General features: G+C 52.1%; 10 protein-coding genes across 67 annotated transcripts; 7 read left to right on the plus strand and 3 right to left on the minus strand.

Moving 5' to 3' along the window:
* Window positions 1-2,138: 2,138 nt before the first annotated feature.
* PAK6 (p21 (RAC1) activated kinase 6) lies at window positions 2,139-38,652 on the plus strand. Of its 10 annotated transcripts, none has more exons than XM_025998455.2 (12): window positions 2,139-2,277; window positions 3,066-3,149; window positions 14,486-14,602; window positions 22,369-22,476; window positions 26,053-26,261; window positions 27,128-27,781; window positions 33,562-34,059; window positions 34,164-34,297; window positions 34,650-34,776; window positions 34,879-35,004; window positions 35,503-35,637; window positions 37,028-38,652. In XM_025998455.2, exons 5-12 carry the CDS (start codon window positions 26,058-26,060, stop codon window positions 37,193-37,195), a joined length of 2,046 nt encoding a protein of 681 aa, XP_025854240.1. In that variant the 5' UTR covers window positions 2,139-2,277; window positions 3,066-3,149; window positions 14,486-14,602; window positions 22,369-22,476; window positions 26,053-26,057; the 3' UTR covers window positions 37,196-38,652. The 10 variants fall into 10 exon arrangements, with proteins under 10 accessions (XP_025854240.1, XP_072594348.1, XP_072594350.1 ...); XM_072738247.1 differs by having other exon boundaries at window positions 33,586-34,059; XM_072738249.1 differs by having other exon boundaries at window positions 26,053-26,152; window positions 27,132-27,781.
* An 896-nt stretch (window positions 38,653-39,548) lies between these two features.
* On the minus strand, window positions 39,549-44,736 carry ANKRD63 (ankyrin repeat domain 63). The gene has a single exon (XM_025998457.2). The coding sequence runs from the start codon at window positions 43,673-43,675 to the stop codon at window positions 42,527-42,529; it is 1,149 nt and encodes a 382-aa protein (XP_025854242.1). The 5' UTR covers window positions 43,676-44,736; the 3' UTR covers window positions 39,549-42,526.
* Window positions 44,737-45,282: 546 nt separating this feature from the next.
* Window positions 45,283-69,240, minus strand: PLCB2 (phospholipase C beta 2). 6 transcript variants are annotated; one of them, XM_072738251.1, is made up of 32 exons: window positions 68,834-69,240; window positions 65,146-65,223; window positions 64,488-64,556; window positions 63,704-63,844; window positions 63,490-63,569; window positions 63,350-63,403; window positions 63,168-63,243; window positions 60,394-60,494; window positions 60,076-60,242; window positions 59,843-59,989; window positions 59,509-59,666; window positions 59,164-59,246; window positions 58,839-58,923; window positions 58,104-58,266; window positions 57,869-57,981; window positions 57,664-57,760; window positions 56,542-56,626; window positions 56,280-56,404; window positions 55,608-55,762; window positions 54,896-55,060; window positions 54,182-54,281; window positions 53,560-53,664; window positions 53,301-53,395; window positions 53,093-53,168; window positions 52,790-52,831; window positions 52,457-52,679; window positions 52,185-52,359; window positions 51,947-52,023; window positions 51,757-51,852; window positions 51,192-51,249; window positions 50,065-50,151; window positions 45,283-49,713 (listed from the first exon to the last, which is right to left on the minus strand). In XM_072738251.1, exons 1-32 carry the CDS (start codon window positions 68,915-68,917, stop codon window positions 49,510-49,512), a joined length of 3,564 nt encoding a protein of 1,187 aa, XP_072594352.1. In that variant the 5' UTR covers window positions 68,918-69,240; the 3' UTR covers window positions 45,283-49,509. The 6 variants fall into 6 exon arrangements, 5 of the variants coding, with proteins under 5 accessions (XP_072594352.1, XP_072594355.1, XP_072594354.1 ...); XM_072738254.1 differs by having other exon boundaries at window positions 45,283-45,434; window positions 52,790-52,834; XM_072738253.1 differs by having other exon boundaries at window positions 45,283-45,437; window positions 52,790-52,834.
* Window positions 69,241-82,891: 13,651 nt separating this feature from the next.
* INAFM2 (InaF motif containing 2) lies at window positions 82,892-84,125 on the plus strand. The gene has a single exon (XM_072738271.1). The coding sequence runs from the start codon at window positions 83,150-83,152 to the stop codon at window positions 83,606-83,608; it is 459 nt and encodes a 152-aa protein (XP_072594372.1). The 5' UTR covers window positions 82,892-83,149; the 3' UTR covers window positions 83,609-84,125.
* Window positions 84,126-90,335: 6,210 nt separating this feature from the next.
* CCDC9B (coiled-coil domain containing 9B) lies at window positions 90,336-160,854 on the minus strand. Of its 16 annotated transcripts, none has more exons than XM_072738268.1 (12): window positions 99,234-99,381; window positions 98,318-98,431; window positions 97,938-98,045; window positions 97,714-97,832; window positions 97,175-97,327; window positions 96,959-97,084; window positions 96,131-96,309; window positions 95,774-95,832; window positions 95,141-95,194; window positions 94,940-95,039; window positions 94,310-94,352; window positions 90,336-94,226 (listed from the first exon to the last, which is right to left on the minus strand). In XM_072738268.1, the coding sequence occupies exons 5-12, from the start codon at window positions 97,265-97,267 to the stop codon at window positions 93,687-93,689; spliced, it is 1,194 nt and encodes a 397-aa protein (XP_072594369.1). In that variant the 5' UTR covers window positions 97,268-97,327; window positions 97,714-97,832; window positions 97,938-98,045; window positions 98,318-98,431; window positions 99,234-99,381; the 3' UTR covers window positions 90,336-93,686. The 16 variants fall into 16 exon arrangements, with proteins under 16 accessions (XP_072594369.1, XP_072594370.1, XP_072594358.1 ...); XM_072738269.1 differs by having other exon boundaries at window positions 97,938-98,103; window positions 99,234-99,376; XM_072738257.1 differs by lacking the exons at window positions 97,714-97,832; window positions 99,234-99,381 and adding an exon at window positions 160,598-160,854.
* On the plus strand, window positions 115,941-132,982 carry DISP2 (dispatched RND transporter family member 2). Of its 2 annotated transcripts, none has more exons than XM_025998460.2 (8): window positions 115,941-116,120; window positions 122,006-122,335; window positions 122,835-122,864; window positions 123,013-123,136; window positions 123,424-123,539; window positions 123,718-123,845; window positions 124,174-124,271; window positions 125,761-132,982. In XM_025998460.2, exons 1-8 carry the CDS (start codon window positions 115,996-115,998, stop codon window positions 129,019-129,021), a joined length of 4,212 nt encoding a protein of 1,403 aa, XP_025854245.1. In that variant the 5' UTR covers window positions 115,941-115,995; the 3' UTR covers window positions 129,022-132,982. The 2 variants fall into 2 exon arrangements, with proteins under 2 accessions (XP_025854245.1, XP_072594356.1); XM_072738255.1 differs by having other exon boundaries at window positions 124,213-124,271.
* Window positions 140,193-150,695, plus strand: KNSTRN (kinetochore localized astrin (SPAG5) binding protein). The gene is made up of 9 exons (XM_025998354.2): window positions 140,193-140,401; window positions 140,592-140,686; window positions 143,845-143,959; window positions 144,884-144,931; window positions 146,097-146,202; window positions 146,419-146,512; window positions 148,305-148,366; window positions 149,123-149,197; window positions 149,920-150,695. The coding sequence occupies exons 1-9, from the start codon at window positions 140,193-140,195 to the stop codon at window positions 150,049-150,051; spliced, it is 936 nt and encodes a 311-aa protein (XP_025854139.2). The 3' UTR covers window positions 150,052-150,695.
* A 141-nt stretch (window positions 160,855-160,995) lies between the features above and the next one.
* Window positions 160,996-171,608, plus strand: IVD (isovaleryl-CoA dehydrogenase). Its single transcript, XM_025998355.2, has 12 exons — window positions 160,996-161,225; window positions 162,281-162,370; window positions 162,632-162,683; window positions 164,752-164,921; window positions 165,490-165,583; window positions 165,801-165,937; window positions 167,054-167,150; window positions 168,990-169,083; window positions 169,559-169,640; window positions 170,072-170,176; window positions 170,252-170,324; window positions 170,966-171,608. Exons 1-12 carry the CDS (start codon window positions 161,082-161,084, stop codon window positions 171,097-171,099), a joined length of 1,272 nt encoding a protein of 423 aa, XP_025854140.2. The 5' UTR covers window positions 160,996-161,081; the 3' UTR covers window positions 171,100-171,608.
* Window positions 171,609-189,856: 18,248 nt separating this feature from the next.
* Window positions 189,857-215,309, plus strand: BAHD1 (bromo adjacent homology domain containing 1). 28 transcript variants are annotated; one of them, XM_072738289.1, is made up of 11 exons: window positions 191,269-191,513; window positions 195,889-195,980; window positions 197,926-197,978; window positions 203,747-203,795; window positions 205,334-205,417; window positions 206,712-208,154; window positions 209,911-210,293; window positions 211,243-211,402; window positions 211,805-211,881; window positions 212,502-212,593; window positions 213,023-215,309. In XM_072738289.1, the coding sequence occupies exons 4-11, from the start codon at window positions 203,747-203,749 to the stop codon at window positions 213,210-213,212; spliced, it is 2,478 nt and encodes an 825-aa protein (XP_072594390.1). In that variant the 5' UTR covers window positions 191,269-191,513; window positions 195,889-195,980; window positions 197,926-197,978; the 3' UTR covers window positions 213,213-215,309. The 28 variants fall into 28 exon arrangements, with proteins under 28 accessions (XP_072594393.1, XP_025854256.1, XP_072594378.1 ...); XM_072738280.1 differs by lacking the exon at window positions 203,747-203,795 and having other exon boundaries at window positions 191,377-191,513; window positions 197,926-197,966; window positions 212,493-212,593; XM_072738275.1 differs by lacking the exon at window positions 205,334-205,417 and having other exon boundaries at window positions 191,383-191,513; window positions 197,926-197,966.
* Window positions 215,310-218,238: 2,929 nt separating this feature from the next.
* CHST14 (carbohydrate sulfotransferase 14) lies at window positions 218,239-220,351 on the plus strand. Its single transcript, XM_025998356.2, has one exon. It carries the CDS (start codon window positions 218,423-218,425, stop codon window positions 219,551-219,553), a length of 1,131 nt encoding a protein of 376 aa, XP_025854141.2. The 5' UTR covers window positions 218,239-218,422; the 3' UTR covers window positions 219,554-220,351.
* Window positions 220,352-252,849: the final 32,498 nt, after the last annotated feature.

A 252,849-nucleotide genomic window follows, 5' to 3' on the forward strand; every position in this document is an offset into this window, starting at 1 on the left:
GTTCCCCCTCAATAACAGCACCCTACTTTTGTTCCCCACATCATGTGTGGCAACAGAAGGGCTGTGCCCAATGTACCCTCCCCTCCGCATGTGACCTGAGCCTGCCAGCCACTTTCCTTGTTCTTGCAGCAGATGGCAGAGGTGTGCTCGGTGGGGCACGTGGTAGGGGCACCTTCCCACCAGGGGTGGCTACAGTATCCTGTTGCCTAGAGCGCTGGCTTCTGCCCTGGACTTGATTCTTCAGGCTTCTCATCAGTGCTAGGACTTAGTTACCTGACAGCCATCAAAAAATTCCTTTCCTCCTCAGGATGGAGCTGGAGTGGGTCCCATGGCTGGTAGTTGGAGGACCTAATGGAAATCTTCATGCTCAATGATATGAGGTCCAATGTGCACTTCAACCAAAATGTCTGTGTGCAGCTTGAGACCTTAGCTCCAGAGGTGACTGGGGGTCATGGTTTTGGAAGATATACCTGCCCTCATGTGGTGGGTAGATAATAGTGATGAAAGTAGAGAAAAAGATTGTTTACTGAGCTCTCAGGACGAGCCGTCCCTGTGCCAGGAGCTTTGTTTAATTCCCGCAACCCTATGAGGCAGGTGAAATCATCCCGATTTTGTGGACAATGGAACTCAGCTGGTTAAATCACATGCCAGAGGTCACTTGGTTGATGACCAACAGAGCGGGGATGCGAACTCAGGACGGTGAAAACTCAGAACTTGGGCTTTTAACCAGACACCACACTGCTACACTGGAGGATTTATGGAAGAGTTCTCACAAAGAATCCGACCAGCCCAGTGCTACCTTGGATATAAGGGTCAAGGGGGGTGGGAAGAGCCAAGGAGTGCAGCAGTCTCCATCTGGTTGCCAGCAACAGTGGGGCCACTCATTGGGGACACTACCTGCAGCAGGACAGCCTGGGTGAGCACGTCCAGGTTGACAGCCAAAGCCACGGAGAAGGTGGTGTTTCAGAGAGCATGGCAAGAGAGGAGCAGGGGGCCAAGACTGGGGAGCTTGGGGATTCCATAGTTGGACACTGGGAGGAGAAGAGGAGCTAGGGGAGGAGACAGACAGCCTCAGAAGCCAGGAGGGCATTTTGGAAGGCCAGGCTTCACCTGGTGCACTCAGGGAAGCTGGCCCATGGGTGCCCGGGGGAGCACCCCCTCCTGTTTCTAAAGGGTCTGGCTGAGTGGCTGGCTTCTGGCCCCTCCCAACCCAGGGAGCTGGTGCCCATGCTCCACAGCACCAGCTGAGACCCCAAAAGGGGAGTTGGGCCCAGCTGCAGCCAGGGCCTACCGGTCCTGTCCTGTGGTACAGGGAGCCAGGGTGGGGGTGGGGGTGGCCTGGGTTCTGCGGGCTGGGGGAGGCTTCCACGGAGCCTGGCAGGCAGCCCTTCCCTTCCCTCCCCCTCAGTCAAGGAAGGCAGGGAAAAATGTGTTTTTATAAATAGCTCCAGCCCCAGCTGATTTGTAAATTCAGTGGGTTTTTTTGTGTCAATGACATCACCCTCCTCCCCATAGCAACCCCCGACGATATCAAAATTGCCAAGCAACGTTGGAGCAGCTCCGTGCCCCAAACGAGCAGGTCGTTGCCTGAGGATTTAATGGAGAAATCCCAAAGTGAGCCTGGGTGCATGGTGGAGGAGGGGCGCGCTGCGGCTGGGAAGGCAGCAGGAGCTCGCTTGCGCCTGTGTGCAGCCTGCCAGGCAGCCCTGGGCCTGCTGGCGCTCCTCGGCCAAGGCCACGCTCCCTTTGACAGCGCTGCTGTCGACAGATGGGGGAGGGCACTGCTCCCTGCCTGATGTGCCAGGAGCTGGGAGCAGCCATCCAGGTGACTAAGCCGGCCCACTGGCACTGAGTCACCTGCTGGCCCCCAGATTCCTTCCTCCCTTTTGGCATCGGATTATTTTGGGAGCTGGAAACTCGGAGCTGCACCTGGGGCCTGCCCCTTCCAGTCCTTCCCTCTCTACCCTGGGCTCTAAGGAAGATGGGACCTATCAGGAATCCGCTGCCTCCCCCTAAGGATATGGAAGATGCTGTGGGGGCCCGAGGTTCCAGGAGAGAGATGCTGGCCGGCGAAGTGCAATAGCAGATATGGTGATCAGGCTGCTGTGTCCTCTGGAGGTGTCAGGAGAGAAGGGGAGCCGGGTCCGTGCTAACTGGAGTTCTCCCGGGCTGGCTTTGAACTCACCTCCCGCAGGATATTGCTGTGAATGAGTGGCTTCTAGGGTCAGAGTGGCATTTGGAGAGCAAGGCTGGATTGGCTGAGGCTGGCCTGTGCAGGTAGGTGGCTCTGTGCTGGGTGTGTGTGTATGAGGGTGTGCATGTCATCCCCTCCCCCTCCTGCTGAGGACAGAGAGCTGGGGACGGAGGACTTGGCAGCAGTTAATCCTAACTGACTCCAGACCCTCCCAGACCCTAAGGTGGGTGCTTTGGAAAAGGGACACCAAGCGCCTGGCCTAAACAGGACGAGGAGCAGCTCCAGCTCAGGCCCAGACCCTCTCTATGAGGCCACAGGACAGAGACACGGGAGGGTTTCGGGTAGGGAATGGCCGAGAGGGGGAGGCCAAGGCGGAGGCCCACCTGCCAGCACGCCAGACCCCCACTGGCTGCCCCCCGTCTTCTGACAGCCCCAGGGAACTAAGGAGACAGCCTCCTACCAACGAATTCTGTCATCCGACCATGTAGTGCCAGGCAGCACCGAAGCGTGTCCTCTGCGAGCCCACAGGGACGCATTCCCGGAGGAAGGCGCCGGCCAGGACGCGGCCTCCCCACGCTCGGGGCCCGCCGGGGCCGCCGCCCGGCCTGGCGCCCACGGAGCATGCTCCAGTGTGTCAGGCAGAGGGGCGTGGGCCACCTCCCCGCGCCTCCCCCAGAGGGCTGGCAGGCTCGGGCCACACCGGTGAGTGAGCTGCCAGGGGGAGCAAGGCTCTGCGCCCACAGGGGCAGGACACCAAGACGACACCAACCAGGAGCCTTCGGGAGAAGCGGCTAAGCAAGAAAAGCACTGAGGTTTTCTTCCTCCTTTCCTTTCTCTCTCTTTTTTTTTTTTTTTTTTTTTTTGCCTGAAGGGAGTGCCTCTTCCTGGGCTAGAAACGAGCACCGGCTTGCAGTGAGTGAGGAGCTGCACCCCCAGCGCCCCAAGAGTGGCCACGGTAAGGTCCCTGCGGCCAGGAGGCTGGGGCCGGGGCCGGGGCTCGGGCCCTGCGGGCGGGGCTGGGGCGCCAAAGCGTCCAGGCTCAGGGGCGGAGGCCGCGGGGCTCCGGGACGAGGAGCCCCACACCCCACGCCCCACCCGGGCCTGCTGCTGCCTTCCCAGGTTGATTTTGAAACAGCCTGGTGCAAGCTGGCTTCTGGCTTCCCGGGTGGAGGAAGAAATGCTTGTTTCTACTGTTCCTGCCTTTACCTCCCGCCCTCTTGCTGGGCCAGGCTGGTGTGGTGCCACCGGGACGCCCTTCAGGGAGGCCCCGCTCACCCCCACCACCTCTCTGGGACACTCCACTCAACTATTCATCCCACAGATATTTATGGAGCACCACTGGGACCCAGCTCCCAGGCACGCCCTCGTGCAGAGTTTGACCTGGCCGAGATTCTGACTCTGAAACTTGGCGGGAGGTCCGGTTCAGGGGACCGCCTGGCTGGGCACCATTGCTTCTCACAGGCCCCAGGCTCCCCAGCTCTGCTGCAGGGTTCAGGACACGCTTGGCTCCAGGAGGGTCATGCCCACTGGGCTCGGGGCTTAAAGTGCTGGGGCTCCATGAAGAAGCCAGGCGAATCCAGCGCACGCGGTTTGGTCTTTCCCTGGTGTCACACAGCAAGGCTGGAGGGTCTTTCCCTAAGCTGGTTCTGGTGGGAACTGGGTACCAGGAGTAGAGGATGGACTCAGGGCTGCCCGACCCCACGGAGGCTCTTCTAGCTAGGGATAAGGCCTTGGGGCCGAGCAAGGGGGCCCCTCTGCAGCTTAGGAGGGGGCCTTGAAGCTGAAAAGCTCTGTGCACTTGAGAATGGGTGCAAGGTGGCGGTGTGGGGGCTGTACAGACCTTTTGGGCTCCCAAAGACAGACTGATTCTTTATGAGCTGAGCTCTCTGGAATGTGCCAGGCACAGGGAAGGTGCAGGTGGGTCTGGGGGTCTCTAGCCACAGTAAAGCTCACTCAGCACAGTACCCAAGGATGAGAGGGGGTGCCCTCTGTCCTGGAGAAGCACACTGGACTTAAGTCCAGATGAACTGCCAGTGTCTCCCAATCAATTAAGCCCCATACCTGGCTCTGGTATGAGGAAAATGACCCAGCAGTGGAGGTATTTGCCTCCTTGCAAAAGGTGACTCCAAGCCTAGGGGGTCTCCGATGTATGCAGAGCTGAGCAGCTGCTGATACCCATGCTCTGCTGGCAGAGGTTATGGAGTGCCAGACAAACAGCAGGCCAGCTGCCTGGGCTAGGAGGAAGCAGAGGGTAGAAGCCAGGGCACAGGTGGCATGGGAGGGCAGGAAGAGGAGAGGTTGCCTGGGGTTTCAAGAGGGCTCAGGGAGGGCTCTGGATGGCTGCTTTCTTATACCTACCCATGTCCTGGGAGGGGCTGGCAGGAGAGAGGTGGAGACACTGAGAGACAGTCCCAGAGATGCTTCTAACACACTGTGTCCTGGGTGCAGAAGGCAGGGAGGACTGTCCTGTGGCCCGATGCAGAACCATTCCTCTAGGATACCCTCAACACCATAAGTGGGAAGGCCCAGGACTCAGGACCGACTCAGGCAGTAGGAAGGTTGCTAGCCAACCTCCTGAACAGGCATTCGGCAGCCTGACCCTCAAAGAAGTGAGTTAGCCAACAAGTTGGGATAGAACATGGAAAAGGAAACTTTCGAGGCAGAAAGAGCTCTCGACTACCTGGCCCTGCCAAGGGAAGCACACTGACCAGAAGCTGCCCCCTCATGAGCTCTGCCTGAGGGCGCACTCAAGGCTAAGGTGAGAAGTAGAAGACGTGAGATAAAGGGAAACTTGTCTGTTCTTGGCAAGACGTGGGCTCCAAGCAGCACTTGGAGGTGGCAATTGGCACCTGGTTCTGCTCTCTCGCTTTCAGGGGTTGCCTGATGACTAAGTACAAAACACAGGTGGCAGAGACGGGGTGGGGGGAAAGTGCTGATAAATGAAGGAATGAGCCCTTCCCCTGGAGAGCTTACAGCTCTTCCCCAGAGGAGTAGAAAAGGGAGCCGAGCTTGGAGCCAACCCCACCAGAGACCAGTTGAGCTATAGAGCTTTGATCGGCAACAGGGTGGTGATGTTCCTTTGCCCACCCCAGGCCCCAGACTCGCTGCTGAAGCTGTCAGCCATGACCCATCCAGTCCAGATAATTTATAAATTTAGACCAATACTGGGAGATGGATCTTAAAGTAGAACCTAACAAAGATGGATAAAAACAGATTAATTGAGAATGGAAAGCAAAGGAAGAAGCCGTTGGAACAGCAATGGGCAGAGGATGCATGCTCGAGGAGGTATACAAATGCAAGAGGGAGAATGGAGAATGCTGGGAAGGAATGGGAAGGAATGCCATACCAGCTCCAGTTTTTCCTGAATGGCAAATTGTCAGCCACTGAGTTTCTCCTAGAAATGACTTGAGTCTGTTGAGAGTTTCCTTCTCCATCTGGGGTCTAGTTGCAAGTCTTGAGGACTTAAAACAGGCTGACAGAAAAGGAATCAAGAGGCCTGGTCCGACTCCTTTGTGGGTCTGAAATTCTGTCACGTGGTGGCCCTGATTCATTGAGGAACTGTGTACTCACGAGCCCCACTTGAAGCACAAACTTGGAGGGGCTGCTTGCAGGGGGCCAGACCCAAGACCACAGGGGACCTCTTGATTGCTCTGGCAAGTGACTTAGAAATGCCCAGGAACCATAAGGTTCAGACTCAGAGACTTTATGCTTTTTCTGCCGAAGTTATCTGTTCTACAGATTTAGGAAAGGTAATCCCAGGATCTGTCCACCGCAAAGAGTAAAGTATGTCCCAGAACATGGCATACTTTCATATTCTGGGGGGAGTTAGCATGCAAAAAAATGGGTTCCAGTTCCCCCATAACTGCACAGACCCACATTAGCCCAAGCAAAGAGACACCCATGCTGGCCAGCAATTTCTATAAAACCTCATTACAACACATCAGGCAGTGCAGAGACCCAGGTCTTTATAGGAGGGGAGGAAATGACCTTTCTCCTACACCTGTGGATCTTCCGTGGCAACCTTCCCCCCTCCCCACCTCCCTCGTGCTGCCTCAGTCAGCAACTGCTGGCATCTTTCTGCTTGGCTCTGGTTTACCCAGGTCACAAAGCACTCAGGCCCCTGGGCCGCTGGCTTAGGAGGTGGAGGCAGATCTGTGTTCTCTCTCACACTAAGGCTAATCAAACTCAGAGAGGGGGTACCTCTGGGTGCTCAGAGAAGCAGATCCAGAAAGCTCAGGTCAGCTAGTGAGTTGCTCTGGTTTCTGAACCCCTTGTGTCAGGGACCCAGCCCGCTCCACCTCTACCCTCAGGGCAAATAGCAACCAGCCAGTCACCTTTACTCAAGGTAAGTAGAGGTGCTGCCTGTTGCCTGCCTGCCTGCCTGCTCCAGCTCCTGAAGGCTGCAGGAGCAGTGGCAGGCAGAGTTAAAACCGGGAGGACTGGTTCTCTGGTTCAGCTTCCTGGCCTGGAGCCTCCAGCCTCCATTTTCTTTCTTTTAGCTTCAAATGAGGAAGGGCACAGAGAGTGGACGGAGCCAGGGGACCATCTATTCCACAGCCCCACGTGCATCCCAAGCACAGTTCGGGGTCAGTGAGGTGGGGCGCAGAGGAGGAAAGGACTGCCCCCAAAAGAAGCTCACCACTTTGGATTGCCGTAGCACATTCGAGCCCAGAGGAGTCTCTAAGAATGTTTAATCAAGCCCCATAATTTTATAGTGGGAAGCAGAGGCCCAGGGAAGGAAAGTGTGTCCTGAGATCACACAGCTAACTGGGGGGCAGAGCCTTGGTTTCAAGCCTTGGGGGTCCGCACCTCCCAGTCCTATACTCCCTCACTGCCCACGCTGCCTTTTTTGTTAGCAGCAACATCAAATGTGTCCCCCAAGCATGGGCAGGCAAAAGCTGCAAGGTGACCTGATGGCTTGGAGAAGACAGCCTGGCCCCATACACCAGGAGGCCAGACAGGTCCTGATGATCCTCTGTGCCTCCTACCCTAACAGGGGCCTGGCTCTGTACTAGCGCCACCCCGGCCCCACCCTGTCCTGCGCTTGTATCTTGCCCAGCATGCAGCCCCAGTTCAGCCCATGTTCATTCATCAGTGTCCCCCAAGGAGAGGCTTTGCCCCCCCAGCCCAGGATACTCTCCAATAAACAGATCCAGCTAATTTGTAAATGGATTGACTTATGTTCTCCTTGTCCCAGGAAGCATTTTACATTTTAACCATAAAGCTGGCAGTGCCTTAAGCCAAAGAAGAAAGTAGTGATGACTATATCTAGGAATGAAAGAGAGATTCCAGGGCAGAAGTCAGAGGAGACACACAGGAGCCCCTTCACTTCTGGTGGTCTTTTCACTAGTATATACCATGACCCCAGGCAGGAAATTAAATAGCCAAGGGCCACCACCAGAGGTTAGATCCCAGAAGCAGGAGGCCTGCTGCCTGTCAGCTGTCACCCTGTCACCAGGCCCAAGCTGGACAAGAAGACTTATTTTCCAGTATAGTGGGTCTTGGTATGTCTGGGATCCAGAAAGGTGGTGTCCCATGCCCTGGAGAGGGATGGAGCCAGGCTCAGAGGCAAGAATGCAAGGCCAGGAGTGAGCGTGCATACAGAACCCCTGTGGAGGAGAGGATGGAGAGACAGGAAAACTGCCCCCACACCACCCATCATCCCAGCGAAGGCCACTGTGCCACTAGTGGACACAGCAGTGCACACCAGCACCCTGCCATGGAAGCGTTCACACATAGATTCCACAGGCCACTGTCCCTGGGGTAGTCAAGATGTGGACCAGAGACTAAGGAAGGAAAAACCCCCAAGGAGGGATGGCAGTAGCTGCCTGGGCCCCTCCAGGCCCCTCTACATGTAGGCCAGCCCAGCCAAGTGGCCGTTGGACAGGCCATGCCGTCTAACACTGACTCATGGCAGGTGCAGAAGGGAGCTCTGGGAGCATTATAGTCAATGTTCCCAAGAGGCCACACTGCCCAGAGTGTGTGAACTTTGTGCACTTAGAGCTAAGATGTTGTCCCCCAGAGGGTTGTGGACGGGGCTAAGGCAACCAACACCATGTTTCCTCAGACTCCTCCCTTCGCTAGGGCTCCGGTCTGTCCTCTCACGGGATCGGGCACAGGCCTTCTGCTCCCCCCACTCACCTGTCCTTCCTGAAGCCAGGCCCTGGGATCCAGGGCACAGGTGCCAGTCACAGCCCTGAGCCCACCTTAGACAAAAAGGGACAAAACTGCTAGAGGCTCAGAAGAGAGAAAAAGGGACAATGAAGGGTTTCCATTCAAGCAGCTTCCAGCTATTCATTCTGCTAGCAAAAATGCCAGCCAGAGAACTGAACTGCCAGCAACAGACATTTGGATGGAACTTTGGAGCCCATTAAGAGCAAGGGCTGCAAAGTGATCCCAGTGAGAAGATATTAAATGAATTCATCATATCTCTAAAATGAGTGTCCTTGGAACATAGGTAGCTCTTTCTGTGTCCAGCCCTCCCCAAGGTAGTTCCGCACCCCCATGAAACTGGGAAGAGGGCTGCAGCCTTCTCTGTCCCTGCTTCGGCCCCCTTGAACTGGGTGGACGGTGGCCTCTGCATCTGAGTGCTTGTTCACATCACCAGGCCCCTTGAGGACTGTCAGGCAAGCTCAGCCTCCAGTGTCAGTTTGCATTTGGAGAGGACAGGCCCGTGTATTCCCACTGGCATAGGAAACCTAGTACAGATGCAGAACTTGAGAAAAAAAAACAAAACAAAACCCAGTACAGGTAGAGAGAGGCTGGAGGCTTCTCCATGTGGTTCACCTCTACTAAGGTTCAGGATGGCACAAGGACACATCTGTCCAGCAGCTGGCCCGGTGAATCCCATAGGCTTTTCCCAAACACCTAACTGGGCCCAGACACTGCTGCCACCTGGGGCTAGGGTTCTCTATGGGATCTGTAGTGGATAGACCTATTGGGTTGACACAGTAGCAAGTTCTCCTGGAAGAACCCTGGGATTTGCCCCTGTGGCACTCACACTGAGCTCTGGTGCTCCCTGTAGCAGTGCATGGCATGGGGAGAGGAGCTTCTGCCTTGGACCCTCCCAATGAGGGCCAAGGGTCAAGAGCCTCTCACCCTGTCTGGGGCTGCAGGTCCTCAGGACTCCGGCACCCCAGTGCTCTAGCCTCATCATCCCATCACCTTCCCAAGAGAAAGGGACACAGTTTCCCCTGTCATACACATCAAGATTGACACTGAGACACCCTGGAAGCCTAGAGAGGCAGAGGGCTCCAACCCTACAAGAACCCATGGTCTCTGTAGCAAGACTGCCTATGTCTCTCCTGCCTAAGGGCCCCCAAGGGCTGGGCATCATTGGTTCCCTCCATTCATACTCCCAAACCCTCAGAGGTTCGCACCTGTCTCTCAGTCCCAACAGCAGAAATATACGGGCAGTCCCATCAGGTGAGGGGCACTGGCCCAGGCTGCCCCTTGAGCAGGAAGGGACAGATATTGGGCACCCTGGAAGAGAGGGCGAGGAAGGGGTCTTTTCCCAAGTGTGCCTCTCTCCTAGGGCTGCAGGGTGAGTGTGCAGCTGCCCCTCCTGGAGCCCAGGCTCCAGGAGCTCCTCCAGCCAAGTAGTAGTAGGTGTATCAGCACCCACTGCCTCAGCAGGGCTGCATGTAGGCCCCATAGCACCAGGCCTAGGCTAGGTCTGTGAAGGACAGATGCAGGGACTTTAGGCAGGGTGCTGGCTTATGACTGGGAAAATCTAGCACCTGGCTCCCAGCAGGGGACTCAGTGACAGGGTGGAAGAAACTGAGGCTCCCCTGCCCCCATGCACCCAGGGCCATGTGGGGGTCTTCATGCCCTCCTCAGAAATGAGGGAGGGAGGGCACCTGGGTGGCTCATTGGTTTAGAGTCTGCTTTCTGCTCAGGTCATGATTCTGGGGTCCTGAGATTGGTCCTGCATCAGGCTCCTGCAGGAAGCCTGCTTCTCCCTCTGCCTGTGTCTCTGCCTCTCTCTCTCTCTCTCTCTCTCTGACTCTCATGAATAAATAAATCTTTAAAAAAAAATAAAAAAAGAAATGTGAAAGGGATATTCCCTATATATACTTTGTGTCACATGAACCACCCTTCTTGGGTGGTGGTCAGAGTTGGCACAAGGAGGCCAGTGTTCCCCTACCAACTGTTCACTGGGACTTGACCCCACACGGTCATCTTGTATCAGACAGTTCTTGGAACCAGGGACCTCTGAGCAGCATAGATAAGAGAACAGGTGGGGGCAGATACACTTGGGTTGAAACTCTGGCTCCGCCACTCAATAACTGTAAAACCTTAAGCTAGCTCCTTGACCACTGTAAGCCTGTTTCCTTGTCTGTAAAGTGAGAATATGACAATATAGTACTCTGTGCCGGGGCTGCTATGGGGACTTAAGTGAGATATGTGTAAATATGCCCTAACTGGCAGGCACAATTATTTCTAATACTAGTGGAGAGCAGACTTACCCAGACGAAGGAGCCCTGGAAGGAGTAAGTGAGCCTGTCAGCAGTTCTTGTTCCCTAGGAAGATTCTCAAGTCACAGAGCAGAAAGGTACGGGAAAGGATAATGTGTTTTTGTTTCAAAACCACAAGTAGATCCATATCTTTCCTCTTTGGCCCTAACCTGGGCTCTCAGCCCTGGCTGTTGGCGCTCAGATGTTACAACAGGCCCCAACAGCCAAAGGCTAAGAGACAGCTGGCTGGGAAACACCCGCCCTGCTCCCTGTGCCTGACCTGTTGCCCTCTCAGACAGTACTGCTTGGCCAATGCCCCAGAGCTGGAAGGGCTCCAGCAGCATTGTCCATGGTGAAATGTCAGTTCTCGGTGTCCCTGTATACAGCTTCTGTCCAATTTGTAGAATGGGAGCGCATGGACAAGAAGAAGGCCTATACCAGCCACCAGGGCTCTTCAAATAAGGGTGTGCTTAGTCCCTTTCCCTGGGCTTGGCAATGCCACCTGGGAACAGGGCCAGAGGGAGGCACATGGCTCTGGCTCCCAGACTGTTTCCTGCCACTGCCTGGGCAAGGCTGAGTTGGGCATGGATCAGAGGATGGGGCGCAGGGCGGTGGGAACAGGGAGGGGATTCGCATACCGGAATTAATCATTCAGGTCCCATTCTGCACATCCCAGTCATCCCAATTTGCAGACGGTCATCCAAGCCAGTGCGGCAGATTCATCTGTAGATGCAACTGAAGTGCAGAAACTTGCAGTTGGGATGGCCCGAGAGGTCCCCTAGTGTTATTTAGTATCCAGGACAGGAACCTTTTCTCTAGCATATCTGAGTTCTTAACAGCTCTTAGTGATGAGAGATTCATTAGCTCCCAGATCAGCTATATTTGAGAATCTCTGCCTCTCTTACGGACCCAAACCCCATCTCTGCTCCCACAGTCTCCTAGACTCACTCTTACAGGGTGAGGATGCATGGGACCTGACTAGTAGCCTTTCCAGGACACCCAAGCCTGGATTCACACCAAATTAAATACTAGTTCAATTCTGATAATATTATAATGATCATACTTTATTGTAGTTCAACAGTTCAAAAATACGGCTTGGAGTTCTGGTTTTGGTATATAAGTTATTTGTATTTTTTTTACAAGTTACTTATATTATTTTTTAAGTATTTTTTTAAAGATTTTATTTATTTATTCATGAGAGACAGAGACAGAGAGAGAGAGAGGCAGAGAGAGAAGCAGGCTCCGTGCAGGGAGCTGGATGTGGGGACTCGGTCCTGGGTCTGCAGGGATCAGGCCCCGGACTGAAGGTGGCGCTAAACTGCTGAGCCACCCGGGCTGCCCTACAAGTTACTTATATTAAAAGAAAATAACTCCTGTGTGCATCCATGAGTCAGTAAAAAATAATTTAGGGTGTTGATTCAGGTTCAACAACGTAATGCAGTTCATTCTAATTTTGTTCATGGTTCATTTAAAATCCTCAACAACCAGTTTCCTGAAGCCTCCCATCCAGCACAACCTGCTTCCAGTAGCCAGCATTTAGCCAGTGCTCCTACATCCCTAGGTACCTACTCTGTGGGGAAAGCCATACGCACCAGCTGCCCCTGCCCAGCCACATGACCCCCTCAGCCTAGGCTCAGTAGGCAGCTTCCTGGGGGGGGCCACAGGAGGTCAGGCCTCAGTGTGGCCCTGTCAGAGGAAACAGAGAGAATCCTCTTGGGAAAGATGCAAAGAGGGGGAGGGGAGACAGGGGGCAAGAGCAGGAGCAGAGACTAAATATAAGTGCGTGGAGAAAGCAGCAGGGCGACCTGAAGTTAGCTGCTCAGCTTCCATGCCACTAACCCAGGGCTCACCTGTGACGGTATCTCCCCTGATGCTCTGACACCCACCACCATACTTTCCTGGGAGGGAAACGGGGGGGGGGGGGCTGCAGTGTGGCCAGAAAGGGTGCAGGTGTTCAGGGCTGGTGAATTCCCATTAGCCATCTTAGCTTGGTTTGGCAGGAGCCTATAGTAAATCATGCATAAGCAATAGAGCCCATATGCAAAATGCTTTATCTATAAGTTGCATTGATAGCTTGAAAGAATCAGTGAACAAAAATGATACATGGCAATAATAAACTAAATAACTAAAGTTTGAGGCACCCAACAATGACAAAAACTGCAGCACTGTCCTCAGTCCCCACTGTGACATTGGTAGTCATCCAGCCACTGCTTGAGGGCAGCTATTTGAGGTCTAGATATACTGAATTTCCAAGCCAGGATCAGATACAGCCAACTCTGGGGCCCGAGTCTAGGACAGCAAGGGTCTGCTCACTTCCTTATTTTTTAAAAATTTTGTTTATTCATGAGAGCGAGAGAGAGGCAGAGACACAGGCAGAGGGAGACGCAGGCTCCATGCAGGGAGCCTGACGTGGGACTTGATCCTGGCACTCCAGGATCACGCTGTGGGCTGAAGGCAAGCACTAAACTGCTGAGCCACCCATGGATCCCCTGTTCACTTCCTTATTTAGGGAAGAGACAGCCATGTGGTCCGGCTTCTCCCCACAGCATACATGCTTGCTGATTGAGAAGAAGCAGGGCAAAGGGCAACCAGGAGTCAGCCACTCTGAATGGCCATCCCAGGCCAGGGCAGTGCTGGGGACACACAGGGGATCCCACTCTCTGGGAGTGCAGGGCTCCTGGAAGCTTTCTTTCTCCGAAAGGTCCCCTTGAGGGGGGGTGGGCCATAATCCAGAGGCAGAAGTTCTCAGAACTGAGCAGGGTCTGACGAGAGAGTCGGAATCTGTTTAAATCCTGGCTTTCCTGCCTGCTTACGGGAACCACCCCGTCTTAGGGCCTTGTCCAGGTGGCACAGATAGGCCAAGGCGCCCGGTTTGGGGACCCCGGGTGCGGGTGGGTGCGGGTGGGTGCGCGCAGACCCGCCGCACCTCTAGCATCTGGGAGGAGTCGGCCCTGCGGCCTCTCGTTGCGCACCCGCGATCCGCACACGGCGAGGCGCCCGGGACTGTCCGGGTCCGGCCCGTGTAGCCGTCCAGGGGCCCTGGGGCCGCCGGCAGGTCGCGGCGGGCAGACCCGAGCCGGAGCCGCGACTGGAGGACACGGGCCGGGCGGGCGGCGGCGCCCCACGGGCTAGGAGGCTCGGGCCGCGGCCCCTGCGCCCCGGGCGACTTTTCCGGGCTCCGCGTTCGCCGCGTCCTACCTGAGGCCACGCCCTGAAATCAAACTCGCGGCCAGGTGAGGCGGCGCAGCGCTCGGCGTGCCCGGCGCCGAGGTCCCTCCCGCGGAGGGCGGGCCCGGCTCCCGCGGCCTCCCGGGCTCCCCGGGGACTTCCCGCCGGGCAGGTGGGTGCCCCGGGCCGCGGGGGCCCGGTGTCGGCCGGCGCGGCCCTCCCCCCGGGGCCCCCTCCCCGAAGTCCGCGCTGCCGGGGCCCCGTGCACCGGGCGCGGCGGCGGGGGCGGCGCGGGGCGGAGCGGCCGTGAGCGCGGGGCCCGAGGCGAGCCCGCGGCAGGCGCCCGCCCGACCTCCGCGTGCGCGCCGGTGCTTCCGGCCGGGCCGCGGGGCTGCGGGGGCGCGGGGGGCGGGGGGCGGGGGGCCGGGGAGGCGGAGGGAGCGCGGGGCGGGGGGCCAGGGGGGGCGGGGGGAGCGCGGGGCGGGGGGGGGCTCGGGGCGGGGGCCAGGGGGGGCGCCCGCCGCGCCTCCTCCCGGTACGGAGCCGGCGGCTGTGTCGGGAGGCAGCCTGGGGGCGCCCCGAGTGCTCTGGGTTGCCGCCGGCCGCAGAACCCGCGGAGACTCACACTACATTTGTCACAGTGAATTTCTGATCTGTTTCCACCCAGGCCTCAGAGGACCGGCGGGGAAGGTCCCCCGTCTCCCCTCTCCTGGGTGCCTGAGAGCTCTGCCCACTGAACGGTGAGGAGGCAGGAGGAAGAGGAGGCGAGGAAGGCGGCCCGGAGGTGAGTGAGGAAGCTTCAGCCCCCGGGGAGGTGTCCAGGAGCCTCCTCAAGACCTCGGTGGGGGGCAGTGGGCAGGCAGGTGGCCCTCCGGGCCGTTCTGGGCACTGTCAGGCAGGGGTCCCTTACAGGTGCCTCTCTCAGGCCTTGGTGGCTGCACATTGTAATTCCCACCAGCCCAGCCCACAGGCCTCTGCTGTCATCAGGTGTGATGCCCGTCGGGGGCAAGGTAGTGTCACTGAGGCTGGTGCCCTGAATTCTTGCTTGGGAGAGAGGCTCCCAGACAGGAAGGGCAGTGAACTGGTCCTGTCTGTGCTGAACAGGTCAGGAGGCAGCCCCAGGCACTGATGCTGTTTGGCACATCCCAGCCTGCTCACTCATTCCCCAGATCCCCAACCTGCTAAAATGGTTCCAGCTTTTCCCACCCCCGACGAGTGGCATCCTGCCTGGGATGTATAGATGCTGCTAGGAACACCAAGGGCTAAGACATGAAGAGCTCCCTGGGGTGTGGGCTGTGTTTTCTGTGTCTTGTCCTATTCTGGTCTGTTTCTGGGCTCCCCTGATGTATTTTCCTAGGTCGGGGAAAAGAGGAGGGTCCAGTCTACATCTGTGTTCGGGTCTTTGGGAACTGGTGTAGCACATACTATAATACTGCCCATTTCTCCTCAGGCCATACATAGGACAGTAGCTGAGAACACATTTGGAATCAGAAAGAATTGGGTTCAAAGTCTGACTTTGCCTTTTTTGCCTCAAGCAAGTTATTTTACTTCTCTTCAAACTTAAATGTCCTCACCTATAAAACGGGTGATTGGGGCTTCCTCATAGTATAATTGTGAGAAGTCACAGTGATAAATAATAAATGTCAAACATCCCTGGCCGTGAGCCACTTCCCCAACCTCTAGTTATTGCTTTGGAAAGGTTAAACTACCTGAGCCCTGAGTTCTCTTGGAGAACTTTGAGGATCATCTGGCTCTGTGGCAGGAGATTGTGGTGGCAGGTGGGGGGGGGGGGGCACTGGTTGTTAGAGCAAGCCATGAGAATAAAGTGAAGGCAGAGGGTCCGTGGAGGGCAGGTAGTGAGGTGGCCCGGGGAAGGGGCCATTTCTGAAAGAGGATCCAGCTTTGGAGGCAGAGACAGCAGCCTGTTCTGTACATGTCACATGTGCTCACATGTCCATGGGAGACCTTGGACACACTGTTGCCACAGGGCTGCCTAGGACAGAGTCAGCCTATGGCTTGAGACTTCCAGTCCTAGCTCTGCCCTCAGTGGCTTTGTGATCTGGGGCAAGTCCTTCTCTGGGCACCAGGCATGTTAGAGAAGCTTGGAGGCAGAGACACTGGATTACCATCTCAGACGGTGTTTCTCTCTGAGCCTCGGTTTCTTCACCTGTAAAACAGAGCTCCTAATATCTAGCTTGTAGAATTGTGACCATAAAATGCACTAGTAAGAAATACCTAGCACACCGTCTGACACGTGCTCTGCACTTTATACCTGTCTGTGTGTATGTTCCCTTTCTGGTCTCCCCTTCCCTTTCCCCAGCCACCTGCACCTTTAAGATACATCCAGTGAAGCAGCTTTGACCCATCTCACAATATTGTAAGCCTAAAGTGAAGAGGGGAACCAAACAGAGATACAGAAAGTTAAGAGCTATAAAACATAATCTTTTTGTGTTATTGGGGGACTTAATCCTGTGACAAGGGACTTTAGAGGTTCTTTCCAGCCATTCTCTAAGGACTCTGTGATGAGGACTCAGGCCTCTGCATGTAAAGGCTGCTGAAAATCTGGGATAGTGAAGAGGTGCCCGGGTCACAGCCCTTTCAGGAAGGCCATTCTTTACTTTTCCCTTGGCGATAACCCCGTGCCCAGGAAAGCCCAGTGCTGTGGATTCTAAGTACAGTGAACAGAGGTCAGAGGGCTGCTCTGGCTTGAGCCGCTGCTGGACCACAGCACTGCATTAGTAGGCAGGCCTGAGTCAATATTGACCTTCCTGGCTAGCCAGCCTGGCTCTTTGGCCTCTCATTCAACTGGAGTGTTGACACAAGAGATTGAATGAGCTTTATTATCATATTCTTTTCAACAACAGCCCCATTATCTCTACCCTGGGGATTCACTGGGACCTGTAGTGTGGGAATAGTGACAAGGGCAGGGAACCCAGGTATTTTGGCTTATGTGCATAATGCCCTCCGCCCTGCATACTCAGCTTCTCTCTGGGCCTGTCCAATGGGACAGCAAAACCTCAAGGTACTGCTCAGCCTCCTGGGGACACTCCATGCCTTAGCACGGTGGCTCTGGGCAGATCTCACTGAGCCTTTGAGCAGTGGCAGTGAGGGGCACAGCCTGGGTCTAGGACCCATCCACCCTGCAGGTGACAGTTGGGGAGACAAGGTAATGAAACTCTCTTCAGGCCCCTCCTCCTGGTGAGACTTCAGGAACCAGGAAATGGTGCTGGGATGCCATCTCTCCTGACTCCTGTCATGTGAAGAGGGGTAGATGGCAGGCCCAGCCCCCTGCTAGCAGCTGAGGGAGGATAGAGATCTGCTCCACACAAAGGATGAGGTACAAGGGGACAGAAGGACAGGGCAGGGGCCACAGGATGGGGGAGGAGCTCCCCATCACCGAACATATTCTTGCAGACCACAGGAGCAGGCCACAGACACGTCCCTGGCAGAAATACCACTGAGTTACTGAAAGTTGGCCAGGGACAGAGGGATGGCCAGACCCCCTGAGCAAGTCCCATAGCACATGCATCACCATCTCTTCTGGCAGGTGGCACAGATCAAGGTGGTGTCTAGCAACCATCCATTTGGAAAAGCAGGCCAAACCGCCTGAGACCAGGGATTTTGTTTTCATTACCACAGTCCCTCAAACTCGGAGCAGAGTTAATATACAATAAATGAATGTATTGAATCAATGAGTGACTAGCATAATTCTATATTTAAACAAACTCCAGAAAGTAAAATTTGAGAAAAATATTCCTGGCCAAATCAGAATACCTCAGTGAAAGGCTGGCTTCTGTCTATCGTATTCTCAACCAGGGGACCGGTGAGGCCCGTCATTCTTCACAGAACGGTGTGTAGGATGACAGTTCCCAAAGTGGGTTACAAAGAGGTCAGACAACCCAGCTACAGATCTCCGGGTGGAAGGTCCCAGCCCTGGAGATAACATGGTCCTTTTTAGGCCACTCTGTGCCTGGATGTGGTCAGAAGTGGAGGTACCTTTCTAGGTGCTATAGAACTCTGGGGCTCAGGGGGGCCTGGCGGGCTCAGTCACTTAAGCATCCAACTCTTGATCTCAGCTCAGGTCTTGATCTCAGGGTCATAAGTTCAAGCCCCACATTGGGCTCCATGCTGGGTGTGGAGCCTATTTAAAAAAAAAAAAAATAATAGAAGAACTGAGGGGCTTGCCTCTACCCCAGCATCATGATCCTAGAATAGTTCCTTTCCCAAGGCATCATGAACAGGCCTGAGAATGAGACAGGGTGTGGTGGTGGAGGGAGACAGCTGCCTGTCGCAGCATTCACATCAGCTCAGATAGACACAGGTCTTCCCCTTCTTTGCTGCTTTCCTTGGGCAAATGATTCGATCTTTGTGAGCACAGGTTTCCTCATCTGCATAATGGGTACAGTAATAGCCCTGCCTTATAGGCTTGTGGTGAGGAGATCCTTTATGGGACTTGATCAGCCAGAGCCCTAGTGCCTACACTAAGCACCCTGAGTGGTGATTGCCCGAGTGAGTATTTACTAAAAATGCCTCAAATAGCCCCTTTGAACTAGAGCAGGTACTGTTTCTCTCCTCATGTACCCAGAGAAGCTGGCAGAGGCAAATGAGTCCATTTCCTTGTTACCACTGGAAATGCTGCAGCCTAGAAAGGAGAGTGGGCTGAAGTCACCAGCAGGAACTAGGAACCCCACAGTCTGGGCCACAGCAAGCCGGTGCTCAGTTGTGATAAGCCGGCGCTGAGCCTCCCTCAGAGGAAGCCCATGTGTCTCTCCATTCTGGCTGACTAGCGCTTGGAGTCGGGCCCATGGTGCTTCATTTCCCAGTCACCCAGATATGGAAGGGAATCCCACCAGCCTCGTTCCTAAAAACTTACCCGTATCTCAGGACTGACACAACCAACCAAATCCTGCTCCCTTCAGAGTAACTGCTAACTCCTCTGGACTCACTTTCCGGAAGCCACCTTCCTAGCCTGCAGCCCACTCTTGCGGATCCCTTCAGTGGGCTACAAGTCCTTCCTTGGACAGGGATTTGACGTGTGGAAATAGCCAGAACCCACTCGGAGCTGGGTGTGGACGGTAAGGTGGGTGACTCTGTCGGACACCACCACTGCTGATGAAACAGCTTGGTGGCCCTGGCGCTCCAGCCCTGGCAGATAGATGTCTCCTCCCCAAGAGAAGCAGTTTGAGAGGGTAACCCACTCTCACTGTGGCTGTTCTGCTTCTTCCCATTGTGGACTCTAGACCAGCCTTGCCACGGGGAGCCCACCACCCAACGCCCTTGTAGCCATGGAACAGGAGCATCAGCCACACAGCTCTGCCCAGCATTCCCTGAGCCAAGCCTGCAGGTTGCCCAGCTTTAGGCTGAGACCCCACCAAGGGGCTGTGGGTCTGTGCCAGACAAAATACACTCCTGCTGCTCCTGCAGCTTTTCTCACATATGCCAGGTCCTGATGTCACGGCCATCAACACGAGCTCTTTGGAACATCTTACCCACCTCTTGCAGGGCAAAAACAAAACCCAATTCCAAACAAAACAAGAGTTAGCCTACAAGTCAGGACAACCCCAATCTCCTCTGGCCTTTGACTCACAGATGAGCCCAGGAAAAAACCGAGCAATCTTGAGGGAGCTGGCCCTGGCCCACCCCTTCTCCACACTCCCATGAGTCTACTCAGGCTGCTCAGCCTCATGCCTGTTTATAGAGACCCCCAGGAAAGAGATGAACAACCAGCCCAACTCCCTCAGAATGAGCATGGTGGCCAGAGCAGGGGCTCTGGAACCAAATGTAGGTTCAGACCCCCAACTCAGTCGTTTCCTGATTCTGTTCCCTTGGGCAAGTTATTTAAGCTCTCTCAGCCTCCTCTAGAATCATGGGTAATAATAGTAATTCCTACCTCCCAGGGTTGGTGAGAAAATTAAACTCATTGATCCTTGGAAAGAGCCTAGCACATTCCCTTTCTGGCTCCTACTCCTCTGACATGACAGCCTACCCACCAGTGACGCCAGACCTGTGGCTCCCTGAACTCTCCCACCAGCTCCACCCTCGGGTTTACTGGGTGTGGCAGTATTTCCTCCAGAAAGCCTCTGCCAGGAACTGACGGGCTCCCCATCTGCCAGGCTCTGGCTTGGAGGAAGCAGTCTCAGCGGGAGCTGTGCCTGGGGAGCTTCCTTTTCAAACTGGTTTAGACAGGGCTCTTCCCTCCTGGTGCCAGGCATCCTCCTCTGGTCTAGTTGGGCCAGCCCATGGCCAGCAGGTGATGTCTGCAGCCATTCAGAAGAGGGAAGTTCAAAGCATTCCTCAATCACAAGGATGGATCTCAGGCCTAAGAAAGAACCCTCAGCATCCCCCTCCCCTGCACTGGGATGAGGTGTCCGACAGGAGAGGCTGGGGCAGCAGAGGGCTGCCTGTGCTGGTGCTCTGCTTCTGCCCATCTCTACTTCAGAGTGTCAGGTCCATGTGATTTCCATCAGTCTAGGCAGACAGAAAGGCAGAGACTGGCTCTTGGAGGGAAAATTCTCTTCCTCCTTCCTCCTCGCTCCTCCCTCCTCAGGGTATCTTCTTTAAGGAAGGCTCCCCTACGAAGTGGATCAAGTGTGGATGCAAAGAGGTGGAGATACTAGGATGGCAACTTTAGGGGCTAGCATGGGCTGATTTACTACTACGGCCTCATGGCTGATGTAGCAACTACCTTCCCTCAGCCCCTAGGCCCTTGGGCTTGGGTCAGAAGGTAGGAAACCAGGCTGGAAAATGGAGACCTAGAAACAGCAAGACAAGGCCTCTAATCTGGGCAGGTGACATGCTCCAAGGACACAGGCCCCATTGCCAGAGAGATGCAGAATGTCTGAGTCTCAGGGGTTTCACACCCAGTGATTTGGCAACATTGGACGCCTGAGTGGGTGAGTGTGTCTCTTAGGAATTCAGTCCTCATGATCACTCTTTATTCTAAAATGTTTGGTTTTCTTTAGAAAGAAATTCTAGAGCGTCAGCTGGGTGGCCCAGCTGGTTAAGCGTCCAACTCTTGGTTTCAGCTCAGGTCATGATCTCAGGGTCCTGGGATGGAGCCCTCCTTTGGGCTCCACATTCAAGATGGAGTCTGCTTGTCTCTCTCCCTCTGCTCCTCCCCCTGCTCACGTGCACCCTCTCTCTCTTTTTGTCTTTAAAATAAATTAATACAATCCTAAAAAGAAAGATGGAAAGAAATAGAAAATAAAGAGAGAGAGAGAGAGAGAGAAAGAAAAAAAGATCCTAGAAAGAATAAGAATTCCCTATTCCTAACCTTTGCCATCAAGAATTTGCTTTGGGGCGCCTGGGTGGCTCAGTTGAATGTCTGCCTTCAGTTTGGGTTGTGATCCCGGGGTCCTGGGATCGAGCCCCACATTGTTGGGTTCCCTGCTGGGTGGGGAGCCTGCTTTTCCCTCTCCCTCTGCTGCACCTCCTGTTTATGCTCTTTCTCTGTTAAATAAATACATAAAATCTTTAAAAAAAATTCTACTTTGGACAAAGAGAAAATCTTGGTAGTTTAATTTATCCCTGGGACCCACATGTGTGGACGTTTTGCCCCAGCATGTCATGGGTTCCAGGAGAGCCCACTAAACTTGGGCCCCTACGTAGTGACTCCCATTGGACCTGCAGCAGGCGACAGCCAGACTGTGGGCTTCACCCCCATCACTGCCTCCAGCTTAAGATTTTACCTTTCACATTTAGATCTGATTAATTTGGGGTATGGCATGAATTCATTTTTCAGGATTCTTTTTTTCTCCATATGGATATCTAATTGTTTCAGCTACATTTTCTGAAAAGATCATCTGTTCCTTACCATATTGCAGTGTCACCTTTGTCATAAATTAAGTGACCTTATATGACTGGATCTATTTCTGGATTCTCTCTTCTGTTCCACTGGGCTATTTGTCAATCCTTGTGCCAGTTCCACACTATATCAGTTATTATACTGTTAAAATAAATCTTGGTATCTAGTAGTGTAATCATTCAACCTTGTTCTTCAAGATTATCTTTACATTCCCGATTCTTTATGTTTCTCTGTGCATTTTGGAATCAGTTTGTCAGTTTCTACCAAAAGAAATATGCTGAGACTTTAAAAAAAAATTGTTTATTCATGAGAGACACAGAGATAAGGTGGAGACACAGACAGAGGGAAAAGCAGGCTCCCCACAGGGAGCCCAATATGGGACTCAATCCAGAACTCTGGGATCACACCCTGAGCTGAAGGCAGATGCTCAACTGCTGAGCCACCCAGGTGTCCCTATGCTGGGATTTTGATTGAGAATGAAACAAACCTGTAGGTTAATTTGGAAATAGTTGATATCTTTATATCACTGAGTCTTCCAATCTGTGAGCATTCTTTAATTTTTTAAATAATGTTTTATATTTCTCAATGTAGGGACCTTGCATATCTTTGATTAGATTTATTCCTAGTTTTTGACATTTTTAATGTAAAATGGTAAATGGTGTCTGAAAAGCTGTTTCCCTGGTAACACTTCTGACAGCAAATGAGAAGGGTTTTTTCCTTCCTGAGGCCATTTCTCCAACTTTCAGATACCAACTGGATATTCAACAATTCAATTCAATTCTAACACTACCTGGAGGCAGCACGGACCCCACAGGCTCTGTCCCACAAGCCATCCTCCACTGTGGATGCCAGTTGTGAGTCTTGGGGCCCCCATACTTCTGACCAACTGGCTATAAGTTGAGGGTTTCCATGAACCCCTCTTCAGGTTCTGTAATTTGCTAGAACGGCTCATGGAACTCATCTGTTATAAAAGGTACAACCCAGGCACAGCCATGTGGAAGAGATGCATAGGGAAAGGTATGGGGTAGGAGGCACAGAGCTCCTTCTATGCCCTGTCAGCCTTGATGTGTGCACCAACCCAGAAGCTCCCTGAATCCTGTGGTTTAGGGGTTTTTATGGAGGCTTCATTGCATAGGCATGATTGATTAAATCATTGACCGTTGATGATTAACTCAATCTCCAGCCCCACTCTTTCCCCAGAGGTGGGGCAGGGCCGAAAGTTTGAACATTCTTTGCATTTGGGATTTCAAGGGTGTTAGGAGTCTATGCCAGGAACAGGAAACTAAGACCAAATATCTATTTCCCATTGTACCACAGAATCTTTAAAAAAAAAAAAAAAAACTTTTTTAAAGATTTATTTATTCATAAGAGACACACAGAGAGAGATGCAGAGACACAGGCAGAGGGAGAAGCAGGTTCCCTGCAAGGAGCCCGATGCGGCACTCGATCCCAGGATCCTGGAATCACACCCTGAGCCTAAGGCAGGTGCTCAACTACTGAACCACCCAGGTGCCCCTAAATAATTTTTTTTTCTATTTGTTTGTTGTTGGTCTGAAGAAATACAACTGATTTTTTTTCTTTATGTTGACCTTGAATCAAGGACCTTCTAAATTCACTTATCTAATTCCAATAATTTGTATGCAGATCTTTCTCAATTTTCTGTGGACACAATCATGTTGTCCCAGGCAGTGTTGGACTCACCACATTTTGGATGAGTCTCAGCAGCCTCTCTTTAGCGGGGTGGATTTCCCATTAGCTGAGTGACTGGCTCTGATTTTTGACCATACTCCTCACTCCTCCAAAACCTGAGCTCAGTTCATTGCTTCCAGTAGCTCCGGACCCTCACTTGCCACAACCCTGGGCCCCAGGACTCTGTGGTGTCCTTTTTCCTCAGGCTTTTCCTGCTGCCTCTGGGAAAAAACTTGTTCTCAGGAAGGGACCCAGGAGGGGGATCCCAGAGCCATTTTACCATTTGCTAAAGATGCTGTTTTCACACATTCCTGCAGAAAAAGCTGGGCACTCAGGTGGGGCCGAGGGAGCTGGGGAGAAGGATGTTCGGGGGTAAAAGTATTAGCCCACTCTTCTGCAGCTCTAGGGGATGTCCCTGCACCTGCAAAAAAGTATGAGTTCACTCAAGAGAGTGAGGCAGGGAGGGTGGAACCATCAGTGAAGCTAATCTTAGGGACAGAGTCTATCTGTGAGGCCATAAAGACAGGACTACAGAATGAAGACTCTTGAGAGGCAAACACTGAGAGGGAGGAAGATGTTTTACCAAATTGCAAAGCATCTATACAATGGGGAGGTGGTAAGGTGCCCTGGTCCCCCAAATTAGGTGTGGCCCCTCGACCAGCGAATCTGAGAGGAAAGGTATGGGGCCTCTCTCCTGGATTTGCATCTGCTCACATCCCGATATCTGCTTGGAAACAGGTTCACAGAGAAGCAATGTGGCAAGAGAATCAGCGCCCCCCCCCCCCCCGCCGCCCTTGCACTGGGGGTCTGCTCACTTAAGCCTCCCAAAGCCTGTAAGGCACCCTTTATTAACCCTGTGTTATAAATGAAGAGCCCCGAGGCACAAATCACATAGATAGCTTGCTCAGAGCCTCCCCAGACTAGCGGGAGACTCCCTATAATTCACCTGCAACTCAGCAAGTATATTTCATTCCAAAGGCCTTGGTCCTTGGGGGTCCTGCACATGTGGATTTGCAAACAGGAAGCATTTGGTAGACTCCCAACATCAAGGCCCCATAAGCGGCTGACATTCCAAGAAGTGTGATGTGGATTCAGATTGATTCACACGTGCTGAATTCCTCGTGGAAAAGCTGTGGCTGTTCCAGGAGCCCTATCTTTCCACCAGCTACTGCCCATGTCTGTAACCTCCTCCAGAACCTGCTAAGGTGACCAGGAAAATGCTGTTTCCAGAGCAGGAACCAAAAGAGAATGCCATGGCTCTGCCTGTACTTGTTCTGGTAGTTTATGTACAAGAACTTGTATTTGGGTGGCTCAGCTGGTTCAACTTCTGACTCTTTATTTCAGCTCAGGTCATGATCTCAGAATCCTGAGATCAAGCCCCGTGTCAGGCTTTGTGTTGAACGTGAAGCCTGCTTCAGATTTTCTCTCTCCTTTTCCCTCTGCCCTTCCTTGCTCACATTCTCTCTCTCTCTCTCTCTCTCAAATAAATAAACAACAACAAAAAGAAAACAGCACCACACCACCAAAACTTTGGATAGATGGAGGATCCAAGCATTCAGTTCAAGAAACATATCTGTTTCTTGAAACCTAGAAGTGACCTTTCCTGGTGACATTAGAGCCCATTGAGTGTATTTACCATGATAAAGAAAAAAAAAATTAAAAACAAAATCCAAAAAAACCATGGAGCTGTTTTGAGCTGCTTCCGTTACAAAAGCATTCAAGTGAGCACTCCCAACCGGTCTTCCATCAACATGTATGTGGTCCTGGCCCAGGACTCCCTGAAGGCAAGCTGGAGTCTGTCACCAGGGTTTCCAGCCCCCCCATCTCAAATCTGCATGCCCATGTGGCTGGTAGCTGTTGACATTGTTCACAGGGCCTTAGGCAAAGTCCAGATTAGCAAGGTCAGGGATAGAGGTTTGGCTGCAGGTGATGTTTTGCACACAGTTCTGACATTCAAGGGAAAAGAGCCCAAAGTGGGGAGGCGCTTTCTTCCTTGGGGAGACTTACCCCTACACAGCTGTCCCCATCCACACCAGATGTGTCCTTGACTCAGGACCTTTCTAGAATTGGGGCAAAGCACTTGGTGACCAAGTGGGTCCTTTCGGGGGTTCCTGGTCCTGTGATACGTGGTCCCAGACTGCAGACTAGATAACATGTTGGCTTTTTATGAATGTTGTTTATCACAGAAACAGGTTTTCTATTGTTGAACCATCCTGAGACAAGCCTGAGTTAAACAAAAACTTTAACATGCTGTTGGATTCCATTTACTAGTTTTGTTTAGGATCTTCATTTTTGTTCATAGTGAGACTGGTTCAAATTTTTTCTTCTGCTATTTTTATCTTTATTTTTGTCAAGGTCACACTTGCTTCATAAAACGAATTTGCCTGCTTGCTTCCCTCTTTCCCCTTTTTAAGTTATCTGACAGTGGAATGGTATTTGTAATGGGCTTTGGATCCCATAAAAACACACCTCCGGGTCTGCCTGCTGGGCAGGAGACTTGGCATAGACAAGACAGACATCTCTTTTCCTTGTTTATAGTCTGTGTTGGCTTATTTCTGGCCCTTTTGTTGTTTCTGGGACCACTTTGCTTCCCTGAGGAAGTAGGGATGAGAGGTGAGGGGAAGCCCTGGGCTGGAGGGAGGGAGCCCTGCGCAGGGATGGGGGGTGGGCAGCACCCACTGCAGCCACCTATGCTCCCACAAAGCCCCTCCCTGGAGCTCGGCCTGACCCTCCCCACACAGGCACCATGTTCCGAAAGAAAAAGAAGAAACGCCCGGAGATCTCAGCCCCGCAGAACTTCCAGCACCGCGTCCATACCTCCTTCGACCCCAAAGAAGGCAAGTTCGTGGGCCTCCCCCCACAATGGCAGAACATCCTGGACACACTGCGTCGCCCCAAGCCTGTGGTGGACCCTTCTCGCATTACAAGGGTGCAGCTCCAACCCATGAAGGTGAGGCGGGCAGCGGCGGCAGGGCTTGGGCCGAGCCTCTCCCACCCACAGAACACCAAGCCTGGCAAAACCACAGAGGCACCTGGAGGAACCGCCCAATTACCAGCTATCAATTAACTGGCTGTTTTCATTCCCCGCTAATAAGCCTCACCCAGGGTGGTGATGCCATTTCCAGGGTGGAGGAGCCTGGGGAGCCCCTCTCCGCAGGCTGGTAGGTTTGCCAGATTCAGCAAATAGAGTTACAAGATGCCCAGCAAACTTTGAATTTCAGGCAACAACAAATAATCCTTTGCTAATCAGGGCGTCCCATGCAATATTTGGACTCGCAGCCTCTATGGGGCTGGGGCTCCCAGACTAGGGGGAGCTAGCTGTGTGGGCCAAGAGGGGTTGGAGTGAGAGGCCTGCCGGGGTTTGAAGGCCACGAAGCCAGGATATGTGGAGGAGAGCCTTGGACTACTTGCTGCCTCCTCAGGAGCTCCGTATGTCTCCCTTAAGCACAGACAGAGCTAGAGAATGACAGCAGGCCCCAGGCGAGGTCTGGCCACCTCCCTGTGCCCCCTCAGCAACCTCAAGCTCAGCTGCCCATACCATTTGACGTGCTTACCTCTCGTCTGCCCTGCCAGACTGCAAACCCCATAACAACAGGCTTTCTCCTTGTATCTCTGCACGCCCACCCCGCCCCACCCCACCCCCACACCGGCCTGACCTGCTGTGGGCAAAATTAAGGAACAGCTGGATGACACAGCAAGCGAGGTCCTCAGGTGTTCCTCCCCTAGGGCACCCTAGAGGCTTTCTGACCTGGTCCGGGACCTCCCCTCCCTGCCATGAGCAGGCTGCTTGCTCAAGCTCTTCTTTCTCCCCTACAGACAGTGGTGCGGGGCAGCTCGGTGCCTACGGATGGCTACATCTCAGGGCTGCTCAATGACATCCAGAAGCTGTCGGTCATCAGCTCCAACACCCTGCGTGGCCGCAGCCCCACCAGCCGGCGGAGGGCACAGTCCCTGGGGCTACTGGGGGATGAGCACTGGGCCACGGACCCGGACATGTACCTGCAGAGCCCCCAGTCTGAGCACACTGACCCCCATGGCCTCTACCTCAGCTGCAACGGGGGCACACCAGCAGGCCGCAGGCAGATGCCGTGGCCAGAGCCACAGAGCCCAAGGGTCCTACCCAATGGGCTGGCCACCAAGGCACATTCGCTAGGCCCCACAGAGTTCCAGGGTGCCACACAGCGCTGCCTGCAGCTGGGTGCCTGCCTACAGAGCTCCCCACCTGGCACCTCACCCCCCACAGCCACCAGTAGGCGTGGGACCAAGGCTCCTAGGCATGGTTCCGAAGAGGCCCGGCCGCAGTCCTGCCTGGTGGGCTCAGCAACAGGCAGGCCGGGTGGGGAGGGCAGCCCCAGCCCTAAGACCCAGGAGAGTACCCTTAAGCGCAGGCTGTTCCGAAGCATGTTCCTGTCTACTCCTGCCACGGGCCCTGCAAGCAGCAGCAAGCCAGGCCCTCCCTCCCAGAGCAAGGTAGGTTGGGCTGGGGCCACCCTCTGGGGCCCTTCTCAGCAGGGCGGGGAGCCTGGCCTTCCCCACTTACAGGGCCGGGGCTAGGGAGAGCGCAAGGGAACAGAATGATCAGGAAACCAGCTCAGCTGCAGCTGAGGATTCTACCCTGAACCAGATGAGCGCTGGTCTTCCAGAGGCGTAGCACGGGGCAGTCAGAGGTTGCAGGCCATCTGTTTTCTGTGGGGCCTCGGGGGCTTTCAGTACACCCCTGTTTACACTCCTGCCCTCTGGAGTATGTCTAGGTGGACCACACTGGGGAGCAGACAACTTTTAACAGTAAGCACAGACCTTCTCCTGGTCCTGGTGCCCAGCAACCCCCACCCAGGCCCCAGCAGAGATAGGTGCTCCAGCACTGGGCAGGGGCTCGGCCTCCCTCCCCTTAGAGCTTCTTTCTGCCCCCATCCCTCTCTTGCCCCAGTGCTCTCCTGAGTTTGAGCAGTGGCTGCCTGGACTGCTTCTCCCTAAGGCGTCAGAAACATTCATGCTAACCCCTTCTCCAGAGAAGAGGATTTTTCCCTTCCTACCTACCTACTCCTTCTCCCCAACCCTCCACCCCCTGGCCATTTTTTTTTTTTTTTAAGATTTATTTATTTGAGAAAGAGTGCAAGCATGGGAAGGAGAGGAGGGAAAGGGACAAAGAAATTTTAGCAGACTCCTCGATGAGCTCAGAGTCCAATGTGGGGCTTGATTTCATGACCCCGAGACAGTGACCTGAGCTGAAATCAAGAGTCAGGGGCTCAAGTGACAGAGCCACGCAGGCGCCCACCCCCCACCTCCCCTTTTCTTTAGTGGTTCTTTCTTTTTTTTCTTAACATTTCTGCAATGATTTATTCTGGAGTTCGCGTGCCATGTGAAAAGCTAGACAATTGAGTTTGCGTGGGCCTGGGAGCAGCAGGAAAGCCAACTTTTGGCATGTGTGGCAGCCTCGAGTGCACAGATTTTTCTTGTGAAACAGGAAACAGTGAAGGGAGCTCCAATGGTGACATTTCTTGGCAGGCAGAGAATGTTTTTGTTTCTTACATGCCCTGTGACAGCACCATTCCTTTCTCATTTGGCAGATGAGAAGGTGGACTCAGAGAGGGTAGGACAACCCCCAGGTGTTGAGAAGGAGTCAGGGAAGGAAGCAGTGAAAGGGCCCTCAGGGTTCCCGCCTCTTGCTCCCCAAAACTTTCTGATCATGGCATCTCTAGCTCCTTCTTGAGAGGCAGGCAGAAATGAGCTTATGCTACAGCGCGAGGGTAGGAAACCTAAGAAACATCAGGTGACAGTAACACCTGTGACAGAGCTCCCCTCCCTGGAGGTCTTTCAGAGCAAGCCTGGCTCCTCCCCATCAGCTGTGCATGAGTGTGGTCCAGCCTCAAATTGAGCGGAGAGGTTGGGGAGTGGCCTGGACCCTGGACCTTTCTAAGTCACTGCCAGACCAAGGCATCCAGAGAAGGTTCTGGGGTTTGTGCACTCGGATGAAGGACATGGGCTGGGCTCCCCTGTGGAGTGGGGCATTGGGGACTGAACAAATGAGATGTGGCCAGCTGTGTCTGTGAGCTGAGAGGTCTCTGGAAGGCCATGCTCCTGGAGAGACACTTCCTTGGAAAGAAAGGTGGAAACAGGACAGTGCATACTGCCCAGGAGGTAAGCACTAGAACTTGATCTCTCTCTGGCCTCTTGGGAATCCTGTGGCAGAGCCTTGGGGATTTGGAAAAAGGAGGTGTCAGCACAGGACTAGGCACTGACCTGAGTGGTCCTGAGCTCCTGCCAGCACCCCATGGCAGGGAACAGGCTGTCCAGGCAACCTCTGTCAGTTGGTCCATCCTGCATACTTTACCCAGTATCTACTGTAGGCCACCGTAGCTGGGTGTCCAGTGGAAGCAGGTGCTAGTCGTCTGGGGCGTGGAGATACCACAGTTCCAAATCCAAGGGAGTGATATCCTTCTTGGCATCTTGGGCATATATTTCTAGATCAATACCTTCAAGCCAGGCCTCTCTAAGGCAGGGCTGACAGTTCCTGTGAGCTGCTGTGGTCCAGGGCTTCTCAACTCCTGCACTATTGACATTTGGATCAGATAATCCTTGGTTGTGGGGCCTGTCCTGTGCCTTGTAGGCTATGTATAGCATCTCTCGCCTCTTCCCACTAGATGCTAGTAGTACCTCTCAGCTGGGACAACCAAAAATCCACCCTCCCTCCCCAGACATTGCCAAATGTCCCTTGGGGGTTTAGAATCAGCCCCAGTTGAGAACCACTGCACCCAGCTTCCTACTCCACCCCCACAGCTCCAGGAACCACCAGACCAAACCAGCAGCCAGCTGCCTGCACCTCAGCACATCCCAGGGGCTGGCTCAGCAGCAACTACAGCAGCTGTCCGAGCATGGGTGCCCCAGGAGGTCAAGCCACCAATTGTCACAAGAGGCACCAGGAGGGTGTGCGGCTCTAGGGCTTTTGTACTCAGCCCCAGGAAGCTTAGACCTGCAGTTAGTTACTCACTTTGGCTGAATAGCAAAAGACCTCGGACCCTGACTGAGGGTAGGGAGGCCAAAGAGTTAAGACAGGAATTTGGAGGGTTCAGAAGTGGTTCCACTTAGAGGCAGAAAGGCTAAATCAGAAGACCCCAACAATCAGCAAACCTTGGTTAAACACCTACTGTGTACCCTGTACTCTGTTACATGCCGAGGGGCTCCAGGAGGACCACAGCACAGGGGTGCGGGGTCAGGCTGACCAGGGCTGAAGTCAGCCCTGCTCCTTACCACTTAATGACTCTGGGCAAGTTATTTAACCTCTCTGAGTCTGTTTCCTTATCTACAAATACAGATAATAATAGCACCCGGGGAATAAGAAAACAACCCAAAGGTTAGGAGAATTAAATGAGATCATGTATTTAAGGCCCTCGTCAAAGTGGTACACCCTCAGTAAATGGCTTTATGATTTTTTAAAAATACTATGACATGGCCTTTGCCTCTGAGGCACTTAGATGACAGCTGCCCAAGCCCACAGCTGGAGAGCCTGGCCCTGTCACCATGGCCCAGGAAGGGAAAACGGGGCATCATTGTACCTCCACGCACGGCTCTTCTGGTGGCTTCCCACCAAGAAGACATCTCAATCACACAAGGAACTCCAGAGCCCATAACAATTCCATCTCTTGTTCCCCTTTCTCTGTCTTGGTATGGCTTAAGATGTTTCCTCTGGTCCTTTCTTGTGGCGACAGTAAGTGTAAGCTCCCTTCTTGTGGAGACAGGTGGCAAGGCCAACGGGACGCTCAGGACCCAAACCTGCTAAGGAGAAGATCAAGCCCAGACCCACTGCCCTGGGATCCCACGTCCCAGGCCACACTGGAGCTGGGCTCTCGGCTGGATCCCTGCCCTTTGCCACCTCCACCCACCCACCTGCCCACCCACCGACTGGGCCCTTGGTCCCTGAGCTCAGCCAGCACCTGCTGCAGTCTCCACAGGGGCCTTACCAGTGGAGGGGGAGCAAATTCCTCCTTGGCCCCTCCGCATGGCCTGTCCTCGCCTCCCCTGCCACACATGCCAGCTCAACCATGGAGCAGAGCCAGCCTGTATAGGAGGCCAGGAGGGGAAGAGAATCATTTTACGGTCTGCCTTAGAAATCCAGGAGGAGAAAGGTCGAGGGGTCATTAGAGCAACCTCAAGAGCGGCTCTAGGTGCTTCTAGGCCCCCAGGTTCTGTCCAGCCCCACCTGGATGGACAGAGAGCATGTTTTCTGCAGGCCATGCCTTGCAGACCAGCAGGCATATTTTTCCAGGGTCTTGGGGGCTGCCTTGGCGATTGCTGATTGTGTGACAGAGGAAGTGGACTCTGTCAGGTGGCGTCTTGCGAAGACTCTGCTCCTGGGAGTGGCCTCCCAGTCTCAGTGGTGGCCCTGCTCCCTCCACCCCCAGCCACAGCCTCCCTGAGGCCATTTGTCCAGAGCTGCTCCCAATGTGAGCCGAGCCCAGGGGCTTGTTAAAATGCAAAGTCACTGCTCTAGGGACTCAGCCAAAGCAGGAATCTGCATATTATCCAGCTCCCCAGATCACTGTGCACTCAGAGAGGAGATGGGCTCAGAGAGGGTGAGTTGCCCACAGTTCATGGCTGGTCAGAGCTGAGCAGGGCCGGAACCTAGGTTGTGACTGCACCCAGTCCAGAGATCCCGCCGCTCCACTTCATAGTGGGGAAACATGGGTGAGGGTCAGGGCTGGTGAAGACATGGGAGGGTCTGTTTACTGTCCAGATGTGCTCACCAGGCAGGATGCAGTTATTGCAGTGGTGCTGGGAGGCTTCCCTGGCTCCTTCACTGTGAAGGCTGAGCCAGAGCCAGGCATAGCCCGCCAGAGCCTGTGAAGGCTGGTGCACACTGCAGGGTGGGCAGGCGGGGGGGTGAGGGGGTGGGGTGCAGAGTCTGCCATGGCTTAGCTCTCTGCTGTCAGGGGCACTTGGAGCTCCCCTCTAGGCAAGATCCGTCACTGAGTAAGCTGGGGTGCATACCCCAAAGCCTGGGGAGAGGGTGCCGAAGAGGTTGGCAAGTCTCTGCTGAGCCTGGTAGGGTCCAGGGCCGACTTGGGGTCCCTCAGCCCAAGCTGAGTGCTTGAGATTTCTTGGAGGTTGATGCAGTTTTGGGGATCTGCACCAGGACCCCGTGGGCAACGGGACAGCTGCCATATGATGTTCTGAGAAGTTCTCCGCAGCCCCTCAAGTGTCCTTCATTAGGTTACTTATGGCCTTTTCCAGGTGCCCCTTTTAAAATCATACAATCCCTGGGAAGAATTACATTGCACTTGCACATGGCCAGTTCCTCAGAGAGAAGGTCCCCAAGGGTGGAACCCTTTCCTTCTGGGCTGGCAGGAGGGTTGGGACCCTGAAAGGCAAGGAGCCTCAGAGGCTTCCAGGGCTGGGTGTGGGCTCATTGAGGCCCAATCTGCCACTCCTTCCACCTTCCCTTCCCCTCCTGCAAGAGGCCATAAGGATAGCCCCCTGCCTTCCCTTCTACGTAGGGGTCATCAGCCAGGATTGGGAGTAAGTAGAGAGGCTGCTCTGGGGAGCCCCTAGGAAACCTCCCTAACCCTGGCCCCAGGGCTTGGGTTAGGCTGGAGCTACCCTCCTAATTCGAGATCTCTCTGGCACCAGGTCCCCAGCCCAGGCGATATACCTAAGGACCCCCAGATGGTAACATGGCTCTGTGGTCCTCTTTGGGGACATACCCTCACAGCAGAGACTCGATGACTCCCTACTTGTCAAGCACAAGCAGGCTATCAGACCCCTCGCTGTGGCTTTCCTGCCCTGTGCTGGGAGTCAGTCAGAGATGCCCCACTGCCCAGGGCCCCTTCCACCCACGTGGGGCCTCGGGTGAGAGCACCCCAGGGATGAAGAATGCCTCTGACCCAGATTCCCCACACAGCCTGGCAGTACAGAGGGAAGACGGCCTCTTGGTGGCCTCCCTGGGGTCTGGCTGTCAATTACCCAGGAAGAAATACCCAGCAGAGGACACCCCAGGGACTCTGCTTTCTGCAGATTTCTGCAGTGGATGTAAAGAGCTGCTGTTTGGACTGCTCACCTGGGAACACTGGGGACTGGGTTTCTGAGAAGGAACTTTGGCTTTGGCTCCACTTGAAAATCCTTGCCCATAGCACCTCCCCTATTTGGTCTGACGCCCTGCTAGACCTGCCCCTGTCCAGAGGTCACCCCCTGCTTCTGAAAAGGTCGCTCTAAATGCTCCCACAGCCAAACCCTTGTCTGTTTTTTCCTCCCTGTAGCCTAACTCCTCTTTCCGACCACAGCAGAAAGACCCTCCACCAAGCCTGGTGGCCAAGGCCCAGTCCTTGCCCTCGGACCAACCCATGGGGACCTTCAGCCCTCTGACCAGCCAGGATACCAGCAGCCCCCAGAAGTCCCTCCGCACAGCCCCAGTGGCTGGCCCACCCCCAGGCCGGTCTTCCCCTGCGGGCTCCCCACGCACCAGGCAAGCCCAGATCAGCACCAGCAACCTGTACCTGCCCCAGGACCCCGCGGTGGCCAAGGGTGCCCTGGCTGGCGAGGACACAGGTGTTGTGACACACGAGCAGTTCAAGGCTGCACTCAGGATGGTGGTGGACCAAGGTGACCCTCGGATGCTGCTGGACAGCTATGTGAAGATTGGTGAAGGCTCCACAGGCATCGTCTGCCTGGCCCGGGAGAAGCACTCAGGCCGCCAGGTGGCCGTCAAGATGATGGACCTCAGGAAGCAGCAGCGCAGGGAGCTGCTCTTTAATGAGGTGGGAGAGGAGAGCAGGACGTGATGGGGTGCTTAGGATGAGCATCTGGGAACAGGGTGGTGGGGACTGTACCCAGCACTCAGGCACCCCCGTCTGCCCCCCAGGTGGTGATCATGCGAGACTACCAGCACCTCAACGTGGTGGAGATGTACAAGAGCTACCTGGTGGGCGAGGAGCTGTGGGTGCTTATGGAGTTCCTGCAAGGCGGGGCCCTTACTGACATCGTCTCCCAAGTCAGGTGGGCAGCTGGGAGGGCTGGGCTCTGAGAGCTGGCTGCCCCCATTGCTGTCCTGGCAGGGGGATTGGGCAGCCTCAGGCCAAGAAAACTTGGGTTGCTTGTCACATCATTGCGAGCACGCCCTGTCCATTCAGATTAGCAGGCCCAGGAGGTTCAGAGGAGTGGGATGGGCTCTCCAGCCTAGGGTCAGGCCCATTTCCACTAAGACTCTGGCCTGACGGGACCCTGCACATGCTGCCCAGGAGCTGCAGAGCCCAGGACCAGGGACACCTAATCTGCCTAGCCCAGCTACCCTGCAGCCCTGCCAAAGCTAACATTTTCTTCTGTCTGTGGCCCGGCCTTCGCTGTCTAGGCTGAACGAGGAGCAGATCGCCACCGTGTGTGAGGCTGTGCTGCAGGCCCTGGCGTACCTGCATGCCCAGGGTGTCATCCACCGGGACATTAAGAGTGACTCCATCCTCCTGACCCTCGATGGCAGGGTAGGTCCCTCCCCCTGCTCCTGTGCTCCTGGCTTAGCTCCTGCTCCTGCTCCTAACTCACCACTCCTTGTTCCCCGCCCCCCACCCTCATCTCAACCGCAGGTGAAACTCTCGGACTTTGGATTCTGTGCTCAGATCAGCAAAGATGTCCCTAAGAGGAAGTCCCTGGTAGGAACCCCTTACTGGATGGCTCCTGAGGTGATCTCCAGGTCCCTGTATGCGACTGAGGTAACTGGTCCTTCCATCCCAGAGCTCCTGTTTGGAGAAGTTCCTCTCAGAAACATTCATCTCCTGTGACCCCCCCCCCCCTGAAATAATCCTGATTTTTCAGATACCCACTTAATCAACACCCTACCCCCACTTCCCCTTGTGCCCTGCCCACTCTTGGATGGGTCTGCCCTAGCTTGTGACTTTGCTGCCACAAACCATTCCCCAAAATGCCCCACCTGCAGCTCACAGGCAAGGTGGGGTATGGCCACCTTGGGTATGGCCCTGTGTGACGGCCTTTCTCAGGGAATGGCTGACAGCTATGTCCCTGCAGTCAGTGGGCATTCCTGTAGGAAGTACAGGAATTCCTGTAGGAAGTGCCTTGATCACAAGGCAGGTGGTCAGGGAGGCCAACTCACCAGTGACAGCTGGGACCAACTGCTCCCATCCCCCTGCAACACACTGCCACCAAGTGGCCATACTCTGGCCAGTGGCATCAAGGATAGTCTCTTCCTACAGGTGGATATCTGGTCTCTGGGCATCATGGTGATCGAGATGGTGGACGGGGAGCCACCCTACTTCAGCGACTCCCCAGTTCAGGCCATGAAGAGGCTCCGGGACAGCCCCCCACCCAGGCTGAAAAACTCTCACAAGGTCAGCCAGTGCACAAAGTGGACCCCCTTCTTCCTGAGGCTTTGAGGACCGAAGCTCCCAGGCCCACTCCCTCCCTTCCACAGAAGTCAAAGGCTCCCAGAAAGGCTCCCCTTTCTCTGCACAAAACCTGCACTTGGCTGAGAAGCTACATCTACACCCAGGCTCCTGTGTCCACTCAGACCAATTTCCACTTGCAGACAACTGACAGGAGCCTCAGAGAAGGGAAAGCAAGGCTGTCCGGAATCTCTGACTTCCTGGGGAGGAATCTAGAGAAGCTAATTGTGCAGGAACCTTCCATTCCCTCTGTTAAGGGAGCCATACCGTGGCATAGTGCCAGTCGGCCACAGCACAACCTGACCACATGTGAGCCACAGGTTTTCCCTTAAAACCAGTGTGTGTGTGTATATACACACATGCACTCTTAACCCTTTTCTGCCAAATCCACCCAAACCCATAGACCTTACCAGGGGACACCCCCTGTTGGTGGCCAGGTCGGTGCGGGGGCGGCACTGCCCCATATCTGATGGCAGATATGGCACTGCCATCTGGTGGCCAGGATGAGAAATGTCCCAGAAGCTTGAAACCCAGTCCCTAAATGATAAAATGGTTCTGTGGTCCCAACACAGCTGGATGGGAGAACAGTCAGGAAACACCTTCTGAGACAACTGGTCCTTGGGGCTTGCACTGCCAGCCCCAGGATTAACACATAGGGGAGATTTCCAACTGGCTAATTCCCCAGAGGATGTAGCCTTTTGGAAAGCCCCAGACTTAGCTTTATCCCAAGATATTGGCTCAAAATGAACCAAGATAAGCTCTTGATTTAGAGACTCTACAGCTTAGAACATTAAAGAAAGTTACCTCGTTGTCAGGTCCCTCCCACTCTCTTCTTTTCTATTTTTCAAAATACTTCATCCCTGACCTCTTCTTTATCTTCACTAAAGACAGGGCAAGCATATTTTATCATCAACTGACCCACTGGGCAGCTAAGAAGAAAACTGAGGTCTAGAGAAAATTGCAATTTGTTGAAGATGAGGGCTATACCCAGGACTGGATCACTAGTACCAGTCCCATGCCCCTTCCACAGAGCCACAGAGCCTAAAGGCCCAGAGCCTTGAGCAGCGGGGTGGGGGATGGGCTCCCCAGGAGCCAGGAATCTTACTTCCACCCCTCAGCAGCACCCCCAAGGGGCGAACTAGCCACTTTTCCCCAGACTGATGCCAAGTCTCTTCACCTACCTGATAATCCAAAAAGTACTGAGCCTGGGAGCTGCCAGGAAGTAAGAAACAAGAGAATTCAAGACTTCCACGTGATGGTGGGGCCAGGCAGACAAGTCACCCCAAAAGTGACTTGCACGCCATGGCTTCCTCTCAGTGCTGCTCTGTCTCCGCAGGTCTCCCCAGTGCTCCGAGACTTCCTGGAACGGATGCTGGTGCGGGACCCCCAGGAGAGAGCCACGGCTCAGGAGCTCCTGGACCACCCTTTCCTGCTGCAGACGGGGCTGCCCGAGTGCCTGGTGCCCCTGATCCAGCTCTACCGCAAGCAGACCTCCACCTGCTGAGCCCACCCCCAGAGGGCTGCACCCGCCACCTATGCCCACAAGCAGGGGACACTGGGCAGCCAGCCTGCCGGCAGGGCCTACCTGCTTCATTCTCTCAGTATTCTCTCCAAAGATTGAATGTGAAACCCCACCCACCCCCTCCTGCCCTTCAGCCCACTGGGCCAGGCCGGACCTGCCCCTTGGTCTCTCTCCCTCCCAAGAGGGTCCCCAGTTGCCTTTGGGATGATGGAGACCCCTTCTACAGGATGACCCTTTGTTATTTGCACAGGGATATTTCTAAGAAACGTGAAGACCAGCACTCCTGGCCACCGTGGCCAACACAGCAGAAAAGGCTGCTGCGGTTTTTTTTTAAAGGTTGTTGTACACTAGCATCCCAGGCCACCCAAGAGGGCAGACTGCCTGTCTTCACCAGGATACTTGCTGTTCTCAGTTCCAACTCTAAACCCTGGGGTCTTGAGAGGGCCACAGGGAAGGTTTCTATTGCCTGAAGCTGTCTTCCTCCCTCGTGTCTGACTTCCTGAAGGTACAGTCCGACCTGCACCTATTTCCCAGCCCACCTGCACTGACTCACTGTCCCTGCATAGCCCACCCTGAACTGTGAACAGCCTGATTGCGGGCCAGGGAAGGAGGAGGAGCATTTTTCTGGGTGTAAGAGGAAGAACAGAGCTGGTGGTAAATGTGGTCTCACTTTATAGGATGAAGAGACCATCGTGTGTGTGTGCGCGTGCGTGCGTGCGTGTGTGTGAGTGTAAGTGGAGGATGGTCACCCCGACAGCCTGGCTCCCTCCAGGTCACCCACAGCCAGCTTCAGTAAGGCTTTCCCATCCTTTCTGCCACTAAGTTCTCCTCCGAAGGGACCTGCTTTCTTGGCCTGGCTTTGCACCTCCTAAGTCCCTTGTCTCTACCTGACCCGAGAGGAGATCTGCATTGAGTCTAATGTATCCCAGGGCCTTGGCAGATTTCCAGGTCTCTCCTGTAGTGTTGAGTCTGAGGGCCAGAGACAGGAATGGTGAGGGACAAACTTTGTTTTATCTGTAAGCTTCATCTCAGTAGCCAGGTCATTGAGGACCGGTTCTTTTCAAACTCTTGGTCTGGGGGAGGTGAACCACCTCCTGGAGTCCCATCCTGTCAAGAAATGGGCCCTTCCTTCGTGCAAACCATCTGCCCTAGCTGCCTCTTCAGACCCCCGTGTCCTTGTCCCCTTCCCTCCCCACCTTCAGGGATGTTGCCAGTCAGGGAATCCAGGGAAGAACTCCAGGTGTCAGAACCCTATCTAGATAATATTTTTAGATTCCTCTGCTCCCTAGTGGCCTGCTTTGGGGCCAAAAAAAAAAAAAAAAAAAATTGCAAGGACTTTTTTAAAGGGTCAGAGTTTTAAAAACAAAAGCATCTTCCCTAGAAACTTTTGTGAATTGTTTGCACTTGTGCCTGTTTTAAATTAAACTGAGTGTTCAAAACCTCTGGGCTGTTGTCTCTGAGAATGGAGCCAGGCCATCTTCAAGCTGGATGCCCTGTAGTGGGAGTGTCTGGTGTGACTCCCCAACCCCCAGCAGTCACTCAAGTCCACAAAAAAACCCAACTCCCTGGTGGCATGTGGGCCCAGGAGGGTAGATAAGGAGGGAAACAGGAAGTGAAAGGCCCTTGGGACTGAGAGAGCTGAGAAAGAGCCAGAGCTCTCCTTCCCAGGGGAGAAGAACCCAGCCAGGAAAGGCAGGGCCATATGCTATGCTTGCTGGTACCACCGGGGCTCTGGGGGCAGCCACCCAGGCTGATGACCACTTTCTGCATTGGTGTCTCCCTTTTCCCTTTTGCTTCTCACTCCAAGGAAAGTCAGAGGCTCCCCTCTCCAAGTTGTCCATAGAAAGTGGCCTGAGCTGCTTCCGTGAGAAAGCAGTCTCTTTTTCGGTTCTCATAACTGAGCGGTTGTGAAGGAGCAGTGCAATGGCTGGAAATCCAGAGATCTTGGTTCTAGCCCTGCGGGTAGGGGAGATGGAGGGCATTTGCTTTAAACTTCTAGCTCTGACACTGATTCCAGCACTTCCTTCCTGAGAATTCATCCTCCCACCAGCCCAGGGTTCACCGAAATCTCTCCACCAACCTCTAGGAGTCCTGCAGACCTTCTCCTGCTCCCCACAGCAGTGCCACCCAGACAGCCACCCTAGGCTGAGGGTCCCAGTCCCACCAACTCAGTGGGAAGCGGTACCCAAGTCCTTCCCGCAGGGGACAGCCACAGTGCACAGTGGGACAGGCAAAGATGGAGGCTGATGGAAGGCAGAAGCTTTGCAGGAAGGTAGCACACCCTTCTGCCACTCGAAAGGGAGCCTAGAATCAGGTAAGGCAAAGAGAGGCCAGGTCTTGCAACTGAATAATACTGGATTTATTAACTATTCTTCCGAGTTCTAATAGTCCTTCCGCCACACAGTGTCACTCCAAAAGCAGGCATGTATGTCATTTAGCCTCCCACACAGACTAGTTCTGAGCTTGATGTTGGGGTACTGAGATCCAGTGGCCTGCGTGAATCTTCACAATGATGAAAGCAAACAAACAAGAGTTGGAAAAGAAAACCGTTAGGACAGTCTCTTCTAAAGTGGAGTGAACTAGGGAAGACCCCAGCCTCAAAGCCCTGGGGCTGACAATGAAAAAGAAGTGCAGGGGAGCAAAACGCAGTGACCTGTGCAAGTTCTGCACACAAATGGGCCTAGTAAGAATTCTGCAAGAACAGCAAGTCAGTCAAACACAATTTGGTGCAGACAGGAAAGATCTGCTGTGGTTTTTAAGAAACACTGCTTTCAACCACCAAGCCCTTGGCAACTCAATGGAGAGGAGCCCTCCTCCTGGTTGTTTACTCGATATGGAAGGCCCTGGGGAGATGAGGGGGTTGGGTGTCACTGAACCAGAAAGCCACAGGTGAGCAACGTTTGAAAGATGACAGCGCCTTCTACCTAATGTTCAACCCAGACCTCACGGCATCCTGAAGAAGCCAGATACTTTTATCCCTACACCATTAAAAACTCTGTGAAGATTAAACACAGAAAGGGAGTAAGTGAGCAAGCAGGGGTCAGGAAAAAAAGAGAGTTTGTACTTGGGATGTCCAATTATCCCCCATCCCACCCCCAGATCCTCTCCCTCGGGCTTTTCAGGTGCTTCTGTATTGTCCACCCACCACCCAGACAGTGGGACTGACCAGAGGCAAATGTGTGGGGAGGAAGGTGTAGGGGGAGAGCAAAACACCCTCAAAACGAAAGCAAACTTCATCAGAAGGGGTCAGTGCAGATCCCAGGTTTCAGAAACTATAAACAAGGGGTTGGAAACTCCTGTTTCTCAGAACAGAGCAGGTGCTCTCTGGACATGGGAGCCTTAACCTGGAAGATCTTGGGGCTCCTGCTACTCCAAGTCCGAGCGATCTGTTCGTTGTCCCTCACTCCACTGCGGGGAAATGACTTCAAGTATCCGGATCTGACATACTACAAGAGGAAAAGGATTCCGTGGGCAAATGCACAAGGGAGGGAGAAGGACGCTGCTCAACTCCGAGCCAGGGCGCCGCGACGAAAGCGCGGCGCTGCCACCAGGGGGCACCAGAGATCACGTCCGGTGCTGGGTCGGGGGCGGGCGCGGCCTCGCCGACCTCGGAGGCGGGAGGGTCGGGAAGCTGTGCCACCTCCGCCAGGCCCGCCTGCCCCCAGACCGGCCATCCTCGCCCTGGGCCCTTCCTTGGAGTTGCTGGAGAGAAGCCTTCCGTCCTGCGACGGCGTATGGATCGACGTCTTGAAAAGACCCCCCCTCGGACGGGGCGGGCGGGGGGGTCGCAGAAAGAGCCCCCTAAGCGCCGACCACCGCGGGCTCCGGGGGCACGTGCTCGCCAGGCCCGCGCGGAGAGCGGGGAGGGGCGGGCGCCGAGGTGGGCCCAGGCCGGGGAAGGGCCTTGAACCGCCCGCGGGCGGCTGCCTCGGCGCATCGTCTGCCCGCTGCCGAGGCGGGGCCGGGCAGGGGTCCTGGGTCTCGACCTCCGGCATCCAGCAGCCGCCGGCCCCGCTGGCCGCCCAGCGCGAAGCAGGAAGCCCTGAACAGCCCCCTCGGCTCTCGCAGGAGTTTGATGTAATTTAAACCCGGACCTGCGGCTCGTGTGGGCTCCCGACTCCCGCGCGCCGCCGCTGAACGCGGCAAACACTTCAGTCAATTATCCCCCTCGCAGAGCTTCTATTTAAAGAGACATTGTCAGGTTCTTAAGCCTCGGATCAGACCCGCTGCTTTCCTGCTTCTTATACAAAGACTCGAAAACACGAGTTCTCTGAGGATTGGAAGACATACAATTAAACCAAGCCTTCGCAACCATTCCACCCTGCGGGAGCACCCACGTGCGGGACGGGGGGCTGGGAGGCGGTGGGGGCGGGGAAGGGCCAAGTCCCTTCCATTTCAGGCCTCTAAGAGGGAGAAGAAATAAGGCTGGGCCCCGAGAGGCGAGACCTCAAAGATTAAATTCAAACGCAGCTGAGCTGAATGAAGCTCGGCTGGGGGGGAGGGGGGGCCAGGAGCTGGGTTCGGTAGGGGTTGGTGTAGGGCAATGACCCCACATCCATGTGAAGTTGAAAACTGGGTCTGCCAGAGGCAGAGAGAGCTGGAATTACCCAGAAGCTGTTTCAGGGAACAACCAGCCTTCCACACCAGGGCCTCTGCTACCCCTAAGTATGTTCTCATCTTATTGAGGCAGAGTTTCTCCCCAGAAAAATATAACCTCCAGATTCCTTGCTAATCAGCCCTCCTGTCCAGAAGGGCTCAAAGGCTGGTCTCCTTGCTCTCCTTCTCCAACCCTTAACAGGAAGGGAGGCTTCAGCCCAGTGGCCTGCAGCATTAAGGTCCACATCGCTAGGCAGAGGGGATTGGCTAGGCCTCTGTTCTACAGTCAACTCTTCTGCTGCCTGGCTGCCAGGGTGTGGGGAGCTGGGTGTAAGGAGGCGGTGACCTGGCAGGAGTCCGCAAGACTCAGAACTGAGCCTTAGGGCTCAGAGTAGGGAGTGTCTGTCTTGCTGGCTGCAAGGCTGCAGCTTATGGAACCCATCTTCTGCTCCTCCCCTCCAGGACTGGAAAGGTAGGCTATAGGGAAGGTAAGAGACCTAGGCAGGGAATACCAACAAGCACAAAAAAGAAATAAAATAGGAGTTCTTTTCAGAGAGAGGGTGGGTTATGATCTCCCCTTGGCAGTGGGGACAGGTTCTGGGATCACAGGCCAGGAAACTGCCAGGAAAATGAGGGACCTGGAAAAAAAAAAAAAAAAGAAATCCCAGTGGAGGAGAGAGGGCAGAGCAGGGGAGCAGGGCTTAACCTGGACGCTGTTTACCGCTGAGCGTGCAGCACCACGGCCTCCGTGCCCGCCTGCCAAGGCTGAGGCCCCGGCACCGAGTGGGGCAGAGCGTTGGCCTCTGACTCCGGGCCGCTCTCGGGCCCTGATGCCTCCCCGACCAGGCTGGGGATGTCTGGAGCTGTGGAGCGTCGGCGCAAACCCAAACGGCCAGAGCCAGGGCCGCCCTCCGGGTGGGGGCTAAGGCCAATGGGGGCTTGCACTAAGGTCGGAGGCGCTCCCTCCAGCACCTCCTGCGAACGCCACCTCCCGGTCCCCGAAGCCTGGGGCGAGTGTGGTCGGGCCATCAGGGCTCCCGCCCGCAGCCGAGCCGCCTCCTCCTCGGTTACAGCACCCAGCGCCAGGCTCATGCTCCGGCCCAGCTCGGGCCTCTCGCCGCCCTGTGCTCGGTGCCGGCCCGAGCCCTTGCCCCCTGCCCCGGCGTCGCCGCCGTGACCGTGGCCGCCGGCCGCTCGCGCAAAGCGCGCCAGGAGAGGCCGAGGTAAGCGGCGGGGGCTGGGTCGTCGGCGCTCGGGGCTGGGCGCGGGAGCCGGACGGCCCGGGGGGCTGTCGGAGTTGGAACCCCGGGCCGCGGCGGCGGCGGCTGCGCGGCCCCAGGGCCCGGTGAGGGCCTGCACGCAGGTCCCGTGGCCGCGGGCGGCTGCCAGCTGCAGCGCCGTGAGCCCCGCTCGGTTGGTGCGGTCGAGGCGCAGGCCGAGGCGGCGGAAAGAGCGCACCAGGAACTCGAGCACCGCCCCGTGGCCGCACGCCGCCGCCCACATCACTGGGCTGTTGCCCGCGGAGTCGGCCGCCTCGGGGTCGCCGCTGAACTGCACCAGTAGCTGCACCGCGTCCAGGTGGCCACGCTCGCAAGCCAGGCTGAGCGCCGTGCGGCCGCGCTCGTCCCGCAGGTTCACGGCCGCACCTTGCTCCAGCAGTAGCCGCACGAAGCGCGAGCGCAGCGCGGGATCCGGCAGCCCCACGGCTACCATGAGCGGCGTGCGGCCCTGCTCTGCGCGGCAGTCGATGATGCTGCGGTCCAGCGCATCCAGTACAAAGCGGGCCAGGTGCACCTTGCCCGCCTGCATGGCCTCCAGGAAGGTGCGCGTACCCGCGCGGGGGCACAGGTCCTTGGGCTTGAGCATGGCCCCGGCCGCCGCTCCCAGGCGGCCCGGCAGCTCCGCACGGGGGCGCCCCTGGTTCCCGCGCCCCGCCGGGCTCTGGTGTGGCTCCCTCCGCGCGTGGGCGGCTGCAGCCGAGGGTCCCGACGTTCCCGCTCCCGTGCCCCCGCGGCTCCCGCTTCCCCGCCGCGCCTGGGCCGCGCGCCCGGCGTCTCGCAGCTCCTTCCCTGGGCTTCCCGCCTGAAGGTGTAGGTTGCTCGCTACTCTGAGCTCGGCGCCCGGCCGCCACGCTCGGCCCCCTCCTGTCTGTCCCGCTGTGTTCCGCGCGTCCGGTGCCCCTCCGTCCCTCGTGGCTTGGAGCCGCGCCACTCACCGCACCCGGGGCAGCCCCCGCTCCCCTGATGAGACGGTGGCGCCCGCCGAGCGCGCCTGCCTCCAGCCCGGCGGGGCGCGCCGCTCCTCAAGCTGCTGGCGCCGCTCCTCCGCCTCCTCCCCGCTCGCGGGGGCCGGGCCACACCGGGGCGCTTGCTCCTTACTTGGGGGGCTCAGCGGCGCGGGAGCCGCCGCCCGCCTGCGTAGCTGGCTTTATAGCCTCGGGGGTCTCCATGGCGATGGCTGCCCTGGGAGCCGGCTGAGCCGTCAGGGCAGGGACGCACGGGGCGGGAGAGACCGCCCCTGACCCCCACCCCTTCGCGGGCCACGAAGTCGGGGAGCGGCTCCTCCTCCGCGCTCCCCTGGGGCTGCGGCGGCGGTTGCGGGGCGGGGGCGCGGCTGCTCGCTGGGGGCCACATGCACCAGGCCAGGCCAATCCCAGAGTCACAGTCGTCTCTTCCCGTGTCCCCGCCCTCCGCCCCTACCGGAGTCGGTGCCCGCGGCTCCTTAGAAACTTAGGACCTGGGGCCCGTCGGGGAAGACGGAGGACCGCCCCCCCCGCCGCCCCGCGGTCCCGGTGGAAGCAAGCGGGGCCCCGTGAGCGCAGAAGTGGACCATTAGCGAGCGGGGAGCAGTTGGCGGGGGCGGGGGTGCCCTGCTGCGCGCAGGGAGGGGGCGCCTGTGCCGGCTGCGAGCTGCCACTCGAAGTGTAGCGAGTCACGCACTCACACACCATTGTTCCTCCCGCACACGCTCGCTCGGCGCGGGGGCGGGGGTGGGGGTGGGGGAGCGTGCGCCCTCCAGTCTCCGACGTCTCCAGCCCCGACCACGCGCCCGAGCGCCAGCTCCCGGCGGCTGACAGGCAGGCGGGGCGGGGCGGAGACGCGGCGGCCGGGGCGCGCCTGGGGACAGAGAACGCTGCAGCCCGTCGGCGCCCCCGCCCCGCCCCGCCCCGCCCCGCCCCGCCCCGCCCCGCCTCGGGCCAGCCACCGCCCCGGAAAATGTGAGAGACCTACGCGCAAGGCTCCCCTGTGGCGCTCGTCCCAGAAGCACCCCAGACCACCGGGCTCTGATGCGACTACTAGCTGACCCCTCGGAAGGGCGGGAGAGAGCCGGAGGCACAGGGGCCTGGAGAAGGGCGGGGCGGGGCGCTCGCGCCTCGGTGGAGGTGTGGGGGCAGTCAGGGCTCCTGGGGATGGGGCAGAGGAGGGCAGGTGTACAGGGGTGGAATGAATACTTGTAGAGTGTAAGGAAGTCAATCCGTTCTCAACGACAGAATTTACTGAGACTTCGTGAGCCAGGTACTGGGTTCCCAGGTGTAGGAAATACGGAAGTTCGGTTCCAGGTGGAAGAGACCTTCCTCTCAAGCAGCACGACAAGACCAGTAGAGGCTACCGAGCGCTGAATGCATCTGCTAAATAGAAAACCAAGCCAGAGCGTGCAGGAAAAGGTGGAGTTGGGGGGTGGGGGGTTGGGCTCCAGGATAGTCTGAAACTAGGACTTCTGAGGTGGTCTTCAAGGATGTGGGGATCTGGCTGCTTTGGAAAGAAGGAGAACATTCCAGACAGGGTTACTGAGGCAAGGACATGGAAGCAAGAAAAACTTCTAGGGGATAGTACTGAGGGCTGCTCTACCAAGTACCTTCCTATGGACAGCAGGAAATAAGGGAAATAATGAAGGTGTCCCGAGCCTGGGCAGGGCCGCAATGAGATGCTCTGCAGCAGGAACTGCTGGGGGGAAAGTTCTGGGCAAGGAGAGGATTTGTCTCTGGGAAGGAGACAGTTGGCCCAGATGGATGAGGAGGAGCAAAGTGCACACAGGGCCCTGCACTCCAGGCTTCTAGGCTTCAGGGATGCCCACCTGGCATCCTGGGCCCAGCCCTGGAGCAGGGGCTCCCTCTTCTCTCCGTTCTGGGGGGCGCATGTAATGTAGACCTGTATATACTGTCAAGCACCGATCCCCTTTATCTTTTTTGCATTCCTTAATCCCCCTGCTCTGCCAGGTTTTTCTCATGGTGTCACAGAAAGGGCACAGCGTTTGACCTCGGAGTTAAGTCCCAGTTCAGAGGCATTTACCAGAGTGTGGCTCCAGGCCTGCACAGTCTTGTCTGCAAGATGAAGCCGACAATACTAGCCCTGCCTGCTTCCGGCAAGATCAAGCTAGAGAGTATCAGAGAAAGAGCTGCATGGTTATTCAGAGTGTAGAAAGCCCAATCTCACCCCCCACCCCAGACATGGGGGCCCCCCACCTGGGGTGTCACCTGGAGGTGGGTATAGACTCTCCCACCTCAGTAAGGATGCAGGAAAGCTCTCCCTCTACTCCCCAGAAGAAAGGCTTTCCTTCCCTTCATGACTCAATTTCCCTTTTCTGCAGCATGAGGGAAATTGCTTTCTTCCCTTCTTTCTGTTTCCAGAGTCAGAGAAGGAGGTAACCGTGCAATCTGTGTGTGGCAGGCTAGCCTGACAAGCCGGATGGTGACACACCCCAGGTGGAGGAGAGAAGCAGTGGGAACATGGAATGGACACCTGCTTGGTCCGAAAGAACTGTGGCCTCTCCTCCATGTGAGCTTCTCTGGGACAAGTCTGCCTCATCTGTGTCCCTGTTCCTGGGGTGGATGGAGACAGTTCCAGGGAAGCAGAGGAGCTGGCACAAGTCCCTGTCAGGGAGCGCCAGGCTGGCTACTCTATAGAAACAGCAGCCAGAGCATTCGCACCCCCTGGCATTGCCAACCCAGCCAGGCCCATGGCGGGATGGGGGGATAGTGCCAGGTTTCAGGCCCTGGAGCCTTTGCTCTGACTTTTCTGTAGGCTCAGTATGTTCTGAACAGAAAAGAAATAGCAAAACTGAAAGAAAAAAAAAAAAAAAAAGCTGAGCATGTGCTGCAGAGCAGGAGGCCCCAAAAGCCGGAATTAGAAGCTGTCGCTTAGGGAGCTGAAGGCTGACAGGAGATGGAGCTGAGGCAGGGAGCAGGCAGGCGCCGGGCACTCCCCTCCCCTCCACCTGCTGAGCCTCTCCCCTTGCAGGCCCCAGGCTGGCAAAAAGGCTTCGTCCCAGGGGTGCTAGGCTCAGGTCTGCAGTCTGTCACTCTGTCTGCAGCTGGCCCCCTCCGGGACCCCCTTCTTTCCTCCTCCAGTGTCACCAGCCCCCTCAACCTGTCACGTTGCACCAGCTCAGCAGGGCTGGGCCTGGTGGCACATGGCTGGGAATTCCAGAGAGCTGGGTGGGGGGGGGGGTGCCGGGGGGTGTTGAGTCAGCAGGGGACTCTGGTATCTGAGTCAGGGACTGAGAAGCTGGGCAGAGACCCTTCTCTTGATGTTAAAAGGTGGAACTGAGGCACAATGAATGGATAGGGAAGCTTGGCCCAGCCCCACAGGTAAGACAGCAGGAATTCACCTACTGGGGCCCTCGGGGAGGGCATTAACTCCTCTGCACATCCCCTGCAGCTGGAGGGTAACTCATCTCCAGCATTTTCCCAGTGGGCAGAACACAGGGAGGTGGGGAACTGGGCCTGACCTCCTGAGAAGCCCCCAACCTGCTGTGCAGAGGCCTCTCCAGGAGACAGGACCGCAAGTCTAGCCCGCTTCTGGGCTTCCCCGCTCCACAAGGGGGGCCCAAAGACTGCCCGGCCGGCTGAGAGGCTATGGGAGGGCAGTCTCTCCTTCCTTTCAGCAGTCATTGGGAAAAGCTGGGGACTGCCCAGTGGGCTCTCTTTGGCATATGCCCATGTACCTGGGCCACTGAATTCCTCTAGCCTGGATCCTCATCCCTGCATGGTTCTGCCCCTGGGTCAGCAGGGAGATGGGGCAGTTGAGTGCCCAGTAGGAGGGCTAAAGACAGGGCACTGCTCTGGCATATGAATATCCCACCCTTGGCTGCATCCAGTGTGACTGCAAGCCGGGCACGTCAATGACAGGGTGAATTGCTGTGAATGAGGACTTACTTACTGCTGTGAATGAGGACTCCTAGTCTCAACCTGCAACCAGGGAATGCTAGGATCCCAGAGGTCAGGCCCCCAGAGGGATGGAGGGCGGTGGTTCTGTTTATTTTCTGAAGGCACAGGTGCTCAGAACTAATGGCATTTGTTATAACTCTGAAAAGAAAACAACCTCTTCCCAGAATCAATCCCCGCCTGGCCTCTCCAAAGCCAGTGGCTGTTCCCATCTGGGATCTGGGGCTATGGCCATAGGTGCAGTGAACAGCTGTCCACAAACCCCTTTAGAGCAAGTGTTGGGTTCAACCATAACCACCTAAGAATCTGACCACTCTAAGTCTGCCTAAAGGGGCCCAGGTGGCCTGGAGGTTCACAGCTCCCAAGAGGGAGGGGGGCCCCTTGCACTAGGCTCTTCTGCTGCAGCCCTGAGGGTGGAGACAAGGAAGGGCCACTTATGGGTCGGGGGGAGAAGAGGGATGACCTCATTTTCCAGTGGTTGTGGCATCAGGGTAGGCAGAAGAGGAGTGAATCCCCTTCATGCCCAGAAGCAGGGCCATTCCACTGGGCTTTGGAAGGGACCTCACCCTGGGCTTCAGCAGCCAGGTTTTTTTTTTTCTCCCCAGGCCATTTCATTTTAGGAGCATACTACCACCTGCCCCCCATTTCTTAGCTGTAGAACAGAGGTCAGGCTTAGGCATGAAACATTGGGACAAGGCTCTCTTTAGTAGGTGTAAGAAAGAGAAAAATAAATAAATCTCAAAGTCAGGAAAGAAAATGATGCTGACCTTGTAAGGCAGCCTGAGTGGGGATACATACTAGGAAATAACCCCCCCCCCAGGCCTAGGAGAGTGCCTCAAAGGCCTTCCTTAGCCCTCCTACTAGCCAGAAGCCCAGTCCTCTCAGTGGTCAGACAGCTGAGGCAGCTTTTCCAAGTCAGCCTCCCATCCCCCACAGGCAGGAGGCCAGGGAAGCAACCTCGTCCTGGGATCCTGGAAGCAGCCGTCCCCAGGAAGCTTGGACAGAGTGCCGGGTTCTGTATTAGGGAACTGACAAGGAGGCCAGCTCAGGACAGGTCTGAGACGGGACCTCACAGCAGGAAGGTTTGGTGTTTGATCCTGCTTGAACTAGGGGTGCTAGAATGGAGGTTCCAGGCAGCTAGACCTAACCCTCCAAGTGAGGACAGAGTCCAGAGTGGGGCAACCCTAGTTGCACACTAGGGAAGGTAGAGTGAGGCCAGGACCCCATTCCCTGCCTCCAGTCCATATCCTTTTGCCCTCAACAAATATGTGACACTTATTCAGAGGCAGAGAAGAAGGATGAGGAGTAGGAAGTCAGATTGGAGAGGACCTCTAAACCTCAAATGGGCCCCTGCCCTGATGCTACCTGGTTCCTGCCTCCTCCTTTAGCCTGGCTGTTGAGGAAGGGGCTCCGGAGTCCAAGAGAGCCCCAGCTTCCCACATCCTTCGAATGCCAGGGCCTCTCCTCCGGGGGGTATGGAACCACATCCCAGAGAAGGGTGAATGTCCTTACAGAATGTCCCAGAGAGATGAGGGCATCAGAGGCGGCTCTCCTGGGCACCTGCCTTTGCTGCGAGTGGGTCCTGCTCACACAGCTCCCGGAAGGCCTCATAGGGCCTCTCAGGCATGTCCTTGGCCTCAGAGGGGAAGCAGCTCCTAAGGCAAGCCCTCACGGACTCCTTCACCTCGGCCTCCAAGCCCTTCATCCTGGCCTCGTACTCTGCCAGAGCCTCCTGCTGGAACTGTGGGTACAGCAAGACCACCGCCTGGCTCAGGAGGGGCCAGCTGCCCACTCTCCCTCCCCTGGACAGTCAAACAAGGAGATGCCCTGTGTGTTCAGAGCTCCCAGGAGACCGAGGTGGGAGGTGAGGGGTAGTGGAGGCCATCGGGGAGCCTCTCAGGGAACAGGGTGCCAACCAAGCAGAGGGATCTGTAGAGCTGCCTCCCCTTAAAGGGCCTCAGGACCCCCTGGGAACCGGGCCTGCAGCCCACCAGTGAGGGCTGAGTCCCCTTCCTGCCCCCACCCATCTCCCGACTGGTGGCTCCCAGGGTGGGCCAACTCTGCTGACCGCCAGGGTGGTAGTCTCTGTCACCTGCTTTTCCATCTCCCGGATCTGTTCCAAGCAGGCTGCCTGCTTCTCCTCCAGCTTCTCCTGGTGCTTCTCCAGGCTCTCTGTCATCTGGGTAGGAGTGAGAGGCAGGGAATCAGGACAGCACAGACGGGCAGCCTGGCTTGGAGTGCAGCTACAATCCCAGGTAACCAGCTGTAAGACTTCGGGTGAATTTGTTAACCTTCAAACAGTTCTTTTAAATTTATTGTTAAGGGATGCCTGGGTGGCTTAGTGTTTTTTTTTTTTTTAATAAATTAATTTTTTATTGGTGTTCAATTTACCAACATACAGAATAACACCCAGTGCTCATCCCGTCAAGTGCCCCCCTCAGTGCAGCTTAGTGGTTGAGCATCTGCCTTTGGCCCAGCATGTGATCCTGGAGTCCCGGGATCAAGTCCCACATCAGGCTCCCACATGGAGCTTACTTCTCTCTCTGCCTATGTCTCTGCCTGCCTCACAGACCTGTCTCTTGTGAATAAATAAATAAAATCTTAAAAAATAAATAAATTTATTGTTAATAGTCCCAGGGGAGGAACGCCTGGGTGGCTCAGTGGTTGAGCGTCTACCTTCAGCTCAGGTCATGATCCCCGAGTCCTGGGATCGAGTCCCACATCGGGCTCCCTGCATGGAGCCTGCTTCTCGCTCTGCCTGTGTCTCTTCCTCTCTCTGTGTGTCTCATGAATAAATAAAATCTTAAAAAAAAAAAATACTCCAAGGGGAACTTTAGATCCATTCTCAGCAGGGCTTTCCTTCCTCTTCTGACACCTTGGAGCTTCAGGAAGCCCCCTCACTCCCTCCCAGCCACCCACACCAATCCCATCCTTCCCTGGCCAGCTAGTCCCTATCACTTCCATCCAGTGCAGCTGGCCAGAGACAGATCCCTTTGGGCCAGTACTCTAACCTCCACACAAAGACCAGGACCCTGGGAAAGCTTGGGGGTTCCTCTTCCCCTTCATTGCCTCTTCCCATCCCTGGCTGCATGGACCACTCTTGACTGCACACCTCCTAAAGGCAATGTAAAGGCCTGGGGCCACCCTTTCCCTCCTATGTAGGGTGTGAGCAAGTGTGTCTGAGTGTGTGTGTATATGAAGGATTCAGCTCTTACACACCTGCTTAATGACTTGCACCACTTCCTGGATGTGGGAGTTGTTAATCTCTCTCTTCAGCCTGTTGGGGTGATCAGAGTTTCAGAGAGGGCAGGAGGCCCCTAGAAAGGGTTGGGTAAGACCAGGTCTCTTCAGGGTGTAGACAAAATGAGAACTCCACCATAAGGGTAGAACCAGCTAGCCGGGATAAATCATAAGGAACCAAAGAGGAGGTGAGGGGCCATTGGGAGCTCCAGGGGCTGTCTGAGGAGAGGGCCTCCTCACTAAAACACACTGTCCTTCACGGCAGGCAGGGGGAAGCTGGTGTCCCAAGGTTTCACCTCCCTGTGTGTATGACTGGTTTTCCCTGAAATTCTCTCTGCTCAAAGGGTGATGGCTTCTGTGTTTTCCCAAAGGACACTCTGATCAGAGGCAACAGAAATGGGGTTAACTTTCCAGAGCCAGGGGACAGGCACATCTCTGGAAAGCGAGTCAGGATCCACTTGCAGGGAGGTCCCTTCCCACCTGGAATGGTCCCTGCTCAGACCCACCCTGCAGTTTGAGTCCTGGGCCTCCCTCCAGGGCTCACCTTTCCTGAGCCATCTTGTCTGAGGTGACTTTGACCATGGCCTGAATCCGCTCCAGCCTCTTGGCTTCCAGCTTTTTCTTCATCTCTTTAGTGTCACTGCAGAGAGACAGGTATCAGGAAGATGTTCTGTGGGGCCGGAGCCCTCCTGGGAGGTGAGAGTCAGGCATGGGTGGGAGGCAGTCGTACGTACGTCTCCAAGGTCTCCTTGAGGGTCTTCAGCTCTGCAGCCTGCTTCTCTCTGGCCAGCTCCATCATCTTGGCGATTTGCTGTGGGGTGGGGGTGGGGGTGGGGGTGGGGGTGCAAGTGCAGGGACAGACTTAGCTGGAGAAGCCCTTTGCCCAGGTTGCCGGGGAGGGGGGAGGGCCGTTGGCTGGGCTGGGGTCCCCGGGGGTCGTCCCCCCCCCCCCACCCCCCCCCCCCCCGGCACCTCGGCCACGTGCTGCTCCTTGCGCTTCAGGATGCACTCGTACTGCTCCTCGCCCTGCTGCAGCAACTCCAGCTCCAGCCGGTCCTTCAGCTCGCGCGCCCGCGCGTCCGCGCCCTCGGGGCCCTCGCGGTCCTCCTGGGGCGCGGCCCCGGCAGCCTCGTCGCAGGGCACAGTCCTGCGGAGGCCACGAGGGGGCAGGCGCTGAGCCCCCGGCCGCCCCTGGCAGCCGCCGGCCGCCCCCGCCCGCGCCGCGGAGGGCCCGCCGCCCGTACCTCTTCTTGCGGGAGCCCTTCCCGGGGCCGAGCCTGCGGCCCCCGCAGCCCCCCGCGCCCGGCGGCCCCAGCCCGGCCAGCTGCGCCGCGCCCCTCTGCAGCAGCTCCTCCCGGCGCCGCGCGCCGCGCCGCTCCAGGTCCCGGAGCTCCTTCTCGTGCCGCCGCTGCAGCTTCACGACGCCCTTCAGCTCCTGCAGCTCCTCCGGGCTGGCGGTCTGCGGCTCTGCGGAGGCCGGAGCCGGGGTGAGGTGCGCCGCCGCCAAGGAGCCCCCCAGGAGGCCCGGACCCTCCCCGCGCTCCTTCCCAAGATCCCTCGGACTCGCCAGGCCTTACCCGCAGCTTCTTTGGCGGCCTCCTCCCTGGCCCTGGCCCGGGCTGCTGCAAGAGCCACAGGGTGGGCTGACAGGTGCCCGGAGGTGGGGGGGGGGGGTTGGGGTGCCAGGTTCTGGTCGGCTCCTCCCCGCCCCCTGGGGAGGTGGCACTATGGGCCCCCTGCAGCACACTTTCCCAGCGCTAAGGCTTCCTGCAAAGTCACTCCCATCCCAGGTGAAAGTCTGTTCTGGGGAGACGGTCCTGTGGGTACCACTGGAAAGGTCGAGGCCCTTCCAGTCCGTGGGAGGACCCTGTAGTGCATACCTGCAGATCCGTTGCTCACTGGGGCCAATGGCCCATTGACCTGGCCGGCAACTGGACTCCCAGGGGGGAAGGGTTTCTGTGTAGGGAGAGCGGATTAGGAACAAGGCTCCAAGGGCTCTGTCTCCGTCTGGTCTCTCAGCCTAGGACCCTGCCCCCTCCCTCATCTTCCCTCTGAGAGGGCAGAGCTACTGGACCAGGTAACACAGACCTCAGGCAGAGCTCCCATGGCTTCCTTGAGCTTCACAGACTTCTTATCGTGGGCACTGAAGAACTTGATGGGATTGGCAAGAGCCACGGTGAGATCTGGGTGCATAGGGGCATCACAGGGCCTGGTATGGTCCCGTGCCAGGAAGCCTCCCCCATCCTCATCTATTGCAGGATACGCTGTCCTGCCCCACTCTGGGGGCTGGCTTCAGGAGAGAGAGGGGGAATGGACCTGGGTTCCCAGCATACTGTGGGCCACCTACCTGCCCAGGTGTCAGGTACATAGTCCTTCATCTCCAAGAAGACAAAAAGCGCAGGCATGGTAAGGGGCATGTTGCTCTCGCTGTGCAGGCACAGATGGTGGTAGCCTGTTGGGCATAACAGGTGGGCAGTAAGCCATGCCTGTCGCCACCCAGCACTGCACAAGAGCAGCCTGGTACTTAAGACCTTTGACTTTGGAATCTGAGAGGCCAGAGTCTGAGTCTGGTTCTGCACCTTCCTGGTTGTGTGACCTCGGGCAGTTTACTTTAAATCTCTGAGATTTTCCTTAGCTGTGAAATGAAGTGAATGAGGTCTACCTCATGTGGTTATTGTTAGGATTAACTGAGAATGTGTTATCAGCCCATCACTCATTTTAAGTGCCCAGTGTATCAGCTACGTGGGAAATTGCCCCAGTAGTTCCAGAAAATTACAGACATTCTCTTAGGTGGGCAGAGGCCCTACCTCTGTCAGTTTCCTATTCTTGCCACACTCCATAGGCTAACATGAGAGGATTAGGTAAGCTCTCAGGGCCACCTCCCTAAAGCTGCTCTACCCTCTGGACAGCCTCCTAACACTGACCTTCATCTCAGATCAGCTAGCAACAGCACAGGACTCCAGCCTTACCAGAATTCAGGGCATTAATGGGGATGATGCGGTGTCCAAGAAATTTGTTGCCTTCCTCCATTACAGCCACCCTGAGAGAGGCCAGCTCAGGCATCAAGATCTAGGGAGAGTTCGGGACAGGACAAGCTGGGACGGGGAGAGGGTGGCTCCAGCTAAGCCACCTCCCTGGCTTCAGAAGTCTTAGCATCAGTGTGAAAACGTGGCAGGTGTTACCAGATTTGGTGAGGACAGAGGGCACCCTCTAGGCCACACACATAGGCATCCTCTTAGCTCATGCCTTGGCTGGTCCACACGGGGGAGAAGGGCTGGCTATGCAGCCCAGGGCTCGAGGGTCCTGGTGCAGACAGCCCTTGACAGCCTTACCAATGAGTATCCAGTCAGGGCAAAAGACCTTCTGGACTGGGACTCTGTACCCTAAACTGGGTGCTCCACAGGACTCTGTACCCTGGACTGGGAGTTCACATTTCTACTTTTCGTCTTAAGATGAACACACATGCACATTTGCATGCACACACATATACACGGGTGCACACATAAAACTTGCTCTCCAAGTAAATTTCTATAAATGTGGATTTTGGACTCTTAAAAATCAGAAGGGTAGAGAGAGGAGGAGGATCAAGGAAGTCCCTTTCTTTAGTTCCTCTTTTCTGTGAGTAGAGGCCAAGAAGTAGGGACGGACCGGACCGTAGCCCCTGCCCTGCCCTAGCTTCCCACCTTCTCAAAGACAAAAGGCTCTTCCTTCCAGACAGGATTGATGGAGTTGGCACTGGGTGACAGCCTGGTGCGATAGCGCCTCTTGGGGTCCCCAGGAAGGCCAAAGAGTTCCACTTCCACATAGGTGCGCACACTGCGTTCAGACAGGAACTGCCCAGAGATCACCTGGGGGTGGGGACCCATGGGAGGCTGGCATCAGCTCTCCCACCCAAGCTCTTCCCTCCCACCTGGAGCCTCTAGCTCCTGTAGCTGAAGCATCCATTCTTGGGTACTGTGGAGAGCCCCATCCAGCTGAGGCTGTGTGGCGCAAGGGTTCCAGCTAAGCCCTTGGCCACTGGGTGCTTCCGGCATTCAGAGAAGAGGTGTGGGCCTCCCCACCTCACTCCCTAAGCAAAGAAGGAATAGAGCCCTCCCCTCTCCTCCCCTCCCCTCCCCTAGGGCCTGGGGCTCCTGTAGGCCCCTCACTGCCTATTCTTCTCCCCTCCCCCACCCCAGCCTCAGCCCTTCCCCTTGGTTTCCATGGGGACCAAGAGGCAGCCTCCAGTGCTGAGGAGGAGGCAGTTTCCAAGGCAACTTGCTACTGCAGGAACTGACTTGGGCTGAAGTTTTCAGGATATCAGGGGAGGGGGTTGGGAGTGCAGGAGTAGAGCTCCTGCGTCTCTCTCCTCATGACCCCAGCCCTCCCAGCCACTTGTCCACCCCAGGGCCTTGCCGTAATGGACAGGGTGGTGGCTACCACCACGTCAATGCGGTCCACCGAGAAGGGGTTGAACTGCTTGTCTGGGCGGCGCATGAACTCATGCTTGAGGAGGTAACCACTCTGCCCATTGAACTCAAACAGCGCCATGTTCTGCTGCATGGGCAGGTCTGGAGGGACAAGAGCACACAGTGAGGACGGTGCAGCCCCAGGTCTGTCCCGGTCTCTATTTCCCACACCTCTCAGCCTCTCCTGTCTTGTGAATGGGGAGCTTGGCTGGACTGTGAGAATGACAATCTCTCATGACCCAGCCTCCTTCCTGAGGGTGTCTCATCTCTCAGGAAGGCTCTGCAACCTGGAGTTAGTGGGAGCTAAGCCACAACTGGGCCAGGATCACAGAGGGGGTTGAGGCTGGGGTTCCCACAGGCCCATTCAGGCAAAGCAGCCAGAACCCAAGCCAGCACACTGGCGTCTTCACGTGCATACTGGTGCACGTGCAGTCGTATGGGCATGAGCTAATGCATTTATATCCCTAACCACTCACATGCCCACACGGGCTGCCACAGCCTAGAGGAACATCAGGACACTGGTCTGTTCTAAAGACACCCCCCCCCCCCCAGGAATGAGGTGAAGGTGGGAGAGGCAGGGCACAGGGGAAGGTTCTTAGGGGCCTAGGAGTACCCTCACCCATAGTCTGGAAGTTGAGGGCAACCATCTGGCAACCAGCATTCCAGAACATCTGGGGCATGTAGTTGGAAGAGTCCATGCGGGTGCCCTTAGGGTAAATGCGGCTCATCTGGCGCTTGTTGTAACTGCCCAGAGTTTAGGAGCTGGCCCAAGGCCACCCACACCAGGAGGACCCCATAGCTCCCTCTGTGAGCCCTGTCCCCAGGCCTTCCCCATCCCTCCACCCCATCCGGGACCCTGGCTATGGAGGCCTCAAGGATACTCCACAAACTTCACTGAGGCCTTGGAGAGCAGGTCATAAGCCTTGAGCTCTGTGAAGGACGAGATGACATAACTTCGGTTCTTCTCTGTGTGGGTGAGAAAAGGCAGAGGGTCCACGTCAGGTTGGCCGCCCTCCCTCTGGGGTGGCTCCCTCTAGAACGGCGATCCCTCCAACCTAGCACTTCCACTGAGGCCCAAGGGTGTAAGGGGCCAAGCTGGTGTGCAGATCTGTGTGAGTCATGGCATGCTGGGAGGTCATGGTCTGTGCAGGAGACATGCCCAGGGATGGGCCATGTGCCACGGTCCTGGAGAGGGAGGGACACATGCCCTGGATGGCACAGAGGAAAGGAGCCCAGGGCGTTAGGAATACACTGTAATATGCAGAGAGTGAGCACATGAGCTATGGCTGAACATGAGGGGTGGGGGTAGGGCTGGGAGGTAGACACGGAGTCAGAGAGGCCATGGGTGGGCACAGGTGGGGCTGCGGACTGCGGGTGCAGGGATGAGGAGTTAGTGTTGTAGAGGTATACGCTGCACAAGCATGTGTAGGAAGCGGAATTCACATTGGGAGGGGCACGCACAGATGGGAAGAGCGCAGTGTGTGTGTGTCAGGAGGTGAAGTTCAGTAGCATGGCTGTGTACAGAAAGGGAAGGGTGCAAGGGGCAGATGTGCACTGGCCAGTTTTCTCTGCCTGTGGCCCTTCCCAGGAGTTCTCATGCCCAGCGGGGCCGGGGCTCCTGGGCTTGGACCAACCCAAGACACCATTCAGCTCTGGGAGCCACAGAATCTGTAGGAGGCTACAGGAGCCCCAGGCCAACAGGGCTGAGATGGCCTGGCATAAGTGGCCGAGCTGTCACCGACACAGTCCAGAGCATTCTGGTTGGTGCCAAGTTCCTCAGTACAGCACCGGGAACCTGGGAGCCACTGCCACTTAAGCCCTTTGCCTGACTCCTGTGCCGGCTATTTATAGATAGGGCCCAGAGGCCAAGGAAGGGGGGACCCCCTCCTCGTTGCCCACCCCCCATCAAGCTGCTCAGCTGTCAGGACATAGTTCTTAAGGGCCTTCTCCCGAATCGAGCACAACTGCCAGCTTACAACATCCCCCACCCCGAGCTCACTCACGGGCAGAGAGCTCGAAGGAGATGAATTTGGTGGGTTGGATGTAATTCACCAGGCTGGACATCTCCTCGTAGGCTGTCACCTCCAGGCCCGCTGTGCCCTGGAGAGGAGAGGGGAGGGCAGTGCAGAACCCAGGGAGGTGGCCCACACCCACGCCTGGGGTCTCTGCAGTGGAGACAGCAGAAGGGGCTTGGGGCTGCCTACACACCTCATCCGACTGCATCTTCTTGATCTCTTCCTCGTCCAGGTTTCCCGACTCCTCCTCCTCCTCTTCCTCCACCTCTTCCTCCTCCAGCTCTTCCCCCTCCTCACCAGGCCACACTGCCACACACACTCCATCAGTGCTGGGACTGGGGCCCCTACACATCCCCTCTGGGCCCAGCCCCTCTCTCCCCCTCTAGGTGCTCCCCGACTGCGACCCTTCCCCTCCCAGGCTGACTCACCTGTGCCCTCACCCACAGAGGCATTAGGTGGGCAGTTTCCCTCAGCTTCCCCACCGGATTCCTTGCTGGGGGCTGCTGGGCCAGAAAACTGGTTCTTTTTGTTCTTGATGAGGATCTTGCCTCGGAGATCCTCAGGGCTAGGCAGAGGGATGCCTGGTTTCAGCTGTGGGAGAGGGGAGAGGGTCAGGACCATGTCCACACCTTCAGGGTGAAGCCTCAGCTCCTTCACACCGAGCTAGGCTCCATCTGACCTGCACGCTTCTTCAGCCTCACCTCCCACGAGTCTTCCCATCATGTGCTGCGCTCCTGCCCGACACAAGTTATCCAGTTTCTCAGGCAACACTCATCTCCCTCACCTGCCTAGAATACTCTTTCCCCACTCTCACCAAGATAAATCCGGTTTCCCCTCAGATTTCAGCTTGTCACCCCTTCCTCCAGGAATCCTTCTCTGATCCCCAAGTACTCCCATAGAAGCCACTGATTGCAATGGCCCGGTTACTTGTCTGTCTCTCCACTAAAAGTAAGCAACCTTTTGGGGGGCTGGGACTCTGTCCTTGTCACTAATATACCCCCAAAGGCCAGCATAGTGTCTGACACATGGTAAATGATAGGCCCCACAGTCCTCCCAGGTAAATCCCAACATCCTCAGGGACATCTGCCTCCTTAACTTGGCTCCCACACGGCTCCAGGCCCCCAGCCTGCAGGCCCAGATGTGCCGCATCAAAGTCCACTCACTGGGAACTTTTCCAAGGGCTCTGTGAGCAGCATATCCCCAAACATCATCCGGCAGTACTCAGCCATCTTGGCCTGTTGGCGGGGTCTGTAGGGAGCAGGAGTGTGGTAGGATCCAGCAGCTCCACCCCCCTCTTGTCCATCCTTCTGGGCCCCTGACCTGGGTCAGGGACATAGGCAGGAGAACCTGGGGTCCCCAGGAGCTTGTGTCGAGACCCAAGAGAGAGCCAGAGGGCATGACTACAATCAGGGAGGGCAGGGGGAGGGCAGCTGGAAGCAGGAGGTGGGGGCAGGGGGGAGAATGAGGCTGAACAGGTGTGATACGCACGAGTCCACATGGTTTTCAAATGACAGGATAACAGGATAGGGGGAGGTCTTAAAGGCACTTTCTGCAATGGCTTCAATGGCTTCCTGGAAAAGAAGGGGTCCCAGGTGGAGAGATCCAGCATTTCTCACCCTGCCCTCAGGGGTTCCCCTCTCTACTCCCCAATTTCAATACACATAGAACTGGAGGGCCACTGTTAGTGCTGTCTCCTCTGGTCCCCTCTAGTCCCCTCACTGGTCTGAGGCCTCCCAACCATCCCTCCTTTCTGTTTCACCCGCTCCCCCGATCCCTGAGCCCAGGGCCCTGACATTGTGCCACTGCCACCAGCTTCCACACACCCAGTCTTACCTTGAAATAGATGTCTGTGGTCATGGTGAAGCCATGGGTGATGATGGGCTCCTCGTCAGGGGGCTTGCCCTTCCAGCAGTCCAGCTCCACACAGCGGCAGCCAGCCAGCAGCACCTGGCGGTACATCTCCGCCGAGGAGAGGCCAGAGAACTGGCCGGCTGAGCCAGCGCGGAGGGGAGAGGCAGGGGCACGCTCAAAGCCAGGCCCGCTCGCCCCAGCCCACTCCAACAGTCTGTCCTTCCCCAGCCCCTGGGCAAGCCATGTGAGGGATGGATTCAGGGAGGAGGAGCAGCCACCAGAAGAGGAGAGGTCCCAATGAGGCCACCCTGGTCACCTGTCAGGTAGGTGTTGTGTGAGGAGTTGATGAAGTAATGGTTGAGTGGCTGCGTCATGTCGTGGTGGAGTAGCAGCTTGTCCTGGGACAGGACGCTGTTCTCTGGGCCGCACAGAAACCACACCATGCCCTCAGGTGATAGCTGGCCTGGGGAGCAGGGGACAGCTGTCAGGACCGCAGCCCCCGCAGAGTGAGTCAGGCCCATGGAGAGGAGGGGCTCCCCTAGTCCTCACCCCTCTGCACGTTGATGCCACTGGGTTCATACTTGTCGATGAGGCCCCGCACCTGGTCAGGCCGCGCAGGTGGAAACAGCAAGGAGTTGAGACGGGGGTCCCTCTGTTTCTGGTTGATGAATTTGGTCAGGTGCTCCTTGGTCATGTAGGGTTTGGCCTTGGCATGGCTGCAGGCCAGAGAGGGCACAGGTCTATAGCTCCTGGGCTGGGGAGCACGGACAACTGCCTTCTCCAGAGAAGCCATCTAATCCCCAGCATGGCAAGTGGGATTTTAGCCACTAGCCCTTCCCCATGCCCAGCCCAGCCGAGGAAGCTCACTAAGAAGTGAAGATCTCGTCTATTTCTGGCCGAGGACAGAGGTTCATGAGGAAACTCTTGTAGACAGATTCTGGGAAGTCCTCAGGATTGATGGCATCATTCTGGGGGGACAGAATGATCATTCCTGCACTCACCTTCTCAGCGCTAAGAACCTCAAAAGAGGCCCAGCCCTGTGCAAGGGAGCCTGTCAGAGGGAGGGCTCAGGGCAGGCAGAGCAGCATCAAGTATGCTCCCGAGCACCCACTTTTCAACATGCTGGTTGCTGAGCAGAGCACATGCTTAGCTGGTTTGCCTCGCGCCTGAACCTGGACACTGGCTTAGTCTGTTGGCTGGAGCAGGATTGGAACTAGGAATGACCAGAGCAGGGAGGAGGAGAGGTTTGAAGCAAGCGGTGCTGCTGCCAGAGCAGTGGGCTTTCTTTCTTTCTTGCTTTCTTTCTTTCTCTTTCTTTTTTTCAAGTGGAGGATAAATTTTCCAAAAGAGGCAACTTGAATAAAAACAATGCACCTAACAGCAGAGCCCCCATATGAACAAGCAAAAACTGACAGAACCAAAGGGAGAAATAGGCAATTCAACCTTAATAGCTACAGACCCTAAACAGCATAAGGAACAACAACAAAAAAGATAAACTGGACTTCATCCAAAAATTAACAACTTTTGTGTTTGAAGGATACCATCAAGAAAGTGAAAAGATAATCCACAAAATAAAGGAAAATATTTGCAAATCAAATATCCAGGAAGGGGCAATTCAACAGTAAAGAGGCAGATAACCCGATGGAAAGACAGGCAGGAGATTTGAATAGACATTTCTTCAAAGAAGATATGCAAATGACCGATAAACACATGAAAAGATGCTCAATCTCATTAGTCATTTGGGAAATGCAAATCAAAACCACAATGAGATACCACTTCACTCCCATAGGATGAGTCCAGTTTTAAAAAGACAGACAATAACAAGTGTCAGTGAGGACACTGGAAACTTCGTACATTGCTGGGATGATTGTATAATGGTCAGTCACTTTGGAAAACAGTTTGGCAATTCCTCAAAAATTTTAAATACAGAGTTGCCACATGACCTAAATAGTCTACCTCTAGGTGTAGAGAATGAAAACATATGTCCAGACAAAATCATGTACACAAAGGCTTGTAGTGGTATTATTCAAAATGCCCAAAAAGTGGAAACAACCCAGATGTTATTAGCTGATGGACACAGAAGCAAAAGGTGGTATACCTGAACACTGGGATATTACTCAACAGTAAAAAGGCGCAAAGTGCTAATATGTGCTACAACATGGAAGAACCTTGAAACCCTTATGCTAAATGACTGAAGCCTGATGTCAAAGGTCACATATTATATGATGTCCAGATTAGGCAACTTTATAGAAATAGAAACTGCCAGTAGATTAGTGGTCTCCAGGGATTCTGTGCCTTTGTGTTCCATCCCAGAAAAACCCATTAAACGTCTTCCAGGATCATACTGGAAGGTCAACATCAGTCTTTGTCTGGAGCAGAGTCTGAACAAGAGAGCCAGATTGTACCTCCCTAAGACTGGGTCTTGGACCCATCTGCTCCAAGCAAAGATGGTTCAATGACTCCTCCTGGGACATAAGGAGAGCCGACAATGAGGATTTGGCCAGGGTGGGAGCTCAGGAGACAGGAGCCCGTTCCTACCCTCTTTCCAACCCCACACTTGCATTCCTGTGACTGATGGCATCAAGGAGTCACCAGCTCGGTTGAGCCGTGACTTGAGGGGGAGTAGTCTTCCCGGGGCCCATGTGAACAGGTGACCGATGAGGTCTGACTTTTATTTACTTATTACATTACCAATTCTTATCAGGAGACAAAACTCCATGAGGTGCAGGTGGTGCCCTATATGAAAGCTCTGGCCAAGGGGACGCAAGGGTCTGAGATCCACTCCCCTAGCCTGGCACAAACACTGGGCTTGGGGCTGCATCCATCTACCCAGAGGGCTCCTTTTCGTGATCTATATAAAGCCCCTTGTGGATGACCCTACATACAACTTGTCATTAAAAATTACTTAATCAGGGATGCCTCGGTGGCTCAGCGGTTGACTGTCTGCCTTCACCCAGGTCATGATCCTGGAGACCCAGGATCAAGTCCCACATCGAGCTCCCTGCATGGAGCCTGCTTCTCCCTCTGCCTGTGTCTCTGCCTCTGTGTGTGTGTGTGTCTCTCATGAGTAAATAAATAAAATCTTTTAAAAAATTACTTAATCAGAGGGGGGAAAATCATGTTTTCATGTGTTGAACTAAAGGCTATGTCCTGGCAGCTTCGACTCTTGGTCAGAGGCAACATCCCACACACGTTCTGCAGAACGAACCCCTTCCCCACATTTCAGATCCCTGGAGGTTGCCTCCATCCCTGCTGACCTTATCTTGCTCCTCTAGGCCAGAACATTCACTCTCAGCTTTCATTCCAAGACCACCACAATGAGCATGCACCCATCCTGGCTGCTTGCCCTAAACACAGTCCACCATCCACTGCCTCCCAGGGAGTAGACCAACCTGTTCTGGACTCAGGCACCTCATCCCCACCCCCCTGGATCTGTCTCTGTGCCTAGTATCAGAAACCAGTGCTCAAGAGTTAACTGGCTTTTTAGGCTGTTGGCCATGCTGTGCTATCATTCCCGCCCCCCCCCTCCCCCCCCCCCCCCCCCCCCCCCCCCCCCCGCCCCTAACTGAGCCTGGCCACGCTGGCCTTTTGTCCCAGCCAGCTCAGATGAGGGGGTGAGCCAAGCCAGGAGAACCACTCACCTTGCCTTTTGGGAGGTGGCAGGCACTGAGGGCAGCTTCTACCCGCTTGCGGTCAGCAGGAAACATCTGGAAAAAACTGAAGGAGCAGAGAAAGCCACCAGGCAGACAGAGGGGTCAGACCCAGAGAGGGAAGGCTTTGAGGAGCTGGATGGAAGTGCAGGGAGAGAGTTAGCAAAACTCACTTTTTCACAGGAATCTTCCCTTCGGGGTTGAGCTGCATCTTGAGTTTCACCAGGCTGGTGAGGGCCGAAAGCAGCTTGTTAAGGCCCCGAGGCTGGCACACCGAGCCCCGCACCCTAAGACTGGGCAGGCAGGCACTTACATTTTGTCCAAGAAGGTGCTACGGGAAGCATTGGCCGTCAGTGGGTGCTTGGCCAGAGCCAGCACGTCTTCAGCCCAGTTCTGCAGGACCCCGGAGCATGGCAGTCAGACCCCTGAGCACTCAGGTGCCCCCGCCCCCTGCAGCCCAGGCCTGTCCTGTTGGAAGCCCAGGCTACCCCAGGAGCCCAGCCGCAGGCCTGGCACCCCAGGTGTACCTTGCCCACATTCTCCTTGTAGGAGACAAAGTTGTGGAAGGTGAGGTCCACCATGTCAGGGCCAGACACCACGGTGAGTGTCTTTAGCAGGAAGTTGTTGTCAGGAAAGTCCATGTTGAAGACCTCTCGGAGCTTCTGGCTCTGCAGCAAGCGGTGACATAGTATCAGAAGTGTGCCCCAATTCCTGCCCACTGTGGCTTGCCCTGTCCCTCCCCACTGCACTAGAACTGTGGCCACCTAGGGGGAATCCCATCCGCATGGGAGTGGGGAGCCACAGGCCTCAGCATCTTCCCACCCCTGAGTCCAGGGGCTGAAGTGGGGATGGAGGGCCCACAGGAAGAGATTAACCCAGCATGCAGCCTGAGAGTTCTTTGTATTTTGCTTGCCATTTTTCATTTGAAAATGGATTCTTAGCTTCCAGTCTCATGGAATCCTGCTTCCCATCAATCCCTTCCTCTAGTTTTCCTACCAGCATTAGACAAATAGAAGCAAACAAGATGGGGTGGGGGATGTGCACAAGCAACACTCTCAGATTGTCTGGGGTGCTCTGCGGGCAGGACCTGGCCACATGATATCTCTGTTCATGGTTTCCTGGTACCAAGAGCTCTGACAAGCTCAGGAGCAGCCACATCCCTTCCTCAACTCAGGGAGAAGGCCCTGCTGCCCAGCCTGGGAAAGCTTCCCCTCGCTCCAGAGATCAGGCTCTCCACCCCCACAGGGACTCCTGCCCTCCCCATGGAGCTTGTGCCTGTGCTGAGCCTGGGCTGCCACTGGGCCTACCTACCTTGGGTATCTTGGCAAACTTCCCAAAGCGGGTATCCCTGATGCTGGTGATATCTAGAAACTCCGTCTCCTGGAGGGTGCCCAACAGGAGCAAAGAAGGGATGAGAAAAGTCAGTCAAAAATGAAGAGGAGAGAGGAGAGAACTTCCAGCACCCCTTCACATCTTGGCCAACTGCCTTCTGTAGATGCCAGCACTACCTGGGGTAGCCTGGACCCCAACCTTCCCTTCCCCCCATCAGGTTCTCCCTATTCGTGGTGAACCTGCTCCCTTCCTCTGTCCATCCCTCCCCTGGCCACTCAGGAGCTGTGGCCTGTGGTCTTGCCCTCACTATCCTGGACTCTCCTCAAGTTCCCCCTCCCTTCCCTGTATCCAGGTGCTGAGACCCTTCTTGATCTCTCTGAGCCTTCACGTTTCCCAGTACCACAGGTAGAGAATCAGCCTCCAGTGGCAGTGCTTTTTCCTCTCTCCCCAAGGGATGCAAGCATCCTCCCTCCCAAGGCAAATAGCTGCTGCCCACAGGAAAGCCCCCAGAGCCACCCCTCCAGGTCATTCCCTACTCCACAGGCATTTACACCTCCACCTCTGCACTATCAAAAGGCTGCTCTCATTCAGTGGATCAGCAGGAGCTCCAGGCTGTGGTAAGTAGGGGCTGCCTCACCTTACTCTGATATGTCCAATATAAGTAGTAGCCCTTGGGATCCACACGGAGGATAACCGGAGAAGCTATCGTGGTTTCCTACAGACAGAGGTGGTCAAAAGAAAAAGAAACAAACAAAAAAGACAAATAAACAGAAAAAAAAAAAAAAAAGATAGAAGGGGTCAGCTCTCTGTGCTGAGACTTCAGACCAAACTTCCCTGGCCCAGGCTAGGCCAGGGGTTTCAGAGCTCACCATCTCCCTGGGAGGTGGCTGGCCAGGGAATCTGCAGGTGTATTCTTTGTTCTCCAGAGCTATGGGTTAGGCACAAGCCTTAAAACCTCCAAATCAGGGTTGGGGAGGAGTAGAGAATTAGAGACAGAATTTCTGAAAGAGAGGAGGCTTCTCCTCTGAAACCCCAAACAGAGGTTCTCCCTCTAGACCCCAAAGAGGGTCTTGGTCCCGACCTCTCCCTGTTTTCAAGGGCCACAGCTTAGCCAAAGGGGTAGAATGTCTCTTGGCAAGACAAGAGTGCCACCACCCTGGAAAACTGACCAGCAAGGTGAGAGCTAAGAGCCCAACTCCTGTGCATCCAGGCCTTATGCAATGCACCTGCTATCTAGCTTCCCACATGCCCCATCCTCCCCTCCACAAACCACTCCCCAGCCAACCCATCCAAGTGTCCCATGGGCACCAAGCTCATTCCCACCTCCGAGCCTAAGAATCCCACTCTCCCCTGCCTGAAATACCTTCAAAGAGCAAGTCTCTCCTCTTCTGAAAAGCTTTCCCTGAAACATGCTACAACAGTGTGTATGTGGTTTGCACAGCAAGGAGCCCATCCAGAAAATCCCCAAGGGCTTATAGACTCCAGAGAAACAAGCCTGTGCTGCAGCATAAGCTGGACCATAAGCTTATATGCTAGACCATGAGCTCAGTGCTCCATGTTTGCTGAAGAAATCAGTGAATGATCAACGAACTCGCTTCTAAATTCTTGTTCCACTCACAGAGCACAGAGGCTTATCTTTCATTCTGATGGTCTTCATATGCATATAAAACAAGATCATAAAATTGAAGTTTCCAACGAGGCATGGTAGTTGCTGCACACAAACCAGACCAAGTGCAGAATTTACAAAGGAAATGGTCAAAAGAAAGGTTCTCAGGCCAGGGATAGTTAGAGTATGGGATAAAAAACACTTTGTGAGGAGGCTAATTTTGGAGAAAGCAGTGTTGGAGCTCCACTCCCTTTCTTCCTCAAGGAAGGGTTGGCAGTGCCTGACCCCTCACTTTTTTTTTAGAGATTTATTTATTTATTTATTTATTTATTTATTTATTTATTAGAGAGCTTGAGTATGTGCATGTGAGTGCAAGCAAGGGGGGGGAGCAGAGGGAGGAGAGAAGCAGACTCCCCACTGAATGTGGAGTCCTACATGGGGCTCCATCTCAAGACCCTGAGATGATGACCTGAGCCAAAATCAATAGTCAGATGCCCACCCATCTGAGCCACCCAGGGGCCCCCTGGCCCCTCACTTTAAGCCTAGTGAGGGATTTCAACTGTACTTAGAAAGCTTTGGTCACCCCTGCAGTTGTGGGGCAAAGTAGACTGGGGTCTGACTCTTGCCCAGGAAACTGGGTATCAGAGGTACTGAGACCCTGGTTGTGCTAGATGAGGCCAAATCCCAGGTTCCCTTCAGGCAGTGAACACAAGAGTGTGTGCTGGGGTCCAGAGTGGGCCTATGAGAAAGAAAGAGTCCAAAGCCACAGGAAATTGAAGGTCATAAATGGATTTCAAGGGGCTGAAGAAATAATTTTGAGTGACCTTCTGAAACAGAGATGGAAGAAGGATCCTTATGTAAGGGATCACTAGCTCAGTGGGGGAGGCTCTCCTCACTTTAAGCAGAATCATCAAAAATGTCCACCAGAGAAAGAATAAGCCTAACCTTCTTCCAACCTCCGAAAGCATGAGGCAGTTGGTGATAGCACCTGTTCAATTCGGAACTTGGTACCCCCCACACCTCCCTCCCCGTACCCCATGGTGGGGAGGCCTTGGAGGAAGATCAGGGAACCCTGCTGCAGGCCTTTGCAGAGCACCTATAGCCTGCCTAAAACCATTCCTAAAAGGAGGAGGGCAGAAGGTGTCATAAGATTTGAGCTTTGAATTATAACTGGCTTCTGAAATAAGACTGGGTTTCATGAAGTAAGATGACCATAGCATGATTGTCTATGACCCAAGAGCAAATGGAATGTCTTGTGACTGGCTGAGTTTCCTTCCATGGGCAGAAGAGCTTCTCCCACCAAATATGTTGTAAAGGGACCATGGGAGGCAAAATTAAGCTGGGAGTTGGTTACATCTTTTGCATTGTGCTTATTCAACATGACATGACATACCCACATCAGCTGCCAACTGGGCAAAGCGATTCTGAGCAGAGCCCTGTCTCAAGGGTACATGTGCCCCATGACAAGGCTTAGGAGCTTCCTGCTCCTGGAGGTCAGGATTCTCAGGACATGCCGTGCCCTGTCTCAGGGTGGGGAGTGGGGCAACCAACTACACAGGTACTGGCCTGCACAGAAAGCCATACAGCATGCCCCCACCCCTAATGACCCTCCATCCAATCAGGTTACACACACTTCCCAGAGGAACTGAGAGAGGCCACTTCATTTTTCATTCTGAGCCACTTCCCTCCTTCCACACTCTCCTGGGACATGTCACCACCATGCCACATCGCCCACACCACTCCTAGGGAAGCAGAAAGCGTCTAACCAGGGGCCTCCTACCCATAGTCATGGCAACCACATTACTCAGCCTTGTGCAGCCCAGAATGGCCAAGAGCCCCAGGGTGCCTTAACTCACAGACCCAGAATTCCCTCATACCACCTGGAAGGAGGATGGGCAGCCCTAAAGACCTCCTCTCCCCCAGAGACTTCCAGTTCCCTTGCTGGGACCAGCCCACTGTGATTCCGTTAATGCAGCCTCACAAAAGGCCTTAGATGGCTCATTTCCCTGCCCAAGAGAATCCCCGACTTATCACAACACAACATTTTCAGGAGTGAGGAGGACCAGAGTCTGGGAAGCAGGCCCCAGTCTGAGAAGGAACAGACAGTAGAGACAGAGAGGTACAGAGCAAAACAGCAGCTTCCCCGTTTCCTTGCAGACAGACGGGTGGCTGGGAGCTCAGCTGAAAGAAGCTAGCAGAAGCAGAAGTCAATCAGTTCCTTCCTAGGCCCAGGAGCAGAGGCCTCCAGCTCTCACTTAGGGTTCCCCCACCTTTTATGGCCACCCCACAGCAGCTCAGGGGAGAGTGGGACCTCCCTGGGCTAGGGCAGAGCCCTATGGGGAAGAGCAATAGTGGGGGCATCTGTGCTAGGAGTTAGGGACCTTCTGGCACTGTCACAACTCCAGGGCACTTTCCTCCCACTAATGCTGAGATCAGGATCCCCCTACCCTTGTCTTGGTGGTTTGGGGGACCACAGACCCAAACCCAAAGAAATTCCCTTCTGTGACCACGCAGGCAGCTCATCCTCTTGTCCCATCCAGACGCAGAGCCCGAGCCCCAGCAGTCCAGGGACATGCAGTCAGGGGCACCCCCCCCAGGTTTGTTTATGCAGGCTGTTCTATCAGCTGCCTGGCCAAGCCTCACAGGCGCCTGGTCCCAGCAGACATAAACCAACCCACCACCCCAGTGCCCCAGCAGCCCACACCCCTGCCCCACTCACATCGTCCCATTTGATGAAGCGCTCCCCTTGGCTCAGATAAGCCTCCACCTTGGGGGGCAGCAGGACAGGGCTGAGCAGAGACATGGTGCTAAGCGGCCCTCTCTGGAGAGACTGGACAGGCACAGGCCCGCAGGGGCAGGCGGAGGGAGGAAGGAGGCCCGGCTGGAGGAGAGCCAAGCTGGGCTCACATGGCACCCGCCCGAGCGGCCCGGAAGTCTGGATACTCTTGTAGCCCACGGGTGGCAGTGGCCAGCGGCGGAGCCCAGGGCTTTGGCCAGAGCCCCATCTGCCTTTTAAATCAGGCTCCTCCCACCTGCCTTCAGTGGGGGCTGTGGTCACTGCTCCCGGGGAGGTTAGGCTCCCTCCGCAAGGCCCCCGCCCTCACCCCTTGTGCCTCAGCACTTCCTGCTCAGGGCTTCCTTTTCTGTGCTCTTCAGGACTGAGGGGCGGGTCCTGAGGCCTGAGGCCTGGTCACCCTGGAGCTGGGGTAGGCAGGCAGGGTGGGAGTTCAGCCCCAGGGGTGATCACCGGTCAGATGAAGCTGAAGGGCTGGAGAAAGAACAATATGGGGGCCACATGGGGATGCTGTCGCCCAGGCTGGGCCTGAGGGGAGGGTGCAAGGAGCTCCCCAGGGGAAGGGACTGCCCCAGAGGTGGACTCTAAAGAATAGGAGTCTCTTCCAGAGGCTGAGGAGGCTGGGACCACTCTGGACAGGGGAGTTGAAGGTGAGGAGGGTCCAGCTGGGGCGTTTTGAATAAGCAAAGTTTGTTGAACACCCAGCTCTTCTTTCTCAATGCTTCCTCCCATGGAAATGAGGTACAGCGAGGCAATCACGCCTCTCACCTGCTGCCATGCATAATTCCTCTTGGCCCTGTGGGCCTGGCAGAGGCCTGGAACCGCCACAGACCAGACATTACTCCACACACAGTAACCCTTGGCCACCAGCCTCCCCTGCACTCCTTTGCCAAGCTGTCTCCTCTGCTCTATGCCCAGGGCCCTGGGTGAGAACACAGGGAGCAGGAGGCCACTTAGAGAAGCCTCAACTCTGGCTGCCTTCTCAGGGCGCATGAACCCAACACTGACCAGGCTCAGGGAGCTCAGTCCAAGCCTCAATCAGCCAGCCACTTCCTCTTGCCTAACCTGCTCCTCTTTATCACTCTTCTTACCTTAGCTGGGGGAGCAGAGAGCTCAGCCTAGGACTTCCTTCCCCTCTTGGGGCCTGCCTTTCTGCCCTAGGGCCCAACTACGTGACCCTCACCCATGCCCTAGAACTGCCTCTGCTGGCCAGTCTGGGCCAGAGCAGGAGAACAGGGGCCCCTGAAGCCTGGAGCTAGGGGTATTTCCTAGGACAAAAATACCCCGCAGATAAGCAATTCCAAGACCAGTAGGGTGGATCCTGTAAAGAGACCCGACAGCCTGTGGAAGAGCTCTGGAACTCCTCCATGCTTTCATGCCCTCTGCCATCAGGACTCATCCATCTGTCCCCTCTCTCCAAGCCTTCTCATCTCTCCACCCCACCCTCCTTCCAGCCCTGTGCCCCTCTGGGGGCCCCTCTGGGGCCCCTGGCCTTCTCTCCCTGGGATCAGGTTCCCTCTTGGTCTGTTTGAATGGATTTTGCAAGGGAAATCCTTGCCCTTTCCCAAAGACTCTGCACACCTGTCACCTGCAGCTATCCCTGGTCCTGCACCCAAGTCCCACCCTCTTGTCGGCCTGGAAAGATAATCCTCTCCCTCTCCCTCAGGCTGGGGAGGGACAAGAGAGAGGCTCCTCTTGTGTCATGGGATTGGACATGCCACAAGGAAGGCAGAGATTTCTGTACTCATTACTCTGATCCTTTCACTGTTGGGCTCTGAAGGGCAAGGCTCTAATCCACAGGATAAAGCCTCACCCATCTTTGCCCAGTGATGGCCTGGACCCAGTTCTCGAGACCCCCAATTGTAGCTTCAGTGGGGCCTGTACTTTCCTCCCCACGTCCTACCTAGCAGCCCTCAGAATGCAAGAAATCCATGTAGCAAGGGGAGCCAGGAAAACCTTCAGCAAAGAGGAATTTTTCTTTTAAAAAATACACTTAGTGCTCCCTGACACCTTTGCTCTGGGACGGCTCTCCACTGTTGTGAACACTAACAGAGGTAATTGGACATTTCCCGATAAGCGTCCTGGCGCATCCAGCATGTCAGTAAGGCCCGGGCCTCCACGAGGAGAGCTGCACAGCTGTGGCTGAGTCTACTTCCTGTGTCATGACCTCAGGAAATAAATTACCTTGACTTTATAAAAAAAAAAAATAAAAATAAAAATAAAATAAAATAAAATAAAATAAAAAATAAAAAATACACTTAGGTTTCTTAAAACGTGAAATGACCAAGAAAAATATTGTGTAAATAATAGTGGCGTGGATATGAAGAAAATCAGGGCAGTCACAAAAATAACCAGTTTAGGAAATGTGGCTCCTGGGTGACTGAGCCCAATAGCAGGCGCCCGACACTGTCTGCCCATCCCAGCCCCAGGGCAGAAGGTAGAAGGGCGCGGATGCCCCCTGGTGGGCACACTGGAAAGCACGTGCCTCCTAGGGAAAGGCTCGGGGATCCAGGAAAGCGGACTCTCAGGGAAGTCACTGGTGAGCCTGTGTCGTGGGCGATCCATGGAGACGTGTTCGCTGCAGAGTTTGGAATGCGTGAGCTTTGGCAATAAGAACTTCTATTCAACGTACTGCTTCCCAAGGAGATGCTGGCACCTAGAACCCAGGAGGCAGGTCTGGAATTCTCTTGCTCACTTGTCAGTTTTGTGTGGGGACCTTGTGCTGTGGTTTCCTAGAGAAGATTAGTAGTGGAAGTTGCAGGTTATAGCAAACAGGAGAATCAAGTTAGAATGGCAGAGTTTGGGAGTCTGAGGGCACCCTATGGTGCATCTTGGGCCAATGGTGAGCTACTTTTGGAATGAAGATGCCTTGGTTGTTGTATCCTCTGAGTTGTGTTTCCCAGACTGTCATAGGGAGCTACACTCATGAACCTAGCCACTGACAAGCTGGTTTATCTTGTGATACTTAACCTTCCTGCCCCTCTACTTTCCCACCTATAAAATGGGGATCAGGATACCTCAAATGGTTGTTGCAAGGATTCAGTGATACACTGTATGTAAAGTACTTAATATGGTGCCTGCACATGAGCTTAATAGCATCATGATCATTATTTATTACTACTACTAATTAGCAGACACTGGCAAGGGAAATACAGTTATTATTACTTCCTCTTCAGTATATATGCCATTCTTTCCACAAGTATCTTCACACTCTTGCTTTTTGGATCGCTTTTTCTTTTTTTCCTTAGCAGTTTGTGTGGATCGGGGGCTGACGTACCTTTCCAGGGCAGGCTGAGTTAGGGATGCTCTTGGTTGTAGACTCAAAGCAGGTGGCCCGAACTCATGAAATCATGAGCATGAGGACTCTGCTCATGGACAAGTGCCAGCCTCCCAAAACCTTTAACCACCCCAGCCCCACAACTGATGAGGCAGTGAGAGTGAGGACCATAAGCTATCTACCAGTCCAGCTGCGTGCCCAGCTGTGGCTGCAGATCCAGCCACCCTCTGCACACTGAGAGCTGGGTGTGAATGGAGGCACAGATAAGGCCGAGAGGTGAGTGCTGGGGCTCTGGTCCCTTGGGGAGGAGAGGAGAGACTGTCAAGAGTTCTCTGCAAAAGCCCAGGGGGAAGACATGGTCTGTCCTCCCATGCCAAGCCCTTCTAGAATTGTAGAAAGAACCATCTGGGACTTAAAATAAGTCCATGGGATGCCTGGGTAGCCCAGTGGTTGAGCGTCTGCCTTCAGCTCAGGTCATGATCCTGGGGTCATGGAATCAAGTCCCGCATCGGACTCTCTGTGGGGAGCCTGCTTTTCCCTCTGCCTATGTCTCTGCCTCTGTGTGTGTGTGTCTCATGAATAAATAAATCAACCTTAAAAAAAAATAAAATAAAAAATAAAATAAATTAAGTCCCATGTGGGTTTCCTTTTTTGTTTTGTTTTGTTAAGAGAGGAGAGGGGGTAAATTGAACACCAATAAAAATTAATTTATTAAAAAAAAAGAGAGGGGCAGAAAGAAAGGGAGAAAGAATATATATACATATATTCATATATATAAATTAAATATAAATATGTACATATATATTTAAAATACATATTTATTTATTTGAGAGAGACACCATGTATGGGGGTGGGATGGGCAGTAGGGCAAGAAAGGAGGGAGAGGAAGCGGGAAAGAATCTCAAGCAGACTCCATGCTGAGCCCATCACAGGGCTGGATCCCACGACCCATGGGATCATGACCTGAGCCAAAATCAAGAGTCCTACGCTTAACTGAGTCACACAGGTAACCCATGTGTGTTTCCCTTTGAAGTGCCATCAAACTTACCTGAAGGTATAGCTGAGTGAGCCCTGGACCCATCCTCAAAAACCCAGATTTTAGTCTCAACCGGCGCAAAGTTTTGCTGTGAGATCCTGGCAAGTTATTACCTGAGTTCCCTCATCTATTAAGCTTGTGATTATTTCTAAGATTCCTTCCAACTCTAAAAATCTTCCTCTTTCTAATCAGAAGGGCCAACCTTGTCACTTTTGTCTCCTGCCTTTCCTCTGAGAGGTGATAAACCTAGAGATGAGAGCCAAAAATGGCAAGGGAGATTGGCTTCTACCCCAGCAAGGTGTTCTTGGACGCAGTATTCATATTCTCTGCCTCTGTTTATCTATCTGTGAAATCGACTGGCTTTTCTAAGAGTAAAGGAAATAAGTTAGATGCCCTTCTCCAGGTGGGTGTGGTGCATTGCACTTAAGGAATGCTCTCTCAGAGCTGGCTTTGTCCTTCCTCCTGTGCTGGTCCACCTTTTTATCAGGGCCTGGGTAAAGCCTCAGTGACCAAGCCCCTCACCTTTGTGAATAACAGGAAGCCAGTGAGGACAGGGAATATGTTGGCAGACACACCCAGGATCCCCAAACATCCTAACCTGCTGGAGCAACAGCCTGAACCTCACAAGGTAAAATGAACAGGGCTTAACTGAGAGATCTGGGCTTGGCTCCAAGGCACCATCTGTACAAGGACAGGGTGGGGAAGTGGCGGCTTAGCAGAAGCACGTGTGAATAAAACTGAGGGTTTGCGCTGACAGCCAACTCCATATGAGTCAAATGAAAAGGCTGCTAACTAAGCGGACAGACTCTCAGGCTGCGAAATTCAAGTACTGAGCCCGGTGATCCTCCATCTTGATATCAGAATTGCCTGGAAATCTCTGGGAACACCGGGAAACTGGCTGCATCCAGACCTCTGAGCCTGGACCTGGGATGGGTGGATGGGGAGACTCAGTCCATCCTCATTCTTGGCATGCATGTCAGATCACCAACTTCTGTTCAGGTTGTTTTATCATGGGGAAACGCACAAGCAGGAGAACATTTTGCAAAGGGCAGCGAGGCTGTACGAAGCACACAACATGCTGTGAGGACTGCTAGAGGAAACCAGCAGAGAAGACACAGATGGCCCACGAGGTCCCCCTTCAGATGATTAGACTTATCCTCTGGGTTCCTAAAAGTTAGAGTCTTAGGTGACCTCATGAAACATTATGAGACAGATTTGCTTGCAGGAAGTTTATTGGGAGGTGCTCTCAGAAGCAACACAGTACACCTGAGGGAGTGAAGGAATCAGGATTGGGGGTGGGGAGGCAGTAGGTAGAAACTGGTCAACGATGTAGTCACAACAAAGGACTCTCCTACAAAGGAGGTTTAGGGTTCACAGGCAAGTTGAGATGGCCCCAAGGAGGGCAAGAGGACTGGTCCTTTGAACCCCCTACATAGGCCAGACTATCCCTAGGAAGGGCTCATGAAGTCAGGCAAGGCACTTCCCTTTGGTGGTTTAAGGAATTCCCTGGGGAGGGATCCCTGGGTAGGTCCTGGGATCCCAGGATCCAGTCCTGCATCGGGCTCCCTACATGGAGCCTGCTTCTCCCTCTGCCTCTCTCTCTCTGTGTCCTTCATAAATAAATAAATAAAATATTTTAAAAATAAAATAAAAAAGAATTCCCTGGGGAGAGACTCATCTCTCAGCCATCAGCAGCTAGCACTTCTGGTAACGTGTGGGGATAAGCTTCTTTGTCCCAAAGGCAGGATCTGGGTAGTGCACCATAGCAACCATCGCAATCGCCACTTTGCAGGATTCAGACCTACTTGCCTCATCTGCTTGCTTTCCATGGAATCACCCCTCCAGGATTCTGATGATTGCTTTCCCTGGGAAACTTACAAGAAGGTAAGTGGAATATAGTCCCCACAACTGCAGCTTGTCTTGGTGACATAACTGATATTCAGTGTCCCCCACTCCCCAACCATTACTCATTCTAGATTCTTTTATCGTCAACTTGTACGTCTACAGGTCTAGTTGGCTTACATGGTAAAATGACTCAGATCCTCAATCCTAAGGAATATGAGCCCCTTAACCACCATGTCCCTCTCAAACCATGCCACTGCATTTGTCCACTTAATATCAAAACTGGGCAAGTGTGTATCAAGAGGTACCCTAGTGGATGACCTGGGTGCCAAACATATTCTTCCCTGACCCCATGGTGGCAGCAAACCTAAATCTTCCAAAGGATCAGGGTCAAATACCTCTACAAGGATGTGATTCTTTTTTTTTTTTTTTTTTTCCTACTGGTCTTTTGGCACAAGGCATTTGAAGAACAGAAAGCAGCCACACTTAAAGTTTATGAGATTCTTGTTCTGTCCCTTGGTGGAAGTGTTTACATCTGGGAACCAGATTCTCTATACCTGGAGAGCCTGAAACTAGGAATAGGAACCAGAAATTCCCCCAAAAGGGTCACTGGGAGTGATATTAACTAGGATTATTCCTATTTTCACATCTTGTCTTCTGGACCTTGGTATCACACCCATTTGGCAATAGAATTATAGTTATTGAATAGGGTGCACACTTCATCCTGGAGCATGGTGTCCCATCATCTCTAAAATGGTCCTTCAGCTGCACCTTTGAAAGGCTATTCTTTTACTCTATCAGCTCTATTCACAAGTGGGTGGCAAAATATGTGATAGTTCCAGAAGATTCCATGATCTTTTGCCCACTCTTGATCTGATACGATGGTATATGAGAGTCCATGTCAGTAAATGAAATACTCTTTAAGCCCTCAGGGAGTGGAGCTGATTGAAGCCTTTAGCAGGAAAGAGAAATCCATATCCAGAATATTTGCTGATTCAAGTCAAGATTAATCACCAACCTTCCAGAGAAGAGCAGGTCCAGTGTCATCAACTTGTTACCAAGTGGCTTGTTGGCCATCAGTTGCTGGCAGGTTGAACATTTGGTAGCCACAATTGTTAGCTAAGCTTTGGTGAGTGGGAGACCATTCTGTTGGGCCTACCCCTGCCACCATATACAATATGCCTATGTGTAGCCTCCATCTGTGCCAACATGGCCACTTTATGTGCTCATTGTGCCAATGTGAGTGGTTGATGACAGAGGCTGGCAAACATCAGCTAAGCCAAGTCATTCTATCTACTTGGTTATTTAGTGTCTCCTCTGGTGGAGGCTCTCAGATGGACATTAACATGCAATATATAGGGACGACTGGGTGGCTCAGTGGTTGAGTGGTTGAGTGCCTGCCTTCGGCCCAGAGCGTGATCCTGGAATCCCAGGATCATCGGGCTCCCTGCATGGAGCTTGCTTCTCCCTCTGCCTATGTCTCTGCCTCTCTCTCTCTCTCTCTCTCTGTGTGTGTGTGTGTGTGTGTGTGTCTCATGAATAAATAAATAACATCTTTTTTAAAAAATGCAATGTGTAGATCTTCACATTGTGCTCATTCTCATAAATACATCTACATGCCTCTCCCCAAGACCTTCTTGTTTCCAATTCCCCAATATTGCTTTTTCTAGGCCTTTAACCAACATTTGCTACAGCCTGTGAACCTATACATATTTTTACCCAGGGGCCACTCTTCTAGGGAGTCATGATGATGATTCAGGTCCCCAGATATCAATATAATTCAGATAGTGCATGCCCTTAAAATGTTTGGCCACTTCACTCCCCCCCAGTTTACAGTAACCCAAGTAAATGGCCATGGGTCCCATTGAGGAAGGACTAGTGAAGCCATTGCTGTATTGCCATAGTATTCCAAAAGCCTTCCTCCTAGGGACCTAACCTCTCCTTTAGTCAGCAGTTTCTAGATTTGAAAATTGAATCAGATCTGGAAACTGGACAAGGTATTGTGACTTTATACTGGAACAACTGCCATCAATCTCCTGGGCTTTCATTCTTGATTTCTTTTCATCGTACAGCTCAGGAATTTTGTGTGTTGTCTGCAGATCTTTGGAGGTTCTGATGCCATTTCAGAGATTTCATAAGGTCAAAACTGCCTAGACTTTTGCACTGATGATGCAAAAGCAATGGTGGATAAATCTGCTGGAACTTTAACAAACCAAGGCAGTGGCGCCAACTGTTCCAGTAGTTCATAGTAAAGACAGAATGAAGAAAGAAAGGAAACAAAGAGAGGATGGAGGGAGGGGAAAAAGAGTCAATTCACTTCAGAGTATCCTTAATGAAGCAATAAAAATGGCTAAAATTGATTAAATCATGACCCTTAAATACATGTCTTTTAAATATTCTCTGTGATTGGGGAATCTGGCTGTCTCCATGAAGTGTGCAACTCTTGACCTTGGAGTTGTGAGTTCAAGCTCCTCATGGGGTGGAGAGATTACTTAAAAATAAAAAAATCTATTAAGGGTGCCTGGGTGGCTTAGTCGGTTATGTATCCAACTCTTGATCTCAGCGCAGGTCTTGATCTCAGGGTCCTGAGTTCAATCCTCACATTGGGCTCCACACTGGGCACAGAGCCTACTTAAAAACTAAACAAAAAAAATTGAAAAAATAAATATAAACAGACAATATTAGATGGAAAGTACTATACTGCACACCCAAGTATAATGGGTCTGTCTTATGAACCACTGTGCCACTGAGTTACCAGCTGAACTATTTTTTTCATGGAATACCATTTTCACTTGCAAGAATAACTGATAGAAAAACTATGGTTATTAAGATGTGGCTATTTGGCAGATGTTTTGTCTAATTCCAAACAAGTAAGCCTGTCACTTTGGGGAAAACAATGAATAGTATTTGTGACTAATTTTAAAATTTGAGCTTTCTGTGAAAATTAGAACTTTAGAAAATTTATATGCACTATCATGAGTTTGACAGAGTCCAATAAACTTTTTCTGATATTAAAAAACATAATTTTTAATATTGTATAATGAAATTGTATCAATATTTGAAAGATCTGTGTAATCCAACAAGCCATTATTTTCCAAATGACCAAAGCAGGATGTTATAAAACTATACAAGGGTACAAGAGCCATTCATAGTGCAGGGCAGATTAATAGACTTTAGTGTGAATGAGTTCATTGATATAGTTTTATATTCTACAGTACAACTACCATTTAAGAAAATACTACTTGTTGAGTTTTGGTGTAATCTCAAATTATGTGAAAAGGCTATTAAAATGCTTCTGTCTTTCTCAATTCCATATCTGGGTCAGGCCAGATTTTCTTCATATATTTTAACCAAAACAACATATTGCCAATAGAAGTAGATATGAGAATCCAGCTGTCTTCCATAAAGCCACTTTTAAAAAGATTTGCCAAAGTGTGAAAAAAGCTACTCTTTCAACTAACTTTTTTTCTTTCCTAAATAGTTCTTTTTCATAAAAATATACTCTTGATGTTAACATATAATGGGCTAATTGTTTTTTTAATTAATTGATAAGCATTTTATAAATTTCTCGGTCTTAGAACATGAGAGACTCCTAACTCTGGGAAACAAACAAGGGGTAGTGGAAAGGGAGGTGGGCGGGGGGTTGGGGTGACTGGGTGACGGGCACTGAGGGGGGCACTTGACGGGATGAGCACTGGGTGATACACTATATGTTGGCAAATTGAACTCCAATAAAAAAAAGAAAAAAGATTTTTCTCAGTCTTATTTCTAATATGGTAAATGTTGATAGATATAGCCCCTATTAGCAAAAGCTCTTTGGAGACATTGGTTTTCAAGAGTGCAAAGTGCTCTTGAGACCACAAAGTCCGAGAACCAGTGGCATAGGTTGAGCAAAACCATTACTGGCCGCCCATCTAGTTTGCCCTAGGGTTGCTATGTTCTATTCACTGTCTGCCTAGCTCTACTGTCAGGACCTTCCATTGCCAGTCCAACTTGCTGCTCATCACAGTGGTTGCACCAGCCTCTGGATTCTAGTATCTCATGGTCCTATCGTCCTCTTCGCTATCAAAGAGCCAGTTCTGTAATGACCTCTGCTGTCAGCCCTGGCCTGGAGAGGACAGCCAAACGAAGCTCCTCCCAGTGAATTCCTCTTTGCTTTGATAACCAGAGTAAAAAAAAAAAAAAAAAAAGATAACCAGAGTATCCTCTGGGCCTTCCTACAGGACTGAAGTGGGTTTCTGGCCTTACATAGAGGACTGATCATATAGCAGGCTCATTTCCCTGAGCTTTTCGAACCCTTCTTCCATCTTCTGCTATGGCAATTCTGGCATTTTCATTTCACTTGACTGGCCATTGCCTTTCCCCTGTCTCCCAGGATCTTTGTCAGGGTATTAAATCCTATATCACCTGAGAGTGCTCCCATATCAATACACTCTCCTTTTTTTCTTAACTTAATATTCAGGTTCAGCTCCCCATTGATCCAGCCTATACCTCCTCTCTGGGCTCCTGCCAGTACACGTTGATTACTTTTGTAGCTCCTTGCAGGTATAGCCCTCTTCCTTTCCTAGTAGGTCCCTAAACATCTCTGGTTGGGTTTTGTTGCAACTTGACCCTTACTTATTGGTCTTGTAGGCCAAAAGAGAGAGGCAGCTTCCTTTGGCATCTGAGAGCAATTCCCAGGGACACTGGAAGCTATGAGCCATCAGTAGCCAACACTCCTGGCAGCTAGAAGAAGGAGTGCTTCCACCCTGATCTGAGGGTACCCTCACTACAGAGACACATTTCAGCTCCACCTATGAGGCAGAGTAGAGCAGGGATCAGAGAACCTAAGGCCCTAGAGTCAGAGTGACTCAAGTTTGAAGTCTATCTAGCTATGTGACCTTGAGCAAGTTACTTAGCTTTCTTTGGGGCTCTTTCTTCACTTTGAAGATGGAGATAAGTAGTCACTACCTGATAGATTGTCGTGAGACAAATGAGATGAAGCATATAAGGGCTTAATTTGGAGCCAGCACATAATAAGAGCAAGGATGTTGCTACTGTTATAATAGGTCAAAACGTTCCAGAGCTGGAAAGGCTGCTTTATAGAGCAGAAAGTAAGGTACACCATCATGGCTATCTCTGGATAGCTGTCGCTGGACAGGGATCCACAGAGATGTTGTGGAGGAGGTCTTAGGCCCCTTGGGGGTATTAACAGAAGATGACCTGTGGGGCCTATTCTGTCCCCAAGCTGCCTTGATTTTCTGATTTCTTTGTCTCTACTTACCCTTGGGTTGGGGAGAGGCATTTAGAGGAACATTTCACTTTCAGGCCACTAGGGGGCCACTGGGTTGCCTGCAACAGGAATACACTAATGGTTTCTTAATGGCTCAGGCACCAGGGAGATCAGACTCCATTATTTCTGAAAGCATTTTGAGTTCCTAGGGTAAAAGACACTATGTAAATCCAGATAATAAATAGGGTTTATTGATGACAGGTTAAAGAATCTGGCACTGTTTAGTTTGGAGAAGAACAGGGTGAGACGAATTCAGTAAGGGCTTTAAGTATATTTATTCCTTAGCATGGAAAAGAGTGACATGCTGTTCACCTACCCCACTGGGAACCAAGCAAGAAGAAAGAAGTTTACTTAATATGGAGTACACTCAAAGAAAGAGGATGGAAGGAGGCTTTGGGTTGGCCTTACCTGGAATCTTTCAAAATAATTCACCTTGGTATAGTTGATCTGATCAGTTCTGTCGGGAAGACCAAAAAGCAGGGGAGAGAAGAGAGGACAACATCCAGAGACAATTCAGAGATTTTAACTTAACAGGCCACCCTGGGAGCAGGATGGGGAAGGAGTAGTTGTCTTTTCCCCATCAGCCCACAAAAGGCAATTAACATCCCAAATTTTGGATGTCCTTAAAATTTCTCAGAAGTACAAAGGCAGGCTAGGGTATTCCTGGAAATCGCATCCAGTTGACCACTGCTAGTGGCAGACTCACACCTGGATCTCAGGAATGAGAGAGAAAGGCTGGGTTATCGGCCCCTGGTTTAAGCAGCTGATCAACACCCTCAGCTCTGGCAGCCAGCTGATTTCTGTTTGGCTGAGGTAGCAGAGCAGCAGTGCTGGGGAGGATCTCCCTTGTAAAGGGACAGGTGTCTAGAAGGCAAAGATTTGGGGCATCAGGGTGGCTCAGTGGCTGAGTGTCTGCCTTTGGCTCAGGTCATGATGGGGGGGGGGCGGCCTGGGAGGGAGCCCCACGTTGGGCTCCTTGCTCAGTGGGGAGTCTGCTTCTCCCACTGCCTATGTCTCTGCCTCTCTCTATGCGTGTGTCTCATGAATAAATAAGTAAAATCTTTAAAAGAAAAAATAGAAGGCAAAGATTCTTGTGGAGGAGGGGAAATGGGAAGGGCAGAGAGGGTCCTGTCCCACAGAGTCAGGGGTCACGATCACACGTGAAGGGGGAAGGGGCCGGCACACACAGGATCCCATCACCACCCCAGCCCTCTCCCCCCCCCCACCCCACCCCACCACACAGGCACAATCTCTCACATACCCACTGAGACATCCAGGCAGTACACACCCCCCAGCTCTGGGAACACAGGGAGTAGAATTCAGGGAGGAGGGAACCATAAATTCTGGAAAGCCTTCTACAGAGGGAGTGGGGAGAACAGAAAGCAAGAGAGAGGAGGGCAGAAGGGCAGGAAGGCACAGGGGAAAGCGGCTACCACGAGGGAGGACACACCTCATAAGGGAAGGCGCAGAGGAGGAACAACAGCCCAGACTCTGAGGCCCAGAGGGAATCCGAGAAGGGGAGAGGTCCGAGAGCCACCAGTTCAGGGCAGTTCCTTGCGTCCAAATCAAACCCAAAGCTGGAAGTCGGAAGCCCCGAAAAGCAGGATGAGGGACCTGCTGCGCACCTGAGGACTACGGTGGAAGGCGAGTCTGGAGAGCCCAGCTCAGCGCGTGGCTCTGCCCCAGGAACTCTGAAAGGTCTGCGCAGCGTGACCCGGGCTCTAAGAGAATAAGGAAGGGAATCGGGAGGGTTTCCGCAGAGCCCCGAAGGCCAGCCGGGGCGGGGCCGGGGCCGGGGCGGGGGCCGGGGTCGGGGTGGCGGCGGTGAGGGGGCGCGACCGGCTGTCAGCGGAGTGAGGGAGGGTTCCAGGCTCCTTTGCTGCCGGTGCGGGATGGGGGCCCGGCCCACTGGGAGCGAAGGGGTCCACGAGACCCGCTCGGAAGGTACGTGGAGCGGGGCGAGCACACGCGAGGACACGCGCGCGTCGTCACCCCCACTTTGGGGGGTATACTAGGCCTGCGGGCCGCAGCCGCTGCTGCTACTGCCCCGGTCACTTCGGACGGTCGGGAGCGGAGGACAGAGGCGCCAGAGTTGACAGCTCCTGGCTCGGATCAGACCGCCCCGCCCCGCCCCGCCCCCTTTCCAGCTCCGCGCCCCGCCCCGAAGGGCGCCGTTCCCCTTTTAAAGAAGCTCCCGGGGCTCCCATCCCCGCCGCGCCGGCCCGCGCGGGGCTGCGGCGCCGTTGCCCTTTTAAGAACCGGCCTCCTTTAACTCTCTCCTAACGGGGCGTCCCGGCGGAGCTCGCGGCGCGCGACCGACGCCCGCCTCCCCGCGCGGCACTTCCGGACCCCGGCGTCGCCCTTTTAAGAGGCAGCCCCGAGCAGCGCTCCCCCCGCCCCCTGTTGCCGGCGCGCGAGGTGGGGGAGCCCTGCTGGAGCGGAGCGCGCCGTCCGCGCGGCCACTGGAGACCGGGCGGCCGGCGGCCGGGCAGGCGGCGGCGGCGGCGGCGGCAGCGGCGGCGGATGGGGACGCGGAGCCGGGCGGCTGTGGCGGCGGTGGCTGTGGCGGCGGCGGGGAAGCAGCTGACGGGCCGGCGGCGGCGGCGGCGCTGGCGGCAGTGACTGGTCCAGGCCCCGGCGGCGGCTGCAGCGCCGCGGTGGAGGGCTGCGGGCGCGCGGCGTGAGGAGCGGCGGCGGAGCGCCGAGCTGCCGGGAGCGGAGGGCGCCGGGCCGCCCCGTGTCCAGTCCTCGCAGGCCGCCAGGCCCCCTCCAGCCGGGGCCGTGGAGCACCGGGGCAGAGGCCGGGGCCCCCCCATGAAGGAGCGCGACGCGGCCCCGGCCGAGCGGGGCAAGCCGGCCACCTACACCGGGGACAAGAAGGCGAAGATGGCGGCCAAGACCAACAAGAAGTGGGTCCGGCTCGCCACCGTGTTCGCCTACGTGCTCTCCGTGTCGCTGGCCGCCATCGTGCTCGCCGTCTACTACAGCCTCATCTGGCAGCCGGTGGGCGCCGGGACCTCGGGGGGAGCCGCCGGCCCGCCCCCCGGCGGCTCCAACGCCACCGGCCCGTCCGGGACTTCGGGGGCGGCGGCCGGGCCCAATGCCACCGGCTCGTCCCGCCGCGAGGCACCGCGCGACGCGCCCCCGCTGCAGGCGGCGCGGCCCGTGCCCCCGGAGCCCTCTGCCGGCAGCCCCCTGGCCGGGCCGCTGGAGCGGCCGCGGGGGCCGGAGGAGGACGAGGAGGAAGCGGCGGCGGCGCCGGGGAGCCGTTGAACCCCTCCGCGCCGGGGGCGGCCAGGAACCGTTCTCCCCTCCCCGAGCCCGGAGGCAGGACTTTGCAGCAGGACGGGCGGGGAGCCCGCGGGAGTGACCCCCACGGGAGTGAACGCCCTCCCTCCCCGCAACGGTCGCCAGCTCGCCCCGGGAGCGAGTGGCCTGCAGCCGCTTCTTCAGCCCAGGGACCGCGATTCGGCGGGGCTGGGTGGGGAGTTTGGGGTTTGGTCTTGCCAGGACCGTGCTGCGCCAGGGCCCTGAGCCATAAAGGGAATGGGGGGAGGGGTGGGAGATCCCAGCTCCGAACCCTTTTCCGCCGCTAGCTCTTGTGTATCCTACGTGCAGGAGTGACTCGGGCTTTCCCCCAAGATTCAGGGGAAGGAGGGAGCTATAGGGGCTCTTTAATAAGCTGAAGCTCTCGCAAGGAGGGCACCAAAAGTAGTGGAGCTCAGGTACGTCAACCTAGTTGCAGTGGCCACAGATGCATTTAATTTATAGATCCCTGTATATAGTTGTTGACATATGCACTAGAAGCTATAATTACACAGAACTATATGTATCCTCCCACAACCCTGGGTAGCTACCCACTGATGGGGTCATGCAAGGGCTATTTGCTGGCCCCCAAAGTGCAGCTAGCCAGAAGGGCACAAACACTGTTGTTTTCATCACCCACTCTGTTCCTCCTATTTCAGAAAGATAGATTTATGACCCAAAAGAGTATAATCATCCTGAGACTTGAAAAGATAGTGGAAAACCTTAGGAGAAGTAGAGGCAGTTTAGGGAGAGTGGAGAACAAACTAATCCCCTCCTCTTCCCACCCTGGTGCCCCCACGGAAGAGGCTTCCTGTTGCAGCCCTAAGTATCTGGAAATGGGCCAGGGAAGAAAGAAGGGAAAGAGCAGTGCCTCTGTGCTTCAATCCTTGGCCTTCTCTCCTCACAGAGTTCTTGTAGGAAGAACAAGCTTTTGTAAGTAGAGTGGCTCACAAGTGTTTTTATTTTATTTTCTGCTCCTCGAGACCTCGTCTTGTTCCAGTAATCAATCACCTTTGCCTTCCCTCTTTCCTGAGCCTGCAGTGACTGCGTAGCCCTGCAATAAGGGCGAAATCTGATGTGAAACCAGAGCTTTGAGCACATTTTCTGGTTTTGCATTGTATTAGAGAACCCGAAAGGCTAAGAGGTGGGCTTCAAACTCAGGATTGTGCTTTGATAGCCAGTTAATAGACCAGCCATGGGAAAGTTGCATTGGTTTATCTTTACCTCTCCTGATAAATCCTACTTATATGCAGCCTATACTTTGATTGAGAGGAGAAACACCAAGGGAAGTGACATCTGTATCGTTCTGGGACAGCAAGAATTATACATCCTCAATTTGGATTCCATTTCCTTCTGCCACTTGCTTTTAGGCAATTGAGTGTGGGTAGTGACAAGATATCAAACCCCTTAGTGTTTCCTTTTTGAGAAATTAGGCACTTAAAAAAAAAAAAAGACAAAAACTTACCCACCTGAGTCCTAAAACAGTTTGTGTCCAGTTTTCTGGCCTACACTCTAGTTAGCTCTGACCCAAGTTTACAGGACAACAAGTCTTGCTTTAAGCCATGTTCTGTTGTGGGCAAGATAACAGCAGCTAAGCTGTCAGCCTAGGAGCCGGCTGGTAGCACCCTCAAGGTGTCTTGGCTGGAGGAGATTTCTGAGTAGCTGATGTGACTTTGGTCATTAGGAAGCCTTTGAGGCCTTTTTAAATTTTTGATGGGGGTCTGGGGGTGGGGAAGAAACATAAAATGCCACTTTATAACTTCAATAATAGCCTGTAATTTATATTTATTGTGTGAATTTTTAGTCCTATATTTTAATAATTTGTAAATTGATCTTATTCCAAGAATCCTTTGAACTTGCAGGAGGACATCTGGGAATCCAGTCCCCTGCCCCCATCCCTGCATCCTGGACTGTCTAATCCACTTTGGGATGGATCAAAGAGTCTAGAGAGACCACTCTTAGGTCCAACTGCTGGCCTCCTGACTCTAAAGCCTTCACTGGAATTGGGACATTAGCTCCAGCTCTAGCTGTCAACATGACCAGAGACATTATTTATAATTCAGCCATTTAAATATACCTGTCCTCAAAAAGTCCTGTATATTTTTTAAAAGTTTTATTTTTCAGGTGAACAAAAATACATTCTAAGAACTCTACATATGCCTGTGTAAGTTGACCATTTCTCTTTCGTACTCCTTGGGGAAAGAGTGGAGGTTGGAAGAAGAGATGGTCCGAGATGTGGTGGTTAGATGTTGATGAATAGGTGTAGGAGGAAAAAGCAATTGCCCTGATGTTCTCTGTGCCTGATGGCTTAACTGAATTGATTAGTGAAGAGTGGTAGGAATGCATCTTAGTTGAGAAGCAATCTTGGGGTCAGATGAACAGTGATACCTAGCTCAGTCACCTTTTACCAACCTTTAAAAACCTCTGAAAGGTTCTGCTCTGAAGGGTCTCTGAGCAGATGCCTAGCTGGGGAAGATAAGAGACCAGCAAGCATACATACTAAGAATTACTACCAAAAGAAAAAGAAATAGTACCAACACTGAGCTGGCTGAGAGCTGAGGTGAGGATAAGCCACCTGATAAGCATCACCTTTCTCGCTGTTAAACCTTCAGCGCCTAGATAGTTCGAGAAGTACTAACGCTGGGAGGGTTGCACTGATGTGCCCGCAGTGCTTGGTCAGAGCTTTGTCCACAGTGGAGCAGGCAAGAGAGCCAAATGGCTGAGAGAAGGTGTAGGTTGCTTCAAAGGTAAGGCCTTTTCTCCCCCTAAAGCAAACAATAAAAGACATGTGGGTGAAAAGCAAAATATAAGGGATTAGTTATGCCTCAAAATACACGGCACACGGTTGAGCTGAGCTCATTATTAGACAATGCTGCCCAATACAAAGCAGAGTGAGAAGCCAGTGTCAGTGGGGCCCCCTGAGGCCTGCACTTCTCCAGAGCTGTTGGGGGCTAGCTTCTGTGCTTTTACATCACCTTGTAGTCTGCAGGGGAGCATGGAAAAAGTCCGCCCTTCTTTTATTTTCCTCTTCAGCCTACACAATGGCTTTCTGTGAGAGGGCTTGGTAAGGCAGAACAGAAGGGAAGTGAAAGAGTTTCCAAGGTTCTTCTAGTCAGCCCCCCCTTTTGTATAGATGGTGACATGTGGCTTTTGCAGTTGCACACGGCTTCACACACTGGACCCATACAGTGTGTGTAGCAAAAGCCTTTTGGCCAGAACAGGGCTGGGTGGTGGGGAGCAAGGGTCAGAACAGCTTTATTTTCATGGGTTAGAAATTAGCAGCAAAATTGTCCATCAGCAAGGAGAGGTCTGCAAAAGGGGGTTACTTTCCTTGAACTGCTTTGAACCTGGATTGCCAGGATCATTTCTAGGTGTTTACTTCTATTAGACATTACTGTGTGCACTCACTCCCAGGCAGCCTGAGTTTGAAGGAGGAGATAATCCTCTCTTGTGAAGTTTTGGAGGGTAAAGGATCAGGAGTCTGCTAAGCTGTTTAGACTTGAGTCTGTGTTGGAATCATTTCTTTCCCCCATGATGCTGAGGTGCAGAGAAGTAGTTCTCTGAAGTTTTAAGCATAAAAAATACTTTTCTTCCTAACAGCTCTACATTTCTGCACAGTATGAGACCACAGCTTGGGAAGCTTTTCTGTCTACCTTGTTTTTCAATTTTCACTAGGGAATTCTAAGATACTGTGTTCTTCAGTTGAGTATTTATATCCTGTTTTGAAATGCTGAGTGGAGTGCATCTACTTGTTTCTACATATTTTTTAAGGGGAACTGAAAGGTCAGGTCCCAAGCTTTAGGGCTACCACAGCTATTTAAAAGGGGTAATAATTGTCCTCCCCTTCCTGTTGGCAGAGAATGGAGGTATTTCTGGAATTGCAGTGCAGTAACAAAAAGGGCCACAGCTGTATACTTTTTCTTTTTCTTGGCTCCCTCAGTAGAGGGAAGGACCATAGTGGCTTTGCTCATTTCACAGGACCAGTGCTAAGCTCAGTGCCTGGCACATTGTAATAGGTGCTTAGAGTTTGTTGATCACTGGGTTGATCATTGTGTTAGAATTGGCCCTAGTGGCAGTGTGGTGTTAGGGTTAGGAAAACCTGTATCAGGCTCTTTGTTCCCTCCAATAGCTAATTTAAAAAACATACATATTTTTTATCACACACCCAGACTCTTCCAGGCTTTCTATCCTAAGTACAGATAAAGCCATGGCTCCAAATATATACTGTGTACAAGAGCCACCTGGTCAGTAAGGAGCACCTGGACCAGATCAGTTTCCATATAAGCATTCTATAAACATTTGTTAAGCTACTACTGAGAGACTAGAAAATTCCCAAACAATTCTTGACCTCAAGAAATTTAGTCATGCCAACAAGAATCAATCTTTGTTACTGCCTGGTTTTCTTAGCTTGAATAAATCTGCTTTTATAGTAGCTTATCAGTTAAACAGAAATATGGTTCTAACTTTCCTAGAATATCTTCCATAAACCACTACCATTAATTCAAAAGCAATTTATTTAGTGCCTCCAGTGTGCCAACTGGGACTTAAAAGTCCCCAAACCAACTTGTCCAGAAAAGCAACTGCCTGGATTACCAAGGAATTCTTTTTTTTTTTTTTAAGATTTTATTTATTTATTCATGAGGGACACACACAGAGAGAGGTAGAAAGACACGGGCAGAGGGAGAAGCAGGCTCCATGCAGGGAGCCCGATGTGGGACTTGATCCCGGGTCTCCAGGATCAGGCCCTGGGCCTAAGGCGGCACTAAACCGCTGAGCCACCCCGGCTGCCCTACCAAGGAATTCCTTTTAAATATACCTCTTTCTGCTACCTTGGTGTTCAGAGTCCTGAATTGAGGTCTCTGCCCAGCTTGTGACTTGGAGGCCACCTCAGCTCCTTGCTGTGTGGGCAGCTCACAGCATGAAGAGGACCTGGGGAGTGGGGGGCGGGGAGGCAGCGTACTCTTATAAGAGACCCTGAACTGGAAAATAGGAAACTGAGAGACCCAGTAACGGCACTGGTTCCAGCCTTGGCCTGGCTTTTATTCTCTTAACCAAATGGGAATTCATGAGACCAGCTGGAGGTAATAGATGTGACAGGGCTTGGAGATCTTGGGAATAAAAGTACAATACATACAAAGGAGGTAATATATTTTCAAGTGAGCATCTGTCCCTCTGGGCAAATTGATGCCTGGAAAAAAACATGAAAGGGCAGGTAGTAGACATTACACCCTGTACCCAGACTATCAGTGTCAGCATCACCTGGGAGCTTGTTAGAAATGCCATGTGTTGGGCCCCATCCCAGTCTAACTGAAGGAGAGATTCAGAGGGTGAAGCCCAGACTAGCTTCCGGGTGATTCTGACACTAAAATCTGAGAACCATTGGCCCAGACTTTCCCTCTGATTCTGTAACTTAGGGTTTAGGTATTTCCGTTTTGATAGATGGCTACAAGGTAACTTTTGACCTTTTTTCTTGGTTGAGGCCAGCTGCCCTGCTGGAGAGAAAGGAAACACGGTATCCCCAGAGTTTGTAAGAAAAAGGGAAAAAGCCTGCATGATTGGGACTTTCTTTTTAAGGTGCCGGAGAACTTGTCCTAGAGAGCTCGTGAAGGAGGCAGGCCTGGAAGAGTCCTCTCTCCTCCCACAAAGGTACTGTTGTGTTTGCTTCACCTCCTGCCCTGAGGCCTACTGCTTCTCCAGTCAGTCCTTAAAAGGAGCAGTGGGTGCCACATTTGTTCTTTCTAGTGCCAGGTCTGTGCTATTTCACTTCACTGGCGTCAAGTAGATGCTTAATGAGAGGCTGTGACGTCGGCCAGCAGACTTGAGAGAAAGCAGCCCCAGTCTGTGCTTCCTGCAGCTCCTCTCCCTGCCTTCCTGGCCTCTGGTTCTCCCCTCAGTGAGGCTGTGGTCACCCTGGGGCAGTCCTCACTCACAAAAAGCTGCTTGCTGGGGTCTGATAAGTGACCGGAGAGGCAGAGTGAAGTAAGATCTTTAGTTTCTCCTATTTCCTTAACAATCCCCCTCCTTCCCAACCTAGTCTCCAAAATAAGAAGAGATAGATAGCCACATGGGGAATTTTGCCATTTCCTTTGTGGGTTTTTTGGGGGGCGGGGGTGAGGAGGTGGTGCTAGTACCATCCTTTCCTGTTATTCCTGTCCCTGAGGCCAGGGTTGGGGCTGGAGTTGACTGGTGGTCAAACCCTCCGAACTTGTGCCTTGTTAGATAGCTGGGAGTCCCAGTTATGTGTTCCTTGGCCATAAGAAAATACAGTCATGCTGTTCCTTGGGGTGAAAAAAACCTTCACTCTGGGAGGCATAGAGCAAACCCAACAAGGGAGTTTTGATTCTGGGGAAAATAATAAGCAAAGACTGTGGTGGGAGTTCAGGAGATTGCCACTGATGTAAAAAAAAAGAAAAGAGGAAACGCTGAGCTGTGAAAGTTGGTGTGCAGAGTTAAGGGAAATGCTTAGAACATCCTTATGATCCAGCCAGCAGGTGAAGTCAAAGACCCCAGTAAGAGCAGGGTCACTTCATGGGGCTCTTAACTCCAGTCGATTCCCCCAGGCAAATGAAGCTCACTGCCCTGGAAGGCTGAGTAAACCTTACAAACCATCCCTTGTTTCCTTGACATGTACCCACCCCAGTGAAGGTGAGACTGGAAGAGGAGGTAAAGGAGAAAATGGCAACAGTAGACAAGATCAAACCAAATAGCTACTTCATTTATTTGACACATACTGAGCGCGCCAGGCTGCTAGGCATGGAGCACCTACTCCATGGGCCGGCTGTGTTTTGCATACTCTTATGTTTAATGCTCTTGACAACCAACCCTTCAGGGTTGTTAGTGGCCCCGTTTCGCAGAAAAGAAAACTGAGGCTTTGGAGGTTAAACTTGACCAGCTGGCTGATGACAGACCTAGATTAAAAGTCAGTCTGTTGAATTCCAAGGCCCATGTTTGTTCCACTCTACTGCACTGCCAGTCCTCAAAAAACATACCTCCCTTGCAATATGGTGTGCTGCCCACCTCTGTACGGACAGGGCCGTCCCCTGCCCCTTCCGTCCTCCTTGTTAGGAGGCCTGAAGTAAAGCTGCCACCTCCCTACCGCTCTGCAGGCATCTTCCTTCTCCAGTCCTCCAGCTCTGTGCCTGGGTTCCTGATTGCTCTGTCTCATGAAGATCTTCCCATTTTTGAGGAGAGTCTTGTCAGTTGGTTGGAAAGGAGAAAGGCATCTAGGAGGAAGTCTCTCAGCCAGGCCTTTAAACAGAGGAGCCTGGAATTGCTACATGTAGGCTTCCATGACCCTGAGGTCTGTGGAGGGATGTCTGTGCTTCCCTCCTGCTCCATAGCTGGTTCCAGCCTCGGGGGGAGAGATGACCACCATAGCTGCTGGTTCCCTTATCCTGAGGAAGGGCTCCTTTTTTTGAGAAAAGCTCAGTGATACTTGCCTAGCACTAGGGTCTTCCTACAGTGAAGACGTCCTGGGCCAGTCTCTGTACTCTCCAACCCCTAGTGACTCCCAGGATGTCCTTTTTCCTGACATCCTTCTGGATGTTACCTTCAAGGAGAGAAGCCCCATTCCTCCATAGCCCTTCACAAGACAACTTTCTGTCCTGCATAGGTCCTGTTGTGAGGACTGAACTGTGATGCCCGAATTCTATATTCCCATCCCATAGTCAAACATATACTCTCTAATGAGGGCCCATCTGTACAGCTGGTAGCACTGGGGGGTTTAGGAGAAGTTTGTGAATCTTAGAATTCAAATTCTTGATCATGATCAGTTTTGGAGACATCTGAATTCAAGGGCTCTGCCTAAATCTGCTCTTTCCCAACTCCATCCTTTGGGAGTCATAGGTCAAGTCCAGGGTCATGCTCTAAATGCATATGTGTATGACTGGAGGGCAAGGGGGAAACTTGAGCTTAGAGTCATCCATCCTTACCTATTCTTGCCTCACAGGGGTCTTCTTCCCACATGCCTAAGAATATTTGTTAAGAGCCTTTTCAAATTCAAGCCTTTTCAAAATTCCTCTAATCAATCCCACACCAACATCTTCCACTTCCTTCACGACCTCCCATTCCCAACCAACTTCCTCAACCCCCACTACAGGAAGCTCACTACCCACTCACTGGCCTCTCAGGCATCTTCCCAGGTGTCTCAGCTTCCCACCCAACTCTGAAGCCAGGAAGCTTCCACTGGGTGGGGTCCGGGGCAGCCATGGGGGGGGGGGGGATCCCTGACTTGCCAGCAATGAGTCCTTAGAGTCTAGAGTCAGTCTGCCCCTACCTCTCCATACTTTCTAGTCCAAACCCTTACTACTCAACCTGTGGTCCAGGAACTAGCAACATAGATATCACCAGGAGCCTATTAGAAATGCACATTTCTGGGTCTACCACAGACCTACTGAATTAGAATCCGCATTACTCTGCACCTTAATATGTGAGAAGCAATCTGATCGGCTGAAAAGATACCCCTCCTCAGGCTTCCTGAGTAGAGGGGGTGGAGAAGGAGCCAGTGAGAAAGCCCCAGCTGTGACCCCACAGTTCAGCCCTCGCTTGGAGAGTGGAGGACCCCTGGGGATGATCATCTAGACACTCCCCAGAGAAGCCAGAGAGACTGGTGAGGCCTGGGACCCTCAGCAGAGAGGAACAGCCACTGCAGGGCCAAAGAGAAGGGGAGCAGTGGGGGCCACTTGGGGAGACCCAGGCAGGAGCTTGGGGGCAAAGGGCACACGTGGTGAGAAAGGAAGGGGCACCTGCCTTTTCAAGCAGAGGTGAGCTTGTTCTCTTCGGGCTCCTACCACCATCCCCAGCTCCTATCAGAGAGTGGCTTCTGCCGTGTAGCCTGGGTCTGCTGGATGACTGGGTTTCTCCCTCCCTCTTGCTGGCAGAGTCACCATCGCCCACCAGCTGCGCTGCTGCTAGTGGGTGCTCAGGAAATGTTTGTTGAATTGAGAGGAAGCCACAGCTTGTGTGGAGTCTGAATAATTCACCAGCCGTGGGCCTGGTTGGGGGTGGGTGGGGGGAAGAGAGACCAAGTAGGAAGGCAGAGTCCCGAAGTTGTCAGTTTCTCTGTCCCTTGTCTGAGTCCCTGCTTTTGAACGATGGTGGTGCAGGGGAGGTGGTGGAGAGGAGGAAAGAGGAGACACAGGAAATGGCCCTGGGCTGTGGGGCTCCCCTTCCCCCCTACCTTGATGCTGTCTTGATGCTACACCTGATGTCTGAACTGGGTGTGGGGGAGGCTATCCCCAATGATGAGCTCTTCTCCCACACTATGGGGAGAAGAGCCATTCCTCTTCCCACCCAACCCCACGCCATTTCAGTGAGGAGGCCTGTCCAGGGACCCTCTCTTCTGCAGAGGAGACCTGAGCTCTGCTCTTCTGTCCCCAGCTCTGTCCCTACCTGCTGTGGCCTCCCTTTCTTCAGAAAGAAGGAAAGAGCAGAAAGAAGGAAAGGCCTTAGCCTCTTCTTCCAGATAGGTGGGAGGCTGTCAGCAGATGACTGAGATTCCCCTGGTTTGGCCATTCTTTGAGTATGGCCAGGCTGTGAGACATCCAGGTGCCAGGCAGAAGCATGGGAAGGGCCCTAAGCCTGGGCTGGTCCAGCTGTGGAGGTGGCCTGCACCTGAGAAGCCAAAACCACAGCTGGAAAGAGAAGCTATGCCTTAGGGGTGACAGGCCAAGAGAGGAGAGCCAGGTTCTGAGTGCTTCTAAGCTTTGCTTTCTCATGGCAGGGAAGCTTGTGGCCTGGGTAGCAGTAGACCCAAGGCAGGGCTAGACAGCTTCAGGGACCAGATGTGGCATGAGAATACACCAGGAGCTTTACCTGCAGGTGAAAACACACCTATGGAAGGGATGTGCCCAGGGATGTGCACATGAGGTGCCCTCATAATGTCACACACACACACACACACACACACCCCGGAGAGTTTGCCCAACTGCTCAGCCAGACTGCCACAAGCCACCAGCATCCGAACACCCATTACACTCTAGAGTCCTGCCTGCATTCTTCCCTCCTCCTCTCCACAGCCTGGTCCCTTGGCCTACAGGAGCTTTGCTCAGCATCTTCCCGCAGGACCAGGCCCTCCTGTCCTGCTTCTTGCCCCTCCTGTGCCCCTTGCCCTTTGGCCCATTCCCCTGGGGGGCCTGCTTCGTGGTGCCAAGCCCTGCTGGGCCCCAGCCTTGCCACACCTGTCTTCTCTGAGCTCTGGGGGCCCTGTTCCTCCTTGTGGCTCAGAACAAGTCTGTAGTTCCAGCTCAGCCTGGGGGTCATTCCACCCCGGGAGCTGCTTGGAACCATCCAGTGAGGACACAGGGTTCTCCTGGGCCCCAGGCCTCGGAGAGAGTGCACGTACACTCTCCCTGGACCCAGGGCTACTGGCCCCTCCTAGAGAAAGGTCAAGGGGAACCAAGTCAGAGTGTTGTGGAGAGCCAGGGACCAGACTGGCTGCAGAGGCTCCTGACTCCCTCTTTGGCTCCCCGGGGGGTACTGGGGCTGGGCTGGCCCCTGGGGTGCTTTTGGCTCGGCCCAGCTCCATCCTGCTCTGCTTCTGGGAATGTCCCTCCTCGCTCCGAGTCTTTCTTGTACTTTGGCTTCTCTGAAACAAGAGATTGGCCCTGTTGGCTGCGGAATTCAGAGCTCATGTCCCTAGCCCACCCCGTCCTAGTCCCAAGCACCCACCTCCTGGTTCTCCAGCTCCTCCTTGTCTTCCTTTGTTTCCCACCTGTAGAAACACAGCGCATGGCAGGCCCTACTCCTACCCACCCCACCTCAGGTCAGTTGCTCTGTAGCTGTGGCCCGTGCTCCCAGGAGCAGCCAGAGCCCAAAGGTCTCTGAAGAGCCTCAGAGCCAGAGCAGTGCTCTGGGATGCTCCCCTTCTGGCCCGACCTTGTTCTGCAAATCCAGCCACTTCCTCTGAACGCCACCCACTCTAGCCCCATCCCAGGTCTCCAGCTGCTGTTTATGGCCAAGCCTACAGCACCTCGAGTTCCAGGGGGACTCTGGACGTGTCCCTGCCTGCACAGCCTGGGAAAGGCACGCCCGGTTTCCGGGGGGGGGAGGGGCGGGCAACTGCTGTAATTACTGCCGGCCTCCCTGGGCACCAGGCTCTCCCGCTGCTGCCTTTGCTGCCCGCCTCTCCCCAAACCTCATTAACCTGCTTCCAAGCAGCCCTCAGGCAGAAGGCAGCAGCCCCAGGGGCCGGAGCAGAAACCCCTACCAGTGTGGTCCCAACCTCCCAGGGGCAAGGGAGGTCCAGGAAATCAGGTAGCCCAGGGGCTTCCCCTGATTCTGCCCCCTGCCACCTGTTACCTGCGGGCCCTGCCAGTCAGCCTCTCTGTCCCCTGGGCTTTGCTTCGTGTGGCCGAGACCGCTGAGGGTCTGCTGGGTGGCCCACCCCGAGTAGTACCACCTGCAAGAGATGGTCCATGAATCAAGGAGAGAAGAGGGCCATGGCAGCCCGGCTCCTGCATCGGCTCACGCGACCCTGCTCCTCTTCCTCTCCCAACTCACCTTTGCCATCAAGACACAGTGGTGGGGGCTGTGACCTCCGGTGGCTCCTGGGGCCTAAGTGAGGCAAAGTAAGTGGAGAAAGAGTAGGGTGATGAAGGATCCAAAGCGGTAACACTAGTTCTTCCAGGATTGGGAAGCTGTCAGTCTTCCTCTTGGTCCAGGTGTGGGTTTTCTGACTCCCAAAAAGATGCCTGGTCTTGGGGTCAAAAGAGCTGGGTCCCTGTGCTCCCTTTGGCATTCCTGGTTGGTAGCTGGCTGAGTCTCTCCAGCCCCAGGTTCCTCGTGTGTAAAATTAGGACACTGGCAATTCTGAAAGCTCTTTTCCTACAACAGGTCGGGGGCAGGGAAACCAGAGCTTTCACCCAGGAGGCACCAACTTCGAAGGATCCCAGTGCAGACTTCCTTGTGAGCCTCCTCCCCAGACCTTCTGGGGTCAGAACCCAGTGTAGTAGCTCTGGGTCTGGAGGTTGGGACGGTGCCCTGGCTCTGATAATGGAGGAGAGGAAGGAAGATGTTATTCCTTGCCTCCTTCCAGCTCCAAAAATAAGAGGCACAGCAAGAGACAGAGAAAGGAGAGGGAGCATTGTGAGAAAAGCCAAGGAGGGGCAGGGAGTGAGGTGGGTATTGGCTCACCCCTGGTGCTGCCCACCCTGGCCAGGCCTTCTTCTCGAGGCTTGCTGGGGTCCTGTAGCCTATGGAGCCAGAGAGTCAGGCTGCTGTGGGGTGGACACGAGCTACAGCCAGACCCACACAGCCACTGCCTCCCCCAGCCCCAACCCCAGAACTGACGGCAGCAAAATGAAGGCAGACCCAAGAAAATGGGGAACCCGGTGCCCACCCTGAGCCCAAGGCCCAACCAGGGGGCCCAGGCAGACCCTTCACCACCCTGGGGAGGGTCCCACAAGCCCTCCAAGAAGCATCCTATGGTTAGTCCTACACCAAGCCCTGTAAGCATGTCAGTCCAACAAGCTGCCCGGCCCTGCCACCCACGTGGGCTTGGCCTTGTCCAGGTCCCATGGGCGGCGCCAGTCACCCTGTGCATCTCTGTGCCTGGCCACACGAGCCAGGTCAATCTGTTCCCGCTCCTGTTTCCACTGGGCATAGTCCCAGCCCACCTCCAAGGGTCCCTCCACCGGGACCAGGCCTGGACTCTGGGGCTCTCGAGCACCCTGCAAGGAGAAGACACTCAGCACCATGGGGTAGAAGCAGCAGGCAGCCCTGGTTTTGGGGCGGAAATCTGGATACTATCAACACCTTCCTCTCAAGGTTTTGCTGTCCCCAACTAAAAATGAAATTCATTCCATCTCTAACATGTCAGTTGCCATAGGCACGGTTTCCATCCACTTGTTAGCTCTGTCTTTTCGGCAAGTTACTTAACCTCTCTGTGTATCACTTCCTCATCTGTAGGAAGGGGCCTGTCCACTGGGGTGTTGCAGGGGTGTGTGCCCAGCCCTAGAGGGGAGCGGCTTCGAGCTGCTGTGATCGGGAGCCAGGACTAGGGGCTGCTGCCACCTAGAGGTCACACCTGGCACACAGCCAGTCGTCCTGCAGCCTCCAGGCCCACCCCAAGGTCCCCACATGTTGCTATCCGGAGATCCAGTTAGGGTAAGGGGCTGACCTCCGGCCTGGCCTACCCTGTGAGGATAAGGCCCACCCAACGTGGAGGCTGGCCCAGAGAAAGGAAGAAGGGGTGGGAATTCTCGCTGGTGCTGCCTGGACCACGTCCCCACAGATGGGGGATATAGGTGACTCAGCTTCTCCGCCGCCCCCAGATGGTGACTGCCACTTTCACGTCCCCATCCCCTCTTGAAGATGTACTTTCCGTGCAGAATCCGAGCTGACGGCCATCTGCAGGGAGGGAGTCCGGCCCAAGCCCCTTCCACGTGACCCTCCTGCCCCCTGGTTCCTTGCTCTGGTGGGCTTCGCACTTACGATCCGCTTGGCCTGGGAGCGGGGGAAGGGTGGGCAGTGTGGCACAGCCAGGTAAGAGGAGGCTGCCAGCCTGATACCTAGGCTTCCCCCTACCCTGCTCACCTCAGCTTTGTTTTCCATGGTCACAGCCAGCTCCACCCGCTCCCCCAAGCAGAAAGTACCAGTGTGGTCCTCCACCCCCTCATCCTCAAGCATTTCACTGGCTGCTCCAGGTTTGAGGGATCTTGCCCAGTTCCGGCTGACCACCCGCTTCTCCTGCAGAACGAGATGCCATGCCTCAGACCACGTGGGCCACACTGAGCAGGAGCTGGGACTGAGTCCTTTGGGGAGGTTCCCCAGGCTGGGTTCCAGCTCTGGCCCTCCCTGGAATGCTCATAGAGGAGCTGACTCCATGGGGCATTCACATGCCAGTAGCATTAGGTTATCCGGGGCCTGGGGCCACCCAGGGGCCCAAGATGCCACAACAGCCCGTCATCTCAGAGCTGAAAATCCAGAGCACTCAGACAATGCGGCTTTGTCCTTCAGATACTGCTCCTGGCATTCAGCCCCCCTCCTCTGTCCCTCTGGGGTTTGGGGTTTAGGAGTGGCCTGTGATTTGGTGCATGGGTGCCGGGCTGGGGTGCCCTAACTTTCACATTCACCTGGAAAAGGGTATGAGGAAGGTTCTCTTTGGTGGCCTTGCAGCTGTGGCCCTTGGGGGTCAGGGGACAGCAGTGGGCTGGGCTGTATAAGGCTGGGAACTGAAGGGTAAGCCTCAGAACTGTAAGTGGAGGAAACAGAGGAGCAGGAGCAGTTGTCCTCCTCTGACACGGGCTGGGCCTCCACCTCCTTGCCACCCCACCCTATTTCCCTGGGTGGGGCTTACGCCGGGAACCTGGCTGATAGTGACAATGAGGCCATCAGGTCGGAGGAATTCCGGTGTGGTCACGGCCATGCCCCCCTGCTCCGCCTGCCGCCGGTCCTCTTGGATCTCCTGCGGGAGGGCCCGGGGTCAGCACAGGCCATGGCCCCCCAGACGCACACAGACAGGCCTACACAGAGAGACACCGATGGGACACCAGGGGGCAGAGGCACCGCATCACAGAGTCCCCAGGATGCTCACAGAGTTTCTGAGTTGGCCCACAGCACTGTAACCCGGCCCCTGGCATAGGGCCTGCGGGGAAAGACCGCCACGCAGCGGCCTGTGGGTCAGACAGGGAGTGCCAACCCGGTCGGTCCTCCCAGCCCCCGTCACGGCCCACTCACCTGGTACCTTCGTAGTAAGGCTTGGTTCTTCTTTCGAAGGGCAACTATCCTCCGATCCAGCTCGGCATCCTTCTCCTCCTGCCTGTTCATAGGTGACTCGGCTCCGTGAGACCCCTGCAGAGGGCAGGGTTCCAAGCTCCTGACTGCTGGCCGGGCCCATCCCTTATCCGGCCCCTAACTTTCACATTCACCTGAGAAGCACGTTCTTACCGCGAACAGACCCCAGCCCCAGAGCTAGGCTTGCAAAGGGAGATGGCACATGGCAGGCCCCAAGTCCCCACCCTCCTAGCTTGTCTGCCTGTCTCTCTGCTGCCTCAGGGGCTCAGGTCAGGGCCTTATACCCAGGCCTGCAGCTCCCAGCAGTGGGCTGCCCCTCCCCCGGGCTCCCCAGGGAGAGCCACTGCTGAGCAGAGCCTGGAACAAGAGTTATAAATGGCTCTGGCAGCGGAACCTGCCGTGACTGGGAAGTTGCCAGGGGATTCAGGAGGTCGGGGTGGGAGGGGGGAGAGCCGTTTGGCTCCCAGGCCCAGAACCACAGTAAAGAGAGGCCCCTGCTCTGTCCCAGGCTCCCAGGCCCTGGGCCCTACTCCCCAGGCTTGTGCCCGGCCTGTGGGAAAGGGCCGCTCCCCGAGCCCAGCCTCTCGGTGCAGGAGAGAGCCAGTTCCACCGGCAGGCCCAGTCCGGAGCCACCCTAAGGAAGCCGAGCCTCTGCCCTGAGATCCCCGTCTCTCTCCCTGTCTGGCTGCTGGGCCTCCGTTGTAGCCACACGCCCCTGCCCAGCCCCCCACCGGCCTAGGCACAGGCCTCTTCCTCCCAGGCCCAGCTGTTCCCAGCTGCCCCCAGAGTGTGACTGCCTGGTGTCCCAGCCTCCTCCCAGCCCCAAGAAGCCCCCCACCAGAGGTGAGGTGCCACTCACAGCTGAGTGCATGGCAACAGTGGGCACCGAGAGAATTCCAGAGCAGCCCCAGGGGAGCCAGAGCAGGAGGGAAGCTGGAGCCGCAGAGCGACCGGAGCCGGAGCCGGGCCTCTGCTGGCCTCTCCCTGCCGGCTTCACTGCACAGCACACGAGATCATGTTGTGATTACAAAAGACTCCTCTGGGCTCCTAGCCAGGAATGCGCGCCGCCGCCCCCACCCATGCACTCTCAGAGGGCAAGGACCAGGGCACTGCCCTGCCCAGCACCTCTCCCTGTCCTGCCCCAGTGTCCCCAGAGACACAGGCAAGAACCTCTCTCTGTTGGCTTGAGCCCACACAGGGGGCCAGGCTGCCCCAGGCCCTGCCTTCTCTGAGCCCCTAGACCTAGCGGAGCCCCAGCCTGGACCGACCTGCAGATGGACAGGCAGCCAACATGTGCCTCTGTCCATCCCATCGAGCCATCGGCCATCCCAGTCTGAGGGCCCCCACCTCACATGAGCCTCCCCTTACTGTGCTCATCAGCTCTGGTTTACATAATTTGAAGGGATCAAAAAGCCCACCACCCCTCCCACCAAGGCCACCAAATCCAACTACGTATCTGAAATAACACCATTAGTCATTCCTTTAGGTTGAACGTTGTCTTCCCTGTATTTTAAAGAACAACCGCTCCTGAGAGGCTCGGCTGTTCGAGTCTTTCCTTGGTGTGGGGAGCTGAGCCTTCCTGCATGGCACGTGCAGAGCTGGGCCAACAGGCTTCCCCACTCAGGGTCCTACTTCTGGGCCCTTCCTGGCATTGCTCTCCGGGACTGGCCTTTCAGCCTCTCCCACCCTCAGAAAAGAAGTAGACTTTCTCAGGAAAATGTCTCCCCAAATCAGCTGAGGCTGCTCCCTCTGCCCAAGAGAGCAGCTTGCCTGGCAGTCCCACTCTTGGAGCCTCCATGAGCTGGGGCTTGTGGTGCTGGGGGGCCAGGTGGTCTCTGTATAAGGGCTACCTGTGGTCTCTTTCAATAGCTTTAGGGCCCCAACCTCCAAGCCCTAAAGGGAGAGTCAGAGGTTCCTACATCCCCCATGTCCCTGATTGGCCAGACCTGTTTCCTTAATTCCATGCTGTGTCGCCAAAGCAGAAAGCCCTGTTGCCCTCTATCCTACCCAGCCCAGCCCAGTCAGCCAGAGTTTCAATCTCTGCTCCCTATGAATCATCTCTTCCTGCCCCCCTCCCATCCTAACCAAGGGGAGCCACTTTCCTGGTACCTTCACACAGTACCCTGACCCCACACCCAATATCCTCAGCCCCAGAGTCCCCATCCTGCTTGGAAATGCCACCACATTCTCTCTTCCTTTCCTGTCGGATGTTCCCACTGAGTCAGACTCCCAGCAATGGTGACGTACTCAGGCTCCTCTCCTGAGTCTCTCTCTCTCTCTCTCTCTCTCTGCCTTTCGGTCCTTCTCCCACCCTCTTAGAGTACTGCCTTGAACAGGCTGCTGAGTTCCAACCTAGCTCCCGAAGGCCAGCAGCAGGGCCCTGGTGGGGTGACAGCCCAGCTTCCCACCACCTGCCCCACACCTTGGGGCCTGCCCAGCACCAGCCTGGGATGGGGAGATGCACCTGCTGAGACCTAATGTTCTGTGTCACCTTTGGAACCCAGGCTCCCACACCAGGTTGGAAGCAGTGGAGCATAGTTAGAGGAGGCTACAGGGGCTAGCTAGGCCAGATCATTCATGCCCCTCACTCCTGTTCCCAGCCAGAGTCCAGGCAGGACAGCAGCAGGGGAGCCGGAGGTGTAGATAGCAATCCAGCTACCCCTCTGGAAGGGCCTGCAGAGAGAGACTCTCCTAACCCAGTGGCAAAGGCCTCAGGCTGCAGGCCCACGTGCTGTGATAGGACCCACCACTGACCAGATAGGGCCTCCCAGTCACTAGCCCTGTGCTTCCCAGGTGTTACACATGTCATACCTCAGAGCATCCCTTCCATTCTCCTATATTCTCCTGAGTCCAAGGTGTGTTTATCTGCTCCTCCACAGGACTGAGGCTCTCCAAGAACAGAAATGGTGTGCCAAGTGCCTCCGGATCCCTAGGGCCTGGCCCCGGGCCCTTATAAACCACAGGCAATCCCTCAGCGCTTGCAGAGCAAATACGGAGTGAATAAGCCATGCTGTCCTGTGGAGGGCCATCGGGATCCCATGCGTTTGCTCTGACCGCCTTTCTCGGCCCAGAACACAGGGGCTCTGAGTGAGGCCACAGGCGGTGAAGGCCCCTGGCCTGGGCAGGTAGGGGACACCAGGCCTCGGTTGCTCGGCGCCGCCACTAGAGGACAGCAGAGTCACAAGGCCTGATGAGGTGGGGGTGCTCTTCTACTTCTTCCCTCTGGCTTCCCAGCTCCTCTCCCTGGAGTCTCTTTAATCCCCAGGCCGGAGACTCCTGACTGTGCCACACTAGGAAGCCCCGCACTTGTAGAAGCCTTATTTTATTGATGAGGAGGCCCAGAAAGGTAACACCATCTGCCCAGGCCACATAGCCTTTTGTGTCACACATGAGACCAGAAGCCAAGGCACCTGCCATCCAACGAAGCACTCTCCTGCCCCCCACCCCCAGGCTGCCCCCCCAAAATGCTGTTTCCACAGAAACTTCACCCTGTGCCCTGGTCCTCTCTGCTGAGGTGAGCCTGTTGTCCTTGCACCCCAGCCATAGGTCCTGATCACACATCTTTTCCCTGGCGGGTCCCCCACCCTCTCAGGTAGCCTGCCAGCTGGGCCCACAGCCCCACACCTGGAGTGAGCCATATTTGAGGTTTTTGTTTGTTTGTTCAAGATTTTATTTATTTATTTGAGAGTGAGAGAGCTGGTGCATGCACAAGCAGAGGGAGGGGGAAGCAGGCTCCCCACTGAGCAGGGAGCCTGATGTGGGACTCCATTCCAGGGCCCTGGGATCATGAGCTGAGCTGAAGGCAGACGCCCAACTGACTGAGGCACCCAGGCGCCCCTGGAGTGGACCATATTCAGATGGTATTTGTGGTCTGTGGTCCATAGAACCAGAGCCCGTCCTGAAGACAAGATGGCTACATGTCTGGAGATTGTCACTGAGGAGGAAAGAGGAGAAAGGCCTGCAAGGGAGGAAGGGACCGTCTGGACCACACACCGAGACTGGGGGCACAGACCCGACAGAGGCCTCGCTCATGGGCCTTGTTCACTGCTTCCAGAATGGCTACCCTGTCCATGGCTGACTAACAACATACAAGCGCTCCAGCCTTTGCCCTTCCTCAGCCTTGTCACAGATGAGGCAGAGAAGGATGGGAGAAGCCAAATTAACTTCCCCTTCACTGGCTGTATGGCTTTAGGTAAGTCCCTTATCTCTCTGGTCCTCCTCTGTAGGATGAGGTGTACATACCCCTCCCAGCCAATGGCAGATGAAATGAAGTAACATGTAACATCCATATCTGGAGCAATGTGTGACCTGGAGTAAGGTTTAATTAGTTTTCTTCTTTCCTCAGGTAACCATGATAGCTACCTTCTGGATGCTACCACTACAGCATCCTTTGAGGGGCCCCAAAGGCTGCCTCTTGCCATCCTGCTGGGATCTGGACACACTGAAGCCTTCTGAACTTCTTCTCTTTTTTTTTTTTTTTTAAGATTTTATTCATTTATTCATGAGAGACACTGAGAGAGAGACACAGGCAGAGGGAGAAGCAGGCTCCATGCAGGGAGCCCAATATAGAACCCGATCCTGGGACTCCAGAATTATGCCCTGGGCTGAAGGCAGGCGCTAAATCGCTGAGCCACCCAGACATCCACCCTCTGAACTTCTGAAGCCCACTTGAGACCTGGTGTGCAGATGCTGAGGCACCCCCCAGCATCTTCTCTGAGCCTCCCTTCATGTGGACCCCTGCCCACAAATCCTCCAAGGCCAGGTTCCTGCCCCACCCTCTGCAGGGAGTACCCCCCTCCCATGTCTGCCCCCTCTGAAGTCCCAGACTCTGGCTGTCATCTCTGGCCAGCTAGCTGCCCTGTGCTTTACCTGCCTTTCTTCCAGCAGGAGAACAAAAAGGCCCAGTTCCAGGTTCACATCCCAGTGCCCAGGAACCATTCCTGGCTGGAGCCGAACGCTCAGAGGTCACCGGTGCCACCTTCCCAGCTCTGGGTGTGTGGATGAGTATTGAGGAGGATGGGCAAGGCTGGATTGCTTGAGCACCCAGAAAATAGGCAGGCAACTTTCCAAATGGGAAAGATCAAGAGGGTGGCTTAAAGATTCCTGGGTTTCCTCTCCTGCAAAGCCAACCCCATCAGGGCCATTCCTGGCTCAAGAAGTTGCTGTCCTGACTCCTACTGACCTGAGGTCTGTGTGCCAGCCTCTCAGGGCAGGCCAGGCCTACACGTGGGTGGGGAGAACTCAGAGTACATGAGGTAGGGCAGGAGGGACAAGCCCTGGCCAGGCTCCAGCCACTGGGGACAGTCTGGACCTCACCTCTTCCAAGAACACACATGCCAGAGCAGGGTGGAGCTGAAGACCTTTGAGGCAGAAGGAAGCAGAAGGAAGGCTGCTCTGGGGTCCCACTCCTCCTCTGCTTTCCAGGACACACCCAAGGCTGGGACACTACGAGCTTCCCAGCTCCTGGCCCACCCGTGAGAGATGAGCCCTCATGTGGAATGAACCCCTGGGGTCTCCCTTTTTGGGGTGGGGGAGTGGGAGGCTCCTGTGGTGAGGGCAAAGGTGACTCACTGTGTTCTCCCAGGACCCACCCCTCCCCCCACCCCCAGAGCTGCCCACAACCAGAAGCCGAGTGAGTGACCTAAGAGGTGAGGGCCCAGATGCCACCTCAGAGGCACTTACCGACACCAGGCTGCATTAGCCTGAGGCCAGGGCAGCACAGGGCTCAGGCCCACCATAGAGTTTTCCAGCTGAGCTTCAAGGGGATGGTCGTGAGAGGGCATTCTGTAGATGCATCCCCGGAAGAGGCAGTGGCACGAGCAATGGGGTGTGTTCAGATCCTGGAGGGAGGGGTCTGGGCCAGGCAGAGCAGAGCAGTGGGGGTCCAGGGAAGAGTGAGCAGGGGGTCCGGGAGCATTAGCATGGGGTCAGGTGCAGTGGAGATGGGGTGGCGGGCTGGGGGCCCAGACAGCATCAGAGACTCAGGCCTACGGGTCTTCATGAATGTGGGGAGCAGGCCATGTTTGCCCACATGCACCCAGGGGGCTCTCTCCTCTGGGCAGGCAGGGAGGCTGGAATGCTGCTGGCACAGGACAGGCAGGCTCTGTCCCCCACTTGACGCTCATCTCAGGGGCCTCCCGAGGAGGGAAGGTGTGCATGCTCTCTAGGCACAGGGAAAAAGTCTGTCATGGTTTTGAGGGGTGGAAAGAAGGATGGAGGGATCCCTGGGTGGCTCAGCGGTTGAGTGCCTGCCTTCGGCTCAGGGTGTGATCCCGGGGTCCAGGATGGAGTCCCACATTGGGCTCCCTGCATGGAGCCTGCTTCTCCCTCTGCCTGTGTCTCTGCCTCTCTCTGTGTCTGTCATGAATAAATAAAATAAAATCTTTAAACAAAAAAAAAAAAAAAAAGGAAGGAAGGAAGGAAGGAAGGAAGGAAGGAAGGAAGGAAGGAAGGAAGCCTAACAGGAGGCAGAGGAATTGATGAGAGCTGGCCTATCCCACTGAGAAGAGGGAAGGGCCTTTGGCACAGCCAGGGTGGCATGCCCCTTCTCCAGCCTGGCAGCTCCAAGACAGGAAAGAATAACCTGGGTGGAAGAGAACATGTTGAAATGCCTGGGATACTATGTTCCCAGCAGGGAAAAGGAAACAGCTCTGGGTAGAGGGAAAAGCAGGGTGACCAACTGTCCTGGCTTGCCTGGCCTGGTCTGGTTTTGGCACCCAAAGTCCTGAGTCCAGAACACTCCTCCATCCCAGGCAAACTTGAATGTTTGCTCATCTTAGAGGAAGAAGTATTGCAAGAAGCTGGATCAGAGAGGTAATTTCTCAAGATCCCCTCAGTAAAATACTCAGTGATGCCAGAAGCCAAAAATAGTGATATGTCCGGCGGGAAGGTCCAAGTGTGAGCAAGGGCAGGAATGGTGCAGCCATGGAGTCCACAGTCATCGGTGCTGATACTAACAATAATAAGACACTGTGTTTGGGCACGCGGTTGGGCTCTGCACTGGGTGTGGAGCCTGCTTAGGATTCTCTCTTTCCCCCTCTCTCTGCACCCCCTCCAAGCACACTCACACGTGTAGGGGAAGGGGCATGTGCTTGCTCATGTTCTCTCTTAAAAAAAAAAAGACACATGAACTTATATACAACCCTGGCAAAGGCCTCACACCTGTGATATCATTTGATCTCATCAACTTTGAAATCTGTGAAATAACTAGAGCAGGTGTTGTTAGCTTCTTTTTGGAGATCAGGGTCAGTGACCAGCCCCGGAGTCTCTGTGGTGGGGTGGGGGTGGGGGGTCTCCTCCCCACTGCACCTGCACTGCATCACTGAGGCTGACGCCCAGCCCTGCACACTCTCTCTGGTGCATGCCCAGCACCAGCCACCTTTGCCCTGTTGCCCTGAGAAACCTGTCCACACAAACTGTGTAAAGATGCCTGGCTCTCCTGCTTCCCTCTCTACCCACAGGGAAGCCCAGGAGCAGGGCACCTTGCTGGCTCTGCTGCCAGGGGTTCTGGGTCACAGCAAGTGACATCCTGCCTTCTCGGCCTTCACTGACAGCACCCTCCCTGAGACCCTCCACCCACAACCTACTGCTAAGGGAGATTCCCTTCCTCCATTCTCCTCCCTGAGCCCAGCTGCTGCCCCCAGAAATGTCTCCTCTTGCTCCTCAGAGTCCTTTCTTCTTCACTTGTGACTTTCTGGCAGGGAAGATCCCCTCTCTCAGCCAGACAGTAAGGCCAAGCACTCAGTGAACATTCACCCTCTCTAAGGGATCATACCCAAGGGAAGAGGGGACACACTCATGGTTGAGGCTCTGCTCACACATCTTAGGGTTGGGCAGGAGAGAATCCATGCACATTATACTCTGTTATAAATTCACCCTGCCGTGGCCACCACTGCTATGGGCCTCCCCACCTGCTACAGGCCTCCTGCACCCCCTGCTCTGGCCACTCTGACAATCCTAAGTTCTCTGTCCATCCCATCAAGACAGGTCCACCACCTTCTTCTGCCCAAAGCCTCCCACAACCTGCCTTTAGGACTTGGATCTGAGCTCAGACCCTGACTCCGGAGATGTTGAGAACAGAATCTGGAGCCCAGGGCTCTGGGCCCCCTCTGCACTCCTCAGCCCTTGCAGCCCCATGGGGGGGGGGTCCCTGAGGATACAGGCCTTCTCCTTTCACCTTCCTGCCAAAGGCTGGGGGGGTGGGGGTCATACCATCAGAGTCCCCAAATAGGAAAAGGTGGATTCCCAGAAGAATAGGGCTTACAGGGCTATGGAGGCGGGAGCATGGGTGGATGCAGGCAGTGCCATTCCCACATGGGCTGGAGGGTGGGACACTGCAGGCACTACAACTCTGTCAACTTCCTGGGACTCCCTGCCCTCTGTGCCCTGGCGCCCTGAAGGCGCACAATTGTGCGCGTGATAGATTAATAACCCCCCACCTTCTCAAAGCCCTTTGCCCATGATGCTACCAGAGCAGGCTGGAATTTCTCTGAAGAGCATTCCAGAAAAGCAAGGAGAAGAGGCCCAGGCTCTGGATCAGGCGGTCCTGAATGGGCCTAACTATACATTGCCTGGGTGACTTCAGGCAAGTTTCTTAATTTCTCTGAGTCCTGGCTTTTTTTTAATCTCATAAAAGAGGGGGAAATAAGAACACCTTTCTCCTGGAGCTGATATGAGATCATTGATAGTGTAAAGGCACCTGACACAGAAATATTTTCCTTTCTTGTCCACGATAGAAATAAAGGAGAATCACTTTTTCCTTCTCTCCATTTTCCAAATCATTTTCTTTTTTTTATTTTTAAGATTTCTTTATGTGAGAAAGAAGCTCCTGAGCAAGTGAGGGAGGGCTGGGGGGGAGGGGCAGAGGCAGAGGGAGAAAATCTCAGATTCCCCGCTGAGTACAGAGCCCACCAACATGGGGGCTTGATCTCATGACCCTGAGATCACCCTGAGATTGTGAACAGAGTTGAAATCAAGAATAACCCATTGAGCCACCCAGGCACGCCTCAAATCATTTTCTTTCTTTTTTTTTTTTAAATAAGATTTTATTTACTTACTTGACAAAAAGAGAGCATGTACGCAGGGCAGGGAGTGCAGAGGGAGAGGGAGAAGCAGGCTCCCCACTGAGCAGGGAGCCTGATGTGGGGCTGGATCCCAGGACCCCAGAATCATGACCCGAGCTGAAGGCACTTAACCAACTTAACACTTAACCAACTAAACCACCCAGACGCCCCTCAAATCATTTTCTGGTCTGGTTATGTTACTTTGTTTTTACAGCTCTTAACAGAGACCAAATTGACATACCATAAACTGCACAAATAGTGCAATTTATTACATGCCATGTGTATACTCCATGAAACCATCACCACGATCAAGATAACAAATATACTCCTCAAAACCCAGAGTGTCCTCGCGTCTCTTCTAATGGCTTCTTCTAGCTCCTCCCAATTCCTACCACATTATCCCCATGCAACCACTGATCTGATGTTGTTAGTTCACATTAACTAGAATTTTACATTTTAGAACTTTCTAGACATAATTATACACGGTATATTCTTTTTTTTTTAAGATTTTATTTATTTATTCATAGAGACAGAGAGAGAGAGGCAGAGACACAGGCAGAGGGAGAAGCAGGCGCCATGCAGGGAGCCCGACGTGGGACTCGATCCCGGGTCTCCAGGATCACACCCCAGGCTGCAGGTGGCGCTAAACCGCTCGGCCACGGGGGCTGCCCCACGGTATATTCTTTATGTCTCGCTTCCTTCACCCAGCATAGTGATTTTGAGAGTCAGGCATGTTCTGACATGTATCAGCAGCACATCCCTTTTTATTGCTGTTCCATTGAATGCAGGCCCCACAATCTGCTTATTCGGCCTATTGATAGACATTTGAGAAATGTCCAGTTTCCAATTTTAGCTACTACCAACAAAGCTACTATGAACCTTCAAGTATAAGCCTTTGTAGGACCTGTTTTCATTTTTCTTGGGTATGTTGTTTTTTCTTTCTTTTTAAATCGGACATGTTACCTTTTTAAAAATGAATGTAATGCAGTTCAGGTGCAGCCAGCCCAGCCAGGTTCTTTATCGGGAGGCCTGGCGACAGCAGGCTTCAGTTTTGCCAGTACTGGGAGCCCGACAGTTGCCTGCCGAGGCTTGGGACCCTCCTTGGTTTTATGGCACCTCCTTCCCAGCCGGTTGGGGTAAAGGGTTGTTCTCCCTTCCCCAAAACCTGCTCCCTGACCCTCACCCCCACACATCCTGCTTCCAGCTGCATTTTGCCCAGATAAAGGTTAGCCCATCCCCCCTGTTCCTCCACACCCTCTGCCCATGCCCCTCCCGGTGTACCCATCTCGCCCCTCCCCACCCTATACAAATACACCTGAGGGCAGACAGAGCCTCCAACTTCCTCGGCTCCTTGCTCTGTGCTCTCCGGTAAGGCTCTGCTGCCAGGCCCGGGGACAGGGGCTCTCTGTGCAGGTGTGTTGTGGGTGTGTGTGGTTGTGCTTTCTCCATGTGTGCATGTGTACTGAATTCGAATCTATGCCTGTTTCTGCTTGTGTGGGTGTCATCCACCTGTGTGTGTTGCTCGTGCCTCATGAGCACGGTGTGGGTCTAAGTGCCATGTGCCCGTGGATCTGCACACGCGCCTGCCCGCCTGCCCTGCCACCACTGCAGGCCATGCCCCGGTGCCTCTGCCAGGCCAGGCAGAGGGGCTCCCTGAGGGCCGAAGGGAACCAGGTGTGCAGGATCCTCTTCAGAGGGACCTTCACGCCAGCTCCTGCCCTTCAAGCGCCTTGGCCCGAATTGGGGAGAGAAAGTCCAAGGCTCATCTTGTTTTTCCTAATTGAGATTTAATTGACAGAACATAATATTAGCTTCAGGTGTCCAGCAGTTTATACCTTTTGACCCCCCTGCACCCATTTTGCATCTCCACCCACCATCACCCTCTCCAGCCACCTGCCACCAACCACTGGTCAGTTTTCTGTGTGTATGAGCTTGGGGACTTTTGAGGGGTTTTTGTTTGTTTTAGGGTTTTTTTTTTGTTTGTTTGTTTGTTTTTGTTTTTTTTAGATTCCACTTATAAGTGAGATCATATGGTATTTGTCTTTCTCTGATTTTCTTTGAATAAATACCCAGAAGTGGAACTGCTGGATCATGTGGTAGTTCTATTTTTAATTTTTGGAGGAACCTCCCTACTGTTTTCCGTAGTGGCTGCACCAGTTCACATTTCTACCAATAGTACATGATGGTTTCCTTCCCTCCACATCCTCACCAACACTGGTTATTTCTTTTTGAGAACAGCCATTCTGACAGGTGTTAAGTGACAACCTCATCGTGATTTTGATTTGCATTTCCCTGATAATGAATGTTGTTGAGCATCTTTTCACGTACCTGTTGGCCATCTGTATGCCTTTCTTGGAAAAATGTCTACTCAGATCTGCTCATTTTTTAACCGGCTTGGATTTTTCCTCCTTCTTCCAACTTAACCAGGCTTAAGCTTTTCTTTATCACCCCCTTCCCTAACCCCAGCCTCAAGGATCTCTTCCAGACTCATTGCTCACTAGGGGAAAGATCAGGGGCCAGGAAGAACCATTGGCATAGCTCAGAGGCTGACCTCAGCTGAACATTTGTGGTACAAGTAGAAGCCAACAAAAATGGGTGACTCAAGAGGTGCAAGGGGTCGAGTCTGCTGTATTAGGGATGTGTGTGTGTGTGTATCATCATTTGTGCTTGCACATTCAACAACCATGTGAGTGCCAAGGAGCCCTGATGTCAGGCATTTAGTCCTTTTGTCATATACTATAGTCTGACTTAGGAGTCAGAAAAAAACGAATGTATTATATGTGCACAGGGTCCATTCTGGGTTGTTCATTGTGACCTATGTGCCAGCCCCAAGCAAGACAAATCCAGCCTTGGCACCAAGGCACATCAGCAGCTCCATCCAATGAGAGTACACTTGTTGGAAAATGGCAAACTGGCTCAGGCCCCAAGCCTCCCACCAAGTTCCAACTCTAGTGGGAGGAGGTAGGAACAGGCAGCTAGGGCCCTGGAAGGCTTTCAGTTCACTTGTGCTGAATCCCCCAGAGGCCCTTACAACCCCAACCTGCTCTTCTCTGTTCTTGGTACACTGTTCTCTCCAAGCCTCCCTTTCCCTCCTTTATCCCAGGTGTCTACACAGGGATAGGAATCTATAGGGACTGGGTACCATGGTCTGGCACGTGGTAGGCATATGTGAATAATTAACGTGACTGACATCGACCAAGTAGAATTGGGTTATATACATGATTGTGAGTCAGGGGTGGTCCAGGGGGCCAAGTATGAGGGTGTGGGATTCAGGGGCCAGTGCATGATACTCTTCATGTTCCCCTCTAGTCACCATTTGGGTGAACCCACTGTGTCAACACCCATGCCTGGCACCTACTCAGTGCCCAGCTCCATACTGGGTACCCAGCTAAGTCAGAGGGGGCACTTTTATTCCTTGAAGGGGCTGTTTGTATACATCCCTTGGAGGGAAGAAGGAGAGACTGAGGTTTAGATTACAGCAAACTAAACTTGACCTGTTGAACCATAGGTGTTTCTTTTGTCACTCCCTGTGCTTGGCTGATAAACATGGATCCAGGTAAGTGCTGTGGCTGGGAGGCTGTGGGGTGAAGAAGGAAGGAGAGAGGTGAGGGCAGAGGCAATCAGTCAGCCATATCTACTGCATGCCAAGAATGTGTGTTTGTGTGAAGGTCTGGAGGGTTCTGAAAGGAAAACAATTTCTTATATTTTATGCGATACTTTACAGTTTAGGAAACATGCTCATACATCCTTCATCTCACTAGATCTTCACTTCAGGAGTAAAACAGACAGGTGCTTCTCCCATTGTATACATGAGGCCCAGGGAAATTAAGGGTCATGCTCAGGATAGGGCTGTGGAGATATGGAAGGTCTGGAGCTCAGAACTCAGCTCTTGCCAGCTATGCCCTTGGCTCCGTTCAAAAGGAAGAAAAGACTATTCTGGGCCTCAAGAAATAGAAATATCATTAAGGAGATGGTTCCCACCAATGGATCACTTCAGAACAGCCAGGACCACTCAGATTGGTTACTGCAGAATGAGCCCATTGGACCCATAGTGGGCAAGCAGAGCGGCAGGATGGCCCAACATAAGCATACTTTGTGCAGGAAGGCACACAGAACGGAGCAAGAAAGATGTCCAAGTGGCAGAAGACATGAGCAAAGGCTGAGCTGAGACCAGAAGGTCATAAGCAGGAACCCACAAAGAGCTGAGGGTCTGAGCAGACACTGGGTTGGAAAAAGTAGGATTTGGGGAAGGGGGTGGATGGGGAGGCAGGGCGGGGCCTGTCTGGAGGTGGAAGCAAAAGAACCAGGATTCGCCACTGTGGAGTGCCTCCCTTAGTGTCATGGAATTTGGTCAAGGTTGAGAGGGCAGACAGCTAGCTGCCAGCCTGGGGATAAGAACCCTCACTCCTTCACTGTACCCTGGAAGTCTCAGCCAGCTCTTGTCCAAACAGGGTTGCACAACTAAGCTTTGTACTGACTTTCCATATATCTGTATCTGTTGTTGAGAGAAGGAATGATTGTCAGGCCGGTGACCAAGTCTGAGGAGCCTTTGCAGGGCTTGGCTGTGGGGGTGGGGCAGGGTTTGGTGGCCACAAAATCGGCACCGGGGACAGGACAAGTATCTCACTGCAGAACCAAATGAGCAAAGCTGCTTTTTCTCCTTTCCTCTCCCACAGGTCCAAAGGTAGGAAAGCTCTCCAGCTGCCTCCCCTTTCTCCGCCCGCAACTGCCAACTGCCGTGTCCTCCACAGCTCCAGCCCCCTTCCTAGACCTTCAGGCAGCAGCAGTGACCTTCCTGAAATGGAAAGTAGGGAGCAGGGTTGGTCATCAGCCCCATGGGCAGGCAGGCAGGGACACTACAGTGCTCCTCCACCCCCTGCCGGCTGCAGCCTTCTCCTGGGCTCCTCTCCTGTTTTCCCATCTGTCTCTCCCATTTCCTCACATCCCCTCCCTGTCTCAGCCTCTCTCCCGCTGCTTCCCCGCCTGTTCCATGCTTCTCTGCTTTCCTGGCTACCCCCACAGCCTCTCTGGATGGTTGGCTTGCTCCCAAACCCCAACCACATAGCAGGGCCCCAATGACCTGCCTCTGCTAGAGAAGGGAGGCTGCTCACCCCCCTTCCTCCATTGGCTACCACCAGCACACCTGGCTCCTAGGCCTGGAATTAGCCCCACCATAAAAAGAGTCGTTGAATGAAAGGTGGGCAGGATGGGAGGTGGCTGTTTGCAGGCATCACTGAGCCTGGATGCGGAAGGGGCTTCTCTGACACAGTCACAGGAAGGCCTCTGAGCCCTCGAGCCTGCCTCTTCCTTTCCCATGCCAAGCCTTTATTGGGGCCTAGAAGGCAGAAGCTGAAGGGTTGGGACGATCCCGATCCCTGCTCCCTCAGGGCTGCCCCAGTGCCCCAGCACCAGAAGCAAGGTGGTTGGTGTCTCTCTTCTCTTCCCTGGGCCTGTGGCAAGAGACAAAGAAATTCCTCTGGCCTTGGGGCCTCAGGAATTGTTCCAGCAAAGACAGAAGATTAAGCCACACTCTTTCGGCCTCTTCTGACTGAGGCAGGAAAGCCTTGATTTTACTATTTTTATTCTTCCTGGTTTCTTGAGTCTAGCACCTGCTCAGGGACAGGCATGGGCTCCCACATGCTCCCACTATCACGTATACACAAGCACGCACATACACCTACATGCATGTATGTGTGCAAAGCAGGCATGTGTGTGTACCCACCCATGCATGTGTACATAACACAATTATTTGTATAGAAATGAGCATACACCCTTGTACCTACACACACACACACACACACACACACCTACATGCATGTATGTGTGCAAAGCAGGCATGTGTGTGTACCCACCCATGCATGTGTACCTAACACAACTATTTGTATGGAAATGAGCATACACCCTTGTACCTACACACACACACACACACACACACACTCCCTCCTATAAGGAACATGCACATCTTCACCTTGCTACCTCCTACTTTTAGTCTCCTTCCACTCTTGAGCTACCTCCTTTGTCCTCCTCCTCCTACCCCTCTCCTCCTCCCCATCCCCCTCTCCTCCTCTTCTTCCTCAGCTCCTACATTCTCCCCTAACCCTGCCTCTTGTCGCCTCCTTGCTCCTAGCTCTCAGTGAGCTTCTTCACAGCCTCCCCCAACCTACCCTCACTTGTGAGTAGTTAGCCTGCAGTTCCTAGCCTGGCAAAATCTCTAATGACTCTGTAAGGGTTCCTGGGTGAGAAAAAGGAGAAGAAAAGATAATTCTGTTCCTTAGTTACAGATGAAATAAACCAGAGTTCAGGGAGTAGGAGTCCTATCTTGGCTCAAGGAATGGAAACCAGTGAATCTAGGTTCTTCCACTTTTGTCTGCTTAGTGCTCTAGCTTTATCACTTGCTATCCCTGCCTCCCAGCTCTCCACCACCATCCCCTGCTAGTGCCCAGGAATCCAGACTCCTCTATAATAGAAGGTGAAAGGAAGGGAGTGAAAGAAGGAAGTTGATCTCAGGCAAGACTGGCACTGACCTCTAACTCTAACATTGTTCATTTGGCTTTCCACAGGGTGGCCATGGCCCAGGGCATGGTCCTGGGGGGCACCACCCGCCAGGGCCCGGTGGGCACCCCCCTGGCCATGGCCCAGGGCATGGTCCTGGGGGGCACCACCCCCCAGGGCCCGGTGGGCACCCCCCTGGCCATGGTCGAGGGCCCTGCGCACCCCGACCCGGCCATGGCCCAGAGCCCTGTGTGCCCCAACCTGGCCCACCTCACTAAGGAAGCAGAAGAAGGAGGACACAAGAATGGGGAGCCTGCTGACCTGTCATGGGGCCTGACCAGAATCTTCTCTTCCTAATAAATAGCCTCTTAGAGGCCATGTTTTACCCTTAAAGAGCCTGTCTTCCTTCATATCCAACTTGGTACCCAGGGGGCCTGATGGTCTCTGAGTTCCTTAGTTATAAAATATAAATGCCCAGCCAGGCATTCTCAGAAGCTTGACTCAAGTGGTGCCCATAGCATATGGTTATAATAAGACCACCACTCCTTTCCTTTTCACTGCTGCCCTCTCCCATCAAACAGCCTCAACTGTGTCCTCATCACTTTAACCCCATCATATATACCTGGACCCAATGGGCCTTCCAAGGTTCCATCTAGATGCCTCAGTCTATAGATCAAAAGCCTTCAATGGATCCCAACTGTCCAGACGTATTTCTCATCATTCCCTAAAAAGAGGCACTGAACTTTTCAGCCTCTTTAACTTTGCCTATTTCACCACCACCACCACCACCACCCCCTTCCCCACCCAGATCAAGAATACCTTCCCTCTCAGCCAGCTAAAGCTCCACCATCAATATGAAGCGTTCCCTAAAGCCCATTTAGGAAGAGAGAGGTCCTCTTTGTACACTGCCCCCACTCTGTAGTTTGCATCAACCATCACACAGGCCTGATCACACCCTACTCAGTCAGCATCAATCTACCGGCTGGCCTTTTGTATCTTCAGTCAAACTGAAGCCTCAGCCAAACAGCCAAAGGTACTCCAGGCAGGCCCACCACTCCTACACCTTCCTCTAGATTTTCCCACCTAGTGACCTATGCCTTGCATAGAGTGCTATTTGCGCATACAGTGATATTAGGGATACCTATATTCTAAACGCTTGTCGGTTCTGACTCTTCCCAGCCCCATCCCTCAGCCATGGCACCTCCCTGCACATACAGCCAGCCTGCTTGCTGTGAGACCCCTTCCATGCAAATCCTACATCAGGAACCCTCTCCACTTCTCAACTCCCAGTCCTCTCACACTACCCATATCTATTCTCGCCCTCTAGCCAGGCCTGTTCCAGGCCCATCACCCACTCCCCTTCCCCACAGCCGTTCCCTGATGACAGAGCAACAAGTTTTCTAAAGTGAGTGCCTATTGGGTACCTCCCAGGCTGAAGAGGGATAGGACTGTGAATTCTCTCTCTTCCCACAGCCCATACACCACACTTGAATAAAAGAAGCCAGGCTCCAAAGCGGACGGGTACAAACCCAGGTCCAGGTCCAGACAAATGGGAGGACAGACCTAGCTTGAACAGTGTCTAGTCCCATTGGGGAGGGGGAGGTTGCTGAGCAAAGCTGAGGGAAATGTGGGACTTGGGTCGCCCGACCTCTCAACCCTCGCTTCCTGCACAGTGAAGTGCCGGCGTGGAAGTTTCTCCCTCTTTCCAGCTGGAAGAGCGCGTTTCAAGCAGCGAGGCTCTCTGCACGGTGCCTGGAGTCGCACTTCCTGGTCTCTTACGGGAGGATCGATGTCCCCCTGGGAAAGGCCAGCCAGACTCCTCACAGCTGCTCTGGGACCTGGCCTGGTCTTAAAGACCTGGTCTTAAAGACCGCAAGCCTCCAGCGCCGGGCGTCCGCGCCGCCGGGAGCCTCGGTCCCCGCCCCCCTGGTGCCGCGCCCATTGGCTGGGCCCCTGTCGGCCACGCCCAGCGATCTGTCCGACGCATGCGCGGGAGCCCGCCGCCGCCGCCGCCGCCGCCGCCGCCGCTTCAGCACCAGCGCCCGGACAGCGGCGCCGCCCGCGGGCATGGACGCGGGGAGCGGCAGCAGCAGCGGCGGTCCGGCTCCGGGTGCGGCTCCCGGCCCGGGTCCGGAAGGGGAGCAGCGGCCCAAGGGGGAGCCCTTGGCCTCAGACGGCAGCTCCCCGGACAGGTAGGGCGGACGGCTCCGCAGACCCCGCTCGCAGACCCTGCCAGCACCCGCGCCCCAGGTATCCCCGTGGCCGCCATAGTCTCCCTCATTCATTCCCCAGCCCCTCCCGGGGCTCCTGCCAGCGCCTCCCAGCTACCGGCCCCCTGACCACGCCCGCATTCTACCGGGGCCATTCTCTCTCCCCGTACCCCCTGCTGTCAGTCCCCACTCGCTGTTCCTACCTCTCTTCTTACAACCGGGGTCGGGGGTGGGGAGTTCCTCCGGTTCCTCCTCCGGAGCCCCGCCCTCTAGGCCCTGCCCCCGCATCTTCTCAGGAAGCCCCAAGCCCGCCGACCTCAGTCTGAGTTCCTGCTTGTCAGTGTGCTCAAAGGTGCGCGGGCGGCATGGACGGGAGGATCCCCAAGGTGTGTGTCCTGGGGAGGGCAGGCACTTGCCGCCACGCCAGGGACGGTCTTTGTCCATCACCGTCCCTCTCCAGTCGACCTCCATGGCCGGCTGCGCACGTGTCCACGTGTCGGCTTGAGTCCCCGCGTGTGGCAGCTATGGGCACTGGCTAGAAGTGCAAGGGTGGGCTGGCTCTGCGGCTCAGGCTGCAGTCAGTACCATCCCTGAAGGAGTCCCAGGCTGGCAGGACCGAGGAGCACCTCACTCGGGGCCCAGATCTTGGTGCCTGTCCTCCACCTTCCTCCATATGTGTGAGGGAACAGCCCAGCCAGGTAGGAATATGGCGCAATTTCTGTGCCCTGCCTGGTCCCCCACCCTCAGAACCCCTCCCCTGACATGACACTGCCTCTCCCTCTCCTGCCTGGACTGAAATAAGAGGCTTTCTTTGGGGGCAAGAAAGCAGAGGTGAACATACCTCTACACTGCCCCAGTTGTGATGTACATTCTATACCTCAGACCAAAGAGGAGGCCCCACAAGTAGAGAAAAATGTTTTCTTCCCTCTATTGTTAACACATCGGTCTGGATAGAGTTAGCCAGACTCGGTTACTCTGAAAGGCACAGAGCTTTCTTCAAGGGAGTGAGACACAGGATGGATGCATTCCCTGGACCAGAGGGCTACCTGGGCCTACTGACTGACCAAAGAGCAAGGGATGAGCAAGGCAGGGACAGGACAGGGCAGAGTAGGAGCTTGGGACCAGGAATATCCCTAGAAGGAGATGGAGAGTCCTTTGCTGCCTTGGATATTTCATCAGGGATATGCCTTGTCTGGTCTGACCATTTCCCCTGCACATGGGGGTCATTCTTGGGAACAGGAATCACTTGCTCTCCTTCAGCAGCTCTCCGGGACCTCTGGCTTCTCTATGCACTTCTCCAGAGACCCTGGACACTAATCAGGCAAAGGTAGATGGTTCAAATCAAGAAATATAAATATGTTCCTGCTGAGCTAAGTAATACTCCAGGGACAGATAGACAGTGAATAGAACAGTGAATGGAACCCACATGGTTCTTTACTAATTGATTGACTCCAGCGCAATTTGAAATAGTTCATTCTCTGGTTTTTAAAATTATCTTTTTATTTTCCTGTGGCATGAAATGCTCCCTCATCTGTCTTGGCCTCTCTGTGGAATCACATGGATGTCCATATTGCTATGTGTCTGTGGCCCTGGGGTGCAGTTAAGGCATATGTACATTTACCTCTCATGAGTCTCCCAGTGGGGGCTCTGTGTCTGGGGCCCTGTCAGCCAGACCCTGGCTGCTTTAGTTTTGGCCACTTGAGGAAACCTGTGTCACCACTTTCCATCCCCCTGCTTGCCTGCCCCAGTCACTTGGGTTATAGACCAGCCTAAGTTCCTCACACTTGTCAGACCCATAGAATTGAAGGGGTAAGAATGAAAGCCCCCCCTGGGAAGAAAGCAAGACCTGGGGTGTTTAATTTGTATTATTATTATGTCTCCTGAGAACAAAGGGCAGCAGGAGCTGGCAGGAGAAAGCTTTTATTCTCAAAAGAGTTTAGCTCTTCTCCTTGGTGGTGGGGAGGCAGGGGTTGAGACAAAGGCCCAATTCCACAGCAGCTGGGATGTGGAGGGTTTCAAATTCTGCCACATTGACAATGATGGGCACCATCAAGAAGGATGAGATTTGGGAGCAACTGATCTTAGGTCCCTGGAGAAGGATAAGAGGGGTTGAAAAGAAGAGGCTGGGGCCAGGGAGACCCCAGTAGAAGCAAACCAATGGTAGAAGGCTGTAATCTTTGTTGAACAGAAGCCAGCTAAAGAACAGCGTAGGCTTATGAGCTTTGGCGGACTGGTTAAGGGGGTGCTTTTTTTTCTCCTCCAGCACCCCCATAGTGCTAGCTACCCTTAATGGAAAAAAAAAAAAAAAGCAGTCCAAGTGGAGCAGGTGAGGAGCCTGGCTCCTAAGCAAAGCCCAGTACTCAGTCAGTGCTCTAAGGCCATGAGTAGCTGGAATAGACACCCTGGCTGCTCCACCCTCCTGACCCCTGGAATGCAGGCTTTGCTTCAAAGAAGTAGACCAATGGGTGTCTGGCTGGCTGGTCAGTGGAGCATGCGACTCTTGGTCTCAGGGTTGTGAATTTGAGCCCCACCTTGGGTGTAGAGATTACTTTAAAAATAAAATCCTGGGGCACCTAGGTGGCTCAGTCAGTTAAGTATCCAACTCTTGATCTCAGCTCAGGTCTTGACCTCAGGATGGTGAGTTCAAGCCCCATGTTGGGCTCCACACCCTACTTTAAAAAATAAATATTTAATTAAATAATTAAATCTTGGGGTGCCTGTGTGACTCAGTCAGTTAAGCATCCAAATCTTGATTTCTGCTCAGTTCATGACCTCAAGGTTGTGAGATCAAGCCCTGCATAGGGCTCAGTAGGCAGGGAGCCTACTTAAGATTCTCTCCCTCTTTCTCTGCCCCTCTCTTCCCACCATGCTCCTTCTCTCTCTCTCTCTCAAAATAAAATGAAATAAAATATCTAAAAATAATAAATCAATAAAGGACAGACCAAGACTAATGGGTCATTTTCATGTCTTCAGGATAACCCAGACCAAGAGTGGTGCCCAGCGTGTGTAGGTGCTCAAAAAAGACCTGCAGAACAAAAACCTTAAAGAAGTAAATGTCCACACTTATGCACATAAACCCAGACCATTCATACAGCTTTTCTTCGGCCTATGGGGATGGGCCAATAAGGTCTTTTATTTGCCAGGACACTGGTTGCTATATCAAATTTATGGGCCATCTGAGGTTTTGCTTTTTTTTTTTTTTTTTAAAGATTTTATTTATTTATTCCTGAGAGACACAGAGAGAGAAAGAGAGAGAAGCAGGCTCCATGCAGGGAGCCCAATGTGGGACTCGATTCTGGGACTCAAAGATCACACCCTGAGCCGAAAGCAGGTGCTTAACTGCTGAGCCACCCAGGAGTCCCTGAGGTCTTGCTTTAGAACAACTTTGGTCAAATTCTATTTTTCTAAATGTTGAGTTAATTAAAAAATAAGTATCAGTGATTTAAATCATGAGTTCAAATTCTGATGCAGCTTTTGAATAAAAGAAAGTATTTATAATTATATATGTAGTGAGATTCTCAAGGTGTGAGAAGTTCTAAAATGGAGATCTATTATCTGAGGCCTAGAGAGGTCAAATTGTAAATATAAATATACTTATTTTTTTTAAAGATTTTACTTATTTATTCATGAGAGAGAGAGAGGCAGAGACACAGGCAGAGGGAGAAGCAGGCCCCATGCAGGGAGCCTGATGTGGGACTCGATCCCGGGTCTCCAGGATCATGCCCTGGGCTGAAGGCAGCAATAAACCACTGAGCCACCCGGGGCCACCCTAAATATACATCTTAAACTACATGCTCCCTGTAGCACTGAGTGCAAGAACAGGCAGGAAAGCAAATGTGTCTTCCACATTCCAGGCTCCATGGCAGGCATGTCATGTATGTTAAACCAGTTAATTCCTGTACCAAACCTGAGAAGAGGCATGATCATTATACTCTTACTCAATAGACAAGGATACCAGCACTCCAAAAACTGTGTGTCTTTCCCAAGGTCCCAGGGCTACAGGATAATAGAGCCAGGAGCCCACCTCCCCATTTTGCTCTCAGCATAAGGGTCATTTCTTCCCACACTGCTATGCCACCAGCCATCCTTCTGGGAGGAAGAGGAAGAGCTTGCCTATTCTTTCCAGTTCCTCTACTCAGTTTCTGGGCAAAAACCAGCCTCTCTGGACAATGTCTACCTCACACCATGGCTGGGGGGCACCTGGGTGGCTCAGTGGTTGAGTGTCTGCCTTTGGCTCAGGTTGTGATCCCAGGATCCTGGGATCAAGTCCTGCATCAGGCTCCTCGCAGGGAACCTGGTTCTCCCTCTGCCTGTGTCTCTGCCTCTCTCAGGAACTTGGTTCTATGGCCATCTACTCCTGTCCTAGGTATGGCAATCCTGCCCCTGAGTGGGACTCTGCCTCCTCCCCCCACCCCCCCACCAAGGAGTGGGGCTGGGTTCATGCACTGAATACTGCCCTCATGAGTAATTTTGAAAGAAGTATCTATGGCCAACTCCTCTTTGGCAAGTTCTTTTGAGGTCCCGACTCCCTCTCCCAGCTGTGCACACTCTTGCAAAGCAAGACCTTCTGCCCCATGGCCCAAGGGTGGTGGAAGGGCAGAACTTGCCTCCGCTAAACCTTCCCTGACTACCCTTGCCCCTGTCAAAGTTGGGCCTTCCTCTGGGCTCCTTCAGCCCTCTCTGACTTCCTCTCTCACAACACTCAACATGCGGGACTGTTGTCAACATCTCCCACCTACTATGAGTGCCTAGAAGACAAAGATGAAACTTACTCATCCCAGCGCCACCATTAGTAGCCCATCTAGTGCTCAGCAGTCACCCAACAAACATTCCTTGGGCACCTTCTGAGTGCAGGGCACTGTTCAAGGCACTAGGACTACAGAGGTGAACAAAGGCATGGGGCCCTGCTCTCCCAGAGCTTACATTCCACACAAGAAGCAGGCAGTAAACATGACCACTGTATAATGTCCGGTTGTGGCAAATGCTGTGAAGAAATATGAAGCAGGGTAGCAGGGTAGAGAGCTGTCAGGTGCTTATTTAGAAAGGGTAGCCAGGGAAGGCTTCTCTTAGAAGGTGGTAGTTGAACTGAGACTAAAGGGAGGCTGTGAGCCATGCAGTTATCTTGGGGGAAAGCATGCTGAGGGGGATCCCTGGGTGGCGCAGTGGTTTAGCGCCTGCCTTTGGCCCAGGACGCGATCCTGGAGACCCGGGATCGAATCCCACATCAGGCTCCCGGTGCATGGAGCCTGCTTCTCCCTCTGCCTATGTCTCTGCCTCTCTCTCTCTCTCTCTGTGTGTGACTATCATAAATAAAAAAAATAAAATAAAAAAAAAAAAAAAAGGAAAGCATGCTGAGGTGAAAGAGGAGAAAGTTCAAAGGCTCTGAGGTGGGAACAAGATTGCCGGAGGCACTCAACAAACATCTGCCATGAGAATGAGCAGGGGATAGCCCCAGAAAGAGCTCAAGACTGCAAGTCAGACTGGGTTTAAGGCCCCGCTCTTCATGTCTTGGTGAACCTATTTTCACATCCATAGAACAAGGAAAGTATTTCCCCTGTAGGGTTTTTGCGAGGAGTACATAAGATCACATATGTAAAAGCACAGTGTCTGGCATGTAGCAGGCTGCCAATATTGTTTTCAGAGCATATGGACAGATGAGGGAAGGAGACAATGGTGCCGAGAGGTAGGGCTGGGAATGGATCGCTAGAGGCTGCACCCTCCTCACCTCTTCCCCAGGACTAATAAGCCAAACAACCCTGAGTCCCCCTGCCCCATCTCTTGTCTCAGCCTACTGAACAATGCTGGGGCATGGGGTGGCCCACCCCCACCCCCTCTAACCCCATCACCCTTGTCTCCTCTCTCCCCAGGTCCCAGAGCAAGACCGTGGCCTCTGAGGCAAGCCCAGAGAAAAGCTGCTGCCCCCACAGTGGCCCCCTTGAGGACCCTTCTAGTTCTTCAGAACCCCCACCAGCAACGTCCACCCTCCAGCCTGTGCGCCCAACCAGCCCCTTGGCCCCTGCACACTTCACCTATCCCCGGGTGCCACAGGAATACCGGGGAGACAGTTCCCTGCCGGGGCTTGGGGACCGGGCAGCTCTCTGTTCCCATGGCTCTAGCCTCAGTCCTTCCCCAGCCCCCTCACAGCGAGATGGGGCCTGGAAGCCACCATCTGTGCAGCACCATGTGGTCAGCGTCAGGTAAGGAGGGGTCCCGCAGCCTGCAAACTCCCACTGGAAGATGAGGCCGGGCTTAAAAGTGGGGTGAGGGGATCCCTGGGTGGCGCAGCGGTTTGGCGCCTGCCTTTGGCCCAGGGCGCAATCCTGGAGACCCGGGATCGAATCCCACGTCGGGCTCCCGGTGCATGGAGCCTGCTTCTCCCTCTGCCTGTGTGTCTGCCTCTCTCTCTCTCTCTCTCTCTGTGACTATCATAAATAAATAAAAATTAAAAAAAAAATTTAAAAAAAAAAAAAAAAGTGGGGTGAGCCCCCCGGCTCTGGACTCCTTCATTAAAAGGCACCCCAGGATGTCCCATGCCTCTGATGGAGGAGGCAGCCTGGATGGAAGAGGCAGTAAGGGTTGGAGCTTGGGAGTAGAACAGCCTGAAAGCGTTAGTACCATTTTCCTCAGTCCCCACACCCTACCACCCATCCTACAAGAGGGCTCTGACAAGCAAGTGTCTTTTCTTCCCTTCCACAGGCAGGAACGGGCCTTCCGGATGCCAAAGAGGTAGGCCTGGGCCTTCTGTGGCCCCCTAGGCGTGACTAGGCTGGTGCCAAGTTTGGCCCTATCACCCCTTTTTGGTGACTCTGAAGCTCACCACACCCTGCTACCACACCTAATACCAATTCCTGTGGCTTCTTTTCCTCTTTCCCAGCTATTCCCAGCTGATTGCCGAGTGGCCAGTGGCTGTGCTGCTGCTGTGTCTGGCTGTCATCCTCCTCTGCACGTTAGCTGGACTGTTGGGGGACCGGCTGCCCGACTTCTCTAAGCCCTTGCTGGTAAGAGGCTAAGGGGAGGGACAGGGACCCCCCCATGCCTGGCCACCTCAGCTCTGTCTGGGACAGAAAGTTGGAGCAATCCAGATGGAGATGGGAAGGCAATGGTGGGCTCTTGACCCCTAGAGAGCATTACGGAGATAATACAGAGGTAATACTCTCGTCCAACAATCCAGAAAGGTGGGCTGGCCTTCCCTGCTCCAGGGACCCAAAGGGGCAGAGCCAAGAAGGCCCAAATGGAGCAATCCTCCTTCTGCCCACCTGATCTTCTCCGTCCTCCCCTCCTGCAGGGATTTGAGCCTCGAGACACAGACGTTGGGCGCAAGCTAGTAGTCTGGAGAGCACTGCAAACCTTCACAGGCCCCAGGAAGCTGCTTTCTCTCTCTCCAGACCTTGAGCAGAACAGGTAGTGGGTTTCCATCTTTCCACCGTTGAAGGAAAAGGGGGAGAGAGATAGGGCATCGGGTGACCTCCCCAGATGCAGATCAGAGGGATTTGCTGAGGTCCCCTGGGAAGTGGTGTCTGACCTCCTCTGAGCCCCCATCCCTTAATGGTGCCTGGCATAGCTTTTCTCTCTACCTCAGCTCAAACCTCCATACCACTCTGAGCCCCACACCCTGGAGCAGTGCCCAGGAGGGCTTAATCCGGCCTCGAAGAATGGTGGAGCCCTTGGAGGACAGAGGGCAGGACAGCTTCTTCTGTGGCCCACCTGGTAAGCTGCAACCGGCCAGTTCCTGCCTTTAATGGTGGTCCCCATCATACCTACTGGAACAGAGGGGCCCAGGAGAACAAATCTGGGCAGACAGAAAAGGAAGGAGGCCGCTGGCCATGTTCAAGCCAAGGAAGTTGGGTTACAGTTGGGAGGCTGAGGTAGGTCTCGGGGGCTGGGTTGGGGGCAGGGCCCCAGATAGGGCAGCTGGGCACACCTTTCAGACCTCTGAGGATCTGAATGAACCTCATATTGCCCTGGGTAAGCAACTTCCCTCTGGTGGGCCCAGGACCTGATGCCAAAGAACTGAACTCTGGGGGGTGTGTTGCAGAGAAGAGCTATGCACAGCTGGTGTTCATGTCCACCTCAGCAGGCAGTCTATGGAACCTGCACGCCATCCATTCCATGTGTCGAATGGAACAGGACCAGGTGAGCTGATGGAGGGGGAGGTGCCAGGGGTTGGGAGGGGCAGGGGCCATAAGGACCTCAGGGACCTAATCCCCAGGAAATACAGCTGAGCCAGGACTGCCAGGGTGGACTGGGGAAAGAGTATTCCCTGCTTAGAAAATTATTCCAACCCTGTTGAAAGGCTCCAGACTGGGGTGGGGAAAAAAGAGTCACTGTCTTTAGAAAAGCCTAGACATAGCCAAGACACAGAGACTATGCAGAGCCTGGGATTTTCAAAATGTCCTGAAAAGGAGCCTCAAGATCTGTTGAGGAGGCCCCACCCCAAGGCCCCCAGATTCCATCAACCCAAGCAGTGCCAATCCCATCATGCTAACTGGAGAGCCATACAGCATAACATCTGAAGGAAGGTTTGCTGTGAAAAACAGTGTAAACAGCACGGAGTAGCCCCAGGCACTCCACACAAGTGTATCTGAAGTACCAAGACACTGGTTAGGAACATGTGTCCTGGAGTCAGATTCCTGAATTCAAGGCCCGTTCTTTTTTTTTTTTTTTTTTTTCTTAAGATTTTATTGTTTATTTGAGAACGAGCAGGGGGAGGACCAGAGGGAGAGGGACAAGCAGAGCCCCACATGGGGGGGCTCAATCCCAGGACCCCAAGATCACAACTGAGCCAAAATCAAGAGTTGGACATTTAACCGAATGAGCCACCCAGGCGCCCCAAGGCCAGTTCTAATACTCCCTAGCTGTGTGACGACTACAGGCATGTTCCTTAATGTCTCAGTGCCTCGGGCTTTGTATATACAAAATACAGAAAATAATGGTACTTTTCTCATAAGGATGTTGTGACAATTAAACAAGATAGAATTTGCCATAATGACTGGCAATAGAAATCTCTCAATAAATGTTGCTATGGTCAGCATGATCTCAGGCCCAAGACCATAGAGCCAGTTGGTAGTGAAACAGAGCCTCTGATTCCCAGGCCAGTGCCCTCCAGAACTGTACCAGCTGTTGTAATGTGTTATGTCAACAGCAGGTGGGACAGAAAAGAAGGCATGAGGTCCGAAAAAAAAACAACCCTGTCCCTCAGAGGGTTTAAGCAGACCAGTGGACAGAAGGAGGGGGCAAAGGCTTGGCACCGGCCCTGACCCTGGAATGTTTTGGCTCCCACTTTTCCCACTGTTTGTTTCCAGTTCCTGGGACCCCTGACCCATCTGTGGCCAACACTTCCACTTCCACTCCCGGCTCAGGCAGTGCAGAATTGGGGTGCATGACCTGCAGGGGACTTAGGGCAGGACCTCAGGCAGTATTCCTGAGGCTCCTCTCTGGTAGAGTCAAGATGTAGCCAGGAACCAAATGCAGCTCTGAGACACACCATTTCTGCGGGACGATCAAGATGCCTCTCTGCCTCTGCCCTATAACCTGACAGGAGGTGAGAGGGCCTTGGACAGGGCTGTGGAAGCTGGGCCCCTGCCTTGCCCCTGAGCTCTCTCCTGCTGTGTGTGCCATACAGATCCGCTCCCATACCCACTTTGGGGCTCTGTGCCAGCGTACAGAAGCCAACAAGTGCTGCCCCAGCTGGTCCCTGGGCAACTATGTGGCCGTGCTCTCCAACCGCTCCTCCTGCCTGGACACAACTCAAGCGGATGCAGCCCGAACACTGGCCCTTCTGCGGGCCTGTGCCACCTACTACCACCGCGGTGCCCTGGTGCCCTCTTGTCTGGGCCCTGGGCAGGACAAACCCCCACACTGTGTCCAGGTTCCCACCAAGTGCTCCCGGAACAGTGCCATCTACCAACTCCTGCACTTTCTGTTGGACAGGGACTTCCTGAGTCCCCAGACGGCTGACTACCAGGTGCCCTCCCTCAAGTACAGTCTGCTCTTCCTGCCCACTCCAAAGGGTGCCTCCATGATGGGCATCTACCTGGACCGCCTGGCCACCCCCTGGGGGCTCTCTGACAATTACACATCCATCACTGGCATGGACCTGGGCCTCAAGCAGGAGCTGCTGAGGCACTACCTGGCCCAGGACACAGTGTACCCCTTGCTGGCCCTGGCTGCCATCTTCCTCAGCATCGCCCTCTACTTGCGCTCCCTCTTCCTCACACTCATGGTGCTGCTGGGGGTGCTGGGCTCCCTGCTGGTTGCCTTCTTCCTCTACCGAGTGGCCTTCCGCATGGCCTACTTCCCCTTCGTCAATCTGGCAGCCTTCGTCCTGCTCAGCAGCGTGTGCGCCAACCACACCCTCATCTTCTTCGACCTGTGGCGCCTCAGCAAGAGCCAGCTGCCCTCTGGGGGACTGGCCCAGCGCGTGGGCCGCACCATGCACCACTTCGGCTACCTGCTGCTGGTCTCGGGCCTAACCACAGCGGCGGCCTTCTATGCCAGCTACCTGAGCCGCCTGCCAGCCGTGCGCTGCTTCGCCCTCTACATGGGCACGGCCGTGCTGGCGCACCTGGCGCTCACGCTCGCCTGGCTGCCAGCCTCCGCCGTGCTCCACGAGCGCTACCTGGCCCGCGGCTGTGCGTCCCGGGCGCAGGGCCAGCGGGGAGGCAGCGCTCCCCGGCGACTAGCGCTGGCCCTGCAGCGGCGGCTCCGCGGCCTTCGGCGGGCGGCGGCCAGCACGTCGCGCCTGCTCTTCCAGCGCCTCCTGCCCTGTGGGGTCATCAAGTTCCGCTACATCTGGATCTGCTGGTTCGCCGCGCTGGCGGCAGGGGGCGCCTACATCGCCGGCGTCAGCCCCCGCCTGCGGCTGCCCACCCTGCCACCGCCCCGCGGCCAGGTCTTCCGGCCCAGCCACCCCTTTGAGCGCTTCGACGCTGAGTACCGCCAGCAGTTCCTGTTCGAGCGGCTGCCTCAGGGCGAGGGCGGCCACATGCCCGTGGTGTTGGTGTGGGGCATCCTGCCCGTGGACACCGGCGACCCGCTGGACCCTCGCAGCAACAGCTCCCTGGTGAGCGACCCTGCCTTCTCGGCCAGCGGTCCCGAGGCCCAGCGCTGGCTGCTGGCACTCTGCCACGCGGCTCGGAATCAGAGCTTCTTTGGAGCCCAGCCGGAGGGCTGGCCCACGCTGTGCTTCATGGAGGCCCTCCAGCGCTGGGTGGAGAGCCCTGGTTGCGCCCGCCTGGGGCCTGGCCTCTGCTGTGGCCACGCGGGCTTCCCTTGGGCACCCCAGCTTTTCCTGCACTGCCTCAAGATGATGGCTCTGGAGCAAGGCCCCAACAACACCCGAGACCTAGGACCCCGCTTCGATACCCACGGCAGCCTGGCTGCCCTGGTTCTGCAGTTCCAGACTAACTTCCAGTATAGTCCAGACTACAGCCAGACCCATCATTTCTACACTGAGGTCAGCCACTGGCTGGCAGCGGAGCTGGGTAGGGCACCTCCCGGCCTCCACCGAGGTTGGTTTACCAGCCATCTGGAGCTGTACAGCCTGCAGCACAGCCTGAGCACAGAACCTGCTGTGGTGCTGGGCCTGGCTCTGGCGCTGGCCTTTGCCACGCTGCTGCTGGGCACCTGGAACGTTCCACTTAGCCTGTTCTCCGTGGCAGCAGTGGCAGGCACCGTACTGCTCACAGTAGGGCTCCTGGTTCTCCTGGAATGGCAGCTCAACACTGCGGAAGCCCTCTTTCTCTCTGCTTCTGTGGGCCTCTCAGTAGACTTCACCGTCAACTACTGTATCTCTTATCACCTGTGCCCGCACCCTGATCGCCTGAGCCGCGTGGCCTTCTCACTGCGCCAGACCAGCTGTGCCACAGCAGTAGGGGCTGCAGCCCTGTTTGCGGCCGGTGTGCTCATGCTGCCCGCAACAGTGCTGCTCTATCGCAAGCTGGGCATTGTCATTATGATGGTCAAGTGTGTCAGCTGCGGCTTTGCCAGCTTCTTCTTCCAATCTCTGTGCTGTTTCTTTGGGCCAGAGAAGAACTGTGGGCAGATCCTCTGGCCTTGCGCCCACCTGCCATGGGATGCTGGAACTGGGGAGCCAAGTGGGGAGAAGGCTGGCCGCCCACGATCAGGGCCAGTGGGAGGGGCGCCGGGATCCTGCTCAGAACAGTACGAGCTACAGCCCCTTGCCAGGCGCCGGAGCCCCAGCTTTGACACCAGCACGGCCACTAGCAAACTGTCCCACCGGCCCTCAGTACTCTCAGAGGATCTACAGCTGCATGATGGCCCCTGCTGCCCCCGGCCCCCACTGGCCCCGGCCTCCCCAAGGGAGCTGTTCCTGGACCACCAGGCAGTCTTCAGCCAGTGCCCAGCCCTGCAGACCTCCTCTCCCTATAAGCAGGCTGGCCCCAGCCCCAAAACCCAAGGCAGGAAGGATTCCCCAATGCAGAAAGCTGAGCCTGTGCAGGCCTCACCAGAAGCCTCCACCCACTCTCCCAAACCCAAGGCTGTGGAGCCTCCCGATTGCCTCTGCTCCTCAGCCAGCACCCTGGAGGGGCTCAGTGTCTCTGATGAGACCTGCCTGAGCACCTCTGAGCCCAGCGCCCGAATACCAGATTCTGTGGGTGCCTCCCCAGATGACCTGGATGAAACTGAGCAAACAGTACCCGAGCGGGGCCAGCTGAATGGGAAGCGGGACACCCTATGGCTGGCACTGAGGGAGACCGTGTACGACCCATCACTGCCTGCCTCCCACCAGAGCAGCTCGTCCTGGAAGGGCCGTGGGGCGCCAGGAGATGGCAGCCCTGTGGTGCTGCCCAACAGCCAGCCAGATCTGCCAGATGTTTGGCTCCGCAGGCCCAGCACCCACACTTCAGGCTACAGTAGCTGAGGGAGGCCGGATTAGGGCACAGAGCCGGTCAGAGGTGACCAGGCAGCCCAGACTGGAGCCGAATGGCATGCATCTCCCCACGTCAGCATGGAGAGGTTTCACCTCCGACCTGTGGATTTTAAACCCTGCCACATGTTTCAGCCTTCGTCCAGGCTGCTGCTTACTCTCCACACCCAGAGGATTCAGTGGGGAGGATCTTTGGAGAGAAATGTCACAACCTCACGTCTCGTGGCTTGCTGAAGTCTCATCTGTCCCTGTAATGCCAACCAGGACCTCTTGGAGGGGGAAGGCCAGGTGTGTAGCTCCAGGTATTAGGGGTAGGCTGACCTGGCCCTCACGCCAACTGGGAGTAAGGAACCCAGTCCTTGGGACCCTGCCAGGGCACCTCTCCAACCAAAAGAGCCCTGAGGAAATTCAGGAGCCTCCGGGACCTCATACCTTTCAGGGGCTCTTTATCAGGACACTTCCTTCTCTTTGGGGGTGCTTCTCTGGGCCAGGATTAGGCCGAGGCCTCTTTCCTGAATGGCCCTACCCCATCACGCTCCCCAGTCTGACCAGAAATTTATCAAGGCTGGGCCGAGATGACTGCTGGGAATGAAGCAGGGGGAGGAGGGCCAGGCCTCAGAGTATCTCTAAATTGCAGGATAGTCCCTCACAGGGAGCCCCTCTGGCACAGGAAGAGTGCTCCCTCCTGTAAACAAACAATAAGAATCCTTTATATCCTGCACCTCTTAGTTTACAGAATTCTTTACTTGCATACCCATTGTCCCTTTGGACTCTCACCATTCACTACGGGGCAGCCTGCAATTAGCCAGGCCCTTATGCCCCTAATTTATAGGTCAAGTCATTGAGAATAAGTAAGGTTAAATGATTTACCCACAGTCACAGAGCTTGTAAATGGGAGAGCAGGTCTCCTGGCTCCCTCCACCACTAGAACTCCCACTCTCCTGGCTACCTGCCCAAGGGACATTGCCTGTGGCTAACCTGCTGGTTCATCTCACCGGTGTCTCTGAGTACACTCCTACCCTTCCTCTCTTCAGATCTCTATCTCCAGACAGAGCTATACTCTGAGCAAGCCGGGAGTTGCTTTGCATCTGCTTTGTGCTTCCCTCCAGATCCACTGAGAACCTACCCACACTGGGGCATCATGGCTGATCTGATTTCCCAGGTTCAGGGCCAGGGACATGCTTCTTCCATAGCCAGGGTATGGAGCGCCTCTTCCAGGAGAGGCACTGAAGGCAGAAGAGGTCCAACAGAATTCACTGAAGGCAGGAATTCAGGCCTGCCCTTTTGGGGAGTGTGTGAGTCTAAAACTATTCCCCAGGTCAGGGTCCCCGGCTTCCTATGGACAAGCCTGTGGAGGTACTCGGCGGACCAACAGGTGACTCTTCCTCCCCAAAGCAGAGTCTCTCTGCAAGGTTTTATGCCATGTCAGAGCTCATGGCACTTGGAACAAGTTTACTTAAACAGCCACTCTGATATGGTAGTACAAGGAGACAGAGGCACGGAAAGAACATTGAACATCTGCCCTTAGAGAGCTCCCACTCTATCTGGGGAAACAGCTCACACATATACACAGGGTCAGATGGGTCACTGATGGCACCATGCAGTGTGGGCAGAGGGCCAAATGCCTGTCACCATCAGAACTGCTGGAGGTCAAGTACCCAGGATGGGGAACCAGGAAGGCTTCCTGGAGGGGAGACAGCTTGAGCTTGCCTTCAGAAGTACAAGTGTCTCAGACTGTACCTCAGTGATCATTCGTTCTAACAGTTTTCAAACTTGGTAGCCTTGGGACCCTTTCTTCAAAGAACCCTTGTGTGAAAACACAGTATATAAAACAGATTAAAAGCAGCTACTCTGGTGGGTGCCAGGTAAGGGTATACAGAGCCAGCTCAGCCTCACTTTCTACTATGCCTCACGAGGGCCCTGGGGAACCCCTCAAGTTCCTGGCAGCTCCACAGAATGTGGTGTGAAAACCACTGATCCAGGCCATTTTACAGATGAGGATCACAGAGAGAAAGGGATTTTTCTAGGGCCAAATAGTCTGTGACCAAGCTGGAGGCAAATTAAGAGGTGTTTTTGTTCTTCTTTTTTTTTTTTTTTTTTTCTATATTGTTGAGACCTACCTCCCGCTCAAGTAGCCCCTGAGAAGTGGAGCAGAAACCCTAATGACACAGAGCTAAGACCACGGGCAGGAATGACAGGATACATCGGCTCCTTTACAAGTTAAGAAAATCAAACCCCTGACACCAGAAAGCAGAAGCAGCGACTAGGACTTAACTTGGACCTCTCCTCTGGGAGGTCTGCTGGGACTCTATCTTCATGTCTAAGTAGTTCCACCTCTCTGGCCTGGGGCTGCTCATCAGGGTCTGGCTTCTCTACACCATGGACCATGTCCTTCTGTACCACACAGCCAGGCCGAAAGAGCCTTGGTCTCATCTGGGACAGTCAGCCAGAGGGCGGACAAGTTGAGCCCTTCTTCCTGAGCATGAGCAGAAGTCTGGCCTTGACTCAAAAGAGAGACCAGCATCTTAGCTGCTTCTGAGCAGCTCACCAAGGCTCTTCTGCCCTGTATTGTGGGAGGGCAACAGGGGCCTGGACCACAAAAACCTGCTCCTCCACACCCTCTTTTGTGTCCTGCAAAGGGAGACATGTCATCTGGGACTGGAGCTTCAACACTTTCCCTGGACACAATCACCGAAATAAAAGAGAGAGTACATAGGGGTGGGTAGGGCAGGCATCAGGGATTTGGGCACACCCGAGGATCCTACTCAGAAATTTCTGGGTCCCATTCTTGCAGGTGACAGCCACAAAACCCTACAGGAAGACAGATGAGCCAGAGTAGCTGAGGTACTGACTGGATTTGTTCTGCATATCACTGGGCCCAAAAGACTGGAAGAACCCAGTGGTAATCTAAAACATCGCCTCACAGCTAGAGTGGCCCATACCAACAGACAACCCATATCTATGGATCATCCAGCCTGTCTTGCTGGCCCCAATTTTGGAAAGCAGGATTGAAAACATTTCCAAACTCCTGTGAGTTCCAGCAGACCTATTCACTTTATTATTATCATTGGTGGTTCCAATGAGTATATGGCTGAGAAGCATGCTGAGGTAGGGGAAAACCAGTTAAAGCATTCACGTTTGCTCTGAATTCAAGGAACAGTCTCTTAACACTGAGACACTTTAAAATAGAACTACGTTAACACCCATTTGGGACTTAAGGTCATTTCCTTTATTTGTACCACAGATCCTTGAACTCACACTCAGAGTATGAGTACCTGTGCTGTACGTTTTTAAAATGTAACTTGGTATACTTTGTTACTATGGGAAAACCCATCCTTCCACAGCTGTGGCGCTTTGTTGACTGGCAGACTCTTGGATTTTAACTAGCACATGGCATATCTGATGCTATGATATTTAGGCAATATCCCAGCTTGAGCCTGATTCTGTCAGAGACATCTCACAAGAGATTTACAAACCAAACTTCCTCAGCCCCATCTAACTCATTCCATTCTCCCATTGCATGACAGGAAAGGGAGGCAGGTGGGAGGTATCAGGAAAGAAGATTCATTGGTTTACAACCTTCATCCGTTTATCTGGAGAGTTTCCGATCTTTTCTTCCATGGTGGCCTTATCTCAGCCTTTGATAATACATGTAGGCAATGACAAGCTCTCTGACACCCCATGCCATCCATCAAGATGCCATCCATCAAGATGCCATTGGCTGGGGGATAGAAAATACAGGCATTCCTCATCCTTTCCACCCACACTCTTGTTCGTAGGGACAATGATAACTCAAGGTCTGGAAGTGTTTATGCTTAAGAGAAGAAATTGTAACTCAGTTCAGTGGGAAGATGAGAAACAAAAGAAAGCCATTATGTGTTATGTAAATGATTGGTTGTCCAAAGCCACTCTGCTGAAAAGCCCTGGAAGGACCTTGATAAAATTATAATCACTATCAGGCCTCTGTGTGATCATTCAATTCTGTGCCTTTTTCATTTAAGAATTCAAATTCAATTCTGGTGCCTGGGTGGCTCAGTTGTTGCGCATCTGCCTTTGGCTCAAGTCATGATCCCAGGACCCTGAGACTGAGCCCCACATCAGGTTCCCTGCTCACATGGAGCTTGCTTCTCCCTCTCCTCCCTGCTTGTGCTCTCTCTCACTATCTCTCTCTCAAACACAAATAAAAAAATAAAATCATTTATTTATTTATTTATTTATTTATTCATTCATTCATTCATTCATTCATGAGAGACACACACACAGGGAGAGAGAGAGAGAGAGAGAGAGAGAGAGAGAGGCAGAGACACAGGCAGAGGGAGAAGCAGGCTCCATGCAGGGAGCCTGATGTAGGACTTGATCCAGGGACTCCAGGATCACGCCCTGAGCCAAAGGCAGACGCTCAACCGCTGAGCCACCCAGGTGTCCCCAAACAAATAAAATCTTAAAAAAAAAAAAAAAAAAGAAAGAAGAAAAGGAAAGGAAAGGAAAGGAAAGGAAAGGAAAGGAAAGGAAAGGAAAGGAAAGGAAAGGAAAGGAAAGGAAGAAAGAAAGAAAGAAAGAAAGAAAGAAAGAAAGAAAGAAAGAAAGAAACGAATTCAAATTCAAGAGTGAAAGGTTGGGCAGCCCGGGGGGCGGGGGGGCTCGGCAGTTTAGCGCCACCTTCAGCCCAGAGCCTGATCCTGGAGACCCAGGATTGAGTCCCAGGTCAGGCTCCCTGTATGGACCCTGCTTCTCCCTCTGCCTGTGTCTCTGCCTGTGTCTCTGCCTGTGTGTGTGTGTGTGTGTGTGTGTGTGTGTGTGTGTGTGCCTCATGAATAAATAAATAAAATCTTAAAAAAAAAAGAGTGAAAGGTTGATACAGGATGCATATTAATCACATTTGTTTGAACTGAAAGATGGCACCAGACTTTTCTGATAGACAGTCAATCTGGAGGGGCATCTGGGTGGCTCAGTCAGTTAAGCATCTGCCTTCAGCTCAAGTCATGATCCCAGAGTCCTGGGATCAAGCCTCACATCCGGCTCTTGGTTCCTCAGGGAGTTGGCTTTTCCCTTTCCCTCTGCCTGCCACTCGCCCTGTTTGTGCTCTCTCTCTGTCAAATAAATAAATAAAATCGTAAGAAAGAAAGAAGAAAGAGAGGAAGAAAGAAAAAGAAAGAAAGAAAGTCAATTAGGGGCAGTCTGGGTGGTTCAGTCAGTTGAGCATCTGACTCCTGATTTCTTCTGGGGTCATGATCTCCTGGTCCTAGGATCAACCTGGTACAGCTCCATGCCCAGGCAGGAGTCTGCTTAAGATTCTCTCTCTCTCCCTTTCCTCTGCTCCTTTCCACTTCTCTTTCTCTCTCTCTCTCAAATAAATAAAGCTTTAAAAAAAAAGACAATCTGACTTGGCTGTGGGTATAGAGGTCTATCCTATGGCTTTGCATGTAAGATACATGGTGGGCATTTTCCAAAAATGGAATGATTTAAATCTGCAGCTCCATGGTTTGAACAAAAATACATTCAAAGTACATATACAACTTCCACTTGCAGACAAGATGGAGTAGCAGGGACCAGATTTACCCTCCTTCCTGAAACAATCAACTAAACATAAAAACTATGAAATGACAGTTTTCAAGATGGTGGACATCAGATAACAAAGGACAGTGATCTCTGAGAGACAAGAAACAAATGAGGTAAGCCCTATGATTGCTTCAGCTTACTGCTTAAGAGAGTTTCTAAGACACACAGTGGGTGTGGGGGAGAACCCAAGCAGGGCCATGCAGACTCCCTGAACTGAAGAAGAAAGCTCAGAGTTTGTGGCAACCCAAACTAAAGTGCTCAGAACAGACTGCTGGAGAGAAAAAAGGTGCATAGAGAATTCTGGAGATCTGTAAAGAGCCGCCCTTGACTATTCAGCAGAGCATTACTCATCATGTAAATGTGAGGAAATTACTTGAGGTTAAGGAAAGAACCATCCATTGAGAATTTCATGGGATCCCTGGGTGGCGCAGCGGTTTAGCGCCTGCCTTTGGCCCAGGGCGCGATCCTGGAGACCCGGGATCGAATCCCACGTTGGGCTCCCGGTGCGTGGAGCCTGCTTCTCCCTCTGTCTATGTCTCTGCCTCTCTCTCTCTCTCTCTCTCTCTCTCTCTCTCCTCTGTGACTATCATAAGTAAATAAAAATAAAAAAAATTATTTAAAAAAAAAAAAGGAAAGAACCATCCAAAATGATTAGGGGGAATAGTAGCCAATATTCATAGAGGACTAGAATAGTGTCTGTTCCTATCAGCCAGACTGGAAAACTTCATAATTTGTGAGGGATTGGTTGGAGTTCTCAGAAGGGTCTTGCCTCAGTGGTGAGGACACACTAGTCCCAGTTTATTTATTTTTTTCTTACCCCTAATTTAAACACTGTTCATCCTACCTAATACATTTTAAAAGTAAGACCTGGAGGGATCAAACTGTTCCTAAGTAATGTAACTGCATCTCACAACAAGCCTCAAGAATGTTTACAGGAATACAAAAATAATCAGCATGCAAAAACATAAAAAGTCTAATAAAAAATTACTATTCATGCGAAGATGCAGAAAAATATGAACTACAGTGAGAAGGAAAACCAATCAACACCAACCCAGAACTGACACCTATGTAAGAATTAGCAGATAAAGACATTATTATAGCAGTATTCCATATGTTCATATAGCTAAGTAGAGACTTGGAAGATTTTTTTTTAATTTTTATTTATTTGTGATAGTCACAGAGAGAGAGAGAGAGAGAGAGGCAGAGACACAGGCAGAGGGAGAAGCAGGCTCCATGCACCGGGAGCCCGACGTGGGACTCGATCCCAGGTCTCCAGGATCGTGCCCTGGTCCAAAGGCAGGCGCTAAACCGCTGCGCCACCCAGGGATCCCAGATTTTTTTTTTAATATACAAATTTAACTTGCAGAGATGAAAACATATGTCTGAGATGAAAAACAAAATCACTGGATGGAATTAACAACAGTTTAGACACTGAAGAAAAAATATTAGTGAACTTGAAGATATGGCAATAGAAATTGTCCAAACTGAAACACCAAAAGAAAAGAATTTTAGAAATGAATAAAGAGGTACATAATATATAATAGGTAGAAAATGCATCCTTTACAAATATTTAAAACTATGAAAAAATATAGGCATCAACTAAAAATGGGCAGGAGGGTACACTGTTTTTGGTTCTTTAAATTATTTGTGGAGGTACGTGAACAAAAAGACTATTTTGAAAATGCTACTCCAGCTTCCCCCTTTCTGTATGACTTTGCTTCTTTGATCACCCCCCTCCCACTGAAGCATCCTTTTTATCCTCTCATTCCAGTTAGCACATGTATCCACTAGTAGCTCCACCTTTGAGAAAACCCTTCCTTGACCCCCACAATCTACCTCCACAGTTACTGCCCAGTTGCTCTACTCCATTCACAAAGTTTCTAATGTCTACACCTGTCATCTTTGCTTCCTCAATTCTCATGGATGCTTTAACCCACTCCAGTGTGGCTTCCACTCAGACCTACCCCCTACACCGGAATTCCCTTTGCTGTATTTGCCAATGACTTATTTACCAGTTATTTTCAATATTTTACCACTCCCTCCTTCAGCAGTTTACCACTTCTTCCTCCTTGGCTTCTAAAACACCACCCTTTTTTTGTTGTCTTCTCGCCTCTCTGGCACCTCTTTATCAGGTTTCTTGGCTGGCATCTCATCACTGCAACTTATAAATGCTGCTACCCCTATCCCTGGCTCTCTGTACACTCTGTACAATTCTTCCCTTGGTGATCTCATCCAATATCTTAGCTTTTTTTTTTTTTTTAATACATCCATATACCCATGACTCCCAAGAGTATATCTCCAACCCAGAGTCCCCTCTGGGCTCAAAGCCTATATTCCAAACTGACTACTTGACTGCTCCACATAAATGTCTGAGAGGCATTTCAAGTTTACCATGTTAAAACTAAGCTCTCAATCTCCCAGCAACAAAAATAGTGACTATCCACACAGTTATTCAAACCTAGGAATTCTCCTTAGATTTCCTTCTTGGGATGCCTGGGTGGCTCAGTTGAGCACTCAACTCTGGGTTTCAGCTGGGGTCATGATCTCAGGGGTTGTGGGATCCAGTCCTGCTTGGGGCTCCGTGATCAGCAGGGAGTCCACTTGGCGATTCTCTCCCTTTGCCCTTCTCCCCATTTGTGCACTCTAACGTACTCTAAAATAAATAATCTTTTTACAAAAATTTTTTTACAAAAATTTTCTGGGACACCTGGGTGGTTCAGTAAGTTTAACATCTCCCTTCAGCTCAGGTCATGATCCCAGGGTCCTGGGATCAAGCCCCAAGACTGGCTCCCTGCTCAGTGGGAGGGAGTCAAATAAATAAATAAATAAATAAATAAATAAATAAAATAAATAAAATAAATAAATAAATAAATAAATAAATAAAATCTTAAAAAAAATAATTCCTTCTCCCTTTCCCCTCCTCCCATATCCAGTCCAACATAGTCCTGAGATTCTACCTCAAAAAACTGTCTTAAGGGATCCCTGGGTGGCGCAGCGGTTTAGTGCCTGCCTTTGGCCCAGGGCGCGATCCTGGAGACCCGGGATCGAATCCCACGTCGGGCTCCCGGTGCATGGAGCCTGCTTCTCCCTCTGCCTGTGTCTCTGCCTCTCTCTCTCTCTCTCTCTCTCTCTCTATCTCTGTGTGACTATCATAAATTAAAAAAAAAAAACTGTCTTAAATGTGTCTGCTTCTCTTCTTTGTGGAGTCTAAATGGGGTGTCTGTCCAATCAGATGGGGGCCCCCAAAATGTGGGGCAATCAGGTGAAAGCTGGTGGCATGGGTGGTGGAAGGATCCATCTGAGGCAGAACAAAAGAGATAGAAGTTTATTAAATATAATGCAAGGGAGCCACAGGCAGGAGAGCAGAGGAGAGAGGTTGTGGGCGGCTGCAAGGGAGCCACAGGCAGGAGAGCAGAGGAGAGAGGTTGTGGGCTGGCCGCCTTGGGCAGGGGTTGTCTTTAAAGAGGGAAAGAAAAGAGGCATGACGAGTACTGAAGCTTCCCTTTTTCAGTAATTGCCTAGTTGTAAGTAACCCATTGGTCAGTTAGGGTCTATGGAGATTTCCAGGTGGGTCACCTGATGGGTCCATCTGTATTCAGCCGGTGGTGTGGCCTCTTTCTGCATGTCATTGCTCAAGCTTGTTTGCCTAAAAGTGGCCTCTAAGCACTCTCATAGCCAAGCGACCATCATCTCTAATGTGTAGCCTCCCAGTATCTCCCAGTAGCCTTCCAACTATCTCCCTAGTTTTGCCCCTACCCCTCCTTAATCTATTTTCCATGAATTAGTCAGAGTGAGCTTTTTAAAATATAAATTGAATAACAAACACTCTCCTGCTCTAGAATTCCAATGACTTCCCACTACTCTTGAGATAAAATCTAATCCCTTCATCTTTGGCCTTCCAACCTTGCCTCATCTCCTCCTTATCTGTACCACTTTCCTCCCACCTTTCATTCTCAGCTAGTCCTTCCTGCTTTGGGACTTTGCATTTTCACTTTCTCCTCCATTGTTCATCTGATTAACTCCCACTCATCTTTTCTTTATTTAAGGATTGTATGTATTTATTTGAGAGAGAGAGCTTGGGAGAGCAAGCACTGGGGAGGGGTAGAGGGAGAAGCAGGCTTCCCACTGAGCTGGGATTGTGGGAGTCAATCCCAGGACCCTGGGACCAAGACTCCAGCTGAAGGTAACTGAGCCATCCAGGCACCCCAAACTCCCACTCATCTTTTATTAATCAGACATCACCTTAGATGTTTTCCCTAACTATCCAATTTCAACTCTATTTTCCCCGTTTTTCTGTCATAGCACAATTGTGTTTTTCCTTCATCGTTTTACTAGTTGGTAAATACATATTTATTTGAGGTTTTTTTCCCATTTAATTGAGACATAACCAATAAGTTTGTGTGGTTGTTTACATTTCCTAGATTGTAAATTCCAGGAGGGAAGAGGCAAAGTCTGTCCGATATTTATTGCCCCTCCCCCAATCCTTCCTCTTGTAGGAGTGGTCTGGCACAGGGCAGGTGCTCAATAACTATTGAGTGAAATGAATGAGTGCATTAAGTGCTTGAGTACCCTTGCTCTATTCTCTAGTAGCAGCTCTGAATCTCTGCTTAAAATCTGGATTAAGTGCTGGTGCACCTGACTGGCTCAGCTGGTTGAATGTGGGACTCCATCTCCCAGTTGTGAGTCCAAGCCCCTCCTTGGTCACAAAGCTTACATTAAAAAATAATAAGGGCACCTGGGTGGCTCAGTGGTTGAGTGGTTGCCTTTGGCTCAGGCCCTGATCCCTGAGTTCTGGTATCAGTCCTGCATTGGGCTCTTTAAATCTTTAAAAAAATCTTTTTAAAAATTAAATAAATAAAAATAAAATCTGGGTGTTACTAAAGTTAGGACTGGGGTGCCTGGCTGGCTCAGTCAGCCGGTTATGCCTCTGATCTTCAGCTCAGGTCATGATCCCAGGGTGGTGGCATCAAGCCCCACCTGGGGGTCTGCGCTCATGTAGGACTGAGCTGGAGATTCTCCCTCCGTCTCTCCCCTTCTCCCTGCTCATATGCTTTCTGTCTCCAACTCAAATAAATACATCCTTAGAGTCAGGACTGCGGGTAGGTGTGGCGGGTATTTCGACCCTTTTATTTTTTTTAAAGACTTTATTTATTCATTCATGAGAGACACAGAGATAGAGAGAGGTAGAGGGAGAAGCAGACTCCACGCAGGGAGCCCGATGTGGGACTCGATCCCGGACTCCCGGATCAGGCCCTGGGCCGAAGGCAGGCGCTAAACCGCTGAGCCACCCAGGCATCCCTATTTCGACCCTTTTAAAACCTCACTTGCTCCTCTCCACATGCCCATCTAAATATTCTTATGCTCTTGCCAATCAAGCATCATGCAAAATCCCTGACAATCACAGACCAAATAAAGAGGATTGTGACATAGACTCTAAACGTGACTGCGTGTGTGTCTCAAGCCCAGAATATGACTCATATTCTGGCTCATAGCTCCTATCAGGCCGACAAGGTGCACCACTCCCCTCCCCGCCCAGACCTGGGGCCTCCGACACCCACAGCCTAGAAGCCCGGGGCTTTCGCTTCGGCTCTGCTCTGCCGTACAGCATGGCAGCCCCTCAAGGCGTGGCCCACAGCACCGCGTGCCGTACAACATGGCCGCCGACGGGGCGCGCTCAGAGTCCCCTCCCGCCCAATCACCGGAAGTTTCCATTTGAAAGCGCGGCGGCAGCCCGGTTAGCTGGTGCGGCAGTTACCGCGGAGCGTCCTTTGAACCAGGGCGACGAGGGTAGCGGCCAGGAGCTGCAGGCGCCTGGGTTCGGCTCTCCTGGGGCGAGGGACGGGGCTGGATGGCGGGGGCGCGCGGGATGGACCGGGAATGGAGAATTTTCTTTCTCCCGACTTCTTCCCCGGGCGGGGCCAGGCCAGGTCGCGCTCTCCGGGGGCCCTCCGCCTACTCGGGCCCCCTGACCCACCAGAGGGTAACATTCACCTTGCACCTTCCAGGGCCCAGCCGTGCCGCCTCGTTACGATGACCAGCGTGGTTAAGACCATAGACACCCTGCAGCCTCCCGCTGTGCAGAGCGGCGGCCTGCCGTCAGGTGGGTGCCCACGCCGCCCTGCGGACCGGCCGGGGCGGTCAGGCTGGGGAGTACGAGGGCTCAGGTCGGGGGCCGGGCATTCCCTAGGCTCTGACAACCTGCTGACTCCCCTAGAACCGCGCTATCTATCTAGGTTTATGATGGGGGCTGGGGAAGGGCCCTGTGGTAGGATTTTAGACCTGCCCTCCCTCTTTCGTCCTCCCAAACCTAATCGTGCTGCATTCACTGATTAGATTCAAGTTGCTGATTGTTCCACAATATTATTTCCTCAAGTTAGGAATCCCTTTTTAAACAATTGCCCGTTTTATTTTCAGATCTGGGCTATCAGGAGGGACTGGGTTTGTTGTCAGGGAGAAGGGAGGAGAGTCATTTGAGAAGCCTCATTCTTAGAGGGAGGCGCTACGGTTCGCACCGTGTCTCTCATAAGGTAAACTATATCAAAACATCAAAAAATGTTGGGTGAAGGGAGAGAGAGGGGCCAGGCTTAGCCACAGTTTTCCACAACCTTGGGAATAGAAATAGGATTAAAAGCAATATCTGATTGCTTTGCCATCTTGCTTTGTGTGTTACCGGGCTTGTGGTTGAAAGTAATCTCCTAGGCTCTGCGGTTATGGAGCTGCCTAATCTGGAGAGCAGAGCACAAAATAAGCTACAAACATCAGAACCTGTGTGGGAGTTTTTGAAGGAGCTATTTAAGACCCCTTCCCAGGGGACTCTTCCCAGGTGGTTGGTGCAGTAGCTGGATTGATCTGTGAAGTGAACAGGCTTTTCTCCAAAGGCTTATAGTTTTGTTTTTTAATCTTACCTGGCCTAAAAACACCTAAATAGTAATCTGGCATGGGAGCTGGGGCCAGGCCCCTTGCCCTCCCTTTGCCTTGGAAGGCATTGCCCTTCCTTGGGTAGAGAGTGATTGGCTCTCCCCAGCCAAGTTAGAAGTTTTTATCTCAGCTTTCTCTCTCTGTCCCAGCTTTATGATCATATATAATCTCAGTAGTTTAATATTTTAAGGCTGTCTCCCAGGTTTTTTTTTTTGACTATATAACATACATATGTAAAAAGAATTGAAAGTTAGAAAGTGTAGACCTTGACCAACCATCCAGTTCTCCTTAGCATTTATTTCAAGAAGACAGTCTTTGTTAAATCCTAAGTTTTTCCTATAATGAAGTCCTTAGGTTCTAGCAAGTACAGATTATTAGAACTGATTCAAAAAAAAAAAAAAACAAAAAACTGATTCCAGTCAATGAAGAGGGGTAATGTTTTTTTAAGATTTTATTTATTTATTCATGAGAGAGAGAGAGAGAGGCAGAGACATAGGCAGAGGGAGAAGCAGGCTCCCTATGGGGAGCCCAATGTGGGACTCCATCCCGGGACCTCAGGATCATGACCTGAGCCAAAGGCAGGCACACAACCACTGAGCCACCCAGGTGTCCCATGTAGAAAGGTAATTTTAATCAACTTATTGTTAACACCTTCTCCTTGGGGTAGCCGTGTTACTGTGTATGACTTACTAATACTTGAAAGAGGAGGTAACTGTGTTCCCCCAACATTATTTTTTACTTCAGACAGAGACCTTGGGGCACCTGGCTGGCTCACTTGGTAAAGCACGTGACTCCTAAACACCGGGTTGTGAGTTCAAGCCCTATGTTGGATGTGAGGCCTACTTTAAAAAATAAAAATAAATAGATAAAAACATGCTTACTTCAGAAACATCAAAAAGAACCCTTCCATTATTGCTTTGTGGGTAAGAGAACAGAAAAATAGGGTTTAAGTCCCCAGTGAGTGTACCTATAAATGAAACAATTTGTTAGCCTGAGAAATCATATTTATTCCAAACTGCTGTGTAGCTAAAGTCATCAAAATAAAATCTGTGTCAAATACAGATACAAAATTTCCTGATCCCTGTGATCCAGTCAATGCTTTGTACCGCATTTCTTCAATCTGATTTAATCATTCCAGCTCTTAGTTTAGGCCAAGCTGAAGGATGAACAAAGTGAACGTATAACTGGGAAACCCATGGGAGTGGTTTGGGGTGGGCAGTGGAGGAGTGGTACATGACTCCAGAACAAGTTACTTGAATTTGCCATGGAATATACATGATAGAAAGACAGTGTGGTGGAGGGCTGGCATAAGGACTAGGGAAGAAGAGTGTCCTGGCAGGGCCATTTCTCAGCTTATCTGGCAGTTACCCTAGCAAGATCAAAACAGAATGCCAAATAGGGAAGCTCTGGACTTAATAACAAAATAAAAGGGCTGGAAGTAAAGGCAATCAGCGTGGAAAAGGGAAAGAAAAAAAAAAGGCAAGGAAAGAAGACTAGAGGAGATGATTTAGAAATGGTCTGCGAAGTAACCCGGGGAGCTGTGAAGCATTCCATTTACTCAACAAGTGGGTGCTGAACCGCTGTGACTCTGCCAGATACTCTGCGAGGCACTGGGGACACAAAGACATCTCTTAGATATTTAGGGAGACTGTCCAGTCAAAATAACTTAACAGTTAAAAGAGGACCTGTGGGCAGCCCCGGTGGCTCAGCGGTTTAGCGCTGCCTTCAGCCTGGGGTGTGATCCTGGAGACCCGGATTGAGTCCCACGTCGGGCTCCCTGCATGGAGCCTGCTTCTCCCTCTGCCTGTGTCTCTGCCTCTCTCTCTCTCTGTCATTCATGAATGAATGAATGAATAAATACATAAATAAATAAATCTTTAAAAAAAAAAAGAGAACCCTGCAGCAGCTTGAGTGTAGCCTTGGAGACCGTGTGGAGTGCCTGGTGCCAGAGTGCGAGGACCTTCGCCTGGTGGGTGGGTTCCAGTGGGTTCCAGTGGGTTCCGCTGCTGCTGAAGAAGGACTCCAGCTGGGTGCTGCCCTGCTGACAGCCACGCTGCCTCCCATTTAGCTTTCTGCTTGTACCAACATTCACTTTCCCGCCATTCAGTTTTCTGAATCCTCAAGTTCTCGGCTATCCTCAAATATATTGCACCATCATTTTTGAAGAATTTTGGTTTCCATCTCCAATTAGGCTAGAAGCCGTGTTCTTCTGAATGAGTCTTCACAAACTGAGATGGGCCAGCGTGAAAGTACAGGGTTCTGACAACCCGGAACAGAACGGTTAGTTGCAGTGGTTGGGTCACAATGCTTGAGATTTCACCCGCTTGTTTTCCTTTGCAGACACTTCTAAGAGCCTCTTACCCGTTAAATCCAAAGAAGTGGATGTTTCCAGATTTCATTCAGGAGGTTCAGAAAATGATGTTACAAAAATCATCAAGCCAAGACGAGAGAATGGGTGAGAGATTGTTGGTATCCGAGGAGAACATCTTGTTAGAAATTGCTCATTGTCAGGTTTAGAAAATAGGAGTCTTGAGAGCACAGGGCAGCCCGAGTCAGTTGTGTGTCAGAACCCTCTGTGTTGACCAGTTCTGAAGAGGCCTAGCGAGGGTCAACATATCAGGGACTTTCTTCTCTCACCTCTTGCTCTGAGTGTGCAAATGGCAGTATTAAGGCCAAACACCAGCCCTACTTGGTGGTCAGGGTGGATGGGGCTGCCCGTTAGCCTAGATTGCCAGTCTGAGCGTAGTCCTGCCCAAGCTAGTGTGTCTGTGTGTCCCTCTACTCAGTTCCCTTGTGAGCCAGGTTGACATGAGATAGCCACACCATTGTGAGGAGCAGCAGGTCTGTCGGGTGGTTGAGGTGGGTCAGGAGTTGGAGTCCATTCCCTATTAAGCCTTTTTCAACAGTCCTGGGCTGAGACAAAAGGGCATAGGCCCTCAGAGCTTCTCAGGCTGTTTGCATTGTATATAATCCCTGTTTTTTTCCTCAGAAGACCAGGCTCTTTGTTCTGCCTTGTTCATAACACACGTAACAACAATGCTACAAGTGTCTGATTTCTTTGTTGTTTTGTTTTTTAAAGATTTGATTAAAAAAAAAAAAGATTTGATTTATTCATGAGAGAGAGAGGGAGGCGGAGACATGGGCAGAGGGAGATGCAGGCTCCCTGCAGGGAGCCCGATGCGTGACTCCGGGATCATGCCCTGAGCCATAGGCCTATGCTCAACCACTGAGCCACCCAGGCGCCCCCTTTGTTGTTTTTTTTAAACATCATATTAGTTTCAGATGTACAACATAATGATTAGGTATTTGTATCTATGGCAAAATGATCACTGCAGTAAGACTAGTGAACATCCTGATTTCTTTGTAATTGCTTCTCTAGGCAGGTCAAAGCTGCAGACCCTGCCATCAGGAGGAACATCAGAAAGAGGTGAGCATCAAGGTGAATGAGAGTTGGCCAGCATTTTAAGGTGGTGGATCTCAATCCTGGTTGTGCCTCACACTCACTCGTGGGTTTGTTTCATGTGTTACAGTCTGGGTGCCACCCCAAGAAATCTGAGTGGAATTTTCAGGGGTGAGGCACAGCCAGGTTCGAGAACCACTGTCAGGGCAAGGATCAGTGATGCTCCCATCTTGAGAACCAGACAAGAGCTTTTTCGGCTCCATGCCAGGACCACTGTTAATTGGAAACCAAACCCAGCTCGGGGCCATCAATAGAATGTGAGCCTTCAGGCTAGGAGGCACTGTGTGTGGTCAGTGACTCTGAGATGGTGGTGGTTGTGGTGGTGGCAGAAATCCTGGGGAAGGATCCATCTCTGTTTGAGGCTAGCTTGGATGTTCTGTAGTTCTGAGGACAGAAATAATACAAGCTGGAAAGTTTATAGAAATAGGTTCTAATCTCAAATCTATCATTTGGGCATGTGTTAAAAGATCTGAAGATAGGGGCCCTGGCTTGCTCAGTCAGTAAAGCATGCAACTCTTTTTCTTTTTTAAAAGATTGATTGATTGATTTTAGAGAGTGCGGGGGAGGAGCAGAGGGAGAAAGAATCTCAAGCAGACTCCCGGCTGAGCGCGGAGCCCCAGTGGGGCTCAATCTCAGGACCCTGAGCTGAAATCAAGAGTCAGGCACTTTACCAACTGAGCCACCCAGGTACCCTCAGCATGCAACTTTTAATCTCCAGGTTCAAAGTTCAAGACCCATTTTGGGTGTAAAGATGACTTAAAAAATAAAATCTTAAAAAAAAAAAAGTCCTGAAGATAAAGTACTATTCAAGAAAGACTCTGAGGGCACTGAAAAGAAGATTTAATATTGATGATGATAATGACTATTATTTATTAAGTATTTACTATGATGTGTCAATAGCTGTACTAAGAATTATATAGGTATTCTCTTATTTTTCACAATAGTGATATTATGCAATGTATTATCCTAATTCTAGAAATGAGGCAACAAAGCCTCAAAGAGGTTATGTGACTTACTGAGGATCCTGTACCACTATATAATGAAGCCAAGATTTGAACCCCTGTGTGTATGACCCCACAAGTCATTTTCTTAACACCTCCACCTCTTCTTATAAGCACACTTACCATTACAGCTACAAACCGCTGAGTAAGCAGAAATCAGAGGAAGAGCTGAAGGATAAGAATCAGCTCTTAGAGGCCGTCAACAAGCAGCTACACCAGAAGTTGACTGAAACTCAGGTAAGAGACCTGCCGGACCTCTGTCACCCCTGCACTAGGTAATGCGTGGAATCCCGAGGGATGGCCCTGTGGGTGGAAGAAGACTGTATTGCCTGGTGCCCGGAGGGAGGAAGAGAAGACCCCAGGCTTGGGCCATGGCAGTACAAGGAGCAAGGGCGGGAAAGACCACCCGTGCAGAGCAGGACCAGCCTGATTTTCTGCATGGCACCTCACTAGGGAGAACTGAAAGACCTGACTCAAAAGGTGGAGCTGCTGGAGAAGTTTCAGGATAACTGTTTGGCAATTTTGGAGAGCAAGGGCCTCAACCCAGGTAAGAGATGGGACACAGTTGCCTTGGAGGAGTCCGTGCACCTGCCATTTCCTGGGGTGATTGTGGACGGTGTTTCAGGATTCCAGCATCCCATCAGCTGACCCGTTTAGTGCAAGGGTTGCTTAGCACAGCCCTGAAGATTTGGAGGATCTTTTAGTTCTTTTTAAGATTTTATTTTACTATTTTTAAAAGATTTTATTTATCTGAGAGAGCAAAAGAGCACGAGCAGGGAGTGGGGAGAGGGAGAAGCAGACTCACCAACTGAGCAGGGAGCCTGCCTGATGTGGGGCCCGTGGGATCATGACCTCAGCCGAACGCAGACACTTAACCAAATGAGCCACCCAGGCGTCCCTAAGATTGATTGATTTTTAAGATTTTATTTATTCATTCATAGACACACACAGAGAGAGGGGCAGAGACACAGACAGAGGGAGAAGCAGGCTCCACGCAGGGAGCCCACGTGGGACTCCATCCTGGGTCTCCAGGATCACACCCCGGGCTGCAGGCGGCGCCAAACGGCTGCGCCACCGGGGCTGCCCCCTAAGATTTATTTTTAAGTAATCTCTGCACCCAACCTGGGGCTCAAACTCACAACCTCAAGATCAAGAGTCACAAGCTCTACTGACTGAGCCAGCCAGGGGCCCCTGGAGGAGCTTTTCTTTGTTCCCTTGTGATGTTGACTTTAAGCAACAGAATTTCAGTTATTGTGGAGGGAGGATTATCTCCTGTCTGAACACTTTATGCCATTCATTTGGTGCCACCAAGTATCATCTTGCAAATAGACCAGAAATCTTTTATTTCTTTCAAGGCAGAGAGCAAATACTAACTTTCCCAGATGGGAAAAGACAGATATGATATTGTTTCAAGGGCTCCTAAACCTGGTTCGTCAGCAGACTCATAATGGTTAAATGTGATTTCTGTTTTGACCCTGTCCCTAGAGAGCAGAGTTTGTAGCAAAGAGAGGAGTAGAAGAAGTAATTGCCCAAAGACTGTACAAGAGCTTCAGACTGAGGTGAGGAGCCTAAAAATATCCAGGAAGGGGCCCAGGCCTCTTTGAATTCAGAAACACTGACTTCGAATGCTGCTGATTAACCTGTGATTTTAGGATATATTCTTTATAGTCACCATATACATTTTTGTATGATTTTAATTTACAATGCATATGCACTAATTTTACCAAAAATAACTTTTTTAAGCCCAAAAGCTTTAAAAAGTTTTTTGTCGGGCTTCTGGGTTGTTCATTTGGTTAAGCGTCAGACTCTTGATTTGGCTCAGCTCATGATCTCAGGTTGGTGGGATTGAACTGTCTCTCAGGCTCCTGGGGTCAAGCCCCGTGTCAGGCTCCATGTTTAGCAGGGAGTCTGCTTAAGGTTCTCCCTCTCCTCCTCCCTCTGCCCCTCACCTCACTCCACATGTACACGTGCTCTCTCTCCTCTCTAAAATTAAATAAATCTTTAAAAAAACTTTAAAAAATAAAAATAACTGTTTGTATTATAAACAAACCCATAAAGTCCAACATATACATTTCCTTTGGACACATTTCCTGCTAAGCTAAAGAGAAAGCAGAATGAACTTTTGAGCGTATCCAAAGCTAGAGAGGAGGGAGGTAAAATAAAGCTCTGAGGGAAGGTGTAGGTGCCCCTGCCGAGGTGAAAACTTAGGAGAAAGTCAGGGACCAGACTCTTTGAGAAGTTTCCCTCATGAATATTCCTGTTCTTGTCTTTGGAGGGGTTTTTAGTTTTTGTCTTAGGTGCAGTTCCCTAAGCAAGGCTGACTTTGTCATTTGCATCAGTTTTAGGCAGTGAGACCTCAGCATCACAGCGAGAAGCCACCACGGATCATACAGACTCTATGGTGAGGGTGTGGGTGTGAGTGGGGGAGGGCTAAGTGACCATGGGGCTCTGCCCAACCAAGGTCTCTGCCATGTGCTCAGCAAAGTCCAGGAAGCAGCCTTTGTTTTCCATGATAGTGGGAGAAAGCAGTGGATGTGTACTCAAAATAGCATACTTTACTTGGAAGGCGACTTTGTGCTTACAGATATGAGTGGGTCTCAGTTAAAAATATGCTACGTTAAGACACATGATAAGATGGACCTGTATAGAGAACTTTCTGGCTTTTCGGTTCTCTACCAAATTTCTCCCCTTGCCCATTTACTGAGAACCGCACGATGGAAAGATCCAGCCTGAATTAAATTCAGCTTCTCTTTAGTTCGCTCCCCAAAGTGGGAAGGTAGTTGTTTGATATTGTCTTTGAGCTTCTATGGCCTCTTCCCCAGAAAGGTCAGTTGTCATCTTAGGATCATAGACTAACTATGGAAGCCTTCCTCTGACCCCACAGGCTAGCAGTCACATCTTCGATGGCTGTTTTGCCCACATTGCCTATATAACTAGAGCACATGCACGTGGGGTGGTCTGTCCATCCTGTGGACTCCAGGGGTGCCTAGTAGCCCAACACGTGTGGGATGCTCAGTGAACGCTTGACTGAACAGAAGGGTTATTGGTGATCATCTAATTAACATTTTGTTTCTTATGAAGAGGTTAGGTTAGTTTATATGAGGAAAGTTTTCACATATCTGTAAAGATTTGTTACTGTGTTGTACTTTACTCTTAGTTGCTGTTAGAAACATTGCAAGATGAGCTGAAGCTTTTTAATGAAACAGCCAAAAAGCAGATGGAGGAGTTACAGGTGAGAGGCAGATGTCATCCTGAGACAGGATAACCATTTCCTGCCACAGGGGGCGGGTCTCTGGAGGACTTTTTCTTAACCAATTTATCTCTTTTTGATAAACTACTTTGTAATAATAGATTTATGGGAGCATTACAAAGATAATGGAGTTCAGTGCCCTTAATATTAACATCATGCACTATTGTAGTCTATTTGTCAAAATTAAAAAACCAACATGGATGCATTACTATTAACTAAATTCCCAGACTTCAGTTGATTACTGATTTTCTGTTCCAAAGACTCACCTCTACAGAGCTTGAGGCAATATGCAAAACGCTAAATTGCTCAAAGTAGGAGGTGGGCGTGTGTGTGTGTGTGTGTGTGTGTGTGTGTGTGTGTGTGTGTGTAAGTAAGCTATGCTTTGGAAACCTGATATCTCAAGGAAACCTATAATAGGAAACTGGATTCTTGAGTCTAGACTGCTTTCGATTGCTTGGAAGAATCATGGGACAGGACACGGAATCCTAGAGAATTTCATGGGTCCTGTTTAGACATAGGAGTTTGTAGTAGAGACCATTCCTAAACCCGGCACAGATGAACAGACCTAAGATAGAAAATCTCACGTCTGTTGGCATTCAAGTAGTCTTTCTCAAGGGAAGAGAAGCATAATCTCCTGAAATGGTGTTGCCTTTCATGTGAATCAAAGTTTTGTGGGTGTTCTTTTTGAATGTCTTTCCATGCAGGCCTTAAAAGTAAAGTTGAAGATGAAAGAAGAAGAGAGGGCCCGGTTCCTAGAACAGCAGACATTATGTAACAGTCAAGTAAATGATTTTACAGCAGCCCTAGAGGAAATGGAGCAGCTATTAGAAATGTGATAAAAAGCAAGTGACCAAATGGCTCCCCCAGGGGAAGCCACTTAGGACATCTGCTTCTTGGCCATGACCTTCTAGGACTCACCATCCCCAGAATGGAAACATTTTCTGCGTAGGATTAAGGACAGTTTAGGCAAGCGTGCGCCACCCTTAGACTGGTGGCCCCTCCTGAACCTCACACATACATTATCGAGGCTGGCAAGAGGGGGACAAGCTTTGCTTGGATCAGCCTTCTAGGCCACAAAGCAGCATGCCATTAGAATCAGGAGACTAAAACAACGCCAGCCAGAGGATCCCAAAGGTCATGTTCAGATGTGTAAGAAGAAAACCTTAATTGTACAGTGAGCACAGAGGCTCTACAGGAGACATCACTGAGAAGCCATGCTGTCCCCTTGAACTTGGAACACATTCTGTCTCATCCTGGTTGGGCTCTATATCTCATTGGAAGTTAATGAACAAGAAGTTACTTGAAATTGCTTAATAAATGGGGGTGAAGGTATAGATAGCAATAACACCTACCTGAAATAATACACCTTGGAGCTTTTAATCTAAATCACTTTTTTTAAGTGCTAATTGTAAAATAAATATTTCTGTAACTATCCTGACTATAATATTAAGAAATGAAAATAAGCCTTTTAACTGAAAAATGTCCATTGAACGCTCTTGACCTGATCTAGTTGACAAGTACAAAACCTCAATCTAACCCAGATTTTTTTCTTCTACTTAAGTTCTCTGTCGCCAGCCTTGCTGTCTTCCAGGAGCAGTAGCTGGTCTTCTGAGGTTGTTCCCTGTTCACAGCAGTGGGTGCCAGACTCCATCCCCCAGGCGTGTGTCACTAGCTGCCTGTGTCCTCCCTATATTCTTGAGCCTGGTTTTCTGCTGCAATGTGCACAGCCAATCCTAGACCTGGCCCATGTCCTAGGTCAGCTGAAGTCCATGGCAGGCTTCCCCTCAGCTTTACCAAAGGCATGGCTCTGTTTCATTTCTTTGTTCATCCAGGCAGATTTTGGCTATCTTCCCTTTTTTTTTTTTTTTAAAGGTTTTTATTTATTCATGAGAGAGAGAGAGAGAGAGAGGGGCAGAGACCTAGGCAGAGGGAGAAGCAAGCTCCATGCAGGGAGCCCAATCTGGGACTCGATCCCGAGACTCAAGGATCCCGCCCTGGGCCAAAAGCAGGTGCTAAACTGCTGAGCCACCCAGGCTTCCCGCCCCCCAGCCCCCCTTGAGCACTACCACCCAATCGGGCCAAGTAACACCCCCAGCCTGACTTTCAGGGCTAAATTTCTTTGCCTTCACACACAAACCTTCGCATAGTTGGTAATAGCCCAGAAATTATCGGGGAAACCCAGTTCCATAATTCTCACCAGTGACAATGGCTGAATATTTTCTTCTACTCGTTTTCAGCATGTTTATAGCTTAAAAGGTTATTTACTCAAATGAATCTGTAATTGGCATTTCTGGCCAAAAAAATAAAAAGTTCTACTTCCTTCTTGGAAGGAGAGGGGAAGAACTCAGCTGTGGGATCCTGACCTCCTTGCCAGGCTTCCCTCGGTAACAACTGGGAATGTAACTCTCAATGCCTGTTACCCATTTTTCCCAGTGCGGAAACCCTGCTCTCTAGTGGCCTGGGCTCCCAAGGGGCCTTTGCCTCACGGTTCTTTGTACCACCAGCTGGTATTTGTGCACTCTTGCCTTCTCCCTCCTCCGACCTCTCCAGCTCCATCTGCCTTTTGTACATGTGTTCTGGGCACTTAATCTGATACCGAGGACAGATGAACTCATGTTCTATAAACTCAACAAATAGTGATCTGTACCCTCCACTTTGCCAGATGCTGTAGGAAACTTTAATGTAGCATGGTACTCTTTTTTTTTTTTTTTTTTTTTTTTAAGATTTTATATATTTATTCATGAGAGACACAGGCAGAGGGAGAAGCAGACTCCATGCAGGGAGCCCGATGTGGGACTCCATCCTGGGACACCGGGATCATGCCCTGAGCTGAAGACAGATGCTCAACCGCTGAGCCACCCAGGCGTCACTAGCATGGCATTCTTAATCTCAAAGATGCTTGTAGTCTATTTGGCAAAACAATGTGCAGGTGATATAAGTTCAATAACACAGCAACACTTGATTAACAGTGGGTTGTGCGTGTGACATAGTTGTGTCCTCTAGTAATTAACTCTGGACTAGTTTGGTTGGGGAAGGTTTGAAAAGGGGCGAGACTGGAGCTTGAAGGAAGAGCAATTTGAAGAAGCTGGCTAGATAGTTGAGAATTTTCCACGTTGGTGAGCACATGGAGGTTTGGGGAGAGAGGAACAAGCTCAGGGCGAGGCAGCTTCCTTTCCCTTCCCCTCTGCAGCTCCTCTGCCTGACTGTTCCTGAATTACAGCCTGTGCGGTAAACTGATAATCTCTTAAGTAAACTGTTTCTTGAGGCACCTTTGTGGCTCAGTGGTTGAGCATCTGCTTTCAGCTCAGGGAGTGATCCCAGGGTCCTGGGATTAAGTCCCACATCGGGCTCCCTGCAGGGAGCCTACTTCTTCTCCCTCTATGTCTCTGCTTCTGTGGGTCTCTCATGAATAATTAAAATCTCTTTTAAAAAATAAAATGTTTCTCTGAGCCTGTGAGCTGCTCTAGCAAATTAAACCCAAGGAGGGGGTATCATTGGAACCCCCAGGGAGAAAATAAAATCATTTAATGCTTCAGAATAAAAAGCTGAGGGGATATACAGATGAGTCTTGGGAAAGTAAGGGGAACTGGGCTTGTTTGGAGGTTCAGGGTGAGAGGGGACTATATCTGACACTTGACGGGGCACTTGTGCTATGCCAATACATGGTGTATGTGGCATATAGAGGCATATACACATAACTCCTTGCTGCACTTTTCAGGTAATCCTCATTAACCACCACAAGGTTAGCACTATTATCTCTTTTTTACAGCCAGGGAAAATAGGCTCGGAAGTTAAGTGGACTTACCCAAGGTCAAACAACAAACAAATATTGGAGAAAGATTTGAGCCAGGAATAGCAGGGGTGGAAGTTACTTGGTGTTAGAAGTCTTGAAGATCCTTGAAGTCCAGGCTAAGAAATGTGGGTTTTTATCATCTAGGCCAGAGCTTAAGGAACTTTCTCAGTTCACGATGCAGCCCCAGTTAGTGTCTCCGTAACATAACCCCCAAAGATGTAACTAATGGTTCTATTTTAAGTGGTTAGATCCAACAATTAGTAGGTATTTGAAAAAATAATACACATAAATCTAAAGGAAAAAACTATTTCGTTTTTAAAGAACTACGATTATTCACTAATGGAGTTGTCTACATAAAATGAACAAACTTTTTAGAATTTCTACAAGTAAGAAGGAGGGGTGCCTGGGTGGCTCAGTAGGTTAAACTGCCACCTCTTGATTTCAGCTCAGGTCATAATCTCAGGGTTGTGAGGCCAAGCCCTGTTTTGGGCTCAGGGCTCAGCACAGTCTGCTTGTCTCTCTCCTTCCCCATCTGTGCTCTATGCCCCCACCCCTACTAAAAAATAAAAGTTTTATTAGAGCCCAAGTTAAGACAGCTACCTGGGAAAATATGCTCTTGAAGAAAGTGTTCTGGAGAATGAACTGCTTATTTGTTAAAGGTTTTTAATTCATTTGAGAGAGCCCATGCAAGCAACAACAGGAGAGCAAGGGCAGGTGGGAGGGAGGAGGGTCAGAGAAGGGAAGGAGAGGAGAAGATTCTTCCCTGAGCAGGGAGCCAACATGGGGCTCAATCCTGAGGGGTTCGTGACCTGATTCAAAGGCAGACAACCAGCTGAGCCACCCAGGCACCCGGAGAATGAACAGTTTTTACAGTGTTATCCTTTTTTACATCTTGTAAAAGCTGAAAAGATTATGGATTTTTCTTAAGGTTTGAGAGAGCAGGGGGAGAGGCAGAGGGAGAGAATCTCCAGCAGTCTCCCTGCAGAGCCTGAGGCAGGGCTCAATCCCACAACCCTGAGATCATGACCTGAGCCAAAATCAAGACTTGGACACTTGATCAACTGAGCCATCCAGGCACCCCAAAAGATTATAGATTAACATATAGGCAGGAATCACAAGTTTTACTGTCAAGGAATGCAAGGAGTAGGTACATTAATCAAGACCTTTTTTCTTTAGAGAGTGCAAGAGGTGAGAGATCACGAGTAGCAGGGAGGGGCAGCAGGCCTTGATCCCAGGACCCTGGGACCTTGAGCTGAGCCAAAGGCAGACACTTAACCAACTGAGATGTTTTTCCTCTAGGCTACAGATGTACAGTGTACACTTGGTGGGCCGTAAGTTAGGCTTTTGGTTTATATCAAGTTTATGTACATGCTGATTTAGAAATCTAAATTTCTAAATGGCTTCCCTTATATATCAGGCTTTTAGGGGAGTTTTTCCTCTCACCAGAAGTTAGGCATTGCTTAACTTCTCAAACCTTGGAATCAAATAGGACACCACCACCTTCAAGGCAATAAGGAATCGCTGACAAATTTTCAGCAGGCAGTCACCAAAATGTTTTAGAAAAATGAATGTAGCCTTGGTGTTAAAGATGGATGACAGGATCGAGAGAGTGGAGTCAAGGACATCAGGAAAATAAAAAATGTTAGGGCCATGACAGCAATGGAGTAAGGGAAGATTTGAAACACAAGAAAACTATAGGAATTATAGTTGACCCTTGAACAAAGCAGAGGTAAAGGACACTGACCCCTCTCCCAGTAATACAGTTGAAAATCTGCAGGTAACTTATTTTTTAATTCTGTTAGAATTTTTATTCTAACAGATATAACTAAAGGTGAGCTTTAGTTATTTTTTTTATTTTTATTCTAACAGATATAACTAAAGGTGAGCTTTAGTTATTTTTAAGTAATCTCTACATCCAGTATGGGGCTCGAATTCATGACCCTGAGGTCAAGAGTTGCATGTTCTATACTGACTGAGCCAGCCAGGAGCCCTAAATATCTGCATATAACTTGACTCCCCCCAAACCTTGATCTTACCAATAACATAGTCAGCCAACACCTATCTTGTATGTTATAGGTATTATATACTGTATTCTCGAAGTAAGCTAGAGAAAAAGTTATTAAGAAAATCATAGGGCGGCCCAGGTGGCTCAGCGGTTTAGCGCCATCTTCAGCCCAGAGCACAATCCTGGAGACCCTGGATAGAGTCCCATGTCAGGCTCCACGCGTTTCTCCCTCTGCCCTTGTGCCTGTGTCTCTGCCTCTCTGTGTCTCTCATGAGTAAATAAATAAAATCTTTAAAAGAAGAAAAAATCATAAGGAGGGACACCTGGGTGGCTCAGCAGTTGAGTGTCTGTTTAGCTCAGGGTGTGCTCCCGAGGTCCTGGGATCAAGTCCTGCATCAGGCTCCCCACAGGAAGCCTCCTTCTCCCTCTGCCTGTGTCTCTCATGAATAAGTAAAATCTTTAATAAGAAAAAAAAAGAAAGAATCCTAAGGAAAAAATACATTTACAGTACCGCACTGCATTGAAAAAGGTCTGCATATAAGTGGCTTCATGCAGTTCAAACCCATATTTTTCAAGGGCCAACTGTAATTGATGGCACAAATTATAGGGGGAAGAAACCTACATACTTGGGGGTTTTGAGCAAGGGTAGCAGAATAATTGGTTATAAAATTAGGATGTTAAGACCCGCTTACAGCCCATTCCTACCCAGTTGGGTGTGGGTTGGAATCCCAGCCCACCCACTAAAATCTGGTCTTTGGCAAATTACTTCCCCTTTCTCATTTTGTTGTGCCCAAGATTGCGAATCCAAGAAACCACCAAGGAGCCGACACACCGATGCAAGCGCACGAGGGTTTATTTGCAAGCTCGAGCTTGGGTCCAAGTATACCCGACACAGCGGAGCAGGGACTTGGACCCCGAAGTGGGTTACAGCTGGGTTTTTAATGGGCTGGTCTAGGGGATTTTCCGAAGAGGTGGAGGAATTTCTCAAGTTCTGTTTACATTCTGATATGGGTCTTTCAAGGGCATTAGAATGAACTCTGTTCTCATTCTAATACGGGACTTTCTACCACGGGTGTGGGCTCTGTTGTCTTTCTGATAAGGGATTCCCTGCGGAGGTACATTCTGCAGTTTTTCCTGTAAAGTTCAGCTCTTATTCACAGGGGCCTAAGATGGCTGCACTTGTGCTAATGCTAAACTTGAGGTGGAATGGCTTGATTTTTCTTGGCCTCCACAATTTCTTACCAATAAAATGTAATAATACCTGTCTTGCTGGATGTTAAAAGCGCTGGTTTTACCAGGTCTTTGCAAGCCTCAGATAATCAACTTCCTTCTCAAATGGGAACTCTCACCTCACTCTTGGCATCAAATTACAACCGTTAAAAAAAAAAAAATAGGGGATCCCTGGGTGGCTCAGCGGTTTAGTGCCTGCCTTAGGTCCAGGGTGTGATCCTGGAGTCCCAGGATCGGGTCTTACGTCGGGCTCCCTGCATGGAGCCTGCTTCTCCCTCTGCCTGTGTCTCTGCCTCTCTCTCAGTCTGTGTCTCTCATGAATAAATAAATAAAATATTAAAAAAAAAAACTAAAGCACCCACATTCATCCCCTCCAGCTATCATCTATCATCTATATTCTGTCTATGGTCAGATTTTTTTAAATTTTATTTATTTTGAGAGAGAAAATGAGCAGGCTGGGGGAGGAGGAGCAAGGAAGAGAGAGAGAGAGAATCTCCAGCAGATTCCTGGGCTATAAGCATGGAGCCCCGTGCGGGTCTCAATCTTACAGCCCTGAGCTGAAATCAAGTGTTGGACACTTAACCAACTAAGCCACTGAGGTGTGCCCCGCCCCCCCACTTTTAAAAGATTTTATTTTTAAGTAATCTCTACACCCAAGATGGGGCTTGAACTCACAACCCAGAAATCAAGAGTTACATGCTCCACCGACTGAGCCAGCCAGACACCTCCATAGTCAAATTTCCGATTTCTCATTGTCCTCTTTCAAACTGGCTTAAGGACAAAAACAATTATATGAATTAGCTAAAGTACCTGAATACCTGAGGTCGGTTGTCTCCTTCACAGAAACAGAGAGTAGAATAGAGGTAACCAGGGGCTGCATGGGGGAGCAAAGGAGGAGTTATGGTTTGGTGGGTACACTGTTTGGCACAACGAAAAAGTCCTGAAGATTGATAGTGGTGATGAAGGCACAGCATTGTGCATATACTTAATGCCACTGAATTGTACACTTAAATATGGTTAAGATGGCAAATTTTGTTATGTGTATTTTACTTTTTTTAAGATTTTATTTATTCATGAGAGACACAGAGAAAGAGGCAGGCTCCATGCAGAGAGCTTGATGATGGACTTGATCCCAGGACTCCAGGATCACGCCCTGGGACCAAGGCAGACGCTCAACTGCTGAGCAACCCATTACCCATGAGTCCCTACTTTTTTTGTTTTTTTTTAATTTTTTTTTTTTAATTTATTTATGATAGTCACACACACAGAGAGAAGGACAGAGAGAGGCAGAGACACAGGCAGAGGGAGAAGCAGGCTCCATGCACCGGGAGCCCGACGTGGGATTCGATCCCGGGTCTCCAGGATTGCGCCCTGGGCCAAAGGCAGGCGCCAAACCGCTGCGCCACTCAGGGATCCCTTTTTTTTTTTTTTTTTTTTTAAGATTTTATTTGACACTAAGAGGTAAAGCACAAGGTACACCACAGAGGGAGAGGGAGAAGCAGGCCGCGCTGAGCAGGGAGCTTGATTCCAGGACCCTGGATCATGACCTAAGCAGAAAGCAGATGCTTAACCAATTGAGCTACTGCCTTTGTCTCAGGTTGTGATCTTGGGGTCCCACAGGCTTCTCTCTCTGCCTGTGTTTCTGCATCTCTCACAAATAAAATTTATAAAGTGTATTGAGGCTTCACAAAGTATACTAACCTTAAATATACACGTCAATAAATTACTGCTCCCCTCCAGAAAGGAGCACTATTCTGACAAAATCACCCTCTATGGGTACTACCTTTTCTTGAATTTTATATAAACGGAATTGTCCTTCCCACCAATGTAAAATGTATTGGCATAAATTGCTCAAAATGTCCTTTTTAAAAATCTATAGGATCTAAAGGCGATCTTCTTTTACATTCTTCATATCAGTAATTTGCAATTTTTTTTATCAGTCTTGTTAGTGGTTTATCAATTTTATGTTGATTTTCTCTGTTGTACATCTTTTTCATAATTTCTATTCATATTCATTTCCTTCTATAATTGGGATTTTAATTTACTGGGGTTTAAATCTAAATTTATTTAATTTATAGTTGGGGTTCTTTTTCTACTTTCTTAAAATAGGAATTTCAATAGGAATTGAAAATTCATTTCAATTTTTCTCTTTTCCAGTGTATGCCTTAAAACTATTAAATCTCCCTCTATTAAAGGGTTTAGCAAATCCATTTGGGACCTGTTTGCTTTTAACATTTCTAAGGGTCAGATAGCCATATCCCACTGGCTTTGCTTTGTCACATTTTTTTAAAAGAATTTATCTATTTATTCATGAGAGACAGACGCAGAGACACAGAGAAGCAGGCTCCACGCAGGGAGCCCGATGCAGGACTCGATCCCGGGTCTCCAGGATCACGCCCCAGGCTGACGGCAGCGCTAAACCACTGAGCCACCAAGGCTGCCCAACTTTGTCACATTTTCATTATTTATCCTTCCAGTCAAAGTATTTTCTAAATTCCATTGTAATTTCTTCTTTTACCTATGGATGATCTGGTTTATCTCATTACTCAGCTAAAAAAGTTTTCACTAAGGTCACCAATGACTTGCCTGTGGGCAAATCTGCTGGACTATTTCAGTTTCAAAGGAGCTGAGGACACCATTAACTACCTCCTAGAAGTTTGGGATCTTGGCTCTGTTAGTGGCCTAAAGTCTAGGGGAGACATTCTACCCCTTTGGCTGAGGTGTGACTCTTGAAAACAGGGTGAAGTGGAGGCCAGGACCCTGCTTGGGGTCTATAAGGAAAACTTTTATTTGGGGTTTAAAGGGGAACTTTTCTCCACCTAGGGGAGACCCATCATATGTGAAACAGTGGGGTGACAAAGCATCTCAGTCTGGACAAGCTCACAGAGTCTAGCTTTCGTCGTAGCTGTGTTTAGACCTTGGACTAACGGGGTGCTGTAAGAAGAAACAAATGATTGTCATCAGGTATGCAATTTCCTTTATTCTTCATTAAAAAAGAATTCAACAGAATACATCTGAAGATCTAACTGGCTTTATTAATTAGTTCATGAATCAGGCAGCATGTCACCTAGCAAAAAGGGAGCTACAAGTATGAAATGGGAGGATTCTGTAGAAAGGAAGGTGAAGCAAGGAAGTCACTAGCAAAAGATTGTTCCAGGCAAAGTCATCTTTCCTTAGGGGGAAGGGCGTGGATTACTTCTTCCCTTGGGCGTGAGGGGGGCGCAGTGGGTGGGAATGAGAGGATCCGAGTGAGTGACAGATTACCTCACTGCTGCTGACCAGAAAATTCCAAATTGATTGGTTTAAAACTTCACTCCTGGAGAAATGGAAACTACAATTAAGTCTTGATTTGTTGTCCTGGGAGGAACTGACCCCACCTTGGCCTATGGCTTCCTTTTTAGCCCTAACAGCCTTGCAGTGGGTGGTATTGGTGATCTTGTTCCCACTTTCTTTTCAGGCAGGGCTTCATCCCAGGACTCAGGGCACTCAATTTACCTTGAAATGACCTATTCAGGGCATTGGCCCAACACAAGAGGAGGAAAATAGCCAAGGGGGATAGAAGCTTAATTCCATCAGCTCTCCCCTTCCCTGGTTAAATAACAAAAGTTCAACTAAGTCAATTTTAAAGATCTAATTGGCTTTATAAAGCAGTGGGACTCTGGCAGTGTATTTGGCAAATAGAAAGGAGCACCCCCAGGGTGCAGAAAAGGTTTTTAAAGGTAGCAAAGGTGATTGCCTGGGTGGGTCACTTGTTGAGCACCTGCCTTTGGCTCAGGTCATGACCCTGGGGGTCCTGGAATCGGGTCTCGCATCCAGCTCCCCGCAGGGAGCCTGCTTCTCCCTCTGCCTGTGTCTCTGCCTCTGAGTCTCTCATGAATAAGTAAAATCTAAATAAATAAATAAATAAATAAATAAATAAATAAATAAACAAACAAACAAATAAATAAGGCAAAGGAATAGAAAAAAGAAACTATTAGCAAAGAATTGATTGTTTCAGGCAAGGTCTATCCCAAGGGGAACACACAAGGCTGGAGGGTACCAGTAAATTTCCCAGTGCTGACAGGAAATGGGAAATGAGTGGTTATAGGTTACATTCCTGGGGCGATGAAACTAGTTAGGTTGGTAAAGTTAAGTCTTGGTTTACTGGCTCAGAGCCTTCAGTGGCTCTACTCCGGCTCTGTGGTTTTCCTTTAGACACTTGTAGCAGACTCCACCCCCAAAGAGTCCTGATGTTATTCTCGTACCTTAAAAGATTTTGGAAGACAGCAACTCTTTCCAATAGAATTCCAGAGCCAATGAACCCTGTTAAATAATAGGGCAAACTTTAGTGGCTTCTAACAGAAGGGCTACTTACCCAAACTCAGCTGTCCCAGACTTGCTGTAAAGATTTATTTCCGAGCACTGGGCATCTGGAGTTTTCCCAAGCTGTTTTGACACTTCCCTGCCCGCAGCGATCGGCTTCTGCAGGTAGGGACTGCTACGTCAACGCAGAGGAGATTCCGCTCCCCGCGACCCCGAAGACGCCGTCCCCGCTCTTCTACTTCGAAAAGGGTCTCAAATCCGGAAGATCCCAGCAGGGCCGCTCCGCCGGGCTCGCCCCCACCCTGCCCCGCGGGGGCGCGGGGGCGGTCACCGCTGATTGGCTCGCGTGGCGCGGCCTTCCGCGGGCGGCGGAGGGTGATAGGCTGCCGGGGCCCACCCCCTCGCCGCCCGGTGGGCCAGCGCCGGCCGGGATTGGTGGAGCCCGCGGGGCGGGTCGTCGCCGCGGGTGGCAGTTGCCTGCGCCGCCGCCGCCGCCGCCGCCGCCGCCGGCCCTCTGGCTCCAGTGCGCGGCGGAGATGGCGACTTCGGCTTGGCTCCTGGGACGGCGCGCGGCGCGCTGGAGGCTGCGGGCGCCGCTCGGCAGCCTGATGTCCCGGCGGGCCCACTCCCTCCTGCCCGTGGACGATGCGATCAACGGGCTAAGCGCGGAGCAGAAGCAGGTAGGAGCCGATGCCCTTCCGGGCCCCGAGGCCTGCTGGCGGGCCGCGGAGCCCTGCGCGGCGGCGGGTCGCCCCGGACGCTGCTCTGCCCGCGCGCGCTCGGCCCCCGCCTGGGGAGCGCGGGCCTCAGTCTCAGCCCCGTGCGAACCGCAAAGCCGAGCTGCCGGCCCAGATACGGAGTCAGGCACCCGAAGGCTCCCGGTTGGCCGATGGCGCTTCGGTGGAGGATCGGCGGGGCCACCGGCACGCGGTGGAGAGACCTCGAGTCCGAGGTCCGCTTACTCCTGAACACTGTCTAAAGACTCTGGTTCTCAAGCCTGGGTAGTCATCATCACCCGGGAATCTTTCTCGAATACACACTTCGGGGGCTTTGAGGTGCGCAGTATAATCTGCCCTGGTTCTTCAGCCCATTGCACCAAAGCACAAAGTTGAGCAGTAACGTGAAAGGTTATTAGAGATGAAGCTGAAGATGGGAGACTGTTCACTTGGCTGCTGGCACAGACTTCCCCTGAGCCTCCAGAAGCTCCAAAATCCATTTGGGTTGCAGTCAGTAGTAAACAGCTCTCACCTCGGAGGGAAAGGTCAAATCCTAGCTCAGACTTCTGCCAGGAATTTTTTGAGTAACCCTTTGCAACACAAAGTCTGGGGCAGAAAGCCTGGCATGTGCCAAAAATTGAAGAGGCTATGGCGGGAGCACAGTGAGGTGAAGAAAGGTAGTGGAGAAGGCGGGGAGAGTTGGTAAGGGTCAGCTCACACAGGGCCTTACAGGCCTGAGTAAGGAGCTTATCTTATAAGCACAGAGAAAAGCCATGGAATGATTTTATGTACGGGAGTGACATTTTGAAAAAACTCAAGCTGTCTAGACTGAGGACCTTAAAAGAAAGATCGTTTCTAAGGAAGTATCAACCGGTACAGCCTATGAGTTTCAATCTGGTGCTGTTTGGTGGGGTTACTTAAGGCCTGTTTTCCTGAATGTGCCCTCAGGAGTGGAGATGCTGTTCTTAGTGGCAGCAAGGTACTGTTTCCTTGGCATCGGTCCACCTCTCTCCCTCTAGCTTCGTCAGACCATGGCTAAGTTTCTTCAGGAGCACCTAGCCCCCCAGGCCCAGGAGATTGATCACTTCAATGAATTCAAGAACCTTCGAGTGAGTCATGATGCCCATGCGGGGGGGGAGGGGTGGGTGGGTGGCTGCCGAGTGACCAGGGGGCAGTTTGGGGGCCTGGCTAGGCTGGGCTGGGAGCTGTACCGCCACCTGGAAGAGCTCACAATCTTCTGGTAAATGAAGCCACCCTAACAGCACAGCCCCTTTCCGAGAAGCATTTGGCTCTCGTTCCAGATGTGCCAAACACCTGTGACTGGCTGCCTTCTCACTGAGCTCACTATACTCACTCCTTTCTGTTGGCAGGAGTTTTGGAAGCAGCTGGGAAACCTGGGTGTCTTAGGTATCACTGCCCCTGGTGAGTACAGTTTCCTTCCCTAATGAGAACTGTTTCCAAAAGAAACAGGAAAGGAGGGGAGTGTGCTCAAACTCCGGACTACCTCTTGGACTCGAGAAAGCACCCATTGACTGTCAGCCCAGAGAAGAGTACGCTGTTCTTTGAACAGTAACATCCAGAAGGCAAAGGGTTGTGGGCAGTGTGGTTCACTTGGTGAGAATCACTTAAGACTCTTGAATTCTGCATGTTTAATAAGCAACCCTGGGTGATTTGGGGAGGTTAGAAACTCCGTTATCATGCAGCTGCCTTGCACTTAAGTCTTTACCTACCATCTCCCCTCAGTTTAGCCCTACTAGTAGCGTCTAGGCAGGACCACTCAGGACAGGTATGTCCTCTGCCCATAGCTAGCCCTGGAGCTCATTTGAGAGCAGATGGTGATATGGGGGAGAGTGATGCCTGTGTGAGTCTCCAGGTGAGGTGGCCAGATGATGCGTTTAATAGGCTCTCCAGGGCCTGCCCATTGTCTTCTATGGGTCTCAATACTTGTTTCCACGGGGAGAAGACATGGAGCTGATAGGCTTTGGTTTGGATGTTGGCCGCTGGAGGAGAGGCTCAGCCTGGCTTGCAGAGCCCAGTAATGAAATAAGTCTATGGGGGCACCTGGGTGGCTCAGTTAAGCATCTGCCTTTGGCTCAGGTCATGATCCCAGGGTCAAGCCCCACACCAGGGTCCCTGCTCAGCTGAGAGCCTGCTTCTCTCTCTCCCCCTCCCTGCCACTTGTGCTTGCGCTCTCTCGCTCTTTGTGTGTCCAGCCTGCCAAGGCCTGGACAGCCTACGCTACTTCAGCTCATATTCATGTATTGGAATAGAGGTGGGACAAAGTGTTCTTCTGTCTCCCCTCACCACTTGGAGACAGTTCCTCGGATCTGAACTGATTCAAGAGTCATGGTAAAATGAAATGACTTAAAAAATTAGACCATCTTGATGGAAAATGATAGGGGGAAACACCACTGGGAACCCCCAAACCAGACTTCCTTCCACTGTGTTTGGGGGTTTATGAGCCCCCAAAGAAAGCCAGTTCTGGTGAGTTCCGGTCTCCCCTTGGTTTTCCTGGTGGCTGTTTCCAGTGTCACCCACCTGTGGGCTTACCTTCCTGGAGTTTGCAGGGATTGGGCTGACCTTTCCTTAGAGCCTAAGATGAGCCTGACTTTTTAGTCAGGGTAAACATGTGGAGAGTCTTGTTTGATTTCAAAATTGTTTTTTTTTTTTTTTTAATCTCCATACCTATCATGGGGCTTGAACTCATAACCTCAAGATTGAGTTGCCAATGGAGTCAGCCAGACATTCCGTGTACAAGGAGTCTTAACCAGGATTTACCCAAAAAGCAAGGCTGGGGGTAGGAGGTAGGAATCTCAGATGATCCAGGATATTGATTTTGGGTCTGTTGACAAAGAAAAGCCACATTAATTGGTGAGGAGCTCTGAAATTCACTATCTGTGGCACTCCTGTCCCCTCTTACTGGCCTTGCCTTTTTAAAAAAAAACAAAAAAAAAAACACTTTTTAAAGACATTATCAACATACAACATCGCATAAGCTTAAAGAGTTCAACATGTTGATTTGTTAGCCCTGCTTTGTTAGGTCCAAACATCTATGCTATGAAAATCTCCCCTTCCTCAGTCACCTGGCATCCCTTGCTTGGTGTCTCTGTCCTTAGGGCTCTGACGCTCCCTCTTTGTGCTTCTTGGTTAACCCCAGGTCCTCTTTCATTTATTCATCTGCCTGTGCACTTCTGTGGCTCTCGGAACAGTGGGTGCTCAGGCTCTCTTGTCTTCAGTGAGAGGTCTGTCCCGGATAACACGGGCATTGCAATGACTTCTGCACCACACTTCAGCTGACCAGAGGCAACACACAAAGCCAGTTCTGTGAGCTTGTGAAAACAGCAACGGCATCAGCCTATTGACCATGCTAGGGGGTAACTTGGAATAGGTGCTACAAGGGGGTTTCTTTGCTGCCAGTAAACATTGCTGTGAATGTCCCAATTTAATTTGGGCTGCCTTTTCCACTCTGCTGCACCATTTCCACTCCCAGCTCAGTACGGCGGCTCCGGCCTGGGCTACTTGGAACAAGTGCTGGTGATGGAGGAGATCTCCCGAGTTTCTGGAGCAGTGGGGCTCAGCTATGGCGCTCACTCCAACCTCTGCCTTAACCAAATTGTGCGCAATGGAAATGAGGCCCAGAAGGAAAAGTACCTCCCCAAGGTGAGGAAATATCAAGGGAGAAACACGCCAGTGTCAGGGCAACCAGCAATCCTAAAGCGGTCTCCCAGGTTAGGAAGGACTGGTTAGACTTGCTTTCTATGGCATGCTGCCCTCAACCAGATAAGGCTAGGAAGGGTCAGGGATTTGCTTTAAAATAATTCAGTCAGGGCAGCCCTGGTGGCTCAGCAGTTTAGCACCGCCTTAAGCCCAGGGCCTGATCCTGGAGACCTGGGATGGAGTCCCACGTCGGGCTCCCCGCATGGAGCCTGCTTCTCCCTCTGCCTGTGTCTCTGCCTCTCTCTCTCTCTCATGAATAAATAAATAAAATCTTAAAAAAAAAAAAAAAGAAATGAAATGAAAGATGAGGACTTGCTTCCCTTGCAAAGGAAATGGGAAAGGAGAGATACTTTCAGCCTCACAGATAGTGGGCTTCTGTTCCAGGACTTGACCAATACCTGGTCTGAGACAAGTTTGAAGGGATGTCATGTGAACAGGTGAGAAGCAAGGTCAGTGAGCTCCCATAGGGCACTTCTGAAGTCATAACCAGTCCTTGTGGTTTCCCTTGCAGCTGATCAGCGGTGAGTACATCGGAGCCCTGGCCATGAGTGAGCCCAATGCTGGCTCTGATGTTGTCTCTATGAAACTGAAAGCAGAGAAGAAAGGTAAGGTTCCTCTCGACTTGGGAGCTTCTGGATTGGGAGCTGAAATGGACAGAAGGACAGATCTCAGGATGAGGGAGCAATCAGTGGGGGTGGCCTCTGCTGAGTTTCCAGAGCTGTTGCCCAACTGGGCAGCCTCCTGCTCAGCAGCAGATCCGTGAATTGACCGGTTGAGACAGGCCAACCTGGCTTGACCAAGTAGCCAACTTCTTGTCCTTAGGTGATTACTACATCCTAAATGGAAACAAGTTTTGGATTACTAATGGCCCTGATGCTGACATCCTTATCATCTATGCTAAGACAGATCTGGCTGTTGTGCCAGCCTCTCGTGGCATCACAGCCTTTATTGTGGAGAAGGTGAGTGGAGGGCAATGCCCCGGGGGGGAGGCTTCTGTCTCCTGACGCCAGTACCAGAGACGGCTCTCCTTAGCTGGTTGCAGACACAGTCAAGTGTGGGTTCTGACAAGGTTCCCAGAGGTAGGGGTGAGGTAGAGGAGCTGACTGAAAGGAGGGTGGCCTAATTGGAGCCCAAGAAGGATGAGTCGGGTCTGAGGATGGCAGAGCCACACAGAGGTCCAGGGAGATGAGGGCAAGAAGGAGGCAACCAGATTTGACAACTGAGATGTCATTAGTGGCCTTGGGGAGAGCGGCTGTGGAAACCGCCTGTGAGTAGGAATGCCGAGGGCCAGGGGTGGTGGATGAAGACCTCAGCAAAGCAGGGGGAGATAGAGCAGGAGTTGGAATGAAGAGGTGGACAATTGATTTTTTGTTTTGAAGAATAGGAGAAAATGGAGCAAATTATTTGGTAGAGAGAAAGCAGAATAGGAGAGTGAGGCATGAGGGAACAAGTGAGCAAAACCTCACAGGGAGCCATGGGACAGATAGGGCTTGGTGAGGGTGATGGAGGAGGAGGTGTGAGGGCTCGGAATCATGGGGTTGGGGCAGTTGGGAGAGAATTCTTTTTTTTTTTTTAAGATTTTGTTTATTCATGAGAGACAGAGAGAGGCAGAGACATAGTCAGAGGGAGAAACAGACTCCACGCAGGGAGCCTGATATGAGACTCGATCCCTGGACTCCAGGATCATGACCTGCGCCTAAGGCAGACACTCAACTGCTTTGCCACTCAGGCATCCCAGTTGGGAGAGAATTCTAAGAACAAATGTCATATAGGTTTATAATACCCTCTGTGGAGAGAGGGGCCTAACCAAGACTGGAGGATGATTTCACTGAGAAAGAACTGCTCCCGTGAGAAATGGGGAGATCACACCTAGTGGCAGAGGAGAGTGGAGGGTTAGGGCTGGAGTCTCCAGGAGTGGGGTGGTCATACAGAGTGGGGGCCATGGGAGTAGTACACAGTATATTGTGCATATTCAGGGACTGGATGGGAAGGTGGGTGTTTCCCAAGGGTCTGTGTTTTACCAGCCCCCTTTGGAGACTGGTCTGTAATCAGGGTCCCCTTTTTACCCTGTAAAGAATATGCCTGGCTTTAGCACCTCCAAGAAGCTGGACAAACTGGGGATGAGGGGCTCTAACACCTGTGAGCTAATCTTTGAAGACTGCAAGGTTCCTGGTGAGTCTCTGAGAACGAGCAAGCCCCTGTCTGACCCCTTCATAAGCTGACAAGGCCTATCTCTGGGCAAGAGAAGCTCACCATTGTTAGCTTACGATGACATGCGTCTAGACGGTGGGCCTCCCTCCACCACCGTTGCCTACTGGCCCCTGCATATGGGCCTCGGACTGCTGGGCAGCTGTCCTTCTGGCCAGAGCTGTGTGCCTGACTGCGGCTGTCACGAAGGGTGCTATTTCCTATGTGACTGATACACCGTGCCTGGGGTATATGCCAGTATCTGGAGTAGATGGGTAAGATGTGCCCTCACCCTCTATAATGTCCTCCAGACTTCCTTGTTTGTGCATTTCCCTGGATAGCCCACATGAGATATTCATTAATGATGCAAAACAACTACTCAGATAAACTGACGGAAGCCAGATTCAGTGAAGACAAGGCAATTTATTTTGAGTATTTTTGCAATTAGAACAAGGGCATAGATTTGATGACCAGCTAGGTTTGCTCTGTGCCTCAGCCATAGACCTTCCCTCTCCCATGACCCAGGACCCCAGAACAGTATGCTTTGGTTACAAGGAACATCTGCGGGGGTGGGATCAGTGTGGATCCTTGTTAGCAGGAAACAACCGCCATTGTTAGGCAGGTCAGTGGTCCATGCTGTCCTCAATTTCCTGCTCACACCTCCCAAGGCCATCCAGTGCCCTGGCTTCCGGGTGGGGAGGTGCTCAGCAGATTCTGTAAGTAGCACTGAATGACTCATCTCTTAGACAAAGACTGTTCCACAGACCACTCTTGTCAGGGGTGGGGGCCAGTGAGATTGGAGCAGAGAGCAGATCCAGCCTGGGGAATAGTACTTCTCTGTCTCTTTTAAGGGCCTGGGTAAAAAGAACTAGGGAGGGGTTGTATGGCTTCTAGACCAAATTAGCTTTTTTTTTTTTTTTTTTAAGATTTTATTTATTTATTCATGAGAGAGAGAGAGAGGCAGAGACACAGGCAGAGGGAGAAGCAGGCCCCATGTGGGGAGCCTGACATGGGACTCGATCCTGCGTCTCCAGGATCAGGCCCTGGGCTGAAGGCAGCACCACACTGCTGAGCCACCCGGGCTGCCCCCAAATTAGCTTTTCTTTCCCATCCAAAGCAGTCAAGGAAGAGAAAGGGAACATTATTTATTTGAGAGAAAGAGCTCAAGCATGAGCGGGGAGGGGCAGACTCAGACTCTCCCCCTGAACAGGGAGCCTGACCCAACACTGCTCCGGATACCAGGACCCCTACCAGGACCCCCGAGATCATGACCTGAGCCAAAGACAGACATTTAACCGCCTGCGCCCCCCAGGCACCCCCTAGCAAGCTCTAGTTGTGACTGTAAGTAGTAAATTCCATCCTTTTCTCTCACTCAGAACCCTGGTTGGAGGTCAGAGGTCAGGTGACATTTTAGTGCCTGTGTGAAAGCCACGGTACCAAACCTGGCAGCCTTTTTTTTTTTTTTTTTTTTTTTTTTTTTTTGGCAGCTTTCATAAAAGTGAGGAGGCAGGCACCTGGGTGGCTCAGTCAGTTAATCCTTCACCTTCAGCTCAGGTCATGTTTCTGGGATCCTGGGATCGAGCCCTGCATCGGGCTCTCTTTTCTGTGGGGAGCCTGCTTCTCCCTCTCCCTCTGCCTACTGTTCTCCCTGGTTGTGCTTTTGCACGTGCTCACTCGCTCTCTCGCTCTCTCTAAGTAAATAAAATCTTAAAAAAAAAATATATATATATATATATATATATATATATATATATATATAAATTTTTTTAAAGTAAGGAGGCTGTGACCAGCCCTCTTCCCCCTGACTGGTGCTTTTCCTGGCAGCTGCCAACATCCTAGGCCATCTAAGTAAGGGCGTCTACGTACTGATGAGTGGGCTGGACCTGGAACGGCTCGTGCTGGCTGGTGGGCCCCTTGGGTGAGTGTGAGGCTTGGGGGGAGCTGGGTGTTTGGTGTCCTTGGCAGGTGGTGCCATCTACAGCCTTCCCCTTGGGGGCCAATAGGAACTACTTCCTGGGAGCTGTACCTTCTTTCTTGGAGACAAAATGAACAAACCTCAAATGTACGTCCTTCACAATGAAGGGAAATATTATTAGCCAAAAGGCCTGAGGAGGAATAGTGCTTGATTACTCAGGATGAAGCAGGGCACCCAAGCTCTAAGACCTGTCTGCACAGGAGTCCTGCCACTCCATCTGATGTCAGGGAAAGGGGCACAAGTCCTGGGCAGTCAGTGCAGCGACCGAGCAGGGGTGACAAGAGTCCTCATGCTCCCTTTCTGTTCTCCGGGACCCTGTTCCTTGCCATGCCAAGTTGTATGCCCCCAAGCCTTCCCACACTGGCATTTTGCCACCCCAGCTGGCAATGCGGGTACAGTGCCTTCTCTTCCCTGGCAGGCTCATGCAGGCCGTCCTCGACCACACCATTCCCTACCTACACACAAGGGAAGCCTTTGGCCAGAAGATCGGCCACTTCCAGGTGAGTCAATCTTTGGCTGAAATGGACTTTTCATCAGGTTCAAATGTTCTTTAACAAGCAAGCCAGGTATTTACCATCTTTTGCCACCAAAATGAGTCTGAACGCCTGGGCACATGGGCTTCCTCGGCATGCCACCTGGCTTTGGGATTTAGCGGGAAGGTGATCACATGGCGGCTCGCTCCCGACACGTGGTGAAGGAACTAGACGTTGCAAGGCTGAATGGCAAGGCGCACAGGTTGTGGGCAGGCACCGGGGAAGGGAGCAGTGTTCCTAGTCACGAGGGCACTCTGGGCAAGTCCAGTCCCCTCCGTGCCCCGCATCACCGGGCCTGGCTAGCAGGTTGCTAGCGCCAACCAGCTTTTGGTGACCAGGGGGAGTGTCTGAGGAATGTGGCTCCAGCGTGTTGACTTGTGACCTCCCCTCGCGCCCAGCTGATGCAGGGGAAGATGGCCGACATGTACACCCGCCTCATGGCGTGCCGGCAGTATGTCTACAATGTCGCCAAGGCCTGTGATCAAGGCCACTGCACTGCCAAGGTAAAGGCCAGCCGTTGGGACTCCCTGCCCGCGCGGTGCCGGCGGGGCCCTGGCTGACCCAGAGCCCCCCCACAGGACTGCGCGGGGGTGATTCTTTACTCAGCTGAGTGCGCCACACGGGTTGCCCTGGATGGCATTCAGTGCTTCGGTGAGTGCCCCACTCCCTGCTCCCAGCACGGGCGGTTTCCTCTTCCCTCCTCTCTGCCTCTGCTCACTGCAGCAGGGCTGGCACCTTCAGGCTCCTTCTCCCCAGTTACTAGCAGGACATGTTAAAGCAAATGAGAAAAGCGCTGGAAGCCACGAGCTGCTCCTGCCTTCAGTGGTGCCTCCCTCCCACACTGCCTGCCCCGGTCCTGTGAACACTGGAGACGGGGAAGGAGGGATGGTGGGACAGCCTCGTGTCAGCGCTGCACAGAGGTCAAGAGCACAGACATGAGCCAGGAGGCCTAGGTTTGAGCCCCAGCCCAACCACCAACTGGCTTTGTAAATTATGCTGATTACCTAAACCTTCCTGGGCCTGGCATCCAGTGAGCTCAATGCAGTATCTTGTCCTCCTTCCCGGGTCTGCCAGTGGCTGTCCCCATCTCTGCCTGGTGTCCTCAGCTCTCTGAGTGGCCCTGCAGCTCCTTGTCTCTGCTCCCACAGCCTCCCCTCTCGCCACTATTTGCTGCATCTCTTTCATCAGTCTCCCCCTCTGGCCTGTTCCTGTATACTTGGCTTTCTGTTGGCTTTCCTCACTGCCCATCACCTCCTGTTGCCCTTTCTTCTCTGCCCAAACCCTGGCTGCAGGTGCCAATGGCTACATCAACGACTTTCCCATGGGCCGCTTTCTGCGAGATGCCAAGCTGTATGAGATTGGGGCTGGGACCAGTGAGGTGAGGCGACTGGTCATCGGCAGGGCCTTCAACGCAGACTTCCACTAACCCCAGGACCCTTCACCCCCTTTCTCAGCACCTAGAGGCCTTTCTTTGGGAGTAGAGATACAGCAGCTCTTCTGCTGCCCAGCTGCACTTGTGTCAGCCCTTGGCCTCTGCATGAGGTTGAGGTCTCTGCTACGGCTGGCAAGTGCTGTGGGCCTCAGAGCCTGCCCCCCCCAGATGCTGCAAGTTGAAGGCGGGCCTGGGGGAAAGGGAGCAACACTTCCAGTCACACCTTCTGGTCCAAAGATACTGTAGGACATTAATGGGAGTTGTGGTGGGTGGAGGGCCTACCTGAAAAGTGTTCCATGGGTTCAGATGAACTCAGCAAGGGATGCCTGCGTGGCTCAACAGTTGAGCAAGTATCTGCTTTCAGCTCAGGGCATGATCCCGGACTCCCGGGATCGAGTCCCACATCGGGCACCCTGTGAGGAGCCTGCTTCTTCCTCTGCCAGTGTTTCTGCCCCTCTCTCTGTATCTCTCATGAATAAATAAATACAATCTAAAAAAACAAATGGACTCAGCAAGAACCATACTGGCTTTTCTGGGGCTTGCTGGGAAGGCTTTGTGACTCTAACTCCTGAGCACTCCACTTCCCTGGGTGAGCACTAGTGGCTGGCAGGCAGCCACTTTTTTTTTCTTTTCTTTCTTTTTCTTTTTTTTTTTTTTTTTTTTTTTTTTTGGCTATGTCTCTGGCTGGGAGCCCAGTACATCAGAAGCATTGCCCCTCTACATGTATTTGAACCTGGTAGCCTCTTTTTTCTAGGGGGAAGAAAAAAAAAACCCAAACCTAGCCTTTGTTTCTGCTGATTTCTAGAGGCATGAGCTCCCAATAGCTTAAGACCATGCACCCATTCAGCAGCCGGTCTCCCATTCCCCCAGGGCTTCATTTGTGAGAACTGAAACCCTACCACGTGGGGGTGGAGCTGCAGGGATAGGCACCTCAGAACACCTATGCCACCCAGAGGCAGAGGTCTGTGCTTGTGAGGGATCGGCTCGGGGCCAGGCCAGCCTCCTTGGCAGCAGCTCTGAGCCCTTCAGCACTGCCCTGCCACCACCACCATCCAGTCCTGGCTAGATGACAGCCTACAGCTGACTGGGCAGCTGGCCTGGTTGGCAGCTCCACTCCAGCCAAGGCTGCCCGTGTACATTTCTCTGGATGCCCTATGGCTAGTTTTGTTATGACAGCTCGGTGGCTGCTGCCGTTTTGTATTAAACATTAGGAAGCAAATCTATCTGCTTCCAAACTGGTGTTTTGGGGGGAGAAGCAATCTACCTGCTACTGCCTCCTATCTGGCACTAGCCATGTGTCTTTGGAGAATGGCTTGTCCAGGTTCTACTCCTGCCCTCCTGCCAGCTCATTGGTGATGCCAGACAAAGAGATAGCATCTGTCTTTAGGAGAGAAGAGTTTTCAAACTCTCCCAGATCTCCCAGTGTTTTTTTAAAGGAAAGAGGGAGCCCAGAGAGTTAAGAGTCTTAGAGTTAGAAGGAAGTTTACATATTTCTGGACACCGTCTCCATGGTTTTTAAAAGACTAATACAGGGGTGCCTGGGTGGTCCAGTCAGTTAAGCATCCAACTCTTGGTTTCAGCTCAGGGTCATGCGATTGGGCTCCACGCTCAGTGGAGCCCTGCTCTAGGTTCTTTCCCTCCTTTTCCCTCCCCCTCTGCTCCTCCACCTGCTTACACACCCTCTCACATAAACAAACTCTTACAAGACCAAGACAATTTGATTTTCCCAAGGTCGGAACTGGAGCTAGGATCCAGATCAGCAGAAATGAGAATGCCAGCCTGGAGCCCCACTGCACAGTCAAGAGTGGAATGGGTTAGGGTTGTTCCAATGTATCTAAATTCCCTAAAAGAACTGGTTTTCTTGGCTCTCAGCCCAGGGGTGCCTTTCTGACTTTTGGGTTGGCCTGTAGCCAAGTGCTAGTCCAGCCTGATGCTTGAGACAGGTGGGAGTTCTCTCCTTACCAATCCCAGCCCAGTTCTCTGCTAAGGGGGAAACCCAGGGTTTGTCCCTTTACTTCCCCACCCTGTCCCCTGCTATGGTGGAGATAAATGTGGCCAAAACAATGATCTTGCTGGGTTTAAAGTGTAGCTGGAACAAGCAGCTTGGAGACCTTCAGAATGTGACAGATTGGAGTGTTTCCTCCAATCAATGTGGGTTACGGAGCCCTGCCACCAACTCCAGGAGACTGATTGTTCTCCTGATGCTATGTATGTGAAACAGAAAAGGAACATTTTAAAATAAAAACCCCAGAAATATAAGAGTATAGCCTGAGTCATGAATGGAAGAGCAAAGGGCACTCTACTTTGGTTCTTGGAGTTTTGGGTTTACATGCACTCTAACGACAGCGCCAGCTGCCAGCACTAGTGCTTCCTGGGGCTGCTTCTAACTCCACTGCAATTGTAGGCAGGTTCCACTATCAGCCCAGCCCCCCTGTTGACTACCATCCCATTCACTGTTTTCCTGCTGTTTGCCCTGTGCCATGGCTACCGAAGCTGAGAATGAATGGTTCTCCAAGTGTGTCCCTGGGCACACGATCAGAATTTGGCAACCCGTAAAATGCCAATGCAGATTCCTTGATCAACCGCAGACCTAATCACACCTCCAGGGGACAACGCCTTAAACTGACTTGGGACCTATAGAGGACACTTCCCCCAGAGACCTGAATCCTAATTCTAGTTTCATCTGGTAATAACAAGCCTTACCTGTGTAGCACTTTCAAGCCTGGATTGGATATATTAGCCGCTTGGTCTTCGCCACAGCCGGGTGCGGGAGACGATGCCGTGCGGGGCCACCTTCCAGGAGACAGATTAGGTGCGTGGCCCAGGGACACAGAACCCGGAGCCGAGCCCGCCGTGCCCAGACGCGAGGTGGAGCCAGAGCGGTGCCAACGCGGCGTGGGAGGTGGGGTCGGGAAACCCTCTTTTTATTTGGCTGCTGCCGCCCAGCCTACCCCGCCCCCCCGCCCGGCAGAGCCGGGACCCAGGTCCCACGTGGCCTCCAGTCGCGACCCCTGGGCGAGGGCAGGCCGGGTGAGCTCCCTGCGGCCGAGGGACCGCGCGGGGCAGGGCGCCGCTGGGACTCGGGCTTGGTCTCGGGCGCGGTTCCGCGGGGCCTGCGTGGAACTCGCCTGACCTCTGCCGGCCGCTCGCGGGGTTGCAGGCGCGCAGAGTCGCTGCTCTCCGGCCTTAGGCGGGGAGCTCAGGACCACCGGCTCCTGGTCTCAGATTTCAGGGTACGCTGGGCTCGTTGTCTTGGTTTGTTTTGGTTTAGTTTTGCCAAATGAGGACAGAAGGGAGCGGGGGAGAAGCTTGCGATCCTCTATCTTGTATCGTTTTGTTAAAAAAAAAAAAAAAAAACGCCACTTTCAGCCATTTAAAAAAGGAGAAACGGAAACTCCGAACAAGAGCCAGTGCTGCTTTTTTTTATTTTGAAAATTTGGTATATGTTTTATGCTTATGAGTTTTAAAATATGATAGTTTAACATGTTTATTTTATTTTTATATCTCCCCCCCCCCCCCCCCGCCCCCTGCCCAGCCCTTCTCCTCCCAGGATGAGACCACTCTTGAATCTTTAAGAGATTTTTTTTGGCAATGCACTTTATACCTCTAAGTGATGTGCTTCTTTATTGATTTAACTGCAAACACTTCTAAGGATAGTTCTTCCGTATGCATACATTTAACTTATAAACGCTCATTACGTGCCTGTGTTTTCCTCACTTCCTCGGGCCAGTCCTGTCCACAAGCCAGCATTTAGGAATCCTGGGATCAAAAGGTGCAGAGTCCCATTCACATTCCTTGCTGGCCTCTGCCCACACCTAGTGCTCCTTGGTACCAGGAGCCCAGAGCCACACTCATTCTGGACTGGAGCCCTCTTTTCACTCTGCTCCACCTGGTGGCTCTGCAGGGAGCTGGTGTCTCCTACACCCACCACCCATCACACAGAACTAGCCTATTTTTGGATCCACAGCAACCTGACAATTTGTCTGCCTTCCTCCAATCCATATCCCTCAACCCTTCCTCTAACATGAGCCAGAGTGAACTATCCAGCTCCCGCCAAATCCTTTAGTGGATCTTAGCACCTATAAAAATCTAAGGTTTTACAAGGCAAATAGGACTCTGATACCTCTGCTGTCCCCTCAAGCTGCTTCTCTCCCCATCCCTGCTGAGTCCTTGCGTTTTGGTAGCAAATAGTCCTCGGGTGCTATTCCTTACCTCTGTGCCTTTTCCCAGCTAGTCCCTCTGCAAAAGATGTCCTTCACCTTGCTCTTGTTTTCCTCATCCCCAAAGTCTCAGTTCAGGGTTTGAACGTTCCTTTGCATTAGGCTAAGAACTTAAGGGCCAGGATTGTGATGCAACTGCCTATATTCACCATCCACCAGCTAATAATAGGTACATAATAGGTGTGCAACAACTGTTTATTGAAAGAGTAGATAAGCAGTCATGTGACACTTAGCTCACACTTTTCTGGTACCGTATTATTTGTGTATATGATTGCCTGAGTATACTGTAAGATTTTGAGGTCAAAGACCATTTCTTACTCATCTGAACCCTCCCAGCAGCACCCAGTGCTCACAGTAAGTGCTCCATGGCTATGTTCATGCTGAATGAGTGAAACAACAGGTGGGCCAGAGCCCTGGCCTAATCCCCAGAGTTGGCACAAAGAGCAGAGCCAGCCGGCTTCTCCTGGCCCTGCTTTCCCCAGGCCTTCTCACCCTGGAGTAGCCAGGGCCCAGCTGTGGACAGGAGGCCCTCACCCCCATATTCCTCTGACCCACTCAGAAACAGAGAAGAACTGCACTGAGGGACCCTGGCCCCTCCTCTGGCAGCTGAGGACAAGAATGGGGATTGGATGGAGAAAAGAGGCAGAGTTAAGCACGCACCACCCTTTTTTTTTTCTCTTGTGTAAAATGTATGATCTATACAGAAGAGTGTGTGACACGCATAAATGCAGTGTAAAGAACAATAATAAAACAAACTCCTGTGTACCCAGCCCCCGGGTCAATGAATATTCCAAGTACCTTAGAAGCCCCTGACATATTCTCCCGGAAGGAGCCACCATCCTTGAGTTAATGACAATCCTCTCCCCCCTTCACACCGTTTTTTTTATGGTTTCCTACCTCTATGTATATCCCTAAGCAATATTGTTTAGATCACCTTTTGTGTGTGTGTATTTTTTTTTAACTTTCTACAATTAGTCCTATTCTAAATATATTCTATGTCTTCCTTCTTTGGCTTATCATTGTATGGTTTTTAAGGATTCATTCATGTTAATAAGTGGAGCTGTAATTTGGTCAAATTTTTTCCTTGTATAGCATTCCATTGTGTGAAAATACTACAAGTTAATTATCCATTCTAGTGCTGACGGACATTTGGGTTGTTTCCAGTTTGGGGCTACTCTAAAACATTCTGTGTCTTCTGGTTTGTGTGTGCAAGAATCTCTCTAGGTGTGTTCCCAGGAGTGGGATTTCTCTGTTGTAGTAGGGTATGCCATGTGATTAGTTTTACTAGGTAATTCCAAACTGTTTTCCAAAGTCGTGTGACTATATTTTTTAAATCAGTGCCACCAGAAGTGACCTGGGGCAGAGGTCGCATGTCAGCCCCAGGGGCAACCAACTCCTCGAGCTTATTATTTTCAGCAAGGGGAAGAAGTCGGCAAAAAACGTACATCCCTGTTTCCCTGCCCAGACCCATAAACCACATGGTTAATAAACCTTTATAGACAAGCTAAGAGCCAGGCCTAGGAGACAGCACTGAGTTAGCACACATCAGCCTCAGAAACAGTCATGTTTCCACTTCCTCTGCCAAGCCACCTGACACAGCTTTGCCCCAAAAGACATGGGAGAGTGAGGGCCAGATAGGCAGGTGGGAGTTTTCTTGAAGAGAGGAACAATATTCCAGGCCTAGGGATATCTCGGGCCCTACACAGGCAGTATCTTCCCTCCTCAGAAGAGGGCAGTGGATCAGTAGGCCAAGTACAAGTACGCAGGGCTGTCCTTGCCAGCAGCAGAGGGAGGGAAGGAAGAAAGAAGATGAAGGCCATGCCTGGAACCACAGAGATAGACACCGCTCCAACCAAACCTGTGCCCTCGTGCCCATCTGGGGCCAAACACAGGTGTGCACACACCACATAGACATGCGCACTGCCACACACATGGAGAGACAGGCTGTTAGACACGCTGCAGGAGCAGAGGCAAGGAGCGTCAGCTTGCAGCTGCCCTCGGAAGATAAGCCCAGCACTGGGGGCCACCTACCTGGCCTGCCTGGAGAGCCCCTGTGGCACATCAGCCTGGGCTCTCTGACGGGCACGTTCTGCAAAGCAGAGTATTTGCAGAACCACCTGGGAGCCCCACCCCAAAAGCTTGCTCCACTTATAGGAATGGGGTAGCCCAGTCTCTTAGTCCATACCTGAGCCCTGTCTGATGCTGCCAGGCTGAGCAGGGCTGGCTATGCAGTAGGTCCCCCTTTACTTGTCGAAGTAAAATTGTTTAATTAATTTTATTGAATTAAAACTTAAAATAGGGGAAGAGGGGGCACCTTAGGCCATAGAGCATGTGACTCTTGATTTCGGGTTGGGAGTTTGAGCCTCACATTGGGTGTAGAGATTACTTAAAATTAGAATCTTAAAGAAAAAAAAAGTGTGCATGAGATAAAATAGGGGAAGGAAGAGTCTGAAAGGATAACAGGCTTGTGGAGGTGAGACTTGCTGTCATTCTTCATCTTTGGTATGCAACCTGCCCAGTCCTTCCTTCCTCGCTGTCCAGATCCCACTGCTGGTCCAGAGTGGAAGGGTGGGGTTGCAGCCACTGCAAGATTGCTAATTAAGGCTGAAGATTGGGGATCCCTGGGTGGCTCAGTGGTTTAGCGCCTGCCTTCAGCCCAGGGCGTGATCCTAGAGTCCTGGGATCAAGTCCCACATCAGGCTCCCTGCCTGCTTCTCCCTCTGCCTGTGTCTCTGCCTCTCTCTCTCTCTCTCTCTCTCTGATGAATAAATAAAATCTTTAAAAAAAAAAAAAATGCTGAAGGTATGTGAATTTCGTATAACTGCAGTTGCCTGGGAGAGCAGGGATCTGCTCCCTGTGCTGAGACCATTTCCAAAACCAGAGCTGGCGACAGTTCCAACAAAAGAATCCCCACCCAGCTACTCAGACCCAGCAAGGGCCAGCCCCTCTCCCACCTCCCAGGTGACTCTCGGCAAAATATACCCTGGGGTCTGGCAAAGCTGAGAAGGAAAGGATGGGAAAGAGCTTGGCCTTTGGGATCTCCACCTCCGGGGGTACACCACCTCCCCGGGAGGCTGCCTGGCTCCAGAGTGAAGGAAGGTAAAGTCTCCCTGGAAAGCAAGTGGGACCTTCCTTAGTCTTCTTCTGTGTGGCCTTCCCAGGTGCTTGAAACCCTGCCACATACATCCCTGTGCCCCCTTCCCCGAACCCTGGGAGTCTGTTAGAGAGCTCCTTGCTGCAGTTTTTCTGCTCTCTCCACCTGATCACCCACCCGCACCTCCAAAGGGGCTGGAGCCTTTTGTTCTGGACTCCTGAGCCCTGAAGTGAGCCATGGAGTGGGGTGCAAGAGCCCCTGGAGTGTGGAGTCTTGTCAACAGGCAACAAGACAATCTGCAAGAGAGGCTGTTAGCCCTCCCCAAGGAAGGGTCAGACAGGGAAACACTGGCTTCTCAGAGTTAGCTCTGAGACACCTCTGTCACTAACAGGTAGCCTTCCCTACGCCATATTCTGCATTCCTTAAACTTCTATGTCCTCTGCTCCAAGGCTGGAAGCCCCAAGTAGCCCCTCCTGTGGACTCAACCATCTTTGCTTCCCCACAAGGTCCTCTGATAAGCCCCTTCCCTCCACCCACTCCACCCCCAGCCTGCTCCTCTCACCAAGAACAATCACCCAATTCATTTCCATGCTGCCTCCTGGAAACTTCATCTCTCTGCACCTCAGAGTCTGCGAGGGTTACCTGGGGCCCATCACCAGTCCTCAGTCAATAGATGGACCTCCTGCCCCCCAGCTCCAGTCTTCCAGCCAGTACATACCCCAGGCTCAGCCTGCTTGAGTGACCTGCCTCTTCACCCACCAATCCCCAGTTTCGTTAAAAACAACTGGCATTTGGGACGCCTGGGTGGCTCAGCGGTTGAGCTTCCATCTTTGGCTCAGGGCATGATCCCGGGGTCCCAGGATCGGGTCCCACATTGGGCTCCCTGCAGGGAGCCTGCTTCTCCCTCTGCCTGTGTCTCTGCCTCTCTCTCTGTGTCTTTCATGGATAAATAAATAAAATCTTAAAAAAAAACAACAACTGGCATTTAGGCTGGGTGGCTCAGTAGGTTAAGTGCCTGACTTCAGCTCAGGTCATGATCTGGGGTCCTGGGATCAAGCTGTATCAGGCTCCCTGCTCAGCAGGGAATCTGCTTCTCCCTCTGCCCCTCTCTCCCCCACCCCCACTTGTGCTCTCTCTCTCTCCCAAATAAATTTAAAAAATATTTAAAAAAACAAAAGAACAACTGGCATTTACTGAGTGGCCACTGTGTGCTGGGTGGTACCTTTACCCCCAAATCAATTGTGGGGCCAAAGGAGCTTACAATTCAATTGAGGAGGTAGACATAAAACATTTCCATCACTCCAATTTTATATTTATTTTTTTATTTTAAGATTTTTAAATTTATTCATGAGAGACATAGGCAGAGGGAGAAGCAGGTTCCCCACAAGGAGCCCGATGTGGGACTTGATCCTGGACCCCGGGATCATACCCTGAGCCAAAGGCAGACACTCAACCACTGAGCCACCCAGGCATCCCATATTTATTTATTTATTAAAGATTTTATTAATCCATTCATGAGAGACACAGAGACAGAGGCAGAGACACAGGCAGAGGGAGAAGCAGGCTCACTGCTGGGATCCCGATGTGGGACTCAATCCCAGGACCCCGGATCACAACCTGAGCCAAAGGCAGATGCTCAACTGCTGAGCCACCCAGGCGTCCCACTCTACCAATCAATTTTAACGGTTTCTATTCTTTAAGATCCAGGGCTAAAAAATAATAATAATAATAATAAATAAAAATAAAAATAAAAAAGACCCAGGGCTGAGCACTGCTCACCCGAACATTACCTGTCCCTAGCTTGGTGCTATACCCTCCCCTCCATGAAGCCTGACTAAATAGAGGTGCCCATCCAATAAATACCTGCATAATGAATGCCTGCCCTGTGGGCTGCAGGAGGGGACCACCTCTCTTCCTGTTGCCCTCCACCAAGCTTATCTAAGTGAAATCAGATTTAACTGAAACAAAGGGCAGACTTGCAAGGGGTGGGACAGAATGGGCAGTGGAAATCCCAAGGCTTTGCCTTGAACTAAACTCTCCCATTCTTAGGGGCCACAGACTCTAGCTTCTTGGAGAAGCCATCTGGAGTGCCAGAGCCAGAACTGTGACTTTCACATCTCCAGACTTCAGAGTCTACCCTGTCAGAACCATAACTACTATAATCCAGTCACTGAATTAATCAAGTCAGTACACTTTATAGTAAAAATATACACAAAGCACAAAACCCACAAACAGTGAAGACTCACAAGCCAAGGTAATATCATAATTGGTCCCGAAAACAGGGAAACTGGGCTGGGAGGAGTGAGTCTTGGGGCAGCAGGCAGGGCCAGGCACACAGTGTGGCTACCAGAGGCAGTCTGCAAAAATGGTACAAAAGTCCAGTGCCGTGGCCACCTGGCAAAGGCAAAGGCTCAATACTCTGCGGGTACCTGGCCAGGCTGTTGGGAAACAATGGGACCCAAAGCAGACATGGTCCTCCTTCCTCTAGCCTAATTGGAGAGAGAAGCCTCACCCAGGATCACTGACTTGCTCAGCCAGGCTTGGCAGAGAGGGAGCATCTCCGGTTCAGGAGTGTGATCTGGGGGAGAAGGGGTTGGGATCAGGGAGCTTCTCCCCTGGGGCAAGCCTGTGTGGTGGTCTTTGTGGGTTCCAGATTCAGATCTTTATCCTGACAGCCAGCCTCAGAAGGGCTTAAGTAGGAGAATGAGGGCAGCTCCGGTGGCGCAGCGGTTTAGCGCCACCTGCAGCCCAGGGTGTGATCCTGGAGACCTGGGATTGAGTCCCACATCGGGCTTCCTGCATGGAGCCTGCTTCTCCCTCTGCCTGTGTCTCTGCCTCTCTCTTCGCTCTCCCTGAATGAATGAATAAATAAATCTTTAAAAAAAAAAAAAAAGTAGGAGAATGATATGATGCAGTCTGTTTTGGAAAGATCCTCTGATTGTTGCACAGAAAACAGACATGGAGTAGGGGGAGGCTATGGTCCCCGGAGAGGGGAGCAGGAAGAGCAGGAAGTCGTAGAAGTGCTGGTAAATGACAGTCAGGCTGCAATGATGGACTGGCAACGGGTGGTGGCTGGCAAGGGAAAGGGAGGCACCGAGGAAGACTGGAATATTCCTGGCTTTGGAAACTGGGTGGGAGGTGCTGCCTTTACCCCAAAATCAAAACACTGGGAGAACACCACTGCCTGTAGCTGGAAGTTGGTTATGGTGTGTCTGATGTTCCTAAAAGACCACGTTGTTATTTCAGTGTCAAAATGAGTGCAGAGGGCAAGGAAAGGGTACTTTTGATGAGGCTTTGCAAAAGGAATATTCTTTTTACAAAGAAATATGACAATACACTCGCAACATTTTGCCCCCAATCTAATAGTGAGATGAATGTTACTCACCGCAATGTCATGTGTAAAATCCAAATGAGTTGCTAACAGACATTTGGAAAACATAATAGAGAATTGTTTGGGGAAGCTCGTTTAGGAACAAGTGATAGAGGAACAATTAGAAGTGACAAGGCTGGGATTTGAACCCTGGTTCTACTACTTATTAACTGTGTGATTCTGGACAAGTTACTGAACTTCTCTATGCCTCTATTTTTTCATCAGTAAAATGGGAATAATAACGGAACCTACTTCATGAGACCAGCCGAGGATTAAATGAGAGGATATAAAGAACTCAATACAGTGCCTGGCTCATGGAATCTCTCTAGAATGTTACCTATCACCACAGAACACATTCCAAAGGAGAGAAACAAATGAAAAAGCCAATTGCTGCCTTTCCCATATGCGTCTGAATAACGAAAAGTTGCCCATGTAACTAAGTGTGAATTTCACAAATGCCTTTGTAAGATTTTTTAAAATAGAGTAATAGTCACAAATTGGGAAAAATATTTGTCGGATCTCGTGCCTGACTTTTGCTGTTATCTGCCTGGCCAACTATTGTCTGATCCGGTCTTGCTTGAGTCACAGACTCTTTGCCAGGTTCCTCAGTTTCAGAGGGCCCTCTGGAGTGGAAGGTTTCCGAGGTCAGAGCTATGTTATTAGCATCGCCTCTAGTTCCCACTAGTGCCTGAATGGTGCTGAGCTTGAGTAGTGCTGTATGTAGTTAACACAGTACTTGTGACCCAGAGTGTAATTCGGGGACCTCTCCAGGGAGTGTCTCTGCTGGGGCAGGAACTGGTCGTGGCTCTTGGGGGTTCACTGAGGTTGAGGGAAGATAGCAAAACAGCTACAGGTGACTCTCCCTCTGCTCTTGGCTTTGGAAGACTAGAGTGTAAGTGGCTGTGACTGGAAGCCTGAAGGAGCCGGGGCCACCTTGCATTGGGGAATGTGATTAAGGTTCCCCGGGGAAAGCTTTCCAAACGCAGAGAATGGCTGGGGTCACAGAGCCCTGGTGTTGGGACAGTGTAGTGGGTAAGCCCTACCCACTAGGAGGCTGGTCCCTCCTTTAGACCCAGCAAAGGAAGGCATCCAGCCTGGCTGAAGCCAGAGTGAAATACGCTGTGGCTGGGTGGACAGAATACAGCCACAGGCATGACATAGTAGGGACTCCACATGGGAGATGGGGTACAAACAGGGGTTGCAGGACTGGATTTGAATATGGTAACTGGGCAGACTGCAGGAATGGCCCAACAGAGGCATGATGAAGTAAATTCACAACTGCTAATGCTTTGGAGGTGTTCGCTACGGGTAGGGCACTATTGTAAGTACTCTGCAGGTTTTAGGAAGTTGTAGAGAACCAGGACTTCTATTCAGGAAGTCTGGCTAAAGAGTTTTTATTCTTAACCACTATACTATGTGAAATGTAGAAATGTAAAGGTTTTAGACCTACAAAGGGTTAGACCTCTGTTTAACCTTTAGGCTAACTGCTGTACTTAAAAAAAAGCAAAGGTCTGGAGTCACTCCAAACCTGTGTGATCTTGAAAAGTTAACTTAGACTCGCCAGGTCTCAGTTTCCACGTTCGTTTGTAAATTTGAGCATAATATTTTCCTAATAGGGTTGTTGAGGGTAAATAAAGAAACAGGTGTCAAGTGCCTGCCCAAGCCTTCTGTTTAAGATCCCTGACTTTGGAGGCTCTCAGATCCGGGATTCCTCCTCATTCCAGGTGTCTGCAGGTCTAAGTTGAAGGAACCACAGTGGGTGTACCCCCCAGACACACTTCTAGTCCACAGCCCATGGGGTTCCTCATGGAGGGGTTTCCCTTAAAATATTCCCATTTGACATCTGAGCAGACAAGCATCAGGAAGCTGAGGTCTCAAGCAAACCATATCCAGAACATCTCAGACATTATGCTTCTTGGAATGGTTTTTCCTTCTCCATCAATGTATTTATCCAGTTACTAGTTACTAATCATTCACTGTTCAAACTCATCAAACATTATTAGGTACCCACTATTTGCAAGACATTATGCCAGGCTCTTGGGAGTAGTCATTTGGAGAAGCTCAAAGACTCTAGAGCATGTTGGACATCCCTTTTCATCTCCCGGCTGGGTCTGTGGCTTCTCACCTGGGGCAATAATAAAGGTGTTATTAGAGATGGCCTGTGAGACTGTAACAAGGCTCTCCAAGTAGGTCCAAGGAAGGCAGACCCTCCAAAGCCTTGGACCGTAACACCTATCCGTGTTTCTACGGCCACAACACAAGGATCACAAGACTGAAAACCTTCGGGGATAAGGCAGGTCTTACAAGTGGCTGGACAGGGCCAGGCAGAACCATGGCAAACCAAAACTAAAGATGGCACTTGCTACTTGGCACCTGCCTACTGTTGCAAGCAGAGATGTGGGTAGTCAGGTTTTCTGATTTTTCAAGAGAAAACTAGACATCTGAATTTTCATCTTAAATCTCAAGAAATTTCAGCATTGGCTCCTAATTTTAATCTTTTTGAAAGCCTTGTGAGATAAGAACTTGTCAAACCGGGGCACCTGGCTGGTTCAGTCGGAGGAGCGTGAGACTCTTGATCTCGGGGTTGTGAGTTTGAGCACCACACTGGGTGTAGTGATTGCTTAAGTAAATGAATAATTAAAAAAAAAAAAAGAACTTATCAAACAGAACTTGTCTGCCTGCTGAATTTTGTTCAAAGATTGACAGTTTAGGATTCTTGGGTTGGTCTGGAAGGACAGAGGTAGAGGGTTGTGTGTCCTCAGGCTAGGTTTTGAGGAACCTAGAATGCCATCCTTCCTTGGGTCCAGGGATATGCTAGACATATAGGAAGCCATAAAGAGGAAGATGAAACCATAGTCATGCCCACCAGGGGTCTATAGTCTCATCAGAGAGACCCAGGCAAAGCAGCAGATAGTTAGGAAGACGGTGTAGAATCCCCCATGAATTCAGTGTGAACCCCTTGGGAATTCAGGGAGCAAAGTGGACCAGAGCTTCAGGAGACCTTTACAGAAAGGCTTGAGTGTTGGAGAGTCCAGGTTGCAGCAGGAACAAATATGAATGGGTGCGACCTTTGCTAGAGACCCCAAAGAAAATCTAGAGTTTGCTTCCAAATGTAGGAAAGGGCTCTCTGGAAAGGGCGGGGCTGTTGTATGAGATTTCACTGACACACCCACACCCTGTCCTACTCACTTGGCAACCCAAATTGTGGTGTGGTCAAATGGAAACAGGTAAGCAAGCAGGGCAAGGTTCTCCAGGCTGAGAGAGACCAGTAGCAGTGGGACCAGGGAATCTGACCCTGACCGGAGTCAGGCAGGCTGGGGTTTAAGTCTGCCTGTGTGGCCGGGGACAGACATTAAGTGCTCTAAGCCACGGTTTTCAAATCTGTGAGATGGTGACAGTAACCGTGCCGACCTTTTGGGACTGAGATAAGGGCAGGACCAGGTCCCAAAATTCAAATGTTGAGTCTGATGCCAGCTCAAGGGCCCCACTGAGGGACATTTGCCAGAGTATATGGTTTTTATCACCAAAGTCCACCACCTGAGAATTCTAGTCCCAAGTGAGATGCGGAAAGAGCACCTGGAGGGGAAAAGGGGTCCCCATGTTCGCCAACTCCTTTCCTGTCGCTGCTCCAGGAAATAGCACTTATTCTGGGAGGGGAGAACCCTCTGGGAGAGAGGAGTTGGAGATATTGGGGCCCCTCAACCCTTGTGGGGGGGAGAGAAGCTAGAGTCTCTGCGGGGCAGTGAGAGCAGTGCCCAGAGAGGATTCTTCCCCAAAGATGGATCTTTTACCGCCCAACCGGGACCTGAAAGGGAGGGTAGAGACCCAAGGTTAAACTTCCTCCTGAGATGCCAGAGGACTGCTGTGAGGTGCAGCATTCTCCCCCCATGAGCCACACTGCGCTGCTCCCCTCAACCCACCTCCCCAGACTCCTGCCAGGTAGAGATCTGTCCAGTGCCCCCCAAGTGCCTTCGGAATGAAGCTCCCTGACAAGGCTTCCGAAGCCTGGGTGGCCGCAGCCACTCACCAGTCACGTATCCAGCCTCGGCCCCTATTGCACAGCTCTGTGCCTTTGCCTTTGCTAAAGCCAGCACCCGGCCGGGGCTTCCTCACCACTTGCCCCCCCGCCCCCAGGCAGGTCTGCGGGAGGAAAGCCCGCGCCTTCAAAAAGACCGCGCACGGCTCGGCCCTTTCTGGAAACTTCTCGGACCTCACCCCGGCCCCACACCCAGGGGCAGACCGTGGCACCCTTCCCTTCGCTTCCTCTGCAGCCATTACGTGGTGTCGTGAAGTTCTGTCTATCACGCGGTCTTCGGGCTACTTGTCCCTCGATCCCCTACACGGTCCAGCCCCCCGACTGGAAGCTTCTTGCGAGCAGGCAGAGTCTTGTCGTCGCGGTAAGCCAAGGGCTTGCCCTCCCGCCGGGGGCATTCGGGCCACCCCGGAAGGGACGGGGACGGAGGGCAGGGCGGGGGCGCGGGCCAGTGGGCGGGGGCGGCACGGACGAGCGCCGCGGACCCGGCGGCTTTTTCGGAGCCCGCGGGGGCGGGGCGGGGGCTGAGGTTACGTTTCAGCCACCGCAGGAGGCTCCCACCGAAGCCAGCCCATCCGGCCCCGCTCCCGCGCTCGCAGCCCGTGCCCACCCAGCCAGGTGATCTCGAACCTTCTCCCTCTCACACCCCAACAACAAACAACCCTCGCGCTCTCCCTCCGGAGAAAGGAGGTGGAGCCTGACCTCAGCCGGAGGCTGCAGCAGCTGCCGGAGGGGGGGTGGGGGTGGGGGGAGGCCTCGGAGCTCCAGCCCTTGGGGGGAGCCTCTCCTTCGGGGAGTGGCAGCCGAGGGGGCCTTGGCGAGTTCCCAAGCGCCTGGGGAAGCCCTCCCTTGGCAGCCTCGACCCTCCACGGGCGAAAGGAGGAGGGGCAGAAGGGGTGGCTTCAATGAGTGCCTGCTTCCGACTCTGACCCTCTGTGGGCTTGGAGTGCCCTCGGACCCTTGTGCCCCCCATTCACACCCACCCTCCTTCGAACCCTGAAGCCCCAAGGGTAGGGTGGGACTGGGTGCCGAGGAAGCAGGAGGGAGAGGATGCAGCTCTGCTGGGCTCCCTGGAGCCGAGGTGTGCCCATCCCCCACTCCCTTGGCTGGTGGGGGGAGGGCGCAGGGGGTGAGACGGACCCCAGGGAGGAGCCCTAGGGCAGGAACAAGCCTGAAATGGGACGCAGTCTGCAATTGCTGGGGCTGTGGTAGAGGCTGAGAGGGCACCCCAAGGGGAAGGCCAGGGGCCCCAAAGAGGGTAGGAGTCAGGAGTCGGGAGAGAAAAGGAGAATGCAGCTTTTTCGGGGAGAGGCAGCCTGCTAAGACTTCCCCTGCCAGCAATCTGGAGGCTTGCACTGGACAGATGGGGGTTTTGGACACAGCACCATGGACATGTGTTCCCCAAAGTCTGAGTGCACGTTGCCCCCCTTGTTCCATCTTACCAGAGACTGGGTCCACGGAGGCCCCCACCTCACCTTGACCTCCCCCCCAGGCTGTGGCAGTGAGTGCCATTAGAGGAGAGAGGGCTCCAGTTCTCTGCTTGGCACTTAATAGCTGGCTCCTTGGTGGTAGGAGGGGGGCCTTGCCCCTCCAGTTCAGAGTCACAGGGAGAGTACGTCTGCCTCCCCCATCTCTAGGGAAAGGAGCCCCAGCAGGTAAACACCAAACAGACGCCTGCACTTGGATTTGCTTGGGGGCAAATAATTTCAGGAGATCCCTTTAAGGAGAGGGTTCCGATCCCTTTAAGAGGGAGTGGGTCAGATAAAAGGACTATGAAAGTCCAGCTTTCTTTATTTCCCCCACCCGGGCAAGGGGGGGGGGGGTTCCTATGGTGGGGGGAGGGGGCCAGTGCTGCTGCCCAATTTAATTGGTGTCCTGGTCTCCCCCCAGGAGCTGTGCCCTCCAGTTAGTCCGTTGGGGCTGAGGGGCCAGGTGGCTCAGTAAGTGTTCCTGGGACCTGAAGTTCAGACACTTTAGGGGCAGGGGAGCAGCTGCCCTGCTCCCAGGAGAGAGGGGACCAGGGCATGGAATGGAGGAAGGGGAAAGTGGATACTGCCATCACTGCAAGGACTTCGCTGCCCTGCTGAGGTGCTCTGCTCGGTGCCAGGTAGCTGGAACCGAGGGCAGGCGGTCTGCAGGGACTGCGGCGGGCGGTGGGGGAGGTGCCCGGCGGCTGGACTGGAGATGACGGAGCAGCCAGTCTGTCCCGGCTGTCAGTCTGGTCGTGCATGGTGGGGGAGGGGTGTGCAGCATGTTTTCTCTCGGCCCAGGATGTTTTCCTCTCTGCATCTCCCTCTCTCTGTTCTCCTGCTCTGAGGCAGTTAACCCTTCCTGATGGGTCTGGAAGCATCTGGGTAGAGGGAGAGCTCCTTGCCTGGAGGTACAGAGAGGTGGTCCAGGAGACCTGATGGTTCCATTCCTTGTCCCTGGACCAAGCAGCGGGTCCTTTTCAATGAGGGACGTCTGGGCTGCTGGGTGTGCTGGGGTGAGGAAAGGGGATGGGGCCCAGGCATTAGCACAACTGTCTTGGTGGAGTGGGTGGGAGCAGCACTCACTCAGGAAAGGTTAGAGGAGCAGAAGGAGGGTTGTAAGAGGAAGAGGTGGAGGCCTTTCCAGGTGTGGGAGGGCTCTGGACTGGGAAAGGAGGCCCAGGCGAAGAGGTCTCGCGTGGCAAGTGGGGTGGAGGGAGGAGAGAGGAGAGGCCAAAAGGTCCCTTAGGGGGACAGCCAGGGGGTGCAGCGAGCCCCTGGCCTCTTGGTTGCTGGTTTGTTCACCTGCCGGGAACTGGGGTAGATCAGTGGGCTGGCACAGGAGGAACACCAAGTGCCTTTAGCCGGCCAGTGGCTGCGAACTGTAGCCCACTCAGTCAAAGCCTCCTGGGGCAAAGGAGTCACCCACGGGGCAGGCTCTGAGAGTAGAACTCCTCCAGCTGCTGGGCAGGCAGGGCAGGTGGGCATGGGCTCTCGGGACCACTCAGCCTCCTCTCTAGTCAGTGTTCCTTTCTCTCCCTCCCACCAGGACCCCAAATAAAGACAACTCTCCCCACCCCACCCCCCATCCCAGAGTCAATGGAGCTTCACTCCTGGATACTGGGGGGAAAGTCCAGTCCTCCAACCTCACCCTGCAACCACTTCCTAGGCCGAGCAATGGACTTCCTGCCACTTAGGTTTCCTTCCCTGGGAGTAGGTACATTTCTCTTCTGACCCTTTTGGCCTCCATCCCTGCCCATTAGTGGGCACGAAGCCAAGGTCAGCACAGGCTGGGCTGCTGACAGAAGCCCTGTCCCCTCTTCTGCTCTGGCTTGAGGCTGCCAGAATGGCATGGCTCAGCTCCAGCCACCACTGCTGCTGTTACCCTCTACCACCCATCTCTGATGAGGGGTGGGACACATCAGCCCACAAGGCCGACTAGGACAGCGAGAAGGGACATTTTGGGAGGTGGGGATAGGACTGGCCTGGTGGTGGCAGGGGAACTGCTAGGAATCTTTGTCCTGGGAGACTCAGGGAGGGGAGGAACCTTTTAGTGTCCTACTTTTATAGGTTTGGGGAATTTGCTTTCCCTAAGGGTGGGAGGTAGGAGAAGTAAGGGCACTTGTCCTAGGAGAAGCTGGCCCTTTGAGAAGTTTCCATGCCACACGGTCTTTGCTTTCAGCTTTCATTCACACACTTCCCCTGTGGGGTGACCAGGTTCTTTAAACGTGTTTCCAAACACAGCTTGGACTGTCTGGGCCCCCTTGACAGCTCTGGAGGCAGATGGGGAAACCATCTTTTAGAGTTCTATTTCCCCCCCCCCCCGCCCCGCCACAGAGGCTAGCAGCCCTGATCGTCTTAAAGGCTGCCTTTCTGAGTGCTGGAGTCTCAAGGTCTAGGAACGGCTAGGCAGCATGTGTGGTGCAGGAGGAGCCCCTCAGCCACGCCGGCAGGCTGGCTTTCTCTACCCGCTCAAACAGCCTCAGCACTCAGGGTGCTGCTCTCTGCCAGAGGCAGTCCTCGGCCCAGCCCCTCCCCGGGCTGCTCCCAGCGCTCTGGTGACTTGACACTACCCTTTTTGCTGCTGCTCCTTTTACCTCCCAAAGCTCCCCTCCCCCGCCTGAATTGGGAATGAGGCTTTGTTCTGGGGTGGACTCAGCATTTCTCAAGAACCTACTATGTGCACAGCCAGTGCTTATTGAAGTGAAGCCCTCTGCCGACTGAGGCGACACAAGCTGCCTAGACGCGGCCCCTTCCCGCACCTCCCAGGGACCTCCCACACCTCCGTGTGACCTCAGCCCGTTGTGCCCACCCACCCCGCTGACCCCGCGAGCGTGCTTGGGCTTGGAAAGGCACGTCTGTGGGTGTGAGACGGAGCCACAGCGTTCGGTGACTCGGAGGAAGCCAGGTAAGTGTCCACGCTTGGTCCCATCCTGGCTTGGGGACGCCAGGGAGGGAGTCCAGCCGGGGCTGTCAGGCTGCCCGCCCCTTCCCCCCTCCCCCGGAGAGCTCAGATGTTGCCCGCGGTGGTGGAAGAGGGTGTGTGGGTGTCAAGGACTCACAGACCAGGCTCTGCTGTCAGCTGGGAATGGATGAGGGTTCCACACTCTGCTTCGGAGAAAGGTGAATTAGGAGCTGGAGTGGGGGGCGGTAGGTGAAGGGGAGAAAGAGGAAAAAGAGATGCGGGTGAGGGGTTACCGAGCTAGGACCGACCTTGCTTGAAAGGAAAGGAGACGTGGCAGGCAGGGAAGTCGGAAAGATGAGGCAAGGGCGGGAGGGGCTTCTCAGCAGTCGGGGCCCTTTCGCTGGAGTCTGGGGCCCTTTCTGCAGGAAAGGGGGGTTGTCCTCGCTTGATTTTGTTCGGCTGGTCTTCCCGAGGCTTTGCTCTGGAGGCAGCAGCCGCGGGCGAGGGTGGGGTGTTTCTCGGCCCGCAGTTTTCTACAGTGGGTGCTAAGGAGGAGAAGGGGGAAAGGGGATGTGGAGGGGTGACGGCCAGGGCGGGGGCGATATAAAATTTCTCGGGGGGGGGGGTAGCAGCTGGGGGATAGGGGCTCCAGGGTCGGGTCACCATGGGATATCGGCTCGGGCTCTGCAACCGAAGAGAAAATCCAAGAAGCCGGCAAAGAAAACCACCCCCCGCCACCACCCTTGGCACCGTACCCCTCCCCCCAGGCCCCACCACTCCCCGCACCGCCTCCCCCGGCCGCCTCGTGCTGCCCCCTGCGTTGGGACGACCGACCCACGGTTCTGATTGGTCGGAGACCGGGAGGGGGAGCCGAGGGCCGGATTGGCTGGCGGGGCCAGCGCAGGGCGGGGCGGCTGATTGGCGGAGCTGGCCGAGGGGCGCGCCGCTGATTGGCTGGGGACGAGGAAGCAGGAAGGAGGGCGGCGGAGGCTCCGCTCTCGGGGAGTTTGTGGGGGAACCGCGAGCGGCGTAGCGGATCCCGGAGCCCGGCCCCCGCCGCCCGCCCGTCCGGCTGCCTGCCCCGCCCGTCCGGCCCCCGCCGTCCGCCCGCCCCGGCCAGGCGCTCCCGCCCCCCCGACGGCCCCGCCCGGCCGCGGCCCCCGCTCCGCCCGCCCGGCCCCGGCCCCCAGGAGGAGGCGCTGACGCAGCAGCGTGGAGCCCGGGAATTGAGCGCCCCCGGGGGGTTCCAGCCGCCGGATTCCAGCCCGGCCGGGGCCTGCGGGCGCCCAGAGCCGCGCCGTCCGCGCCGCTGTCCGGGTGAGCTAGGGGCCGGGGTCGAGGAGGGGCGGCGGGAAGGGACAAGCAGGCGTGAGCGAGCGAGCAAGGGAGGCGGACGAGTGGAGCGGAGAGGACCGGCCGCCCGTCAGCGCGCCCCACCGAGCGCGCCGCGCCGCCGCCCCCGCCAGCCCGGGAAGGGACGGACGGACGGACGACGCGAAGCAGGTGCGGCCGCTCGCTTGCTCGCGCCGCCTCCCTCCCCCGGGTCCGGCGCCACGGTCCCGCCATCGGGGAGCGCAGCGCGCCTCGAGGTGACAGCCCCCGGGGGCCGCTCGCCTCTTAGGCTGGGGGCGGGGTGGGTGGCGGCCGCAGGGTGGCAGCTCGGCCGGGCGGCGGCGGCGCGGGCGTCCCGGGCCGCGGAGGGCGGGAGGACGCCGGTCGTTTCCTCGCCGCGGTGGAGCGGGCTCGCCTCCGAATGCGCGGGCGGCAAGGCCCGCGCCCCCCCTCCCGCCGCGCCCCCTCCCCCATCGCGGTCCCCGAGGCGAGGGGCCGCGGCCGGGGGCGGCGCCGCGGGATCGCCCGCCCAGGGTGGGGGGCGCCCTCCCGCGCTGGGAGCTGACCGGTGATTGCTGATGGGGGGCTGGGGCCGGGGGCCACGCTGGGGCCGGGGGTAGTGCAGACGCGACCCTATGGGCCTGGGAGGAAGGGAGGCGCGGAAGACGGAAGGTAACCGGGTCGAGAAGCGAGTGTGGGCCGCGGGAGGCCCGGCGGAGACCGTGCGGAGCGGCGGCCGAGTCCGAGGTGGGGCGGGGGGATCGAAGTTGTCAGACCGCCTCCAAGTGACAGCGGGACCCCGCGTTCGTGGCCCGGCCTGGTCTGGCCCTGCCCGCCTCTCCGCCTCTCCGCCGGGGCCGGGGGCCAGGTCAGGTCGGGCCCGAGGGGCCCGCTCCGCGGTGAAGCGCCGGACAAAGGCGGCGCCTGAGCGGGCGCAGGTGGTGGCGTCGGGGAGGGGAGCAGGTCCGAGCCACCCACCCCGAGGGGCGGGCGGCAGGGCCGGACTCTGCCCCAGGGATTGCGGGGGCCAGGGTGCCCGCCGGGAGAAGCTGCGGCAGTGGTTCACGGCTCCAGCCGCGCATCGCCTGCGGGTCCTGGGAAGAGTGGGGTCGGCCCGGCTGGAGCGGAGGGGCAGAGGTGGGGGTGTGCACACGGTGGGCCTGGCCGGCGGCGACCGGGGTAGGCAACAGTCTGGTGAGACACTCTAGAGCCTGCTAGGAATGAGGGGTTTCAGCAAGCAGAGTGTGCCCATGGGCAGAGGATTAGTCCCACCTGGGACATCTAGTCGCCCATTGTCGACAGTCTCAAGAGGGCAGAAGACTGGTGGGATTTGGCTGACTAGAAGATGCCCCCTAAAACGTGCCCCAGCAACCGATGCACAACTGTTTTCAGCACTTTTCTTTAGCCAAGAAGGTACTCACAAAGGGTAATGAGAAGCTGGAGTTTATAAACCCAGGCAGGAATTTAATGATTAAATGAAAAGGTTCTCGGTCTTTTTCCTTTGTGCCATCTGAGATACTTTTTCCTACCACCCTCTCTACTCCCATGTCTTCTGAAAAAAAGGAGAAAAGGGCCCTAGAGGGAGCACATGTCCTGGAGGGACACAACTGTCCTTGGCTAGCTAGAGGACACTTGGGAACCGGTGGCGTAAGCTCTTGAGTGCCTGTCCCCACCAGTGATCGGTTCTAAGCTGGATGCTGTTTTCCATTTGTCAAAACCCAGTCAGGACTCTCTGGGCGCCTCACGGGACCCTATACTTATTTGAAGAGTTGGGATCGCAAAGACTGGGAGACTGAGACTGTTTTCAGTGTTGACTTTTGCCAAGATTCTGGGTTCAAGTCCCACCTCAGGCAGCTGTTTGGTTGGTTAGGAGCTGCTCCTGGCTGGGGTTGGCTGTAATCCCACCCTGGGAAAGCTACATATTAGCCTTGCTTAGTAAGGGCATGGAGTTAATTCACGGCCACACACACCCCCGACCCCCTCCTCAGAAGGGTCTAGACCCCAGCCTGGGTGGAGTTGAGGCTTGTGGGAAAGGGAGGTATTATCTCATGCAGGAGACTAACGTTTGTTCTGAGAGGATTTAATTGTATGTCTAAGATTCAGAGAATGATGAAGAATTTCAGGGCCTTCTTGCCTCCTTTAGGGCTACACAGTATGTGATTTCTTTTGGAGGCAGTCAGAAGGAGGTGACCTGGTGAGCACCAGAGTATAAGGGGGAATTGCAAGAACAGTGTTGCCCACCTTGACAGGCTCTTCGTCTGTTCAGGTGCTTGGGAGGGTTTGCTCTGGAGAGTTACTTCATTGAAGAGTTGGTCTGGTTTTCCTATCTCCTTCCTTTCTGTTGCTCTGCTGTCCCCAAGGCAGGCCTGTGTTGTCCTGGCCGCCTTTTCCCTCCTGCTTCCTCTGGCCCTTCTGATCTAGTCTGTACACAGCTGCTGGATCATTCTTCCTAAAGCACTCCGTCTCCTATGTCATTCCCTTGTCCACACACTTTCTGTGGTTCTTTTCTTCCTGCAGTCTGACCCTAGACAGATCCCCCACGGTTCTCCTCTAGCCATGCAGGCTTTCCCCCAGCCACCCCAGGCACAATTACCTCCCCACATCTTTGCTTTTGCTGGTTTCTCCCATTGTCCCTAGTGAGGGATATGTCCTCTTGCCTTCCTCTCTTCCCACCTGAATCCTAGTCGTTATTGTTTTGCTGTCACTCAGGCCACTCCAGGGCAACACTGCTTGCCTCTGAGATTGTACTTTTTAACATGATGTCTTCTTTTTTTCTTTTTCTTTCTTTTTTTTTTTTTTTGGATTTTATTTATTTGACAGAGAGTAAGCACGAGCAGGGTGAGCAACGGGCAGAGAGAGAGGGAGAAACCGGTCCCCTGCTCAGTGAGATGCGGGGCTCCATCCCATGACCTGAGCTGAAGGCAGATGCTTAACTGTTTCCCAGGCACCTCAACATGGTGTCTTCTTGAGTGGTTTTATAGGTTGGAAGTGTCTTAAAGGCAGGGACAGTATGAGTGTTAAACCTGTGTGTTGGGTGGCGGGGAGAATATTCTAGGACTTCTGGTATATTGCTCTGCGTGTTGTTTTTGTTGAATGAATAAATGCAGTTGGCTGATTGGAAACAGGGTAAACCTTCCCTTCTTCCAAAGAAATGCTCAGTATGGAGTCCTTGGTGGTTTCCAACCTTTTCTGTCAAAGGCATATAGATAGGGCATGTTTGGGGTGCCTTAGTATGGGGAACAAATAAAACTTAGCTGTTGTTTCTGACACTCCGGCTGGTGGAGAGTCTGTCCTGTGGATTGCTCATATGACACCATATAGACGTGAATCGGAAAAGGGCTGTAATCCTGTTTTCTTCCTACCCCACCAGGCCATTCTCTCCACCCGGCTTTGCTGCTCTTATGCAATTTTCCTTGTTGTCCATGCTAAATGAATCCATATGTTTGATCTCTTCTCAATCCTGGGTGTAAATGAGGGAGAAAACACGGTTTTGAGAACAGAAAAAAAAGATTCCTGGGTCTGGCCCTTGGACCGGACTTTTCCGACTGGTGTTGGAAGAGGTGTTTATCGCTGACATCAGAGGCACTATCAGCCCCACGCCGGACCCATCAGAAGGGAAAGTCATGATCCCAGCTCTCTTGGAACTTCCGTTTTTGTTTACCTTCAAACCTTGGACCATGAGGGAAATGGGAAAGAGAACTGGTGACTGGTTTGAGTCTAGACAGTGAAAAAAATAAATTCTGCATCCGTCCCCTATCCCCCAAACCTCCCTTTTGTGCCCCAGTTTGATGATTAATGGGCCAGCATTTCCCTTCCAAGCGGGAAGGCCACCCCTCACAGTTGCCATGGCAATGCAGACCGCTCCCGTCAATTAAAAAAAATCCCTACTACTTCTCCCTCCTTGCTTCTACCGAAGCAGGAGACTGGCTACCTCCGAATGCATCTCCTGGGCTCTCTCCTCAGCTGCACAGGCTGTTTTGCTGTGTGTCCTAGAACACAGTCCTTCAACACAGTTCTTCCTCTTTTCTGGGGTTTGCTTGAGTTTCATTACCCTGAGCCAGTCGTGCTCTTCTTGGATCCAACAGCCCCTGGAACCCATCTGTGAAGCAGCAGAGAAAATGACTGTTTTATTCATCTGTAATGTAGAAGGAGCCCTCATCTTTTTTTGGGGGGGGAGTTGTTAAAAAATCCCCTCCATACCTCTTCTAGAGGTTTAAGATGGGGATGGTTTTGACATCCACAAAGAAAGTTTCGGTAACCCTGGAAGGAATTCAGCCTCCCAGTACATGTACTTCACATTGAAGTTGTATGGAGATTTTCAGTTTATTGATTTTCATCTCTCCCCACCTCTCTCTCCCAGAATTCGGGTGGCCTTGTGTGTTTTCATTTTATCTGTCCTTATTCCTCTTGGCCTTGCTTCAGCAACATCTGGCCTCAGCGCCCTGTCGCAAGGTGAGTCATTAAAGAAAAAAAAATCTTAAGGGAAAAAAGTCTCTGGAGTTGAGAGGTAGCCTGTGTTGAACTAAGGCTGCCAGCTGAAGCTGCTGGGTTTATGGAGCATTATATGAACAGCCCCAACATTAAAGGGCCTCCTTTTTATGAATGGGTTGTGAAGAATGTAAATAAAGCAGCATCTCTCAATGGGGAAGCATTTTACATAAGCAGTGCTACCCTGGCCCAAGTATTTATGGGAATTTGCTAGCACAGTCTGGCAAGACTCACTTCCTTTGTGAACTTGCCATTATACTGGAGACTTTGGAGGGACAAGAGAGTGCTTCCACAATTGAGGGCAGCCCCATCCCTCCTGCTCCGGGGGGTCCATGGCCTTGACTCAATGGGCCGGCTCATGGCTAGAGTGCTTGTTAACTTTGTAAAAGACAGAAGACCCAGAGATGGTTCAAGAGCTCATGAAAATTAGAAACCCAACCTTCTGATGCCCTGGGCCCTGACATTCTGCAGCTCCTCACCCTCTGGGCTGTGTCGACCTCCCCAGGTCAGGGGTCCAGGGAGATCCTGGTGGATGAAATCCTGCCTGGTTTTATGGGAGGCACCTAACTGGAATAAAATGGGCCGGTTTGAATTTCAGCTCCTTTATGTTTCCCCTGCCCACGTCCTGGTACTACCACTAATGAGCAGTAAACCGGCTAATGGGAGGAGGAGGCCTGCTCCGAGTCAGCTGGCTGGACAAGCCCCCTCAGCTGCACTGAGCACTCCAGTCTCCCCCTCGGCTTTGCCCAGCTGAGCTGAGCTCTGCAGCAGCAGGCCCTGGGCTTCCAGTGGGGAGGGTGGGGGATTGGTGCCTTGTGCCTTGCCCTAGGTGATGTGCTATAGAAGCTCAGGACCAGAGGACTGTGGGTTTGGTGAGCAGGCCTCGGGATGGAGTCATATCCAGGACTTTGTATTGTGTCCTGGGAAGGATTTTCGTCCAGATTCCATTTTTCCCAGTGGGAAACACCTGCAGAGGATGGTTGGTTATCCACCTGACTCCGGGTCCTACAAAAACACAAAAACGTTGTCCTTGAGATCCTTGGCAGGCCTGATCCACCAGGAATAAAAGAATGGGTTTGTGTCGGAGGTTTTCTGAGATTTGAAATGGGAATTTTTTCCAAGGCACTGTGACCAAGTTACCTGAACCGAAAAATGATAAGTGACTCCTCTTAGTAAACAGGATCAATGCCAGGCAGGAACTTGGCGTTTACTTCTTTTTTTCTCATTTCCTTTTCTTTTCCAGTGGATTTGGGGGTGGCAAGGTGCTTTGACCCCCCCTGCCCTTGGTTATGGTGGTAGGTAGTACCTTAAGGTATGCTTCCGCCTTTTGTGACCCCAGGATCTCACCTGGAGTGGTGGGGGCTGCTCCTCCTTCCTTTCCATCTCTGCTGCCTGTTTGCTGTCCCCCCTCACCATGGGGCTCTCAGTTTCCTGCCTTCAGAGGAGAGGAGTGGTGCCCACTTGGGCCCTTCTTCCAGCAGAAACCTCCCTAAGATGGGGTAGGGGGAGGGAGGGAAATTCAGTTTGTTAATCACATTCCCTCCTGGCCACAGGTGAATTATTAGGGTTTGGAGGATTTTTGCAGAAATTATGGGAAAGGTGTTAGGGTGCTGTTTCATGCCAGAAGGGAAGATGGAGTCACATTCCTACCAGAGTCAGAGCTGGCAGGCCCTCCTCAAGCGAGGGGTGTCTCCTGCCCTGTGCCCAGAGGGCTTCACACAGATTGGACAAAATGTAGAAAAGAATTATAAAGTGGGTTAAATGATTAAAAGAGATGATCTTCAGAGAAAACTGAAAGGACTTAGATTTACTCAGCCCGAAGAGAGGTAGCCATGGGGCAGTTAATACATCTTTGAATGTTAAGGTGGCTGTTCGGAGTGTGCTGACCAAATTTTAATCTTTATTGCAGTTTCGGGCAGGAGGAAGATTTCATCTGGTTCAAGAGATGTGGTGAGATGTGGGGTAGGGGAGTCTATAGCCTTCTCTTTTGGATTTATTGTGAAAACCAAGACAACATATCTTCGAAGCCTTTACCCCTTTCCAGGATATGAAATGGGTTTTTCTCCAAAGCACATGTGCAAGTTGATTGGGGCCTTGGGCAGACTTTGCTGTAGGAACAATTTGTAAAATTATATGTATGTTCTCTGGCCGGCCCACCGATGCCATTTAATTGGAGTACAGCTTCAGTTCCTTTGTGGCAAAAAAATCAGGAAAAATGAATAAGATGTTAATACCAATAATTAAAACAACACAGAAAAGCGAAATGGTCTGTGCAAGTTGATCTGGAATGTTAGTCTGTGAGCCGGCAGCTGTCCCGTGTTGCAGAGGGGGTGTGGGCTTTGGGACTGACACCAGATGTCCTGCCTCTGCTGTCCACAGCACAGGAGGGTGGCCAAGTTCTTTTACCCCTCTGTACCTGTTTCTCCTCGTTGGGAGGAGATGGTAACAACCCCCTGGTGAGGCTATTGCGAGGATAAATGAGAGTGAATGTTATGCGTTCAGGGTGGTGCTGGGCACGCAGTGAGTGCTTGACAAACATTAGCCATCCTGTTAGACTAGAAGCCTCTGTGGTGAATCAGGAATTCCCTACCCTGCACACTTAAGAGATTCGGAGACTGATAATGCTAACTCTGGTTCTTTGCTGCTGAGTTCGCCTGAATATCCCTGACATTCGTCTTGATACCAGTGTGCCTCTAAGTACCGCCCTTGCTTGCTTAATGCTTTGGGTTAAGAAGTGGAATATTTTCCTGAGATACAGCTAGGCAAGTTGGGGGAAAGAGAGAAGAGGATGGTAGTGGAAGAGGGTTGTGTTATGTAAATAGGAGAGATTTCCCCAAAGTAGCCCTATTGAACTGTTGATTACACTGAAGAGGCCACGTGGGCTCCTGGGAGTAGGGGAGCATGGGGGGGGGGGTCAGAGTTCCCAAGTGATGCCATCAGTCCGGAGTAGAAATGTTAAATGGGGTGGAGCAGGTGGGCAACCAGATCTTTGTTCATTCAACAAGCTCTTATTAAGCCCTGCGGGTGAGATTTCGTGGTAAGGCCGGCAGAGCCCACCTGTCCCCATGGAGTTTGCATCCTAATGAGGGTGGCACTAATCACTTAGTTAATTAGTTACCTATAAGGTATTTGTGTTAGGTCTCAGGAACTCTTGGAGGGTTTGCCTTGTGGTTCTGCTAGCGTTGGGAAGGGCTGGTCTTGGGCCTTGTTCCTTGTAGCTGGCTCATTCAGGAGGTTAGCACTCTGTTGGGGAGTAGGAGGGCAGGGCTCCCAGGTTGGCCCAGCCAGCCAGTTACCTCTGTTCAGGACGAGAGATAGCACGTCCAGTCTTGGTGGACCATCTTAGAAATCCAAGTTGTTGGTTCCCGGAGTGTCCCAGTGGTTGAACGAACACCTGTGCTTTGCCCTTCTGAGTAGGTGCCTGGAACAGGCTTTGGAGCTCTTGTCTTTTTTTGAAAATTGTATATCAAAAGCATGACATTTTCTCTTGGTTTTGCTGAGGGCCTGTTGCTGGGCTTTGGGGTGCCCCGGCTCAATTGCTGTTATTTCTCCCATACCGTTAACTGCCCAGAGCAGATGAGTCCTGCTTCAGGTATAGATCTGCTTCTCGCCCAATCTGGGCGCTGTAGGGTCTGGGTGGGGTAGGTCTGAGGGAGACCTAGCCAGGAATCCTCTTGTCCCTCCTGCTGGAGTGAGCCTCCACAGAGCCAAGGAAGGAGAGTCTGGGAACGGTTGCACTTATCTCCTGCCTCAGGACTTGGACATTTTTTTTTTAAAGATTTTATTTATTTATTCATGAGAGACACACAGAGAGAGAGGCAGAGACATAAGCAGAGGGAGAAGCAGGCTCCTCACAGGGAGCTGGATGTGGGACTCGATCCTGGGATGCCTTGAGCCAAAGACAGATGCTCAACCGCTGAACCACCCAGGTGTCCCAGGACTTGGACTCTTTGTTCCTTCTTCCTACATCTAAACATTTATGAAGCAAAGTACTTGGCCCTCAGCGTGTGTCTGAGAGAAGAGCTGGCTCTTCTGCCCTCTGAAGTTGCTGTGGAGCCGCAGTGCTCCATACCAGGCTCTGGACAGGACACCCTGTTAGAGTCTGTGTCACATTGTCTCGGCTTCCTTCCTACCCATCCAAGCTCCAGTTTCTTAGTCTGTTTTAAGTTTTTTTCAGCATTTGGCCTAATACTTGACATATTGGAGGAGGGAGGAGAATGAGCTCCTATTGAACACCTCTTGTTACCCCGGGTATTCTGCTAGGCACTTAGGCACTTTGCACACGTTCTCGTTTAACTTGATCCTCACGACAACCCAGCTGTGTAGACGAGGATACCAAGAGCAGTTTAAGCTGTTAACCAAGCCCACTTAGGATTAGCAGTAGCACCAAGTGGCTTCTAGCCCCAGCAGGACTCACATCTGCTGTGTCAGGCTGCGGTGAGAGGGCAGCAAATGTTGGCTGAATGAGCAAGGTCACAGGAGATGCTGTGTGCCTGGCAGTGAGCAGCAGGTGCTCTGGCTTAGCCGACCACCACCGGTAGATTCAGGTCTACCGGGGCTGGGTGGGAGGACAAGGCCGGGGAAGGCAGATGATCCGGGGTAGCCACATGTGCCTTAAAGGAAACCCTCCGGAGACTAGTTTTGCATTGCATGCGATTCCCTTCTAATTTATCAGGTTAGAGTTTCTCAAAGCAGAGCACCATGATGTGAGTAACACAGTGCCTCTGCCCGCTGTCCTAGCTCAGTGGTCCACATGTGTATGCTGACTTCTAGATCGTAGGGGTACACCTTCTCTCTGTCAGCCCCTACCTGCAGGGGCACTGGCAGTTTCTAGGGAAGAGATTCCACTAGCTCTACTGTTACGTATATTCCTGTACTTAATTGCAATTCTCGTATAAAATTGGAGAGTCCATTCATAGTTGGACTGAAAACTCCCCTACCCCCCCACTGAGATTTGTATTCTTTTACTGTTACAAGAGGCAGGGTGTCTGGCTTTGTGTCTGAAGCCAGAAGTAAGTGGGGGTTCTGGATATTTGGGTGCAGCTCTGGGCCTGTGTGGCCCTCCTGCCAGGATGGTCAAAGTAGACAGGTATAGCCAGGACGGGGTCCGGGTGCGGGGCTCGGTTGGCCAAGGTCCCAGACCCAACGTGAGGTGGGTGTGAACCTTCGCTGCACAGCTGCTCTGGGCTCCTGGGAGCCTTTGGTGTGAAGTGTGAGTAGCAGGTGGTCTGACAGGCCATTGATAGGCTTGGTGCCTTCCAGGGTGGACCCAGCTCCTCAGATGGCCACCAGACCTGAAGGCAATCTATATAACAAGCTGTTTCCAGATGGATCAAGCCAGTTCCCTCTGGTGGGGTGGGTGCTTCCTGCCCAAGTGTCGCAGGATCCCAGCCTGACTGCACAGTGAGTCGGGTGCCCGCAGCAGTTGGGGCTGAACAGGCGGGGGGGGGGGGGGGGCATGGTGGGGCCAGCGGCCCAGGCCACCGCTTTCTCTTCGGGTCAGCACCTGGGGGGCTTGGGTGCTCTGCTCTCTCTGGGTGCTCGTATGAAGCAGCAGTCAGATGGCAGGAGCTGGCAAACTCGCCACCTGGCCGCATCCCCTGGGCCTTTCACCATCCAGTTGAGTATTTCCCGGAGGCCTGGAGCCTTGTTTAGGGTTTGCTGGGACAGTTTCTGCCCCTATCTCCTCACTGCTGTAAGCAATGAATCCCCCACAGCTCCCCCCCACTCAGTGTCTCCATCTTTCTCTGGGGTTGACACTTGGGTGTCTTTGGCAGAATAGAAGCAGAGCAGAGTTCAGGTGCAGGCTGGGTTTTCAGATTTCTCACGGCCTCCATAGCTTCGGCTCCTGGTGTAGGGAACTCCCCAAGCCAAGGGCAGACTGCTCTCTGTCCGTGGGTCCGGAAGGTGGGGTTGGGGGATACGCTGGCCTGCCTGCTTCCTACCCCACTGGGCTCCTGCACAGAGACTAATGTCATCCTCACCACTACCCTTAAGGTTCCTTCTGATGTATCCATTTTATTATTTATTTATTTTTTTAAAAGATTTTATTTATTTATTCATGAGAGACACAGAGAGAGAGGCAGAGACACAAGCAGAGGGAGAAGCAAGCAGGCTCCATGCAGGGAGCTCGACATAGGACTCGATCCCGGGTCTCCAGGATCGCACCCTAGGCTGAAGGCGGTGCTAAACCGCTGAGCCAGCCCTGCACCCCTGATGTAACCATTTTAGATGAGGAATCTGAAGTTCAGGGAAGTAAAGTAAGTTGCTTATCAGGGGCAGAGCTGGCATGCAAATTGAGGTCTGCCTCCCTCGAAGGTTTGCTCCTTTCCAGTTTACCAGCCATAGGGGATTCAAGAGATACCAGCATGACTGAACCTGGATTTATCCTGAGTTTTGGCAGCTTCACTTATTTCTTCGTGAAGTAATACCAACTGCATTTAAATGAACAGGAGCCTGCCTTTGTGCTCTTGCTGCATTTCTTCTCTTATAGGAGATTTAAGAAACTCAGTGCTCATGAAAACCTGTTATTCCTTTGGGGGAGGTTATGCCAAGAGAGAGTGCAAAGGAAGGCAGTGCTTAACTCAGTATCAATTGTGTGATTTTTGGGAATAATTTGAGGGAAGTGGCTCGGGTCAGGGCACTTGTGGACCCTCACCCAGGTGACCACCTAGCCTGCCTTTGCCTAAGACCCCCCCTGAACACTTTACTCCTGTGAAAAATAATCCCAAAAGCCTGAAAAGCAGAACTTAAAGCACAATGGGTAAGAGAGGTTTCAGGAAGGGTAGTGGGGCAGAGTCCTGGGTCCTGACTGGGTGTACCGCCTACAGCTGAGTAAGGTGTGTGTGTGGGGGGGGGAATTGTGGCTGGTGACTTCCTGTCCTGGGCCAGGCCGTCTCTGCTGGCAGGAGTGATCTGGGCTTGACCTGCTGGTTTTCCCTGCAGTGGTGCCCGCAGCCCACACTCCCCGGGCCTCTGACTCTCCCTTGCACAACAGCACCTTGAGTGTGCTCTGAGAGAGAGAGAGAGAGAGAGAGAGAGAGATGCATGAGGCCGCTGCAGCTGGAGGGCAAAAGCCAAGTCCTCCCTCTCTTTCTGCTTCTGTTAGGAGGACTCCTAGCCCTGGACAGATATGAGTTTGGGGTATTGACAATTTGGCTGGGCCTTTGATGGCCTGTTTACTGTCTTTAAGGTACGCTTTGTGATTTTGGTTTCAACATGTGGTTTGCTAAGTCTTTGGCATGGAGGACACTGGCCACTCTCCTTCATGGCAGCTGGCTGTTCTCTGATCAAAGCTGGGGACAGTCAGACTGGTTTTCTTCAGTAGTGCTAGCTTGACACAGTCTAGGTGAGCAGTAATATGCCCTGGGGAGGCCCTCCTAGGCACCTTCTCTCAAGGGGACCTAGACTATCTGTGCCTGGGAGGACAAGGCTACCTGAAGAGAAGGGTGGCGCTGAGAGAGCCCAGGCACCCTTGTCTCTTGGCAGTGGTCGGAAGTTCTTGGTCTAGCTGGTGGGTGGGGACGGAACAGCAGGAGGATTGGCAGAGCTGAAAGGGGAGCCACACGTCCTGCTTTCCCAGGCTTTTCTGCCCCCCCCCCCCCTAGAGCTGGGCCACCCCTGTAGGTTAGAGGGGAGCCCCCTCCACCCAGCCCCACCCCAGGGAAAAGCTGCAGCTGAAGTTCTCACAAGTCCGGCTTCAAAGCATGACTCATACCCGCTCTCCTCAGATGGGAGTGCAGCGAGGCAGGCGGCAGACCCCAGCCTCTCCTCAGGATGGTGAGTGACATTGCTGCCTTAGGCACCACATGAAAGCTAAGAGTTCTTTTGCTGGTGACAAGGGATTTGGTGGATTCAAGGGAAGCTAGCAGGAGGCTCTTATGCTTGATTTGGAAATGTGACTTGCACCCTGTGATTTAGAGGCTTCCTGGGATCCGAGGACAGTAGGTGTCCCTGAGGGACTGCAGAGCTGAATGGGAGGTGACAGGATAAGACACCATAAGGAACATATCCCTGAGTTCTGGGGACAGGCTCCCCTCCCAGCCTCTCCCTTCTAGGATCTTCTGACTGTTGGGGCAGGGGCGAGTATCTCAGGGTCTATCTACCCTTGTAGCTGGTCCACCAGCAGACTCGAGGTGGGGGGGTGTTGCAGTGATGACGATGATGACGGGACCATCGGGACAGGCCAGCCATCTCTTCGCTAAGAGCTCTTTTGCTTGCCAGGCTTGTGGGCACCTCCCTGAGCTCACTCTTTCCCATCTGGCCCCTCCTTGCTCTGTACTTGGTATCCATGTCCTTAAAGGCCATAAACCCAGGTGACCTCAGCCTTGGCCCCCAGCCATTCCCAGGCCTGACTCCTCTGGTAACTTGGGGCCTGTTGAGGGGCTTCCGTGCTCGCTCAGCTGTGAGGTCTGTTCCCGAATCCTGAATCCTCTGTCTCTGAATCCTCTGTCTCCGACTCCGGGCCCTTCGGGGGTGGGGGAGGGCTGGGCCTCAGCTTTCCTAGGAGATGCAGATGTGCATTTTGTTGGGGCTTCTCCAGCACAGGGGTGCCCGGCGTTTGAGAAGGGGGTCTGTGGATTGCAAGCAGCCAGGATGCTTTGGAGAGTGAGAGGAGGCATCGCTAATAAGCCTGCTGAGCTACCATGGTTGGGGTAGCCACCCTGATTGGAAGCGGAGGTGGGGGTGTTAGGGAGCCTGGCAGACTCCTGGGGTTCTTAGGACCCTCCTGGCTGTGCTTCGGCTTGGTGGGGGGGAGGAATGGGTTTGCTTCCTGGGCCTCTGTCTCGCCCCAGCCCGCTCTCTGGGCAGCAGCAGGGCCCCGCACGTGGTCAGAGCAACGCCTGGCACCCTGCCTCCCTTTTCCAGTTTTCCGAGTCCTTTCTGGGCCTGACACCCACGATGCCCTCAGCCTGGTTTTCCGAGCACTCTTTCTCAACTAGTACAGCATGTGTGTGGAGAGAAGGTACCCAGTGACCCCGGCCACTGGCGCAAGGCCACGGGAGCTAGCTGGGGAGGGCTCAGGAATGCCTGGGAGCCTTCAGGCTTGGGGCTTTCAGGGTTAAATCCTGGCCCAGCGGGGACTGCTCCCAGCCTCTCAGGGAGAGGGAGGATGAATAACAATAGCGGTGGGGAAATCTCACTGGAAAGCCTGGGCCTGCGGGGTGGGGAGGGGTTGCAGGGTGCTTGGGAGGGCAGAGCCTTGTCTGGCACCTTATTTGGCAGCACCTTGCTTTGGGTTGGGGAGTGAACAGCTCGGTTGGTCGTCCCTGACCACTGACACTGACACCTCCACCCCCCACCCCCAACCCCGCCAGTTCTTCACTGCCTTGCCCATGCCAGCCTCCAGGACACAGCCCAGCTCTGGCCTCTCATTCAGGAAGGGGCCTACGCTGCCCCAGGTATGTTGGGGGCAGGGGAGTATTTGCCGAGCAAAGTGAGGGGATGCCACTTTGCCGGTCTGGTCATGGGCATTTTCTCTCCAGGGTTTTGGGCTTTCTGCTGCTCCCACCCCCATCCCTGTCCTCCTCTCTTCCTGGCATCTTGCCTACCAGGAGGGAGACCAGAGAAATAGGGCAGGACTAGTAAGGCAGCCCCAGTTTGTTTTGTTGGTTTGCCTCAAGTTAGTTCTTCTCTTTAATACTTGATTTCCCTAACTCGTAGAAGCTGAGGGGGGGTGTCATGTGTGTTGTCATGTGGGGCTCCTACCCAGGAATGCTCTCCCTTGCCTTAGGGACATCCTTCTCTAGGCACAGACACAGATTGGGCCGCCCTTCCCCAGGATCTGAACCAAAGTGGGGCTGGCTCGTGGGGCTGCCTGAGACCTCTCCTGACCGTGGACTCCTCAAAGCCAGGCCTTCCGTTCAGGGGACTTTTTCAGCAAGATCCCAGTTATGGCCATCCTGCTCTACATGCCTGGGGGGTGTCCCTACCAGCTGGATTTTGCTTTCCTCCACAGCCCAGCAGGCAGGTTCCTCACCTTAGCTCCTGTCCATGTCCTTATCTTCCTGTGGCCAATCTCAGAAGCCCCAAGGTGGGGGAAGGTTTGATAATATTTTTGAAGGAACAGATGGGCTCCCACACCCAAGCCCCGTCCTGGCTTAATGTCTTTCGGAGCCTCTTGCCTTTTTTTTTTTTTTTTTTTTTTTTAAGGTTTTATTTATTTATTCCTGAGAAAAACCAGGCAGACACAGGCAGAGGGATAAGCATGCTCCCTGTGGGGAGCTTGATGTGGGACTTGATCCCAGGACCCCAGGATCATGACCTGAGCTGAAGGCAGATGCTCAACCACTGAGCCACCCAGGTGCCCCTCAGAGCCACTTCCTGACCTGCGATAAGTAGTGGGACAAGGACAGGTAGAGAGAACTGACAACTTTGCCCCCAGTGCCTTCTGTCTTCTGACCCTGGAGTCTGCAGCCTTCCATAGGCACTAGAAGGGCTTACTTAGTTCAAAGCAGGACCCTAGGCTAAAAAGAAGAGTGGGCAGCCAGTCCTCGCACAGCTGTTGGTAGACTGACCCCACTGGACCTTTGCATTCTGGAAGAGGGGTCTTGGGAGAATCCAGGCTGTGGATGGGATGAGGCAAGGCCAAAGTGACTGAAGGGGGTGGTGACAGTGGATGGGCTGCAGAAGAGCAGAGAGCAGGCAGGGCAGGTCACGGTGGGCTTCTCTCATTGCCTGCCTTCTGCCCCGCAGATTGGGAGTACTCCATGACACACACACGGAGGAAGTCCCTTCCCATGCTGAGTTCGGGCCCCACTGGCCGCCGGGAGCCCCTGCAGATGGAAGGAAGCAATATGGAGCAGGGGGCAGAGAGTGTGGAAGCAGGCATGCCCGAGAGCCCAGGACACCTCACAGGGCGCCGCAAGAACTACCCGCTGCGGAAGCGCCCCCTGGTTCCCGAGAAGCCCAAGGCCTGCAAAGTGCTGCTGACCCGCCTGGAGAATGTGGCTGGCCCACGGAGTGCAGATGAGGCTGATGAGCTGCCCCCTGACCTGCCCAAGCCCCCGAGCCCAGCCCCATCTGGTGAGGACACTGGCCTTACTCAGCCCCGCAAGAGGCGCCTGGCCTCCCTCAATGCAGAGGCCCTCAATAACCTGCTGCTGGAGCGGGAGGATGCCAGCAGCCTGGTGGGCACCCGTCGCAGTCGGGGTGACCCTCACCGCAGCCGGGACCGTGACCGAGCCGCTGGGGGCTGGTCCTCCTCCAAGAAACGGCCCCGGCTAGGGGACCTTGGAGGAGGAAGTCGGGACCTGTCCCCAGAGCCAGCACCTGATGATGGTGCCCGTCGAGACGGTGACCCAGCGCCCAAGAGACTGGCCAGCCTGAATGCAGCTGCCTTCCTGAAGCTGAGCCAGGAGCGGGAGCTACCCTTGAGGCCACCTCGTGCCCACCCAGAAGCAGATGGGCGTTCTGCAGAACCACCAGCGCTGAGGGCTCCGAGGCCAAAGTGGGCTAATAATAAGGTCCATGGCAAGAACTATCCCAAGGCCCGGCAGGGGCCTGGCTCTGGGGAGGCGGTGGGCCCACTTGGCTGGCAGAGGCACCCTGAGGAGCCATGGCCATCTGCCACCCCTCGTGGGCCAGCCAGCCAGCCACCTCACCAGCCACTGAGCAAGGCTCTGGAAAGCCCCTTAGGGCTCCGCCCCCACCTGCCCCTGCTGATGGGTGGGCAGGCAGCCTTGAAGCCAGAGCCTGGGCGCCCAGGCGAGGAGTCACCTGCCCCCAAGCAGGAACTGCACCAGCCTTCTTTCCCTGCACCCCAGCTGTCCCCGCTGCCGATGCCTGGCAACCCTGCCCACTACAGTGGCCTGTGTGGTCGGCCTGAGCTCACTGCACTGGGCAGCTTCTACGTGTACTGCAGCCAAGACGGGCTGCAGTGTGGAGGCTATGCCCCCTGCCCCATGCTTCCCGAGGGCAAGTTGTCCTCAGTGGCTGCACCTAATGAGGGGCTCCTCTTGGCACCAAGCTCAGTGCCTGCAGGCACCCCTTTCCAGCACCCTCCCTGGGGCTCTCGCTACTGCTCTAGCGAGGACACTGGAGTGAATGGATACAGCATCTGTGAAATGTTGCCCCCATCTCTTACCCACATTGGCACTACCTGTGGCGGCTGCCCCTACAAAATGCCTTTTGCAGCAGGTAAATGTTCCTAGGTGTGGGATCTCCCAGGGAGTCAGCTGTGGTATCCCAGGAGGCTGGGTCATGGGTTCCTTGAGGTCTAGCTACTATGTGGGAGGTAGTGGGCTCCAAGAAGGGAGGACTCCCTCTGGTTTCATGCTCCAAGCCCGTGTCCAGCTCTTAACTGCTCTGTCTCCACCATGTATGGAGATTTCTTGGCCTGGCACTTAGGTAACATTGTGACAGTGGCCAGGGCAGGGGAACCACCCCTCCCTCCCCATCGGGATACCCATTCTCATACTCTTGAGTAGCAAGTTAGATATTGAAAATAGGGCTTTTGCCAAGTTACTCCTATAATCCTCTGCCTTCCTCAAGGAGAGCTAGAATTCTGCTTTCCAGGAGCCCATTCCATCTGCACTCTGGCATAGTTCGGTGGTCATGGGAAGGGTGGCGGGTACCAGGCCCTGTAGGTGGTGCCAGCTGCAGTAGGACTGCTTCACCCTCCCCATACATGCCTTGAAAGAGAGGTAGTACCCAGATGTAGCATCATCTGCTAGGGGCAAATAGTGGGCACACACTAAGAACAGACAGAGTACCCTGGCACAGACAGGATGCTAACAGGGCCTGTGGCTTTGGTGTCTACCTTCCTAGCAAGGCCCAGACACCTGAGAGGCTTGCACTGCAGCCCATGAGACACCCCCATGATGATCTCTTCCCCCTAAACTGTTAGGAGTGTCTTCTCATGCCTCTCCAGCCTCCATCCCTGGTGCCTGGGTAGAAATGAGGTGATCAGAGCCATCCTGTCTGGCAGGTCTGCCCTGCTGCTGATGAAGTGAGAGGCTAGGCCTTACCAGTGCTCTCCCTGCCACCACCCCACAACCTCCTTGTAGGGGTCTATAAAACAACTTTATAGACCAGTTGACTCTGGCCAGACTGGTTGTTTCAGGTTTGGGCATGAGTTGGAGCTCTAAGAAATGAGATCAGGCTTTTGCTTGGGCTTTTCCTTCTTTTTTTGTACCACTCTCCCACATCTAGACACCTAATCCAGAGGACCCAAGACCCTAACCCCTTGCCCTGGAACACCAGTAAGCACCATGTGCCAGGTATTATTCTGAGTGCTTTACATATGGGAGGCCACATGGCATGTAATTGAGTACAGATTCTGGAGCCAGACTGCCTGGAGTGAAGTGTTCTCCCCCACTTCCTTAGACACGTGACCATGGGATAAGCCGGTAACTGCTCTGTGTCTCGGTTTTCTTGATTACAGAATGGTGGTAATGGTACTTACCACATAGGGTTGATGTAGGGATGAAATGAGTTAATACATTGATAAAAACATCTAGGGCACCCTATGTGCTATTTGCCTCTCCTCCTATTGCAAGGCCCTAGGAGGTAGCGTGACTTGCCTGAGGTCACACAGCCAGTGAGTGGTGGGTCTGGGATCCATATCATGGGCTGACTCTGGCTCCCCTTGCTCCTAAGCATTGTGGAAGCCCTGGAGAAAATTAAGTCAGAGCTAGAGACTCTGTTCCCTTTACCTCCCCTTCTTTCAGGCTAGAAGGGGGAGATGGAGAGGGCTGTGGCCAGTCTCCAAGGTCAAGAAACACCCCTAGCCAGTCAACCTGACAATCCACCGTAAAGGCCTCTGACTCCACTTGCTCAGGGACCTTTGGGTTGACACTCAGATTTAAGACAGGAGTGGGCTCTGAAAGCAGGGGGCCCAGCGGGGTTACTGCTTGTCCTTACCTGCCCTAATCCCCTCTCTCCTTTTCCCCAGAAGGCTGCAGGTCCCTAGGCCAGCTGGAATTTCCTCTCCCAGAAGCTGGCCACCCTGCCTCACCTGCCCACCCCCTCCTGGGATGCCCTGTGCCCAGCGTGCCACCTGCAGCAGAGCCCGTCCCCCATCTTCAGACACCCACCTCGGAGCCCCAGACCGTAGCCCGCGCATGCCCTCAGAGCGCCAAGCCTCCTAGCGGCTCCAAGTCAGGTCTGCGCACAGGCTCCAGCTGTAGGCACACCGCAAGGAGCAAGGCCGCCTGCAGGCCCAGCCACCCCAAGCAGCCACGTGTCCAGCGCCCGCGCCCACGCCGCCGTCGCCGTCGCCGCACTAATGGCTGGGTGCCCGTCGGTGCTGCATGTGAGAAGGCAGTCTATGTCTTGGTGAGTGCTAGCTCTTAGCTGATGGGAGAAGGGAGGGATGGCAGCGGGGACATAGGACTTGCTGTGAGGGAATCCCAAGAACCCTTGGCTCTAGCCTGAGAGGTGACAAGGGGTCCCGCTCACTTAGATTCTGGGAATCCCCCAGCTCCCGCTGCTGATCCTGTATCACGCGTCTCGGGGAGGGGAGGGCTACACAGTCTGTCACATCTGCTGGCCCCCATCTCTGTCGGTGACTCTCAGGGAAGCCATCCTAAGTGTCTTTATCCCTCCTCCCCGATCATACGGTCTCTTGTTCTAGATTATAAAATGGTGGGCTTTCATGAAGGTTTTTTGGATAAGCATGTATAGGGAAAATTGGGATAGGCAGAGAAAATGAGCGATACAGGAACATCTGGGTTGATGAAACAAGTACGGACTAAACTTTATCAAGCACTTCTAAGGTGCTTTCATCCTCACTGCTACCCTGTGAGGTGCATATCCCATGTTCTATACTCATTTCACAGATGGGGAAACTGAGGCATAGTAGTAGATTAAGTAATTTGCCCAGGGCCGTACCACTTAGCAGTGGAGGTTTAAGGGTCAAATCCAAACTGCCCCAATAGGAAGTTTGAGAACCTCCTAGATGCTGGGGCTTGGAGCAAGAGAACCAGCTGTTGGGGTCTGGTGGTCACTGCACAGCCCCAGAGGCTTTAGGCCACTTTCCCACCTGTATTCCGATTTCTTTGTCCTTTCTCCAACCATGGGGAGCTCCCGTTCCTATCCTGCCCCTGAAAGCCAGGATGAGGGAGAAGAGGCCACAATGGAAACTACTTTTGCAATTTCCCATTCTCAGTAGTTCAGCTGCCCTAAGGAGAGCACAGAGAGAATGTCTTTTGCTCCCTCCCTCCTTCCTCCCCTCCTCACTCTGAACCTGGCCCCCATCAGCCTGTCTGCATCATTGGTTTGTTAGGATGAACCAGAACCAGCCATCCGAAAGAGCTACCAGGCGGTGGAGCGGCATGGAGAGACGATCCGAGTCCGGGACACCGTCCTCCTCAAGTCAGGCCCACGAAAGACGTCCACACCTTATGTGGCCAAGATCTCTGCCCTCTGGGAGAACCCTGAATCAGGTACCCCCTGCTCAGAGTCTGACCTGGCACTAGTCTCTTCTGCTGTTGGCACAGAGTCTGCTTTCCACTCAGCCGGCATCTGTCTACTGCTTAGGGCTGCAGATGGCCCTGTGGTTTGGGTTGGATCAGCTCTTTAACCTTTCCAGCCACCAGAACCTGGGCCTCCTACCTGGCCTCCTACCTCACCTGTCAGTACCTTTTCCCCTTTCTGCCTCCATACCTGAGAGCATCTCAGACTCCGGCTTGGTCTGAGGCAGGGGATGTGAGTGGCTGGAGCCTGGAGGATTGGCCCAAGTATGGAAGTTGGATGATACTCCACGGCAGGTAGCCCAGCCTTCCTGCCTGTCTAAGTAACTCTGAGGTCGCCAGCTCAAGCCTTGACTGCTTCTCTTGTTGCCCTAGGAGAACTGATGATGAGCCTCTTGTGGTATTACAGACCAGAGCACTTACAGGGAGGCCGCAGTCCCAGCATGCACGAGGTGAGTTGCCTGGCAAGTGTGTCCAGGAGAGAGAAGTGGTGACCCCAAGAACATGGTTTGGAGAAGCAGCCATGGGCAGTCAAGTCATAGTCATCTCAGATGCCACAGACCAGCCTGGGTCTTAGCCGATTTTCCCAGCACTGCCCCAATTTATGTTTCAAAGGGAATAGTAACCTTTTTCTTAAAAGGAGGGAGGAGAGAAAAGACTCTGGGCACCCCTGGGCACTCTATCAAGCAGTGCGTTAGGAGAGGTAGTATCATCCAGTGTGGTCATTCTGTCCCCAGCCGGGGCTCCCTTTTACTTTGTTTCCCTTGCTGGGCTTTCCGTCTCCTCAGGAGATGGGCACCAGTTCCCCTCTCCTCCCCTGGCATGGGTTGCTGGAGCAGGCCCTTGGCTGTTCCCAAGTAGTATGGGACTGGGCGGGGTGTCCTGGAGTGGGCACTGGGTGAGGAACAGATAGGCTGAAATTCCTGGGATACTCCCTGGCTTTCTGGGCACTAGCTGGAGTTCTCTCAGGTCAGGAGTCCCAGCAGAAGAGCTAATGTCTGCCTTGCTTCTGGAGTTATGTGCTGCCAGCCCTGGTACCAACGTTCTCCTCTCTTTCCTTGAGCCTTTGCAGAATGAAGTCTTTGCGTCAAGACATCAGGACCAGAACAGTGTGGCCTGCATTGAGGAGAAGTGCTACGTGCTGACCTTTGCTGAGTACTGCAGGTGGGTGGTACCCTGTGCCTCTGGCTAGCCTCTCCCCTTAGACTCCCCAGGGCTGTTTAGGGGCTGCTTGAGATTCCCAAAAGGATCTCATTCGCAGGGCCTGACCTCCCAGAACATTCTTCCTCATTGCCGCCTTTCACCATTCTAATGTTTGTAGGAGAATGAATTGTCCCTCCTCTGAGGCAGAGAGGTTGGGGCAGCGTTTGCTGGGTGGTCACAGTATGGATCTCAGAGAACCTTCGAGGAGAATCGGCAGGTGTGGGGAGGGAGGTCCCAGCAGACGTGCTCCCCCAGCACAGGTGTGGAGGCAGCAGCAGCCCCCGTAGGGGTGGGAGGCGATGCCTCAGCTCTCTGGGCAGGGTGGGGAAGGAATTGATCTTCCTGCAAAGCTGTCTGTGGTAAAAGCAGCAAATGGTGTTGTCACTGCAGATTCTGTGCCATGGCCAAGCGCCGAGGCGAGGGCCTCCCAAGCCGAAAGACAGCACTGGTGCCCCCCTCTGCAGACTACTCTACCCCGCCACACCGCACCGTGCCCGAGGACACGGACCCTGAGCTGGTGTTTCTTTGCCGCCATGTCTATGACTTCCGCCATGGCCGCATCCTCAAGAACCCTCAGTAGCCTCCTCAGGCCCGCCTGGGGGCGGGGGAGGGGGGGGTTGGGGCAGGGGTACTGCTTGAAGCACAGCACTTGGTTAAGGGGCCACAGGGGTTGAGGCTGCTGGCCTGTGGTTCTCTTGGGGGGAGGGCAGGGACCCCTCTGGGGACTGGGCCCCTGGGGAGGGAAGGGGAGGCCAGGGTATAAGGAAAGTGTCGCAGTGCTCAGCTTGGCCTGGGTGCCTCTCTCTGGTGGCCCTGTTGGAGACTTGAAGAAGCAGTCTTCCCTGAGGCTGGGCCTAGCCTGAGGAGGATGGGGCCCAGGGGCGGGGTGGGGGGGGAGTCCTTCAGGAATAAGGCCCACCAGGCTCCTCTTTAGCCTCCCCTGGGCCCTTCAAGGGGGGAGTGGGAGCCAGCTTTACCTCACCCACTGTGACCCGCTGCTTCCCCATCAGCCTGGGACCAGGCTCTCCCAGATTCTAGCACAGCTCCGAGCTCCTTCCTTTGAGGAATAGAGAGCCCAGAGTCTGGCTTCCAGAGCATAGACTCTCTTTCTAGACTCGGGGCCTTTCCCTGGCTTCCTCCTCTGCCCCTGTAGTAGCCCCTAGTGCTGGGACAAGTTACCCAGTGCTGACAGTCATGGGTGTGGCCCGCTTGTGGGAGTCAGCTTCCTGTCGGCCTTCTGGTGAGGGCCATCCAGCAGGTCTGGCTTCACAGAAGCTAACTGGTCAACAGGGGGTTAGTTGGGTCTGGGAGGGCAGAAGGGAGCTGGGAGGGGGTGGGGGGCAGGGGGCAAGGAAAATTTGCTACCTGATTTATTGAAGACTTTTCCTCTTGCCTTACACTTGGAGGTTCTTAGGAAACCTCTTGCAGAACTTCATACATGACTCTTCAAGCCACACCCACCTGAAATCAAACCAAAGGAGTGCTGTGGCTCCCCTGGCCCTGCCACCCCTACCCTAGTCTTTTGTAGATTGCACTAATTTACATCCCTGCGAGAATCAACACTGTATCAGTCCACAGACCTGCTGAGCTGCAGCCACTCACTCTAGGAGCTAAGGACCTGCATTTTCTGTTTGTTCCTGTTGCCCAGGGGCCCTGTTCTCACTAATGCTGCTCCCCAGAGTAGGTTAGGAGGCTGGGCCCCCTGTTGTCCTTGCTGGGGGACCAGGCCCTAACCCCCCCCACCAGGGGGCCCTCTGTGAGGGGGCTGGAGCAGCCTGGTTCTTTCCTATTTGTACCAAAGAGGAGCATGGTGGGGATGGGGAGAGGAGCACAGTGTACAGTGTGGTTTGGGCCCTACTATGAGCACCTCCACAGGGGAGGGGGGGACAGGAGCCTAGGAGGGCAGCACTCCTCCTCCTCTTCCCCAACCTAGGAAGGGACAGGCACAGACCCAGCTCCAGCTAAGGAGGTGACAACCTAAGGAGGTGACAACCGGGTGAGGACAGTTGGGCTGGGTCTGGAGGTGGAGGTGAAAGCATCCTGAAGGCATTTCCAGCAACCCCACCCAGGCCCTGTGGGATCCCTGAGAAGACGGGGCTGCTCCGGATTGGTCATTGGGCTTGGGGGAGGCCTGGAGGCTTCAGAGGTGAATTTACATGTGGAAAGCCCAATCCCAAACCTGAGGGGAAAGGGCTGGGGTGCCCTTGTATTGAATAAGCTGTTTGGAGGAAGGCGTGGGGCAGTAAAAGAGGTTGGCAGAGTGGCCATGGGGGCTCTGAAGAGCCAGCCTGGGAGCCTGCTTATTCCCAGGGTGCTGGGCCCTGGCTGCCAAGGAGCCCAGCCTCACTCAGCAGGAGAGGAGATGAAGGCCCTTCCTCCCCGGAGGCGGGGTCTGCTGCCCAGTACTTACATGCTTTTGGAATCTCTTAGATGTGGAAATATTTTTTCGAACCTGAAAATGCAGCTGGTAGAATTTCAATGGAAGCATAATTCATGTAAAATATATTTTAGTTGATATTTTGTAAAATGCACTTTTTGTGTGTGTCGACCCTGGTTTCTCAGATCTGTATTTCAGTGTTTACAAGGGAGGGAGGACCTTTCCTCACCTCCCTTTTGACAGAGATTAGTACTTCTTTAAGAAAAAAATAAATTTGAAAAATTGTATTGATTTAGAAAAGGATTGTTTCCTGTGTGTCCTGTCATCTTTGGGGGGGGGTGGTGGTTGGGGTGCGTGCAGAGGGGTCACTATTTATTTTGGGGATCCCTCTTAACCCTTGTAGTGGAGGGGCTGGCTGAGGCCAATAAACAAAGTGGGCAGGAAAACAGGGAGAGCGCAAACGGAGGAAAGGAGACAGAGCAGATGAGAACTTGGGGTGGACTTCTTGGCATTATGGTGGCCAGAGTTACCTGCCTGTACAATGTGAAATCCCTGGTTTGCCAGCCTTCACCTGGCCAGAGACCTGGGAACTGGTCCTCAGGTAGGTGTGTGGTGAAGATAGCACCTCATCACCTTGGGTCATGTCCTCGGCCAGCAGAAACTGTCCCAGGGCCTTTGTGTCTTGTAAGTGGCACTCCTTGCCAAGGGACTGAAAGTCCTCATGGGCCAAGGGTTTGTGACTGCCTGGATCTTGGTTCAGCCCAGTCTCAGGGTTGACCATACTCAATGTAGAGCAAGCTTTATGGCCGTGGGGGTTCCTGGGAGGCAGGATGGAGCTGCCCCACCCTCTTCTTCATTTTGTTATGGACAACTGGGCTGGTGCATTTCAGTAGAGGATATTAGTGGCACAGACACTGCCACAGACTTAACTATAGCCCTGCCATCAGTGTGCTGCCCACAAGAGTCCCATGAGGTGGATGGTGACCTATCATTTTTTTTTTTAAAGATTGCTTCAGTGTTTTGTTTTTTAAGGATTTTATTTTATTTCCTCACAAGAGATACAGAGCAAGTGAGAGAGAGAGGCAGAGGCACAGGCAGAGGGGGAAGCAGGCTCCATGCAGGGAGCCCCACATGGGACTCGATCCTGGGTCTCCAGGATCGCGCCCTGGGCTGCAGGCAGCGCTAAACCGCTGCGCCATCGGGGCTGCCTGGTGCCTTATCATTTTACAGATAGGAAACTGGTGTGGAGACAAGCACCTCGCCCAGGGACTCCCCACAAACCAAGTGGCCATTCCTGTACTCAGACTACTTTGCTGTGACTGCTAGCACAGAAGACTCTTCAGAGGAATGAGCGTCAGCCCAAATTATCAAAAAGTTTTCAGAGTTTTTTCCCCCCTCTTCTAGTATAAAAAACATTTATTGTTTTAAAAAACTGATTCCAGTAAAAAATAATCCCAATGCCAGAAATCTACATTCGGTGCTATTGGAAGCAAGGAAGCACTTCAGTGAAGGCTGAACCTGAGGCCAAGTTAGAAATCAGTGGATGAAAAAAAAATTTTTTTTTTATTTTATTTTATTTTATTTATTTTTTTTTTTTTAAAGATTTTATTTATTTATTCATGATAGTCAGAGAGAGAGAGGCAGAGACACAGGCAGAGGGAGAAGCAGGCCCCATGCACCGGGAGCCCGACGTGGGATTCGATCCGGGGTCGTCCAGGATCGCGCCCTGGGCCAAAGGCAGGCGCCAAACCGCTGCGCCACCCAGGGATCCCAAAATTTTTTTTTTTAAATCTGTGGGTAGTGCATCCTCAGATGCACCCCAGCAATCAGGCAGTGAGCTGTTGGGAGCCTACTGAGAAGCGAGGAAGCCACCAGTGCACTCGCAGTGCTAAGGATTGGGGGCCATCCAGCAAGCTTCATCTCATTCCCCTGGACCCTTCATGCTTCTGAAATCATCTGATCAGTGGCACCTCTATTCTCCCATTGAACTCCGAGCCTCTGGCATCTACTCAGCCCATTCCATTCAGCCCTTCAATACTATAACCTGGGATCAGCTGCTTCCTCCCAACCATTTCACGTTTGTCCATTAATCTCCAAGAGATGGTGATTAGGAGTGTGGGTTTTAAAATCAGACTGACCCATATAGAGTCTCAGCTTCCCAGAGCCTCTCCATTTCCTCAGCTGTGCCTTGGGAATGCCTGTAGTACTTGCCTCCCCAGGGCAACTCTGACAACTGAAAGAGAATACCAAACACTGAGCGGGCACCTGCCTGGTAAATGTGGAGCCTGATCGCATCACTACTCCCCACACATCCGTAACAGGATGAAACCTGGGGCCTTTGCTAGTGCCCAGTTCAGGTGGGGAAAGGCTGGCCGCTGCTGTCCTAGGCGTTCCCGTATCCGCCTGGTGCCACTGACCGCGCCTCTGGCTCCAGGCAGGCAGATTCTGCTGCTCGGTGCCGCTCCTCACCCTTCAGGATGTGTGATCACTCTGGTGACCACCAGGCACCCACTTGCCAGAGGCCCCTCCCCAGAGTGTCCCAGTTATCCCCCCTCTGCAGGCCTGCGGGAAGAAAGACAGGAGGGGAGAAGACCGCATTCCCAGGCGTTTAAGCATTGCCCAGCCGGCCAACACGGCCATCCGGCAGGTACTGCTAAATCTAACGGTCACCATGGAGATGAGCCACTGGTCAATGCTTGACAGCCTTGCTCCTCTACGGGAGTGGCTGGGGAGCACACTGGGGACTGTGCTTCCTGCGAGGGGGAAGGAAGGCTTTCCCGAAAGTTCGGACTCAGCGCTGCGCTGCGGGGGCCTCGGCCTCGGGACCCGCGCGCGGTTGGAGGAAGGTCTCAGGCCAGAGGGGGCGGCGGGGCGGCGGGGCGGCGGGGCGGGGGCGCGGGTCCCCCGGCCAACTCCCCGAGGGCACGCGCCGCGCGAGCGGGGGAGCCCTGGGCCGCGTCTCCTGCCTTCCGGGCCTGGCAGCTTTTGTCTCCGAAGCCCGGAGCACCAGGGCGGCCCTCGCTCCGGCGCCCCCTCCCGGGTGGGGGTCTGCACGCGCCCTGCCTCGCCCCGCCTCGCCCCGCGTCGCCCGCCCGGTGCAGGGGCGCCGGCCTCTCTCCCCGCCCCCGGCCTGGGCCCGCCCCCGCGCCTGTGTCACGGCGGGGCCGGGGGCGGGGAGCCGCCGGGCGGGACATCCGGCCACCGTCCCTCGCCGCGCCCGCCGCCCGCCGCCCGCCGCCCGCCGCCCGCTCCCGCGCCGCAGCCCCGGAGCTGCCCGCCCCCCTCCCCGGGGCCGTCCCCGCAGCTGCGGGCCCCAGCCCCCGGCTCCCGCCCCCCGCCCCCAGCACCGGGCCCGCCTCCCGGGCGGCCCTCAGGTCGGCCGGGCCCGCGCAGGCCCCCGCCCCGGGAGCACCATGTTCCCCCGCCCGCTGACCCCCCTGGCGGCCCCGAATGGCGCCGAGCCCCTGGGCCGGGCGCTGAGGCGGGCCCCGCTGGGCCGGGCCCGGGCCGGGCCGGGGGGGCCGCCGCTGCTGCTGCCGTCCATGCTGATGTTCGCGGTGATCGTGGCCTCCAGCGGGCTGCTGCTCATGATCGAGAGGGGCATCCTGGCCGAGGTGAAGCCCCTGCCCCTGCACCCTCCCAGCCGCGAGGCCGCGGCCTGGCGCCGGGCCCTCCCGCGGCCTGCGGGGCTGCCCCTGGGGCCCGGGGACCCGGACTGGCAGGTGAGGCAGGACGTCCGGAACCGCACCCTGCGGGCGGTGTGCGGGCAGCCGGGCATGCCCCGGGACCCTTGGGACCTGCCGGCGGGGCAGCGGCGCACCTTGCTGCGCCACGTCCTCGTGAGTGACCGCTACCGCTTTCTGTACTGCTACGTCCCCAAGGTGGCCTGCTCCAACTGGAAGCGGGTGCTGAAGGTGCTGGCGGGCGTCCTGGACAGCGTGGACGTCCGCCTCAGGATGGACCACCGCCACGACCTGGTGTTCCTGGCCGACCTGCGGCCCGAGGAGATCCGCTACCGCCTACAGCACTACTTCAAGTTCCTGTTCGTGCGCGAGCCCCTGGAGCGCCTCCTCTCCGCCTACCGCAACAAGTTTGGCGAGATCCCAGAGTACCAGCGGCGCTACGGCGCCGAGATCGTGAGGCGGTACCGGGCCGGAGCGGGGCCCAGCCCCGCAGGGGACGATGTCACCTTCCCCGAGTTCCTGAGGTACCTGGCGGACGAGGACCCTGAGCGGATGAATGAGCACTGGATGCCCGTGTACCACCTGTGCCAGCCTTGTGCGGTGCACTACGACTTTGTGGGCTCCTATGAGCGGCTGGAGGCCGACGCCAACCAGGTGCTGGAGTGGGTGCGGGCGCCGCCCCACGTGCGGTTCCCAGCTCGCCAGGCCTGGTACCGGCCGGCTAGCCCGGAAAGTCTGCACTACCACCTGTGCAGTGCCCCACGGGCCCTCCTGCAGGATGTGCTGCCTAAGTATATCCTAGACTTCTCCCTCTTTGCCTACCCGCTGCCTAATGTTACCAGGGAGGCCTGTCACCAGTGACCGTGGTATGGGCCAGCGGCTGTTGGGGACTGATTTTGACAATGCCAGCTGCCTCCCATTTAGAGAAACCCTGGCTCTGGGGACTTGGGGCTTCTCCAGATGCCTGGATGGCAAGGACTGCCTTCGGAAGTTTCTGGTCCAGGGTGAGTGCTCACAGTGGCTCGGAGTGCAGGGTTGGACAGGAGGCCTGGTGCTCCCCACGGATGGGATTTCTTAGGGGCCGTGTGACCCTTCTTGCCCTGCCAGGGGCCAGACACCAGTTTGCCAGTAAAGTAACACATCTGTTCTAAAGACTGGCTCCAGATCCCTGGCTGCCGGGACTGTGCCGTCCACCACTTGGTCTACCTTAACCTGTGGCCAAACCTACAGGTCACACCAGTCAGAAGAATGACCAGAGCCCGGGTCCTGGGCTCTGATCACCCATTCATCCACTCCCTGTGCCTCAGGGCTGGAGTCAGCATTTGTGCCTTACAAATGGCTTTTGTGCCTTTTTGCTTCAGACTCAAAATTTCCTTTGCTTTCCAGGCTCTTTCCGTTTTTCCAAGGAAAGGAAAACTGAGGGCCCTTGCCTGGTAGCCCCAGGACCTGGCCCTGCACGCATCCAAAGACCCCATGTGCCCAGCTTTTTGGGGGCTCTGGGCACCTCCTCCCTTCCCCCAAGGCCATGACTGTGGCTGGTGTATCTGTCTGCCTCTTTTCTGACTCATTTATTTAAAATTTGTACTTTCTGATGGAATCCTTGTGAAGGCTTTGTTTTCCAAATTGCAGAATTTTTAATAAAATTGTTTTGTATACAAAGCCAGCATCTGAAATTCTCCCTCTGAGCTCCTGTGTGTCCAGTTTCTCCATGATGCCTATGTCCCCAGGTCAGGAAAGGGAGCTTGCAGGTAGAGAAAGTGACACCAAGTGTAAGTTGCTTGGCCCAGTCTAGTGGGCCATTTCCAGGGAGCCTTTGAGGGCCTCCCATAGGCCATACCAGATCACAAACTCAGCTTCTGGGATGCCACAGAAGGATAAGTCCCATTAGGACAAACCCCATATATTGAGCACCACCCCTACATGGATTATTCCCGGAAGAAGGGGGTAGGTATGAGACATTGGCTTCTCCTCTTAGGCAGGAATACTTCTTGACTGAGGAAGCTCCAGATGAAAAAGGGGATTGAGGCGAGAGCCAGGGGAGGTTATTCTTGGCACTGAGAATTACACAGAAGGCAAGGAGGTTAAGCGAGGGGCAGGGCTTACTGACTTAGGTCCAGAGGAGGTTGTGGACGATGTAGGAGGAATACAGTCTGAGCAGTAGAGAACAGGCCTCCATGTGACCTGTTCTCCAGTGCTGTCCAGGACAAGGGCCCGGGACCACCAGGGCATGGAGAATAGGTGGCTGGGCCCGCCCTGCCCATGTGAGAGCTGCAAGGCCAGAGCTGGCCCTTCCTTGTTAGTCCTATTTCGTAACCCCCAGTGGGAACTGGTGTACCTCAGGGACCTGAGGCAGTGGTGAGAAGTGCCAGGGAGAGGGAGGAAGGTAGGAAGGTGAGGAGGGTCCCTTTGCAGGTATCCCTTATATCTAGCCTTGCAATTGGCCCTACTGTAGAGGAGAAATCAGGGGATGGCGATTCTATGGGCTCTCATAGTTCTCTGCCATGACTCACCGGGAGGCCTTTACTTGATTCCCTGGCTACATGAGATGCCCCTCTTTGGAGGCCCCTGGGCTCTGGGACTTCACCTCTGATAGCATTTACTTGCTCTGTTGTAACTGCCTAGTTACTTACCAGTCTCCCCCACTGAAAATGTGATTGTGTGAATTTGAGACTGTGTCTCATTCCTTTGACATTCCCCGAACCTCGCCCAGGGGGCTGGCATGCGGTAGGCATGTAGATGGCCAGGCAGAACCAAGGTGTACGTCTTGCTGCAGGCCAGAGAATGCTGTGCTTGGAGTCATCCAGACCCGTCAAGTGCCAGCTCCACTCCCCCAGTGCCTGCCCACCTCTCTGAGCCTCCCCATGCTCCACTGGATCACTGCAACAATAGCAGAGGCCTGTGAGGATGAATGAAGACAAAATGAGTAAGAGGACCCATCCTATGGCCAAATGGATGTTCTTTGAAATGCTAATTGAATACCCAATCCCCCAGAGGCCTTTGGGGACAGGGGAGAAGCCAAGATACGGTGTCCATTCACCGTATGGAGACTGGAGCTGCCTCTGGGCAGAGCCCCTCTGACCTGTGGGTTCATGTCCCCTGCCAACTGGTCAGTCCTGGTGGATCCTTCTCTGAGCTTCCAGCCTGTCAGGAGCCCCCTCCTCTCCCTAGCTGCTTCCCCCATCGGCTTGGAACTGCCACTCCAGACCTACAGCAGCTACTCAGTCCCCTAACCAGGGCCTGTGGTGGAGCAGGTGGGTGGGTGGGGGCAACAGAGACCCAGAGAATGCCCCCCGCCCCAACTGTTGTGCGCACCGTATTTAAATCTCACCGGAGGCCAATAGCAGAGGGGTCATCCTGCTGTTATGCAGACAGGGAAACTGGCACAGAGAGAGTAAGTACCTTGCCCAAAGTCCAACTGAGGTCTTTGCTTCCCACATTCCAGGAGAGAGGCTGCAGATGGTGGGAATGGGGAGAAGAGGGAATAGGAAGGTTAAGAAAGATGAAGGGTGGATCGGGTTGTATTTGGGGGCATTTGCACACATTCTCCCTCCACAGTTCTTACATCCCCTCATTTTCAGAGAATCCGATTCAGTCCAGCTGACATTTACTGGGCCCTGCCCCAGAGGAGTGGGGTCAAAGGAAGCCCTTGATGTGGTTAACTTACTGGCGACTCTCCTCCCAGGCAGAAAAGGGTGCCAGGCCACAGAGCATCCTGACGGCCAGAACTGGACACCTGGGGTGTGGGCCAGAGGGTCTGAGGTGAAAGGGGAAGGGCCTGCTAAGGACAAATTGTCACCTGCCACCCTTTTTCCCTGGAGACAGCCCTGAGGGACTTAATTTGTCATCTACCCTTCTTTTCGGAGGAAAGAGGACTTCTTTTTTTATTTTTTATTTATTTTTAAATATTTTATTTATTCATGAGAGACGGGGGGAGAGAGAGAGAGAGAGAGAGAGAAGAGAGAGAGAGAGAGAAGCAGGCTCTGTTCAGGGAGCCCGACATGGGACTCCATCCCAGGACTCCAGGATCACGCCCTGGGTTGAAGGCAGGCGCCAAACGGCTGAGCCACCCAGGAATCCCACCCCCCCCCCCTTTCAAGATTTTATTTATTTATTCATGAGAGATAGAGAGAGACAGAGACACAGCCAGAGGGAGGAGAAGCAGGTCCTCCATGTCCGATGCAGAACCCTACCCCAGGAATCCGGGATCACACCCTGAGCCAAAAGCAGATGCTCAACAGCTGAGCCACCCAGGCGTAAGAAAGAGGACTTCTTAAAAGGAGGTGCCAGAGAATTGTAGGTGGTCCAAGTGGCCTTTAGTAGGGCCTGCCCTTGTACTAGGCACCCAGACTGGTACAAGGGGTACATGGCAAGCTCTAGGCCACCAGGGGTGGGGCAGAGGCATCCGCAGAACTGGACACCTGGACTGTGTCTTCTTGAAGTCCCTCATGTCATTGGGCCCTGCCCTCATCCCCACACAGAGCTACTGCCACTGCCTGGCGCCTGTGAGGACAGGGTCCCCTTTCAGACTGGCTCCAACCTGTGCAATCTAGTTCTCCTGGGCACAGTGGATGAGGCTGGCAGTTTAACTCCTCTCTCTGGCCGAGGGCCAAACAGAGGAAAGGGGAGGAGCCCACAGGGGCTGGCCTTCCAGGCTTGGGCACTGACTCCACCCCAGGCTCCCGTTCTGGTCCCTTTGTCATTCAATCTGATGCTACTGCCCAGAAATCACCTTAATTTCTGCAGTCCCCTCCCCTTCTCTTCCTCTCACCCCCTTCCCCTCCCTCCAGGAGAGTCCCACCACACAGACCACCCTGCTGGAGCGACAAGGTCCCAATGGAGCAGCTGACCCTCCCCTAACCCTGCCCCACCCCCAACACAGAACCCTCACCTTTTCCCAGGGTCGCAGGGAGGGGGTCAAGCCTGCAGGCCCCTTCCCAGGGTGGATCCAGTGATTTTTTTCCCCTGAACCAGTCCCTGCCTGCTTTCAAGCAACAGAGGAGGCCTTCTCTCTTCCTAAAGGAAAATACAAATAGTTAACAAAGCTACTCTGATTTGAGAGCACCTGTGTCAGGACTTCATCCTTAAAACCCAGCAAGGTAGGTAAGTCTAATTATTCTCATTTTATAGATCAGGAAACTCTCCCAAAGAGATAGTGGGGTCAGGATTAAAAACAGCTCCATGTAGCGTGTGCCCCTCCAAAAGCGAACATCCATCGGAAGTTCTCTGGCTTGTTGCATCTGCTATGAACATTGTGTTCATTTTCTTGGATATTTTGGATTGGATTTCTTGGATTGCTTCTCCAACCTTCTTTCCCAGCGATTCTACCCACAGGTCCCTCTGGCTGTCATAAAATTCTCAAGATTTGCCCACCCTGAGAATCAGCTTTTGAGTGGTGCTGGACCCAGACTGCAATATACTAGACTTTCTGTTCAGGGTTCAGGTCCTCTGAGCAGCAGGTGTCAAGACAGAAATAGACATGCAAGAGATTTCTAGGAGAAAAATAGCTGTGCAGGATAAAGGGGGAAGGAGCAAGAGGAGGCAGGAAGAGCCTGGCACCTGTGAAAGGAGAGAGGGAAGGAAGATTGGGTGGGGGTCTCTAAGTGAAGCTCTAAGGAAGTCCCCACAAGGCCAGTGGGGAATCCTGAAAGATGCAGCAGCTGGTGGTTTTACACTTCTCACAGCAGGTTCCCTGGAAGGGAGATGTGAGCGGGGCACCTCTGTGGCTGCCACATGGCCCAACTTGGCTGCTCTGACCTATGGGTATTGTTCCCCTTTGGTTCTGTGATGACCTTTTCAACAACCAGAAAATAGCTGTTGGCCTAGCAAGAGCCTGTAGATGGCTGGAGGATCCTGGACTGAAGCTCTGCCCCGTGGCCTTTCCCTGGGTTTGGAGCAGGACCACTGCCACTGCTTTTCATTTGGGCTTTGGAAGATGTGTACCATCAGCACGTCCAAACGCCCATGTGGTCCTTTTCAGGATATTTTCTCTGCAGTTTACCCAACTCGCTTCAGGCTCTGGTTGTCTTTGGTCTGTGTCATTGTCATTAACTGGGTAGATATTGATACTCACCCTCACCTAGCTTCCATCTTGCACAGGCTCGCAACCTTTCAGCTAAGAACAGATTCACCCACACGCTGAGTCTGCATGCTGGCACCCTATTCTAGGCTTCCTCCCAGAGTGATCATCCAACTGGGCTTTAACTCAAGGGGCAAAGTTGCCCTACAGGGAGCTTCCAGGGATCCACATGCCCAGCAGTATCACGTCTTCTGTAACATCCCCCAACTGAGTGCTTTAGCTTATTACTTACTGCTTGGTTCTGGACCCAACCACATAGAGTATCCAGCTTCAGTCCTGATTGTGCCATGGTGAGGGGACAAGAAGGGCCAAGGTCAGGCCAGGTCATCCCCTGCTCCTCAACCCTCCAGCAGAAAAGTTGTGCCAGTCTCAGCCTTTGGGTGGGGTTTTATGGGGCAGAAAGACCTGAGGGGCTTCAGGAACTGGGAAAGGAGGAGCCTGTTACATCACTTCTGTCCTTGGCCCAGCAGTGCCCCCAGACCTGCTAGGCTGCCACCTTGTAGTGTTTGCAGAGAGAGGGAACCAGGTACTTACCCTCCCCAAGGAGAGGGAAGTTATCAAGCCTCCACTGGATCATTTCTCTGTCCTCAGCCCTGGAGAGATTGAGCTGCCCCTGGGACCCCCACCAGAACCCCAGGGGTAGCAGAGTCCCAAGAGTTCAAGCACTGTGGCCAGAGAGGCCATGAGAGCAGAGGAGTCCATGGGAGCTGGACATCTGGCTGGCCCCTGAACATGCTGCTGCAAAGGGCCACAGATTGCCTCAAGGAAAGCACTTGAGGCAGGCCCAGAAACAGTAGATTTGGCTGGGCAGGGATGTGGGAGATGGGGCAAGGCCTTCTGGTTGAGTAGCTAAGTCAAATGGGGGTCAGCTGACCCCTGACAATTCTGGCTTCCCCATCCCACAATGAGAAGCTGTAATGAGAGTCTCCCACAGAAGCTGCTAGATGCAGTGGAAGGCCAGTCCCCTGCAAGGGGGCGGTCTCCTGCTACCTGGGTACAAGTACTGCGTACAGTAATAAAAAGAGAGCTGTTCTGATCGATGAAAGAGAGAGGTGGCCTAACTAAAGCAGGAAAGGCAGGAGGGGGGCACCCCGGGTGGCCCAGCGGTTTAGCGCCGCCTTCAGCCCAGGGCGTGATCTTGGAGACCCGGTATCCAGTCCCACATCGGGCTGCCTGCAGGAGGCCTGCTTCTCCCTCTGCCTGTCTCTGCCTCTCTCTGTGTCTCTCTCATGAATAAATAAAAAAAATCTTAAAAAGAAAAAGAAAGGCAGGAGGGAAGAGCCAGCCCCCGGGGAACTTCTAGGGAAGAGTCTTTGATTTTTGTGCCCCTTGACTACCCTCAGCCCAAGCACCCACAGAGAAAAAAATGAAAAGATGGAGAGCTGGGGAAGCGATGGTCACAGAGGAGAAGCGCAACAAGGAGGGACTCATAGTCCCACCTCGGGTGACTGGTGCTCCCTGAGGCTTTTCACAGCTACCGACCAGGTAGCCTCCATCACCATCTCTGAAGTCCCATGGTCCCTAGTACACCCTCCTAGCACTTTTCAACCCATGGTGTTGTCTATCCCTGCCTTGTAGACTGGGGGCTTCCCAAAGGCAAAGGCCAGGACTTGTTTTGCTTTGTATTTGGTATATCATAGGTACTCAAAAAAGGTTGAATTAGTGAAAAATCAGATGATTGGATGGATGATTACAGGGATGGGTAGATGGATGGAATGATGGATGGATGGATGGATAGGTGTATGTGTGGGTGAGTGCTTGTGTGCTTATGTGTGAATGGAAGGATGGATGGCTAGATAGATAAGTAGTCAGATGGATAGATGGATGTAGGTGTGTGTCAGTGAATTTGCATGTGTATGTATGTGAATGGAAGGACAGATGGAGGTACATAGTTGGATAGATGGACAGATGAATGGACTGACATGTAGGTGGGTGGATTGGTGGATGACTGAGTGCGTGGATGGATGGATAGGAGTGAGTGTGTGTGTGTGTGTGTGTGTGTACATATGTGAATGGAAGGATGAATAAGTAGGTGGATATGTGGGTGGATGGATGGCTGGATGGATGGGTAGATGGTTGGATGGGTGGATCAGTGAATGAGAGAGTACATGGACAGATAGATGGGTAAATGGTAGTAAGGGAAAAAAATGGTAGTAAGGGAAAAAAGGAAAAGGAACTTCTGCAGAAAAAGAAATCAGAAATCACAATGGACATCTGGCAGTTAGCAAATTGCTTCTTAAAAAGGAGGAGGCTGGAGGGAAGGAGAGATATTCCACAAAGGAATTTAAGAGCAGGGGTTTGGGAAGTGGAGGAAGTGTCCCAGATAGAGCTGGAATGTCTGCTAGTGCGGAGCAGGAGAGAAGGGGTGTCACCTGGACTGGTGGTAACACAGCCAGGTAAGAGAGAGATGTCCTGAAAGGTGGAACCAAGAGAGGGGCCAGGCGGTGAGGAGTGGGAATCCCACAAAAGGCAGACTTCCAACAATCGAATGCCTTCACTAAAGCAGAGCTGGAAGGGGGCTGCATTCCTGTGTACTAATCCATCCAGGCTGCCTGGAGGAAGCGGCTCTCAGCCGCCAGTGGTTATTGGGAAGGGAGTCCTTGAGGTATTGAGGATGATGAAGAACCCAATTCCTGCATTCCAGTCCAGGCTCTGCCACAAGCCTCTAATGACCTTGCTAAGTCCCTTCTCTGAGTCTCAGTTTTTTCACCTGTCACCTTCACTACCCTAAAAGGACTTTCCATGGCATCAAACTCTGCACAGAGCTCTGGAGAACAGCAGGGGGTGAGAGCTTGGAAGTCAGGAAGCCCTACATTCAGAAACTTGCTCTCTTGCCCAGACACTTACTAGTTGGGCCAACCCAACAAGTCTCTATGCCTTTCTGAGCCTGTTTCCCCACAAATGAAAGGAGCAAAATAACATCTATCCCGAAGAGTTGTAGTGAGGTTTCAAAATTAGTCACAGAACATGGCTGGCACTCAATCAGTGGAAGCTGGTATTACATAGAAGGGCTTCATCAGGCTGCTGATGCAATCGGGCAGCCAGGGCCAGGACGTAGGCTGGGTCTCCCAGAGGAAGGAGCACCTCCTTCTCATTCTCACAAAACTACCGTCTGCTTTTCAAGGTCTATCCCTGGAAGGCAGCCTCCAGCAAGCCTGGGATTAAAAGTATCATTTCAGGCTCTAATCTCTTACCTTCCACAGAGAAGACCTCTGCAGGCCCGGCTCTGAATATGGCCCATCACCCAGGCTGGGTGGGCCCAGACATCCTCCTCCCAGAGTGTGAGCGAAGGAGCACCCCCTCTGTGTCGGGAACACTGTCATCGGCCCTTGAGGGACCAAGCAGAGCCTGGGAGGCTCCAGCAAGGCCCCAGCATCATCTTGTGCCAGTCATTCCACTGAGCTACAGCCACACTCTGGTTTGAGAAATCATCCCCACGTAGATGCAAAAGTTAGGTAATAAGAAGCTATCATTCATGAACTGCTCTTTCTGCCAGACCATGTAGGAAGAGATGTCTAAATAGCTTCTCCCCTATTTTTTAGTTTGAAAATGTTCAAAGCTACATAAAAGTTGTGAACATGGTACATTGAACACCCATAGACACAGATTCATCAGTTAGTATTTTGCCACATTTGTTTTATGTCTCTGTGTATGTATGTTCTACTGAACCATTCCAGAATAGATTACAGACACCCCAATGCTTCACCCCCAAAATATGTCATCATTGGTCTTCTAAGGAAAAGAACATCCTGCTATGAAAGCCATTATATAATCAAATCGAAGACATTTTACATTAATATGACAGTATAGGGCTCCTGGGTAGCTCAATCAGGTAAGAGTCTATCTTAAGCTCAGGTCCTGATCCCAGGGTCCTGGGATCGAACCCCACATCAGGCTCTCTACTTGGCAGGGAATCCACTTCTCCCTCTCCCTCTGTCCTCTTCACTCATACTTTCTCTCTCTCTCTCAAATAAATAAATAAAATCATTAAAAAAAATACAACAGTATAGGTCTATGTTCAAATTTTCCAGTTGTTCAGATAATTTCATGACTCTTAATTTTTTAAATCCAATCAAGGATCATGCCTGTCTTTAGTTGTCATGACTCTTTAGTCAGTCCTTAGTCTCCTTTCATCAAAAACAGTTTCTGGGATCCCTGGGTGCCTCAGCAGTTTAGTGCCTGCCTTCGGCCCAGGGTGTGATCCTGGGGTCCCAGGATTGAGTCCCACAACGGGCTCCCTACATGGAGCCTGTTTCTCCCTCTGCCTGTGTCTCTGCCTCTCTCTCTGTGTGTGACTCTCATGAATAAATAAATAAATAAAATCTTAAAAAAAAAAACAGTTTCTCACCTTTTTTTCCTCTGGTCTTCCAAACTTTTGACATTTTGAAGCATTCAAAACAGTGCTTTGCAGAATGTCCCTCAATTTGGATTTTTTTTTTTCAATTTGGATTTTCTGATGGTTTCCTTGTGGTTAGGTTCAGGTTGACCTGCATGTTCGACCTTTTTCTTGGCTCTCTGATGGATTTTACTACTCTATTTTCCAGAAATGGAGTCTGAGGCTCAGAGAGGGCTGTCACACAGCTACTGAGGCTGACCCAGACTGATGCAGAGTGCTCAGGGGTCGGTCTGGGCTCACACTCCTGCCAGGAGCAGCTATGAAGTCTTCTCGGGTGGGTTCTTTTTTTTTTTTTAAGATTTTAAATTATTATTTATTCATGAGAAACAGAGAGGTAGAGACGCAGAGACAGGCAGAGGGAGAGGCAGGCTCCCCATGGGGAGCCTGATGCAGGGCTCATTCCCAGGACCCAACATCATAACCTGAGCTGAAGGCAGACGCTCAACCACTGAGCCATCCAGGCACCCCCTCAGGTGGATTCTTAGGATAGATTTGTTCTCAGTTCCCTTTTGCACCTTGGCCATGAATAGACAGCAGATTTTGACAGGAGTTGGTAAAGGGAGAAGTATAGCCCAGGGAAGGGGGCATCTCCAACAGATTCTGCAGTGAGCTCTGGTCTCCGAGTCAGCCATGGTGAGAACCCTCCAAAGTTCCTTTAGGCTGGTTATTTTATTTTTTCCTTTAGGCTCTTTTAGAAATTTGACTTTTTCTGCCTCCTTCTAGACCTCCAGGGGAAGTAATGCATCACATCACACACACTCTCTCTCTCTCTCTTTCTCTCTCTCTCTCTCTCTCTCATGCACCACATGCCACGTACACCAAGGGTGTAACAATCTTCTGGAGACCATCATCAGTGAATTCTGTCCTGTTGCCTAGCAACCAACCCTAGGGCATTTCAACCCTTCCCAGCCAGAGGGTAGGTAGAGAGGGCAATCATGGGACTGGCTGGGTATCTCTTACTCTGGAGGTCTCCTGGCCCTGCTTCCTTATGCCTAGTTGCCTAACAACCAAAAGGGTCCTGGTGCTCTGGGGAGTCCCCCAACCCCCGGCACATACCCCCCCATAGAGGATGAGTAGACTGTCTTTAGGGCCTTCCCTCCTGGTTTGAGAGCCACACAGGTACACTATAGAATGCAGGACTCTTCCCCGGGAGGGGTTCCCAGGTTCCAGAGAACTAAGAGGAGGACACCTACCTCACCCTGCAGTGAGTCTTTGTAGGGAAAAGGGTATCAGGTAAAGATCCAGGTAAGAGCCTCACTCTGCCAGGACAGTTCAGCTTCTTGTGGCACAGTGTTACAGAGGTACAGAGACCTACTGACCCAACAGTTTTGGGTTTGGGTCCTGACTGTGTGCCTCTGTGGAAGGAGACAGATGGATGATGCATGTACTGCAGCAGCTCCTTAAACATCCAAGCCCACAGTTAATCTTGAATATGTGTGCATAACTTTGATAGTTTGATTTGAGTAAGATTTGGGTCAGGGGTCCTTGCCTGAGGTCCTCAGGACCCCTTAAGGGTCTGTGAGGAAAAGTTACATATTTATTTTCATAAACCTCTTCTAAAATGCATGAAATATTTTATGAGATATTGTAAATTCATCATTTTATGAAGTGGTAAAATCGGTGACTTTGTCATAGAAATCATAGATATTTTCATATCACTTCACAGTCATTGAAGATATTACAACCCATCGATTATACTCATCACTACTTAGAAATTACAAGTTATTAGACCTGCCATTAGATCCTTAATGTGTTCATGAAGAAGGATAAATCATGATCACAGTTCTATTTTTTAATATTTTGATAACTAAATGTCAACATAATTGGTTTCCTCTGCAATCCTTTCCATTTTTTAAATACAAAACCTTGTTCTGTGGCTTCACCAGCTCCAAAGGGAGCTGCAGTACAAAAAAAAAGTTAAAAGCCAAAGGTTTAGGCTGTGGAAGTTTTGTCAAACTAAGACCCAAGGAAATATTCTAGGGAGTCTTCTCATTTTGAGTGTTCAATGTTGATGGTAACGTAAACAAATTATTGTATAGTATTCCTAAGAGTTTGAACAACTTGCTTTAGAATCGAGTACCGCCACACCAACCATATCAGCTTCTGAGTTTGCATTTACAGCAGAGATGATGCCAAGCAGCTCCACCCAAATTGTTCCATTCTGATTAGAAAAGAACAGAGATGGGCTCTGTCGGTGGAGCAGGCCGCTCCTGACCTTGGGGATGAGTTCAAGCCCCATTTTCAGTGTAGAGCTTACATTTTAAAAAGGAGCGCCTGGGTTGGCTCAGTCAGTTGAGCATCCAACTGTTGATCTCAGCTTGGGTCTTGATCTCAGGGTCATGAGTTCAAGCCCCTTATTGGGCTCCACACCTAGTGCTTTAAAAAATAATAATAATAATAAAAAACCAGAGACAGATGAAATGTGGAAATGGTGACAACACCAAAAAGAAGAGAATAAAAGTGGCAGGGACATTAGTAGGACAAAGAGTCCTGAACTAAAGAGCCTGCACCCCAGAAGTCAGCAGCAAAATCAGGTGGACAGAATTGGGCCACAGCAACACAGTATCATTTATCCCATAAAATTAATGCTTTCAGTTTGGATTGTTTGATGATTTTGTTTGAACTTGTAATTTTGTTTTGGTTTTTGCAGTAGGATAATAATTATTAGCGGAAGTGTCATTAGCTTCATGTTGAGTAGTAAGTTGCCATCAAAGATCTGGGCATTTTTTCTTCTCCTTTAACTGGGGTCCATTTCTCAAGGGTATGAAATACCAGGCTCCGGCATTCACTGATAGCTCTTCATGTTTCCTTCTCTATTTTACCTTTCTTTTGAAGAATGACTGAGTTGGGGTCTTAAGCTTAGAATGATTCTGTTCCAGAGGCTTCCCAGATACAGGTTGATATAGCAAATTACCTAGTAATTTCTGCAGCATCAAGCACACGTAATGATTCCTTGATGTGTCCAAAGTCACTTTCCCACATTGTGAGGACTGAAGCAGTTGGGCAGTTTTATTCCATGAGCATTTTTGACCGTGTTTGACTTTCTCAAGGTAGAGTTTCCTTGTGATGTAAGCACTGATCATGAAGTGGGGGACCCGACTGTCATGAAGTCAAGGGGAGAGGCCAGGCTGAACATATGGTGGGCAATAAAAGATTCGTCCTTTCCTAATCTACTCTGGAAAGCATTTAATCATGTTTTCTATAGTTCTATTGATCAATTGAAAGATATTCTAAATATGCTATATTTTTTCCTTGTAGCAGGGCCTGAAAATTAGAAAACCTACAAAGTTTCATGGGATCCAACTTTTAAATATTTTTATTTATTTATTTATTCATGAGAGACACACAGAGAGGGGCAGAGACATAGGCAGAGGGAGAAGCAGGCTCCTTGTGGGGAGCCTGATGCGGGACTCCGTCTCAAGATCCCACGATCATGCCCTGAGCTGAAGGCAGATGCTCAACTGCTGAGCCACCCAGGCGTCCCACATAGGATCCAACTTTAAAGTCTGTCTCAACAGAGTCAAAAGTAGTGATTAACTTCAACCCTTTCGAGGATCAAATATTAAGCAATTTACCAGTAATGCTGTTTTATTTTATTTTATTAATATTACTTTAAAATATTTATTTGACAGAGCGAGTGAGCCTGAGCAGGGTTGGGGGAAGAGCAGAGGGAGAGGGAGAAGCACAATCCCCACTGAGCAAGGAGTCCAATACCAGGCTAGATCCCAGGACCCCAGGACCTCAGGACCTCAGGACCCCAGGGCCACGACCCAAGCCAAAGGCAGATGCTTAACTGAGCTACCCAGTCACCCCAGTGTTGGTGTTTTAAAATAGTGTGCATCTATCGTTGGAGTCCCATTCAATGTGGCAAACATCATTCCCAGAACTAAAGGCCCCCTTCTCCATTTGAGAGTCCCAGCTGCTCACATTGTCCCTCCACTGCTGTGGGGGCTTTTCCAGTTGTCCTGGTGACCTCACTCGGTGTTTCCAGGCTACTCAACAGCTTGTGGAGTGGCAGCCGGCCTTGGACAGTGAGTGCCCTTGCCCTCAGCTGTGCCCTTCCTCGGGGCAGCTTCCCCTTGGCCCTGCCTCTCCCACCCTCTGGGTGAGTACTAAACACTGCTGTGACCTTACTCAAAAATCAGCTGCCTGGTCACCACACCTGACCCCTCAAATGTGGAATAGTTTATTTTCCAGCATTCAGCCCCTGAAGTGTGCAGAAAGCTCAGTTTTACATTCCTTTTCTAGAAAGAACTTGGAAAATTAGTGTCTTAGGGCCTGGCTGGGGAATACTGCTTGAGGAACGTCAGTGAGAGCAGCATCAGAAGAGATTCCTAGGGGCATCTGGGTGGCTCAACAGTTGAGCATCTGCCTTTGGCTCCTGTCGTGATCCCAGGGTTCTGGGATCGAGTTCCACACTGAGCTTCCTTCGGGGAGCCTGCTTCTCCCTCTGCCTATGTCTCTGCCTCTCTTTCTGTGTCTCTCATGAATAAATAAATAAAACCTTAAAAAAAAAAAGGGAAAATATTCCTAGACAAGGAGTGCTTTTTGTGTCTCTGTGTGGTAAAAGACACATGACATAAATTTACCATCTTTTTAACAATTTTTTAAGTGTACTGTACAATGCTGTTAACTAGATGCACATTGTTGTCCAACAGATCTCAAAAACTTCTTTATCTTGCCTGACTGCAACCAAACCCATTAAACTATAACTCCCTATTTCCCTTTCCTTAGCTTCTGGCAACCACTATTCTACTTTCTGTTTCTATGAGTTTGACTACTTTAGATACTTCATATAAGTGCAATCATGCAGTAGTTGTCTTTTTGTGGCTGGCTTATTTACTTAGCATAATGTTCTCAAGGTTCACCCATGTTGTGGCACATGCCAGGATTTCCTTCTTTTTTAAAGCCAAATAATAGTGCATTGTATGTATATACCACACTTTGTTTATCCACTCATCCCTGCATACAGTTGCTTCCACATTTTGGCTATTGTGAGTAATGCTACAATGGACATGGATGTGCAAATATCTCTTCAAGATTCTGTTTTAAATTCTTTTTGGATATATACCTAGAAGTAGGATTGCTGAATCATATGGTGGTTCTATTTATTTTTTTATTTTTTATTTTTTTAAGATTTTATTTATTCATGAGAGACACACAGAGAGAGAGGCAGAGACATGGGCAGAGGGAGAGAAGCAGACTCCAACCCGGACCCCAGGATCACAACCTGACCCAAAGGCAGACACTCAACCACTGAGCTACCCAGGCACCCCATTTTTATTTTATTTTATTTTATTTTATTTTATTTTATTTTATTTTATTTTATTTATTTTTTAAAAGATTTTATTTATTCATTCATGAGATACACAGAGAGAGGGAGAGAGAGGCAGAGACACAGGCAGAGGGAGTAGCAGGCTCCATTCAGGAAGCCCGATGTGGGACTCAATTCCAGGTGTCTAGGATCACGCCCTGGGCTGAAGGCAGGCGCCAAACCGCTGAGCCACCCAGGGATCCCCCCATTTTTATTTTTTGAGGAACATCTACACTGTTTCCGATCATCATTTTACCATCCCACCAACAGTGTGCAAGGGCTCCAACATCTCCATATGCTCACCAACACTTGTTTTCTGTTTTGTTTTTGTTTTATTTTTTTTTATAGTGGCCATCCTAATGGGTATGAGGTTACATTCTCATTGTGGTTTTGATTTGCACTTCTTGGATGATTAATGATGTTGAGCATCTTTGCATATGCTTGTTGGCCATTTATATATCATCTTTGGAGAAATGTCTATGCAAGTCCTTTATTCATTTTAAAATTGGGTTATTTATTTTTTTGTTGTTGAATTGTAGAAATTCCTTATGTATTCTGAATATTAACCCCTTGTCAGATATATGCTTTGCAAATATTTTCTTCCCTTCCATAGGTTGCCTTTTTCCTCTGTTGATTGTTTCCTTTGTTGCACAGAAGTTTTTTAATTGATATAGTCCCATTTGTCTATTTTTTCTTTTTGTTTCATTTCGTTTTACTTTGCCTGTGCTTTTGGTGTTGTATCCAAGAAATTATGGCCTGTCCAATATCATGAAGTTTTCCCCTTATGTTTCCTTCTAGATGTATAGCTTCAGGTCTTATATTAGGTCTCTAATCCATTTTGAGTTCATTCTTGTAGATGGTATAAAGTAAGAGCCCATTCATTTTCCATGTGGTTATCCAGTTTTTCCAACACTTGAAAGAATATGCTTTATCCACTGTGTTGTCTTGGCACCCTTGTTAAAAATCAGTTAAGCGTAGATGTGAGGGTTTATTTTTGGGCTTTTGATTCTGCTCCATTGGTCTATAATATGTCTTTTTGTCCATACCATATCATTTTCATTACTGTTATTTTGTAACAGGTTTGGAAATCAGGAAGTGCGAGGCCTCCAAGCTTTGTTATTCTTTGTCAAGACTGTTTTGGTTGTTTAGGGTCCTTTGAGATTCCACATCATTTTTAGGATTTTTTTTTCTATTCCTGCGGGAAAAAAAAAAGCCATTTGTAGAAGAGAGATTCTTAACCTGTGGTTTCAAAATCTCTGGATGGCACTTGGGGTTCTGAGAGCCCCCTGGAACTATGTGTGACTGCCTCTGAGCATTTTTTGTCTGGTCTGTGCTCAGACATCTGAGGGTTTTCAGGAGCGTGCAGATTGGGCTCCTCATCACTTGTTCCACAAAAGTCAAGAGTGATCTCTATGCAGTCGATTTGTCATGATACAAGGAGAAACCACACAGAGGCATAAAATCCAAAGGAACTCATGGAATACAAATCTGGCCTTCCTGGGGACTCCTGGGTGGCTCAGCGGTTAATGCCTGCCTTCTGCCCAGGGTGTGATTCTGGAGTCCCAGGATCAAGTCCCACATCGGGCTCCCTGCGTGGAGCCTGCTTCTCCCTTTGCCTGTGTCTCTGCCTCTCTCTCTTTCATGAATAAATAAATAAAATCTTAAAAACAAACAAACTAGCAACTCTAGCCTTATTTGTTAATTAATATTGTTACTGATTTTTTAGTTACCCATGACTGACACTTTGGGGAAGATAATTGCCGTCCCAGTCTATACCTTGAAGGCTTTGTTACAAAGAGCCACATTCCATTAACTGATTATAGCTATAAGAGGGGTTTTTTTTTTTGCCCTAAAATGGATGTCTGCTTTTCTCAGAACCTGGCCTCTTTTTCGGTTTGGGTCTCTGCTGACCTATCTTCTCAGACTTCAAGCGTGCAGTGCTTAAAGGACAAATGTTGTTTTTTATTTTCCCTGCCTCATTGTATTAGGTATGGAAGTTTGGTGATGAAGTTGTTACTGTGCACGTTTCCTGCAGGTGTCCAAGCAAGTTGGAGGGCACCTTCACAATGTGTAGACACATTGTGTTCAGCAGTTTGTACTCTTCTTTTTTTTTTTTTAAGATTTTATTTATTTATTCATGAGAGACACAGGGAAAGAGAGAGAGGCAGAGACAGGCAGAAGGAGAAGCAGGCTCATTGCAGAAACCCAGATGTGGGACTCTATCCCAGGTCTCCAGGATCATGCCCTGGGCTGAAGACGGCGCTAAGCCGCTGAGCCACCAGGATTGTTCTTTTTAAGACTTTATTTTTAAGTAATCTCTACACCCAACCTAGGGCTCGAACTCACGACCATGCTCACAACCCCAAGATCAAGAGTCATACCCTATACCAACTGAGCCAGCTAGGTGCCCTAGCAGCTTGTATTCTTAAGCATAATGGGACAACACATTTTCACAATAATTGTTAATGTAATTAATGTTAATGAGACTGCTATGGGCTGAATTTTGTATCCTCTCAAATTCATTTGTTGAAGCTTTAATCCCCAATGTAACAGTATTAGTAAGGGGGAGGGGGGACTCTGGGAGGTAATTAGGTTCAGATGACTTTTTTTTTTTCAGATGACATTTTGAGGGTGGAGCCCCCAGAATGGTATTTAGCGTCTTATAAGAAGAGGAAGAGACTAGAGCTCTCTCTCTCTCCATGTGCCCACACAGTGAGAAGGCAGCCATGTGCAAACCAGGAACCGCCAGCAGACACTAGATCTCCCAGCATCTTGACCTTGGACTTCCCAGCCTCCAGAACTGTGAGAAACGAAAGCTTGTTGTTTAAGCCACCAGTCTATGGTTTTCTATTATTGAAGCCCGAACCAACAAAGACAGAGACTCTTACTAATAAAAACACAAGTCAAATAACAAGATCTTATACTTTATTTTTCATAATTCAAGGCATCCCTTTTGTCCTGGAATCTACCATCTGAATTACAAACTTGAAGGTTCTGTTTTCTTGAGCCAGCAGAGTAAATCTGCCCTCTTTTGAAGACTCCCTCCTCTGCCTTTCCCCTCTTTGACTAGAATGGGTATGACTTTGTCCACATTCCCCTGCTCTCTTGAACCTCCCTTTTACTCAGGCGTCTGAGGTATTTGGCCGTACAGAGTGGGCTGTCACTATCTCTGGTCAGGAAAGCATCCATTTGTGCCCTGCTCATGAGTGAGCACCTACCTGGGGTCAGGACCATCCTGCCATTTCCCCAGCGGAATACCAGTCACATTTAGGTGTGATAACAAGACTCATGAAAAGTTTTGGTGGTCAAATACGGTTGGGAAATCCAGAGTTACACTGAATTTTTTTAATTAAAAAAATTTTTTTAAAGATTTTATTTATTTATTCATGAGAGACATACAGAGAGAAGCAGAGACATAGGCAGAGGGAGAAGCAGGCTCCCCACAGGGAGCCCGATATGGGACTTGATCCCTGGACTCCAGGATCATGCCCCAGGCCGAAGGCAGATGCTCAACTACTGAGCCACCCAGGCATCCCATACACTGAATTTTAAAGATCACTGTGGGACTTTTTTTCCTGATATTTAATGTGTCCTGTAGATTTGAATGGAAGGTGGAGATAGTGGAACTGCTCTTCCAAACTCATTTGACTCCATAATCCCTTTTTTTCCCCCACAGATATGAGTCCACTTTGGGAAAGACAAATCTGTAGGAGGCTCAAACCAGCTCCTAAATCAGCTTTGCTATTTTGACTGTCTCCTGTAGATAAACACATGTACTAAATGTTCCCATCTACTTCTAATTTCTAGAAATAGCAGAAATTAGTAGGTACGATTCAGGTAGAAAGATGGGTGGTGGGTATGTGAGTATCTTATTCCTCTTTGAACTATACATATATTTTATGTATACTATTTGTATATACATTTTGTCAAAAATTATTTTTCTCTTGCTTTCATTCTAAGTGCCATAGCTTTTATAATCCTCTTACCATTGTTTGTTGACTCTAGAAATGGGGAAATGAGCTTCCTGACATTTTAAATTACAGTAAGCAAGTCTAAAAATTGGTCAGAACAGGTTTATTCTTTTCTCACTTATCTACTATTTTAAATCTGTTTTCTTCAAAGCACACAGAGAGGGAATGTGAAGCTTGGAATGACTGTAAATATCACTTGGTTGAACTATGTGCCACAGAGTGGAAAATGTCACTTTTTAAGGGTCACTGTGTAAGGCCCTGTTCTTCCCCAAATATCTAGTATAGTGGTTTAGGGCACAGGTTGGAAATCAAGGAGCTCTGTATTAAAATTCCCATTTCATTACTCATCTCTATAACAGTGGGTAACTGAGTTGCTTTGAGAAACTTCAGTTTCCAGATCTGTAGAATGGAATTTGCTTGAAGATTTAGATGGGGTAATGCATGTAATGCTCTATAAATTGCAGCCATACGTATGAAGTACAAACCAGTACCATTTCTGGGTCCAGCCTTGTGAACTAGCAGGCAGAAAGGGGGCAGCAAAAAGTCTTCCTTCTCTCTACCTTTGGGATGGCTAATTTTATGTGTCAACTTACCTGGGCCATGCAGTACCCAGATATTTCATCAAACATTGTTCTGAGTGTTTGGGGATGAGAATAACAATCAAATCAGTAGACAGAGTAAAGCAGATTGCTCTCACTAATGTGAGGGTCTCATCAAATCAGTTAAGTCCTGAAAAGGAAAAAAAAAAACAAGGTCAACTCTCCGGAGAGTAAGGGGGAACTCCTCCTTCCTGACTACCTTGATCTGGCACATTGGTCTTTTCCTGCCTTTGGACTTGAACTAAAACATTGGCTCCTCTTGAGTCTGGAGCCTGCTAGCTTTGAACTGAAACTACACCTATCAGCTCTCCTGGGTCCCCAGCTTGCCAACTGTACATCTTGGGGCTTCTCAGGTTCCATAATTGCTTGAGCCAATTCCTTCTAATAAACACACACACACACACACACACACACACACACACACACACACACACCCTGTTGGTTCTATTTCTCTGGAGAACTGTGACAAATATAATTTTGGTAGCTATTCTTAAAAATTCACAATTAAGACAATCAAAATGACCAGAAAACATCAAAATAAAAGCTGGTGTGAGAATTTTATTTTTTAAAAGATTTTATTTATTTATTCATGAGAGACACAGAGACAGAGAGAAAGAGTCAGAGACACAGGCAGATGGAGAAGCAGGCTCCATGCAGGTAGACTGATGTGGGACTCAATCCCGGGACTCCAGGATCATGACCTGGGCCGAAGGCAGGCACTAAATCACTGAGCCACCCAGGGATCCCTCTGGTGTGAGAATTAAAAACCTCCTAGAGCTAAGATAGAAGGTTCTAAGGGTAAAAGTAGAGAAAATATAGAGTGCAAAGACCGCATGCTTGTATAACGTAGCTATAGCACAATTATAAAAATGGGGAGAGAATGAGAATAGCAAATGCAAAAAATATTTTAACTGTCCTCAGCAATTGTATCAGTGGTGGCAGTATTAATATTATTCTGAAACTATTGTGTGTGTGTGTGTGTGTGTGTGTGTGTGTGTGTGTGGAAGGGGGTTAAAGCTGATTATTAATAATGTGATATTCTAATTTTGTCCTGCCCTGTGTCTTTGAGAGCCAGGCTTCTTGGAGTGGAAGAAAAGAGATACAGATGTAATGTAGAAGAGGTTAAGTGAAAACCCTGTAGTCTTGCATTCTTTTCAGCTGACTTTCCTTATACCTGTAGCCTTTATGTTCTCACATCCAGCAAGGCAAGGACTTATAGAAGTTTCCTCTTGCCTGGAATGGCTCTTCCTTCTTCCTCCTCAGTCTTCACCTCCAACAGCCCATGTTTGTAACACATGAAAATACCCACTGGCTAGAAGTGTTTGAACACCTTTTACTAACCACTGTATGATGAAGTAGAGAAAACAGATCTGGAGAAAGAAAAGCAAGAAGCTGCGCCATAGAGAAGGGGTACCTCTGATCTCTGATGACTTTCTTATCCTTGGCTCCACTTCTCTCCTGAGGCCTGCCTGCAGTTCTGTCCTGGGCTCTGTGTATCCTTCTATATTTCCCTTTCCTGCTTAAGCGTGAGAACTTGTTTTCACCTGTCAATTTGGAAAGAGTCTGCCTGATTCTTTCTAAAGTATACACAGTAATGAAGCTCCCTAAGATTAAAACAAACAGGGCAGCTCCAGTGGCCCAGCGTTTTGGCGCCGTCTGCAGCCCGGGGTGTGATCCTGGCGACCCGGGATCGAGTCCCACATCCGGCTTCCTGTATGGAGCCTGCTTCCCCCTCTGCCGATGTCTCTGCCTCTCTCCCTCTCTGTCTCTCATGAATAAATAAATAAAATCTTAAAAAAAAGAAAACATTAAAAAAAAATAAAACAAACAAAAAAGCCCCTTAGTCCTGAATTTGAATTGGAAGTATCACTAGGAATTCATGAGGTATTTTATATTTACCTGTTCATTGTTCTGTTGATTGAGCTAGCCATCCTAGTTCTGTCAACTGAAGAGGGCTAGAAATAATGACTAACCCTGTAGCAATGAGTATCTGTAGTATCTAGATTGCAGTCTTGAAATGGCATCTTCTACGAAAAGAAACCAGGGCTTCAGGATGCCTGGGTGGCTCAGTGGTTGAGCATCTTGCCTTCAGTTCAGGGCGTAATCCTAGGGTCCAGGATTGAGTCCTGCATCAGGCTTCCTGCAGGGAGCCTGCTTTTCCTCTGCCTATGTCTCTGCCTCTCTCTGTGTCTCTCATGAATAAACAAATAAAATCTTAAAAAAAAAAAAAAGAAAGAAAGAAAGAGAAGAAACCCAGGCTTCTTGGCTAAATGGTTGATTACAGATGTGGGCTAGGCAATGTACAATATGAGTCTGGACATTTTGCTTTACTTGATAGCAAGGAAGTAATCAAGGATTACTGATATCAGGTCAAAAGATTCAGGAGCCAACTTAAAAAAGTTTTTATTAAAAAAAAAAAGTTTTTATTTCAAAAAGGGTAATAATTGTAACTGATTAAAACCATTAGCTGTGTTCAAGTTTATGAACTCACCCTGCTACTCAAGAGCCAGTCATCTTCAGAAAAAGATAGCCATTATCTTCAAAACTGGTAAATAAAAAGAAAGAATCAAGCATTGATTTTTGCCTTTCTATTGAACTTTACCACTGGCTAATCAAATAGTAGACGAAATGAAGCATTTTTAAAAATAAAGTGCTTCAATTAATAAAAAAAAAATGATAGAATATCATCATCTTGCAACCCCCAGTGAAAATAGATCTAGGCACTGATCCTCAACAGCTGCAAACATCACAAAACCTGACATGACCAGCTCCCAATTTGCGAGAAATAGAGAGGACATAGGAACATCTTGAACTTCGGCTTAGGGAGTTGGGAGGATATGCAAGCAAAGCCCTAAACCCCCAACAAAAGTGGCTGACATTTACTAGATGCTACTACATGCCAGGTGCTGCCCTGGCTTTCCACCTATGATCTCGCTCAAATTTCATAACAGCCCCACAGAGCAGATACACTTATCACGCTTAATTTATAGATAAGGAAAGTGAGACATGGAGAGGTCTAGTAATTTGCCCACGGTCACACAGCTAGCAAACATGAGCTGGAATTTGAACTCTGGCCATCTGGCTCCAACATAAACACTAGGTTTTGTTGCCTCTTATTTTTTTTTAAATATTATTTATTTATTCAAGATAGAGAAAGAGAGAGAGAGAGAGAGGCAGAGAGAGAAGCTGGGAGCCTGATGCAGGACTCGATCCCAGAACTCCAGGATCACGCCCCTGGCCAAAGGCAGGCGCTAAACCACTGAGCCACCCAGGGATCCCCTATGTTGCCTCGTATTAAACGAAGCTTAAGATAATAGTGGTAAGTCCATGCATACATAAACACATGGAAACTTTTACGATTCTAAATGTTATTTAAGAAGACGTGCACATGCTAAAACCATAATATTAAACTAGGGATAGAAAAGTTCAGTGGAGGGGGTGCCTGGGTGGCTCAGCAGTTGAGCGCCTGCCTTTGGCCCAGGGCATGATTCTGGAGTCCCAGGATCCAGTCCCACCTGCACAGAGCCTGCTTCTCCCTCTGTCTGTGTGTCTGCCTCTCTCTGTGTGTCTCTCGTGAATAAATGGGTAAAACCTTATTATTATTATTATTATTATTATTATTATTATTATTATTATTATTTATTTACTTATGAGAAACAGAGGCAGAGAGAGAAGCAGGCTTCATGCAGGGAACCTGATGCGGGATTCAATCCCGGGTCTCCAGGATCAGGCCCTGGGCCGAGGGCAGGTGCTAAACCACTGAGCCACCCAGGGATCCCAGACAAGATCTTTTAAAAAAAAGAAAAGAAAAGTTCAGCGGAGTCCTGGTTTGGTCCCCACCAATTATCACCTTGATTCTCTCACAAAGTGAAGGCGGCAGACAGAGTTGATTCTTCTGAGCATATGCTCCAAAAAAAGGTGTCTTGCAACAAATTTTAAGGTCCTGTGTTGACATGGTAGTTGTCAAGATTGATGAAAAGACGTTGGAGGTACCTGTGTGCAAACAAGTGTCTAATGCCTGCAGAGGGGGCAGCCAGAAAGTGGCACCTATTTGACCTCCCACTATCTGACAACCTCAAGTATGGTGTCCAAGAGTGTAAAGAACCCTCTCCCGTCCCTGGCTGTTTCTCTCCCTTCCCTCCTGGTCAGACCTAGCCCTGAGCTAAAGCCCAGATGTGCATTCTGTCTGCCGTGCATGGACAGACAGACACCCACCCCTTCCGACAGCACCCCTTGGCTTTTGTGTTCGGGTCTTTGTCCCATTCTCCTTCAGGCCCAATCAATTTTTTTTGCAGCATCACTTACATTTGAAGCTGAATTTAAATCTCCAAATTACTGGGGATCCCTGGGTGGCTCAGAGGTTTAGCGCCTGCCTTTGGCAGGAGGCGTGATCCTGGAGTCCTGGGATCGAGTCCTGCGTTGGGCTCCCTGCATGGAGCCTGCTTCTCCCCCTCTGCCTGTGTCTCTGCCTCTCTCTCTCTCTCTATATATATATATGTCTATCATGAATAAATAAAAAATTTTTTAAAAATCTCCAAATTACCACTAACAGGACCCTATGCATTTACATTTTATCTCCAACTCCAGTTAGAAGATTCCTGACTTGCACAGTGGGGGAATTTTGTGATTATAATTTGTCACTGTTGCCACCTTCCTCCCAGGGGTCTTTTTCCAGGTACTCTATATTAACCCAGAAGATTGCCTTCTTCCCCTGGTAATGGGTAACTCCACCGGGAGACCTGGGGTCCTCCACTTGGGTGTCCTGCCCAGGCTCACCTACCTCATTCTCCTCCTCCAAAGACATAGAGACATCAGTATTTATTAGAGTGAATTGTGGTGCCAATGAGTGAATTTGGCAGCTCTGGTGTCTTTCTTAAACCCAAGGAGGAGCTCTGGCATGAGGAGAAACAAGCACCAGATGTCTAACATAGATAACTTTCACTGTCAAATAACTGTCTCTGAAAACTCTTCCCCCTAATATATGCACAGTCTATGAATAAATATGTTTCAAGTGTGCCCCAAGCCGTTTTTAAGCACCAACGCTCTCGGTGTATAGCATCTCTGCTGTCAATATGATGTGCTGTAGAGATACTTGCCTTACTGAACACCAGTTTGAAAATTTCAAACATTCTCTGTTCTCTGACATGTAGTTCAACTTTTCAGGATCTGCTTCTTTCCAGGTAAAAAGAGTAAAATAGAAAGAGGGGTACTAGCCACTGAAACGGAGCTGTTGGGTATCAGATATTAGGGGATTCAGGGCATATGCACAAAGATCCAAAAAAAAAAAATGTGCTATTGCTCTTCAGCGCCGAATGAGTGTTGTTAATGTTTTTAAATGGGTCTAAATGTCTGAAGTATTGGGATCCCAAATGACTGAAATATTCCTCTGCCTTTGACTTTGGGTATCAGGATGGAGGGTGTTAGTGTGTGTTTCAGTCTCAGTGTCCCTGGTCCCTTGTAGTTTCCATTTGTGAGAGTCAGAATGAATGTTACATACCTGTGTTTCCATAGCAGACCCTTCCTCTTGGTTTTAAGGTGGCCTTGATGCTATTCGAAGTGTCAGAGGCAATGGTGGGGATATCTGGGTGCTGATATATGCCGTGAGTCAGGAATTCTGATGTGCACATCCATCACTGTGATTAGTCTCTTTCCCTGTCACTTCCTGTTTCTAGCAGATCAACAGGCTAAAAACACTCCTGTGTCGGTAATTGTTTACCAAACCATCTGCACATACAGATCATGCTGTTTAAGTTTACAGACGCATATCCAAAAAGAAGAGCATTTGTCTTGTTGCTGCCATAATATATGTAGCAATCCCACCAGAATCAATGCTCCACAGATTCATTAAGGGGGGGCACTAGTTTTGCTAGTATGTGGATTTCCCATTGACAAATGATGGCTCTCTTTTGATTGAAATATGGGACTTGCTTCAGGGAATCCTAATGCACAGGTTTCAACATCACAATTGCATGTTCTAACAGAATAATCAAGCTTCTAGAAAGAGTTGTGTATATTTGCTGTCTCCATTTCCTAACTTCCTACTTGTACCTCACCATCACTCCACAGAAACATCTTTCCCCTGGGTCAAGATCTAGTGACCTCTGACTCACTAGATCCAGTGGGCATCTTCAGCTTCATTCTTGACCTCCAAGAATGTATTCAATGACCTCCAAGCAGCATTCAATCCTGTGGACCGCTTTCTCCTTCCTGAAATACCCTTCTCCCTTAGCTTTCTGGACAACCCCTCTACTGGTGCTCTTCTCACTCACTGATCCTACTGCTTTGGCTCATTGCGGGCTCATCTCCATTCAGCCATTGAATGTTGAGGCTCTTCAAGGTCTTTCCTGGGCCCCTTTCTGTCTTCCTGTGGCTTTCTTCCCCAGCCCAATGTCAAGTGCCATATATGGCAATGTTCTCACACATAGATCTCTAGCCCAGCTGCTAATTAACACCACCAACTCAATAAGTCCAAAACTCATGTTTTTTCCTCAAGAAAAAGGAGACAAGAGAAAAGGAAAGGAGGAGAAGAGAAGGGAAAGGAAGAGAAGGAGAAAGAAGGGGAAGTGAAGAGGGAAGGGAAAAACAAGCAAACCTAGGTTTTTATGCTCTATCCCTGTCACAGTGAACATGACCACCATTCATCCAGGTCCACAGGCCACATACCTGGAAATTTTATTTAATACCTTTTTCTCCCCAAGTCCAGATTCTACTCAATCACCAATCTGTCCCTTTTGCCTACAAAATGCCTCTACCTCTCTCTATCACTACTCCATCACTCTAGTGCCAAAGCAAGGGGACAACTATCATTATTTTGTGCCTAGGATGATTGCCTCCTCTCTCCCCAAACCATCATCGCTTCATTCCAAACCCACTTTGCTTACATCCTTCAATAGCTTTTCCCTGTTCTTTTTTTTTTTTTTTGAGATTTTATTTATTTATTCATAGAGACACAGAGAGAGAGAGGCAGAGATACAGGCAGAGGGAGAAGCAGGCTCCACGCAGGGAGCCTGACGTGGGACTCGTCCAGGGTCTCCAGGATCACACCCTGGGCTGCAGGCGGCGTTAAACCGCTGTGCCACCGGGGCTGCCCGCTTTTCCCTGTTCTTAAGATAAAGACCCACATCCCCAACACAGCCATAGGTCCTGTGTGGACCAGCTCCCGTCCTCCTCTCTGACCTCCATTTCCTAGAACACTGTCCCAGCTCCTTAATTTAATTACTCTTGCTTCCCTGCCTACCACAGGATCTCTACACATACTATTCCCTCTGTCTGAAATGTTCTCCTTCTTCCACCTCCACTCTACTTTGCCTGGTTAATTCCTCTTCATCATTCAGATCTTCTCAATTGTCACTTCCTCAGGAGAGCAGCCTCCTTGACCCCCTACAGTAGATCAGTTGGCCCATCATAAGCTCCCACAATGGAAAAAAAAAAAAAAAAAGCTCCCACAATGAGATATACCTCATCTTTATGGCTCTCTTGTCTGTGCGTGATTACATATCTATTAGTGCAATTATTTCATTAATAGCTGTTTTCCCCATTAGCCAGTGAGTTTCATGAGGATAGGGACTGTGTCTCATTCTACTTACTTTTCTATCCTCGGTTTAGCCTTGGAGTCTTACCTATTAAAAATAATGAAAATAAACTGTTTAATCATAAGAGTGGCTTTTAAAATTTTGCTTTAAGAAAGTATTTAATGGGCTTTTATTTACATTTGGTTAAATGACCATAAGTGTAAAGGTTCCCTACTCTTACTTCTTTGGATAGGCATTTCAGTTGTGGTAGAGCTACAAAAATGAAGGAATAGTGGGCACCCAAAGAGTCAGAGGCCATAGTAAATGATGTTTGTGATATCCCAGATCTTATTTAAACTCTGAATGTGCTAGGTGGTTATTGTATCTGTCGCTTATCAGTGCTGCTAGAAATGTCCCCTGAGAGAATACCACTTGTTTCAAGGGATCGTAAGCTGTGCTACCCACACATACCCCCCAGTTGTGGACATTTTAGGGGCTTTATCATCATGTTATCACAATCCCACAATCTGGAGGTCAGCCAAGGGCATAAAAAATGCAATGATCTCCAGCAGCCAGCCCCCAACACACTGATGTCACTGGATGAGACCCTAGCACCCCAAGCCCACCCTCTCCACTGGATTGATGCCACTCGCTTATGCTCAGCTGAAGCTGCCCTCTTTGTTCTTGCCTTTCCCATCTGCCACTCTCTGTAGCTGCCATTCCCTTACTGCTCCACCCATTGAGTGCTCAGAGACCAGGGCCATTACCCCAGTCATTGTGACATTCAACTGCAGCTGCCATCTCCTATCAATTCAGGGGGTGGGGTGGAGAGTTCCTCCATCATCACCAAACCTATGTCTCTCGAGTCTAGGCCAAATCCTGAACAGTCTGGCTTGTGAGTGGGATACTAGCTCATTTCCCTGGATGCTGTCCTGTAGCTCAGCCCTCTCTAACCTGCCCACCCAGCTTGCTTCTCTCAGAAGTTTGGGGCAACATTTTTCTACCTTCCTTAGGAGCACTGATTTTGGAGCCCCCAGAGCCTAACCCTGAATCCCCATATATCTCTGCCATTTTCCCAGGATGGAGTGGGCCATCAGACAACAAAGTTTCTTTCTTTTTTTTTTTTTTTAAAGATTTATTTATTTATTCATTCAGAGAGAGCGAAGAAAGAGGCAGAGACACAGGCAGAGGGAGAAGCAGGCACCATGCAGGGAGCCCGATGTGGGACTCGATCCTGGGTCTCCAGGATCACACCCCAGGCTGCAGGCGGCGCCAAACCGCTGCGCCACTGGGGCTGCTCAACAACAAAGGTTCCTGATAGCTAGACCTGGCTATCTAGGTCTTATCCTAGACCCTGAGGTGACCCCAGAATAATCCTCGCTACATTTTCCCTCCTGCCAAGACACCTCCCTTACCCCTCCATCCCCTCACATAGACTGTGCCTCCTCAGCTCAGTTGTTACTTCTAAGGGCAGCCTCCTCTGACCCACAAACCAGATCAGATCTCTCGGACGTTTGCTCCCTCTCCTCTGTAGCTCTTAACTAGAGTTTGTAATCCTATATTTGATTTGTATCTACATCCCCCTTGAGAAGATAAGGCCACAGAAGGCAGAAATTTTGCCTTTACCCACCATGGTGGTCCCCAGCACCCTGTACAACACCTGGTCCATGGTAGGGACTCAATAAATATTTGTTGAATGAGTGAATGAACTATGATTCACTTCATTATGTGTCAAGCTTTTGAGAGCCTGACTTTAGCAACCTCATTGCTCTGTGATGGCAAGTAAAACACTTTGCGGGGCCAGTCACTAATCAGCTCTCATTGCACCTGTGAGCACCACAATATTTCTCCTTGTGGGTTTGATACCCCAACCCCATATTTTATTCAAGTATTTCGTTCAGGGTGGTAAAAAACACTGTTACTGGCTTATGGGCAGTTAAACCTGGCTCTGGAGGAAGGGGTCATGTTACGACACTGCAGATAAGTGAGCATATCAGTGCCAGGCAGGGAGGAGGGTGTGAGAACACCCAGCTCCTGCTTGGGGACATTTTACCTCCTCCCTTCAGCTGTGTGGATTGTGGAAGGTTTGAAGAAGGGGTAGACAGTCTCAGAACCAAATGACAGGTATTCCTATGAGTTCCAAGTCATAATGTGGCTCTTTGCGGGGTCGGGGGGTGGGGTCCTCAGAATCGGACTGTGTAGTTGGCATCAAACATGTCCAGGTTTGCTTTGCGGTTTGTCAAGTCATCACACCCTGGGCTATTGGAAGGTGGCAACAATGTTTTTGAACAAAAACTGACAACCAAGCAGCTGTAATGTAGAGGGATGAGGCCTATTGGAGTCAAAACCATCATCCAGTTCACTGGTGCTCAGTAAAAGTTACCCTTGTTCTTTTTTTTTTTTTTTTAAAGATTTTATTTATTTATTCACGAGAGACACAGAGAGAGAGAGATGCAGACGCACAGGCAGAGGGAGAAGCAGGCTCCATGCAGGGACCCCGATATGGGACTCGATCCTGGGACCCCAGGATCATGCGCTGAACCGAAGGCAGATGCTTAACTGCTGAGCCACCCAGGCATCCCGAATGAACCCTTGTTGAGTGGAAGAAGCTCCTGAGATGCAAGGTGGAGAAGGTGGAAAGAGCACCAGGCATATTAAGGTAATGACCATGCTACTTGCTGGGGTGGGTGCTGTGCTGAGCACTTTGAACACATTATCTCATTTAATCCCACAATAGCCTATGAGTTTCTTATTATTACTATTTTTCAGATAATGAAACCAAGAGTCATAGTAAAAAAATTTGGCAAAGGTAACACCGTTGAATAACTGACAGTCAGGATTTGAACCAGTTCCGCGTGACTCCACGACAACCCATTTACTACTGGGATACACTGCCCATTGGGGAAGTTGGGCTCAAGCCCAGATTCTTCCATTATGACTGTGTCTTGAAGTGATTGCTTCACTTCTGCAAAAGTTTTATTATCTGTAACACATAAATAATACCTACAGTGAGAATGAGATGAGACAGTGTCCCTAACCAAGACTGGGCTAATCCACCAGCCACTAGCCACATGTGGCTCCTGAACACTTGCAATGTGGCTAGTTTGAATTGACATGTCCTGCAAGTGTGAATATACACTGGATTTTAAATACTTAGCATGAGGGCAGCCCCGGTGGTGCAGCGGTTTAGCGCTGCCTGCAGCCCAGGGTGTGATCCTGGAGACCCTGGATCAAGTCCCACGTCGGGGTCTCTGCATGGAGCTTGCTTCTCCCTCTGCCTGTGTCTCTGCCTCTCATTCTCTCTTTGTGTCTCTACAAATAAATAAATAAAATCTTTTAAAAAAATAAATACTTAGCATGAAAAAAAATGCAAGGAATCTCATTAATAGTTTTTCATATGGAATACACGTTGCAATGATAATATATCATGTTAGGGATCCCTGGGTGGCGCAGTGGTTTGGCGCCTGTCTTTGGCCCAGGGCGCGATCCTGGAGACCTGGGATCGAGTCCCGCGTCGGGCTCCCGGTGCATGGAGCCTGCTTCTCCCTCTGCCTGTGTCTCTGCCTCTCTCTTTCTCTCTCCTCTGTGTGTGTGTGTGTGTGTGTGTGTGTAACTATCATAAATAAATAAAAAATTTAAAAAAGATAATATATCATGTTAAATAACATATAGTACTAGAATTAATTTCACCTGTTTCTTTTTATTTTTTAATGCGGCTAATGGAAAATTAAAATTGTATATATGACTCACATTATATTTCTATTGGACTTCTCTTCTCCTGAGAGCTATAAAGATGAGTGATTCTTGTTATGGTAATTTCACACAGAACCATTTTCCATTTCACCACTGAGGTCAGCACTTAGACAGAGTTTGACACAGAATGAGTCCCCGTTTTTCTAAATGTGAGTTTTAATTAACTTTAAAAGCTGTGGGTTTTATTTATTTATTTTCTTTGGGTTTAGTTGATACTTAAAAAACAAATATAGGTTTTAATTTCTCTGAATCCGGTCTTTCTGATTCGTGTCTTGTTTTTCAACTAAACAAGGTATTCCAGGGGGGGCGGGAAAGTCCGTACGTCTGGAGAAGTGAACCCACTCAAAGTGGGTATAGATGACAATTCAAAACATTTTGACCCAGATTCTTTTTTCTTTATGGAGAGTAAGCTGCATCTCATAGATCACAAAAATCACTTTTGCCTTTCACCTGGTAGAAATGATCCCTTTTTTTTCTTTCATTGCTTACCAAACGTTGTATTATACAATTCATCATAATGTATGAATTACTGCAATTGTTTCAAACTACTATCCATGTAAGTGTATCCTTTCAATAAGTGCCTAAATTTCATCTTGTTACTTTTAACCCACCATTCCACTGTAGATAATTTTGGATCCTGATGCTGTCACTGAGCACCATGCCATCCCTTTCAGTTTTGTGTTTGTCTGCAGATTTCATTTTAGACCTTCCATTGTTCACTCAGGTCACTGAGAACATGGCTAAAGACAGAACGAAGTCAACTTAATTATAACCTTCCTAAGGACAGAGGAGCCAAACGTACGTAGCTGAGATAGATGACTGATCTACATTGCACATTGATGTAATATTCCAGGAAAAAGCACCCTATAATGAAAGGATTTTTGTTTTAGTTAGGGTAACACTAGGTGCTGTAAGGCCTATACCCCAACATTTCAGAGGTTTAACACCACAGAAGTTTATTTCTCCCTCAGTACAGTCCAATGCTAGAGTTCCTGCTCAGTGGGTATCTTTTCTTCCTCTGGTGATTCAGTTCCAGGACATTCCTTCCATCACCATCACAATGCTCCACCATCTCCTAGGACTTTGTTATCCTCTGCAGTCAGTCAGCAAAGAGAGCACTTGAGAAAGCACCTACATTTCTTAAACCTGGCTTAAAAGTGGTACACAGTGACTTCTGTTCATATTCAATCAATGCAAATCCCAGGCATAAGGGGAGCTAGAAGTGTAGCAGACAGTTCTCCACCTCTACTACCTTATAGAATGGAAATTATTTCCGTAAGGATAATGCAAAAATGTCTGAATGTATCTTGAGACTTCACTATTTGTCATTGCCTATTGTCACTGCCCCCAAACACATTAACACTTAAAATGCACAGCATAGAATAATCAGAATAATAACAGAAGATTGTGTGATTACTCATGGTTTATAGGAACACTACTCTATTGCCCCAAAGGCAATGGTCATAAAAGCATACCCCCAGGATGCAGTGAATTAGGCATAGAAGGATGAAGGAGAGAGTGGCGAGACCACCATATATTCACCTCTATTCATTCCATTAAGGGAGCAGATGTAGAGAACCCAAGTTACATCAATTTGAGGGAGCCTACAGTCTGGCCTCCTCCTTATCACCCTTGAAGTTGGTAAAAGAGAAGTGAAGTATCAATGGTTTTCCTTTTTTATTTTTGGTGACAACAATCACATAGTTATTCATATTTGTTCTCTCCTGGCCAAAGTTTCTGGATGACTTGCCTGACGAATACCTTAGAAAGATGACTCAACACCTAAATTGTCATAAAAATATGTGCAAAATTATGTGAAATATTAAAGGGTAAGCATGAACAATGACCCTTAAATTTCTTTATATTCCCCACAGTGCTTAGCAGTGCTGTGCCACAGCAGGCAGCTGCTAAATATGTATTGATTTTTGATGGATTGAGGTAGATCCAGAATTTGTTATGATTATGCCTTACCTGAGTATTCTATTCTAAAATATTTATTTTAATAGTTTTATATATAGTGGAGGCATCAGTTCCCTTCATGGATACTTCTTCCTTTGATGTGAAAGGGTACATTCTATAAAAAGATACTCTAAATTGAGGTTTTGCCATGTCTTTAGTTCTGAATCTGGCAGCTGGTCAAGGAATTAAAACTGTTCCTTATGGGATTAGAACCATAGTAAGTAAAAATATCACAAAATAGCTGAATATGGACACCTTTCTGTTTAAAAGAGTCACTTTTATGCTTATTTATCTTATGTACTTATTTATCTTATTATCTTATGCTCCCTTATCTTATGGAGCAGGGAAGGGGATCAGCATTATGCAATAAATGCCTTGTAAATAGTCTTATAAAGGGGCACCTGGCTGGCTCAGTTGGTGGAGCATGTGACTCTTTGATCTCAGGGTCATGAGTTCAAGCCACATGTTGGGTGTAGTGATTATTTAAATAAATAATAAATAAATAAACTAAAAAAATAGTCATGTAAAAATATATGTCCTGCTGTTTTAATTACCTCCTCTCTTAAAATGGGAAGATC

Source organism: Vulpes vulpes, chromosome 15, assembly GCF_048418805.1.
Source record: "Vulpes vulpes isolate BD-2025 chromosome 15, VulVul3, whole genome shotgun sequence".
NCBI classification, from domain to species: Eukaryota; Metazoa; Chordata; class Mammalia; order Carnivora; family Canidae; genus Vulpes; species Vulpes vulpes.

What these genes read in the sequence shown, in the direction of transcription:
- PAK6 (XM_025998455.2), top strand. Translation starts at nt 26,058, where the DNA reads ATGTTCCGAAAGAAAAAGAAGAAACGCCCGGAGATCTCAGCCCCGCAG. An exon ending in TCCTGACCCTCGATGGCAGG is followed by an intron (nt 34,777 to 34,878) that starts GTAGGTCCCTCC and finishes TCTCAACCGCAG; the next exon opens with GTGAAACTCTCGGACTTTGG. An exon ending in GGCTGAAAAACTCTCACAAG is followed by an intron (nt 35,638 to 37,027) that starts GTCAGCCAGTGC and finishes CTGTCTCCGCAG; the next exon opens with GTCTCCCCAGTGCTCCGAGA.
- ANKRD63 (XM_025998457.2), bottom strand. Translation starts at nt 43,675, where the DNA reads ATGCTCAAGCCCAAGGACCTGTGCCCCCGCGCGGGTACGCGCACCTTC.
- PLCB2 (XM_072738250.1), bottom strand. Translation starts at nt 68,917, where the DNA reads ATGTCTCTGCTCAGCCCTGTCCTGCTGCCCCCCAAGGTGGAGGCTTAT. An exon ending in CTCCTTCGAGCTCTCTGCCC is followed by an intron (nt 56,627 to 57,663) that starts GTGAGTGAGCTC and finishes TCACCCACACAG; the next exon opens with AGAAGAACCGAAGTTATGTC. An exon ending in GCCTCAGTGAAGTTTGTGGA is followed by an intron (nt 56,405 to 56,541) that starts GTATCCTTGAGG and finishes AACTCTGGGCAG; the next exon opens with TTACAACAAGCGCCAGATGA.
- INAFM2 (XM_072738271.1), top strand. Translation starts at nt 83,150, where the DNA reads ATGAAGGAGCGCGACGCGGCCCCGGCCGAGCGGGGCAAGCCGGCCACC.
- CCDC9B (XM_025998461.2), bottom strand. An exon ending in CCATGGAAAACAAAGCTGAG is followed by an intron (nt 97,085 to 97,174) that starts GTGAGCAGGGTA and finishes CCCCGCTCCCAG; the next exon opens with GCCAAGCGGATCGTAAGTGC. An exon ending in AGGAGCTGGAGAACCAGGAG is followed by an intron (nt 94,227 to 94,309) that starts GTGGGTGCTTGG and finishes CTCTTGTTTCAG; the next exon opens with AGAAGCCAAAGTACAAGAAA.
- DISP2 (XM_025998460.2), top strand. Translation starts at nt 115,996, where the DNA reads ATGGACGCGGGGAGCGGCAGCAGCAGCGGCGGTCCGGCTCCGGGTGCG. An exon ending in GACGGCAGCTCCCCGGACAG is followed by an intron (nt 116,121 to 122,005) that starts GTAGGGCGGACG and finishes CTCTCTCCCCAG; the next exon opens with GTCCCAGAGCAAGACCGTGG. An exon ending in CCAGACCTTGAGCAGAACAG is followed by an intron (nt 123,540 to 123,717) that starts GTAGTGGGTTTC and finishes TCTCTACCTCAG; the next exon opens with CTCAAACCTCCATACCACTC.
- KNSTRN (XM_025998354.2), top strand. Translation starts at nt 140,193, where the DNA reads ATGGCAGCCCCTCAAGGCGTGGCCCACAGCACCGCGTGCCGTACAACA. An exon ending in AGGAGGAACATCAGAAAGAG is followed by an intron (nt 144,932 to 146,096) that starts GTGAGCATCAAG and finishes TTACCATTACAG; the next exon opens with CTACAAACCGCTGAGTAAGC. An exon ending in AGCAGATGGAGGAGTTACAG is followed by an intron (nt 149,198 to 149,919) that starts GTGAGAGGCAGA and finishes CTTTCCATGCAG; the next exon opens with GCCTTAAAAGTAAAGTTGAA.
- IVD (XM_025998355.2), top strand. Translation starts at nt 161,082, where the DNA reads ATGGCGACTTCGGCTTGGCTCCTGGGACGGCGCGCGGCGCGCTGGAGG. An exon ending in TGAAGACTGCAAGGTTCCTG is followed by an intron (nt 167,151 to 168,989) that starts GTGAGTCTCTGA and finishes TTTTCCTGGCAG; the next exon opens with CTGCCAACATCCTAGGCCAT. An exon ending in GGATGGCATTCAGTGCTTCG is followed by an intron (nt 170,325 to 170,965) that starts GTGAGTGCCCCA and finishes CCCTGGCTGCAG; the next exon opens with GTGCCAATGGCTACATCAAC.
- BAHD1 (XM_072738289.1), top strand. Translation starts at nt 203,747, where the DNA reads ATGGGAGTGCAGCGAGGCAGGCGGCAGACCCCAGCCTCTCCTCAGGAT. An exon ending in CCCAGCCTCTCCTCAGGATG is followed by an intron (nt 203,796 to 205,333) that starts GTGAGTGACATT and finishes CAACCCCGCCAG; the next exon opens with TTCTTCACTGCCTTGCCCAT. An exon ending in AGAAGGCAGTCTATGTCTTG is followed by an intron (nt 210,294 to 211,242) that starts GTGAGTGCTAGC and finishes TTGGTTTGTTAG; the next exon opens with GATGAACCAGAACCAGCCAT.
- CHST14 (XM_025998356.2), top strand. Translation starts at nt 218,423, where the DNA reads ATGTTCCCCCGCCCGCTGACCCCCCTGGCGGCCCCGAATGGCGCCGAG.